The sequence below is a fragment of the Periplaneta americana genome, chromosome 6 (assembly GCF_040183065.1).
Source record: "Periplaneta americana isolate PAMFEO1 chromosome 6, P.americana_PAMFEO1_priV1, whole genome shotgun sequence".
Classification (NCBI taxonomy): domain Eukaryota; kingdom Metazoa; phylum Arthropoda; class Insecta; order Blattodea; family Blattidae; genus Periplaneta; species Periplaneta americana.
In genome coordinates, this window is record NC_091122.1 from 1,287,501 (window position 1) to 1,517,500 (window position 230,000).

The 230,000-nt window shown below is 37.5% G+C and overlaps 6 protein-coding genes, 1 long non-coding RNA gene and 1 other non-coding gene across 18 annotated transcripts in view; 5 read left to right on the forward strand and 3 right to left on the reverse strand.

Annotated features, from left to right (window-relative positions):
* Dnaaf3 (Dynein axonemal assembly factor 3) overlaps window positions 1–16,197 on the forward strand; it is a 20,923-nt gene extending 4,726 nt beyond the window's left edge. The window contains exons 2-4 of the mRNA XM_069827257.1: window positions 170–499; window positions 6,683–6,885; window positions 15,590–16,197. Of these exons, the coding sequence (XP_069683358.1) occupies window positions 170–499; window positions 6,683–6,885; window positions 15,590–16,019 (963 nt within the window). The 3' untranslated portion in view covers window positions 16,020–16,197. The remainder of the gene's footprint in view (window positions 1–169; window positions 500–6,682; window positions 6,886–15,589) is intronic.
* Window positions 16,198–20,840: 4,643 nt separating this feature from the next.
* LOC138700874 (ATP-dependent translocase ABCB1-like) lies at window positions 20,841–94,044 on the forward strand. 7 transcript variants are annotated; one of them, XM_069827258.1, is made up of 25 exons: window positions 20,841–20,964; window positions 28,265–28,299; window positions 48,504–48,564; window positions 49,657–49,791; window positions 51,833–51,906; window positions 53,147–53,237; window positions 55,725–55,858; window positions 56,558–56,729; window positions 57,677–57,801; window positions 60,710–60,881; window positions 60,951–61,175; window positions 62,314–62,646; window positions 64,086–64,340; window positions 65,241–65,344; window positions 66,691–66,805; window positions 71,842–72,000; window positions 73,114–73,377; window positions 76,440–76,643; window positions 79,439–79,539; window positions 81,002–81,142; window positions 81,245–81,392; window positions 84,786–84,980; window positions 88,884–89,087; window positions 89,708–89,857; window positions 93,786–94,044. In XM_069827258.1, the coding sequence occupies exons 1-25, from the start codon at window positions 20,893–20,895 to the stop codon at window positions 93,981–93,983; spliced, it is 3,867 nt and encodes a 1,288-aa protein (XP_069683359.1). In that variant the 5' UTR covers window positions 20,841–20,892; the 3' UTR covers window positions 93,984–94,044. The 7 variants fall into 7 exon arrangements, with proteins under 7 accessions (XP_069683359.1, XP_069683361.1, XP_069683363.1 ...); XM_069827260.1 differs by lacking the exon at window positions 49,657–49,791; XM_069827262.1 differs by lacking the exon at window positions 28,265–28,299 and having other exon boundaries at window positions 20,891–20,964.
* Window positions 65,739–65,814, reverse strand: TRNAC-GCA (transfer RNA cysteine (anticodon GCA)). Its single transcript has one exon. It is a non-coding gene; the product is annotated as a tRNA-Cys (tRNA).
* A 3,736-nt stretch (window positions 94,045–97,780) lies between the features above and the next one.
* LOC138700876 (zinc finger protein OZF-like) lies at window positions 97,781–116,747 on the forward strand. Of its 3 annotated transcripts, none has more exons than XM_069827265.1 (8): window positions 97,781–97,830; window positions 98,870–98,967; window positions 99,061–99,144; window positions 100,618–100,664; window positions 102,952–102,997; window positions 105,219–105,299; window positions 107,691–107,783; window positions 108,943–116,747. In XM_069827265.1, the coding sequence occupies exons 2-8, from the start codon at window positions 98,896–98,898 to the stop codon at window positions 109,705–109,707; spliced, it is 1,188 nt and encodes a 395-aa protein (XP_069683366.1). In that variant the 5' UTR covers window positions 97,781–97,830; window positions 98,870–98,895; the 3' UTR covers window positions 109,708–116,747. The 3 variants fall into 3 exon arrangements, with proteins under 3 accessions (XP_069683366.1, XP_069683367.1, XP_069683369.1); XM_069827268.1 differs by lacking the exon at window positions 97,781–97,830 and adding an exon at window positions 97,986–98,506 and having other exon boundaries at window positions 107,689–107,783; XM_069827266.1 differs by lacking the exons at window positions 97,781–97,830; window positions 98,870–98,967 and adding an exon at window positions 97,976–98,506.
* Window positions 116,748–122,357: 5,610 nt separating this feature from the next.
* LOC138700877 (uncharacterized) lies at window positions 122,358–160,998 on the forward strand. The gene is made up of 5 exons (XR_011332408.1): window positions 122,358–122,568; window positions 131,694–131,881; window positions 138,039–138,133; window positions 139,217–139,370; window positions 140,291–160,998. It is a non-coding gene; the product is annotated as an uncharacterized lncRNA (long non-coding RNA).
* Window positions 160,999–164,791: 3,793 nt separating this feature from the next.
* Window positions 164,792–187,337, forward strand: LOC138700886 (tumor protein p63-regulated gene 1-like protein). 2 transcript variants are annotated; one of them, XM_069827280.1, is made up of 6 exons: window positions 164,792–165,222; window positions 166,592–166,799; window positions 168,731–168,907; window positions 174,332–174,472; window positions 183,479–183,612; window positions 185,424–187,337. In XM_069827280.1, the coding sequence occupies exons 1-6, from the start codon at window positions 164,946–164,948 to the stop codon at window positions 185,642–185,644; spliced, it is 1,158 nt and encodes a 385-aa protein (XP_069683381.1). In that variant the 5' UTR covers window positions 164,792–164,945; the 3' UTR covers window positions 185,645–187,337. The 2 variants fall into 2 exon arrangements, with proteins under 2 accessions (XP_069683381.1, XP_069683382.1); XM_069827281.1 differs by lacking the exon at window positions 174,332–174,472 and having other exon boundaries at window positions 164,802–165,222; window positions 185,424–187,335.
* Window positions 187,338–187,471: 134 nt separating this feature from the next.
* LOC138700885 (uncharacterized) lies at window positions 187,472–203,441 on the reverse strand. Its single transcript, XM_069827279.1, has 5 exons — window positions 200,504–203,441; window positions 196,287–196,402; window positions 194,950–195,108; window positions 192,685–192,776; window positions 187,472–192,613 (listed from the first exon to the last, which is right to left on the reverse strand). The coding sequence occupies exons 1-5, from the start codon at window positions 200,835–200,837 to the stop codon at window positions 192,073–192,075; spliced, it is 1,242 nt and encodes a 413-aa protein (XP_069683380.1). The 5' UTR covers window positions 200,838–203,441; the 3' UTR covers window positions 187,472–192,072.
* Window positions 203,442–209,856: 6,415 nt separating this feature from the next.
* The window catches only part of LOC138700884 (allantoinase), a 42,545-nt gene continuing 22,401 nt past the window's right edge, over window positions 209,857–230,000 (reverse strand). For both annotated transcript variants that reach the window (XM_069827276.1, XM_069827277.1), the window contains exons 3-10: window positions 228,788–229,054; window positions 225,326–225,472; window positions 225,202–225,247; window positions 218,955–219,051; window positions 218,691–218,877; window positions 215,745–215,874; window positions 213,975–214,180; window positions 209,857–212,579 (exon numbers count right to left, since the gene is read on the reverse strand). In XM_069827276.1, the coding sequence (XP_069683377.1) occupies window positions 212,448–212,579; window positions 213,975–214,180; window positions 215,745–215,874; window positions 218,691–218,877; window positions 218,955–219,051; window positions 225,202–225,247; window positions 225,326–225,472; window positions 228,788–229,054 (1,212 nt within the window). In that variant the 3' untranslated portion in view covers window positions 209,857–212,447. The remainder of the gene's footprint in view (window positions 212,580–213,974; window positions 214,181–215,744; window positions 215,875–218,690; window positions 218,878–218,954; window positions 219,052–225,201; window positions 225,248–225,325; window positions 225,473–228,787; window positions 229,055–230,000) is intronic.

Here is a 230,000-nt window from a genome sequence, read left to right on the forward strand (position 1 = left end):
ACAGACAGACAGACAGACAGACAGACAGACAGACAGACAGACAGATAGATAGATAGATAGATAGATAGATAGATAGATAGATAGATAGATAGATAGATAGATAGATAGATAGATAGATAGATAGATAAATAGAATGACTTGTTTTACGTCACGAAGCACATTTCTGCAGGTGCAAAGGATGCCCCTGCTGCGCCTGGACCGTCTGCGGTACCGGGAGCGTGACCAGTTGGAGAACATCTTCAAGCTGTGGCGCAGTCCTCCGACCATCTTCCCCGTGCAGCAGTGCTGGGATCGACGCCTGCGCAGTCACCTGGGCACGCGCTACGACAGCCGCGTCGGCGTCTTCGACTGGGACTACCACATGCGTCTGGCGCCGCACGGCGGGCAGAGCGTCACGGCGCGCGAGTACAAGCGGTGGCGCGGCGGCGGCGTGGCCTTCACGTGGCTCGAGACCGAGCCCTGCGAGCCCAACCTCACCCTGGCCTCGGGGGCCGTCCAGGTGAGCCCCAAGCTGTCTTAACCCAGATTTTAAGGACAGTTGCAGTGCCTTCGGATATTATGTCATTGTTGATGTTAGGGACATTTTATAAGTTGTGCGATAATGTTGGTAGTAGCTTTAGAAAATATACGTTCCTTGTTTCAGTTTATTTCAACATCATTTAACCGATTTTTGAGAGTAACTAATGTGCTACTGTATTTTTATCACAAAAAATTTTTGGGCTTATCTGGGTTAATCGAAGCAGTTGAAATTGTCGTGTGCTGAAGGAAACATAACTGCCTTGTGAAATGTGCGTATCATTCGGTGCGGTAAACTCGGGAGCGGCAGCGAAAGCGAATGATTGTGAGTACGCAGCGGGATATGAATCCACTCTCACCGCAGCGACACAATCCCGCCTGTGTGGCTATTCGCAGTTCGCTGCAAGCAGCGTTTTCCCGCGTCCCGCTTTCATTTTGGCAATGGCGACTGAACAGTTAATAGAGTGTCCATGCTGTACGACATGACCAATGAAGATTGTAGGGATGTAAGGAAGAAAGATCAGTTGTGGAATGAAATACGGAAAGAACCGCAAGCACTGGTGTTTATCATTGCTTTAGAACTCTTTAGTTTTTTGCTTGTGTATACAGAAGATGAATCTCAAAACTGCGTCCGTATTTTGGTGGGTCCAACAGTATGTCAAATAGTAATAGGATCAGGGGCGGTTATTCAGGTGAAGTAGATGAAGTGCCATTTCACCTATTTATGTGTAAAACACAATTTTATCTCGTATTAATAATTAATTCTAGTTATTACCGGTACCGTATTTCTAAAATAAAAAAAGTTTTCTTTTCAGTCGTTATGAACAGTGTTTAGTTGTATAAATACCTGTAACCGTCCGCTGAATACAATAATGTCAACTGTTACGAGCGCCGAGCGGTGACTACTGGAACTTACAATACTGTAGAGGTGAAATTATTTGGGTTCCCATTCTCATACAGCACTTGGTTTCCATGGTAATGTGACGTCACGCACTAAAGAAAGATTGTATGAGTGAAGTGCGTTTCTGAGTCTTTCAGTTACGAAGAATTGTCAGACTTGTAGGTGGAGTAACCAGTTTGCAGATCTAACGGTACTAATAATACAGAAGGGTTTTTTTTAACAATTTATTGATCGATCAGCGCATTTAGCGCTATACAGATCATTTCTAAAAATTATAAATACAATATATGACACTGAATTGAGGGCAGCCTAGATTGGGCTCCTCATTGAACAAAAATAATTGTTAATAAATAATTATTTACATAGGTTGGTGTGATGATACATTTTGACTATAATATGAGGTCCATTGGAAGTCGGCTCTTGATTCTGGTGGGAAATGTGGACTTCCTTCCGAGAGAGTAGTGGATGGCGCCTGGAACATTTTCTAGGTTGTTATAGAACTTCTTAGCTTGTGAATGAATAAACTGTTGGATTGTGTCGATACCAGTTTCTCTGTGTAGTTGACTGTTACGGACAAACCAGAGTGAAATTCGTAGGACTTTATTTTGAAATGACTGGATGTGTTTAATTTCACTTAGAGAAGGATTGAAGCTGGTCTCCAAGGCCGGGGGCTATTGTTCAAGGGCTGTGAAATTTTACAGTATGTACTACCTGACTCGAGAATAGTATTCTCATTCCCTGTGTCTTAGCAGTCACTCCTCCAGTGGTAAATTAGCTAGCTCTATGTTATTTTATCAGGAATACACCACACATACATTAGCAAAGTTTAAAAGTTGTTTTCCGCTGCGTGTATTATGAGCTCTTGTATTTGAAAGTTCAACGCGCGCGTAAATGTACACGTCATGTAGTTTAATACTGTGTACGTATATATTAACTTATTATTTAATGTGTTTAGACTGTACTAGTGATAAGTGTATATAGTGTATTAATCCTACATCTAAGTGTGTATTATATGTTTAATCAAATACGAGTACTTAGGTACCAGCATATAGAAAATGTTGCTAAATGAGTGCGAAATATGTATCCGAAAATGACACAGTTGTAATTTATTAGAAATGTCGTTTTGTGGACTTAAATATGAGGATAAAAATTTCTTGATGATCTAGAGTTCCATTTGTTCTTTGTTTTAAAAAGTGCTAAGAAAATATAGAAGTTGTAACTTTTAAAATTCTTCCGATGAAAGAAGCTTTTCTGATTGAAAATATTGAAAATTTCACTCAGAATGCTACATCACAGGAAGGACTTCCATCATTAGCCCCATAGTTTTGCATAGAATATACTGTCCATCCTCAGTTAAATCAGACATTTTATGTAGACATCATCGACAGGTTTACTGCTTTAAAAGATAGGAGGATTAACTTAGTATGTAAGAAATTGGGTGAGTCCTGAAATAAATTAATTTTCCTGTTTGCATGTGTTCTAGAACTAGTAAAATTGTACGTAGTTTACGAATAGTAGGCCTTCTCATTATATTGGTAAAACTATTGATGCATTTGTTTATGTGAACAGCACTTCACCTATTTTTTTGACGGCGAGCCGCTACTGAATACGATAAATGGAGGGGGGAGAGCAACGGCGAATTGTTCAATAGTTGATCAGTCTGGACTTTTTCCGTTGCTAATTGTCATAAATTGTAACACAACGTTTCGAAGAGTGGTTCTCTCTTCGTCTTCAGATGAAAACCTGCTGTGGGGATCGTTCAAACAGCTAGCCTGTGTGACTGACGACCGTCAGGTCGCTGCGAGATATGAAGTCTGAAAACCCTACGTCATAAGTTGCTGTAACATGAAATAAAAAGAAGAATACCGTGGTTGTAACTAAACTAATTATATGCAACAATAATGCACATAACAATGAAGAATGTACACTAATAATCAACAGTGGAATTATGAAACAATAGGAATAATGAGCGTTATAATTTGTGTTAGAATTTTTGACAATTAGCAATGGAGAAAGTCCAAACTGCTCAACTATTGAGCGGTATATTGTGACGTTATATTATAAATTTTACCAGGTTAGGACCTAGCTATAGGCCTATATGGAATTATAGTAGCTTATATATTATTTACTCATAAATTTTAATAGGTACCAAAGATTACGTTAAAACAGGTTATCATGCTCAATTTCAGAATGCTATAAATCACGACTAATTAATTTGGCGCAATATTGTATGCACGAAGTTCTTTTCATTACAAATGAACTCATTATACACCTACACTTTTACTTAAGATAAAGTAATGAGTCGATCTGGTTGACGAGTTGGTATAGCGCTAGCCTTCTATGCCCAAGGTTGCGGGTTCGATCCCGGGCTAGGTCGGTGGCATTTAAGTGTGCTTAAATGCGACAGGCTCATGTCAGTAGATTTACTGGCATGTAAAAGAACTCCTGCGGGACAAAATTCCGGCACATACGGCGACGCTGATATAACCTCTGCAGTTGCGAGCGTCGTTAAATAAAACATAACATTTTTTTTAAAGTAATGACAGTTTTTTTCATTGATTATTTTTAATCCCTACTATAAACTGAAGATAATTTATTTAATATCAAGTTTAGCGTTAATACATATAATTATTATAATAGGTCTAAAAGGAAAAAACATAATTTAAAACGCCCAACTATCGGTTGTTAAGTATGCTTAAGAAATATCTTTATTACATGATTTCAGAAATTTTAAAGCCCAAAATGTAAAACAATTGAATAAACCATTAGTAACTTGTGTCTCAGTGAAATTTACAGCAGAGTCCGTATAGGCCAGTTTCTATCTGATGCTTTTCCAATTCACTGCGGGCTAAAGCAGGGAGATGCACTATCACCTTTACTTTTTAACTTCGCTCTAGAATATGCCATTAGGAAAATTCAGGATAACAGAGAGGGTTTGGAATTGAACGGGTTACATCAGCTTCTTGTCTATGCGGATGACGTGAATATGTTAGGAGAAAATCCACAAACGATTAGGGAAAACACGGAAATTCTACTTGAAGAAAATAAAGAGATAGATTTGGAATTAAATTCCGAAAAGACAAAGTATATGATTTTGTCTCGTGATGAGAATATCGTACGAAATGGAAATATAAAAATGGGAGATTTATCCTTTGAAGAGGTGGAAAAATTAAAATATCTTGGAGAAACAGTAACAAATGTAAATGATACTCGGGAAGAAATTAAACGCAGAATAAATAGGGAAATGCCTGTTATTATTCGGTTGAGAAGCTTTTGTCATCCATTCTGCGCTCAAAAAAGCTGAAAGTTAGAATTTCTAAAACAGTTATATTACTGGTTGTTCTTTATGGTTGTGAATCTTGGACTTTCACTTTGAGAGAGGAACAGAGATTAAGGGTGTTTGAAAATAAGGTTCTCAGGAAAATATTTGGGGCTAAGAGGGATAAAGTTACAGGAGAATGGAGAAAGTTACACAATTACACAACGCAGAGGTGCACGCATTGTATTCTTCACCTGACATAATTAGGAACATTAAATCCAGACGTTTGAGATGGGCAGGGCATGTAGCACGTATGGACGAATCCAGAAATTCATATAGAGTGTTAGTTGGGAGGCCGGAGGGAAAAAGACCTTTGGGGAGGCCGAGACGTAGATGGGAGGATAATATTAAAATGGATTTGAGGGAGGTGGGATATGATGATAGAGAATGGATTAATCTTGCTGAGGATAGGGACCGATGGCGGGCTTATGTGAGGGCGGCAATGAACCTGCGGGTTCCTTAAAAGCCATAGGGTAAATGACAGTGAATACCTATTGTGCATGGAGCATTGAACATATCACGAAGTAAATTAAGTTTAATTATATGTCTTCATTACCTTCATTACTTTGGGAATGAGATTTTAAAATGGTCACATAGTAATATCACAGTCTACTATATACAGTCGCGAAGCTCAATATGTAGTAAAAATGCAAACATGGGTAGTTGCCCACCACTAGGATCGCTACTATCGCCTCATCATCGCAGATCTCTCTCCTAGTAGACTACAAAATATGTTACACTTTCATTGTCGTGTTCTTTTAAAAAAATTAACACCTTCCTTCCATTATTGAAATATTAAATGCATAAAGTTAATTTATTATTTTAATGAAGTATATTAAATTCCACCATAAACTCGAAGATACCTGCAAGAAATAGGTTAATATTAATTTTTTTAGAGCAAAACGAATTGAAATTTACTATAATCGCTTCACTCATTCAAGATTATAGCGATAATTAACTATGAAACCAATAAATATTAATTTGCATTTCCCTTTACAACAATAATAATGGAAATATGAATTAATGGAGTAACTTACGTGTACCGGTACTTGTAGTGTAGGCTTACGTAGTTAACAAAGTGGGATGAGGTTAAGCAATAATAATCACACCAGAATTGGAAATAAAACGTAATCAATAAATTCTATTGTAACAGACTTCGGTGAAATGAGCGTTGAGCGGATTCCGCCGATTTTGGAATAGACACCGACGTACTTGAACTGCCAACATAGAAAACAAAAAATCACACTCAATCGCTTTCACCTTCATCTTGACGGGATAATAAAAGCCTAAACTAACCTAACCTAACCTAATCTAAGTGCGTCGGTATCTATTCCAAAATCGGCGGAATCCGCTCAACGCTCGTTTAACCCAGACTTTTTCTACGTCTCTAGTAAAGTAACAAATAAAAATAACAACAAAATTAACAGCTATAATTAAAAACATATCCTTTGAAAAAAAAAAAGTAGGCCTAAGCAATAATAATCCCACCAGAATTGAAAATAAAACGTGATCAATAAATGTCATTAAAACAAACTTAATTTTTCTAAGTCTCTAGTAAAATATAATTATTCCAATTATTGTATTTTAGCCATTAACATTTTCATTACAACCAATAACGAACATTTCACAAGCATCAATGTGAAATACGCAACGAGCTAGCACTCGATGGAAATACGACACAGTCCAAAGTCGACCGTGGACAGTCTATTGTTTCTAGTTGCTAACCGCTTGGAGCGCTTTATCAGGAGATTTGCAAAAAATCACCTCAAGCTTCGCGACTGTATATAGTAGACTGTGGTAATATGTGTGATATTTTTCACAAAAAGTTCTTAATATCACGAAATTGAGTATGTTTACCCTACTTAAGAAAAATAGGAACCAACTATGAGCAAGCAGTAGACGCTATGTACAGACTGACAGGCTCGTGAACGCTTGGCTTCCTGCAGGTCGGCCAGCGCGTGTGCCACCACGGCTACCTGGGCGACGTCGTGACGGGGCCGTTCCCCGCCTTCGGGCTGGGCTGCGAGGACGCCTCCATGCTCCGGCGAGTGAGCGGCCATCAGGGGCGGAGCACCACGGACATCGCCGAGCGCAACGTGACGCGCCTGATGCACGAGCTGCTGCACCAGACCCCCTACATCCCCCCGAGGTGCACCAACGATAGCTACTTCTTCCAATCGATTACGCACACATCTAAATAATTTGCATCACGTCACTGCGTCTCTAACATCGGGCACCAGGATGTGACACAGTAAATAACTTCGTGACCAATTACTCAGTCGGAATAAATGGTTCTCGTTCAGTCGGGTATATGACTACGATGCGAGCTAGACCTTGAGTTGGCGCCGCGCAACTAAAATTTCCGGGCAGTATATCTTGCGACTTGGATGTGTTTTCATGAAGTGTTCAAATCGACTTGACGCTTACCACATTGAAACCTTCATGAAAACTGGGATTCAGAACGATCTGAGTCTCCAGGTCGATAGGCCTAAGAAGTGGGAATGGGTGTCGTATTCAAAACAATTTCTTAAACGATCGTCATTTTTTTTTATCTGTCGTCTGTTTTTCCAAGAGCGAGCGCAATTTTGTATGTCGAAAAGGCGTGTTATGGCTAGAGTCCTGCGTTTGGTCACCAAGCAACCCGCAACAGTGTAGGTATCGAACATACGAAAATAAAACAAAGCTAGGCGGTTGGAAATGAGTGCTCCAATTGACGAATTTGGTAGCGAGCACGTCATTAGCAAAGAAGAAAATATATTTTAACAGAAACGAGGACACATTTTTCATTTGTATCACTTAAAATGTTCACAGTCATCGATTATGGACCTGACAGGCCTATGTACTCGTGGAGCACGCACTCTCACGTTTATACTGTATATTCCATCTGATGATTCTAACCTTTAATTAGATCTGAAGCATCTAGATACGTTTTACGTATTATAAAAACAGAGGTAGACAAATTCCTGGCGCCAGATAACCATGACAACTAAAAAATTTTATGTGGAACATGAATTGCTTATTAAGTTGAAAATTTTTTAAGACTTCGATTTCTTTTATCTCACTGCGATTAATAGGCCTACATAAGTTTTAACAAAAGCGGCTGTAGGAAGAAATCCGAATGTGGTTTTTAAATTAATATCGTTAAATTTGTTCCGTATCTCAAGATATTGTCCTACATAGCAGCAGAGGGTCTCTGAAAGCTTGTGTTTGCATTGCAGATATTTAATATACATTACATCAGTAGTTGTTTCTCGAATGGTTTCTCATTGCATGTGGGCAAAATGTTGTGCTCCTGAAAATAAAGGAGCTGGCTCCCGTTCCGCCCCCCCTAGTAAAAATGATCTTTCATTCCATATCAGCTTACTTACTTACTTATTGGCTTTTAAGGAACCCGGAGGTTCATTGCCGCCCTCACATAAGCCCGCCATCGGTTCCTATCCTGTGCAAGATTAATCCAGTCTACCATCATATCCCACCTCACACAAATCAATTTTAATATTATCCTCCCATCTACGTCTCGGCCTCCCCAAAGGTCTTTTTCCCGCCGGCCTCCCAACTAACACTCTATATGCATTTCTGGATTCGGCCATACGTGCTACATGCCCTGCCCATCTCAAGCGTCTGGATTTAATGTTCCTAATTATGTCAGGTGAAGAATACAATTCGTGCAGCTCTGCGTTGTGTAACTTTCTCCATTCTCCTGTAACTTCATCCCTCTTAGCCCCAAATATTTTCCTAAGAACTTTATTCTCAAACACCCTTAATCTCTGTTCCTCTCTCAAAGTGAGAGTCCAAGCTTCACAACCATATAGAACAATTCCATATAAGCTGCCTCTAAATAAATAATTTGTTATTGTTGTCATTAAATTCACGAGGTATTTTGTTATTGTTCGGTGGAGAAGCTTTTGTCATCCAGTCCGCTTTCAAGACAGCTGAAAGTTAGAATTCATAAAACAGTTCCAATACCAGTTATACTGTATGGTTGGGAAACTTGGACTCTCACTTTGAGAGAGGAACAGAGGTTAAGGGTGTTCAAAAATAAGGTGCTTACGAAAATATTTGGAGCTAAGAGGCATAAAGTTGCAGAAGAATGCAGAAAGTTACACAACGCAGAACTGCACGAATTGTATTCTTCACCTGACATAATTAGGAACATTAAATACGATTTAATTGGGCAGGGCATGTAGCACGCATAGGCGAATCCAGAAATGCATATAGAGTGTTAGTTGGGAGGCCGGAGGGAAAAAGACCTTTGGGGAGGCCGAGACGTAGATGAGAGGATAATATTAAAATGGATTTGAGGGAGGTGGGATATGATGCTAGGGACTGGATTAATTTTGCTCACGATAGTTGCGGATGGCGGACTTAAGTGAGGGCAGCAATGAACCTCCGGGTTCTCTAAAAGCCACGAATAGTAAATGAGTAACATTTCTGCTGCTCACCGACTGACACACACAGGTACACGAATAATTGGTTAGAAGAAGCGTGAACGATTGAGTTGCATTTACAGTACTACCGACCACGATCTTACGGCTTGTTACTACCAGACCACGATCTTATTGGCTTGTCACTACCAGACCACGATCTTATTGGCTTGTCACTACCAGACCACGATCTCATTGGCTTGTCACTACCAGACCACGATCTTATTGGCTTGTCACTACCAGACCACGATCTTACGGCTTGTCACTACCAGACCACGATCTTATTGGCTTGTTACTACCAGACCACGATCTTACTGCTTGTCACTACCAGACCACGATCTTACTGGCTTTTCACTACCAGACCACGATCTTACTGGCTTTTCACTACCAGACCACGATCTTACTGGCTTGTCACTACCAGACCAAGATCTTACTGGCTTGTCACTACCAGACCACGATCTTACTGGCTTGTCACTACCAGACCACGATCTTATTGGCTTGTCACTACCAGACCAAGATCTTACTGGCTTGTTACTACCAGACCACGATCTTACTGGCTTGTTACTACCAGACCACGATCTTACTGGCTTTTCACTACCAGACCACGATCTTACTGGCTTGTCACTACCAGACCACGATCTTATTGGCTTGTCACTACCAGACCAAGATCTTATTGGCTTGTCACTACCAGACCACGATCTCATTGGCTTGTCACTACCAGACCACGATCTTATTGGCTTGTCACTACCAGACCACGATCTTACGGCTTGTCACTACCAGACCACGATCTTATTGGCTTGTTACTACCAGACCACGATCTTACTGCTTGTCACTACCAGACCACGATCTTACTGGCTTTTCACTACCAGACCACGATCTTACTGGCTTTTCACTACCAGACCACGATCTTACTGGCTTGTCACTACCAGACCAAGATCTTACTGGCTTTTCACTACCAGACCACGATCTTACTGGCTTTTCACTACCAGACCACGATCTTACTGGCTTGTCACTACCAGACCACGATCTTACTGGCTTTTCACTACCAGACCACGATCTTACTGGCTTGTCACTACCAGACCAAGATCTTACTGGCTTTTCACTACCAGACCACGATCTTACTGGCTTTTCACTACCAGACCACGATCTTACTGGCTTGTCACTACCAGACCACGATCTTACTGGCTTTTCACTACCAGACCACGATCTTACTGGCTTGTCACTACCAGACCACGATCTTACTGGCTTGTCACTACCAGACCACGATCTTATTGGCTTGTCACTACCAGACCAAGATCTTACTGGCTTGTTACTACCAGACCACGATCTTACTGGCTTGTCACTACCAGACCACGATCTTACTGGCTTTTCACTACCAGACCACGATCTTACTGGCTTGTCACTACCAGACCAAGATCTTACTGGCTTGTCACTACCAGACCACGATCTTATTGGCTTGTCACTACCAGACCACGATCTTACTGGCTTGTTACTACCAGACCACGATCTTACTGGCTTGTTACTACCAGACCACGATCTTACTGGCTTGTCACTACCAGACCAAGATCTTACTGGCTTGTCACTACCAGACCAAGATCTTACTGGCTTGTTACTACCAGACCAAGATCTTACTGGCTTGTTACTACCAGACCACGATCTTACTGGCTTGTCACTACCAGACCAAGATCTTACTGGCTTGTCACTACCAGACCAAGATCTTACTGGCTTGTTACTACCAGACCACGATCTTACTGGCTTGTCACTACCAGACCACGATCTTACTGGCTTGTCACTACCAGACCAAGATCTTACTGGCTTGTCACTACCAGACCACGATCTTACTGGCTTGTCACTACCAGACCACGATCTTATTGGCTTGTCACTACCAGACTACGATCTTACTGGCTTTTCACTACCAGACCACGATCTTACTGGCTTGTCACTACCAGACTACGATCTTACTGGCTTGTCACTACCAGACCACGATCTTACTGGCTTGTTACTACCAGACTACGATCTTATTGGCTTGTCACTACCAGACTACGATCTTATTGGCTTGTCACTACCAGACTACGATCTTACTGGCTTGTCACTACCAGACCACGATCTTACTGGCTTGTTACTACCAGACTACGATCTTATTGGCTTGTCACTACCAGACTACGATCTTACTGGCTTGTCACTACCAGACTACGATCTTACTGGCTTGTCACTACCAGACTACGATCTTACTGGCTTTTCACTACCAGACCACGATCTTACTGGCTTGTCACTACCAGACTACGATCTTACTGGCTTGTCACTACCAGACCACGATCTTACTGGCTTGTCACTACCAGACCACGATCTTACTGGCTTGTCACTACCAGACTACGATCTTACTGGCTTGTCACTACCAGACTACGATCTTACTGGCTTTTCACTACCAGACCACGATCTTACTGGCTTGTCACTACCAGACCACGATCTTACTGGCTTGTTACTACCAGACTACGATCTTACTGGCTTGTCACTACCAGACTACGATCTTACTGGCTTGTCACTACCAGACCACGATCTTACTGGCTTGTCACTACCAGACTACGATCTTACTGGCTTTTCACTACCAGACCACGATCTTACTGGCTTGTCACTACCAGACCAAGATCTTACTGGCTTGTCACTACCAGACTACGATCTTACTGGCTTGTCACTACCAGACTACGATCTTACTGGCTTTTCACTACCAGACTACGATCTTACTGGCTTGTCACTACCAGACCACGATCTTACTGGCTTGTCACTACCAGACTACGATCTTACTGGCTTGTCACTACCAGACTACGATCTTACTGGCTTGTCACTACCAGACCACGATCTTATTGGCTTGTCACTACCAGACCACGATCTTACTGGCTTGTCACTACCAGACCACGATCTTACTGGCTTGTCACTACCAGACCACGATCTTATTGGCTTGTCACTACCAGACCACGAACTTACTGGCTTGTCACTACCAGACCACGATCTTACTGGCTTGTCACTACCAGACTACGATCTTACTGGCTTGTCACTACCAGACCACGATCTTATTGGCTTGTCACTACCAGACCACGATCTTACTGGCTTGTCACTACCAGACTACGATCTTACTGGCTTGTCACTACCAGACCACGATCTTATTGGCTTGTCACTACCAGACCACGAACTTACTGGCTTGTCACTACCAGACCACGATCTTACTGGCTTGTTACTACCAGACCACGATCTTACTGTTTGTCACTACCAGACCACGATCTTACTGCTTGTCACTACCAGACCACGATCTTACTGCTTGTCACTACCAGACCACGATCTTACTGGCTTGTCACTACCAGACCACGATCTTACTGGCTTGTTACTATCAGACCACGATCTTACTGGCTTGTCACTACCAGACCACGATCTTATTGGCTTGTCACTACCAGACCAAGATCTTACTGGCTTGTCACTACCAGACCACGATCCTACTGGCTTGTCACTACCAGACCACGATCTTATTGGCTTGTCACTACCAGACCAAGATCTTACTGGCTTGTCACTACCAGACCACGATCTTATTGGCTTGTCACTACCAGACCAAGATCTTACTGGCTTTTCACTACCAGACCACGATCTTACTGGCTTGTCACTACCAGACCAAGATCTTACTGGCTTGTTACTACCAGACCACGATCTTACTGGCTTGTCACTACCAGACCACGATCTTACTGGCTTGTCACTACCAGACCACGATCTTACTGGCTTGTCACTACCAGACCACGATCTTACTGCTTGTCACTACCAGACCACGATCTTACTGGCTTGTCACTACCAGAGCACGATCTTACTGGCTTGTTACTATCAGACCACAATCTTACTGGCTTGTCACTACCAGACCACGATCTTATTGGCTTGTCACTACCAGACCAAGATCTTACTGGCTTGTCACTACCAGACCACGATCCTACTGGCTTGTCACTACCAGACCACGATCTTATTGGCTTGTCACTACCAGACCAAGATCTTACTGGCTTGTCACTACCAGACCACGATTTTATTGGCTTGTCACTACCAGACCAAGATCTTACTGGCTTTTCACTACCAGACCACGATCTTACTGGCTTGTCACTACCAGACAAAGATCTTACTGGCTTGTTACTACCAGACCACGATCTTACTGGCTTGTCACTACCAGACCACGATCTTACTGGCTTGTCACTACCAGACCACGATCTTACTGGCTTGTTACTACCAGACCACGATCTTACTGTTTGTCACTACCAGACCACGATCTTACTGCTTGTCACTACCAGACCACGATCTTACTGCTTGTCACTACCAGACCACGATCTTACTGGCTTGTCACTACCGGACCACGATCTTACTGGCTTGTTACTATCAGACCACGATCTTACTGGCTTGTCACTACCATACCACGATCTTACTGGCTTGTCACTACCAGACCAAGATCTTACTGGCTTGTCACTACCAGACCACGATCTTACTGGCTTTTCACTACCAGACCACGATCTTACTGGCTTTTCACTACCAGACCACGATCTTACTGGCTTGTCACTACCAGACCAAGATCTTACTGGCTTGTCACTACCAGACCACGATCCTACTGGCTTGTCACTACCAGACCACGATCTTATTGGCTTGTCACTACCAGACCAAGATCTTACTGGCTTGTCACTACCAGACCACGATCTTATTGGCTTGTCACTACCAGACCAAGATCTTACTGGCTTTTCACTACCACACCACGATCTTACTGGCTTGTCACTACCAGACCAAGATCTTACTGGCTTGTTACTACCAGACCACGATCTTACTGGCTTGTCACTACCAGACCACGATCTTACTGGCTTGTCACTACCAGACCACGATCTTACTGGCTTGTCACTACCAGACCACGATCTTACTGCTTGTCACTACCAGACCACGATCTTACTGGCTTGTCACTACCAGAGCACGATCTTACTGGCTTGTTACTATCAGACCACGATCTTACTGGCTTGTCACTACCAGACCACGATCTTATTGGCTTGTCACTACCAGACCAAGATCTTACTGGCTTGTCACTACCAGACCACGATCCTACTGGCTTGTCACTACCAGACCACGATCTTATTGGCTTGTCACTACCAGACCAAGATCTTACTGGCTTGTCACTACCAGACCACGATCTTATTGGCTTGTCACTACCAGACCAAGATCTTACTGGCTTTTCACTACCAGACCACGATCTTACTGGCTTGTCACTACCAGACAAAGATCTTACTGGCTTGTTACTACCAGACCACGATCTTACTGGCTTGTCACTACCAGACCACGATCTTACTGGCTTGTCACTACCAGACCACGATCTTACTGGCTTGTTACTACCAGACCACGATCTTACTGTTTGTCACTACCAGACCACGATCTTACTGCTTGTCACTACCAGACCACGATCTTACTGCTTGTCACTACCAGACCACGATCTTACTGGCTTGTCACTACCGGACCACGATCTTACTGTCTTGTTCCTATCAGACTACGATCTTACTGGCTTGTCACTACCATACCACGATCTTACTGGCTTGTCACTACCAGACCAAGATCTTACTGGCTTGTCACTACCAGACCACGATCTTATTGGCTTTTCACTACCAGACCACGATCTTACTGGCTTTTCACTACCAGACCACGATCTTACTGGCTTGTCACTACCAGACCAAGATCTTACTGGCTTGTCACTACCAGACCACGATCTTATTGGCTTGTCACTACCATACCACGATCTTATTGGCTTGTCACTACCAGACCAAGATCTTACTGGCTTGTCACTACCAGACCACGATCCTACTGGCTTGTCACTACCAGACCAAGATCTTACTGGCTTGTCACTACCAGACCACGATCTTATTGGCTTGTCACTACCAGACCAAGATCTTACTGGCTTTTCACTACCAGACCACGATCTTACTGGCTTGTCACTACCAGACCACGATCTTACTGGCTTGTCACTACCAGACCAAGATCTTACTGGCTTGTCACTACCAGACCACGATCTTACTGGCTTGTCACTACCAGACCAAGATCTTACTGGCTTTTCACTACCAGACCACGATCTTACTGGCTTGTCACTACCAGACCACGATCTTATTGGCTTGTCTCTACCAGACCAAGATCTTACTGGCTTTTCACTACCAGACCACGATCTTACTGGCTTGTCACTACCAGACCACGATCTCACTCGGGTTGAACCGATTCAATCTTAGCAGTTAAAAACATGATTAATGATAGGAATAAATAAGAAAACAAGTAAAAGTAAAGAGAAAATAAAGGAAAACAAACACTCAAACAAACATAGACGAATGTACGATGATTCAGTAAAGTGAATGATTGCAAGCAAGCAGGGGATGCCCGTCTCACTTGTTGCAGCTGCGAGGACGTCGGGTGGGGCGAAGGCGTCGTGATCACGGAGGTGACGGAGGTGAACGCGGCGCTGGGCGGCGAGGTGGAAGCCTCCAGAGGAGGGAAGAAGGAGACCTACTCGGCGGTTCCGGTGGAGGGCGCCCAGGTGGTGTTCCTGCCCGGTGGCGCACGCACCTACATGGCGCGCAAGTTTCCGCGCCGCTTCCACGCACTGTGGCTTCCGCAGCGCCTGTTCGGCCCCGACCTGCTGGGGGCGGCGCGCCCCGGGGCCCTCGTCGCTGTGGAGACGCCCCTCTTCCACCTGAACGTCCGCCGCGACGACGTGGCGCGGGCTGCCGCTGAGCTGGACGCCGCTGCGAAGGCTGCGGGGTGCGCGCCCCTGCTCCCCCTGGACCCTCTGCAGGACTCCGTCGCCATGTTCGCCGCGCCGCAGTGACGTTGTTGTGTTGTCTAGACTTGGCTGTATTCTCTTTCATTTTCAAGCATTCAATTAAACTACTTTTTAAGGAAATTCTTAGGAAAATTATCAATTCCAGCTTATAAATTGTAGAAAAACAGGGTGATTCAAAATGAATAGTAAATATGTTAGGGGTGGTGTATGGACATATGACTTCTGATTACATTTATTGCTTTTTTTACATGATATCAATACATTTCAACAGTTCCACTCTGTTGACAACGGTAAGTGTCGCTCTTGTGAGGTAACTTACTGTTTAATGAAGGCAGCAACCAATTCGTCCTTCGTCTTCACTTACCCCCACAGAGTGTGGTCTGGGGACCAATGCACGTGACTACCGTTGCCGAGTCATCGTTCAGGGAATTTAAGACTAAAGCCTGGTTCAGACGGTGCGTGTTTCTGTGATGGATTCCAAGGTGGCTGCGCGGATGGGTAGCCTGCGTGCTGACTGGCTGGCTCCCCTGTTGCCTACGGTGATGGTAGTTGTTCACACGGAGCTGGCTCTTTTCACAGTTCAAATTGGAAAATCATCTGCTGTTTCATCTGTTGCCAACACTCATGGTCAAAAAGAAACTAAACCGTGAGTGGAAAACAACTAAAGTCCTACATTAACAGTAGTGAATGTAGTAATAAAGTAATTAAGCCATAAGTGCAAAACAGCTAAAGTCCGATATTTAATTGTTGTTTCTTAGAAACTAAAGAATATAGAAAAAACAGGTTTAGTTGGAAAACAACGAACATGGCGACATGGTTTCAGTGGTGATGATATATGATCATCTTTGGTTTCCAGCCTGCAAACCATCACGAAAAATAGCAAGGAACCTACCCTCGAAATCCAGCAAGCTGGCCATCCACGGAGCCACCAGAGCGCATTACTTCCGGCGAGTGAGCACGCAGGCTACCCATCCGCGCAGCCACCTTGGAATCCATCACAGAAACACGCACCGTCTGAACCGGGCTTAAGATAATGTGTCACTTGACGGTTAAAATGTATAGGCGATCCGTCATACTGGAAGAAGATGCCCTTCCTTGTAGCCAATGGAATTACAAACATCCGTTATGAACAGTGCTGCCCTCACAAGAGCGAAACGTACTACGTAGTCATTGTACATTCAAACAGCCATTGAAAATTGGACACATGTTCATGTGAACCTTTTTATTCCGAATGGTCTATACTACCACTCCTAAAATATTTACTGCTCCTCTTGAATCATCGTGTATTCAGTTTTCTGTCTAATCTGAGGAATATAACGTTATAATACGAAGACATTCACATGGACGCTGATACACATCCCTGATTACGCCTGCGAAACCAATAAATACCTCCCACATAGCTAGACTGATATTTGGGCTGCCTAAACAAAAATGAGCGACTTAAATCAGACAAACTGTACATAATGAGGAGATTAACCCAGCATTCACAAATCTTCCCTATTTTCCGCCTTTCTCTTTGTCTCCGCATATGATCCATTTATCTTAATGTCGTCTATCATCTGATATCTTCTTCTGCCCCGAACTCTTCTCCCGTTCACCATTCCTTCCAGTGCATCCTTCAGTAGGCAGTTTCTTCTCAGCCAGTGACCCAGCCAATTCCTTTTTCTCTTCCTGATCAGTTTCAGCATCATTCTTTCTTCACCCACTCTTTCCAACACAGCTTCATTCCTTATTCTGTCTGTCCATTTCACACGCTCCATTCTTCTTCATATCCACATTTCAAATTCACTTCACTTTCTGCCCTATGCAATACCACGCTCCACACAAAGCACTTCACTAATCTTTTCCTTAGTTCTTTTTCCAGAGATCCACAGAAAATGCTCCTTTTTATACTAAAAGCTTCCTTGGCCATTGCTATCCTCCTTTTGGCTTCCTGGCTGCAGCTCATGTTACTGCTTATAGTACACCCCAAGTATTTGAAGCTGTCCACTTGCTCTACTGCCTCATTTAGAATTTGCAAGCTTACCTTCCTATGATCATGGTCTTCGTCTCGTTTGCATTTATCTTCATTCCATACTGCTCACCAGTGGCGATTTCTCTTAAGGAGCATAGGAGCAGTGCACCACTTCTTCAAATAACACATGGTTTTAAATTTATACCAATGAGCTGCAGTAGACTATGTGAGCGACATAATTCTTTATTATAATAGGTATGTAAAAATAACACTGCATGTGTACTGTTCTTGTTGACGCCTGGAACTTACGTTTACCGCTCAACACTTGCGGCACACTGTTCCATTCGAGCATGCGCAATAGTACTGTTTCACTGGCAGGCTTTGGAGCATGGTAGGGAGGCAATACAGTGTGCGTAGGGGGGTTAGGAGCACTTTCAGATGAGTTCTCAAGCTCGTTCCATCATAAATGTTACTATGAATAGTGAGCAAAATCTTTTAAATGTGTAATTTTCTGTAAGACCTTTACACGAAAAGATCAAAATAAAGAATATGAGTAGAAAATTATAAGTGACGAAGAACAGTACTAGAGAAGTGACAAGAAAATTCAACATTTGGACTTACGAAAAATGCAATATGCGGCTGCAATATAAAAGACGCTGTATTTTGTTTTCCTTGTCTGTTGTTCGACGGCGAACATTTATTGACAAAAATAAGTATCATACGTTTTATGAATTTTATTTATTTTTCTGTTTGAATTTAGGACTGTGCGTAGTAACTAAATAATTTTGATTACCGTTCTGCAGGTATGATTGATTTGAAGCACATGAATGAAAGAATAAAAAAACACGATTCATCAGCTGCACACATCAACAATAATGTTAAATTAGCAGTGTTGGGTCAAACAAACATACAGACACAATGGGATTTAATTGATTGTTGAATTTCACAATGATAAAGTTGCCAACAACAGAATGATATGTGTGTGCGGTTTTGTGGAGCTTTTAGTTGGCGTTAAGAGGTCACGAAGACTGAAACTCATATTTAAACGCTAGTATTTTTCTTGGCCTCATCAATTTCAGTTATGAATTAGACGCACTCTTAAGGAACATTTGGAAAGAGGAACAGTGTTTAAGAGTACATCAAACACTATACAGAACGAAGTCCTTCAAGTCACACGTTTCGAATCCTTGTGAACGTATGAACTGTGTTATAAAACGCAATATAGCGAAAACAATATTATTTACGGTATGCTGCAATAGAAATTGAACACTGTACTTTGCTATTACTGGACCTACATAGGAAACTGATTAACTGCAATTTCTTGACTAACAAAATTATGTAAATCTATACCTACAAAAAATATGTTAATAGATATGTAGTAGTTAGTACCTATAATAATAGTAATAATAATAATAATAATAATAATAATAATAATAATAATAATAATAATAAATATTTGTACACCACCAGGATTATTTATCACCACACGCCACTGCTGCTCACAGCTGTCATTTAGCTCCAGTAGCATATCCCTTAGTATCATCTCCTCTTTTGCTAAGAACGCCACGTCATCAGAAAATCTTGTGCACTTTATTCTTCTTTCTCCTACCGTCACTCGTCTCATTTTCTGAAAACAGTTCTCCGCTAAATCTCACGCTGTATGCGGAAAGGGAAAACATGTTGTACACAACACCAACAATTATTAATAGTATGTTAGGGACTGAAACCAGAAACCTCCTTGAAACAACAATTGAAGAAGTGGATTCCAAACTGGCCCAAGTCCAAAGGACAAGTTATGAGAAAAATGACATAAACTGATAAAACAAATTTGTCGCTCTAATTGTCGGCATCAAAACTTAGGCTAGTCTGTTAAATAAACTTACACAGTTATTTATTTTATAGTTGTAATCCCCTGGTAGAGGGGCAGAGAAGATCTGACGGCCTTAGCTCTACCAGGTTAAAAATAAATAAATACTGATACTAAATATAGACTTGAAAAGGATAGATTTATTTTTTTGGGTTATTTTACGACGCTGTATCAACATCTAGGTTATTTAGCGTCTGAATGAAATGAAAGTGATAATGCCGGTGAAATGAGTCCGGGGTCCAGCACCGAAAGTTACCCAGCATTTGTTCGTATTGAGTTGAGGGAAAACCCCGGAAAAAACCTCAACCAGGTAACTTGCCCCGACCAGGATTCGAACCCGGGCCACCTGGTTTCGCGGCCAGACGCGCTGACCGTTAATCCACAGGTGTGGACGAAAAGGATAGATTAAAACGTGAATAAAGCAAGTCCCAAAAAAAATAAAATAAAATAAAATTAAGACATTGGAATTCACCTCTTCAGTTGTATTCGGTTGGATATGTAGCAAGAGCGTGAGAATTAGATTTCACGAATTTTGTGGAAGTGGGAAGGAAATGGGGAAGAAAATGCTACTTTCGCACACGCAAAAACGCATTTTTTAATTTGTTGAATATTACGTTGTATGCTGGGTAACTTTCGGTGTTGGACCCCGGAATCATTTCACCGGCATTATCACCTTCATCTCATTCAGACGCTAAATAACCTAAGCTGTTGATAAAGCGTCGTAAAATAACCTACTAAAATAATAAAAATATATATATTACGTTGTATTTCGTGTAAAGCGATAAAGTTCCTGATGCAAAACTACAGGAAAAGAAATATCAGAATTTGTCTAGTTACACAGGGGAGGGAGGCCGCGAAGGATTCGGTCAGTCGATGCTTTTCCCTGCGCCATTCCTTAGAAGCAAAATGTTATTGTATACTCAATAGCAAAATGAGGCCTAGCAGTGTACACAGCTCTCCAGGCCAGACCAGCATAAATCAAGATTAAACAACTGACTATAGTGTACACAGTGGCGACGTCACTACGAGCCGCCACTGCGCGTGATTACGATGTCACGATTGGACGTGAAAGCGAGCGCAAGGTCGACGCGGTGATAATGAGTGGCGTTCACCAGTTGAGCATGGGCCAGCACGACGTCGAACCACTGCCCCAGGACCCCCTGCTCCAGGTGCGTACACTTTCAAATTTAAAATTAGATTTGCCGAGGTTCAGTGCAGTAGGAGCGGCTTCATGCTGAGTGAAGTGACGTCGTGGCAGTAGGCGAGCTGTGACCTATTTAATTGCACTTCATTGTTGATTGTTGATTATTCAGCACAGAGTTCTGAAATTGCGTGTTCGAAAAACTCTAGAATTCAAATAACATTACGAGACGAGCCCTCGAATAGTGGATGCACTCGCAGATATAGGTTATCGTTATCAGTGATGACTGACTTATCAAAACAAGATAACTTAATTGTGTTAAAGAGTGTGATTAGTGGGGGTAGAATCATGTAGTATATGCAACAACGTGAATATTAAAAAAATAGCTAAAATTTATTTAATACCTGTGGGCAACACATTAACGTTTAGGGGGCAATTTCATAGACAAGGCCCACGGTTCCTGTAACTATTAATAAATAAAACTCTTCAACATCCATAATTACATGAGAATTTGAATTATAGCCAAGATCAGTTAGAATGCGGAAAAAATAAATCCTAAATACAGAAAGTTAGAAAAACAGTCAATAATCTAAGAGGTTACAGTATTCTATTCATCAAAACAAGAAAACAAAGTCTAATAAAGATGAATCGTAAAATGAAGAACAGAGTATCTTGTAATGTGAACTCTTTGCTTATTTCTATTTGGGTATACAGTATCATTTCGGAAATGCAGTAAGCAAAATTCTAGTGAGATGTGCAGTCATTTGGTCTCTGCAGTAAACAGTATACCCAATAAGAAAGAAGCAAAGAGCTCACATCAGAAGATATGCTGCTCTTACAATACCAATTGTTTCGTACAAAACTTTATTTGTATATTACACTTTTAATTAATTTATTAGACATTTTCTTCCTTTGATGAAAACTACCACCTCTCATAATGTTTTCTTTTTTTTATGGAAAACACTTGAGCATCGGCTGTGCTGTTGATGAACACGTAGGCCTGCTCATGTCTCGTTTTAGGACGGATGTTTATTAGAGTTTGTTTTCTTCTTTTGATTAACACTGCAGCCTCTCAAAATATTGAATGTTTTTTAACCTTCTGTATAAAAAGAAGAAAAATTCTGAAGAGACTTAAAATTCCCAAACAAATTATCTTATGAACCGAAATGGTAAAAATGCAGAGTTGTGCCTTAACAGTAAATGCCAGGCTGTTACATTCATGATTACGTACTGGAGGTGAAAGCTTACAGCATGGCGGTCTCACGTAATGCAGTACCTCGACTGAATCTGTTCATATAAGCCTATGTAACTGAGTTTCAGGGACTACGCTTATTTTCAATTCAAATTCCGAATAGTTTATCTTGCATACAAGAATGAAATACGTGAAATGACAACTGACGTCATCCTAACAGTATGAGACCAGCCGGTACCTCACGCCGGAGACCCAGTCAGATGTTGCGGACGGTGTTTTAACGGAATAATCTTATTTTCTCTGCCAGTGTTGCATAATCATCATCGTGGTGTGCCGCTGGCCACGTACAGCACTGCGAAGTGATTTACAGTTTTGTCACGTCACTCTCCAAGGTAGATGGAGTATCAACAAGCAAAGAATCTGCCAGTGGAAAAGGAAAGTGAATAAACTCGTGGAAGGTGAATGTTTAAAATTTCTTAAACAAAAGCATAAAATCGGAATTTTCTGATCCGCTGAGCATTTCGCATACATTCAGTTCTTGTTTCATCCCCGTTTGTAGTTTGTCAAATTGTCAGCGTACGTACAGGACGCGATAGTAATGCACTGTAAACCGAAATAAGGAGACAGACTCTCGTTTCGAGGATTGCATTGTCTAAGCACCGGCCTGCGTTGTACAGAGTGATTTATATAGAACTGACACATTTCTTTCATTAATTGTTTCAAAAGGAATTGTGCTAGCGACAACTTATTATACCTAAAATGTAGAGGAATTTTGGGAGATTATTTACCTCTATAGCAAATGTTGACCGGCGTTGTCAAATCCGGAGATCTCGGTGGCCACAGGTTCCTGGAAATTATTCGGTCGTCACATAACCGGATAAATGGAACCATGCTCCATCTGTGAACCATGTGATGGACAATATGGTAGGATTTTGCACAATGAACGTCTGAAACCAACGACAATAATTCAATCTTTTATCCTTATCTGGTTCCTGTAGCTGATGAACAAGCGTAACCCTATATGGCTTTAGGCTCTCTGATACATTGAGTAGGTGTACCCTGTCTCCTGCGACAAACGTCTTAATGATTTTTTGGGTGACTGCTCCAGTCGTGCTCTTACGTCAACAACAACCGTGGGAAGCCTAGGTGAACGATGCTTGCCCTTTTCACTCACCAGAGATCCAGTTGTTTCCAATTTGTTTACCAGTCCCAGTATTGTGTTTCTTTTGGGAGGATTGCGAACACCAAATTCTCTCTGGTATGCCCTTTGAGTAGCTGTAATTGAATTCGTAATCCAGTATTTCTTCACAAGGAAGAGTCGTTGATTTAATGTGTACTGCATTTTCACGTTGACACAAAATGTCGAAAATAGCTGCCAACAATAGGAATAAAACATAAACATCTGCGCATCTAGTGACAAGGAATCGAAACTCCAGAACATCCTGCCATATTATCCATCACATGGTTCACAGATGAAGCATGGTTCCATTTATCCGGTTATGTGACGACCGAATAATTTCCAGGAACCTGTGGCCACCGAGATCTCCGGATTTGACAACGCCGGACAACATTTGCTATAGAAGTAAATAATCTCCCAAAATTCCTCTACATTTTAGGTATAATAAGTTGTCGCTAGCACAATTCGTTTTGAAGCAATTAATGAAAGAAATGTGTCAGTTCTATATAAATCACTCTGTACGTTACGTAGAGTATTCGTAAGAGCTATGAGTACACGGGGTGGCCTGGGGGATAATCCCTCCCCCCCGGAGATTTCAGACTTTTTAAACTTACTTACAAATGACTTTTAGACAACCCTGAGGTTCATAAATGAATAAGTAATATTTGTACAACTATTATATAGGGGAGACTGTTGTAACTTTAAACACTTTTCACATTTTATTTTTTTTTTAATTTTGGGAAATGATGTTTTTTAAATTAAAAAATACTTTAAATAAATAATTATTGAAGATTCCTTTACAACTTCGTGTATATATTTTACTGTTCTACACATCTATTAAGGATGGAAAAAATAAAGTGTAATATGTTCAAAGGTACAACAGGTTCATGTACCTTAGAACATACCCTCTTGTAAGTTGGCACACATGTAATATAGGTGGGAATATAGCTGTAAGAACTGACAATCATATTTAAAATGTATTTGCCATCATAAACCAGAGCAGGCTTCTCTGATTGAGATTTTATTTCCTGGAGGAGCCATAACTGCTTCAACAGCTTTCTTCAAGGCATCCGGATCAATTGGGGGACCTCTTAATTCCAGATTTAGTTCGTGGCATGATCTTAAAATAAAATAAAGACAAAAACCAATAGTATTATGTACCTTGGAACATGTTCCGTGGTACTAGATGTTCTGTGTTCAAAGGTACAACAGGGTGCACGTTTAAACAAATATGGCTACCAAAACTATAGATTCGAATAAATCATGGAAATTAAAATATGTTATTACTCACCAGATGATACGGAACACACTGTACTTAATGGATGGTAACAAATACAATCTGGTTTTATGTTAGATAACATATACCAATGAACGAAATATTTACTTTTGGTACTAAAAAAGATTCTTTCGTTCACGGAACTCACATTTTGCAATAAATCAAACCAAAACTACGACCAGAGCTACTTAGCGACTTTCCCTACAATCTACTTCAGTTTGAGTCCTCTAGGTAGTCGCAAAAAATAAAAAACAAAAAATGTTCAAAGGTGCACTATGCTAAAGGTACAACAGTCTCCCCTACGGTAATATTATTTTATTTGTGAAATGTGTTTTTAAGACGATGCCGTGTTTTATTCTGAATTGTTCCTTAGTCAGTAGAACTGCCCCCGTGTTTTGACAAGCGTGAGCGCAGTAGCAGCTCGGAGACATAATTATGGTTTATTTAACGACGCTCGCAACTGAAGAGGTTGTATCAGCGTAGCCGGTGTGCCGGAATTTTGTCCCCAAAGAGTTCTTTTACATGCCAGTAAATCTACTGACATGAGCCTGTGGCATTTAAACACACTTAAATGCCATCGACCTGGGCCGGGATCGAACCCGGAACCTCGAGCATAGAAGGCCAGCGCTATACCGACTACGCTACCCAGGCCGAGCAGCTCGGAGATGATAGATCAGCCCTGGGCATAAAGGGCAAGGAAAAAGAAAAGGAGATATCCCTACCCATGTCCTTTCCGCTTTAGTAAAGCACTGTGCATCAGTGCTGGATTTTAGTCGACTAGAGAAAGCCGAAAACTATTATGCATGCCTTATACAATCCGTCACTCAGCAATACTTGCCTTCAGGTCTACATAACTGTCTTAGCCGGGGAAGGTGAAGTGGGGAGTTAATTGGTAGTCTGCAGTACTCCCCACCAACTTTGTACGAACATGCTGGCCATGTGAAGGTGTAGGAATAGATACAGTTTTAATGGAGTTGTTTTACGACGCTTTATCAAGTGCTATGGTTCAGTGGCGTAGCATGAAATTTTGAGCAGGGGAAGCTAACTCAAGTTGTCTTTCATGCAATATGAGAAAACGTATTACAAAAATACAGTCTTAAATAAATAGTAGTCAATGTCAAGTCAGCAGTCCGAAGATTGGTTGGAACATCGTAAGTAACACCAATAAGGCATGACCTCAAATGATACGTAATAAAATATGGTTTCACGGTTTACACATATCTCTTAACAAATAGATACGTAGGCTCTACGTATAACATTAGCTCACTCCCTGTCATACTTAGATAAATCACAATATTAGTATCATTACGTAAGTATGCGTCTGTCTTTTGGTTGTGTCCTTCATTGACAGCAAGGGAGTCGGTCATTTCTTTTTTAAATCACACTTTTGTTCCTAAGTCAGTCTTGATAATACAATTGTCCTAAAAAAAATTCAAGTAAATTAGTGTCAGGAACTGTTATTTCGCTCATTATTTATTATATCAGCCACAATGCACACTAACACTTCAACTAAACACAACTGACGAAAAGGAATAACTCGGAAACTACTTATTTTCAATGTCAAAGCTAGCTTCTTGCGAGCCTTGCGACTAGGGTAGTTTAGTTAGAAAGGGATGGAAAATCTGCGGGGTGGATTACACAGAAGAAACCAGTCTGCTTGGAAGCTGGTGTGTGCAGGCTTCTTATTTACTGCTGCATCACGAATCATCCTGAGCTGCCGCATCACAATATTTAACGCGTAAATATAAATTCTATTAAAATTAATAAATAATTTTGTCCATAAACTGCAGGTTTATTATGAAATTATTATTAACTGGGGAAGCTAAGCTTTTTAGCTTACATTGACGCTACGCCACCGCTATGGTTATCTAGCGTCTAAGTGAAATGATGATGACTCCAGCGAAATGAGTCCAGGCTCCAGCGCCGAAAGTTACTAAGCAATTTGCTCTTAATGGGTTGAGGGAAAACCCCGGGAAAAACCTCAACCAGGTAACTTGTCCCAACCAGGATTGGAACCCAGGCCCGCTCGTTCCACGGTCAGACATGCTAAGCGTAACTTATCGACCACGTGAAAGAATACAGATTGAAAGGAAGCAATACAAAAGTAATTTATTACAGAGTGTGCGCATGCGCAGTGCGTATACCGAGGCTCCGCTAGCCTCATGTCTAAAGGCTTAAGGCTGGTTGACAATAAACCGGGAATGCAAGCTGCAACGAGAACGAGAATGGAAATATTGTTAAAATAAATATGTTTAAATGTGAGCATTCACAATCAACTTTCACGTTCCCGTTCCCGATCTCCGGCGAACTTCTCGTTGATTGTGAATGCTCACATTTAAATACATTCATTTTAGCATTATCTCCGTTCTCGTTCTTGTTGTCGTTTCCGTTTCCGGTTTATTGTGAACCAGCCTTTATTTCGTAAATCTGCTCTACAGTTAGGCTGTGGCTGAAGTGTCAGCGCGCCGGTCTTTCATCCAGACGATCGGGGTTCGATTCCCGGCCAGGTCTTGATAGGATCTGAGATGGAGAAAGCAGACATAGGAGAGAGTTTTTTCTCGGGGTACTCCCGTTTGTGTCTATCACTCCACCTCCCCTTCATTTCATCTATCATTTACGATAGTAAAAATAGGTTGGGGTGAGATCTTGGGGGATTCCGATGCTGATATTATGGGAAGGGCTTGGGGCTCTGGCCCTTGCGGTTTATACAGGGTGATTCACAAGGATTTACCGCCAATTACGGAGCTTATTTCCGAAGATATTCTGAGCAAAAAATGTCATATAAATTTGTCCTAATGTCAATATTTTCAGAGTTACACTGATTTGAAGTTGATAGTAAAATACCTTTTTTTCTTTTGTTTTAAGGGTAAAAAATATTACAAATAGAGAATTAACTATTCAGAAGTGTCATTTCTTTAATTGACTAGTGTTCTGAAGCTAAAATGTGTTGTTAGTTGCTTTGTACATTTGTTTTTCAATTTTTAACTAAAAATGACATTCTTACTTACTTATAAAAAAAATTGTTACAAATCATACGACTTTAGGAACTTGATTCTTTACAGTTTAATTATGCATTCTAATGTACAGTCTTAAAGAATTTACAAGAGTGGCGTGATTTGTAACAGATGTTGTGATAAATTCGTAAGAAAATATAATTTTGTAGTTAAAAATCGAAAAAAAAATTCTGTACGAAGCAAGTATGGAATTCACAACACATTTTTATCTTCAAAATACTAGCTAATTAAAGAAATGATACTCCTGAATAACTTAGTTCATTCTTTATCTGTAATATTCCTTCACCCTTAAAACTCAATAATAATGGGTATTTTACAAACAACTTCAAATTAGCGTAATTCTGAAAATGTTGAGATTAGGACAAATGTTTATATGACATTTTTTGCTCAGAATGTCTTCGAAAATAAGTCCCTTAAGGGACGGTAAATCCTCGTGAATCACCCTGTATAGCTACTTGTGTGCGGATGGGACCTGGCTCTATCAGGGGCTGAGGTAGGATGGCCCACCTTTCAGCATAGGATTTACTGCCATCTGTCGGACATGGACAATAATCAATGAAGCGCATAGAGAGCTCCCAAGTGTACGACCAGTCCCGCGTCCAAATGGCTCATAAGCGAAGATACTTCAGCATTTTATTTCATGTCTAATGGTTACATTTGTGTCCGCAGGTTGGCAGCGGCCAGGCCCCGGGCCCCGAGTGCAGGTGAGCACGAATGACTGTCCTCATGTTGAAGTGCGCCACATTCAGTGTGCAACTTAGGCTACGTACACGTTGGAGCAACGATAAACGATAAAAGAAACGATCTAGCGACGCTTTGGTATTATCAAAGAATCAAGTGTTCATATCGGAGCAACGAGGACGAGGGAAGCGGACATTTTGATTTATCAGTAGAAGATATTCTATGCATCCACTTAATGAAAGAAGATTATAGGAAATACAGGGACATCATTTTATTTTTACTAACATTTTTAATATTAACTTGCCTATACCTCTGGATCAACGCCGTTTGCTACCCCTTCCACGACTGGAGTTCGATGATACTGGCGTAATATACAAACAAATCACTTTACTGGGTATAGGAGGGGAAAAAAAAGTAGCTCATCCATTTACGTAAACTATGAAATATTGCGCTTTTGTGTTTGATCATTTTCATTAGGTTTTTGTTTAATCAAAATACAGTACAGTATTAACAATGAGTGTTTTTACTCACGAACTGAGCTGTCCATGTTGAACGTATTCATTATGCAGTGTATATTATACTGTCTACAGCACATTAGCGTACAATATAGAGAATGAAGTTAAATTGAAAAATAATCATAATATGAATATTTAAACACATTTTTTAAAATGGTGGCCGTTCATTTCGATACGGGCTTCAGTTCTAATGTGCATATTATCGCACTATAGACTATTGTACCTAATCCCAATTACCAGTTTCGTCCTTCGTACTAGTATCTCGTGTTGAAATAATTCTATAACAGAGTACCTTACGTACTGTAAATTCAACCTTCACTTTTGCCCGATCTGAAAAGATAAAATTACTCACACATGCTATCTACTGTCCGTCCAAGTGGTTATGTCGTAGGGTCGTAGAAAGGGAAGAAATCACGTGACAGTTAATTACTTAACGAGGTCCTTTTATTTAAGTTATTTTAAACAGTTGTATAATAGTACGTAGACGTCCAGTTCCTAACAGAAATTAATGTTGTCAGAAAAGAGCTAAGACAGCCCAGCCACTAGCTGGCGAATAAAAGCTGGTGGGGGAAACCGGGATACGACGTAGGCAAATGGACGACAGTACCTGTGCGAGAATGATTCAATACTGAAATCTCTTTCGTCACTGGAAAACACGAACATATTTTTGGAACGTACTGTTTACTATGACCGTAAGGCTACTATGACTGTATATGCGGTCTTGGATCTGTATGGAGGACGGTTGAACTTCATTAGTAGAAGGGGTGGGAGTGAAGTACATTCAAAAACTCAGGTACAATAAAAACTGAAGTAAAAATAAAATGACGTCCCTGTATCAGCTGCTAAGTTCAAGGTTAATATAACTTAAATACGTACAAAATTAAACCCGTTTCTCATCCCAAAGATAGCATAAATTCGTTGTGTTGTGATTGGTTCTTGTGATTACATAACATAGGACGAATAAATACACAACTGATCAATTTGCCAGTATCTACAGTAATTAATTTAACATGCCGAAATAATAATAAATCGATTAATATTCGGATATATTGACAACCACCGGTAATTATACAGATTAATATTATCTTAATCAGAGATCATATGAACGACAAGAGCGAAGAAAATGGTACTTTTCTTTTTCGTCGCTTTTATCGTGTATCTTCGCTTTTATCGTTACTCCAATATGCACACCTCAATGACAATGCATGCTTCAATTCTCTCTGATATAGCATCGCTGCTTCTTTTATCGTTTATCGTCGCTCCAACGTGTACGTACCCTAATTCGCCACCGTGGAACAGGCTTGATGTCATTAATTTGCCTATCAGTCACTCGAACAACGAAGGAATATACATATGGGGTTAAAAAAAGGCATTCAATATCTAGGGAGGTGGTTGTAATCAAAATAAAAGAAAAGTTTAATAAACATGGGGTCTGAAATTAAATTTTGTATGAAAAATGACTTTGAATATCGGTATTGCAAGAACTGCATATCTTGTAATCTCAGATCTTCGCTTATTATTTATTGGGTGTATTTCTAAACAAAGAAGTGCCCAGGTTCTGGATTTTAGTAATAGACATTCCGGTAGACATCACCATCACCATCACCTCCATTTCCACAGGAATATAGTCCACACCTGTGGAGTAACGGTCAGCGCGTCTGGCTGCGAAACCAGGTGGCCCGGGTTCGATTCCCGGTCGGGGCAAGTTACCTGGTTGAGGTTTTTTCCGGGGATTTCCCTCAACCCAATACGAGCAAATGCTGAGTAACTGGGTGCTGGACCTTGGACTCATTTCACCGGCATTATCACCTTCATCTCATTTAGACGCTAAATAACCTGAGATGTTGATAAAGCGTCGTAAAATAACCTAATAAAATAAAAATAAATACATGTTCTGCCCACGGACAGGTCTTTCACTGCAAACCCAGCATTCTCCAATCTTTCCTATTTTCTGCCTTCCTCTTAGTCTCCTCATATGATCCACATATCTTAATGTTGTCTATCATCTGATATCTTCTTCTGCCCCGAACTTTTCTCCCGTTCACCATTCCTTCCAGTGCATCCTTCAGTAGGCAGTTTCTTCTCAGCCAGTGACCCAGCCTATTCCTTTTCCTCTTCCTGATCAGTTTCAGCATCATTCTTTCTTCACCCACTCTTTCCAACACAGCTTCGTTTCTTATTCTGTCTGTCCACTTCACACGGTCCATTCTTCTCTATATCCACGTTTCAAATGCTTCTATTCGTGATCTATGAAGTTTTTTTACTTGGTTATTTAGCGACGCTGTATGAACTACGAGGTTATTTATCGTCGATGGGATTGGTGATAGTGAGATGATATTTCGCGAGATGAGGCCGAGGATTCGCCATAGATTACCTGGTATTTGCCTTACAGTTGAGGAAAATACCAACTAGGTAATCAGTTCAAGCGGAAATCGAACCCGGATCGGCAGGCAAGTGCCTTAGCCGACTGAGCTACGCCGGTGGCTCCCACTATGAAATTGTTTAAATATGAAGAAAATATGATTTTTTATAAATGCAAAATTTGACAACAATATGGAAAACATAAAAGTTCCCTGGCATCGTCCGACCTCGAAAAATAGTACCCTGGCATCGCCAGGTCTGAAATACACCCCTGGATGTACAGTGTCATATCGGAAATTACGGTAAACAAAGGGGCAACAAGGTGTGGTGCGTGACTATGAATGGACATCTACGTTGTTGATGAACAAGTACACTCTACCACGGAAGATATTAATTCTAACACTCATGTCTTGATTTAATAAATATACTACCACCTTTCAGAATATTGAATGTTTTTTTTAACCTTACATAGGCCTACATTCAGTGAATGCGATACTGAAATAGGCCTAGTTGTGCGAACATTTGCCAAATTATTTTGTTCACAATGTAGTGCAATCTGGAAAGAGTTGAATGTTGACAAATCATCAATGTAGAACACATCGCATTCTACCCAAAACATGATATTCGTACGTAAAAATTTTTCCCCGTGGACAAGTAACCAATCAAAACTCGACTGTTGAAGATGAGTCATGGTGCTTGGCGCCATCTGTCAGTCGAGTTCTAATCGTGCCTCCAGTCAGATGGTGGACGACGAGCGTTGCCCGCTCCTGCCTCTCAACGGCCACATGTAAGTAACGTCATGTGAAACTCCTTGCTACTGATTTATCACGTGTTTCTATTTAACTGGGCTGTTACGAATGTTAAAATCAATCTGTAAATGAATTATCGGAATAACTCTTACTTTGATAATATTATATCTGTAGTGCTCGGGGAAAGTGACACAAGTCAGTTCCCACAAACCTTTTTTGATAATTTATTGACAACTTACGGAACATCTGCTCGCTTGGAAAAAATACATAGGTATTTCTCCCATTACAATAATTCATACAGAAAAAAATCAAATCTACATAAACCAGTGTAAGTTGTCAATAAATTATCAAAAAAGGTTTGTGGAAACTGACTTATGTCACTTTTTCCAAGCACTGCAGATATTATAGTCTATAATCTTTCTCTTTCTCTTGAAATTACCTAAAATTTCACACTTCTATGTAACGATGATGATTGTGGTGGTGGAGATCAGGATGTTGAACATAATTGTGACTTTTATTATTATTATTATTATTATTATTATTATTATTATTATTATTATTATTATCTATAAATTATTAATAATAAAACTGTAACCAAAATTTTTCAGACAATTTTCACTTTTTGGGAAATAATTGCTGTTTACATGTCTATAATTAACTATCCCGAGACAAAAATCACAATTTTGAAATTTTTGTTTGTTTGTATGTATGTATGTATGTATGTATGTATGTATGTATGTATGTATGTATGTATGTATGTATGTATGTATATCTGGATGTCTGTTATCTTTTCACCTAATAATGACAACCGATTTCTATGAAAATTGGTATATAAATTAAGTTGGGTCCCACTTACGACATTTAAAATACTTTCTTTAAAATGTGGGTTATAAAGGGGGACTGAAGTCAATAAATCGAAATATCTCGCTTACTATTGATTTCTTATAAAACAAATTATATTACAAAATTGTTGCAAAAATGTTTCCGGCAAGTTTTATTCTATACAAAATTTCGATAGGACCAATATTTAACAAGATCTGAGTTCAAACAACAATGCGTTTTATATCCGTGCCGCCTCAGTCAGACTAATGCAATGAAGTGAAAACAGATGACTCTGCGTTTATCTAAGGCGGCCTTGCGCAACAAGCGGAAGATAGTCAATTAACACTTTTTATATGGGTATCATTGTAATCTATTATATGCACATAAATGTTCGTCAATATTAATATGTAAAGAAAGAGTGTTACTTGACCGATTTGGATAATTCTTTCACCATGCCACGATTAACATGGTGTCTTGAGTGGATATTTCATACAAACTTAATTAATGTTATCAACAGACTAATCTCTTACAATTTGTCTAATCAGTTCTAGAATTAATTAAGAAGGATATTCTTAATTATGATATTTCGAACTCCCTTATTTTTTATAAGTGACATAATATACAGGCAAAGAATTATACAAAAGATAATCTAGAGTAATTCAATATATTGTAACCAACTGGTTTTGACTAGTTACCGTACTTCATTCTATGTAATTAAGATCATTCTTACAATTTTTACGTTATTTTCAATAATAATAAGTAAGTTTATCTTACCGTGCTTGATTTGGGAGCATATCCAATTTTCACTAAAATTAAAATGTGATAACAATAAAATTATTATTCTATGTGGACCAAGTAAAGTATAAGTATACATTACCATGCCTCACTAAAAAAAAAAATGTAAGTAAGTAATGAAAATGTGTACTTTACGAAATATTTAATATGTGCCGGTGTATATTAGTAAAATTATTCCATATCTCACTTTCATTGGGTCATGAAATAAAGGAACGCAATCAGACACCAGTCTCGTGTGTAATATGGGAGGATAGCCTATCAAACTTTCAATATTTTTTTTGGTCCATGAAACATAATCGTATTTTTAAGGATGTTTTCGTAAAGGCAAATATTTTTGCTAGAGGCTAGACCAAAAATAAAATACAAATGCAGTAAAAATTAGTAGGCCTATTTTACTACTTACAGGAGAATGGAGAAAGTTACACAACGCAGAGCTGCACGCATTGTATACTTCACCTGACATAATTAGGAACATTAAATCCAGACGTTTGAGATGAGCAGGGCATGTAGCACGTATGGGCGATTCCATAAATGCATATAGAGTGTTAGTTGGGAGGCCGGAGGGAAAAAGAACTTTGGGGAGGCCGAGACGTAGGTGGGAAGATAATATTAAAATGGATTTGAGGGAGGTGGGATATGATGGTAGAGACTGGATTAATCTTGCTCAGGATAGGGACCAATGGCGGGCTTATGTGAGGACGGCAATGAACCACCGGGTTCCTTAAAAACCAGTAAGTAAGTAAGTAAGTAAGTATTTTACTGTGGAGCTCGCTAGACATTTTCATTTCCATTGCTTCAGTTATTGGAGTCATTGTACAAAGTGCAGAGTTCACGAAATGGATTTCCTATGATTATCATTTACCCATATTTGTTCCCTGTGTTTCTTAAAATAATATTTATGTTCAATGTTAATTTTCATTTGTTTTTATTTATGTAAACAATGGTACACAACCTGGGTGGCGTAAGCGGTACGGGTAGAGGCACGGAATGTGTTTTGAGAAAGCCACTGATTTAATTCCCAATATGCTCGATCTATTTAAGATTAAGACAGCAGAGTTTTATGATAATAAATATTAAAAGAATTTTAGTTTTGTCCTTTAAATATGCAGAAATTGATCTGAAAAAATGTAACATTGTAAAATTTCCTTGAGGAACGAAAAGTTACATTTGTTCAGACCAAAGTTTTTCCTGGGATAACGGGTGCCGAGGTCGAGAGCCTTGAAAAGACAATTCAACCGCTGAAGTCGGAGGACCTTCTGCTACTTCTGTAGTTGTGTATTGTCGGTGTAATCGTGGCATAGTTACGGATTTCAGAACAGAGAGGACAAAACAGTGGCTTGTTACGTGTAAAGGCTGGTTCACAATAAACCGGAAACGGAAACTACAACGAGAACGGAAATATTGTTAAAATAAATGCATTTAACATTATTTCCGTTCTCGTTGTCGTTTACGTTCCCGAGGAGGGAGCACTACGAACTAGATGTAATTTCCAGTTCACATCGGCAGACTGCTATACATTACGGTAGGAATACGCGGTTATTTTGATAAGGTTAACCGATTAATTGCCGGTTATTTTCCTTGTCGGTTTAACATGATAACCGATATATACTGAATCAAATACATTTAAGTGTCTCTCAAATGACACAGTTGCTCTTTATTTGCTCTCTGTAGTACTCTTCTTCGTCACTAATGTCACTATGGATTTTTCAATGAAACATGTCAGGGCATTTAGGGCTTCGAACCCGGACCGCCTGCCTAAGGTCTAACCACTCGGTCACCGCATGGGGTATGTTACTTTAAAATGCGTCAGTTGTGTATTCTGGAATGTTGGAGTTTCGCTTTCAGCAAGCGGACTGTAGTGCCGTGATGCCCAATTTGGACAGACATGTTGAACTCACCTCCAAGGTGCTATGGCAGCCGTGGCAAAAACGTGACTCGCGAGACATTGTGGCTCGCAGTGATAGCTGTGCATTTCGCTTGCTTCTAACCTCCCCCAACCCCCACCCTCTCACTCACTGGAGTCAAACTCCGTTCCATTTGTATTTGTCTCTGACCTGCGACTGGCTTATGTCTCTCTCGAAACCATGTAGAAAGTTCCAAGTAGGATGGGAGGACGCATTTTTTTGCTGTCAATATGATGAGAATATTAAATGTATGATTTGTTCACAAGTATTACGAGGAAAACGGTTGTATAACATAAAACGGCATTATACTACATGTTACTGATGAAACATTAAAAGGTTAAGTGTTATTGTTATCATCATCATCATCATCTGTGTACGTCGACTCTTTTTCAGCAGATGTACGAATAATGCGGTTAGCTCTTCAATTTGAACTCATTGATTTACTATGTGATGTCAAATGAAAGCTAGATGTAAGGACTTGACAAATGTTGAACTTTCAAATCTTTGCCAAAAAATAAATATCCGAAGCTTCGTTTTTTCGCTTGCTCTGTTGAAGCCATGTTCGCTACAACTTACGTTTGTGAAAAATTATTTTCAACAATTAAAATAATAAAAACCAAATTTAGATCACGACTGACAGACAAATACCTTCGTGATCAACTACGACTGGCAGTAAGTGACATAATTCCTGATTTTGAAACTCTGTCGCAGAGACATTCTGAAGACAGTTAATTTTAGGTTGTGATATTGTTCATTTATTGTTCATTTCTTTCTTCGTTACACGTACTAAACATTAGTTTGTAGCCTTGTACTGTATAAAATTATATGTAAGTGCTTGACGTAAGGAAAATGAAAATCCGTTAATAAGTCCGACAGTTGCTTCACTTCCCCTTCGGGTGTCCGCCTCCCTCCATAGGTGCTATGCACGTTGCAGGTTACACAGTGGCTCGGTGCACGATTACATTTTCGCCACCGCTGTGTTATGGGACTCTTCTTCCATCCAGTAGGGCAGCTTAAAACTGTACTGAAGTTAGTGTTTGAGTCAGTCAGTTAATGGTTTGTATTGGGAACACATCTGCAGTGGCGGCTGGTATAGATTCGAGAGGATTATTTCTTATGTTCAAGGACGAAAAAGTGCCTTGTTTGTTACGTGCAATGGAAATTACTGTTAGTCACTGTAATATTATCTTAATTGTGCGCTTTTAGAAGCTTAAGGACGAGATAAGTCGTCAGGATGTGCTAGTTAAAAGGTCCTGGAAGAAACATCAAAGTTGAATTCAGTGTTGCCAACTCTGTCAGGTTCCGGCTAACTACTAGAATCCGCTAAACTGATGGGAAAATTTGCCAGAAAAATATTTTATAATTCTATTTACTGTGAAGAATTAATATTTGAGTCAATATTTATTTATTTCCTTCTTTAATCTGCTGCTCTAGACATTTTGAACATTTGCCATTTCTGTTTGGCTTTCCAATATAATTGTGAATTTAATCTTTCCAGTATTTATAAAGTGCAATATTATAAATACGAGTAGATATTTTTTCGATTTCAGTCCCTTGTTAAGCCACTTTTCTGTAACATAAGGCACAATTAATTCTATTACGTATGAATTAACGTATAGCACTCCAGTACACTGTATAATTATGAAAACCTGCTATTATAGGATCGTCCAAGTTTTCTTCCAGAAATGCTCCAGACTTTTGTTTATGTAATTTTGATTTGACTGACAACTTAAATATTGTTCAAGCGGAATGCATATGACGGAACATTAAGAAATACAGTCCCTTGTTACGTCACACACAACAGTTTCATGTAACTTCGATTTTGTAACAATGAATAATCTCGCATTCATTGTACATTTAAAATTTGATTTCCTTTTAAACAGTTGAACAACGTAAGGAATTAGTAATTTAAGAGCTTAAAACAATGGAGTCAAGCAATATAAAAAATCTGCCAGCTTTTCGACAGCGCTGATTGCCGACAAGGATATTTCCCGCTTTAGGAAATTGAAATCGGCTAAGTTCCAATACTAGTTGGAATACACGGAAACATTCCGTCTTCTGGAAGAGATGTTACAGATTCGGAATCCAGTCGCAATGGCTTCAAAACCGTTTGCATCCTGAGTGCAGTCGGCTATCTTTGTCGGAAAGAGAAAGGCTTTTAATCGCAAACTGACCTGACCTGGCTTGACCTGGAGGATAATTGGAAGACATTTTATGCCGATAGATATCGCAGAGAAATTCCACTGTCCACATGAATCGTTCCCTCTCGAACCGATAGTGATGATTATGGCAAGGATATAGCATACTGAAACAAGAAATATGCAAAAACATGCAAAATCCAATTTTTTGTAGAGCTTACTATTTTTTAAAAACAAAACGTGAATTGTATGTCCGGTAGGTATGTATGTTTTTTATTTGACATTAAAGTAATTTTTTGTGTGTATTTTTCTCGTTGAAAAACAGCTTTTCAAGGTTGTCTTTTGATCGTCTGAAATCGTATGAATTGTTTAATTTTCAAAACTGAGGGGAAAAAAACAACTTCTTTCTTTCTTTGCCATTAACCTTAAACGTTCTTGTATTCGTAGCTACCAAAATATACGCGAGCAGTTTTAAACACGTAGGTACTTGTATGTCTTTCACAAAATTGTCAGAAAAGCTTCTCAAAAGTTAGAATGATTCAGCAATAAGTTTCGAGAACGGAAGTCATCACAGCTAGGAAGCTGGTACCGAAAGTGTTAAGTTGTGTGAGATTGGACTATATCTCTACCGAATGAAAAGTAGTAGCGCAGCTTTCAATGTCAGTGAACCAGAACGACAAACATGTACACCCGGGTGGTAACCAAACTTGTGCTCCAATAGTTCAGTCTTAGTACAAGAAATCAATAAACGAATAAAATAATAAAAACAATAATTTGTAATTATAAACTTCGTAACTCCCATCCTAAAAAATTTACTCATACATATAAAAATAACACAAAGTATACAATTATGATTCTAGCCTCATTATAACAAATAATAATGAACATTTTCATTTTATCAAAATAAATACTCCTTTTCTGTTCAGAAAAGAAAAACAATATTTTTATTTTGAACATTTTCGTTCTACGTCACAGTACGTTACTGGAGCAAATCTGAAATATGATGCAGTGTATCTTGCTATCATCAGCTGAACAATCTAAAAGTATGTTGCATATAATATTAAACCCATAATTTTTCATTCGTATTGTAATGAGAGCTAGGAAGTTCGTATCGTAATTCCGATGTTGAACTTGGACTGTAACGCAACCGAATGCATAGCAACAGACCAGCAAAAGACGTTTGACGGCTGATAAATAAACTTGTCTTCAACCAACATTTAACGAAGAATAATCTGGGAAAAAGTAAACGTGTTACACACTTCTGTTTGCATAATTGTTTAATAACAGATGAGTCTACTTTTTGGAATCGTGCATAATATTAACACTACGTAAATACTACAATAATAACAGAATAGCTCACTTTGTTCAGAACCTAAACTATTAATATAAATTAACAATATTCTTCAAACTATTCACGACTGTACACAGCTCATAGAATGATACTAGTTGTTGAATTTCATGCTCTATGTTCGGTTCAAATTTGTCGAGCGTGACAAGAATCGAAGTCTGCTTTGAAGAAGCGGATCTGTCTCGCTCGCTCTGTCTTGCCCCTTGTATGATCTGTGCCTTTTAAATTCGCTGGCCTCTCCTACACTCCTCTCCCAACCCTTCATGATATTTTAGGATTTTAGAACAAATCTTGTGAAATTTTATTTAGATGTAAGACAGGTAATTTTTATTACAAAAAATGAGTAAACTTCGACAGAGATATACGTACACATAGGTACATCACATTATGTTTTAAAATACAGTTACTAGGCTACAACAATCACAGAAAGAAAATAGCTGAAATTACATTCTTGACATAATATTGAAATAAATCGCAGTTGCTCGGTAACTATCTGTGTGACTATACGGATGATAAAAAGTATTACAAGCACTAAGTTCGATTCAAGTTAGTCGAGTTTGACGAAGTTCGATATTCGTCGATGTCCGCTCTGCAGAAGAAGGCCTGTCGTATCTGTTCCACTTTGTCATAAAAATATTCGCTGTCCTCCACTTCCACCACTACTTCATGTCTTATAAATCTTGCGATTAGTTTTTCATATAAAGTAAGACGAAGTTTGCAATGCTTTGTTTCCTCTCTCATGTTTGAACTTTGCACATACTAGTCGGTACTTTGAACATAAACGTTTCTAAATAGCTATATTTTGTTTGATTTATTTATACGTACAGACCACTTTTTTCAATTCTGATTCCTTTCAGTTATAAGCCCTTTTCTCTGCGATAGTTTTGTAAAAACATATAAATATCTTTTTTCTTCCTTTCTCCTTTTTGTTCTCTTGATCACCAGATGAATTTATTATCATACCCTTTTTATTGTGAATTTTATTTAATTTTCGTATTTCTTTTCTTTTTTATTATTTTATTACATTTTGTTATATTCTTCCTTACGTTCTTCATATTAACTATTTGTACTAAATGAGTTGCTTTTACTATATTTCAACGTATTTTACTATATTTTTTTTCTCTTATGGTATTATTTTCATGTTGTTTAGTGTCGATTTGTTATGCTATTATCATTATTTTTTTGTAATATGTTAGTATTCTGTTCTTTAACTTTTTGTTAAATTTTAACTGCTTGTATACTTTGTGATCTGGTAGAGTGTAAGAGAAGGCCCTATGGCCTTAACTCTGCCAGTATAAATTACTATTATTATTATTATTATTATTATTATTATTATTATTATTATTATTATTATTATTATTATTATTATTATTTTGTAATATGTTAGTATTTTCTTCTTTAACTTTTTGTTAAATTTTAACTGTTTGTATACTTTGTGACCTGGTAGAGTGTAAGAGAAGGCCCTATGGCCTTAACTCTGCCAGTATAAATTATTATTATTATTATTATTATTATTATTATTATTATTATTATTACTACTACTACTTATAAAGTATCTATGCGACAAAAAAAAATTATTTAGTCCTGACAGCTCAGCGACGCGAAAGAGGGGAAGTAATAGGGATAGTGGGAAGAGCTCCGGAGTAGATATAAGGGCGAGTGGTCGGTAAAGGAATGTAGTACAGCTTAATTGTACTAGAAACATACCGCTCTACCGCACGCATGACATCCGATCCCTCCAAAAGCAAGCAAGTAACTAACCCAAACACCCCTTGGCGTAACTAAATGGACTCGTCTGATTCAGGCGCACATCTCCGGCGACTGTGGGGACTAAATAATCGTACTGTATATTTATATGCATGTTTAGTCATAAAACAAAATTACCTATACTCATTACCATGCGTAACTTCGCAAGCTATGTTCCTGATATTCTCATGCAGCTAAAGCATAAAGGCACAGGTAGAGGAGGAACTAAGCAGTGGCGGCTCGTGCCTTTCTTGGATGGCTGTTCACAAAAAAAATGAGTAATGAATACATTGATATATTCTCATATAGCTGAGTCACACGTCAGAGATAAACGACTTCTAATATGCGTGTACCAAATCTAGCATATAAACCAAAATTAAAACCATTAAACAAGATTAGGGTAAAATTAATTCATAGGACTCACCTTCACTGCTGTTGTAGATGGTGTTGAAGATCTAGATTTATTTGTAGAGAAACTCCATCCACCTAGTTTTGAGAGATGCAAACTTATCAATAACTTTATTATTGAAGTCTCTAATGTCGTTAACAAGTTTTATTTCCACTGCCAACATAGCCAATGTACTTAATCGGTCTTCTGTCATGGTGCGGAGGAATGCTTTAATCTTCTTTTAATTTAACACACAATTTCACACGCGTCCGTCTCCAATCTTCAAGTGTTACTGTTTCAACTTTCAATACTCACGAATGCAGCTTGTATTTTTCTTACTTTGCTGAGGAAAAGACAACAGAATCAGCCCCCGCGCATAACGGTATTTTGAAAAGAAAGAGTAAAGAGAGAAAACGAGGAAAGAGGGAGAAAGGAACAGGATGCCAGACCCAAGGGAGATGGAGCATCTCTGTTTCTCTGTCATTAGCACGTTAAGACCTGTGCGAGCAGAGCTATTGTAACCATTGTAACAAACCAGAAAATATTCTCGCCTCAGGCTATTCCACCCTGCTAGAGAAAAATTGTGCGAGCTGCTGTCAACCTGTCCAATGGAGATTTAAAGACACACGACACACGAACAGGACATTCTCTCGAGATAAAAATGCAGGAACGTCATTGCACATTGGAAAGTAATAGATGTTATAATATTAATACAGTAATATGTATGATTATTGTTGGTTTTTAAGGTGTTCACGTGCTCCTGTGCTCATATAGAGGAACCGCCGCTGGAACTAAGGAGAATGGCACCGAACATAAGTAAGGAAGGTGAAAGAGTGAACAAACGCAAAGGTAGCTTCAGTTCTACAAAGACTCGGCAAATTGAACCGAACATAAGGCCTCTTACCGGTTTTAATGGACTCGGCTATTTTAGTTTACATGCTTCACTTCCACGTACTGCTGGATGCCTATGGAGTAGGGCGAACTTTGTAGTATCTTGATATCCCCTCTCATGTTCGAACATTGCACGACTCTATTGTTTATGTGAACTGTGTAGCGAGCGGGAGCAGGACGAGGCGTGGGTGACATCTGTACTCAACTGAAATCTACTGGTTTGTCCACACCTGTGGAGTAACGGTTAGCGCGTCTGGCCGCGAAACCAGGTGGGCCGCGTTCGATTCCCGGTCGGGGCAAGTTACCTGGTCGAGGTTTTTTTTCGGGGTTTTCCCTCAACCCTATATGAGCAAATGCTGGGTAACTTTCGGTGCTGGACCCCGGACTCATTTCACCGGCATTATCACCTTCATTTCATTCAAACGCTAAATAACCTAACAGTAAAATGTTGATAAAGCATCGTAAAATAACCTACTGAAATAAAAAAATAAAATGTACTGGTTTGGTACGAACTTCCTATCTATGGTCATCATTAGACTTCGTGGAATTGCCACGAGAATCGCAAGGTTTACTGCGCACGCAGTATAAACTGTATGAGAAGAGGGCGTGCAATGGATGGAGTATGCCTCTGATGTAAACACTGAGCAGTATACTGCGGTTACAATAAAACCTGTATCCTGCATTCAAGAAATATAATGAATGATCATTGAAGTAGGAAATGTCTAAACATGTAAATACACAATTATTTTACAGTGAGATATATTAACTCTTAAAATTTAATGTAGGATACATCATCCTTGAATATGTGCATTGCAGTGAAGAGTTACGTACATTTTGAGCGACTGCAAGGTAACCTCCTCCGATGGTCACTTAAACAGTTTTTATTTTGGGAAAATGTACGTTCGACATCACACGATGTAATACGTACATATTTGAAGAACGGAAAGTCACTACTTTTTAGTACACCAACTTCAGATGTCTTGTCGTGACCTGATAGTACATCATTTATAATACGAAGTTGTGAATAGCCAGAATTTTTAGCAATAATGTTTCTCAACTTACATTTCACTTTTTCTGAGATTAATGAATTGTTATTTTGGATAACGGTTTGTGATACTTTATCCACTATATTAAGGGCTTCTGAAAGTTGTAGTTTAGACGATTCTAACAGGATGATGCTTTTGGACACGATTTAAAAATTAGAATCAATTAACAGAATATCTTCCAATAGCTGTTCAGAAGACAATGATTTTACAGCTGCAACAGCGGAACTGTCTGTCCTATCCAATGCATCAATGACCTCCATTATTTTCACGTAATGTTATTATTACCAGCATCCAACCACGTTCCCCAACGGGTCCAGACTGGCTGCGGGGGTAAGGGTATTCCAGGGGCAATTGTTTGGAACAGCAACACTCTCATTGTAGTATGTTTGATTTAATTCTTGTCTGCACTGAACAAATGTTAAGCTTTGACTATTCCAACCACAGTAATGCAAAAACAAGTGCTTACATAGATATATATTAGCTGTAGCTGCTCTATCTATTTGGACCGGTCACAACTCTTAACATGAACTGCTTATACTACTAGACCGGGCGATCGCTCACCTCTTCTATACTACATACATCGGCAACCTGATTGCATGATGAGTGTGGCAATTCAACGAAGTCTAGTCATCATGAATTGAAATTGTTTAGTCACACTCCTTGCACTTAGCTTAAAAAATAATTTCGGAATTTATATACATACATACATAAGCGAATATTTGTCTACTAAATCAATATTAATGATAGAAACGGTGTTATTGGAAAGTGCAGCTCAGAGTTAATAAGAACAAACATGTTCACGAGTAAAAGCAAAGCCAAATTAAGTAAACCTGCCAGAAAGTGAACGTCTCGCGCCGTGGCGTCGTGGTCTCAGGCATCATGCCTGGACTCGTGTTACGGAATGCGCGCTGGTTCGAGTCCTCATGGTGGAAAAAATTTTCTCATGAAATTTCGGCCAGTGTATGGGACCAGTGCCAACCCAGCATCGTGATGCAGCGCGCTGGTAGCAATTCTTCTTGCAGACGGAGATGGGACGTGGAAGCAGCAGTTCGACTTATCACAAGTTCAACAGTTGACCGCGATATTATCAGTTACTTGTGAACGACCTCATTGATGACTACAGTGGGCCAGTGGAAGCTTGCCACCGGCTGCTTGTTGTAACGTTCATAGTTTAAACTCAAAATACATTGAATACCTCTGAAAGAGTAGTTGTTAATATAGTCTGTGTCTTTTAATTATTCTAAGTACTAGCTGTACCCGTGCGCTCCGCTGCACTTATTAGAAATAAATATAAAGTAATTACATAATTAAAATAGAACATTGGGTCCAGGGAACATTCTTGTTTGATAGAAGAATAAATCGTTTAATATGCTACTTAATTTAAATTGTATTTAAATAATTAAAATGCTATCATTTTGGTCCAGAGACCACTCATTTGGTGCAAATATAATTCGTTTAACATTTTTCTAAATTAGTCTTGAATGCATCCTTTAATAAATCACTCCAAATTAATAGAGTTGATTGTGTAAAAATGTAAGAATTCACGATCTCCTATGCATTACTGCCATAGAATGAATAAATTTGTTTTTCTCCCTACTAAAAAATTTAATATTTTCCACATAGCAGTTACGGAACGACACTATAATCTGAGGCGGCGGTGGAAATGTATTGTATTGTTATTTTAAAACTCTTGTATATCCTTAAATATCAGTCCTATCAAAATTTTTCCTGGAATAAAACTTATCGGAAATCCTTTTTAAAGAACCTTTTGTTATGTAACATTTTTCACAAAAATCAATAATAAGCGAGATATTTCGGTTTATTTAATTCAGGCCCCCTTATAACCCCCTTTTAAATAAAGTATTTTCAATGCTATATAGCCTAAAATCTAAGTTACAACGAACTTAATTTATATTCCAATTTTAATCGAAATCCGTTCAGCCATTATCGCGTGAAAAGGTAACAAACATACAGACAGACAGACTTAAATATCTGTCCTATCAAAATTTTGCCTGGAATAAAACTTCTCGGAAATCATTTTTAAAGAAATTTTTGTTATGTAACATTTTTCACAAAAAATCAATAACAAGCGAGATATTTCGGTTTATTTAATTCAGGCCCCCTTATAACCTCCTTTGAAATAAAATATTTTCAATGCTATATAGCCTAAAATCTAAGTTACAACGAACTTAATTTATGTTCCAATTTTCATCGAAATCCGTTCAGCCATTATCGCGTGAAAAGGTAACAAACATCTAGACAGACAGACAGTAAGACAGACAGACATACATACAAACAAAAATTTCAAAAAAGCGATTTTCGGTTTCAGGATGATTAATTATACATGTTAACACCACTTATTTTTGGAAAAGCGAAAATTACCAGAAACATTTCGCTTACAGATTTACTATTACTTTATTAGTATAGATATGTATTATTATTTCACTAATAAATCATTTTTAAGGAGATAGAAAGTTATTAACAAAAATAAAAACACTCTCAAGCTATAATCATTGCAGCTTCGTGATGCGTGCTGTTACAATACCTGGATTGCTGAATGAATAAATGAATCAATCAATCAATCAATCGGGAGAGAGGAGGGTATATCAATTGAAAGGTACACGATGATAATCGCGTCCTTGGAACGATTCTTGGAACTCCTGGATGGCTCAATATTGTCAGTCCATGATCCAGAGCCGTCCACCCGAGAGAGACTCGGACATTCGTTAAACCGAACATCGGACCACTCCGCGAAACGGAAGAGCTTCGCATACTGTCTATAGCGCCAGGCGTTCAGTAGCAATATATCATTTCTATTTTTCGTAACCGGTTGTGCACGACTCTAATATAGCCTATACACAATATTATTTTCTGAACTGCGAGCTCTGTACAGGTACTACACTTGGCCTGCCTACTGGGCTACTCATGTAGACAAGTTCTCATGATTTATTATAATGGATATTAATACACACTTTACGGCATTCGTTCCCAAGGCTCGCGCCGTAACTTACTTCGTGCTAATTACAGGGTGTTGCGTAGTACTTGCAGTATTTACTCAGCATGACAAGCAGTTGTGTAACTTTCGGTTGTGACACTTTCACGGAATACACGTTTCCAGCACTCCTGTCGATATCTACTAATGAACTGGACGGAAAGTACAATGTACTGACACTATTTATAGTACTGTACTGCGTACTTCAGTCCTGCTTGTTCACTGTAACTTTACGGAGATTGCGAAATGAGTCGCGGTGGCGGAAGGGTTTCTCATTCTTTCGGTTGGATCACCTGCAAGGAAGAGAGGCAAGCGGTGTGCCCCACATTGTGTAGCCCACCGCCGGGCCTGACAGCGAGTATGCTCCTGGAATTCGTCAATGTACTTTCCTAAGCATTTTCACGAATAAATATTTTATAATGGAAATATTCTTGTGAGAGTAATTTTCATGATTATGTCGAAAAGCGCAGATCCAGATCGTCTCTGAACTCTAAATTCTAAAATCGAACTAATTAACTTTTGTGTAGCAAATACTTATCTTTTAAACATCGGGTAAGGGAATGACCGGTCACACAAATTGCCTGCAAGCTCATTGCAACAATGGGCGCGGCGAACCCTCTGTCCTCAGAACTGAACGAAACAACATCTGTGTTGCACATGCCAGTGACCAATTAGCTGGCAAGTATAAACAACATTTGTTCATTAAATTGAAGATTAAGGCCGTCTGTATTCAGTTTTCGTCATAGTCTCTGTCTCTTCGCAAGTTCGCATTGCAGTGTGTAAGTGCTTGTTTCGAAGCCCAAGTACTATGATTTTTTTAAGTAATAGGCATACCAATATAAATATTAATAGGAATAAAAGACAGGGGACTTTGCTTGTTTTGTAATTAAGAAGTTTCGCACTTCAAGTCCAGCACACAAACGAAATAGCCTGCGTTCACTCGTATCTGGACAACTACTTAAAATTTGGTTTCAAGTAATGTCTTGATACTGGCCAATTACTACGCTCAATGTCGTCATTTGTTCTGGGAAATGAATCTATGAAACCATCGCGACTTTTTCGTAATCTATAAGCAAAACAATTATATTTAGTAAACAAACCTTTGAATTCTTCTTGCGTAAAACAGATGCACTTAAAATAGAAAAGAAAATTATTTTCGAAGTTTCAACGACTGGTAGAGTCCCTTCAGACTAGGCCACTTTTAAAAGTAGCGCTTCTCGTCGCGATGCATGGAATTAAATGTAGACGGGACCACCGCGATCGTGGCGCTGCTAACGGACGACTGTTGCGCCACCAATTCCCTACACCTGCACCGTTACGACGGCATACAGGCTATGTTACGACAGAGTAATAATAATAATAATAATAATAATAATAATAATAATAATAATAATAATAATAATAATAATAATAGACTAGGCAACTAAATAGCTGGAGTAGTGCGAATTACGAATATATTTTTATGTAGTAAAATCGCCTTTATTCCACGTTAAAATAAAATAACGCATCTAAAATAATGTAAATAAATTAGCAAAGAGATAAAAAACTAGTTGATCTCAGGTTCGAACTTGTGTTCAATTACACCATGGCTTGGACTTTATTGTACCATTACTTTAGACACCTGTTGTAGTATAGTCTATTGGTTGAGTTACATGCTATGAATGGTTTCAGGTTTGCTGCCTGTTATATTTAATTTTGAATTCTTAAATAAAAATGTTTTATGCCTATTGTCCCTTATTTGCGTAATTTTAAATTAATATTTTTCTATCGTTCTGCTGTAAATTATCAAACAAGGTATGCAATAGTCCTCAGTTCTGTCTTTCCAAAACTAATGGATGAACCCAGACTCTTCTTCTATTTTTACTTCTATTCTTTCTCTTCTGAGTAAAGTTGCTAAAAGTATATCTCCTTCTACGTCCATGTTCACTGGAAGACTGAAAAATTCTCTAAAAAAATTAATTTATAAAGCAGCGCCACTGAAGTGTCTCATCTGCAGGGACCCGTACTCTTTAAGTCTTGCGATTACGTACGTCATATTCAATTATTTATTAATAGGCCTATTTATGTTAGTTAAACTTATGACTTCAAAAAAATTGGAAGGATATTTAGGAGTAAATTTGTTGGGGCCTAGTTCTCGTCTTACAGAAAAAGAATTTACCGGACCGGAAAGGTCTGAAAGGTTGAGAACCACTGGCATAGCCTATGTTTAGAATATTTGTGAGGCTTCATAATATATCCTCCGCCGTCTTGCAAAATGTCTGCCAACAAACGAAATCTTACAAATGAAACTTGCATCTGTTTAGGGCAAGCTGAGCCGCATCTCACCACTGATCGGTTTGAATTACTATCTACAAGTTTATAGGGCTGATTTATTGCGATTGATGTTCGCGATGCTCTGCAGTTGGTGCGCGTTTCAAGCACAGTTCTGGTTTTATATGCCAGATGATACAGAATATCTATTAAAAGTTTATAATAAAAATTCCTAAGGCTGGCCAAATGTGTAGGAGTGAAACGGATTCTGTTTCTTTCCAGACCAAAAGAGGCTGCAGCAACCGACAGGGAGGATAAAAGGAAGTCTGGAGTCTTCGGACTGGTAAGTTGTTGTTCACAACTCGACAAGTTCCACTCTTCATTCAGTATAGCCTACATGTTTGTAATCGTGAAATAAATGCAGTGTGGCGTTCAGCAATATGAGCTGTATTCCAGTCTGAGGTGCTGCAGATATCATGACAGTAGCATCTTTCTGATTTTCGTGGTTAATTGCATTTTATGGTGCCAGAACGTATTATCCTGTATACTTCTGTATACTTATACAAGTATAAAAAATGCGACTTTCCTTTACTCTCGCGTTTCTTCAAAATTATATTAACAGCTAAGATATAATACTTAGGAGTACCGGGCAAATCGTTGATCGATACAATGACTACATGAAAGACAGCATATAGTACAGTCAAGTTCGAAAGATGCCTGTCGTCGTACCGAAACAGGAATGTGAACAATTCATATAAAATTACCTCATAATTATTCGTAATTTGAAACTAGACTGCCTGTCAGATTATTACAATTTACGTAAATTTCCAGCAACACGAAATGTCGGCATACTGCAATCATTAGGTTTGTTCAGAACCGATACAGAACTGCCTGCTCATGCGCAGAATTTCAATGAGCGTTCCACCAAGACTTGAACTGATTCTTCACTCTCATTTTTCTGTTTCAACGCACTGGAACTCGTTCGAAACGAGTGAAATTAGTTGTCTGCAGGTTTGTTTCAACAAGCAATCCAGAACGAGTTACGAACTAAAGAGCCTTGGTTCCGACGCATGCGACGTGCGAGGCTCTCGTGTAGTCACATGCGTCGGTTCAGAAAAGCCAAGGCTAAATACCGAACCTTGCGTTGGTTGAGTACGTTCTCAGATCTAGTTCCGGATTTTACGTTGTTGGAAAGTTTCTTGAACTGTTCTTTCTAGGCCTTTTGAGTTTCTTCTCATATTAAAATTATATTCATCTTCCGAACTTAATTCTTCGTAACATATATTGCTATCAGCTTTTAAATCACTCATGATGGATTATTTTTTTTTAGTTTTAACCTTTCTGCGCGCATGCGTCGTAATGCGTTCTAAATTGCTTGTTGGAACAAACCTACAATACCGCTGCATCCGCAGTAATCAATGGCGTAATCTGTCAGTTCAGGTATGCGCGCTGCCGCGACCTGGCGCTCGTGGCGCTGGGGACGGTCTTCGCGGTGCTCCATGGGGCCAGCTTCCCAGTGCTGGCTCTGGTCTTCGGCCAGATGACGAACACACTCATCTACCAGGTGCCGGTATGTATTCATATGCTTAGTTGTCCTTCCAGCCCAACACTGCTTGAAGGGCGTCCTCTGATTTAAGAGCATCGACAACTATTTTAACGATTTCAAAATTGTCACAATAATAAATGCAGGCATCGAACCAAGTATCCCAACGTGTGATCACGAGTTCCGGAAGCAGAGGAACGTTAGGAGCTAGGGATTTAAATAGTTCCCTTCGCGATGGGGCCTTCACAAAGATATTTGTGGTGTTCGAGACGATCTTCAACTTCAGAAAAGTGCCCCCTCACTTCGCCCGCTACTCTGTGCAACGCATGAGCCAAACATGTTACATGTATCGTCTTAGGATATAATGGCACGATGGACTTGGCTGCTTTTACCATGTATGGCGCAGCATCAGTGACGAAGAGTAGGACTTCTTAGGAGAAACATGGACTTGTCGAAAAGTCGGCAAATTGTGGAATGGTTGACGGACTCTGCTGTGAGCAGAAAAATACTCTACCTGGTCCCTCGACTTCTAGCGACCCCACGATGGCATTAGCCACGTACCGGGGCTCGTCGATAGAAACAGTAATCTTCTTTCCGTGAACTTGGTCCCTGATTCTTGTCAGTGTTATCGTCACATACAGGTACGTAGTTCTTTCTCGAATTGGATTCGTCAGGGATGGAACGACCTGTATGCCACTCCAGAAGGTTCTTGAATTTACTGTTCGATAATTTCCATAAAGGAATATTAGCTGAAGCAAGAACATCGCACAAATCCGTGAAAAACACGGAAGATGCAGTGTTGCACGCAGTTGCAGACACACTTTGTCCAATTAGCAGCCGAGACCTTTTCTTGTCTACCGCGGTCAACGTGCGGCTGCACAGTGAACTGCTTGTCCGCCGATACTTCAACTTCAACACTTTGCAAAATAAAGTTCACCATCTGTAGAGAATATTTCCTCACCGAACCCTGGAACAAGTTGTAATAAATGCCATGCTTTGCAAGGTTTAACCTTAGGCATAATAACGTTAATATTGGAACGGATTAGTTTTTAAAATACTTTTCTTTTTTTAACAGTACCGGTACCGGTAACCCTAGATCATATATGTAACAGATATGTCGGGCTTATAGGCTTTGAGGTTAACAACTTTTGTCACGTTTACTACGCTGCCATCTAGTTGTTACATAAGGAGTCACGTCATAATTCGAATTGCATTAGAGACTGTGCTGCCATCTCGTGTTCGTTTACGGCGGACGGGTGGCGATCCTGGCGGTTGTTCTCTTCAAAGTGCTACCGATTTTAACGTAGAGAGGAGTTATCTGTTACATATATGATCTAGACGGTAACTAAAATATTGTGACTGGAACTTTCTTCACTGAAAACTTCATTACAACTGAAGGTTAAACGATTTCATAATCGCGTTTGCAAAACAAGGAATAAGTCCCATTGTTGTAAATTATAAATTTCATTGTTGCAAAGTCTGTCACAAGAGAAAAATTCGTGTATTATAGTCGCGTCGCTCTTATTTCCGGCAGCCAATCACGTTTCAGATCGGCTACATTTAAACGTCTGCGTCTTGTCATTCGCTGCTGTAGACGTTAAGCACTTCCTAAGGCTCGATAAATGCTGGATATAAAATATTATTTTCTTTGCTTACTTTATACTTTATATATATTTTGTGAGGGGGATAAAAGTTATCCCTGGCAGGGATGTTAATATAAATTTATAAGAGGGGGGGGGGATAACTTTCCAAAAGGGGGAGGGGAATCCCCCATCCCCAGTTACTTACTTGGCTTAGGAAGTGAAATGAAGATCATGTCGTAGGAAGCAATCGATAGCTTCACAACGAAGGTAGTTAGTATTTGAAAATAAGTACGTACATAAAGAACAAACAAACCAATAGCTTCAAACTAACTGGACTACTTTCTTTTATCACTAAGAAACAACGGATTTATGGAAATTAGATTAATAAGAACTCATTACGTGAATCTATACGTCAGGTATGTTCTTTTAAATTGTTTGAAGAGCAGGCCTAGCTATGGGGCCATGTGACATGCTCCTTGTTCCAGACCCTGACCTCTGCAGTGACCCAGGAGACTGATGCGGTCGCAGCTACCTCCAACTTATCAGATTGGACCTACGGGTGAGTGAGTGCAGGGCCAACAGTTCCTTGACTTGCTTGCTCATACATATTATCATGGAGCAGTGATTCCTCATGCCACAGTTCTGGTTTCCTTACTGCATTCCTACCGATATCTCCCCATTCATTTTTTTTAAGATTAATAGGCCTAATTTATTTATCCTTGTGCAATCTACAGGATTTTTCATAAGTAACATATAATTGAAATTTTAATTGCAATTATGCGTTACTTTTCTTAAATCATGTACATTACAATTTTGATTTTGTAGGCTGAGGCAATGTTTCTAAATCCGTAAGAAAGCCACTGGAATTACTACAAAAGAGAATAATCAAAATCTATCAAAAAATCTTTCGATTAGTCTATAAAATGTTTGTATTTGGAATTTAACGCTACCAAGTTGGAACAGGTATACTGTATACAAATATTTATTTTTTCTTTTTTTTTTTTAACATATACTTAAAAACGAGAAAAATTTCAACAAATTTGTCATAATTTTAATACGAGAAGGAATAGTAGGCCTATTTTATTTTACAGAGTGGAAAAGTTTAACAGCCGCTAATATGAAACGACTCAAAACTATAATTTTATTTCCCAATAACTTGAATTATGAAATATAACGGTGTAATTTAAGGCTAAACTAGTGCTGAGGTAGTTCCCTTCGTACTGTGCTTATACACCTTGCGTACACGAATCTGTTAGGTTTGGTTAGTTTAGGCTTTTATTATGCCTTGCATATACGATCAACTGCAGCTCCACAAAAAAAAAAAAAAAAAAACCGTTTATAAATTCAACGATTTTCACTTTCGAAATCACCAGAACTACCTTAGCGTTAGTTTCACCATTTTATTTACTTATGAATGTTAGTTATGAATTCTTTGAATTGTTTGTAACGCATACTATTTTGTTTTAATTACCGGTAGGCCTACTTGAAATTTGTTTGCTTTTTCTTCTTCTCTCTACCCATCTATATTGCTATATTGAATCCTCGAACACCAGTGTTATTCATGTAGGAATGTATTTATTTAACTCAATGTTTCAGTTATATTTAATGTAATATTTAGTTTTTGCATACTATTATTCATTTGTTTTGTAATAACTTCAGTAATGATTGTAATATTACTCTTCAGATATTGTGCAAATATTACATAGTGTGTATAAATACTAAGAAGCCCTGGGTTTCGTGGCTGTGGTAAGCAGATAGCCTGCTCTCGCCTCCTGAAGCAAGTTGCGTCATGTCCGCAGGTCCCATCAGGGCTTCTCGCAGCTCATGTCCGTGTACTCGATGTACTACGGCGCCTTGTGTGCGGGCGTGCTCCTGGCCACCTTCATGCAGGTCAGCATTACATACAGTGTGTCACTTCCTTGCTTGAAGAGAGTTAATAATCCTGAAAAATCCCATTTCATTATTTCAATACAAACCATAAAAGCATATCTCTTCCAACTTTGAAAGTAGTCTACTATGCCCATGTACATTCCATTCTTTCATATGGTGTAATGCTTTGGGGCATGTCCTCTGAAGCTATAAAAATATTTAAACTTCAAAAGAAAATAATAAAAATAATAAAACAAGTTCCTGTATGCGCTCCAAGCAAAGAAATTTTTCAAGAATTGAATATTTTACCACTCCCCTGCATCTACATCCTAGAAACTGTTTGCTTTATACATAAGAATCTTCATTATTTTGAAAGGAACTCTGAAACTCACAACCATAACACAAGAACTGCCAACAATTTGCATATAAACTGTCATACTATTACCAAAAATCTCAACAGTACTGCTCATACAGGTATCTTATTATATAACAAGATATACCTGGGGATATTAAACAAAAAAGTTTAAAGTTTATTATTAACCTCTGTTGTAGTACCGTATTCTTAACTAGTTATTAAACATATGACAATTAGTACTTGATACTGTCTTTTATCTAGTAAATATAGTACTTTTAACTTTATATTAAGTTATGTAATTTGATAAATATCTACATTGTTTTAATAATTTAATTTTTATTTTGTATATCTATGAAATGTATTGCAGTAAGATTGTAGCATTTGACAATGTCTATAGTGAAGTTTTTCATTCAATGACAATAAAGATTATTATTATTATTATTATTATTATTATTATTAAAATTATGAAGGTTTCAAAACCTAACCTAAAAACTATTCTGCTCCAGTCCATGCTGTTCAAAATCACTGATTTCTTGCATTAAAGCTATAAAGCAAAATACCTACCTTCATTACTGTTGCACATAATTTTTTCTCCAAACAATATTAATAATAATGTAGGACTATCTTGTTTTTACCTAATCTCTGTTAATTAATTTATTTAATGTCTTGTAAAGGGAAAATGTATTATATATCTTGTTATTTATTGTGTCTTTGGCAGTTTTACTATTCTTTGGAAAACTTAAGAGTGTTAAAATTAAATTCATACTAGAAATCAGTTAAATTCATACTAGAAATCTTATTTGTGTGTGTCTGTGTGTGTATGTCTTGCGTTTGTATTTTGTGTTTGTATCTATTGACGAATCTACAATCTGTAATAGATTGCACAGGAAATGAATAAATACAATACAATACAATACAATATTGTTTGTGCACTGATGTTTTAGCCAGTCGAAAGAGGTGCGGTACTGTCTATACAGGTTGGAGCGTATCGACACAAGAAACTTAACAAGAAGTCCACCGCTGCAAAAAACATGCTAATTAGTATTATGTTCTTTACTTGCGAGTTAAAACATGCTAATTAGTATCTTATTCTTTACTTGCTAGTTAAAATTAAGTTTCGTGTGGAATTAAATTGTAGGTCTAAACCAGTTATCATATGCCGTCTTTGGGAGTCTGTGCCTTGAAATATTAATAATGATGAAAATTCACGTTGTGTGTCGCCAATTGGACGCAGTAAACACATACATACATACATACATACATACATACATAGTCAGCTCAAATTATTAGGAGTGCATACCGGTAGAAGTATTCTAAGGCGGGGGAGGACAATCCACTTACAAAACCATACCTGCGAGAGCATCAACGTGGTTCAGTGGTTGTCTAGTGTGTGAATTCGTTATTTATTTATTTATTTATTTATTTATTTATTTATTTATTCATTCATTCATTCATTTAATCACTACTAGTGGCTTTTCTCAACAAGCCCTTGTTTAATTTAACATGATTAAAAATCTCTACAAGACAGTTCCTCCTCAGTCCCTTCCGGGTATGCGTCCACAGGAAAAAGCGAGTTCAGGCCGTGTAACAGGACCTTCCCTATCAATCCAGTGATGTGCATCAGTCAGGAAATCCTGCACAATTACAAACAGTAAAAAGCAATTTCGAATAATTTCGAGGGAAAAATTGTTCCGGGGCCGGGTATCGAACCCGGGACCTTTGGTTAAACGTACCAACGCTCTCCCAACTGAGCTACCCGGGAACTCTACCCGACACCGATCCAATTTTTCCCTCTATATCCACAGACCTCAAAGTGGGCTGACAACCGTCAAACTTTACAGGGAGTTTATTCCTGAAAGCTTGATTTGAGTAAAAATCAAATTTGCCTATCTTGTAAAATAAGTCCCTGAAATTATTCACTGACAAGCAATATTTATTTTTTTCTCTTATGCGCAATGAAATATTTGCTAAACCAGATCTGATTTTGATGACATTTTTATACTTTTTATACATTTGTATTATGTATTGCAACATAATAAACCACGAACAATCAAGTGTTTAATAAGTTAGAGAAAGTGATAATGTTGTATTAATCATGGAGGAACTGACCAGAATTGAAGCATGCGGATTGAGGTTATGGATCTGTGTTGCAGACTTTCTGCTGGGAGATCTCGTGTGAACAACAGGTGTACCGTCTGCGGCAGATATTCTTCGCACAGGTTCTACGTCAAGACATCAGTTGGTACGATTGCAATCAAGGAGGAGATCTCACCACCAAACTCTCAGAGTGAGTGATGACCTTGAGGTGGTGTCATGTATTGCAATAGGGATTTAGGAAATGAATTAACCCTCTGTTAGGTAATATTTTTTATACATGGAAATAATTATATAACATAAGGATTTATGTGAATATCATGGTCTGCTGCCAGTTGACAGTTCGGAGGAATATGTCAGTAAGTTCGTGCCTTCCCATTTCCTACTGATGCAAACATTTTTTGTCTTGGCCTTCTCTGAAGAAGTGAACATTGTTGTAGATCAGTCTGCAGTTACTTGAGTGTTCAACTGATGATACGGAAAGTAACACTAATGCTGAACACAAAAGCAATCATGCTACAGAGCTGAAAAATAGTTGTTAATTATAGTCGATATTCACGAAACATGGGTGGTGGATAAAAAATGAAGCAACTCGCCTCTTCCTTCACGTCCCATGCATAACAGGAACATGAGATATCTCATGTCTCACGTGTGCCTGAAACATAATTTCATTTCTTTCATGTCTGTATTAGATCCAACATCTTATTGCAAAATAAAATGTATTGTCTACTACTACTACTACTACTACTACTACTACTACTACTACTACTACTACTACTACTACTACTACTACTACTACTATTACTACTACTATTACTACTACTACTACTACTACTACTAGTACTACTACTGCTGCTCCTGCTACTACTGATGATGATATCTGTTGTTGCAGTGACCTAGAGCGCGTGCGCGAGGGCCTAGGAAGCAAGTGCAGCCTGGTTCTGCAGTACTCGACCACATTCATCGTCGGACTGATCGTCGGCCTCTTGACGAGTTGGAAGGTGACGCTCGTGGTTTTTTCCGTAGGCCCTTTCTACATCGCTCTGTCATCCTATCTCGCTGCGGTAAGGAAAAATAAGCTTAACTCGCTGACAATAGCAAAACAGCAAGAGGTTGTCAATTAAATTTGCACGTGATCATTGCTTAATAATGATTGATCGTTAATAATACCATACGTAGCAGCAATGTACAAATAGTAGTGAATACGGTATGTTTCGTTTTATGGTTTCGGAAGGACGAGGTACCGGTAATGAGATTTTACTGTTTGAAAAGGGCTGGTAAGGGCGGATAATATGGGATGGAAACAACTGAGCAAGTCCCAAGATTGAGAGTGAAATAAAACAGAGCCCCCTACAAAGGACAGAGGAATGATTTAAATGGAAAGTAATGAAATTTGATTCAAATCAAGTTACTTTCACTTAAAAATAATTGATTCAGTAAGTATAATAATACCGGTACCTATGCAAACAGAATGATTCCATTCCTTTCTTTTGCTTCCTATACAAGATTAATGATTACTATTATTAAAATGTATTTCAGTCTTAAGTCTCCAGCTATTTCGTGTTCAGGATCTTAGAATAATTTCATTGAGATTTACACAGAAATGCAATGAACAACTTGTAACCATTATCAAAATTTCGTTTAATTTGGCACAGACTTGTCATTACACTGGAACTTGTGTATGGTGGAACCATTATAAGAAGAAAACTTGTCAGTACGGAAAAAATATTTCAGAACGAAACTCTTCTCCAATTTTCCTTCTTTTTCGCCTTCCTCTTAGTCTCTTCATATGATCCATATATCTTAATGTCGTCTCCCGTTCACCATTCCTTCCAGTGCATTCTTCAGTACAGCATAATGATACAGTGACTTAAAGTATTTATTCAATTAATTTTTTTAAATTATGAAGTTGTATCTTTTGCAGTCTGAGGATTACGAAGATATTCTTTATGCAATTCCTTTTGTGTCCTTGGAAAGGAAGCTATGTTAGTAAGGCTGTGCGTTATTGTAGATGACAGCCACTTCATCGGCCAGAGAACAAGAAAAGTACGCACTTGCTAGTGGGGTTGCGGACCAGGTACTGAACAACATGCGGACTGTGCTGGCGTTCGGCAAGCAGGACTACGAGATACAGCGGTGAGTGCGCACAGCTGGCATATTGATAATGGTTCTTCAATTATTGCTCTCTCCATGTGTGATACTCTGTACTGAATCTCTGGTCCTTCACTTCAGTTCTTCAACGTTTGGCACTTAATTTGCATACACTATATCTTTTATACAACCCCACAAGAAGAAATGTAATGGCTTAATATTGGATGAGCAAGGAGGCCAGAGAATGTTACTATTGAAGTGCATATTCAAACAATCACGAACACTGTGCCCAATGACATGGTGTAATAGTAATTTATTCACCATAAAGATTTTTACAAATCAAGGCTTCGTCAATCTTATTTCTAAGTCTTAATCTAGTTTCTAATTATGCTATAAGCATATTCATGAATTTGTAACATTGTTATTGCAGGACATCTACTGACATGATTTAAGAAGGATTACAACTTACTAATATACTATAAAAATAATAACAATAATAATACCAACAGCAATAATAATAATAATAATAATAATAATAATAATAATAATAATAATAATACTTTACTTACTTACTTACAAATGGCTTTTAAGGAACCCGAAGGTTCATTGCCGCCCTCACATAAGCCCGCCATCGGTCCCTATCCTGTGAAAGATTAATCCAGTCTCTATCATCATATCCCACCTCCCTCAAATCCATTTTAATATTATCCTCCCATCTACGTCTCGGCCTCCCCAAAGGTCTTTTTCCCTCCGGTCTCCCAACTAACACTCTATATGCATTTCTGGATTCGCCCATACGTGCTACATGCCCTGCCCATCGCAAACGTCTGGATTTAATGTTCCTAATTATGTCAGGTGAAGAATACAATGCGTGCAGTTCTGCGTTGTGTAACTTTCTCCATTCTCTTGTAACTTCATCCCTCTTAGCCCCAAATATTTTCCTAAGCACCTTATTCTCAAACACCCTTAACCTATGTTCCTCTCTCAGAGTGAGAGTCTAAGTTTCACAACCATACAGAACAACAGCATAATAATAATAATAATAATAATAATAATAATAATAATAATAATAATAATAATAATGTTCTTAATAGCAATAACGACCTATATGCCTTCACAATTACATATTAGTACTGTACTTCCATGCAAGGTCTAAAGACAAATTTCTCTACAGTACCGTATATGGCATATGATGCAGCAGCAGTCTGTTGACTATGCTTTTAAATTTATTTTGTTTGCTACTTATTATGGAGCTTGGAATTTTATTATACATGTTTATGCGTCTATGTAAAATACTTTCAAAACTTGTGGTAATTCTATGAGTGGACAAATGGATATGACTTGATGTTCTTGTTTAATACTTGTGCTAGTCTGAATTCAATTTGAATTTTGCTTTGTGTTCATGAATGAAAGACACTGTTCCTAGAATATATATAAAGTTCTGCCCGTTCTTATAAGATATATTATAAGAACGGGCAGAACTTTGAGTTCTCTAAAAATTGCTTTACTTTGCGACCTTACAGGTACTTGTTTCGTAATTTTTATAATTTTCTTCTATAGCTTAAAAATTTCCGTAATTTTGCTTGTTGCGCCCCATAAGGGTATGCCATACTGAATCTGGGAATGTATATAGCGAAAATACATAGATCTGAGAACCTCATTAGAGGTTGTTTTGCTTAAAATTCTGAAAGCATATAATTTCTATCATTTTCTCAACATGATAGTTCCAGGTTAAAGCAGAGTCAATCCAGATGCCTAGGAATTTTGTATTTTTAACTTCCATTATGTCTTCACCATTGATTTTGATAGGAGTAGTATTTTGATCGCTGCTATTGTTAAAGAGTATGTAAACTGTCTTACTAACATTCAGTTGTAATTTATTTTGCTGACCCACCATGTTTCTGGAAAATGATGTTTGGGTGTAAGTATTTTACTTGTGGAAGCAAATGATCTTGTAATATGTCCAGATAAATGTTTGCATCAATAGTTCAATGGCCCGATCATGCAACATGGCACACAGGCTATCTCACAAACAATATGAAGAGGATCCCCACATCCGTACGTGTGATTATTCTACTTTCCAGATAAGTGAACTACCGGTAATTCGAGAAAACAATGAGACTCAAATAATCGAGGTCCTTTTCGATGCTGTCCAACATATCAACAGCAAAATTAAATCTGTTTGGCTTTCATCAGGTTCTGGATGCAGCAACTGAAGTTTAGAGCCGAAGATTGTTATGCAACACTTCATGAACGGCAGTTGACGGCGTATGGAACTCCCTGCGTGCCCTCAAAATCGACTTTTTTTATTTTCGCTCAAGTGATACACGAACTCGTTTCATATATTCATTACTTATCGCAGGTCTTTCAGATCCTTGCTGCCAGTTACCATGAATTTGTTGTACCAAGACTGAATGGTGTTTGATAACTACAGTAATGCAATCTTCCTGTAAATGTAGGATGCAGCAGGATGTAGTAACGTGGCTGCAGAATTCCTAGGGAAGTAGAGGGGTGTAGTTGACCATGCGGACCCCATCGGACCTGGTGCTGTAACTGAATCGATAGTTGGTACCGGTTTCCACGATACTTACAGGTGCAGTCCTGAGGACCTCAACAATCGTCCAATAATAAGGTTGACACAATAAGCCTCAGGCTGTGAAGGAAGACTTCGGACCGTCCCCAGTAGGAAAAAAATGGTATTTGCAGATAGTGGGTCCTGTTGGTGCAGCGTTGTGGAGTTTCTTTGTGTTTGGATTGCTGATTTCGTCTTGTTTCGTGCTGTACCTCCATTTTCTGAATAAACATACTCATGGCGTTGCTATGGCAACTACACCACAATTGCAATGCAGAAACCACAAACTGCTATCTTTAGTAGTTTCTGCGTTATTAATGAGTGAAATCCGCCAGAGACTTCAGGAACACTGCTCCATCCTCACTGTTTTGTTTTTCACAGATTTGATGCAGCGCTGGAGGTGGGGCGGCGCATCGCCATGACCAAGTATTGGCGCATGTCCGTGTGTCTGGGAATAGTGCAGATCCTCAACTACGTGGGCTACGGCCTGGCGTTCTGGTACGGCTCCACCCTCATCGAGAGCAACGAGGCGACGCCCGGTGCTGTGTTCACGGTGAGTGCCTCCTCTGCTGACTTGCAGTTTCTGGCAACACGGCGCTGACGTCATGTCGTTGCTGTGCAGGTGGTGTTCAGCGTGGTGGCAGGGGCCTTCTCCCTGGGCAACGCCATGCCCTACATGAGCATCATCAGCACGGCAGTGGGTTCAGCGTCCACTCTGTTCGACATCATCGACCGTGTGCCGAGCATCGACCCATACTCGAATGCTGGACTCAAACCAGACAAAGTTCGGGGCAACATCGAGTTCAAGGACGTGGTATTCTCGTACCCAGCTCGAAAAGACCTTCAGGTACAAAGCTACTTCTGTTTAAAATGAGTAAAGTGTCAATTAATCAAATGTACATAACATTGCATTTTCTCCATTTGTTTTCTAATATGCCAGCAAAAGTCTGTGATGTCATTAGCACTTTTATCTGAAATGTTGGAAACTTTGCAGTTTAGTATTTGCTGAAACTCCTGTACAGAAGATCTATAAATTCCAGTTGTAAGAGATGCTTTGCCAAACAGTCATGTCGTTTACTGGTCTGAAGGTAGTTACTGCTCTTCTTCTTGAAGAATTAGGAATCAAGTTTTTAATTTTTTTTTTTTAACTTCACACCAAGTTTTATTTTCACTTTATTATTATTATTATTATTATTATTATTATTATTATCATCATCATCATCATTATCGTTATTATTATTATTATTATTATTATTATCATCATTATTATTATTATTATTACTACCGGTACTACTACTATTATTATTATTATTATTATTATTATTATTATTATTATTATTACCGGTATTATTATTATTATTATTATTATTACCGGTATTATTATTATTATTATTATTATTATTATTATTATTATTATTATTATTATTATTATTATTATTATTATTATTATTATTATTACGGTATTTAACATTGTCCTTCGTAATTTTTCCGTATTGATAATTTTGCTGAATATGGTAATACGAAATCTCAGAATGAAATCTTTGTTGGATTGTGGTTCCTTTCTTTGCATTTTCATTTCCTCCCAATTCACAATGAGAAGGTAAGTATTCACTACAAGCAACTATTTTTGTAGAAACTTAAGTACAGTAAGTTACATTCATTCATTTAGTGTTCTGTCCAATTTCATAGGAAACAACACAAACAATATGCGCTTTTAAGAGGAAATACAGTTACTTACGTTAGGTTACCAACACGCAACAATGCACTGTGGTATAATAAGAAATTTTATCCATTACTGATTTGAATTCCAGAAATTCCAAGCTGCTCATTATTCGGAAGTTTCAATTGACGATGAGATATAACTTTCGTTGTCCTCGTCCATTATTAAGAAGCAATTTCACACCCTGTATTTCTGCCAGAGAATTGAGAAAAGTCTGCTATTCAAAGGTGCCCGTAAGGAGAGGTTATGGACTCATCTATTGCAGGTGCTGAAGAGGCTGAACCTGCAGATCAGAGCGGGCCAGACGGTGGCGCTGGTGGGGGCGAGCGGCTCAGGCAAGAGCACCGTGGCGTCGCTGCTGCTGCGCCTGTACGATCCCTCGGCAGGCCGGGTGCTGCTGGACGGACAGGACGTGCGCGGCTTGAACCTGGCCTGGCTGCGCAGTCAGATCGGCGTGGTGGCCCAGGAGCCCGCGCTGTTCGGGGTCTCCATCTTCGATAACATCAGCTACGGCTGTGTGGGCGGTGCCGAGTTCCACTCTGTCGTGAAGGCCTCCTCGCAGGCCAACGCTCACGCCTTCATCTCGACCCTGCCACAGGTACACAGAGATCGTAACTTCCTCCTAAATAGGGAAAACACTTTAATGGAATGCAGGTTCTCTTAATGACTTCAATGAATAATCAGTCTAAACAAGATTTTGGAGCTTCATATTTGAAGTAAGCACAATACTATACTTTACTTTAATAAGAGCATTTTCACACTCTTTAATTTTATCGTGGAAATTGTAGACTTGTTTCTTGAGAATATCCTGCAAGAAGTCTATTTCCAGGTCTTCAGAGATTCGGACTATCGGGGTGGTATACAGCCTGAGGCATGTGTTAGTCACGTGACTCAGTCTGTGTTTGCAAAAGTGGGAGCCTTAATCCCTCACTACCCTAGGGAGATATATGCGCCTATCTTGACACTAACACTCTCAAAACAAAAATGTATGTAACTGTTTAGAAATATTAAAAGAACACTATAAAATATAATAATAATAATAATAATAATAATAATAATAATAATAATGTGTATCTAATGCCTACCCACTTCACTTGTGTGATTCAGGTTCCGCATACTGCGGATAGATGGCAGAACTGTGACCCATTTTCAAGTTGCGCACACAACTTTGGCAGGCCACGTATGCATGATGTGTATCTGTGAAGAGTTATGTCGTGTACTAGAGTGAACGTATGTGTAAGTGTAGTGTAGGGAATGGGTGGGGAAGGGAGAAGGAGAAACCCGGTGCCAGCACATAGTCTACTCATGTCGAATAGAACCAAGGGAGCTGTCAGGCTTAACGTCGCCATCTGACGGACGAATCATTATCAACAGTGACATATTTGGGATTTAACCCAGGCATATTGGTGCAAAATTTAGTGGTTACAAGTTGTGCACCGCCATCTCTCCTAGTCCCGAGGTAGAAATTTTACATGAAAATTTCTGACCCCGCCAGGAATCGAACCTGGGTCGGCTAGTCTGAAGGCAGACGTGCTACCACAGAGCTAACTCGGCGGACGCTTAATAATAATAATAATAATAATAATAATAATAATAATAATAATAATAATAGAATTGACATTGTTGCCATTTACTCGGATACTGCGATTGTATTGTTCAGGAATTCATTTTACTTTTAAATGCAAGGGGACCTGACAGCTGTGCCATCTACAACTAGAAGTATAAACTGTAGGCAAACGATACAGTGATCGGTATTTTTTTTTTTTTAATTTTACTTGACGTCAGTCAGTCGGGTATATGTAACAAACTTAGAGGGATGTTGGGGGCAACTCCTTGCTTTATTTCTCTCCTAGTGGCGGCCATGTTTTGGATTTTTACATCCGAAAAATTCATCACTGTTGACTGGCTCTGAACTTGCGATACTAGATCACGTACAGAGGACTGAGTACAATGTCAAAATGTCCTAAACTCAAACTTGCATTCCAGTACAGACTGATTGGGAAATGGAATAGAGAAGAGCAAAGCTCACTGTTGCAGGGTTACGACACAGTGGTGGGGGGTTCAGCCACGACGCAACTGTCTGGGGGGCAGAAGCAGCGGGTTGCCATCGCGAGAGCCTTGATTCGTGACCCGCCCATCCTGATATTCGACGAGGCGACATCGGCACTTGATGCAAAGACTGAGCAGGCCGTGATGGAGACCATCCGGCAGGCCGCCAGCGGACGCACCAGCATCATCATCGCGCACCGGCTGTCCACCGTGTTCGAGGCCGACCGCATCTATGTGCTGAAGGTGAGGAGCTTAGCATAGCATGAAGGGTGAAGGAGTACATCACTTAGGGAACTTGGAGGCCGACCGCATCTATGTGCTGAAGGTGAGGAGCTTAGCATAGCAATGAAGTGTGAAGGAGTGCATCACTTAGGGAACTTGGAGGCCGACCGCATCTATGTGCTGAAGGTGAGGAGCTTAGCATAGCAGTGAAGTGTGAAGGAGTGCATCACTTAGGGAACTTGAAGGCCGACCGCATCTATGTGCTGAAGGTGAGGAGCTTAGCATAGCAATGAAGTGTGAAGGAGTGCATCACTTAGGGGACTTGGAGGCCGACCACATCTATGTGCTGAAGGTGAGGAGCTTAGCATAGCAGTGAAGTGTGAAGGAGTGCATCACTTAGGGAACTTGGAGGCCGACCACATCTATGTGTTGAAGGTGAGGAGCTTAGCATAGCAATGAAGTGTGAAGGAGTGCATCACTTAGGGAACTTGGAGGCCGACCGCATCTATGTGCTGAAGGTGAGGAGCTTAGCATAGCAATGAAGTGTGAAGGAGTGCATCACTTAGGGAACTTGGAGGCCGACCGCATCTATGTGCTGAAGGTGAGGAGCTTAGCATAGCAATGAAGTGTGAAGGAGTGCATCACTTAGGGAACTTGGAGGCCGACCGCATCTATGTGCTGAAGGTGAGGAGCTTAGCATAGCAGTGAAGTGTGAAGGAGTGCATCACTTAGGGAACTTGGAGGCCGACCGCATCTATGTGCTGAAGGTGAGGAGCTTAGCATAGCAATGAAGTGTGAAGGAGTGCATCACTTAGGGAACTTGGAGGCCGACCGCATCTATGTGCTGAAGGTGAGGGGCTTAGCATAGCAGTGAAGTGTGAAGGAGTGCAGCACTTAGGGAACTCGGCTGTGCTGTTGCAGGACGGTGCGGTGCTGGAGCAGGGCACCCACGCCGAGCTGCTGGCACTGCGTGGACGATACTGCGCCCTGGTGGAAGCCCAGAGAACCCACACAGACGACATCGAGTAAGTATGCTGTTTCGTAGACTGTACAGTACCCGAGATGAATTTTCTTTTATAAATGAATCTCAGGTTGAGGTAGTTGCTGCTGCTGCTCTTGTTCACCTTAAATTTCCATACAGAAATGTTGCTTTCATGAAGATAATTCGAAGTTTTCCATACATTCATTAACACTACAAAAATATTGTTTTAGTATTTTTTTTTTTTTTACTTTTAATCTAAATTTACAATAATTTAAGACATAACATATTTTTACGAACAAATTATATGTATAATAGTAAATCCTTATGTAACACATCAAATATTCATATGTATGAGGTCTCACCCACCTCATTGAATATTACACGACTAATATGAACTAGTCAATTGTATTAGTACTATTAAATACGAGAAAAATTCGTACCGGCACCGGGAATCGAACCCAGGACCTCTCAGCTCTGCGCGCTGAGCGCTCTTACCAACTGAGCCATGCCGGGACACGATCCACGGCGCCGGCCGAACCCCTCTCGTAATGCTTTTTACGGCCTTACTACCTGCACTTGAGATGATACACGATAGTTCATATTAGTCGTGTAATATTCAATGAGGTGGGCGAGACCTCACACATATGAATATTTGATGTATTAACTGTTAGCAGTTGTCATGAAACTGATGTTGAATATGGCCATAAAGTCGTTTAAATATGCGCTCCTGCATACATGATGTGTATCATCTCAAGTGCAGGTAGTAAGGCCGTAAAAAGCATTACGAGAGGGTTCGGCCGGCGCCGTGGATCATGTCCCGGCATGGCTCAGTTGGTAAGAGCGCTCAGCGCGCAGAGCTGAGAGGTCCTGGGTTCAATTCCCGGAGCCGGTACGAATTTTTCTCGTATTTAATAGCAATCCTTTTGTATAACTAAGTTTCGTTTCTTGGATGTTCTTATATTATTTAAATGAATTGCTTTATAGTTGCTAGCAGCGCTTATTGGGTACATTTTTGAGTGCATTGTGTTGCATTTCATCCTGTAATGCTTCGGGACAAACAAATGTTACGAGAAATTCGTTCTTCAGAAAAGTGTTTCACGAGTGAATGATTTACAACAGAGTACATTTTCAGTAATTTTTTTTTTTTTTCAATTTTTAAGTACCAATACTTCATTTTCAATAATAGTGCTGGTATTTAATATGTTCAAAGACAGCATGGATAAGTGTGATGGAAAGTATATACCAAGGCTCAATTTTTAAAATAAATGCTGAGTCTTGCATTTCTGGGAACCCTAATCACCCTTCATGTCGATGTTTTACTGTGACGTCATCTGCGTGAGGGATATGATCGGCTTGCCCTTGATTGGGTACATAAATTTGATGTTGCAGAGACGAACCAGAGCTTCCTGCCAAGACCAGCAAGCCGGACAAAGCAGCAGTTGTGAGGGTCAGAATGTCGTCATGTGGGGACCTGGAGGAGGAGCTGCACATAGAGTTCAAAGAGGTGGGACACACCACACGCAGAACTGTTGTCACACATACTTTGAGATTTTTGTTGTAATTTTTGTGTACATTTTTATCTTTCATAGGAACAAAATAATTTTCGATAGCATTACATTTGTGCGTAGTTTAAGCCAGATAGTCGTAAGTGGATTCCTGCAAGGTGACTGGGTTGGAGAATAGTCCCAATGTGACCCATGCATGTCGTAATGGGTATCCAGTGCTTGGGGGTGTAACTAGGCCACCCTGTCCCCTGGAGGCCTAAATGTAGAGACTGGTCCTTCAGATTGGAGGTTTAGTGTGAAGGTTGACAACCTCGCACCATAAAAAACCATTACCTCGAAACCTGAAATTAAGTCTCGGTTATAAGGAAGGACAAGCTAGAAGTGATTGCAGCTGAGACATGAATACTGGAACTATTACAGCAATTGGAAGAATACCATACAAGAAACGAGATGACATGGGAAAGCAATATTGGATATGAAAACACATGCAATGCTCTATAGCAAGAAAGGAGGAGGATACATGAGCAAGGGGTAGCCTTCATAGTGGATAATGGAGTCGAAAGTAACATACAGGTACTACATTTTAAGGCTATCAGTAAAAGAATATGCATGTAAAGATTAAAAACTAGATTATTCAGTGTCACAATTTTAAACACATACCGGTACGACAAAATTCTAAATAATGATAAGATAGTAATGAGAGAGACTTAATGCCCAGATTGGTCAGGAAGACCAGATTGGTGTAACTACTATTGGTCAGGAAGATATATATATATATATATATATATATATATTGGGACTATAGGAAAACATAGCCTCCATGAAATCACAAATGACAATGGACAGAAGCTAATAGACTTTTCTAGTAGCAAAGGGATGTGGTCATTAGCTGCACATAAAGATGCACATCAGCAGACAAGGATTTCACCAAGGGGACAGGACAAATAGTAAACCAGATTGATCACATGTTAATCAATAAGAGACATGAAATGGAACAAACATTTTGGATCTTAAATCCTTTGGAGGAGCCAACCGTGGATCTGACAATTACTAGCAAGGACAAGTTTTTCAGTGGCTGCCACATAAATAGGAATAGAAGGTGAACAAACTTAACATGAACAACTTGAAGAATGACGAAAATAAGAGTTTCAAAGAACAATGGGAGAGAGATTAAAGGAAACAAACAGAAGAAGAGAATGGAAATAATTGAGAGAATATCAAGAAAATAGTGATAGAAGTCACGAAGAGTGTTACAGGTAATGACAGTAAGTTAGTAGGAATTGGTTTGATGAGGAGTACAATCAGGCAAATAAAGCACATGGCAGACCAACCAGAGCAAGGCGGATGAATATGAAGCTAAACAAAGAAAGCGGAGAAAATCTGCAGGAAAAGAAAAGAGCGCATTTTAACTCAAAGATATTGGAAATAGAAAAGCTTTTCAGAAAGAATGAGCTAAAATCAGCTTATAAGAGAATAGATAGCATAATAGAAGCTTATGTAAGGATAAATATGGGAATATACTAGTTGATTTAGATTATATAAAAAATAGATGGAAAGAGTACTTTGAAGAACTCCTAAACCCAATCAACCCTCAAATAGGGGACGAAATGTTGACAGAGGATGATAATATAGTTGTAGAACCATCTTAAATACTGGATATTAGTCTATCCATTCAAGAGTTGAGATGTAACAAGGCAGTGGGAATTGATGTATAAGCTAGGGGGATATCTTGAAACAACAAATATTGTACATAAATTGATATTACAAATATGGGACCTGGAAGTCATACCACAGGAATGGTGTAAGAGTGAATTCTGTCCCATTTATAATAAAAGGGGACAAATTAAATTGTAAAAACTTCAGAGGCATTTCTCTTGTATCTACAGCTTACAAGATACATACAACTGTCCTTAAAACTTGGTATTGACATTTTATACTACCGGTTGTTTTGTATGGTTGTGAAACTTGAGAGAGGTTCAGAGGTTAAGGGTGTTCGAGAATAAGGTGCTTAGAAAAATATTTGGGGCTAAGAAGGATGAAGTTACAGGAGAATGAAGAAAGTTACACAACGCAGAACTGCACGCATTGTATTCTTCACCTAACATAATTAGAGATGTTTGAGATGGGCAGGGCATGTAGCACGTATGGGTGAATCTAGAAATGCATATAGAGTGTTAGTTGGAAGACCTGAGAGGAAAAGACCTTTGGAGAGGCCAAGGGGTAGATGGAAGGATAATATTAAAATGTATTTGAGGGAGGTGGGATATGATGACTGGATTAATCTTGCTCAGGATAGGGACCAATGGCGGGCTTATGTGAGGGCGGCAATGAACGTTCGGGTTCCTTAAAAGGTATAAGTAAGTTTGTAAGGTATTGATATTTATGAAGTATTTGTGGATTTTAAGCAGCATATGACAGCATGAGGCCCTGATTTAATTCAAAATACCAGCTAAATGAATACGAATGGTTAACACCACAGCACAAGTAAAAACACAGCCAGAGTTGACAAATCAGCTGCAAGCGAAGAATGGATTAAAGCTAGGAGATGGACTGGCGCCAATCGTATTTAATCTGACTCTGGAATAGGTAGCCTATATCATCAGGAAAGTGGATCTGTCCAGTTAGTAGGGCACACTGATGAATCAATATGTTGGGAAGATCCAGAAGGCAGTGGGAGAGAAAGCTAAGGAGGTGGAACTGAGTATAGACACTAATAAAACTGAAGTAGTAGTGCAAGCCAGGAACCAGATAGTGAAAAAATACTTCAATTAAATAATACAGATGTAGAAAGCCTGGAAAACTTTAGATACCTGGGATCAGTCTTAAAGAAACAAAATGTTGAATCAGTTGAAATCCAAGAAAGGATACACATGGCCAACAGTGCATGAATCATCTGTTTAGGTCAAGATATAACAAAATAAGGATACGGTATATAAAACAAAGATCAGACCAATGCTGTGCTATGGATGGATTTCCTGTAAAATGGAGGAAATGTGGGACAGCTTGGAGAGGGAGATCTTAAGATGGATTTATGGTCCGTTTCAGGATAAGATATAATAGTATAGTAGGCCTATAGTATTTATTAGCTGTCATTATAGCGAAAGCTAATTGTCAAATTAAACGTGTGAAATTATCGTGCAAAAATGAAAATGATTCTATTACAACACTAAAGATAAAACAAAACGATCACAAATACTCCTCAGAGTTTACAATTGAGAGTCAATATTATCAAAAATAGGGTAATATCTAGATGAAAATTGTAACACACTGATCACAAATATTATTTGATATGCTCCGTTTATGTATAATAAAACAAGAATTAACAATTTATGAGTATGTAAGTATATAACTTATATAAAGGTGTTAAAGTTTCCAAATTTATTAAATTAAGACGACTGCAGTGGGCAGGACATGTTATAAGAATGGCGGAAGAGAGGAAAGCCTTATCTCAACAAATTTATAGTAAAAGGAAGATTGGAAAACCAAGGAAGAGATGGGAGGGTGAAGTGTTCAGACTACTGGAGATACGGGCATGGAAAACAAAGGCTGGAGATAGAGAATATTGGAGGTGATGTATAGAGGTAGGGGAGGCCAAAGCTCAATTTGTGGTGTAGTATTATAAGTGAACTTTGTCCAGTTAATTAACTTCATCTTCTACATTGCTCTTGATGCATGTTTTTGTTTACTTCTGCTACGTTTATGTTACTTTTGTTGATCAGTTTTGTTTTGCCGTTTTACAAGTATAGTTGAGGATCTGAATCCTAAAACATGCTAATTATATTTTTACAACTTTCAGAAGCAGCAGAAAACTGAGCACCTGGTTAATATTTGAGTGTTTGATTCTGATTTCTCCAGATTATGTAATAGGCACCAGAAAGTCTATTTTAAAAGTAGAAGAAACATTTTGATAGTTTTCTTGTGTACTTGTATGTTAAATTTGGCATGATTTAGCTGCAGATGCATGCGGATAAGTGCACAGTCTTTCAAATAATGTCTCCAACAGTCAGACAAAGAAATGAAAAGAGAATAGCTTTCTTTTAGTAATATTGTAGGGCAAATTATGTATTTTACTTTTATTTTATATTATGATACTTTCCAGCTTTATTCGTGAACATTTTAATCACGAGTTTTGCTGGTTTGATAGGCATGCCCATATCGTTTGGCTTCTCATTGGCAAAGGCTGCCAGACACCCAGATGTCATTTACGTGAGACTCGTTGCAGTTCTTTGTCTTGTAGTTTGGAATTGTAAATGTTTCCTTTCCTCCATTTAATGTTGACTTAAAGTATTTTATCATAGAACCTCTTCCTTGCACTAAATCGAACTTCTGCTGCGCAAGCTGATCCACTTTCTTGGTGTTGTGACGCTTTCTGTTTAGCATTTTATTCCTTCAGTGATAGTGACATCTGTGTCACACAGAAGAAAACAGCGTGTAATACTACCACACTTCCCATTTTTAGCTAATGTATGTATATGAGAACCGACATAGTCCAATTACTGCTTTGCCCATGTAAAACTTTTCAGTTCTTTTACAGTTTCTGGAAGTTCATCTTCTAGGGATATATTTTATAACATTTTGCTTCCAAAAATATTAATTTTTCCTCCGCTTTTCACGAATGTCACATTCTGATTCACTTGAAGACATGATGGATACAAGTCTCTAAATTTAGCATTAAAATAAATAGCAATCACCTTTAGATTTTTTCAATTAAAAAAATAAAGAGCTACTGACTGTTGATCTTAAACCTGAATTGAATCGTGCTGACTTCTGGAGCTTTCAGAAACTATTTTACATCATATTAACCACATGGACATAGAATGGTTTAAAATTCAGCTGGTTTCTCATGAGACCAATAAACCTGACAAAGACAAGAATTAGACTGTTTTCACAACGCGATAACATGCCCGGAGACACCACCATACCAAATATGTGCTTAACTGACTTTCCCAGTTTTTGGAGTCGGTATGTTTTAGAATTCACGTCGTCCTCGATTTTACGTACAATGTTTTTTCTAGTCGTACACAATCACTTGCAGAGCGTGAAGGACGAACCAGACAGAGGGGGGAACCCGATGTGGAGGCTGATCCTGCTGAATGCCCCGGAGTGGAGGTCTCTGTCACTCGGCATGTTGTGCTGCACTTGCACTGGCGTCATCATGCCCGTTATTGCCATTTTCTACGGAGAGATGCTCCGTGTGAGTCAAACATATTCCATATGCCTTGTGTGGTGAATTCACGAGAAAACGAGCGTCAAAAGTGCAGATGCACAGAATGAATGAATGAATAAATAAATAATAATAATAATATAATAATAATAATAATAATAATAATAGCTGCTGCTGCTACTGTTATTATATTGTTATTTTTATTGCCAGTAGGTACCGTAAACTGGGGTAAAGAGGATCACATGTGGTAAAGTGGATCATATGTGTATTGCCTAGATAAGGCAGCGCCACATGGATCACACATGAAAAGAAAATCTTTCTTCTATAAATGCCACTAAAAATAGTTTTCTTTGCATGTGTGATCCATGTGGCACTGACTTATCTAACAATACACATATGATCCACTTTACCACATGTGATCCTCTTTACCCCAGTTTACGGTATACCTGGAGTACATGATTTTACTATTGTCAATGTTGAATCTAATCTTGCAAATTGATTATTGTTATTAAAATTAATTACATTTATGTTACAAGTTAAGATTCTCAGTTGCTCAGGTTGGTTCTTAAAAGAACCATTTGTTTTAAGTTGTGTATCATTATATAGACCTTTTTGCTGTTAGAGAAAACGCCCAGGGTGCACCACGAGGAGGTAGGTACCTTATTTTACAGCTAAATTAAACATCAAGGGACATTTTAAAAATACCAAAGACCAAAGACCAAGAAATGAAGCGAAATTTTCGTCAAATAAAGAGGTTATCGCAGCAGCAGAAAGCTTTTTTTGCAGACCTCGAGGAATCTGTGTACAAGGAGGGTATAGCAGCATTGCAGCACTGAGTGTGAATCTCAAGGGGAATTATGTTGAGAAGTAAAGATTGTTTCAGAATAATCCTAGTTTAATTTCTATGTCAGGCTATGAACTTTTCAAAAAACCCTCTTTATGTGTCAATATGTACTATTGATATACAGATACAGTAAGGCAACTATGTATACCAATATCGTAGATTTGTAGTTTACAACATTACTTATTTAGAGAAGCCTAGATTGCGTGCTTAACTTTCTCCTTCCTGAAATGTAAACATGAACACTACCCACGAATCTTGTTTCCACATTTGCTCGACTAAGAGCAGTGTTGCGCCTGCAGACTTTCCAGCTGAAGGGGGCGGAGCTGCTCTCGAAGGCGCAGTTGTGGGCCTGCATGTTCCTGGTGCTCGCAGTGGCTGCTGGTATTGCTTACTTCATGCAAACGGTTGCCATGACCACGGCTGCTGAACACCTGGTGAAGCGACTGCGCGTGCTGGCCTTCTCGAACATCTTGTGCCAGTCCGTGAGCTGGCTGGACCGTGATGAGAACTCGCCCCACAAGCTGAGCACCTGCCTGGCACGTGACGCGCCCCTTGTCAAGTCCGTGAGTATTGTGGGATGCAGGGGTGGTGAGCTTTTTGTTGGGATTGTAAATTACTATTGACAACACTCAGTCATTTTGTAGAAGACGTAAAAAAGAATAAAATGCAGTTGTAAGTGTGAAAATTTAAATGCTTGTGTGTATGGGCACTGACTATGGGCATGTTTGGTTGCTCGAGCATACCCTGAAAAGAAAGTGGACACACCCAGCATACCTGGTCATGTAATTTTCTTGATGTTATTATTATTGTTGTTGTTGTTACAACCTGACTTTACTTATATTATAGCAGTTTTAGTTGATATGAGAATATGTTAATAAGTAGATATTAAACTCAACGCAACAATCAAAATGTTTTCTTTCCTTGTGGAGCTATCATATTCTCAGACAGGCTTGATAACAAACAGTACAACATGAAACTCGTGAAGATGGAAAGGTTTTAATACATAAAAAATTAATTAATTGGAATAAATAAATAAACAAATAATTAAAAATTAATTAATTACCGTGCTTAATACGGACAAGCAAAATATAACAAATAACTACGTAAGTAAATAAATAAACAATTAAAATATAAATAATAAACAATAAGTAAATAAAAATAAATGAATAAATGAAAATAAATAAAAAAAAATGAAAAAAACAAAACTAAATATGTAAAAAAATGACGATAAATAAACAAAAATAAATAAATAAGGATAAAAATAAGGGTTTGGAATAATAATTTCACATATTATTTGTCACGGAAGAGGAAAAACGAAGCATTCAGAAATCTAAGAATAATAAATAAATAAAAATAAAAAATAAAAAAAAATAAAAAGTAACAATAAATAAAAATGTTTAATTAAATCAATAAAAATAAAAAAAAATAAACAAATGTAAATAAATACATAAATAAATAAATATTAATAAATTTAATCGATAAATAAATATATCAATAAATAAAAATAAATTACTAATTAAAAATAGTTTAATAAAAGACATTTCAGTCATTAGACAATTACAAAAATTGCAATAGGCATTGTCCTATGCAAATAAGACCAGACATTAATAATTAAAAATAAGTGAATGAAATAAATAAACATAAACTAAGAAAGAAATGTAAATAAATAAATAATAAAAGTAAATAAAAATAAAATAAAATAAACACAAATAAATCAGATAATTAGTTAATAAATAAATAAAAATATAGTAGATGAATAAAAATTAAATAAGCAAATAAAAATTAAATAAGCAAATAAAAATGAAATAAATATTGTACACAAGTATCTATCAAAGATTTCGTGGCTCGACTTAAAGATATAAAACTGTAAAAGTTTAGGTTTTGCAATACTGAGATCTGGGATAAAAAATAAAAAAGTCAACCAAATCTCAAAAAATAAATAAATGTATAAACAGAAAATAAATAAATACGTAAATAAATAAAAAATTAAATTAATAAGTAAATAAATAAATAATAAATAATTTAATGAATACCGGTACATAAATAAATAAAAATAAAAATTAAATAAAAAATAAAATAAATAAAAATAAATATATAATAAATCATTACAACAGAATAAATACAAATAAATGAGTACATAAGTAAATAAAAAATAAATAAAATACACAAGATGTATCAAAACAAGTGGAAAAGCTCTGGGAAATTGATAGAGAACCTGAAAACAAAAAAAAAAAAAAAAGTTCATATAAACATATGGTAAATTTCGCTTAGTTTTTTAAATAATTGATTAAATGGCGATCTTACTCGTGTTAATTGTGTAAGCATGTGCGGCTTACAGCTGTTTCGGTGCTTCTTCACACCATCCTCAGAGCCTACTAGGTCTCAGCGTCTTAATCAATTATTTATATTCAAGTGTTAAAAGTAGTGTACGAAAGATTCAACATGGATTAGTTTTTTAGTTACAGTTAATGTCTGTGATGTAGCCTATACAATATCTGTGATTATAAACAAGCCACATGTTACTTTCTTCTGTATTCACTTCGTTGTTTATTTGTTTTGTATTCAAAGCCACTTGATGACAGTTGCCATACGAAATAAACAGAAGGCATGCCGGTATGCTAGAACTTTTATTGATAATTGTGAAAAATTTGTTATTTTGAGTGTAATAATTACAAGTAATTAAATTCAAAATCAGCAATTCCCTAATAAACGGATAGCTCGCGAGGAACCGACATCCTGGCCTGCTCATTCTCCTGACCTCAATCCATTGGATTTCTACTTACGAGGTCATTCAAAGGCCATTGTGTATTTCATATCTGTTCATAACGTGGAAATTCTTCGCCAGCGACTTGAAGGATGTCAGCAGATACGACAGACGCCTGTAATATGGAAGAGAGTAAAGCAGTTGATGATGCAGCGCTCAGAAGCCTGTATTAGGGCTCATGGTGACCATTTTGAACACTTTGTGTAGAAGTTAGAAGTTTCCGTATGAGAAAAAAGTATTGTAAATTGTAAATTAAACTTTATCATCACAAATATTATGTACACAACAAACAATGACTGTAACTAAAAAAACTAAGCGAAATTTACCATGTTTATATGAACCTTTTTGCTTATTTTCAGGTCTTCTATCAATTCCTCAGAGCTTTCTCGCATGTTTTGATACACCCTATATAAATAAGTCAATAAAAATGAATAATAAATAAAATAAATAAATAAAAATAACAAACAAATAAATAAAAATAAATAAGTATTACTCGACCAAGCCAATGGAGTCTTGCAACCCGGAGCCATGACGCTATGCTCCTGCGTTTGTAATGCCGCATCGTGATAGTTCACATTACGCCTGCGGCTCCATTCGCCTCGGTCGAGTAATAATGTATAATTAAATATAAATCAAAAATAAATAAGTAAATAAAAATAATAAATAAATAAATCCGTGGGAGTTCCTTGTCACTATTGTTATTTGATATATCAAAGAGTATACAATGAGATTTTAACATTCAGCATTAATTTATTTGGAGACTACCAATGCATGAGTTTTTGTATATTTGTTTAGTTAATTATTACATTCCCCTTTATTGAACTGCATGTTACTTGGTGTAAAGTAATGGCCCTGCTGCAGGCTGCAGGACTGCGCGCCGGCCACATGCTGGGGGCTCTGGTCACGCTGCTGACGGCCCTTGCTGTGGCCTTCGCATTCGGCTGGAAGCTGGCTCTTCTGGTGACGGCTGTTGCGCCCTTCCTGGTGTGGGCCAGCAAAGTGCAGACAGAAATCAGCAGGCGCTACCAACGGCTTGACACAGTGCGCATGCGGCAGGCTGGCAAGGTAGGAGGTACCAGCGGCTTGACACAGTGCGCATGCGGCAGGCTGGCAAGGTAGGAGGTACCAGCGGCTTGACACAGTGCGCTTGTGGCAGGCTGGCAAGATAGGAGGTACCAGCAGCTTGACACAGTGCGCATGCGGCAGGCTGGCAAGGTAGGAGGTACCAGCGGCTTGACACAGTGCGCATGCGGCAGGCTGGCAAGGTAGGAGGTACCAGCGGCTTGACACAGTGCGCTTGTGGCAGGCTGGCAAGGTAGGAGGTACCAGCGGCTTGACACAGTGCGCTTGTGGCAGGCTGGCAAGGTAGGAGGTACCAGCGGCTTGACACAGTGCGCATGCGGCAGGCTGGCAAGGTAGGAGGTACCAGCGGCTTGACACAGTGTGCTTGCGGCAGGCTGGCAAGGTAGGAGGTACCAGCGGCTTGACACAGTGCGCATGCGGCAGGCTGGCAAGGTAGGAGGTACCAGCAGCTTGACACAGTGTGCATGTGGCAGGCTGGCAAGGTAGGAGGTACCAGCGGCTTGACACAGTGCGCATGCGGCAGGCTGGCAAGGTAGGAGGTACCAGCGGCTTGACACAGTGTGCATGCGTCAGGCTGGCAAAGTAGGAGGTACCAGCGGCTTGACACAGTGTGCATGCGGCAGGCTGGCAAGGTAGGAGGTACCAGCGGCTTGACATAGTGCGCATGCGGCAGGCTGGCAAAGTAGGAGGTACCAGCGGCTTGACACAGTGTGCATGCGGCAGGCTGGCAAGGTAGGAGGTACCAGCGTCAGTTATGAAGAACGAAAATATCAATGAAGACGTTGAAATTCTGTAATGGCAAATAATTTTTTCTTTTCAGTGGCATCAGGCTAGTGGTATTTAAACCATTCTCCTTGGAGCATTCCAGTACAATGCTGTTAGATCTCTGTGCGGTACATTGACTGAAGTGATTCGAATCGATTATACAGTGTGTTTCAAAATTAGAGGGCATAATTTCAGGTATGTATTCCCCATATGTAGATAACACAAAAAGTTCATTACAACATGTGTCTGGAAATGCTTGGTTTCCGAGTTATGGCCTTCAAAACAGTGACATTCACTGGAATGGTTTTCCTTCCCGCAGGTAGATGCCATGACATAAGATATTAGCAGAGGACACTCTGACAGTTAATTCCGAGGCGAAGGGTACATGGACTGCTGTTTGGCGTTGTACTGTGCGACATGATGTACTCAAATCGGAAGCTGGCAGAAGTGCGCTTCATGTACGGTAAGGCGGACAGCAATGCTGCGCTGGCTCGTCGTTTGTACCAGGAGAGGTACCCTTATCGATGGATAGGTAGAGGTGGCCCAATTGCTTGGCCTCCACGCTCACCTGATTTGAACCCTATCGATTTCTACTTGTGAAGCCATTTAAAATCATAGTGTAGTTGTCTCCTGTGCCTGACATGGAATCCCTTCGGAATCGAATTGTGACAGGTTGTGAGGAAATACGCAATACTCCTGGAATTTAGGATCGTGTTCGCAGGGCCATGAGACATCGATGTGAGGCCTGTATTCAAGCAGGAGGTGGACATTTTGAACATCTGCTGTCATGGCAACTACCTGTGGGAAGAAAACCGTTCTGGTGAATATCACTCTTTTGAAGGCCATAATTCAGAAACCAAGCATTTCCAGACACATGTTGTAATGAACTTTTTGTATTCTCTACATGTGAGGAATACATACCTGAAATTATACCCTTTATTTTTAAACACCCTGTAGAATTTGGTAGTCTACATAAGGTGCAGTTGTCAAAGTCTAAAATGTTGAATCGGTGTAAGTGCTTTGCTAGAAATTTGTGCCCTGTCTTGAGCCAAAAAGCTTTTTTGTGATTTTCAATCCATAATGTTTCTATCTTTTTTCCAAATTTTATCCTGTACTATTTCAGTTTTTTGATGTTCAAGTTACTTTTTCGTTCAGATAATATTCTTTCGATATTGTTTTAGTGCAGTTAAATGCAAGTTGATGTTTTTCTTTTTAAAAAAAATGTTATGTTTTATTTAACGCAACTGCTGAGGTTATATCAGCATTGCCGGTGTGCCAGAGTTTTGTCCCGCAGTTCTTTTACATGCCAGTAAATCTACTGACATGAGTCTGTCGCATTTAAGCACACTTAAATGCCATCGATCTGGGCTGGGATCGAACCCGAAACCTCAGGCACAGAAGGCCAGTAATGTACCAACTCGCCACCCAGGCCGACTTTTTCTTTTTAGCTTGATTCCCCTCTTCAAGTTTATTTTCATAAGCCCCACATCCACTGGAAACGGATCTTCTCATCTATTCTAGTTCATATTGCTGTTTATGTCTGTCATTGTGGAAGCATTCTAGCAAATAATGCTAAGTAAGAATATAAGTCCTTATTTGATCAGTGATTAACTTTTATATCTTCTTTACTGTGTTAACATGAGGAAATTACCTGGCTGACTAGTTTCGAACTGATGTTCTCCATTGTCCGAAGCCTCCTCATTTGAATTGTCACTGTGTCAATGCTGACTTATTCATGAGATATTCTTTCTCATTAGAGGTCGCAGTGATGTTCATAATATTTTGTTAGGATGAAAATAATATCCTAATGTGGTACTACGCATCACATAAGCCACGGACATCACTATCATAAATTCAATTTTATGCTGTTAAATGTCACATTTAAACTTACACACTTATAGTACAAAGTTATAATTTATGCCAAGCAAAATAAAGGGCAATTCCTGATAGTTGCATCCAGTATTGCCGATGTTATAGTCGATCTTTCAGGTGGTCCTGTTGCATCTGTGTAGGTGGCTGCAGAGAGCATACAGAACATACGTACTGTGCAGGCTCTGGGACAAGAGTACCAGTTCCTGGAAATCTACCTGGACAACTTAAAGGAGTCGCTGCAGTGAGTACACATACTGAGATACAAACGAAATCTATCCAGTGTAATTGTATAAGGTACGAAGTGCTGCGAAAATAAGGGCGTATAGATTTGTGAGGTGTGCAGCATTCACGAAGATAGAACTCAAGATCCGTCCTAAAACTAGGCCTACTAGTACGGTACCAGTATCTAATTCTGGAAGTACTGTCACCAGGTTTGGGTGAAGGATGAATGGGTAATGATCACAACGTCAACTATTGAAGTTTCAAGATTTATTCAAAGTTTTAGTCTACAAACTAAGTTACTGGTACTACCTAATGAACAAACAGTCGTGCTTGGGTGCACTTACGTAAATAATATACAGTACAGACAAAGATAATATATAATATTAAATATTAGATAAAATAATAACAAATAATAGGTACTGTACCAATAAAATAATAATAATAGGTGATGATGGTGATGATGATGATGATGATGATGATGATGATGATGATGATGATGATGATGATGATGATGATGAACTTTGTAAAATGGATATAATATTGTAAGCAAAAGAAAGGTAACACAAATTTATATAGGCCTATTGTGATCAAGCAGACAGTAATAATATTAGTAATAAACGTATCATGTAATGTTAATAACAATTAATGTATAAAAAATAAAACTTATCCATATAATCAATTTTACTTTATTTTTAAACTTTAGAATATTGATACCAGTATGTAGATTAGTATGTTCGGTACCTGAACAGTACGAACTTAGCCCAATTCTTTCTGTGTTTTAAACCAGCAGTTATATAACATTTAGGTTCAGCTAGAGTTGAGACATTTCTTCGTATCAATTATGAATCTCATTCGATTTTTGTGAAAATGTATTAGTAAAGTACATTATATATTGGTATCATATATTATGTGATCAATTTTTAGTAGGTACTTGAAATTCAGAATAAATTAATTCTGTAGGGTAATTAAGTGACTTATACAGACAAATTTTGATGATGTGGAAAAATTCCGTTTCAAAGATTTTATAAGGATATTCATGAATATATTCTACCAGAACATAGTATAATATTAAATAATGATTTTCCCCCTTGACAGAATTCTGCATACACCATTTGCCTAGCCTGTTACATAAATATGTTACATGTTTTGTTTATTTCATCTTAAGTTTGATCAATATACCGGGAAGTTAAGTATTTTATATATATTTATCCAAGTTTATGTTACAACAATTATGTATTTTCAAAATTTGCATCATTATCGAGTTTGAAATTTCTCAGACCATACCAGTAAGCTGTTAATTTAAAAAGCAGTTCTGTAGATTGGGTAATAAAACAATACCGGTACCGGTAAATATCTTTTAGAAGAAATGTCTGCAGTTTTTTAATGAAGCTTGTTATGAATGACATTGTATGTTGTTGGCGTCTTCAGCTGTTTCTAGTAATAGTAGATAAAATATAACAGAAGTCTTTGCTTCTTTGTAGGGAGGCCAGGAAGCAGGCTCTGTGGTTTGGACTAACATGCGCGCTCTCACAAGGTCTGGTCTACTTCATGTATGCAGTCTCCTTTCGCTTTGGCGCCTACCTCATTGAGAACAACGACATGACGGCCATTGACATCTACAGGCAAGAAATAAGTCTCTTAGCGACGTCCTGACGTAGCTGTGGAATTGATTTTTCTGAGTACTGGTACTTTCTCTCCCTCTGAACATCTTGAACTGTGTGCAGGGTGTTCTTCGCGCTGGCGTTCTCCGCGCAGTCCATAGGGCAGACCACAGCCTACATGCAAGATTACACGCGTGCACAAATTGCTGCACAGAATCTGTTTCACCTGGTAGATCACGAGCCAGACACAGTGCCAGACACCGCCAAACCTGTAAGTATGGTGTACTGCAAGGCTCAGTTCTTGTACCACTTCTGTCTTTGAGTCATACATCAGTCGTGAGAAACCAACCTTCTTTGAAGATGATATCAGTGTCTTATATGAGAAAAGATATCAATACTAGGTGGTTGCTTTTAGATAAAACAATAGATCAGTTAGTGTAATGGTTTGAAAGAAGTAGATTGATAATCTGTAAATCGAAAACCATAGCCATTTTTTCTCATCATACACGAAACAGTAACTCTGAATGTTCAGTCATAGAGTATCAAAATGAAATAATTCATTATTCTAACAACACAAAATTTTTTGGTAGACGAGCATTTAAAATGGTCCATATACCTTCAGAAACTAGGGAAGTAAAATTAAGTAAAATATGCTTTACGACTTTTGATGAGAGCATCATCTGTTGAATCCACACGCACAATGTACTTTGCATACTTTTGCTCTGTCCTAACATAAGGTATAAGCTTTCGGAGTAATTCGTCTAATGCAATACAAATATTTAAACTACAAAAGAGAGCTGTTAGAGCCATAGTTCAAGTGCCTCAAACTACCAGCTGTAAGCTATTCTTTAAAAAATTACATATTCTACTTGGCTTTTCTACTAATTCAGACAAACACCAGCACAATATAAGAAATAATGATATGGTAGTACGTAGTTTTATTGAACCTTTTAACACAACTTTATATAGAGGGAGAGAAATAATCGTCCGGCTTTAATTAAGGATGACCACGAGGATCCGGAAATTAATAGCAAATAAATATAATTAATTAAATATGAATAATGGAGTTCGACAAGGTTGTCCACCATCACCAACTTTATTTAATATTTATATAAATGAAATTATTTTAAAATGGAACCAAATCTACACATCAGGAATCAAAATAACCAGTGCTCTAACGTTAAATACCTTACTCTATGCCGATGATCAAGTCATAATTTCCAATTCAGAGGATAATTTACAAAGAGGATTGTATACATTAAATAAAATATTAAAAGATTTTGGGATGGAAATTTCAGCACAAAAATCAAAAGTAATGGCATTTTTAGGACAAGACCCAGTCAGAAGTAAGATAATACACAATAACCAATGCCTCGAACAAGTGCAAAATTTCAATTATCTGGGTTGTGAAATATCTTATCAAAATGAAAAAGATGTGAACAAGAAAATTACCAAATTTACACAAATTCTAGGAATAATAAACAATGCATTAAAAGCTAAATTAGTACACAAATCTACAAGAATAAAAATATATAATACACTAGCATTACCCACCCTTTTATACGGAAGCGAGATTTGGTCATTAAAGAAAAAAGACGTGAACAGAATCAAAGCAACGGAAATTAAATTTTTGAGGAGGACAGCAGGATATACTCTTTTAGACCGAAAAAGGAATGAAGAAATTTTAGAACAATTAGAAGTAGAGTCAGTAGAAGAAAAAATCAGCACATACAAATTCAATTGGCTAGATCATGTAAGAAGAATGGAAAATTCAAGAATCCCAAAAATTATGATGCAGTATAAACCTAGAGGACATCGTCGACCAGGAAGACCTTTAAGAAGACTGCTAGATGGGGCCGAAACAGGTCTACAGAGGCCTAATTCGTGAAGGATGATGATGATGATGATGATGAATATTGTTATAAAAATAAAATGTAATAATTAAGCAGCATTGATTATCAATTATAAAATAAAATCTTAGAAGATGACCTTAAAATTATACTTATAAATAAGATTTCATTTAAAATTAGCATATCCTTAATTAAGACCTTCTGAGTGGTATAAATGAAATTGTAAACCTGCAGGGAATCTTTAAGAATTTGCGAGATGATTTTTTGAATTTCAAAAGATGGTATTGATAATTATTTTTAAAAATGATATGTAAATTTTAGTAAAGAACTCCGAGCACCAAAAAGTAAACCTGTCACTGACCAATTGAAGAGAGGGATGTTATACTTGGCACTAAGGTAGGGAATACAAGGCTCATAAATGGCCCTCTTTTCCTGATCAACCTGATGAGCTTGGTTTAGATCTCTCTCCATGCTTATAATTGGATCTATGATAATAGCCTTTTGTTGTTGCCTGTTTATTGCTATTATATTCGCTCTTCTGTGAGAGTCGTCTTCATAAATGCAGTGGATCTCTTCATGAACTTCCCAACCCTTGTTCCGAAGAAGATAGGCGATAGCTCCACGGACTCTAATGATGCCTGTTGTTACGCAATAACTCTCCTTTCCGACAAAAGCCCAACACGTGGCCAAGAGTTTCTGTCTCGTTGCAGGCAGGTTGACGGCAACGAGTCGTGCTGAAAGCTCTGCCAGGAATGGAGCGTACTGCAGTAAGGTTGCAGGACATCTTGATTGCATTAATATATTCCAAAGACGACAAATTCTTTTTGGTGTTGACCCATGAATTGACTCTTGGATATTCTTCATAGATGACTACATCTTTCCCCTTATGAGGTAACTGACACCAGGATTCAAACGATCTCTTTCGCAATTCATCACGTAGATGTCTTCCAGTAGTTCGAGGTGTTATGCTGGCTTCAGGAATTTTCAGGCTCTTGAGAGCAGTTTTCTACTCCTCTTCAAGATTCCTGACAAGAAGGAGATGATCATCACCGACTTGTGAGAGTCGTTTACAGATGTTAAAATGCTAAATATTAGCTTCCCATTCAGCCTTAATAAGTCCTAGGCCACGTACTTTTTTAGAAGAATATAGCATGTCGTTAGGTGTATCATCAGGAAGAGATATCATTTCTTTGACAGCACTTCTAGATCTTTAGGGAAGTTGTCGGGGAGCTGATCAAGTGGAGCACATTGCAAAGGATAAATGAGCCCAGGCTATTATATTCATTCATAATCTTTAATTTTTGATCAGGCTTCAGTAATGAAGTTTGTGTACGATGTTAGGATCACGTGTTAAGTTTATTATAATAATTTTCTTTTTATCTAAGTATATTTTGTCGCGAAAATCAACTCCCAGATATCTAATGGTTTCAGATTTATCATCAATATTGCCGGTCTTCAAGCCTACCAAATTATTTTGAAGAAATTTCTGTATACCAAAAATTTAATGAAGGTTTTAATTAAAAATTGTTTTTACAGTGTTAATGAATTTATTGAAAATTGCCATGTCGAACTACAAAAAGAGCAGCTTACTAAAAAAAAAATAAACTCTCTTTTCAAGGTTCTGACTTCAAGACGAGACAATTGCTGCCTTAAAAAACGTGAATTGCTCCTGGACAGGTTTTACGACCCCAGCCTGCATTTACAAAATGACTAGCACAGTCTGGTGTTCTGAGAAGTTGTCATTAATGTGAATTGTTAATTTTGGAATTATTTATATGTTGTAATAAAAATGTGTCCCATGTGTATGAACGCAGGAGATCCAGGGGCATATCACCTTCAGTGGAGTGCACTTCCACTATCCCAACAGGCCCGCTGCGCCAGTGCTACGAGGCTTCAGTTTGGAGGTGCAGCCCGGACAGACGGTGGCGCTGGTGGGCGCGTCTGGCTGCGGCAAGAGCACTGTGGTCGCTCTGCTGCAGAAGTTCTACGTGCCCGACGAGGGCTGCATCGTAAGTTCCAAGCAGATGGAATGAATTCAGATCTGTTATTTTCTCTAAATTCCCCACTAATGTCAGTGTACTTCCTCTTACATTTCCCGCGCTCAAACTTACAAACAACTGCCAATAAACTCCAATTAGTTACCGGTCAAAAAGTTTGTCACAGTATGTTTTGAAAATGTATGATACCGGTACCGGCACCTGGAATTGGATAAAAATTTGAAGCATTGTAACAAAATTAACATTCCTCGTTTTGGTTAGGGATTAGTTTTCCCTCTCACTGAATCATTGTTAATTTCTGATTAATAATCATATGAAAGTATTGCCGTCATTTTGAAACGCGGTGTAAATACAGAACATTCAGTTTAAAAGAGCACTCGTTATTGGCAGCTATAGCATGTGCCTCTATTTCAAAGCATTTTTCCACAATAATGGATTGTTGCATGCTTACTAATTATGACAATTATACATATGACGTAGGAATATATATTACTACTACAAACAAAGTATATATACATAATTATGTAGTCTTCAATGTACTGTCCTATTTTAAACTGAACTCATTAGATACATACATAAAACATCAGATACCAGTCACCTTCACATAACCCTGCCATCGGTCCCTATCCTGAGCAGATTAATCCAGTCCCTAGCATCACATCCCACCTCTCTCAAATCCATTTTAATATTATCCTCCCATCTACGTCTCGATATCTATATGCATTTCTGGATTCACCCATACGTTCTACACACCCTGCCCATCTCAAACTCTGGATGTAACGTTCCTAATTATAACCTCTCTGTTTTCCTGGACTTTCCTAATGGCATATTCTAGAGTTAAAAAGTAAAGGTGATAGTGCATCTCCTTGCTTTAGCCCGCAGTGAATTGGAAAAGATCAGATAAAAACTGGTCTATACGGACTCTGCTGTAAGTTTCACTGAGACACATTTTAATTAATCAAATTAATTTTTTGGGAATACCAAATTCAGTAAGAATATTATATAAACCTTCTCTCTTAACTAAGTCACATGTCTTTTTTTAAATCTATGCATAACTGATGTACTGTGTCCTTATACTCTCATTTTTTTTTCCAATATCTGTCGAACACAAAATATCTTATCAATAGTCGATCTATTACACATAAAACCACATTGATGATCCCCAAAAATTTCATCTACATATGGAATTAATCTTCTCAAAAGAATATTGGACAAAAGTTTGTACGATATAAATAAAAGTGATATTCCTCGAAAGTTATACAGTTAGTCTTTTCCACTTTCTTAAAAATAGGTACAGTTATGGACTCCTTCCATTATTCTGATACAATTTCTTTTTCCCAAATAGCAAGTACAAGTTTATAACTTTCGCTAGATAATGCACTTCTACCCTCTTGTATTAATTCTGCTGGAATTTCATTGATACCTGGAGACTTGTACTTTTTCAGATTTTCTATCGCAATTTCGACTTCAGAAAGTGTGGGTTCAGGTATAAATGGCTCAGCAGTTTGTATTTGAATTTCGTCTCGATCATTTCTATTTGGCCTATTTACATTTAGTAGTTGCCCAAAATAGTTTTTCCATCTGTTCAAGATTGAATGAGAGTCTGCAAGCAAGTCACCATTCTCATCCTTGATCACGTTTACCCTTGCTTGATATCCTTCCTTAAATTCCGTTATGCATTTATACAAATTTCTAATTTTTTTATTCTTACTATTTGTTTCTACCTCATTTAGTTTTTCTAGTTTTTCCTTCAAGTAATCTTTTTTTTTTTTTTTTTTTTTTATATGACTTTCTTCCCATCTTTCATTGAGATAATTATCTCTATTTGTCTGCATTAGTTCCTGTAAAAATTTCAATTTTGCCTGTTTCCTACTTTCTACTACCATGCAACAATCTTCACCAAACACGGTTTCTTTTTCTTAGTTTCATAACAACTGAAATTTTGATATTATCTCTGATATTTTCCCACATGCTATTAATATCTGATTCATCCTCAACTTCGTCGGAACTTCCTAAAGCAGCAAATTTATTTGAAATTTCGACTTGATAAGGTTGCTTAGTTTCTTTGTCTTTTAATTTCGGAATATTGAATTTCCTAATATTAACTTGTTGCTCTACTCACTTAGCTACTGATAGTCTTTCTCTTAATTTTTCAATTACCAAATTATGGGCAGAATCATAGTCTGCTCCTCTGAAGAATCGAATGTCTACTATACTAGTATGTCTCCGTTTATCTCTCAAGATGTGATCTATTTGGTTGTGTGTCAATCCATCTGGAGAAGTCCAAGTATAGGCCTATTTATGTATATCCCTATGGGGGAATTTTGTACTTTTGACAATTAAATTTTTTGATGATGCAAAGTTGACTAATCTAACTCCATTATTATTACTAGTTACATGTAGGCTCTCTTTTCCAATAGTCGGTTTAAAAATATTCTCCCGTCCTACTTCAGTAATGAAATCCACCAATAAAATTTTCATGTGATATCTGGGTAACTGACCAAAAGTATGTTCCAATTCCTCATAGAAGCTATCCTTTATATGGTCGTCTTTCTCTTCTGTAGGGGCGTGAGCACTTACAACTATGATATCGCACCATCTACCGTGAAGTACTAAATATGATTACTTGTCATTGATAAATTCGACCTTTTTTACTGCTGATTTTATTCTTTTATGAATAAAGAATCCTATTCCAAAGCAGCTATTCTATCAATCATCTCTAAACACACACCTTCATCTCAAACAGCAGAAATAACTAAAATGCTCTCTCAATTAATATCACTCAATAAAAGAATTGTATTCCAATGGATACCATCCCATTGTGGAATCCTGGGAAACGAGAATGCGGATGCTTTAGCAAAGAAGGGCAGCACTGCTACTTACAGACCTGTTACTAAATCTACGTATTACTCTGTGAAGAGATTTATTAAATCTACATACTTAGACTTCAACAAACAAAATTTGATAACTCAATCCCAAGGGAAAAAATGGAACTCCCTGCATCAAAATCCACAGTTAATTCCCGATTTACCACGAAAATCGTCTGTAGCTGCATTTAGATTGGCAACAGGCCATGATTGTTTGGCCAAACACCTGCATAGAATTGGAATATATCAGTCCCCTAACTGGCCATTGTGCAACTCAAACCAAGAAATGGATTCGGAACACCTCAAAATCTGTGCTTCAGTGGCTAGTCATGATAATATCTTTGAAAAATATTGGAGTGCAAGAGGTCAAATGACTTTATTGTCAAACGCCTGGCATTAGAAAACAACAGCAACATTCCTAATTTATGATCATATTTTCCTTTCCATAGTACAACAAATAATCTCCTATTGGTGATATGCCATTCCCATCTAACATGACCTCCTGTACTCCCACGAAGTCTATTCTAAATCTAGCTAGTTCTTTTGCTACTAATGTTACCCCTCCTGTTCTATGACATTCCAAGTACTACTAAATCTCATAACATTATCCCTTTGTTGTGGTCATGCCAAAGAATCAGTCCCATTCCGAGACTAATGTTGAGGTTTCGTAACAAGCTCTTTTTAACGATGATGGCTTGTTAGCCCTTCGTTCAGCCCCCAAGCTGGAGGACCGTCTTTATAGGCTGTCCGCGACTGCTTAATCAATATATTCGCAGCTACCCTCCATATCTGGAGGCCGTCTCCTCTGCAACCTGAGGATGCACCATGCCGTGATGATAGGGATCCACAATACATGAGGATTGTAACTACTTGGACATGGGTTCTTATATGAAAATGGTTCATATTGATGACCTCTACCACCCCTAAAAATTGTAACGAAGTTACGTTGCACCGTGTATGTGAAATTCCAGTTGCTTGTGGTACACTCAAACACCCCTGAGGTAGCCTTGAGTCGATGGATGTTCTCCATGAGTGTGAATGCTTGCAGACGGTGGATGGGCACGACCTGTGCAGCATAGAAGCCAACCACTTGCGCAGACACATAGGAGTGGTTACCCAAGAACCCATATTGTTTGACTGCTCGCTGCGTGAAAACATCGCATATGGCTCGGAGGAACCCGTGGGCATGAATGACATTGTAGAAGCAGCCCGCAAGGCTGACATCCACGAGTTCATCTCGAGCTTGCCACAGGTACGTGCTCTTCATTGTCGCTGTACAAGCTGGAAGAATTTTAATATAATTTATCATTTCATTCTAAATAATGGATCACTTATTAATATAATACAGAATTAAATAGTATGGGTCCCGCGCCATGGCGTCGCGGTCTAAGGCATCCCGCCTAGGACTCGCGTTACGGAATGCGCGCTGGTTCGAGTCCTCATGGGGGAAGAAATTTTCTCATGAAATTTGGGCCAGTGTATGGGACCGGTGTCCACCCAGCATCGTGATGCACTTGGGGAGCTACGATAGGTAGCGAAATCCGGTTGCGAATACTAGTTATAACGGGTGGGGGGATCATCGTGCTAACCACACGATATCTCTATTCTGGTTGGATGATCGTCCACCTCTGCTTCGGCATGTGGGCGTGAGGCCAGCAGCCGGCTGGTCGGTCTAGGCCCTTCACGGGCTGTAGCGCCACGGATTATTATTAATAATATGGATCCAATTAAAATTCACAAAGTGACTAAGAAATAAAATTCTAATTGTCTTATGCCATGTTACAAATTAAGATGATCTTACAAATTCTGATGAATGTAGTTGATATATAAATTAAGAGATAGTTGTTATCTTGTAAGTAATGACTTGTGCAGGGCTACGACACGCTGGCAGGACACCACACAGGGCTGTCACAGCTGTCAGGAGGACAGAAGCAGCGCATCGCCATTGCACGTGCGCTTGTGCGCAACCCCCGCATCCTGCTTCTCGATGAAGCCACGTCTGCACTGGACGCCACATGCGAACAGGGGAGTTAACTCTTAGTCTGCTGCATTGAGGTGGGAGAGTTGCTAGCTGTGTTCTGATTATAAGTGTTGCCAACGTAACAATTTTAAACATATCGTGTTATTAACTATAGTTGTTTTTTTGAAAGATGGGACATGACAGGAGCGTTGCGATCGGAAAAACAACTGAATGTCACATAGCGTGGTAGGCTTGTTGCTATGGTAACAACGATTGAGTTGCCAAACTTACAGTTCCCACGTGGCGAGTGCTTAATAGCTCTCTTGGCGACATTTGTTGTGCACACATTGGTACGTTTCGTCTTTGATTCTCTGTCGATTTTTATATTGTTTTCTTACCTTCGCGTCAATTGTCAATGAATGTTTTAACGTCAGCCATCTTCACGACAATTGCTGGCTTCCATCAGCTGGCAGCGTGGTAGTCCACATTGGCAACATGGCACTGTAGTTCCAAGCTCGCCCACTTAGCTGTCATGTCCCATCTTTCAAAAAAACAAGTATAATGCTGAGTTCTTGGCAAAAAAGCCATTAATCTTCCCATTATTGAACATAATGATTGACAACTTTTACTTCATAGGTCCATTTTGAACCCCATGCTTATTTATTTGATATGAGAGTCAAATACACAGTTTTACATTACATGGCTTCCAATTTACCACGAAAATCGTCTGTAGCTGCATTTAGATTGGCAACAGGCCATGATTGTTTGGCCAAATACCTGCATAGAATTGGAATATATCAGTTCCCTAACTGCCCATTGTGCAACTCAAACCAAGAAATGGATTCGGAACACCTCAAAATCTGTGCTTCAGTGGCTGGCCATGATAATATCTTTGGAAAATATTGGAATGCAAGAGGTCAAATGACTTTATTGTCAAACGCCTGGCATTAGAAAACAACAACAACAACAACAACAACATTACATGGCTTATTTATATAAGACATTATCCATTTTGGGCCCGCCTTGAGCAATAGAACATTTTTACGGACATATGCACAAGAACGAAAAAACACCACCAACTTAACTGTCATAATAATAAATTGTTGTCCAAGAGGAAAACTGCCGCCAGCTTGAACAATGCGTTCAGCATTCAGCAGCTGTGTACCTACTGTTGGTTTTTGTGAATATTTGCTTCGCCACATTTATTATGGTATGGGGTCCATTTTGGTCCAGATTTTTTAACAGTATTTCCGTAAGTGGGAGGAGAGAATTATTTTCAGTATATATATTTATCTTAGGGCGGCCAGGTAGCTCAGTTGGTAGAGCAGCTGGCTACGGACTGGAAGGTCCGGGGTTCGATCCCAGGTGGTGACAAGATTTTTTTCTCGTTGCCAAACTTTCAGAACAGCCCCGAGGTTCACTCAGCCTCCTATAAAATTGAGTACCGGGTCTTGCCCGGGGGTAAAAGGCGGTCAGAGCGTGGTGCCGACCACACGACTAATTCTAGTGATGAGGTCATGGAAAGCATGGGGCTCTACCTCCATGCCCCCCAAGTGCCTTCATGGCATGTTACGGGGATACCTTTACCTTTTTTTTTATATATTTATCTTAGTGCAATTACTTACTTACTGGCTTTTAAGGAACCCGGAGGTTCATTGCCGCCCTCACATAAGCCCGCCATTGGTCCCTATCCTAAGAAAGATTAATCCATTCTCTAACATCATATCCCACCTCCCTCAAATCCATTTTAATATTATCTTCCCATCTACGTCTCGGCCTCCCTAAAGGTTTTTTTTCCCTCCAACCTCCCAACTAACACTCTGTATGCATTTCTGGATTCGCCCATACGTGCTACATGCCCTGCCCATCTCAAGCGTCTGGATTTAATGTTCCTAATTATGTCAGATGAAAAATAAAATACGTGCAGTTCTGCGTTGTGTAACTTTCTCCATTCTCCTGTAACTTCATCACTCTTAGCCCCAAATATTTTCCTAAGCATCTTATTTTCAAACACCCTTAACCTCTGTTCTTATCTCAAAGTGAGAGTCCAAGTTTCACAACCATAAAGAACAATCGGTAATGTAACTGTTTTATAAATTCTAACTTTCAGATTTTTTGACAGCAGACTGGATGATAAAAGCTTTTCAACCGAATAATAACAGGCATTTCCCATATTTATTCTGCGTTTAATTTCCTCCCGAGTATCATTTATATTTGTTACTCGTGCTCCAAGATATTTGAACTTCTCCGCCTCTTCAAAGGATAAATTTCCAATTTTTATATTTCCATTTCGTACAATATTCTCGTCACGAGACATAATCATATACTTTGTCTTTTCGGGATTTACTTCCAAACTTATCTCTTTACTTGCTTCCAGTAAAATTCCCGCATTTTCCGTAATCGTTTGTGGGTTTTCTCCTAACATATTCACGTCATCCGCATAGACAAGCAGCTGATGTAACCCGTTCAATTCCAAACCCTCTCTGTATTTGAAGGATTCGTAACTAGCTGTTTTTTTTACGATGATGGGTTGTTAGCCCTTAGTGTAATTAAGGCATAGAAAATATAACACAAGATAGGAGTTCAAGATTTCAATAAAATTTCAAAGAACGTAGTACCTAGTGGGGTCCAGAGCAATGCTAGAGGGTTAAATCACGTGCTTTCCTCTTGTAGGAGAGTGATGTAGCAAAAAGTATAACCGTTTTAATGTAGTTTATGTTATGTCACCTACAAGCAACCCCCCGAACTGTTTGGAGGACCACACCTGGCTGTTGGTTAGCTGGGAGGATTGTCAGACAACTCCATCGACCATATCCCCTCTTCACCACTTACGGACGCTTATGCATACTATGGCAGGTCAGCATGCTGACATGGCGTTTCTTTCATTTTTGATGGAACAGTTATACCGATAAAATTTTTCACAAGAGAAATTTAGAACTTCATAGTTAAGCCACCTTTGAGTGAAACAATACAGTACTCAAATTTGTAACACATATTCTTGAGGAATGTAAGATTATTTGTAGGAAATCTTAGCTGCTTAGAGCCAAAGCTGGCTGATATATTACATTTCCAATTCCAATCCATAAAATTTTACGAAATTTATTTACCTTGTTTTTACCGCTTGTTCTTCATTGAATAACATGTGATTATTTTACAAAAAAAAAAAAGTCAATTATTTCCGACTGCTTGCTTCTAAGGAATAAGCCATGCCCTCAAATTGTGATAACTGTTCCATAATTTGTTCAGTTACATCATGGTGCATTATGAAGTGTTTCACTCTTTTAAGGGAACGCACAGTTGAAATTACTAAATCTTACAGTTTTCATTTTTTTTCTCAAAGACCAAGGACACCAGAATAAAATTATGTGACACGTTTCCTTATTAAGATGCAATAAAGGGCAGAAATTTTTTTCAACGTGATTTTCTTTAATTTTCGACGTGTGGAACCATTTATATATTAATTTAATTAATTTATATATAAATGGTTCCACACGTCGAAAATTAAAGAAAATCACGTTGAAAAAAATTCCTGCCCTATATTGCATCTTAATAAGGAAACTTGTCACATAATTTTATTTTGGTGTCCTTGGTCTTTGAGAAAAAAAATGAAAACTGTAAGATTTAGTAATTTCACCTGTGCATTCCCTTAAAGCACTAACAGCATCAGTAAAAGACACAAGCTTGTTGGAGGAAAGTCTGGAAAGCTTCCAATTTTCACGAATTTCAAAGTAGGCTGTGTCTTAAAGCAAAATTGATTTCGAACGTATAAATGACGTTTCATATGTCCTGGGATGTAAAATACCATCGTATAAGTGTAAAAACAAATAAACGAGAAACGTATATCCAAACTAAATCAATGTGGAACCTCAGAAGAAAACAAATGTGTGAAACATGCGAAAGGAGTTTTACCGCAACACTAAGAAGAAAATAAAAGTTGCAGAACCCAACATGACGCAGTAGTGAAGTAGTCAGTAACGTGCTTCTATTGTGCAGGTGGTGCAGCGAGCTCTGGACAATGCGCGGCAGGGACGCACATGCATCGTCATTGCGCACCGGCTGTCTACCATTCAGAATGCAGACAGCATCGCCATGGTGCACCGGGGCCGTGTAGCGGAGTTCGGGCCCCACGAGCAGCTCATGCAGAAGCGAGGGCGCTACTACGACCTCGTCAAGGGGCAGGAGCTGTAGTTCACATTGTACAATAAATTGTTTATGTTTGATTGTTACAAAATATATTTATTAACACTTGGGTTTGATTTTTATACACATTTCCCATTTGTGTAAGCTGCACCTGAAATTCCAGTTACATCACTGCCAATAGTGTAGTGTAGTGTAGTGTATTTATTAGCTGTCATTTTAGCAAAAGCCATTGATATTTTCAAAGTACAAGTGTAAAGTTACGTACTAAAATAAATAATATTACCACTAAAGATAGAAACTTTCTTTAAGGGGAGAGGATGGTGTTTTTTGAAACTTTTTTCCTATTTGGTGTAAAATATTAATTTTTTGTATGTAGAGAGCTCATAGCTGTGGCAACTCAACCAAATAAAGATATTTTGAAAAAAATTATTTGGGGGCCTAAATTTGATAAAAATATACCCAATGCAGGATTTTACTAAAGCTGATATATCTAAACCGTTTTTAAAGATGGATTCAAACAGTTTTTTGCAATGTATTTCCAAAAGCATGCTCTACAAACTGTCTGTAACAGAATTTTGATATTATTCCCTACCTTTGTAAAATAAACAATTAAGATTTAATAACAATTTTCTGATTTCCTTTCTTGCAAACAAACGGACGTATTTTTAAAATGAAATCAATTAACAAACTTCTGTTACAGAGAAAAGTTTCCTAATAGTCTAAAGAACGTGTGTTCTAAATTTCATGCGTGTATCTTTAACAGTTCAGAAATTATACCCATTTTTGTCCGGCAGTGTAGCAAAAAAAATGAAGTTACTGAAAACCGATAAAAGTGGGCATCTGATTTAAAAATCCATAACGCAGGAAGTTTAAAAATGGCGACTCAACATCCCATAAGGGCACAAATACCCACAAAATAGTATGCTATGCATTCCACACATATCACAGAGTATTTTAAAGATTTTTTTTAATTTACTCATTTTTCACTAAAAAAGTACCATCCTCTCCCCTTAAACACTCCTTAGGACTTCCTATTATGAGTCAGGGTTAGATGGATCCTGTAGAATGAGATGTGCCTCTCTGCCTGCCTGCCTGCCTGCCTGCTATTTTTATGATAACTCTTGGTAATATGACCTCATTCAGTTTATTACTATTTCCTTACACAAAGATTCCACACCTTAACATGCTATGAAGAAAAGCAAAACACTTCCTAGGTTTGTATCTTTATATTTCGTTTAATTTTTGTTTTAAATTTTGTTGTAATAATTTCGGATGTAAAAATATGTGTTATAAATAGTCGGCGAGAGGACCTACTAAAAGGAGGATATAAAATATTCACTCATAATGTTCTGCCTAAAGGCAGGTCTTTCACTGCAAATCCAGCATTCTCCAATCCTTCTTATTTTCTGTCTTCCTCTTAGACTCCGCATATATCTTAGTGTCACATATCATCTGATATGAGGGAGTCAAAGCAAAGGGGTATAAGTGCACGTAAGTTATTTGTGAGAAATGTGGTTGAAAGTACTTGAGATGTCGTAAATTCCGTGAAATTTTTTATTTTCCATTTTAGTGTGTGATATGGTTAATAGATGTGTCCCTTTGCCACTGTTGTTGTTCAGTCAACTGCCTGAAGACGGGTCTTAACATCACAAGTGATACCAAAAAGGCACTACTTATGAGGCAACTGGGCCAGGAGATAAAAGGGTAGGTTGGCCAATTCCTTTCTCCCTCCATTGCATACATCACAACTGTTTGTATGCATCTGAAGTCTGGCTAGTGCAGTATGTTTTCTGTCCCTTTCCCTTTTTTCTGAGCCTACAATCGGATCCTTTAAGGTAACTAGACACCCCTCTACACTAAAAACCAAATTGTTTATCTTAATTTTGTCCTTTATATGTCTCGCGAATTGTTCATTTCTTCGTGCTGCTTTAAGAAAAGTGATTAAAACTCTTCTTCTTCTTCTTCTTCTTCTTCTTCGTAGCTCCAGTCATTATCTATTCTGATCGTTGTGTTCCCTAGCATTTTTCTATTCTTCATATCCTCTCCTTCATAACCACGCTCTTAAATTTGACTAATATTGGTCTAACTTGTTCTGAATTTTGTATTTGCTTCTTTCCTACTCTAAATCCTTCCTGTACTTGTTCCTCACTCATGTCCATACCAAACACTCCCAACACACTCGTAATATATATCGATACTCTGTTCTCTCTCCTTTTTTTCTATTCCGAAAAACAAGTTTTTTTCTCCTCTTTTCGTCCTCAAAGTGATCCCATTTATTATTTTTTTTAATTTTGTTTTCCAGTTGAATTTCTTCTATCTTCTTCCTTAGCTCTGCCGTGCTCTCCTTCATTGTCATTAGGTCTTGTTCCACTGTACCTACCGTCCTCCATTTCACTATTACGCACAAATATTCACTGATTTAACATAGGTCGACGCATTGGCTACAAGTTACTATCCCCCGACTTGCATAAAACGATTCAACTTCACATTCAATTTTAAGCATTCAAACAATGCATGCAATAGCGAATGAAACGAATTCAGTTGTGCATGCATAGGGCATGTGGCAATTGAAAGCTGCTCCTTGCTGGTGGATATTTTGTGCAGTTTTCATTCAACAGTAGCATGCAGCGAGCAGTTGCTTGTTTCAGGTGGCCGTGAATAAGCTGAAATTGTTTTGATTGGTGATGGTGGACCTTTTAAACCAAGTACGATTAGCTTCAGTGAAGATTATCGCAAATAAGAGTGCCTATGGAGTGTTCACAAGAACAATTAGGCCTAAGTATTAGATTCATATTTCATATTATAGAGTTAGTGAAGATGATGTTCAACACTGCGCACCATGTAGATGCAAAATCTGCATGCAGCTTTGTCTTGGTCTGGTTTCAGATACCGGAAAAGCTTTAAAGCTTTTGACAAAGTGTGGCATGAGGGACTCTTGTTTAAATTAAAACCAATAGTTTCAGACACATTATTTAGAATACTACAGTCCTATCTCTGCAGCAGAACATTTTCAATGAAGTATGAAAATGTAGTATCCCAGGTCAGAAGTATTCAAGCAGGTGTACCTCAGGGTAGTGTAAGTTACTTGGACCTTACATTTATTTGATTTATGTGTCTGATTTCCCCATAGACGCCAATTTAACAACAGCTCAGTTTGCAGATGATGCTGTTCTGTGACAAAAATTCATGTGAAATGGCAGCTAATAAATTGCAGCAGTTTTTACATTTAATGGATGTATGGTGTGACAAATGGAAAGTTAAAATGAACCTTAGCAAATCCAATGTTACTCAGTCCATCTATAAAAGTAAAACTAAAAATCAATTGATCACTCTACAAGGTGAAGAAGTATCACATGCTGAGTCAGTGCGGGTCAATGATTTTACATATTATATTGTGATCAGGGGTAGAACACAATCGTAAAACATACTAGGATTTATTTTATTATAGGCCTACAGAGTGGAAGTAGTTTTTCAGATTTTCAGAGCGAATAGCGCATGTTGTATGTAACAAAAAAGTATATCATATTGGTGGAAAGTTAATAGTTTTTTTTTTCAGAAAAAAAAAGTTTAACAACCCCTTATTCGGCAACTATTGCGAGTAGAATCGTGATTTTTGTCCATATGGATAGGGAAACTAACAAAGAATAATTTATCCCTCTGGTGTATGTCAATAGTGTGGACGTTTTTGTTGTAAATTGAATGTTAAAATTCTCTAATTTCAAGCCACTGCACGATGCGAGTTGGTTGCAACACATCGCAAGAGAACAGTAGGCCTACAGCGAGATACGGTACACCGTGTCGTTGATCTACATCTACATAACGAGAAGAGTGTGTTAGCGGCGGTGTTGCCAGACTGCTGAAACTTCAAGCTTAATTTTCTAAGTAATCACAAAGCGTAATATAGGTTTTCATTTACGTGTACCAAGACCGTCTCCAATATTGGAGTACTGGAGACGGTCTTGCGTGTACCCTATCGTCCATTTCAATCTTCAAGGTTATTTCACTTCCACCTCGTATAATTATAAAAAAAAAAACAACCAAACATGAATTAATTATGAAAGTATTTGATGGCATGGCTATATTATGCCCATTATGCCAGTTTATTTGTATATTATTATATTACGTCGGTAGTGGTTTATACCAATATCATTCGTTTTGTGCCGTGGCACAAAGCACCGTTTACACGAGTGTACAATTTGCACAAAGTGGTATGCGCATATACGCATTCTAATGTTTGAACAAACCTAATTACTTTCCTGCCAAGGTCTTAAAGCGAATAGAAATTGTAAAATAATCTACTGATTGTCTGCTTTTGAACAGACGTTTCTCACCGGAGATTTCCGCAAAAGTTTCTTGTGCAAGTGCATGTGTTTACAAAGTAGTATTGAAATGTACGTGTAGATGGTCCTTAAGAGTATTTTATAACTGACAAACCGAAGATTAATCAGTTACATGTGTAATGTTCAAGGAGGTGTTATTAGCCTGAGAAATACTGCGAAAAATTACGAGGTCATTAATTTAGTCCTCATTCAGTTATAATTGCGCGTGTTATGTCACCAAGGCGCATTAAGGTATCGTATAATGAAATTATGTTTCGTTTCTCCTATTGGAAGTCAGTAATTTATGTAAATTTCGATTTGCAGGTGTTTTAAAATTTAAATTTATATTACTTGTGTTTTTCTTCTTTATATGACATCATTGATTTTCGTGAAGTATCATATGGTATATAGATAAATAGATTTAACTCTTAAATCTGTGTCTTTGAGGTTAGGACACATGAAGTAATACAAGAAGTCTCGGGTAGCTTTGCCTAAGTGACAATTTGGAGCCAATTTGTCACACCTTCCGGCTCAACTGCTGTTGCCACTTTCCTGAAATGTGTTTTACACATCGATTTATTTACTGACATAGCTTCATATTGGCCAATTTTGTAGGGTCCACAAGCATCTTCATTGGCATAATGCTCTGCACACCTCAAACAGATGAACGGCTTCCTGGTGGTGACATTCCAGATTCCGATTCTTTTGTTGCAGTAAGATAAGCCTATGCCATATTTTTTTTTTAAGATTTAATTGTGGCTGTGTTAGGGAGAGACTATAATAATTAAAACAAAACCTTCTTATAGGTCCGCCAAGTGGAAAGTTTACCAACAAATGTGGAAGACGACAATGAGATGCCCATCCTCTCAGCAGTGAAACAGGAGACTGAGGTGAGTTGCTGTATAGGACTTCACATGTTTATACCAATCTGCCTGCACTAAGAGGGAATTGGCTCGTATACATGCTATTAATTATCTTACCTTTTTTTCCATTGGAACTAACTTATTGTATGAAATTTTGAAGTGTTTTCGTTCACATTAAACTAAAGTAATTAAAATATATCAGAGCTAATTTGCACAATTCTTGGTGAAGACCACACTGTGCACGTAAATAGGCCTAATAAAAAAAAACTAGACTATTATGTAAGAATACAAGAGGACCTGAAAACGCGTTCCCCATGAAAATCTAGAACTATGTATGTAACTTTTCAAAGCACATTGCACATATTACTTTGAGTTTTAACAAAATCATTTCAATAATGCACTGAGTGGGCTAAAAGCCCCACTACATCTGTTTATCTTTATACAAAACAAATCTGTAGGCTTACATGAAAAGTTTGTCGGTGATACTCATATGACATCTGGCAGTCGTATTTCGAGGTGTGATCATCACAGGAGACATAGGGAAACCTTAACTCACAGAAATTTGCAGCCTGTCCAAGAATGCAGAATGGCTAGGTGAATAGGAGAGTTTTCGGTGTGGAGGATACACTTGTGGTTTCTGTATATGCCCATGAGCAGTCGCATAGGCCTATTGGGAAAACTAAGAGTAACGCCATGCAGGAATTCAGGCCTGGTTTTGGTAAGGTGACACAGCAGAAATAATTTGTTGAAGTGGGAGAGAGAAGCTTTCAACATGGGATGTGTTAAAGATGCGAAGTGAAACTTGGGAGCTCCTCCACTCCTCGAGAAACTGGTACTGCCATTGCCGATGAAATTAACAAGAAAATATGCCACAGAGTTGCAAGTGCCACAATCGACAATGTGTGACCACATGAAAGACTTGGAAATGAAATCTTTTCGCCCTGTGACTTGAATTAACAGACAGGGATCTTGCTTGACTGCATGATGTTAGGCCAGTATGTGGCCGTGGTCGCTTGTGATCCCACACGAAGCCACAAGTCTGTCCTCCACACTGAAAACTCTCGTATTCACCTCGCCATCTTGTAGGCTACCTTGGAATGGCTCGGAATTTCCTTGTGTTATGATTTCCCTCAGCTTCGCCAGATGTCTCCCACCATAATCACACCAACAGATGTCATACAAGTATCACGACACATTTTTCATGTACAGATTTGTTTTAAGAAAAATAAACAGATGTAGGCCTAGTGGGACTTTTCGACTTTTTTCCCACTTTATACATAGGCCTATGACACTTCTAGTATTCTAACAGAAATATTTTTCTCTCTTTAATATCTTTCGTTTCTTTTTCTGTCCTGTTGTTAGGCAATTGTAGTTAACTCTTTCAAATATTGATTGACTTAGTTTCATTCGAGGAATAATATGTGTGTGATGGAAATGAGTGTGTATTGTAGATTCTTGAGCTTTGTTTTGACCACATCTTAACTCCATATTTTCTCTCAGGAAGTTGCTGTGAAGGAAGAACCACAGGATGAGCAGGATTCCGAGAGGTGAGTGTAATACTCCTCGAAATTTTCTGATTATGTTGCATCCAGGTTAATGAGTAACTTGTTGGTCATTATGCAATCTGTATGTGTGTAAAATGCTAGTCATTGGCCGTTTATTTTGACCAGACTCCAGAACTCGAACATTGCCGTAATAAAAAAGAACAAACTAAGTTTTGTACAAATTGAAATTATCTCAAGTCTGATGTTATATTCTCATTTCCACACTCCGGTTTTCTGGACACATTTTTTCCTGTCCAAATTTTCTGGATTTGGTTTCCCACGGCAAATTTTCTGGAGCTTCAATTTCAAGTAGCAGACAAGCAGTTTTTGGATATCAACAATATTTCAAACCAAACAAGGCTTCATTAGATGTGGCTGTAGAAACTGCTGTTCAAGTAGGAACCATCATTATGTTAAAACAGACGTGCTAGGCAACAACTCTAAATACCATTTTTCAGAGAGACGCAGAATTAAATATGCTGAACATGCATGGAAAATAGGATGCTTTCATCTCACTTATTTCTTCTGTTACGAGTTTTCAAAGCCCCAGAGTTATTTTGCAGTAACCTGGTATATTGCAGATTTCTCGTAGATGCTACTCTCGTGTTTTTCAGTAGAGAAGAAATTTCCATAATGATTATATAGGAATCTTTATTTTTAAATAATTTATGTTCATTTTGTTTTATTAGAATTGTTTTATAAATATACAGAGTGTTAGAAAGCATTCATTATTTGAGAGGTAGTAGTGTTCATCAAAAGAAGGATAAAAAGGTTTAATAAACATGAGTCCTAAAAAAATTAATGCCCGACATATGACATCTGAGTATAGTTGTTCATCAACATCAAAAGAAGGAAAAAAAAGGTTTAATAAACATGAGTCCTAAAAAAATTAATGCCAGACATATGACATCTGAGTATAGTTGTTCATCAACATCGTAGGAGATGCTTAATGTGATTTCCATTAAAAAAGAGCATTCAGCATTCTAAGACGCGTCTCCTACGATGTACTCATATTCAGAAGATATTAATTTTAGGACTTATGTTTATTAGATACTTTTGTCTTGTTTTGATAAATACTACCACTTCTCAAAATAAAAAAGGTAAAGGTGTCCCCGTAACATGCCATGAAGGCACTTGGGGGGCATGGAGGTAGAGCCCCATGCTTTCCATGACCTCGGCACTAGAATGAGGTGGTGTGGTCGGCACCACGCTCTGACCGCCTTTTACCCCCCGGGAAAGACCCGGTACTCAATTTTATAGGAGGTTGAGTGAACCTCAGGGCCGTTCTGAAAGTTTGGCAGCGAGAAAAAATTCTGTACCACCTGGGACTTATCAAAATATAGCCTAGAATACATTTTTAACACTCTATATATGACAACACTGATGATATGGCAGAAGAGGAGATGATACTAAGGGATATGCTTATGGAGCTAAATGACAGCTGTGAGCAGTATGGAATGAAGGTAAATGCAAACAAGACGAAGACCATGGCTACCGGAAGAAAAATAAAGAAGGTAAACGTGCGAATTCTAAATGAGGCAGTAGAGCAAGTGGACAGCTTCAAATACTTGGGGGTGTACTATAAGCAGTAACATGAGCTGCTGCCAAGAAGTCAAAAGGAGGATAGCAATGGCCAAGGAAGCTTTTAATAGAAAAAGGAGCATCTGCGGATCTCTGGAAAAAGAACTAAGGAAGAGACTAGTGAAGTGCTTTGTGTGGAGTGTGGCATTGATGGGGCAGAGACCTGGACATTACGACGAAGTGAATAGAAGCATTTGAAATGTGGATATGGAGAAGAATGGAGCGTGTGAAGTGGACAGACAGAATAAGAAATAAAGCTGTCTTGGAAAGAGTGGATGAAGAAAGAATGATGATGAAATTGATCAGAAAGAGGGAAAGAAATTGGCTGGGTCACTGGCTGAGAAGAAACTGCCTACTGAAAGATGCACTGGAAGGAATGGTGAACGGGAGAAGAGTTTGGGGCAGAAGAAGATATCAAATGATAGACAACATTAAGATACATGGATTATATCAGGAGACAAAGAAAAAGGGAGAAAATAGGAAAGACTGGAGAATGCTGGGTTTGCAGTGAAAGACTCGTCCAGTAGTTCTATAATTCTCTGTGAAGAGACAGACAGTTTATACAGGTGGCCTGACCAGGATGTGAAAAACTATATTTACGTAAAACCTTGAAAATCGACTTTAACGTCATTATAAGTTCTGACATAGTGTGGTGTGACGTGAGCTACTGACATTAGTGACAGAAATAAAGTTGTCTCTGTGTTTGCAGGTCCCATGGTGAGGGTGGTGGCACCTGGCAGTGGGAATGCAAAGAGGTCAGTGTGGCTGATGACTTATATACTTACTGCATTTAAATTATATTGTTGTTGTTGTTTTCTAATGCCAGGCGTTTGACAATAAAGTCATTTGACCTCTTGCACTCCAATATTTTTCAAAGATATTATCATGGCCAGTCACTGAAGCACAGATTTTGATTTAAATTATAGAGTAAAACTTTGCACCATGAGTAAACAGAAACATGTCCCAGTGTGGCGAGATTTTCAGTTGTTATTTGCACAGTTAATCATCTTGCAATAGTCAGTCAGTTTTTAGTTTTTATAAGATATGTTGTTATTGTTTTCTAATGGCAAGTGTTTGACAGTAAACTAATTTGACCTTTTGCACTCCAATATTTTCCAAAGATATTATCATGGTCGGCCACTGAAGCACAGATTTTGAAGTGTTCCGAATCCATTTCTTGGTTTGAGTTGCACAATGGGTAGTTAGGGGACTGATATATTCCAATTTTATGCAGGTGTTTGGCCAAACAATCATGACCTGTTGCCAATCTAAATGCAGCTACAGACGATTTTCGTGGTAAATCGGGAATCAACTGTGGATTATGATGCAGAGAGTTCTATTTTTTCGCTTGAGATTGTGTTATCAAATTTTGTTGCTGAAGTCTAATTAGTTTATGCTTGAAATTTATGTTGATATTTTAGTGAGTGGTTATGTTTTGATTGTAATTATTGATTAGTTTTCGTCAATGCCTGCAAGGCAATCTAAGCTGATATGTAAAACACTGAAAGGCCACAGAATAAAGTAATCTACAGTGTAGTTGATTATGACAGAGAGTGAATACTGAAAAAAATAGTCTGGTAAATACAAAATTCCATGTTTGAAAATAAGTTTTATTGCAAGATAAATATGATATTGGAGTTGTGTGGAATTTTTAAATAACAACATGTGTTCTTACGAATATCCTACCAGAAATGTAGATAATAATAATAATAATAATAATAATAATAATAATAATACACTCTTAAGATATATTTTAATTAGATTTTAGTAAGTTATACATTTCAATTTGTTTTCTTCTTATTCTACTCTGTATTTATATTTGTAATTCGAAGAAACATTTCGATTATCCAACTAAATTAATTTATTCTGAATTTAATGTATTTAATATTGAACAAATTCATAGGTATACGCTGTTAAAATTTTATCATAAAAATCGTAATAAGTTTGTATTACAGACACACAATTATGACACAAGACGAAATATTAATTCAACATTAGTAGAACCTAAATGTCTCACATCTGCTGGTCTAAAGCATAGCATTAATTTTGGCCCTCGGTTGTACAATGGTTTAACTAAATTACACCCAGAACTTCTAACATGTAACCCACATATAACAAGAAAATTAGAAACGTGTTAATATCTTCAACTTGATTAAATAAATTTATAGCCTATGTGTATGAATTAATCAACCTATATTATATTTGTATTCTATAATTTTGAAATATATAGTCCTACTTTTCACTTGCGATATTATTCTTGTCTAGTGTTAATATTATATTATATAATTCCATTGCCGCTGTAATTTTAATTCTATTTCCTATTTTATTTTATATTCTCTTATAGGCCTATTAATATTATATCTGAACTGCAACCGAACACGAGCGCTGCTCATTCGGTCTCAAATTTTGTTAATACTACTGTATCTCCTTTTTTATATTGTTGGTATTATTTTATTTCTATTTCTCTTGTTTGTTTGTAATTATATTCTTCTATATATTTAAATTTAAATAAATAAATATGTCAGTATACTGAGGCTTAGGAGTCTACCTCCATTGGGAGGAAGTTTGTAATAAATAAAATAAATACATTATAAGCTAGTTAATAATTAATATGAATTAGTAATTTCAATGAGTCGACATAAAAAGTCCACAAAAGAAAGCAGCAGAATAGGAAAAAGTACTGAAAGCCAACAACAGTAACATAGCAGTAGCGATGGTGAGCAGATCACACGTCGTGTTCAATATGCATAAAAGTACGTTTATTGAGATACAAACCAGCACCACTCAACACACTGTACACTTGAAGTGGAAACATGAAATGCCACCTACTTTAGCTGAGGAAATCTGAAGTGCATGGTGGCGTAGTATGTGTGTGTACTTCATTGTAATATTTTACGCCTTGAGGGACTGTGTTGTGTTGAGTGGTACAAGTGACGTGGAAATGTGTTTATCTTCGTTCCTTACATTCTTTGGCAGGAGGACGTTGATGGGGACAAAGATGAAACTCTCTTCCCACAAACTGATCCACTTGGTGATAATCAGCAGGAGGTGTGCCCAGTGAGTATACTGTCTTTAATACCCAATTATCCATTGCACTCTTGCATTCGTCTGCTTTCTTTTCTGAAAGATGGCGTTCAGTCACTAGTGCTGATCTTTGTGACTAGAGTAACAAGCAAACAGTTCAGTATTTGAAATACATTTATCAAATTTGCTTGGTCTTGGTCCTAGGACGGTTATGAACAAGAATATGATAAAATTGGAACTGTCTCCTTAATCTCACTGAGACAGGTTTTGCAGTTTTATGATGCTGAGTTGTGACAACTGTTTCACAGTTTTGACAGTCTTTGCTGTGTCCCCATTGTTGATCTTGTTACATTTCCCAAACTTTCTGTTCAGTACTTAATACAGTTCTGTGATGGCTTTGAGTCCAGAAGATGCTCCAAGAGCAGTTGCAGCTTCAGTTGTGTTGCGAATTTGCTAGCAACAACACCTTTCATATATGAGGTGGGTCAAGTTGTTGGAGTTTAACATTGGCCAGAAATACTGTTTCTTTTACTCTGGAGGTGTTGAGAGACTGCCGTGTTACAAGAGTAACGGGAATAAATCAGCAGGTGAGTGGACATTGAGAATAAGACTTGGGGAATCAGGCTGATGTTTAAAAGTGGCTGGTTCTCAGTAGACATAATACCAACAGAGAGTCCATCTACAGTTTTCTTGAGAACGCGTGATTTGGACAGTGCAGCAATGTTCTCTCCACTGACGAATCATTCAGCCTCATGTCTCCAGACAGAAGGAAAATAGTGTTGAGAATATCTCTGAAGCATTATGTTCAAGTACCTTCTTAGCAAGAACTGCTGACGGAGGAAGTTCCTTCATGGTATGGGGGCCACCAACTCCTCTGAAGCTTTGTGTTCATCGGAAATGAAGTATTGACTGCACATCGACATATTGTGGAGGTACTTTTTGAACATGTCATTCCTTTTATCCCTCATGTGTCGAGAACTGCGTTTTGGTGTACAACAACACTAGACCTCACACTGCTCGATGTGTGTCAGTTCCTATAGGAGACGGAATTCATCATTGTGAATTGGCCAGCACGAAATCCTGACCTCAACCCCATCGAGCATGTATAGAACATTCTCTGACGTCAAATCCGCCAACGAATTCTGAGATTTGGGCAGCTCTTCACGAAGAACGGGAGGCAATTCCACATCCTTATCGTCAGGATGCTGTTATTGATTCTATGTGCAATAATACACGTTACTGAGTTACATTAAAACAGTAATTCGTTTATTTAGTGGCAAGGGATGTGTCAAAGTTGTTTTGTAGAAAATTGATTCAAGTGACACAAGAAAAGCTTAAGACACGACTTCTGTTCATTCCCAGTTTAGTGTTAATTTTGTTTGTTAAAGTGATCTTTTTGTATAAAAAATAAGTAGTGCTTTAAAGTACAGTCTGATCTCTTTGGGTATGGATAATATTAATTTACTATTATAAAGCTGTTGTGATAGTAGGAAAAATTTCTTGCTGATTATATTATGATTAAAAGATGAGAGTTTCCATATATGACAATCAACAATTCATAATCTGAAAGGACAAATGAAACTCATAGATGATTAAAATGGCTACAACAAATCAACAGCGGGCACAATGTGTTCTTTGGTATGCTAAATATGAGTGTGTTAAAAGAGTTCAAAGGGAAATTCGACGTGAGTATGGTGTGCGTAATGTACCTAAATACGTTTCCATAATGTTGTGGTATCGAACATTTGTAGAAAAAGGTTCTGTGTTAAAAAAACATACAGGAGATCGCAGGCAAAACCCAGTACAAGAAGCAGCTATCTCTTGGCTTGGCCTCCAAACTCCCCAGATCTAATCCCTCCTGACTTCTTCATGTGGGATTTTGTTAAAGACAGTGTCTATTCACAGAGACCCAGGAACATTGATGATTTGAGCTTTTCAACAAATCATCCCTCATATGTTACAACGGACATGGGCTCAATTGCATCACCGTTATGAGTTGTGTACGGTGTGCAACACGGGTCATGTTGAGCTCTGAGGAATCTCCCATCTTTCAGTGTTGTATGCACAAAGTTTCAACAAATAAAGTTCAGTAGTAAATGTTTTACTGAGTTTTTATTTTATCCATACCCAAATGGATCACCCTGTATTATGAAGATATGTTGCATGTGGAGTAGGGTTTACGTTGATTAAATATGTATTTATTAAACAAATGTAGTGTTGCGCTTTTTTTTACTCAGCAATGTAATTAATTACATAATGAGGATACTCGTGTATGATCTCTGCCAATCTCTTTGATTTCCAAGAAAAAGTGGTTTCATGCCAGGTTTTGGTTCCCGATACTGTTGTTTGTGGTCCTCCTCCTCATTGGCTGTAGTTCAAAAGAATGTCCCAGTTCATTTTAATCTACATTTCTGTTTGAAAGAGGCTGGAAACCGAATCATGGGAGACGACCATAGTGAAAGAGGAGCCAGAGAAGCAAATGGAAGTAGAAATAAATGGCTTGTTGATACCGGAGAGGTGAGTACTCAGTCTGAAGTAAGTTATACAGTCTGGTGTGTATATATTGCCTATGCGTGCCCTGCATTTAATTCAGATGGAATTGTGCAGATAAGTTGAAGTAAAGAATGAGACTTTCCATGCTTACTGGTGTGACATTCGGACAAGGATTTCGATGTAATAATCTTCAATAAATGTAAATAATAATACAATTTTTAGTGTTGTAATATTTTATTTCATAATAGTTTAACAAAAAGCGTCTTACTCTAAAATTATATTCCTGTTCTCAAATAATTAAAGAAAGATATTAGCTTCAAAATCTTCTTAACAGGTGTGACAGAAATGTTCCCTTACTTTTCACACTACTGAATATCATTGAATATTTCTGTGAATTGAAGTAATTCAGAATACTTTCGTGAAATCAGTAGTACTAAGGAAATAAATAAGTAGGCTACTTTAATACAGATAACAATGTAATATCTTAACTCAAAATATATATATCGATGGCTGAGAAACAGACTGTTCCCAGTCCAACTTTTTATAACAAAGAAATCTGTGTTTCAGTTCTTGTCTGCATATATGAATCGAACAAAACTGTAAATATTCCTCTCCATAAGTGAAGTTATTCCAAATTGTTTCATGAAGATTTGAATGTCAGGACTTTAAAATAGCTCTCCTGAAAAAAAAAAAAAATAGTAAAATGGACTTGGCACAGTCTGGATCTGGGCCATCGATGCGAGATTTTTCATAACAATACGGGTGTGACTAGTACACTTTAGTTTAGTATATAATTGAAAATGAAACACATTTCACTGATAAATAGTAAATCTTTCAAGGACAATGCTTTTTTAAACAAAAGGTGCTTGGTATTATATCTTATAATTACATTTTCTCATAGACCAACTCGTTTTGAAAATACAAATGAATACCTATCACCAACATTTTTCATGGTTGTTCAGGGAAAATACCTACTATTTGATCGAAGGTAACACAGAAAACATCATTTTCATCCATACTAAACATTTTAGCATGTCCATCAGCACTACACAATAAAACAAACCAATACACATAAATTCATTAAAAATATGTTTCTGATATATATAATTCTTCCAATCAATGCCTGCTTCAAAGGTAAAATAATAATTTTAAATTTTGAGCTTGGATGTTTATTGCCTCACAGGCAGATCCCTGTGTTGAAGCAGCAGGAGCTTCCGCCGCTCTTGTGCAAGGTGTGTGGAAAGTGGTTCCTGCACCAGTCAGTCCTCCAGCGCCACATTGTGACGTGCCACCAGGCACCCTTCGAGTGCTCCTACTGCTGCGGCACGTTCTCGCGCATCAAATGCCTGGTTGCCCACGTGCGTCGCTTCCACGGGGGAGGGTTCAAGCCACAGCCCTGTGGAGGGTGCAAGTCGCAGAATCCCTGCGAAGGGTGCAAGCCACAGTCCTCCGAGACTCGTGCCAGGCCGTTTGGCTGCACCATCTGCGGCCAGACCTTCGTGTTCCGTGGGCACCTGCTGCGGCATGCGCTCTCCCACACCGGCGAGAAGCCGTTCCGGTGCAGCACGTGCCACAAGAGCTTCGAGGACTTGAGGTCGCTGGAGATGCACAGCCAGCTGCCGTACCGCTGCATCGTCTGCTGCAAGCGTCTGTCGGGCAACATAGCTCTGGCAGCACACCAGCGCCAGCACGCCCCCTTCCACTGCGCGGAGTGCGGTCGAGAATTCGCGCGTCCCGAGACGCTGAAGCTGCACATGCTGTGGCACAGCGGCTCGCTGCCGTACAAGTGCGAGGTGTGCGGCACGGGCTTCCCCAAGGAGGCAGTGCTGGTGCGCCACCGCCGCATCCACTTAGAGCATTGACAGTGAGGTGCGTATTACAGGGTGTAACGGATAACGTATATGATTATATCAACATGGGTCGGGAAATGGCTGGTTTCTGCGTCTGATCACAGTGTACTCCAGTCTGTTTGCTGGAATTATTGTGATGCATTCTGTTTACATTGCCTTAGATGAACTGTTCGACCTTCTGACCTTCACACTCACCAGATCTCAACCCATTGCACTTCTCCATCAGCAGATTCCAGAAGGCTGTCAGACAATGAGGATTGTCAGGAATTTGGCAGCATGGTCGGATCTCAATGAGAGACAAGCTGCAGCCTGTTTTCAGGCAGGAAGTGGACAGTTTGAACAGTTCATCTAGGGAAATGTAAATAATTCCAGCTGGAGTGCACTGTGATCATACTTGCAAGTCCTGCTCACAAGCCAAGCATTTGCAGACCAATGTTGGTGTAACCATTTTTGCTCCTATACAGGGTGTTTCAGAAATACTTTGACAAACCTTGGGGGCATGTTCCTCACACCAAAACAAGAAAATCCTTAGTTTTTTAGTTGTTAATGAAAAAACATAATGAAACATCTGTTAGATATTGTCAGCTTGGTAGCAAGTGTTGCAACTTTAATCAATTCATAAACTCATAACAATGAAAGTTCAGGTTCAACGTGTTTCGAGGTACAATCCAACAACGTAACATTTCTTATGAGTTTCTGAATTGATTAACGTTGCAACACTTGCTACCAAGTTGGCAATATCTAACAAATGTTGCATTATGTTCTTTCATTAATAGCTAAAAAACTAAGGATTTTCGGACATATGTTTACATGAACTTTTTTTCTAGTTTTGCTGTAAGGAATATGCACCCAAGGTTTGTCAAAGTACTTCTGAAACACCTTATATATGAGGAAATTCATACCTGAAGTTTTATTCACTTTTTTCGTTACACCCTTTATATATTTGTGGATGAGTCAGGAGTACAAATATTCATCTACAGACATTTTGTTGTTGTAGGATAATATAGAAGGGCATGTGGTAGTGTATAAGGTATCACTTTTGGCATTTCCCACACTACACTATAGGGGCACAGCCCCAAGTCTGTTAGTGGCAGTCCTGATGTGCTCCCCTGTACAAGTGGCATGAAATGCATTTGCCTTGTGGTCGCTGGTAGCAATATGAGATTCATTGAGGTTATTCACACTAAGGAAAGGTATGCAGTTGGTTGCCTTTTGTGATGAAGAGGCAATAAACAAATGTCTAATTATAATTATTAATAAAGCAATTGACACAGTTAAAAATTTCTCAGCAATTACAGTGGTAAGAGTTTTGGTTAGTTTAATTTGTATATGACAAACTTGTTGAACGACTATATATGACTTCAGGCTTTCCCGGCGTTTGATATAGAATAACTCTTCTTGGGTTCTCAGCCAGGTGAGTTGGAGATTAGCTTCCAAGCTTTCGACGGCTAGCTCTGCCATGAAGTTCATCCCTGAAGAAGATGGCAGAGCTAGCCGTCGAAAGCTTGGAAGTCAATCTCCAACTCACCTGGCTGAGAACCCGAGAAGAGTTATCCTTTATTGAACGACTAGTTGCATATAGGAATATTGTAATTATTGAAGGTTTGGTGATGTGTGTGTTATGGCTAGTGTGTTGGTGTATCGTGTGATTTTTTTTATTTGTTTTTATTTATTGTTATGTTTTTATTAATATATTATGCTGTATTATATATTTAGAAAAATTAATTTATTTTCATTTTATTTCTTTTTTGAGAAACATGATGAGCAACATTTCAAATCCTTTCCCAGCATTTCACAAAACACACACTGTGTGGCAGAGTTGTATGACGGAGCTTCTGACAGAAGCTGCTATCTCACAATCTGTAATCGATCAGATAGTCTTGTGGACGGACAGCCTGTCGTGAAATGAATACCTCATGATGACGTTTCTGTGACAGTTGGTCCACATAGCACTAAGCGAAGTATAGCAGGATCACTGCATTGTGTTACCGTTCATGGTTTTCTGCCCTAGGGCAGGTCTTTCATTGCAAAGCCAGCATGCCACCATTTTCGTGGTCTTCCCAAATTTCTCCTGCCTCTTGGTAGCCCACACAGGCAAGAATTTGTCTAGGCCATCTAGTGTGATCCAGCCTTTCTTCCATTGAAGTCTATATTGCTGAACAAAATGAACTATAGGATCTATTTTTTTATAGTAATAAGTAATAAGAAGCCCAAATGTATGAGTTACGTGATAGCTGAACTAGCGAATAGGGATTATAAAGAATGGACACTTCGCGTCGGTACCTTTGATGTAGCCGGACTGATTTCAATGACCTTCAAGCCAGCTAGAGCGTCAGATTCTGCTTTCTCACTAGAGTTGGCGCTGACATCACACCAGCTAGCAGTCGACACAGCGGAAATATAACACATACAATTAATACATCTAGGTACATTATGTACTGAAATAAAATAAATTGGATCCATAAAATAATAAATCCTTCATTAACTGCAATGTCTAGACTCTAGAGTTTCTTTATAATGAGAGTTGAGACGTTGACCCCAACAACAATTAAAATATGTAATAATTTGATAGCGCTGAAAATGGAAAAACAAAACTCTTACGAGAAGTAAAACCATATACCTATATTATATTATATACAAATATTAAACGAATTGGATACTTAATTTTATAACGTATTATATTATTTTATAATATAATGTATTATATCTGAAATATAAAATATTATTATTACAACTAGTTTGTCACTGAGAAATAAGGAAAAGCTGTTAACTTGAATTTATTTGAAGCAAAGCGTTACTGGATTATGCAATAAGGTAGGCGATGTTTGGATCCTGTGCCTCAACTCTATTCTCAATTATTATCTTAGCGTATGCTCGATTACACTAACCTCTAGCGCTTGAAAGTGGAACTAGCCGCTGGCGCACAGAGAAACAAAACACAGGAAAATTCGCTCAGTGTCCATTCTTTATAATCCCTATTCGCTGGGTGGACCATGTGCTGCGACAAGACAAAAGTGTTGAAAAGTCTTAAGCAGTAGAAGTTATCAGATGGAGTAGCAGTTAGTGTGTCTGACTGAAACAAGCAGGCCCAGGTCCAGATCCTGGTTGGGCCAAGTTACGATTGCTAGGTAACTTTCGGCACTGGCCCTCGAACTCATTTCGTCTTCATCAGTTTTAACTTCATCTGTTATCTCTCAATAGTCTCAGGTCGACCGAGGATGCAGTAGGATGTAGTACCGTGACTTGCATACAGCTGCAGAAGTGCAGGGGGTGGAGGGGCTTTCGTAGTGAACTGGGTGTTGTGTAGTTGAATCGATAGATGGCATCAAACAGTAAATCATGATACTTACAGGAATGCAGTCCTGTAGACTTCCCTATCTAGTAGAGTAAGCACAAAAAACCTTAGGCTATAATGGAAACTTTTGAGCCCTCCTCTTTAATAAAAGAAAATTTGTCAGATGAATGTGAGTCACCAATGAAAATGCTGAGTAAGAAAAGGAAGTTGGTAAATAATATGGTAGAATTAATAGAACAATTCTGGGCATTATGATATGGTGAAATTTGCAAACTAATGGCCTCTTTCCAGTGAACACACTGTCTCTGCACTTTCAGAGTGTGCACTGGCCATTATCAGTTTCGTGTTCAATCACATTGACAGTAGCTGTCCTCCAGTCAGTGATGTGGCATCAGTATTTAGCATTACTGTCCCGAGCCGTGGCATCCTGCCTAGGACTCGCATTACAGAATGTGCGCTAGTTAGAGTCCTCATGGGGGAAGAAATTTTCCCATGAAATTTCGACCAGTGTGTGGGACCAGTGCCCACCCAGCATTGCACTTGGGTAGCTATGATAGGTAGTGAAATCCGGCCAGCTATAATGGCTGGGAGGATTATTGTGCTAACCAAACGATACCTCCATTTTGGTTGGATGATTGTCCACCTCTGCTTCGGAATGTGAACGTGAGATCAGCAGCTGGCTGGTCGGTCTGGGCCCTTCAAGGGCTATGGTACCACGGATTATTTGGTTGTTATTCAGTATTACTCCCTTCCTCCATACCCCACAAGCCTCGTTCTCACATTGCTTGTTTCTGTGATGGCCTGCATGCTGGAAATCCTGCCCCCTGATGGCTGCTTTGTTAGCTGTCATGCTGGATTTCAAGATTGGGTTGCTTGCTGTTTTTCGTGTTGGCTTGTATGCTGGAACCAAAGATGATGACATAGTATCACTGCTGAAACCATGTTGCCATGTTCGTTGTTTTCCAACTAAATTGTCTTTTCTGTATTCCTTAGTTTCTAAGAAACAGCAAATAAATATCGGACTTCAGCTGTTTCACGCTTATACTTTAATTATTTTATTATAACACTTACTGTTGCTAATGTATGACTTTGGTTGTTTTCCACTCACGGTTTAGTTTCTTTTTCATCATGAGTGTTGGCAACAGATGAAGCCACAGATGATTTTCAAATTTGAACTGTGAAAAGAGCCAGCTGCGTGTGAACAGTAACCAACACGGGAGCCAGCAGCGTACCCATCAGAGCACCAAGCTTGCTGCCAGCAAGGAAACAAGCAACGTGGAAACTGGGTTTTAGATAGAGACTTCATCTATCCTTTGGCAATATTTCATCCAGTTCTTTGTGCCTTTCCTTTCAGCATTATTCAGATCCCGAACTCTCATTTCTTATTTTATAGCTTATTAAAACGGACAAAATAAAAGAAAATTACAGGAAATTGCATATTTACGCCTCATTGTAGGAAATCACAGCCTAAAGGGGGGTCAGCCAGAGTGAAGGTTTACATACACCCACCCGTCTGTTTAGTCAGAAGTCAAAATTCAAACAAACACACAAAAGCTCACCACAAGGAGCTGCCTCAAGCACTACCTTGTTTAGCGTAATAATAATAATAATAATAATAATAATAATAATAATAATAATAATAATAATAATAATAATAATAAACGATCTTCCAGACCACCTCATCAAGACATAAAACATAAAAGTAGCACTATTTGCAAATGATTTAGTAATCTGGACATCTGCCCTCTACAAGATACAATACAAATTAACTTCCCAAATGAATCAAGCTTTGACTAAACTTCCAGATTGGTGCAAGGAAAATAAGATGGAAATTAACATTACCGAAACAAGATTTCAATCATTCACTCTAATATCCGGTTTCTCGAAAGACGAGATAATGACTCATTAGTTAGCAATTCCACAGTTACCAGTGCCGTAATTCTGTTACTCAGTTTCTTGAAAGTTTTGTTAGTTTGCTAAGAATGGTAACTGATTTAATTATTGACAATATAGTTCTGCTAGATTCAGGTAGATGGAACTAGTGATGCATGACATTAATTCGGAAGTCGTAGACATTAACACAGTCTGATTCACAAATTAATAAGAGTTGCATAAAATCTAAAATTATTAGTACTTGGTCAGTTGTCTGAAAGGATAATACGTGATAAGTTGTCTTGCATCTTTGTTACAAAATCCGTGACTGCAACATTATTCAGGCAAAAACATTTGTGGAACTCTTCTTCGCTATATTTTGTAATGAAATCAACCCAATTTCTATACACTCTTGGTCTGCTAATTTCGTATACAATATCGAAAACTTCATCTGAAGGTGATAAACTTTTTTTGAAGACTTATAATATTGCTATACTGCAATAATGACCATAATCGCCGTCTCTAGTAATGTAAATAATTCATATAGATCCAGTAGGCTTTGTTAGTTGAATGAAAACAGCTGAAAACTGAAGGCGATTGCATTCTTTCGATGGTTGTGCGCATGTAAGAGGAATTACATCAGTGGCCTTATTCCATCTCCAGACAGACATAACTTCCACAGAATGTCTCTCTCTTTCCATCACCTTAATGCCAAAATCGACATGTAATGAATACAAACCATCTTCACAAGTGTCAGCCATCATGAGACTGATGCTGGTGGAGATTCTCAGCTAGAAAAGTACTGCTGGGATGCAAGACAGCAAATGGAGCAGAGCCAAAGTTAAGTGCATTAGCGAACAACAACTTTTTGAAGCCCATATGAAAGAAGTGTTAAGTATTTTATTTCAGAAAGAAAAAGCAATCAACATAGTGAGTTAAGTGAATTAGAAGGTTTTGCTCTTTCCACCAAAGTGTGAGTTCCATTTACCTTGCCCTTGACCATGTAGACCGTACTGTTGAAACTGCTGGTGCTTCTTGCCGCAGATGCACGCATTTTATGAAAAGAGCTGGCAGGAATGCTTTGATTGCTTTTCAGAAAATTGAGCATAGGCTTGCGTGTTTGTTTTCTGAACTTCCTCTGCAGTTTGAGTTGGAAGTAAAGAGAGTCAGTTTTTAACATTGGATTGGAGGACATTCTGTCTGAGGATATATTGTTTTGGGATATATTCATTACGTTAATAAATGCAGTAGGTAAACTCGTACTAAAATAATTGTTAAATTCGCATTCCGTGCATATAGTTTGTCTCCCAGGAATGTAACTGTAGAGAGAGAAAGTTACGTAGTCACATGGTGTTAGTTCAAAATGGCTCTGGAAGAAAATTAAGAATGTTGTGTAAACTTTGATTCCTCTGGAATGGAAGGAAGTATTTCGTATTGAAAGTGAGCCTAAAATGGCAGATTTTCTTGGAGCATTTAGTTGTCAGTTCAGCAACTAGATGTCACTGTGAAGAACTGAAGTTCGCGATTATACAATTGATAGGGACAGGAAATGCAACATGTTGCGGGATCCATCAGTGTTGTCAAGTTGTAGAGCATATTTAAAACTGGTTAACTGTTGTTTGCTATAATAAAAAACATAATACGTTTGCTGTTTGTATGTAATAAAAATGTGAAACAGCAAAATCTTAAAACGTGAATATTTATAATTTAATAATTTGTAAATCACTGCACTATCTGTACGTGAATGTACTAAGACACTGAATACATAAACTGAATTACTTTGTAACTATTGTTTATTTATATATCAAACGTAATGTTGTTTCAGTCTTTAAACCTGTATTGAAGTGAAAGCACCTAAAAAGTATTGTATTTGCCACATTGTCTTTAGCAGGGAGAGTAAACGAACTTCTATGTGTGTGTATTATATTAGGTTAAAGCACATATTGATAATAAATGGTCTTCATTTAAAGATGTTCGTGCACTGTTAGTTTCCACTTAATATGAACATACAATCCAATAGAATCATGGGCACCATTCCTGGCCTATTAAAATTACCTTTCTTCCCCACCTGCGCAGGTTTGCCTTACTGTACCTTGCATGTCCAGATAACTGATTTAGGTGTCACTGCAAAGCATTGAAGTCGAATAACCAGGAGCAGTGATGTAATGAACGAACATTGTGTGGCTCATTTTCAACAAAATCAAATTACGTAGTTGGTGATATTATGTTGAGAATAAAGTTTTGTGGGTGTAAAGTAAGAAAAAAGTAGAGTCTGTAACATGTTTGTCCTTGAGGAGCTGCTTCTTAAAATCCACTTCTGTTTCGCAAATGAGAAGTAAACGTGGTGTAAGGGAATTGCTGATCCTTACTGAGAAGTGGAAGTGAGTGACAGTAATCTTCATCTTACGATGTTTGGGTGACGTATATACGTCTGTTGATGTGACATATTAATGAATTAAATACTATTATAGTCACAATCATGCCATGGTATGAAAGAAAAATTTCACAACCTCGAGCGGGAATCGAACCTGCGACTTCCTGGAGTGCTGACTAAGATCAGACGCTATGGACAGTACTCTATAACAGAGTTACCAGTATGAAAGGATAATCCCGAGCCTTTGGCGTGAGACGAACTCGATAGCTCAGTGGTAGAGCACCTGACCGGAGACCAGGAAGTCGCAGGTTCGATTCCCACTCGAGGTTGTGAAATTTTTCTTTCATACAATGGCATGACTGTGACTATAATAGTATTTAATTCATGAGTGACAGTGTTCAGGGATGACAACAAACATACCCCCTTGTAGGAAAATAAATAGCTGGTATAGCTAATTTGTTTTAAAATAAAAACGCTTATACAGCATAATGATTATTATCATTGTAGACTGTTTCTCTCAGCGCACCAGTGTGATTATCGTGATGAAATGGAACTAACCCACAAAAACCTACCACCTAACACTGTCTTTGGCCTTGCTGATCTTTCACTTGACATGCTAGCCATTTAATCTGATATTTGCAGATTGGATTTTAAAGGACAATAATGCCACTGATTAACTTTTTACCTTCTTTAGTGAGTTAATATCAGGAAATTGCCTGGCTGACTAGTTTTGAAGTGATATTCTTCATTGTCCAAAGTCTTCGGACATAAAAGTGTACACAGAACAATAATGTCCTTAGTATGGCTTTCTTTGGAAGGAAAGCAAGGTTGGGAGGTCCGTCGTACATTTTGGCACATGAAAGAACCTGTCACCCTGTCCGTGACAGGGTTGGACAAAACATCTTGCCACATTGGATTTCAATGCCAACTAACCTCTGGAGTTGAAAGCTTCATTGAATAAAATTCTACTACTACTGCTACTGCTACTGCTGCTGCTGCCGCCGCCGCGGGCTGTTTTCAGAACAATGTCGGTTATTTAACAAGTAAGTGAATACTTACAATGAAAAAATCACTAATAGTCTACTTTGAATATATTTTCATCAGCTGTAAAAATATAAATTTTTATAAATATATAATATGAGACCTAGGTAATTGCATCATTGTATGTGAATATTTGTGTACACCTAAACTGTTTACAGTGTCGTGTATAATTCCTGGGGTAGCTCAGTCGGTAGAGCATTCATGTGCTAAGCGAAGGGTCCCGAGTTCGATACCCAGCCCCGGAACATTTTTTCCTTGAAATTATCCAAACCTGCTTTACAGGGAGCTACTATCTGAAAGCCAGATTTGCATAAACTGCTTACAGTTTATAATACATGAAGCCAGATATTTTGCCTACTGGGTGTACTCTTATTTGGATGCACAGTAAAATTATTTTGATAACCATGTACACTACTTAGCTCAAAATGATCAACCTTTTCCTATTATTGTTGGTTATAACGTCCACTGGCGTCACCCAGTGCTCAATATAAAATAAATACCATATCTCGTGTAAATAAAGCTGCCTTATGTCTACGCTTGGAGCTGGGATTGTTAGGAGACAGAATTCCTGAGAGAATGCTGGTACCAGTATTACTGCAATGAATTTTTAATGCGTTTATTACATTGTAATACTTAAACCCGACTACAGTTAACGTGAATAATTATTAACCTACGTGTTAAACTTATAGAATTTAATGTCATGTTATAGAGTGGATCATGGGAGCCTGACGATTTTCAAAATGAAATCAATATAAGATACAAATTAAAATTGATACTGTTATATAATAGGTTAGAGTACGTTATCCCATTTTCTAAACAGCACATCTCTTAAATATCCCCCCACCACTTATACATTGCTGCAGTCTGTCACGCAGATTTGGCATCGCTGACTACTAGAGATGGGTCGGAGTCGTTCATTGATGCGAGCTAGCTCTTTGACTCCCGCTCCTTTTGAGGAGTCGTTCATTGAGAGTCGTTCAAAAGAGCGGAGCGGTACAGTGCCCTCCCTCTTTCTCAACCAGCTCGCTCCTAGTGATCACTCATCCCACGCTTCACCACCGCACCGCTCCGACTCTTCTACGATAACTGCAGAGCGGGTTGTTAACTGTATGACATAATACACATGCTTCTCAATAGATGCCATTGCAATAGACATTCGAATCGGTTTGCATCGGTCTGTGAATGCGGAGAAAAGCTTCTTGTACACGTACTACTGTACGTGTACAAGGTAAGTTTCCATGTTATCCCAGAGGGAGAGAGAGCCCATTTACATTACTTACGCTATTTTACGAACCAGTAACAATCGTGAAGTATCGGTATATAGTATAAACAGATCAATTAAAAACGGTTATGAAAGTGTTGGTAAACGGGGACGTCGCTAGGGGGGTGCGAAAGGGTGCGCAAGCACCCCATAAAAAATCGGAGCACTCCTTTCCACACTCCAAAGGGCAACTTATTAACAAAATACTAGGCATAAATTATTTTGAAGAACAAAAACAAACAAACAATTTCTTGGATGTGAAAAAACTGCGTCCCATAGTGTATCGTAATGGATTGAATAATAATAATAATAATAATAATAATAATAATAATAAACAGATGTATAGTATGCGCGCAAGTGCATGAAAGAACATTTTGAATTTTTTATGTACCACATTTTTACAGCTCGCACCCCATTTTTAAATCTCGCACCCCATCCGCACCTCCCTTGCTCTGATCCTGGCGACGTTACTGTTGGTAAAGTAGTATAAATAGCAATTATGAAAGTGTACAATGGTACATAAAAACGGCTAATGTGCAAACATGATCTATTTAGCAATAAGGAGAACAGAAACACGACAATAGGCAACGTTTAAACGTGTCTGCATTGAAGCGCATGACCACACTGACAGACGTGCTACGTATCGTTGTGATCAGGGATTATATACAGCTGTAAAGGAGCTGTGGAGCGCTGTGCTGTTGTGGAGGGAGCGGAGCGTTGGGAGTGAGCCAGAAGCAAGAGAGCGAGGTGAAGTTGCCTTGCTCTCCCAAGAGTAGGGAGCGAAATGCAATGAACGACTCGCTCTTTTGTAAGGAGGGAGCGGAGAGCCGCTCCAGAGCGGGAGTCGTTCATTCGAAACGACTCGCTCATGAGCGGCCCATCACTACTGACTACACCATATTGTCTCGTAGGCCTCATGCCTGTGATTTCCTCCTGTATTGGTATAGCCTCCTTGAGCCCTTTAATGTCCATTTGGTTTCCTTGAGACTTATGGTAACCCCAAACAAAGTAGTCACATACTGATAGATCGGGAGAACGTGCAGGTCACAGACATCTCTGAAAATCACATGATTTGGAAACATTTCTTTAACCTTTGTAATTCTTCTTTATTTAACGATCGAAAGCCAATGTGACAGCTTTGTAATTCTCTTCAAATAAATAAGGACCTATTATTCCAAAACTAGCAACGCTACACAGGACGTATTTATAATAGTGATTACAATATAATGAACTAAACTTTGAGAATAGAACACTAGTTTAATATACCGTTGTAATAGATTCTTAACTATGAAGGTCCATTCACAATGAAAACGCAAAAGTTACCGCAACGTTAGCGCAAGACATAAAGACGTGATACAGAGCCTTCTTTAGTTACAAGCCGAGGCCATACGTCGGCAACACTGTAATTATCTGTCACCCGGAGGCTGACCGTACAGTACACGTGTTTGTGCTAATGCCGATTTCCAATGTAAATTAATGTTACAATATAAGTGTGTGTCGATGGAATTATGTTTGCGGTCGTACCAAACGTTAATTGTTGATGTATTATAAACTAAATGCGTGTTGGTGATAAAAAAAACAAGACAATAAATGAAAATAAAATGGTTGCAGTCTGGGAATTTTTACGGTTATGGATGACAAAGTAATTGACTATTCTATTAAATATTGTATAACCACGTTTTTATATTCTTATTTGTGATTTGTGTGTATCAGAATTCTAGTCAAATTGTTGGGTCTCGCCTGCTATATCAATAAAGTTACGCCGTTGGTTTTCAAAGCCATTGTAAACAGCTGTTTTATGATCACATAAATGTTGCAGTTTTGTTGAAGATTCGGAATGCCTGCTATACGTCAGAACTATCTATAATTTGTACATGCATATAATCACTTCGTTGGTGGTCAATGTTACTTATGTCCCGCCCACTATAGAGACATAGGCCAATTTTACACATATTTAGTATAACTTGTTCCTTCTTTGTCAGGTTAGGTTTGGTTAGTTTAGGTTTTTGTTATAGCCTACCTTGCATATACGATTATAGCGCAACATTGGCAGTGATAAAAGTGAAATATTCGTTCAGTGGGCGTTGGATACTCTACATTCACCCACTTGGTATTTACAGGATTTAAAGTCCACTGAGTTTACGCTAATTGATACATACATGTACTTAATAGATAATGTTACGTTTTGTTACGTATTATGTTGAAGGGATGTGTTTTCATTTTTTCATAGATTGTTTTACTTGGCTTAACTGTATTTACATCCTCATACTTTTATTATAATAGGAATGTCAATAGTTTCTTCTGTTTACATTTTATTTTAGGCCTATTTGCATAATTCACATTCTTAGCTTGTTTTCTGTAGTTATATTTATTTAAAATTATATTTTTAAAAGTTTATAACAAATAATTTAGGATAACAGTATTGTTATGGTGACTGGCCAGGTTCAAGCTAAAATTGGCTTCCTGGACATCTGAAATATTTATAGAAAAGCACGACATAATCACATGAAATTAAAATGCATATGATATCCTACACCTTTCATGTCAGAGGTGAAACAACATTAAGCGGCAAAACATTGTCAATTTACTAGCCACATAATGGTTAATTGATTGGAATAGGGTATTGCGAAATTACGTCATTATTTTATTTATTTTTGGTACAAGTAACATTTCTTTAAGTATTTATTTATTTTCTCTTGTACCATCAATAAAAAAACAAGTATGTTTTTATTTTTTTTTTAATATATTTTATATATTAGACTGTGCTTATATTAAATTTAGACGCAACTGGAAAATAACGGACGCTATGCGTCGCTAGTGTCGAGAAATGAGCTTGCAATAACAAACACTAGATGGCAGAGTACCTGTACAGTACATAGAGTAATACGACTGTGGGATGACTTTTTTACACTGCCATCGTGATCTAATACAGGCCGTAAGGCAGACCACGTGACTCGCATAACAGCTGATCGCGAAAGGCGGTCTTTCAACCATATGAATTAGTTGCAGTGCATGAAGAATAACATATATTTCTCTGAAATGCAGTGTAATTGCGTCAGTAAAATTTTAAACAGTGATTGTGAGACGCTTGAGACACAATTTACTTGCAATTTAAGGTATAATATTATTTTTGGTGTGAAAATTACGTTGTTGCAGGCAAAGTTCGTATGTGTAATACCTGCCTTTATTTCGATTAAATATTGCGCCCTTATATGGTTAAGTGAAATTTTGGTCTTATAAACAGTAGGCTAAATATGTGTAATAATATATACGTGAAAGTGAAACATTGACTGGCATGTAAAGTAAGTTGTGATTAGGCCTAAGTGCAGCATTACCGATGTTACTCTTGTCTAATCCATTATTGTTAGTTTACCGTATTTGTCTTATTAAATTTAAATTATTGCTCCCTTTTTATTTGTGAATAACCTACATTATACGAGTAAATAATACGACGTTTGATAATATACACAATTTGAACTAAAACGAGATACATATAATTAGTATATTACAAAAAATTATACCCTATAGTTTCCATTACTGTTACAGTATCTAGAATTGTAATTAGTTGAAATAAAGCACTCATGCTTCATTACGAAATTCTTGCACATTTATTTATGTACGTTTGAACAATTTTCAGGTGCATCGCACGCATATTTTAATGTCTACTCACTAATCATTTGATATATAAATCATAAATTCATAACATCCATTTTCCACGCAATTTTGTAATAATATACTTCGCATTTCATACACAACATAAATCGCCATATTGTAAACAGTTAACCTCAAATCAACACTTTGGTCACTATTCCCGACCTTTTCTTCTTTTAACTTGAGTAATTCTTAACTCATAAGTTGACTAATTTTAAGGCTCTTTGTTATTTGTAAAGTTGAAATATTTAATTGATACATAAGTAGGCTTAATTGTAACACTAATATAGAACGTGTTTACATATTTTAACAAGGACTAGGCTAAATTATTAATAGCACATTTCAATATAAATACTATTGTTGGTTAAGAAATTGCGTGTGTTAAATAACATAAATAGTGAAGTTGCATCAAGACTGAAATATAAGTGCAGTGAAGTGACGTATCGTGTAGATTAACGTCGACAAGTGTTGTACCGGATAGTGAAGTGATAAAGTGTAGTGTTGGTCCATTGAAATATTGTAGTGTGGTGATACTTCAAAGTAGAAATAATTTAAAACATAAATAGTGAAGTTTCATCTAGACCGAAATATAAGTGCAGTGACGTGTCGTGTAGTTTCAACTTCGAAAAGTGTGGTATAGTGAAGTGATAAAGTGTAGTGTTGGCCTATTGAAATATTATAGTGTGGTGATACTAAAGGGTAGAAATAACCTAAAACTAATATACGTAAGTACATTAAATTGAAAAGTGAGTGAAATTGAATTTGTAAATAAGGTACAGTATATACATAATGTGTGCTATGGCTGCTCTGTCTGGAAACTGTCGTAGTTGTAGAAGGATTGTAGTGAAAGGATTGGTATGTAATAATTGTAATTTCTGTTTTCATTGGAAATGTATAGATATAGATCCTGATAATTTTGTTGACAAAGGTAGTTGGGAATGTAGTGATTGTATATATGATAGAAAGATGCGCGATCAACTGGAGAGAATCAGAGCCCTAGAATTGGAATTAGATGAGGCAAAGTGTGAAATTAATAAATTGAGAGCTTTGAAGGATAGCATTAGTGTTTCGAATAAAGAGAGATCTCACACTTGGATGAAACCGAAGAATTCCAAATCTAGGAGTAGACGTTTCTCTGCGGATGATGCTGCATCAATCAAACTGACCAACAAATTCAGTGCTCTTCAAGCAATGAATGTTGATCAGGAGAACTCAGACCCAGTATCGACACTAGTAAAGGTAAGTCAGAAAACAGATAAGGTTAATGATTGTAGGAGTAAAGTATTGATTTTAGGAAGCAGCCATGCAAGAGGTATTTCCTCACTTTTGAAGTCGAAACTGGGCGATGAGTTTGAAGTATCTAGTGTATGTAAGCCTAATGCTCCTCTCAAGAATGTTGTTGAGGATATGATGAAATTGAGTTCAGAATTTTCTAAGAGGGATCATGTAGTTATAGTGGGTGGGCCAGGTAATAGTATTGATAACGATTGTAACTATTCTATTGAGAAAGATGTCAACAACATAATTGAGATGAGCAGCCATACCAATGTGGGATTTCTCAGTCTTTTCAGCAGGTACGACAAGCCGTATCTTCACAGGAGGGTGCGGAGCGTGAATATGCGGCTTGAGCGGGCTCTGATGAGACCTGGGGCATCACACATTGGTTTGATTGATGTAAGCCCTATAAGAAGGTATGAATATACGTCACATGGCCTGCATCTGAATGGTAGAGGCAGGGAGCACCTTTCGGTTCTTATTGCTAATAGCATCAGAGGCAGCCATGTTAATAAGCAGAGTTGTAATATTCCTGTGTTAGTTAATGCTAGGGCTTCTCCTTTTTTAGGTTAAACCTCCCACCGGTAAGGTGTTTGAAACAAGTTCAACTAAATTGTAAATGCTCTGATGTTTCTAGTAATGAACACAGTAACTTCACTATTTTCCATCAAAATATTAGGGGATTAAAACAAAAAACTGATGAATTGATCACTTCTTTAGCAACTCAAAAGCATAAACCTCAGATATTATGTATAACTGAACATCACATGAAGCAACAGGAAATACTACAACTGTCTTTACATGGATATGTATTAGGTTCCCATTTCTGTAGACATGTCTTCCAAAAAGGGGGTGCCTGTATTTTTATCAGAGAGGATCTATTATTTAGTAAAATTGATATATCTGATTTTTTCCTTGAACAAGATATTGAAATCTGTGGAATACAAATTGGTTATGAGATATCAAATTTAATTATCTTATGTGTTTATAGGGCGCCAATGGGAGATTATAAGAAATTTACAACTAACTTAGATTCATTATTGAAAAGACTTTATAAACCACATACCGAATTTGTAATCTGTGGTGACATAAACATAGATTATCTATCAGAAAGCTCACGTAAAAGAAAATTAAACTCACTTCTTGAAACTTATAATCTTAGTCACACAGTAAGTTTTCCAACCAGAACACAAGCTGGAAGTAGTACTGCCATTGATAATATATTTATAGATAAAAGTAGATTGAATTCCTATTCAACAGTACCATTAGTCAATGGCCTGTCTGATCACGATGCACAAATTCTAAGTGTTTTCAATATGAGTGAAAAATTCCAAAGTGTTAATCTAAAAATAAAAAAAAGGATTATAAATGCTGAATCTCTTCATCATTTAAATACATGTCTACAAAATGAATCTTGGGAAAATGTATATAGTACCGATACCATTGATATTAATACTAAATTTAATGCATTTTTCACTACATTTACGAATTATTTCAATGAATGTTTTCCAGTCAAGGTGGTGAAAAAATGTAAAAGTAAAAACACGTGGATAACTCAGGGAATTAAAATATCATGTGCTAGAAAAAGGAATCTATATTTAATGAGTAGGAATAGTGATGATCCTCATGTTCTTAATTACTACAAGAATTACTGTAAAACTTTGACAAAAGTTATAAAAGATGCAAAGAAAATGTATCTGAATGAAAAAATACAAAATTCAGATAATAAGATTAAAACTATTTGGGATATTATTAAAAATGAAACTAATCGATATTCAAAGAGTGAAAATATTACTTGCATTAAAATCAATGATAGTAAAATAGATAACCCAAAATCAATTGCAAATCATTTTAACGACTTCTATATAAATATTATTCAGAACTTAAACATTCAAGATTGTGCAGAAGATGCTGCACTTGGTTACCTAACTGATGCATTTAACACTGAGTTTTTAGGTCTCAAATTTATTCCCACTACCGCAGCAGAAATCATGCATGTGATAAAACAACTAAAAACAAAATATTCCTCTGGATATGATGAAATTCCAAGTAAAGTTCTGAAAGCTTGTTCTGAAATATTATCCCCTCCGTTAAGCTATCTATGCAATTTGTCAATGCAATGTGGTATTTTTCCAGAAAGACTCAAATATTCAATAGTAAAACCAATATACAAAAAGGGAGATAAATGTACTATTGCTAATTACAGACCCATATCATTATTAACAACATTTTCAAAAGTGTTTGAGAAAGTTATGTATAATAGATTATATCATTACCTGGAGTCCAACAATATATTAGTTTTAGAACAGTTTGGATTTAGAAAACAAAAATCGACAGAGAATGCTGCTTTTAGTTTGGTGGATGAAATACTAAATTCATTAAATTCGAAACTACATGTAGGTGGGATTTTTTGTGACTTGGCTAAAGCATTTGATTGTGTGGACCATAGTATATTAGTAAAAAAATTGAAGTTTTATGGCATTAAAGATGAGATGTTGGGTTGGTTTACATCGTACTTATCAAATAGAAAACAAAAAGTAGAAATAAATGTACCAAATAGTCATAAAGTTACTTATTCAGAATTTAAAAATATTAAACATGGTGTTCCGCAGGGGTCAATTTTAGGTCCATTGTTGTTTCTAGTTTATATTAATGATTTAACCTTGACCATAAACAATTCATCCCATGTAATTTTATTTGCAGATGATACAAGTGTAATTATTTCAAGCAAACAATACGATCATTTTATAAACACTTCTAATACAGTGCTGAATCTAATGAATGAATGGTTCCATGCAAATAAACTAGCACTTAATGTTGATAAAACCAGTGCAGTCAAATTTAGTACACACAATAGTGCTCAGGTTTCCTACAGTATTCGATTAAATGGAACTCATCTCAAAGAATCTATAAGCACAAAGTTTCTTGGTTTAGAATTGGATAATCACTTGAACTGGAAAACGCATATAGAATGTATTACTCGTAAATTGAGCTCTGCCTGTTATGCATTAAGATCCTTATCTACTATTGGTGATATAAACTTACTCAAAATGTCATACTTTGCATATTTTCACTCTGTAATGAAATATGGCTTAATATTCTGGGGTAACTCGTCTGAAGCTAAACACGTTTTTGTTTTACAAAAGAAAGCTATAAGAATAATGGCCGGTGTGCATAAAAGGACCTCATGTAAAAATATTTTCCGAAACTTAGAAATCTTGACTTTACCTTGTGAATACATTCTTTCCCTAATGATGCTGTATATTAAGAACCAAGATAAATTCAGTACTAATCAAGACATTCATCATTTTAATACAAGACATAAGTCAGATCTTCATCTACCCTCTGTTAGTCTAAGCAGTTTTAAAAAAGGAGTTCGCTATTCATGTATAACAGTCTTCAATGCACTGCCTAATTATCTTAAAGATTTGAAGAACAACGAGAAAAGGTTCAGAAAAGAATTAACCAAATTTCTACATACTCATACCTTCTACACAATTGATGAATTGTTTATGCTTGTGAATTGAATTATTCTACTTAAATGACATGTACAATTTTATATAGCTCAACTAAAATATGTTTTTATATTGACTTAATCTGTTTACTATGTATTGTATTTTTTGTTTAGCATAACTGATGAGTTGTATGTACTGTAAATTGAATAGTATACTGTATAAATCAACTGATGAATTGTTTAAGCTTATAAATTGAATTAATCTACTTCATATGAATTGTATAGCTTAACGAAAATAAGTTTGTAAATTGAACTAATTTGATTGTATATGTTTGTATAGTTTGGCTGATGAATTGTATATGTTCTTAAATGATTACTAGTCAGTGTAGCTCTACTGATGAATTGTATACAGACCTACTGTAAATTGAATGGTAATATGTATAGCTCAACTGATGAATTGTTTATGATTATAAATTGAATTAATCTACTTGATATTAATTGCACAAATTTGTATAGCTTAATGAAAGTATGCTACTTTGTATTGTATATATTTGTATAGATTTGGCCGATGAATTGTATATGCTTTAAATTGAATAGTAATCTATATAGCTCTACTGATAAATTGTTTGTTTGTAATTTGAAGTAGTTTGCATGATATGTATTATCAATTTCTGTATATCACAACTGGTTGAATTGTTTATGCCTTAAATTTAATTAAATTGTTTTGTATTATAATATAGCTCAACTTATGAATGATCGTTTGCGTTTGTAAATTTAATAATCTGATTGGCTATGTATTGTATACTTTTAGTAGAGCCATCGATGTTGGTCAGTCGACAGACTCGCTGGGCTGCTGATCCGGAGCTGCGTTCGGGCTTGGGTTGGACCCCCCTTTGGACTTTGGTTTCTTCGGAGGTTTTCCCCAGCCGTGGGACTGAAGCCGGATGGTCTATGGCGAGTCCTTGACATCAACCCCTTTGATTTGATTACCCCCTTTGATTTGATTACCTGGTTGGGTTTTTCCGAGGTTTCCCCCACCGAAAAGGCAAATGCCGGGTAATATTTTGGCGAATCCTCGGACCTCATCTCATCTCACTACATCTCGCCAAAATGTAAAAAAATGTAAAAAAATGTAAAAAATGTAAAAAAATGTAAAAAAATTGTACAAAATTGTAAAAATTGTAGAAAATTACTAAATTGTAAAACTATAAAAATTTGTAAAAATTGTAATTGTAATATTGTAAAATGTTGACATGTTCCACATCTTAAAGCTTCATTGCTCATGTAAGATCTATGGAATAAAATAAATGAATGAATGAATGAATGTTGAAGTTATAGGTTATGTTTATTCTATCAGTACTTGCCTTATTTCCATATTCGCAATTATGCATTATAATTAAGCATAACGCTACGTATAACTCATAAATGCAATTTGTCTACACTTCAATTGTATTTATTCGTTTCATACGGTACTCCAGTCTGAAGTCTGATTAGTTTAATATGTTACTAGGGCTAAACTAGCGCTGAGGTAGTTCCCTTCGTATTCATACATCTTGCATATACAAATTAGTTCGGTTCGTTCAGGATTTTAATATGCCTTGCTTATAGGATCAAATGCATCTCCACAAAGAATAAATTCAACTGTTTTCAGTTCAGAAATTACCGGAACTATACCTCAGCGCTACTAAGTAATATAACGTATGTACATTTCATAGGAGGGACTGTGGTGAATTTTCTACCTATAAGTAAGGACGGTAACCGTGTTCTGAAGTTTATCCTAAAAATATATTCTTCCTTATTAAATCTCAAAACCGTTTTCGTTCTCAACTTAAGCCTAAAATGTTGACGCAGATAGGTTATGTTAACATGGTAAATTCTCTTCAAATAAAAATAACACAGTTTTATTTATTATTCCTGCCACATTATGCAACACATAAATGGAACTTATGCACATATTACATTGAATAAAAATTTAATTGTATTATTTATTTGTTCCCTACTATACTGGGTTGTAATGAATTGTATTTATCTAACCTACCAGATGAACACACAACTGTACATACACTAATTTCATAGGAGGGACTGTGGTAAATTTTGTACCTACAAGTAAGGAAGGTAGATGTGCTAAATTAAAATCACAATAAAAATAATTCTTCTTTATTAAATCTCAAAATAGCTTCCATTCCAAACTTAAAATGTTGATGCAACCAGGTTATGTTACCATGTAAAACTCCGTTCATATTAAAATAACACAGTTTTGTAATTATTTCTGCAACATATTATGCAATAAGAAGTGTGAAGGGGTCTTATACACACATTACACTAAATAAAATTGAGCGCCGACACGCTATAAAGTAATATATTTCACTCAGCTCCGTATACTCAAATAGAAAAGCCCGACTCATCGAGTGACGTCACACAACCTGCATTACGGCCTCTAGATCACGATGGCAGTGCATGAATGCGTGTGTGTATTGCAATCGAAGCAACGATTGCAATGCACAACGTTGGGTGTCAGATTCGCGAAGTTGAGGTTGTTACCTTCGTACTACGATTATATTTATACGAATATGGGAGAGGTTAGGTTTAATTAGTTAAGACTTTTGTTATGTCCACAAACAATCACTTGTAAATTCAACATTTTTCACTTTGGATATCATCGTTTCACATTGTAGAGAAAAAAAAATTATCGCCCACGCAAATTTCGCACAAAAAGTAAGGGTCGAAAATTGCTGTGAACGTCGGGGCCAGAGGGATCAGTCTGTCGAGGTGGATGAGCGGCAGCACTTAATTCCTATCTCCGTGCGTTTCATTACTGAAGACAGAGAACAGGCGAGTTTTCGTAACATAGAATCAGTGACAGGTTAGGTTAGTTTAGACACCATACTGACAATTGTCTAACATTGTGGCCTATCCTATCAGTCAAAATATTTGGAATGCTTAGATTTACGCTATTATTGTTTATTGCTGGTTGTGGTAAATGAAGTGTTGCTCTGCATAAACACCACAGGTACTTTCGATTTTTTCAGGCTGTCAATATTCTGAGCTCAGAGTTTCTGTTTATCATGTAGGTGTAAATTACTTTGTACTTCTTACCACTCCATTAGAGGAGTGGTTCTCGAAGTGTGAGTCGTGATTCACTTAGGGGTCGCACAGTGTAGCCAGAAAAGAAGTTTGCAAAAAATATTTTAGTGGGTTTTAGGTTAGATGACTGGAAGAAATAATAATAATAATAATAATTAATAATAATAATAATAATAATCTGTGAAGACTTTTGTATAAGTTTCTAGTAGTCAAAATCTTACAGTAATAAAGTCTTAAAATAATTAAGTAGTGGATTGAAATTATTTAAACTAATTAGGAATAAGAATTAGAATAAAGTGCACATAGATTGAAATCCTATAGAATTGGGATTAAGAAAGTTCAGTCAGAATCTGAACTATCATCGCTTAACTCGTTTGAAAATTATACGCGTACCTAATCTTAGATGGCAGTAAGATATCCAGCACTTCTTTATCCAAAGATTACTTTGTGGTAGTGTGCAAGCCATCCATGCTTGAAATGTACGGGTCAGATGCAATGTACTCCCTATTAAGCACATCTTGATAAGTCTTCGAATGGGATAGTCACTTTGTAATGCTTAAAACAAATTTAGACAAGTTAAGAGTCCTTTTGGGCTCCCAGCATACAATGTTCTGTAAAACTGCAATTAAGTATAAACCAAGTTCTGTTGTACTGTATTTTTAGATGTATTTTATCCCTTTTATTTTTTAGAGCCCATTGACTCCTGTTTTTAATTTAATATATTCTTCGGCACCTAGACCCTTATTGAGTGAGTACCTGTATCTGTTTGCCTCGCAGGACGAACAGGAGTGCTCCATCTGTATAGTCGGCGCAGAGCTTCTATCTGGGCTTGATGAGGTGCATCCGTCTGAAGTGGCCTCTGCATCGAACCCGCGTGCTCTGCTCTGACCTGCCTCCATCACAGAGGACTGCCTGCTGCAGCTGCACACTTTCCTCTGGAGCACAGAGCCCTTCAACAAGTTCAGGTATACAGGGTTCCACAAGTTACAGACTAGTATTAGAATTCTTATATTTGATGTCTATCGTTCTGTGGTAAATTGACTCAGTGATACTGTATATGAAGAGAATCGGACCAATAGTTTAGTAGAAATTGCTGTACACAGACTGACTAGTATTCATGTCTATTATTCTATTTCCAAAAAAAAAAAAAAAACCCTAAACTGACGTCTAACCTTCCCAAAAAAAAAAAAACCCTAAACTGTTTCAAATACACACACCTAAACTGACCTATAATCTTTGCAAAAACCCTAAACTGACCTCTAACCTTTCCAAAAAACCTAAACTAACATGTAACTTATCACTAATCTATGTCAAATTTCTTTAGTCTAATATCGAACTAATCAACGATATGTGGAAAGCAGACTTCAACAATTTAGCGTTCTAACCCTGTGCCAGAGCGTTTAGAATAGGAAGTGTGGTAACACCGCAAGGGTCTAATGGGACTTTTAAACCCTCTAGCATGGATGAATATAATAGGAAGTGAAACTTGCTGACTTTCCTGTAACACATACTAGAGGCGCTATTGTAGAAATTGACCTTGCTGCCACCTGTTGGGGGGAGGGGCATTATTATAGAATCAGTGGATATACCAGAGTAGCGCAATCACCAAGTTGGCCTATTCCTTTTCAACATGCTAGGGATAGGAATATTTAAAATAAAGCTCAGATATTTTTAATTTTAAGGGCAAAAATTTCTAAAGGATCTTCTTACATTTTAGAACATTCAGTCAACATACTAATGTATAAAAACTTTATTCAATAATTACAGCATAAATATACATTTAAGTGTTCAATACACTCCTTCACAAACGTCACAGTTGTAGGTATTAGCAGCATGAACTTAATAAATTACAAGTAACAAATGAAAACAAGAATGTTGCAAATAAAATAACAATAAATCTAAACATTTCCAACTGCATTCCTCGTGCAAACTCTCAGACTTCCGCATATAAGGGGACACTATACTGAAATTTCTCGAAGTTTATTAGTTTTAAGAGTTCACAACAGTGAAATCAATAACTACCATACTTATGAAGCTAGATTTATCAAATTTTGATCACTGGTATATCTGCTTAATAGTGACAAGTGTACAAAATTGCATCCGCCTATGATACGTGGTTTGCATTTTATTACTTATTCTATTAAAATATTGAACCGCTTTATATAAAAAGTCACTTGCACTAAAATTGACATTCTTAAGTGATGTTCACTTGTATGGCTCCTTACATACATGGAATCAAAGCTTACTATGAGGTTTTGCTGTAAAATTAACAAGTAAATTACTATAATTTTTTATTATGAAAAGTAAAACTAAGTCATACATTTTCCTAGTAATTTACCCATTTGCTGTACAGAAAATTCCAATAGTAATGTTTGTTCCAATGTATATAAAGAATCTTATAAGTGAATATCGGTGAAAAATAATGTAAATTGTGATGCAAGGGACTTTTTGCATAAACCAATACACTATATAATTAAGATATTAATAAAATGCAAACCACTTTATCATAGAGAGAGAAGAAATTTTGTACATGTTATAATCAACCAGATATACTAGTGATAAACATTTTGTGAGTTTAGCTTTAAAAATATGGTAGTAGTTTCAGTATAATGTCCTCAAGGATACACTGATGTGAGATTTTGCCATTTTTGTTAAAAAAAGAATCCTTTCTTTGAGCCGTATTCACAGATATTTTTAGTGCAGGCTTCTGATGGATGATCAGTGTGTTTCGTATTCATAAACTAGTGTTAGCAATAGGATATGATTGGAATTCTGTACAAGTAACTAGTGGATAGCCGGGGCTAGCTTAGTACGCTCGTAGTGCGTGCTGCGAAATGTTTATGAATAGCATCCTAAGTTGTTATCTTTAAAAATTCATTTATGATCTAAAGATGTATTCTGCCAATTTTCATGACATGACTGGTCTATCAGCTGTTTAGGGTCACATTTTTAAAAGGCTGTGGGCTCTGACTGTTGATTTGAATTCTCCGTCCACGACCTCCACTCTGAATTCTGTGACCATTTTGGAAATTATGCTGTATTTCATACATTATGTATTACATTAGATTTTCGATTGAGCCAGTGTAGCGTCTCGACTTCTCGAAATATTCCTTCATAGAATACAACAGGTGTTAGACCTACTTCAAAGGCTGCAATTTACACAATTTAAAATTACAAATTAAAAGTACAAAATTTTACTGATCTACCTAGAATAGTTTAGAAAACTGAAATTTCACATCAGGCTAACCTCAATAGGGTTTGTAGCTTCTACGGTCTTTGTATTTTCCAATCGAGCGAAACAATACAATGAATTCAGAACTTTCACAAATGTATTGTCCTTCTAGCAAATAGCAAATAGGATTAAATTCAGAAATGCTTGATTTGAAAGGGAGAAGATTGTAAAAATTTGACACTGATCCTAATTGGTACGTGATTTTAATTTGTTTTATGTAGAAATATCATTGCTGAAACAACTTAAATTCTAGATTAGTTTTATAAAAATATTTTGGGGCCCGAATTTGGAAAAAATAAATATAAAAATACAGTCTTTCATTAATCTCACAATGTATGCTCACTTAGGTAGCGGATCGGTCCTTTTTATATGTATAGTCACTTCTTTCCTTTTTCCTTATTTCTTTTACTTTGTCACAGAGAAAACGTGGGCTTTTTTCAGTTCTCTGTGAACAGTCCTGAACATAGCAGCACTTCATTTTTTCGCATTTAAATTACATTCTTTCCCTATACAACTGTATACTCATAGCACGCTGGACTAACAATGGCGGATTTGTCGGCTCAAACGATTGTGGTACTCTGGATATCCACGGACTCTGTGTTGTTACATCTAGCAGTGCACCAAGTAGCGAAAAGAGTAATTACTCCTTGCATTTAGCATTGCACCTGGTGACGAAAATGTTAAACTGTGCAGAAAGTATTCCCTCCCACCCTCATCGATATTCAAAACTAACCCAATTTTAAATAAAACATTTACAGTTTTATTCCTCACAGCATCTTCTACTGAAAATTGTATTTATCTAACCTAACAGATGAAGTAACACACAACCATACGTACACTAATTTCATAGGAGGGACTGTGGTAAATTTTCTACCTACAAGTAAGGAAGGTAGATGTGCTAAATTAAAATCACAATATAAATAATTCTTCTTTATTAAATCTCAAAATAGCTTCCATTCCAAACTTAAAATGTTGATGCAAACAGGTTATGTTAACATGTAAAACTCCGTTCACATTAAAATAACACAGTTTTGTAATTATTTCTGCAACAAATTATGCAATAAGAAGTGAACGGGTCTTATACACACATTACACTAAATAAAATTGAGCACCGACACGCATTAAAGTAATATATTTCACTCAGCTCCGTATACTCAAATAGAAAAGTGACGTCACACAACCTACAGTACGGCCTGGTCTAGATCACGACGGCAGTGGCTATTTCCATATTCAGTTGTTTTCTTGTATGTCTTCATCCTTACGAATTCGTGTATCTACCGTAATTATTTCAAATTAATTTTGTTATTGATGGCCTTTTGAAATTTATCCCAAATTTGGGCAGTGGTAAAGGGCTTCAGTCCCGTTCTTACCATGTACAGTATTTTGTTTTTCCTTGTGAGAGACTGCCTACTGGATCGCATCTTCACTGCGTGTTCTGCATACAGTTGGATAAATTTTAGAACACGGATACCTGCCTTTCTCCCTATTTCAAAATTCCAACCTTGTGCACACAAAATAAATTATTGGCACTGATAAGCATGATGTTTGGTACAATGATAATTCCTTCAAAATTATTATTCAAGGTAGAACCTCCATGTGCCACTCAACGAATATTGGATAAATTTCAGTAATTTTATACTAAATCTTTGCTACTGCATTGTCACAAGAACTCCATTATCCGTGGTAATGAATGGGGTGAACTGAATGGTTAGTCAAAAACTTTAGATAATCCGTACATAAAGATTTTTACAAAGTGCATAACTCTTAGAGTTTCGTAATTTTCTCTGTGGTCTTTTGTTTAACATGGGTTTATAAAGGTCAAAAAAACTCCTTGTGATGGTTGTCTGAAGAGAAATACGAATAGTAGAGATCTCTTGTACAGATTTACATAAAATATACATTTTATTATATTTTAGTCTTTTATTAAATTGCGCACAGTTGTAATATTTTGATGAGATGTGCCAGAGATTCTCTTTTCCCAAACATCTAAATTGTTTGCACTTTTTTTTTTTTTTCGATACTTAGCAAAACACATTTTCCTTTGACACATGTGGAAGACATTTTGCATAGAAGTTACATAGTACGGCCACTCTAGCAGTAGGCCAAAGACTGAATGGTGCACTGGCTTGTAAATTCTGGGAGCCATTTCTTTGAAAGCAGGTAGTGACAATTTTAAAAGTTGCATAAAACACCTCCGCCTATAAGTAACTGTTTGTTCCATTGCCGGCAGTGGTGGCATTCCTACTACATGCTGTGTAATGATAAGGCATTGTAATAACCCTCTCTAAAAAAGTACGTAATATAATGTACAGTATTTCATACTTTTTCTGCAGCAAAGAAAAATAGAGCAAGACTGTTAGATAATCCACTGATTAGATAATAGGATGACGGATAACCAGGGTTCTGCTGTAAAATGTTAAAAATGTACATGAGTACATATCTCCATGTGGCTAATGATCAGACAAAATTTCATTACAATTTGAAATGGTCAGATTGTGAGTTGTGTTGATTTATGGAATAGCCCACTGGTACTGCTTATGTGGCTGCGTGCAGCTCTGACATATATTGCAGCTTTTGAACTAATACTAAAAATATAAAAACAATGTAATTATTACAGTATTAAAACATATTAAAAGTCATGTTTAGGCCATGTTTCAGGACGTGCAGTCCTATCTTCAGTGGTCATACATCACCGAACATCAGCTGGATTAGTCATGACCACTGAAGATAGGACCACACGTCTTGAAACATGTATGGTCCAAACATGATTTTTAATGCGTGTTTTAGTACTGTGACAATTATATTGTTTTCGTAAATTGAATGAAAACACTGTCGAATCAAGACTAGGTTTTAACATGTTGTTACAAGCATGTCTAACATTAATACTACTGTTACTATTCTTTTTCTGAGAATTATTTTTTAATTTCTGTAATAATGTGCAACTGGAGAAAAACAGTAGTTACCCTGCATCATTATTGCTAGTGAGGATTTTCTATGACGATATGTTTTTGTTTTCTTTAAATGGTAGTGCCATGTCTTGATATAATAATGGGTTATACACGTTTTTATCTTAATGGACATTATAGTAGCGTGCATTCAAATTTTTACAAGTATCCAAATCCTTCGCAATCAAAGATAAAAAAAAAAGGAAAATGTTAAAAATATCTATAATATCTTAACAGAAAGAAATGTATTCTACTGTACATGAAAACGAATAGACAACAAATGCATCTTTCACGTAGCATCTTTATAGATAAGATTATTAAGAAGTGCCTTCTAGCTGTACGAGACACATTCATTTTCTAAATGTTCAAATTGAAAATACAGGTGAAATAAAATAAATCAACCTTCTCGTATTGATGTCATTTTACTGAAAAGTATTAGTCCTCTCTTCAACAAATATCAGTAATATTTGTGTTCTGTTACTTCTACACTGAAATAATAATAATAATAATAATAATAATAATAATAATAATAATAATAATAATTAAAAATAGTTATGTTTCAATACTGTGAAATGCATTGTGGCTGTTGAGGAATTATTATTTCTCACTTTTGGCTCTTCTCTGGTTTCTAATAGTCCTATAGTGGGATCAAAGATCCACCAAATGTTTTATGTAAACTCCTGCCAAATTACGTAAAGCATCTACAGCAAGACGCAGTAGTTACTCTGTGCATAACTCGACCATGGACCAATGATGTCTTAGGCAGGACCAAAGAACTTAACTGAACAATCTAGTGTCTATGGGGCTGCATCTAATTTGACCATATATTCCATGAAATTGTATACAGACGAGAGCATAAGGTTGCACTGACCCCCCTCTGTCTTGAATGTTTTTAATAAAGTGTCTGTCATTTAATATTATTAATTTTTATCCTTTATTTTGCAGATCACCATTAAATCGATCCTGCAGAGGAAGAATTTTTGTTTCGAACATTGCTTACAAGTGTCGTAGGCAGGATCTCAAGGATCTCTTCAGAATAGGTTAGTTTTATGTATAGCAAAATAATTATAAGAGTATATTAACAAATTAGTGTTCATTTATTAGCTTTCAGAATTGGTCATGTGTTGTTTCTTCACCTAATCAACTTCAGTGCCATGGATTAACAGTGCGTGCCATCTAGTAATGCAAAATGAAACAATTTAAGATATTCCTTTATCAAATCAACCTACCAGCTAATATTGGAGATGTCCCATGATGGTGCTAAATTTTATTTTTGCAGTGTAGATCCAGAAACATCCAATGCTTCAGAGCTCGATATTGGCCGTATCAGAGTATAACAAAAAAATCTGTTTTCTGGATCTAGACTGCACATCAAAAAAATCTCTCTGAGTTGAAGACTAAATCCTACTTGATGTTCCCATTATTAAATTTAAATGTATTATTATTATTATTATTATTATTATCATCATCATCATCATCATCCCCATATGTAACAATGTTTCTCGTGTGTGCATTTAAGTAGTGTTCTTAAAACGATTGTAACATTTTTCTCCCCTTTTCATTAGAGCTTCACTTTTATATGACCACGAAATGTTTCTTTCATCCTCTATCTCCTATCACACATTCTGCACATGTTGACTATGAAAAATGGCCTTCACGCAAGAAGAACATGATGACCTTCTGACCAATTGTAAAGATGTTCTACTTTATTTCTAATAGATTCTTCTAGAAGAATTGAAAGATGGCAGAATATTATGTCTTATTGAATATGCAAGACACTGTTACTGACATAAGTTATTATATATTCCTTTTCACTTGACTTAGTTCATGGAGGTCTCAGGTTTTTAGCTGTCCAGAACAACATGAGCCTTGTACACTTAACACAGCATAGTTATGTGCGTTAGTTATGGTGAGTTAAATATTGGTATTAAAAATTAGCACAGGTAACAGAATAAGCCTAAGACTGCGGTGCATTCTGAGAAATGACTGATTTGATGTGGAGAAAAACAAAGTTAAATATTACATGTGCCCAGACAGACAAAATATTGTGGCTATGAACTAAGTCCCGTGAAAAGCATTATATTTACTTTACTCCTTCCACCCCCCATTTTTTTTTTTTACAGTTGGAGAAGTGGAAAATATCCACATGTTCTATGATGAAAACGACCAGGCTCGAGGGTGTGCTATTATAGAATTTGAATGTGCAGAATCCGTCAGAGGAGCTGTGGAGAAAATGCACCATTATGATATAACGGAAGAAAGCTTGTTGTGAAAGAGGTGAGCAGTAGTGTAATGCAGTATGAAATTATGCATGGTAAAAATTGTCGTTCAAATTTCTAGACTTCGACAACGAAGCCATTAGTCCCCTTGCACTGCAATATTTTTTAGGTATAGAATCTTTTTTGTGTAGGGTTCTGAATCTTAAATGTTCCAAGTTCATGGGTTCATTTGACTTGCATAACACATAAAAGGGGGAGTTAATTATTCCAGTCCTGTGTAATGTTCTGCCAGACACAAAATGACCAGTAATTAATCAGTACATTGCAACTGCATATTTTCGTGGTAATTGAGGAACAATTCCTGGCTTAGATAATGTAAAAAAGAAATTACGTATTGCTACTTCAGGCTGTAGAATATGATTTACATGTTTTAACAAGAAAGAAGATACCTTGGCAATATTTATTGACTTTTAATTAGCATATGACTCTGTTTGGAGAAATAAATTATTACTAAAACTCCAGAAATTAGGTATCTCCAACAATATGTTCAGATGAATATCAGAATTCCTTAGTCAAAGATTCATTGCTACTAAATTCAATCTCACTTTCTAGTTACAAACATATTATAGAGATCTACTTCAGGGTGCTATGAGAATATTAAAGATTCGCCGGAGTGAATTTTTCTCCTCAAATATTAACTGCATTTTAAAGTTTCAGGTTGCTACGAAAAGTCGAAGGAGCATTGAAATTACTCCAAATTCTGTTAATGATGTTTTATATACAATATACAGTAAGTTTCAAACTGAAGTGATGTTAATTGTATTTTTCCCAGCAACACGAAACTTTAAAATGCAGTTTTCTCAGAACTTTAAATTTTGAGTTGGTCCCCTTTCGAACTGCCCCATCAATATATCTGTAAGTTTATTATTAACTACAAGAATTGGAACATAAATATTAATCATTATTATATTTTTTCAGTTGGATTATGATGTAAATGAAGACAAACTGAAAGAAGTGTTTGACTTGGCTGGGACAGATATATCTGCAGAACTCAGGCGAGATACTGAAGGACACAGCAAAGGGACCTTCAAAATTACCAGAAGGTTTGCGAGGCCTTGGAATGGGCCTGGTGCTGGTGGCGCTCCATTACAGGATGTTACTCGTAAGGCGCAATATTTAATCAAAGTAAAGACAGGTATTACATATACGAACTTTGCTTTCAACAACGTAATTTTCACACCAAAAATATTATACCTTAAGTTGCAAGTGAATTATGTCTCAAGTATCTCACAATCACCGTTTCAAATTTTACTGATTTTTCAATTACACTACATTTCAGGGAAATATGTTATTCTTCATCCACTCCAACTAATTCATATGGTTGAAAGTCCGCCCTCTGAGATCAGCTGTAAAGCGAGTCATGTGGTCTACCTTACGGCCTGTATTAGATCACGTCCTTAGATGTATGCACCGTATTGTAAATAGTAGTTCGAAAAAAAAACTCGGTAGACACCTATAATAGAACTCAAATTGTAGAAATACTTCGATATTCCAGTGTCGTACACACGTAATTTTAACATACCATTTTTGCACGAAGCAGTAGCTATGGTCACGTACAATTTGTAAAATTTAAATGGGAAAATGGGAAAAATGAAATCTTCAGATTTGTATTAAACAAACATCCTGCAATATTACATGTATAATTAACAAATTATTTCGTTGACTTTGGGGTTTAAATTAGTAATGGAAGTATTACAATTCAGCTCCAGATTATAAAGATACAATTCTCTTATTTGAGGGCTTACAACCGCAACAAAATGACGCCATTTCAGAAAGTCTAATAAGATATAAAAGCTACAATATACAAAACATTACCTGTCTCTGGTATTTGGCCTAGCAGAATTATCTGTCTTTCCCTCACGAGCTTCTAACATTTTAATACTTACTTTAATACTAATACAGAATTATGATGACTTGCCATGTTATCAAATCTTCTTATTGCCATGACACCTCCAAGGCAACTGAGATAGAAACCTTTAACGGTATTAATCTATTCTTTCCATTCCCGACTCTATATGCATTATTTATTGCACTTACATCCACGTTTAGTTTGAAATATTTAGTTAATAACTGTAGCACTAGTAAACATGTATCGATTCCTGTTTCTTTAGTGTTCTCTTCAGCCCATAGATTACAATGTTATTGAGTCTACTATCACTTTCCCATTTTCTAATCATAGACTTTAGGGTATCCTGCTCCTCGATAACCTCTTTTATCTTATTTTCCACATCCATGTATCTATCTATTAAGATTTGTATTAAACATCCTGCTATATTACATGTATAATTAACATACATTATCTCTATTGCCTTGGAGCTTAAATGAATCAGCTACTGTTTATAAAGATGCAATTTGCTAGTTTTAGATTTATAACCGCACCAAGACGACGCCGTTTCAGAAGGCCACTACGATGAAAGAGTTAAATATGTCTAAATACAAATTATTTACCTCTCTGGAACTGTTGCCCCAGACGTACTTTGTTCTCCGGGTGTTGACATCATGCAAATGGGCAAATTATAATTAATGTTCGAAACAAAACTTGACATTTTTTTCTAGTTCCAATTCTTTGAGAGTCAGTCCTGTTACGTTCCAAGTTGCGACATTTACTCTCTGTTATACCTTGTCGTGTATCCCTTTTCCTAGCATTGGTTGTCACCGTCCCTCTCTCTTTGCTGCTTTTTCATGCTACGTAGATGTAGATGTAGTATGATCTTCTTAGGTCATTTTTTGACATTTTTCACATTTTTTTCTAGTTACAATTCTTTGTGAGTCAGTCCTCTTACATTCCAAGTTGCGACATTTACTCTCTGCTTTATAACTAGTCGTGTATCCCTTTTCCTAGCGTTGGTTGTCACCGTCCCTCTCTCTTTGCCGCTTTTTCCCACTACACATAGATGTATGATCTTTTGAGGTCATTTTTTGACATTTTTCACATTTTTTCTAGTTCCAATTCTTTGTGAGTAAGCCCTCTTACATTCAAAGTTGCGACATTTACTCTCTCATTTATACCTAGACGTTTATTCCTTTGCCTAGCATTGGTTGTTACCGTCCCTCTCTCTTTAATGGATCCTTCCTACGACACTTGTAATTTATGTTCGAAACAAAAATTGCCATTTTTTCTAGTTCCAATTCCTTGTGAGTCAGTTCTCTTACGTTCCAACTTGCGACATTTACTCTCCCCGTTATACCTAGTTGTGTATCCCTTTTCCTAGCATTGGTTGTCACCTTCCCTCTCTATTTAATGCTCCTTCCTACGACACTTGTATCATCCACAGGTTTTTCCTCTCTTGTTTGTTGTTTGTTGGTGTCCGGTCGATTACTTCGTGCACGTGGCGTCATTCGGTGCTAGAGAATAGAATCAATTCAAGTGATAATAGAAATGTTGTGGAAGGTATTGTATAATTCAAAGCTTTATTGAAAAAGTGTGTAAACTATGTGAAACATTTTCCCAAAAGACTCCCTCCCAAATCCAATTTCCCTAATAACTCTGACCGACAATCAAATTTCCCAAAAAGAACACAATGAAATATAATTTTATACACAAAAACTTAAGAGTGATATCCTGTAATATAATAATAATGGTTTATTTTAACTGGCAGAGTTAAGGCCATTCGGCCTTCTCTTCCACTCAACCAGTATGATAGAAAATTACTACAATGCTATGAATATAACATAATTAATACAATACAATACAATACAATTCAAAGCAATACCATACTACAAATACAAGACAATATAATACATAATTAATATAATACAATGACAATTCTTTTCGTCTTCACAACACCAATAAAATAATTATGTAATAAAAATAATAATAATAATAATAATAGTAATGATAGTCATATCTAAATTAAATTAAATTATTAAGCTCGATCACAAGTATAATTTCAATTTGACTGTGCCCGTAAGAAATCGTTTAGCCTTTTCTTGAAAGTGGTTATTGTCTGGCAGCCCCTAATCTTCTGAGGTAGAGAATTCCATTCACGGGGAACTGAGACAGTAAAAGAGGATGAATAGTGGGATGTTCTATGGGCAGGAATTGCTAGGATTTGGCTCTCCTGTGACCTGGTGTTTAGATTGTGATTGGAGGATAAGTAGTTAAACCGGGAACGAAGGTAATTTGGAGTAGAAGTGTGGAGAACTCGAAACAGAAGAGAGAGCGAATGAAGTGTTCTACGGTTACTAAGTTGCAGCCAGGATAAAGATTTGAACGAGGGTGTAATGTGGTCAAATTTGTGAGCATTACTGATGAATCTGACACACACATTGTGCACACGCTGCAGCTTGTTCGAAAGGTCAGTTGTCAAGTCTGTAAATATTACGTCGCAATAGTCAAACAGTGGTAGTACGAGGGTTTGCACTAAAGTCTGTTTTAATTCTGGCGGGAGGAATTTTCTGAATGGGTTAAGAGAATGCATGGTATAGCACACTCTCTTGGATATTTCCTTTATTTGGCATTCCAAATTTAAATTTTCGTCCAAGAAAATGCCGAGATTTCTGACGACGGAATGGTACGGAATAGTGGCATTATTTACTGTAATAATTGGGATATGTCTGTCGTTCATTGTGTTCAGTAGTCTCTTGTGTCCAATTATTATAGCTTGTGACTTACTAGCATTTAACCTAAGTCTGAACTTTTTCGCCCATGAAGAAACTTGATTCAAGTCATGATTAATTTTGCCAATAGTTGCGTCAATTTCGTCCTGGTCGTGAGTGTATGTAGAGTTGTAAGTCGTCTGCGTAAATGTGATACTTGCAGTAATGTAAGTTTGTAGTCACGTCATTAATATAAATGGAGAAAAGCAGTGGTCCAAGCATGGTGCCTTGAGGTACTCCTACTTTCGTGTATCGCCAAGGGGAAAACCGATTTTGTACTGAGACACATTGTTGACGATCACGAAGATAAGAGTCCATCCAATTAATGCAGTTGTCAGACAAGTATAACGTTCTTAGTCTTGCAAGTAGTAGGTCGAGATCAACTGAGTCGAATGCTTTACTGAAGTCTAGTAGAGTTAATATGGTCACCTCGCTTCTGTCCATTGCTTCTCGCATATCTTCAGTCACTTTGAGTAGGGCAGTTGTACTGTGTCCTGTTCTGAAACCAGATTGGTGTTCGTTGATAAGTTTGTACATGTTTAAGTGGTCTGTCAGTTGTCGGTGTACGATGTGTTCCAGTGCTTTGGAGAGAGCAGGGAGAATATTTATAGGCCTGTAGTCGTTTGGAGAGGTCGGAGTTTTCTTCTTGGGTATAGGTGTTACTAGTGCCATTTTCCAAATTTTAGGAAAGGTATTAGTTACGAGAGATGCATTAAATATATGGGTCACTGTCGGCACGATCACGTCAATTATTTTATTTAACAGTGATATGCTGATACAGTCTATGCCTTGTGCGTTAGATTTCAGTCGTCTTAGTGATTTTCTGATGTCAATTTCAGTAATGTATGTAAAGTGAAATAACGTGTCTATTGTAGTCGAAGCATTAGATAGAATGTCTTCCTTTGTTTGGTCCTTTTGTAGAGGTTCGGGAGGTGGGGTGGTGAAATGTTCATTCAGATCAGTAAGTGATATGTCAATGGTCCGTACCTGCTGTTTCTGTTCTCTTAATCCCATGGAGTTGATATTTTTCCAAAGCGCTTTCGTACTAACAGAAGGTTGGATGAGTGAGTGAGCGTAACGAAGTCTTGCGTTTCTGATTGACTGGTTTGTCCGGTTGCGTAGGCGTCTATAATTGTCGTGATCAGAAATAAATTTTGTTCTTCGGTACCTGCGATATGCAGCATCTCTTTCTGCCATGTATGTGTGCAACGATTCGCACATCCAAGGAGCAGGTCTTAGAGTAGTGGTTCGTCTAGTGTTCAGTGGTGCATGTTTGTCATATAGTTGGGTGACTAAATTGTTAAATGTCTCAACTTTTTCGTCTACACTTCTCAGGGTCCAGATAGTCTGCCATGGTAGTTTAGTTCCGTCACTAATTAGTTCGTCATGGTTAATGTGAGTGAGGTCGCGATGTGTTACAATGTGAGGTTTACGTCTATGGCATCGTGAAGAAAATTCAACGTAGATGATATCATGTTTTGGGATTCCAGGAGCAGGCACTTGTCCATTCGTTATTACGTCATGAGGTTTGTTTGTCGCGATTATGTCCAGTAACGTCTCTGAGTAAGGAGTGTGATGTGTAGGTTCGGAAGGGAGAATTGTCATATTGCAGGACTGGAACATGTTCTGTAGTTGTATTGTTGCGTTGCTGTTAGCTGAAAGTGAATTTGTGTTAAAATTGCCAAGTACTGCAGCATGCGGATAATTGGGAACCAGATTCAGCAGTGCCGCTTCAATATCACACAGGTGATTTACCTTCGGCGGTTTGTAAACTGCCCCAAGGAGGCATTTTTGATATTTTATTTTCACCTCTACAAATAGAAATTCTGGCCGTTCACTTTTGTCATTTGAAGACTTATGAATAATTTTGTATGGGATGTCTGATCTTGCATATATAGCTACGCCACCACCCCTCTTGTTGATGCGGTCATTTCTAACGAGTGAGTAGTTTGGAATATTAATGATATAGGAAGAGTGAGAAGATTTTAACCAGGATTCTGAAATTAGTATAGCATGCAGATCTAACGGTGCGAAAATAGTAAGGAATTCGTTGAAATGTGACAAAAGGCTCTGTGTGTTGACATGGCTATTTTAAATGCCTCTGGATGTGCGCTGAAGCAAGATTTTAACAAGTCGCAGGTAGAAGGGACAGTTACTTTGTCAGTGGATGGACTGGGAGAGGGAGTGGTTGCTGAGCGCGTCGCAGAAAGTAGGTCATTGCTATGAGGGGCTGCAGACAACAATAGTTCAGACTCTAAAGGGTCAATGTTGCCAACTTACTAATGTTACTGTACTATTGTATACTAAAAGAATTTGAAAATACTTTGTTAAGTATTGCAGTTAATACAGAAATAACACTAAATTAATTATTTACTAATAAACAGATGTTAAGGGTGCAGAAAAATTGTAGTTAATATTGTGACAGCGACGTGAGATTCGAACTCACGACCAGCGTCCCGCAAGAAAGCAGATCGCACAGGCTCCACGGAACATTGAGTGACGTCGCGCGGTGGAGAGAAGAGAGAGGGTGTATTACGTCACGCGACGAGTTTGCGCGCGCATCTGGTGCTGGTAGAGAGGAGAGGGCCCTGGATTTCTCTGGAATGCCATCTCTAGAGACGGGTGGAACCTTCGAGGCTACGTCGCTGTAGTTATAAATTACGGTCGCGAAGGAACGACAGCAGTTTCAGAGTTTTCAGTTATTCCGTCAGTGAGTAAGCCAGAGCAAGCAAGCCAGAGTTCGACTCGAGTGTGCGTCCGCATCTGCGTCAGCATCCGAAGGCCTGAGTTCGAGTGCAGTGGACCGCAGTTGGAGGGACCTGAGTTCGAGTGCAGTGAACTGTCTCTGAAGGTCTGTGGTTCGAGATACTGTGAACTCGAGTGACTGAGATAGAAGAACTGTGAACTGAGAACTGGTAGTTCTGATTTGTAAATAGTGCTTTGTAAATATTAGTTAAGATTAACAGTTCATTGTTGTGCGTAATAATCCAAGTAACTGTCATTGTCGTCGGTGGAGTGCTATAACGAATACTTTGTTGAGTGAAGATCCAATTGTTGACGAGAGCGTTTAAGGTGAATTGTAGAAAGGAATTATTGTTGTGACGAATAAATTACATTGTTGTAACTAATAAAATTTACAATATAAGAACAACACTAAATCAATTAGAATAACACTAAATCAAAGGAAATATAGTAAATAAAATCGGAAATAATCTGTGAGTGCAGGCGAGTCACATAACAAAACTAGTGAATATCAGACTCACGAAAAATGTGCCTCTTGACCTCTCCAGTTTTGACAAAGATGTTGCCATCAATTGTCCAGACACTAGTGACGCCATACTTGTCAATACATTGTCTTAACAGTTTGTGCCTGGCTTCAGTCAAGTCTTCTCTAATCGTAATTGGTTTACCTTTAAGTTTCTTCTTGTTCAGGAAGACTTCTCTTCTTTTCCTGTAACTCACGAACTTAACGATCACGGTCGTGGGCATTCTCCTCTCCTCCCCACACAATGGCTCCTGTCGATGTGCACATCCAACACCACACAGATTTGGGCTGCGACATCAACTGCTATCACGTCAGTATCCTCACCCTCAGACTCTGGCACCCCGAAGATACGCAGACACTGATGGCGTCGATACTGCTCCAAGCAGTCGTGCTTTTCTTCCAACTTCGCTTCTAGAACAGAAATTTTCTCGTCCCTTTCTTTTAAGGCCGTTTCCATTTCTCGATAATGGCACTGTTTCTGTCGAGTGCGGCCTTTAGCTCCGACACTATCGCGTCCCGCACCGAGTCCTTTATTAAGTTGGCAAGTTCACTCAACATGGCGGGATCCCTCCACGCTTCCTGTACACTGCGTCTAACACTCTCGTCAGCAGCTGGAACCTCTTGCTTTTGATTTCTCCTTCCCATTTTCAGGCAAGCAGGAACTGAGTGCTAAATACACTGATTTGACACAAAACTAACGTACACAACTTAGACACCTCCGAAAAAATGAGCGATCTCACGAGCCGACACAAGTGTCACACTCTACAATCCGCCATGACAGATATAGTGCCGCCTGGACCAAAGCCCCGCTCAATTGATTGCACACATGGTGGCAATTTTTTTTCTCCCAGCTTCTGTTTCATTCTATCCATTCTTACGCATATTCTTCTCCCAATTGATTGCACACATCATGGCAATTTTTTTTCTCCCAGCTTCTGTTTCATTCTATCCATTCTTACGCATATTCTTCTCCCAATTGATTGCACACATCGTGGCAATTTTTTTTCTCCCAGCTTCTGTTTCATTCTATCCATTCTTATGCATATTCTTCTCCCAATTGATTGCACACATCGTGGCAATTTTTTTTCTCCCAGCTTCTGTTTCATTCTAGCCATTCTTACGCATATTCTTCTCCCAATTGATTGCACACATCGTGGCAATTTTTTTTCTCCCAGCTTCTGTTTCATTCTATCCATTCTTACGCATATTCTTCTCCCAATTGATTGCACACATCGTGGCAATATTGTGCCGCCTGGACCAATTCCCCGCCCAATTGATTGCACACATTTTGGTAAAGTTTTGTCTCCCACCTTTTGCTTCCTTCTATCCATTCTTACGATAATTCTTCTCTGGTAAATGACTTGGTTATGGAATAAGGCTGCCCAAGAGTCAAGGAAATTAACTCAAATATCAAACTTATCAAAAGAACATCAATTTACATATTTGAAATCAAATGAATGGATTTTCCAAAACACACTATGAAATTAATCTTATAAAAAATTTTTACCTAGAAAAGGAAGCAAAAACAAGCAAAATTTTAAAATCTATCTCTTGATATATTTCAAAGAATAGCCCTGAAATCAATGACGTCACTTATGATTCACTCTGCATATGCTGAGAAATGAAAATTTAAGTATTTAAAAATCGCACATACTGTATGACGTCACCAGTTTCTTTTCTTCCAGTCAGCTTCTAACTATAACACAAATCATTCTAAATTTATATATTCCGAGCCTTATTTATGGCTTTTAAGGAACCTGGAGGTTCATTGCCGCCCTCACATAAGACTGCCATCAGTCCCTATCCTGAGCAATGTTAATCCAGTCTCCAACATCATATCCCACCTCCCTCAAATCAATTTTCATATTATCCTCCTCTGTCTCAGCATATCCAAAGGTCTTATTCCCTCCGGCCTCCCAACTTATACTCTTATGCATATCTGGATTCACCCATACATGCTACATGCCCTGCCCATCTCAAACGTCTGGATTTAATGTTTCTAATTATTATATCAGGCAAAGAATAAAATGCATGCAGTTCTGTGTTATTTAACTTTCTCTATTCTCTTGTAACTTCATCCCTCTTAGCCCCCAAAAATTTTCCTAAGAACCTTATTCTCAAACAACCTTAATTTCTGTTCCTCTCTCAAAGTGAGAGTCTAAGTTTCACAACCATACAGAAGAACCAGTAACATAATTGTTTTATAAATTGTAACATTCAGCTTTTTTGAGAGCAGACTAGATGATAAAAGCTTATCAACTAAATAATAACATGCATTTCCCATATTATTCCATGTTTATTGTCCCCCTGAGTATCATTTATATTTATAACTACTGTTCCAAGATATTTCAATTTTTTTCAGCTCTTCAAAGAATAAATTTCCAATTTTTTTATTTCCATTTCGTACAATATTCTGGTCATGAGACATAACCATATACTTTGTATTATCGGGATTTACTTCCAAACATATCTCTTTACTTGCTTCAAGTAAAATTCCCGCATTTTCCCTAATAGTTTCTGGATTTTCTCCTAACAGTCACGTCATCTGCATAGACAAGCAGCTGATGTAACCCGTTCAATTTCAGACCCTTCCTGTTATCCTGCCCTGAATTGTATCACAGCTTCTACTGGAAGGTGTTTCCACTCAGTGACATTTGAAAGTACTTTGTGAGAGATGTGTTGCATGCCGTTTATGAAAATCAGGTCGATAGTGCTTGTCCTGTTTTAGCTTATATATGTCTTCTGGTCTTTACTGTTGATTAGGGTGAAACCTTCATCTGCTAGGAATGTGAAGACTGCTTCTGTCTTTTTAGATGGTACATCCATATGGCAATTGAGATCTCCTGCTATTATGACTGGTTCCGTTTTCGGTATTCGGGAAAGGGCTGTACTTATTTCGTCTATGATGTCAGTTTCTCCTGTCTCTGGTTGAAAATATGTCCCTACTATTGTGCATATCTTAGTCTTTCACTTTACTCTCATCTCACTCACTGTAGTGGCACTATGACGCATTTCACTGACACTCTATAACACACAGTGTGACATATAGTGACATTCCAAATACCACAAGTGTAATAATGTATAACATTATTATTATTATTATTATTATTATTATTATTATTATTATTATTATTATTATTACAAGAACAATAATTGAAGGGTTATCATGCTAAAGGGGCTAAGTAACAAAATGTACTTTCTGAGTTATTCAGATATAACTTTATTCAAATAACGTGAAAAAAAAATATGCACTAACTCCACATTAATACTTGTTCACTGACTTTAGGAAAACAAGTTATCACTTGGCATGTTCCAAAAATAACAAATAAACACACTTTTCTAAATAAATTGGCAGTGAAATGCTGAACGGGCTAAGTCCACCAAACAATATTTGTAATGTTTCTACCTCTAGTAATCATTTTACTGTTTAGTCTTGGCACAATTCACTGTAAAACTGTTTGTGCACCTCAGGTAGGTATTCCATCATATTTCTGAGGTCTCTTTTCTTCTCTGAAGACAATCTTTTTGCACCAGTGACTTCACTGAATGTGATCGTTTTGAAATCTTCACTTCGCCACGCTTTTTTCAACACTCTTATTGTTTCCCATTCCTCTATTTCACCAAATATCTTTTTTTCTTAAGTCATGCTCACGCTTTCTTTTAGAGTTACTAGTTTTTCTGTTTCTTCCCTTTGCTGAATTATTCATATTATTTTCACTATCTATTGTACCGCCAATGAAGACACGCAAGAGACAGGCTACAAAATGGCAGGAACAAGCCTGAGAGTACAGAATAAGAATAATAAGAAAACTATTATCCTATTATCTCAGGAGCAAGCGGAAGTGTATAATCTCTATGTCCAGAATAGCCAGCTATTGTAACACATTCTGCACTTACCCCATTTAGCATGAATAAGTCATAGGAGTTACCTCTCATGCCATCTACTGGCCTTCGTAGCAACTACATTAGTCATCATTGGAGATTGCCCTTTTAGTATGTAAAAGCCCTGTTCACATACCACCCAGTGAAATAGAAAACGCGATTTATGCAAAAATGGCGCTTAGCCCCTTTAGCATGATAACCCTTCAATTGTTCGACTGATGGAGAGCCTTAAAATATATTTGACATTTGCGTCTATCAGACCCAACCAGTCTTGGTTTCGTATTTTTTAATACTGTACGGAGAAAACTCTTAACATACTATGTAAGTGGACCCAGACATGGACAACACTTTGGCTGCTTCTCAATGGAGTTGAGGGAAGTATACTGCCCTCCCAAGCCAAAAGGCCGTATCTCAAAACTTGAATATTTTTCAGTATTGAGGATTTAGTGAATGATCAAAGCGCACCTACTTTTAAAGTTAATTTATTAGAATTTTCAGCGTATTCATTATAGAAATATATTCAAAATATATAGAATACAATTTTTAGGCTAATTAGCTTACATTTTTATGGAAAATTTGAGATACGCCTAATTTGCTAAGTATTAATATTAATTGTTGAAGATACTGATATGCTTAGCAAATTAGGTGTATCTCATATTGTCTGTTTTATTTTATTAATTATTTTTATTATTTTAATAAATTACAACACATACTAAATAGCAGTATTGTAAAAAATATTGCAATCTAAGACAAATATTATCTAGAAAATTAGTGAAGAGACAGCAATTTGTTTACCAATCATTCTGTCTAATTTGACTAGAATGGCAAATAGGAAATACTAAGAGAAAAGAACGTATGTCTGAGAAACGGCCTTTTTGCTTAGAAAAATGAACTTCCGCCAAATTCGCTTAGGAATTCATATTAATTTTGAGATACGGCTTTCATTAAATCTCATTTTAAAGGCACAATTTATTGAGAAATGGTCATTTCCTTTAGGAAATAGATATATTAGCATCTGAACTATCCAATTATTCCAAAAACTGATTTTCAGAAAATCCTTGAGATACGCCCTTTTGGCTTGGGAGGGAAGTATAGTTTCGAGAAAGTATGATAAAATGCAGGAAAATTGTGTGCTGTGTAAAATATGTCCCCTTGCTGTGTACTGAACTGTAATTACAGAAGTTCTAATAAATTGCAAATGCTCTGCAGCATCTTTCACATTTAGAGAAAATGACCTCACGACGACGATGATGATGATGATGATGATGATAATGAATGTGAAATTTACCTGAAAGCCCTTGCTGAACTCTTCACGAATGACATGCATTCCTGAACACACACCCTTAAAACCATGTGCTGCCTTGCACAGATTCTGGCCAACCAAAGCAAATTATCTTTAAAGCATATTCAACAATTACCCTAAATACTATTAAACCAGAAATAAAGTGCACAATTTGTATAAAAAGAAAAAAATGCATTAAGGGTAAGTGGTAGAATAGAATCAAGAAGAGATAGAATTCTCTTTTAAGTGAAGAAGCAAGCATTTCCTTTGCCAGTGCTTAGACATTGGAATGTATTAAAAGTCAATAAATTAAGTTTACTTAACTAAATCCGAGAAGTGTGCAATATTTTCTTTTTCAAAGCTGGCTTCCCTAGAAAAGAAGCGTATTTTCGGATGTGTTAACTTTTGTCCATCATGTCTATTGTTAGGCAGTTTTTACCCTGCATGCTCACATTTAGCGTATTGAGGTGACCAGTTATGCCAACCCAAAAAGCAAGAACTGAAACTCAATTAGGCTCCTGCAAAATTGATTGTAGACGTATTTTCATTTTCACAAATTCTGAAATAGAATCTCACTGTTGACAAAATCGTTTCATAACAAGGTGACATGTATTCTACTTGCCACAGCTACAACCTTACTCCCACCCATGTTTCGATAGAGGTTCAGTGAGTGCAGAGTGATACACGTACATTGTGCACCGTCTGAGTAGCACTGATGCAGACCAACATAGAAAGCACTGCTGCATCAAAGATACGGACTGCACGTTTGGCATAACTTAACATCTCCACATTCCGGAACTTATGAATCATCTGCTACGTTGGAGCAGGGGGCAACTAAAACACGCAAGAAAGGTCGTCACAGCAGAAAATAAATAAACAGACCTACAGTTACAGACTGTACATATTTCAATCTTATCTCGCGTTAAAAACATTATTCACGAAATGGATTTCACTATGGATCGTCCTATAATAATCATCCCAGTTAATCTAGAGTTTACTGCAGGCGTAAACTTTGGAGACTCCTAGAAGTACTGAATATAATCTAGGCTAACATAGCTTGCTGTCGAGGTTGCACATGATTGTATTAATTTTTTCCCCTCTTTCAAAATTAAACTGTAGCTAGCAGTTCCTTACTAGAAGTAGTTATTTTTATTTAGCACTTTCGAGGCGCAATTTATTTAATTTTTTTTAAGGTTGAAAGCATGTAATCAGAATATTTCGGGACCTGGATGAAGATAAAAGACTTTCCCTGGTTTTCACGAATAGGAATACAACAAAATTGGGCATTTTTAGTTCTTTTTAAGAGTATTTAATGCACTAATACACTATGTAAATTCTCAATGTTCGTATACCAGAAAACAAATGCACACGCAAAGTGAATCCCTCAAAGTACACGTGCGCTGTCTGTTGGTGCTAGTTCAGGATATCCCTATTGCGCATGCCCGGCCAATTTAGAGATGAGCTTAAATGATATTTTCAAATATCTTTGACGACTGTGACAAAAAAAAATCTGTGATTTTGTCACACCGATAAAAACAAATAGGAAATGTCCAATGGTAAAATGTGAACACGATATTTCTGATGTGTATGATGAATACTGGATACCCATACTATTACAACCTTCACAGATATTACGTAGATCGTTCTAAATGCAACAGGTCGATAGTTTGTTGGAAAATCCAACAAATAAATAGCAATTTATTTAAGAGGTGCCAAAAGTTAAACTCTTGTACCACGAGGTTATTTTATAGGTATTGAATCAGTTGATATCGAAATGGAGTGGATGAGGAAATTGAGGTTATGTGATTACTTTTCATGGTTTATAAAATTTTATTTTATGATTGATAAATTATTTGAAGTCTTGCATTAATATTCTTATAATTTATAAAGTTATACAACATTTAACATAGTTTTACAAAACATTAGAAAATAAGGTCTACAAAATATAAGAATTGTTGGTAAAAGTTGAATATGTATGCGCTACTAGAAAACATTCTTAAAATACCTTGAAAATCTCTGACAGGTAATCCAAGTTATCACAGATTACATTGCACTTGTTTAACTATTCAGTTTGTGTATTTTCCAAATCAATAACAGAATTTAAAAATGAAATTGAACAATTGTTACTACATACATAAAAATTGAAGTGGAAAATACATATAAATTCAGTTACATGGAAATATAAAGATCGCAGGGAACATATAAATATTTAGAAAAACATAAATATAGACTCTAACAAAAATCAGACTAATTATGTAATGCACTTGGTAACTTTGCAACAAATTGTATCACATTGAAGGAAATAAGGTAAGAGCACCTTTAGTCGACAGGGCCCTATAGTTGACACCAATTTTTAAAATGCTTTAAATAAGGTTAAATGTATTTCAAGGAGGCCATGGATAAATCTGGCAACCATGTTAAACCCTCTCCTCTGCTACATCAAACAAGTTTGAACTTGTGTGGCCATTACATGTGGATGATGCTGGATTGAAGAAGTGTGTGTTCAGAATGAAGTAAATCTAGTGAATTGCTTAACAAAATCACAAGAAGATATATATTTAACTACTGTGTAAGGTACATTTTCTTTGATTTTATATGCTAGTTACATGCATTTTAAGATATAGAATGTGTAATATGGTTACGTTATTCCTTGTTAGAAAAAAACGTGTTCTTAACCTAGTAGCAGGGATGTCAGGCATAGGTACTTATAATTTGTGTTTTTCCTAAGGATGACAGCTATGTCAACATTAGGTTCTCAACTTAATATTACATTTTTAACTAGTTTAAACATGCTTCTCACAGTGTACATGAATATCTTTCTTTTTTGTCTACAACTCTTAGAACCTATAGTTGGCAGGGGCTGTCAACCTTAAGTACCCAATGTGTCAACTATAGGAGACAATATTGAAGAACCATTTTTTTTTTTTCCAGACAAAACATGCCTCCTAAAAATTTCAACAATATTCCCAGCAATCAATGCTTGATGCTGTAGAAGCAGTAAAGGGAGGAATGCGCTATAATGCTGCATCAAAGAAATACGAGAGTCACTTTAATGGGGAAACACAAGGGTTTGCCCAGGAAAATATACTCACAGAATGGGAAAGTCGGGGTTTCCAGTGTCCAAGGAAACATTCGTATATTCAGTGAGAAAGTTAGCTGTGAATTAAAATTTCAAGTAGGAGAATCTTTCCCCAGTAAGAAATGGTATCAGGCATTTTTAAAAAGACATCCAAATATGTCAGAGAATTTGCCAAAATCTGATATCTAGCCGTAGACAGGTTAGTCACCATAATATTGAACAGTGGTTTGAGCGTGTAAAAAAATATTGTGACTAGAAAGAACTCAACCCAGCTCTTCAGGACTCGACAAGAGTATTTAATGGAAATGAAACTTCCTTCTTTCTCAATCCTAAGGGTGGAAAAGTTCTAGCAGAATGAGGGAGCAAATCTGTTTATCAAGGAGCTGGCAACAATGAAAAAGAAAACGTGACAACTCTGATTACAGGAAATGCTGCTGGAGAGCTTGCTCCTCCAATGATGGTGCCAGAATACAGACAGTCGTAGCTCTTGCTGTTCAAGAAGAATGGGCCATTGGTCGATCAGAAAGTGGGTGGATGACCCATGAACTGTTCTACGAGTACATGGTCATGTATCATTGCCTCTGAGTCGGTTTTGTACAAAGAGAGGCATTGAACTGGTAGCATTATATCCAAATGCCACTCACCTACTGCAACCAATGGACGTTGCAGTATTCCATACACTAAAGATGTCTTGGAAGCAGAAGGTGCAAAAGTGGCAAATGGAGATTTGAAAAAGCACGATTTTGCTCGTGTTCTAAAGGTGGTTCGAGAAAGAATCGCACCCCAAATTCTACAGAATTGGTTTCAGAAATGTGGATTGTTTCCTTGGAACCTGGAAATAGTTGTGGTTCCCCAATTTGAGGCTGTAATTAAGGAAACTGGAAGAGTAACTGGGGCTTTCTTTGTATTAAACTTATGTTTTGAAGTCTTTGTATTAAATTAAACTTGTTTTTCAAGTAATAGTAATAATACAATTAGAGCTTAATAGCTTATATAAGGTCTTTTATTGTGTATACATATACAAAATACCTCTAAATCCCACTCACATAATTTTTTTGACGACATAAAAAATGTCGACCATAGGTACTAGACATCTCAGCTTTAGGGTTCTTTCTATATTTGGGTGTCAACTAAAGGTGCATGACAAGAGGTTATTGGTAAATTTATTTTTCAATATAAATATTCAGTGTAACTAATAACACACATGTAGGTTAAAGTAGGAATTCCCAGGTGTCAGAATATATTTCTAAAATTCGTTGTTATGGTAAAGTACAATCAGAGGATTGAAAAAAAAACGTTGCAGGACTCCTTCACATGTCGACTACTGGTGCTCTTACCTTACTGAACAAAATATCACTGTTATACTAAATACAATTGACCATGGACAGAATATGCCAAGCGACTTTCCTTAAATTTTACAGTGGAACATTTTTTTAACTTTAATACACTGCTAAGACATTATTATTTTATACACCATTTTTTAAAGTTCTATGTTATAATGCAGGCTTTTGCCATTCTGATTTACTCACTGTGTGAGGTAACAGATGGGACCAACACAAAGTGTCTTAGCATGTTTTTTTCGTGGACTCTTCAAATTACATACATATGTGTAGTAGATAACACAAGGATAGGCCTGATACTTTTCTGTCCATATTCAAATAATGTGTATCTTTGAGTTGGTTGAACATATTAAATTGGCCTAAATCATGTTGCTATTGAAGATGATGTACACAATTTGTTCTTTAAATATAAAGGTTACATTAAAGAAAAAGATTTCCTATACTTTCCAACCATGAAGCCTGCTTCGTCAATCATTCATGAGCAAGCTGCTTTTGCAAATTTTTCAAATGTATAATCACAAAATTTAATATGGAATGAAACTAAACAAAAATAATCATAGTACTAAATAAAAATGAGGTGAGAAAAAACATACATGCATCTAGTATAGCCCTATATTCAGAGTTATATGAAAATATAAATTAGTTGTATCTGCTGGGAATACATGAAATTAATAAACACATCAAAATATATTATAAATACAGAAAATATATGTACCAGTAGTAGTTAATTTTGCAGAACAAATTATCACGGTGCATAATATAATAATGAACAAGTATCACAAAATTACACTATAAATACAATTGCACAGAAGCATATGTGTAATAGATCCGAATACTATCAAGTAAGTAAAGTTTGTATCACAACAGACGGGGTAGATCTTAGACATTTATTTTTCCTTTTGTTAAAGTCCTAGTCTGTACATATAGCTGATTCCTTTAACAGTTCTATACCAACCAAAATTGAAGAGATCGTTAAATGCTAGCACTGCTTAGCAGAATAGCTATAAGTACAGTGAATTGGCCTGAATCACGCTGCTGAGGATGCTTTATATATAAAAACAGGATTTGTTGTGCTTTTCGTCCTTGGAGCCTCATTTGTCCGTTGCTCAAGAGCAAGCCTGCTTTTGAAAAAAGTCTCTCGCAAGGTACAGAAGTAGCCAATGCACAGAGTGTGTCCTGAAAAATTTCACTTATATGGGGCAAGTGAGCCCTGTGATCATGCCACCATTGCAATGGATCCCCATTACGATCCAGAATATCACTATCCATGTATCGTTGCACTTCATTTATAGCTCTTGAAGTATTGCTGCCTTGTGGTCTATCATGAACTAGACGTTCGTTTAACAGAAACCATGGTGAAAGTTGATCATTTTCATTTGTACTTGTATCTGACACTGAAACGATTTCCTCGTTCACGTCATGTGATAATGTAAGCTTGTTGGAAACCATATTTATGACCAATTATTTTACTTTTTCAGCAGCATTTGTGCTTTCAAATGGAATTATTCGAAACCGTGGATCAAGGAAGATATACAGATAGTGTGTCACTGTTTTCAATGTTACCCAATCTTTCTTCAGTGCCATCTTTGTTTCAATATCACTTGTTGAGAAATGTCTGTGAAACTCTGTTTTGAGAATTTCTCATAAATTGCACGTAGGCCATTGACTGATGGACTTGCATATTTTTCACAACTCGATGATTTTGTGACATTTTCAAATGGCTCGAGTATTTTGCACATTTCATGGATTATTTTCCACCCCTCTGAAGTTAGCAGAGGCAAATCTTTGTCCACAAGTGCAACTGAACTCTTGATGGCATCTTCAAGCTCACAAAAGCATTCCAACATATAAAATGTCGAGTTCCAATGTGTTTGGACATCCAACAACAATTTTTTAGGCTGCCTACATTCAGTGGACCTTTGAAATGCCATCAGTTTTTCTCTTCCAGATGCACTTCTTTTGAAAAAGGTAACAATTATTTTCACGTTGTCCAGCAAATCTTTTATTAATTCCAGGCCATCTCTTACTATCAGATTAATGAGGTGAGCAAAACAACCCAGTGGTTTCCATTGGAGTTCTTCTTTTATGGCCTTCTTAATATTAGCTGCATTATCAGATACTGCCAAAGTGATTTTGTTCTCTAGATTAAAATGTGTCACGAATCTCCTTAGTTCCTGGGCCAAATTATAGCTAGTGTGACTACCTTCCATGACACTGCATTCTAGAAGAACCGACTTTCTTTCGAAGTTCTTATCTATGAAGTGAGCAGTAACTGCTATGTATGATTCATTATTTGAGGTCCAGCAGTCTGTCGTGATACAAACTTTACTTACAGACAGAATAGCATCTTTCGCTTCATTTAAACACTGTTCGTACAATGCAGGAATCATTCTTTGACATTGTGTGACGATTGGGGAGCTCGTATCCTGGATTGAGAGTGTGCACAAAAGCCTTGAATCCAGTATCTTCCACAATTCTAAAAGGCTGAAAATCGAGAATGAACAATTGCAGTAAACATTCATCTATTTTCCTTTTATTAGGTGCTGTGACTTTTCTGGAGATGTACGCCGACATTTTACTTTGAAGCAACTGTGGCTGGACATGTGTTCTCTGCATCTGACAAGGGAAGGGTTTCGGCTCGAACAGGAATTTCGTATCCAAAATTTGTATACAGGCCCATCTTTACATCTCTGTAAAGCTCCCAAAAGCATTCGCTTGTGTAATGTCTGGTTTGTCAGAGCACTGTACAAGTTGAGGGGTGGAGAGAGCACTGCACAAGTTAAGGGGATGGGACACTTACCTGTAAGCCTAGCCTAGCCTAGAAGCTAGTGCGAGTGGTAAAATGTTTACAGCCCATTTGAGAACATTTTTCTCCAACGTTCTGTCTGAAAATATTGCAGCTAATCAAAAATGTACTGTTGTGCGAGTCATTGAATGCGCACAAGGACAACTTAATAAATGAATCATTCCAAGGCTAGGGCATGAAATGTATGATCATACCACCTAAAAAAAAACTAAATATATCCAGCCTCTGGATATCTATTTCCTTAGACAATACAAAATATATGCTCGGAGGATAACAGATTGCATAAGGACGCTTGCTGAGAATCCAGAACTTAACTTGGAAAATGCACTCTGTTCATAACCAGTTGTCTGCTGCAGTATACCGCCCTATGCTTCAGTATTCCTGGCAGTCAGCTGGTTACGTGAATCCTGAACAAGTCTCGGACTTCAAAAATGTAATTCAGGTGGCATTTGATTGTTCAGCACTGGAGTGTGGTTCAGAAGATTGTTCAGGTGTTGCTTCTGCGTGTTGTGCTTATTGCCCTGCTCCATGCTGTTTGATGCATTTTATAGAGAATCCTCATGTACATTTTTAAAGAAGTGTATTGACCAATACCAACCAAACGGAGAGTTACACAAATGAATGCTTTTATGGAATTCATCACCATTGTGAGGGAAGCCTCTGTACAAATTTTTAACCAAAAATTCCTGTTCCAGCCGAAACCCTTCCCTTGTGAGTTGTTGGTACCAGTAATGTGCTGGTTGATGGTTGTGGCTGAAATAAATAAGTAGAAAACTTTTATGTATGAAAAATGACTTTTATAACACAAAGGAAATAATATTTCTATTTCATTATTAAAATTGATGTGCTAGCCACCAGCCGTCAACCAATAATAGGCTAAATAAGAATTCAGTAATAATGAAAATGAAAATAAAAATTACAATAGTAATGACAAATTATATATAAGTGTATACAGAACTAAATATATACATTAAACAGACGAAATTTATTATATAAAAGTGAAATGATGTATATATGCATGTAATGTATGTATGTTTGTTCTCTATAAAAAGCACATGATTAGACCAACATTTACTAAATTTTTCCCACTTAGCCTTCATGTTTTGTTTGTCGACCTGTCAGCCACAAGGCAGTTCTTTCTTCTATTGTATTTGCATTGTCACAGTCAAGTACACATCATTGGTATAAAAAAAACATGTATGAGTCGGTTACAAACTCATATTATTCAGAGAAGAAATTACAGTATGTACAGTGCATAGTTAACCAAGATTTTGTAAATTATGATAATAATTTTAAATGTAACAAAAAATGTGTAAATAAATGTAGATAATATGGAAAACAGTAAGCAGAAATAATAAACATGTTTACGCTCATTTTCTCTTTAAGGAGAGTTTTAAAGCCTAATCTTAACAATGTTAAAAAACACATGAATGCCTAATTATCTCGAACTATAGGATTTTAAAATGTGATTTTATTATGGGACATTTATTCATTTCTATTGAATATACTGATCTTCAATAATTTTTAAATATTGATTCGAAAAAAAAATCTATTTTTAACACATTTTCAGACATTTTATTTTTTAAATATTAACTATTCAAGAAAATTTAACGAAAGTAAAAATTTCATGCAAAATGTATGTAATAGTGTTCGAGAAAATGTGGTATTAGCTTACATGTTCAAAAAATCTCATTTGACTTTTGAGTAAATCATGTTTAAAGTAAATATTTATATAACAATAGAAATACAGAAATATTTTTAAAATAAATAAATTCAGTATTTGTAAGTTAGAATTTTTCAACCTCCCCTTCATTCGACTCCACAGCCACCTACTTCCTACCTCAAAAAGTTCTGTAGAGCATCTCCTATTGCCTGTTCAATTAACATGCAAAGGAAGGAAGCTACTACATTTATTTTTCCCAAGAAAAAACTGCAAACATGAATGGGAGAAGATCTCAGATGATACACGACATGAAGATATATGAATCATATGCAGAGACTAAGAGGAAGGCAGAAAGTAGGAAAGATTGGAGAATGTTGGATTTGCAGTGAAAGACTTGGCATTTGGCAAAACACTACGTGTGTGTGTATACTCAGGGTGAAGAGTAAGTAATGTCAATTTCAGGGGCTTATGACCTTTCAAGCAAAAACGTTTAATACAATTTTGACCATTTTTGCTTCCTTTTCGGGATAAAAATTCTTTCATATAAAACATTTCAGAACATGTTTTGGGAAAGCCATTGATTTTATTTCCAATATGCTTAGTCAATTTAAGAGAGTAGTGTATTATGATGATAAATGATTGAAATAATTTTAGGTTGTCCTTTAAATGTGCAGAAATTGATCCAAACAAGCATAACATTGTAAAATTTTAGTTCACCATGACACCCCACCGACTTCAGACTGGGAACAAGATTATTTCCCTGTGTATCATAGCTGACATTGAAGGTACAGTGAGCACAAGATATGAACAGAGCATTACGGATCATTGAGTCAATATTAGGTTGGCGTGTATGGGCAGAGAGGTGTGTTGATGAGCGTTTAAAATTTGTAGAATATTCCTTAGGCGTATTACATTTTTATTTACACTTTATCAAAAACTTTAGAAAAAAGCGTTGAATAAGTGTAATTGGACGATATTAGTCGTGTGGATAACATTGGGTTTTTACCTCAGTTATCCAGAGTTGCATTGCAGAGGACTCTGAAATATCGTAACCAGTTTATTTAAAATAGAAGAAAGTAAACCTAGACAATGCTGGGTACATAATATAAGCTAGTTAAAATAAATTGTTTAATAGGTATACAAAAATTATAGAACAATAATAATGAAAAATTAAAGATTTAAAGGGTAATTAACACAAAAATGTAGAGTGGTATTCAAATTCTTAGAACTTCCGGACTTTGAGAGGTGCTTCAAACTGCTTATTTTGTTTTACCTAACTTTATCTACAATTTTTAACGAAAGAAAATTAATTTCTTTCCAGAGTACGTAAAATAAAATAGAACTTTCAATTAAGTTACACTCAAATTTAAAAAAAAACTACATTTCATATCAATGTTGTATTTTTGACACCTGTTTTAGACACCATAATAATGATTATGTTGGTTCTGGTTCTGTTATTTGTTTTTATTTTTATATAACAAAAAAAAAAAAAAAGTTAAAAGCTCTTTTTGGAATGAAGAAAATTTATATATAACCTATTTTACAATACCAAAACGACATCATAGGTCATTAAATTTTGAAAACAACATAGTAATTAACAGGCTATCTAAAATACCTATGTATAAAATTGTATTGTCCCACAATAAATACTTTCTGAGGGAAATGGATTCAATATATTAAAGATACAAGCTCCCTGTTAAAAGGGGTGGAGTGTTCTGACATTTAAACTTTAAAGAGGACTTAGAAACAATACTATCAAAATATCTTGAGATATGATAAACAAAACCCCATAAAGACCCTTTAACAATGATATTAGTGGTACATATTTACAAGTTTAAAGAAGTAAGTTCAAGATATGTTATAAAAAGAAGTCTATACAATGAGTGGATTGAAGTCCCTGCTGTGCATGTTAGCATTTTCAATGTACATTGGAGAATACTACAATAATAATAATAGATTTGCATAAAATATACGTCACTGTGTATGTTAACAGAAAACCACAATTCTAAGTCACACAGAGTTTGTGTGCACTCGATGTGGGTCTCTGGCACTTTGTCAGCCCACGCGAGTTGTGTGGATATAAAAGGAAAAGTTGAGACCGTGTCGGGTGGAGTTCCTGGGTAGCTCAGTTGGCAGAGCGCTGGTACGTTCAACCAGAGGTCCCGGGATCGATACCCCGCCCCGGAACAATTTTTCCCTTGAAATTATTCATAAGAAATAACGATTGTATTTAGAGGTTCAGGAAAATACTGGTCTCTGTTTTATTTTTCTTTAATGGCTTTTTCGACGAATTTGTCAGGATAGCAGTTACAAATGAGTCACTGAGGGTTTGTAATTCATGACGGAGATCAAATTTTTATTGCAGATGTTGGTAGTTAAATTATTACGGAGGGTGGATATGATGATGTCTTTTCAGACTTTTTTTGGGGGGATATTGGAATCGAAAGGAAATGCCTTCCTTTGTGTCTGTTGCAAATTCTTTATAAATAAGCAATGAAAAAAGTTCTATCTACACTTCTTCTTTACAACGCACCATTGTTTCTTCCGTCTTTCTCACTAACATTAATTATGTATGTTAGGATCATGAGAACTGTTAACGAGTTTGAAGAGTCTTCTAACTCGTTGGTAAATATACTGTACAGGAATATATTATGTTATGTGCAGTGTACATAACATAATTCTTGTTTGAATTTATTTAAACTCGTTGCCGCCAGATTGCAGTAATTGCATTATGCGCATGCTCCTTAGAGGAGAAAGTTGTGAGTAGGTCACAGGTGATAGAAATATCAGTCACAGAGTACTGAATATTGAATACACGAAAGGCTCGGGACAGGATGCTCTTTGCCATCTCACACCAGAAGGCCCAGCTCACACGCTTGATAATCCTGTCCCGAGCCTCTCGTTGGACAACACGTGGACTATGAAGAAGGCCAGAGCCTCTGAGAAGGCGCATATTTACAATAATGGAATACGTAGCGCATGCGCATAGTAACTCGCTTAAATGTCATTGTCGCCAACCGTGTATTATTAATGCATCTTGGCTATAAACAATGGCCAATTTTGATTCTCCAGGCCACGTGCATTTGTTTACATGATGCATTATTGCTATTCTGAACAGATAGTATAGACGTCAAGTATTATCTAGATGCATAAAATTATTTAATAATAGGCTCGGTAATTAGGTGTGATTAGTTCCTGTCTACAGTAAATGAGAATGAACCCGCTAGATTTATTCTGTAAATAGGTCGGTCATATCAATTACGTAATGTAGATACAAAAAAATAATTACCGGTATCTGTTCTGTGGAAAAAATCATTTTGTAAAATTAGGTTATGTTACAATTGAAATTGCGCTGTTGATGTATGTTGAAATGACAATACAAATTTTGTTCATAGCAAATTGAACCAATTTTGTCTTTCCATTGTATGCACTGTGTCATTGGTACGACAAATGAGTTATAATAGTAATGTTTGACATTGCCATATGGAGTAAAAAAAGGCTATCGAGCAGAACGATATAATCGCTTCTGAGTTGCGAGTTCCGAATAACCGAACATTCTATGATCAAGTTGGCGGTGTACACGTAACAGACGACGGAATCGTTGACAGAGGGCGGAAACAAAAACAATAAGACAAATTGGGAACTTGTCGTTGTGGTATGGAGTTGAGTGACGAGGAATGTACTGGTGCTTCTTTCCAGGGGGCTACGCTTCAGATTCAGCAGGACTCTTACTTGTGCAGTCGGAGTCCGAGCAGCGTTGGAGATGACAATGAATCAGTGGCGAAACTTTCGATATCCCCAGATGCAACCAAACTTTTGGCAGTGGAGCCTTTGACTGGAAAAGGAGAAGGAAACTCTGATGAGAACTGTTTGAAGCCGGCAGTGTCCGGTGGTGTGGATGTCGTATCGCCAATTACGTCGTTTCCGAAAAGAAGTAAGAAGTATATAGTACCTAATCATGTTGGCCATTTGTATGATTTAGAAAAATTGTAACCGATTGTTTGGCCAATTTTATAGAATGTAAATCCACATTCACTGGTATAACAGTAGCCTACCCATTGAAACCCAAGGTGTGTTACTGTGTCAAAGAGACATAAAGACCATAATAATGGTCTGGGTCTGTAATTTAAGAGGATGACAGTATTTCCTTTCAGCTCTTCGTGGAATAATGGCATTCCTTTTGACTACTTAATCAGATCGCTCATTTGCTTGTATTGGCAGTGACCTGGTAGACTTGTCCATGATAAATAGTGTTATTATTTTGCGTACTTACGACTTTTAAGGAACCCGGAGGTTCATTATCGCCCTCACATAAGCCCGCCATCGGTCCTTATCCTGAGCAAGATTAGTCCAGTCTCTAAAATCATATCCCACCTCATTCAAATCCATTTTAATATTATCCTCCCATCTACGTCTCGGCCTCCCGAAATGCCTTTTTCACTCTGGTCTCCCAACTAACACTCTATATGCATTTCTGGATTCACCCATATGTGCTACATGCCCTGCCCATCTCAAACATCTCTAATACACTGGTCGAAGTTTAATAAAACACTCTTTCCCATTAGGACTCAAAGCAGCACGTGTTCCATATCTTGAGTCGTAGGCATGATGCTTTAGATCATAATGTTGTGTTGTGGGACATTTCTGAACCGTAACAATTAAAATTTGGTAATTGTTTTGGCACTTTGCTATCTCCAACAGACTCCATTTGTTTGAAAGTTAAGAATATGGTCTCAGTGATTAGTGTGATCATGTTACAGCTCGTGTATGTCATATTTAAATACATGTGCGGTTTTGTACCAGTACCGTCACAGTTCGTTATAATTAAATGCAGTGTTCATTCGTAGTTTTCTGCCCCAGACCAGGTTCTCCAGTCTGCTCTCTTCTGCCTTTCTCTTCGTCTCCTCATGCAATCCGAACTTTTTTCCCATTCACCATTTCTTTCGGTACATCCTTCAGTAGGCAGTTTCTTCTCAGCCAGTGACCCAGCCAATTTCTCTTTCTCTTCCTGATCAGTTTCAGCATCATTCTTTCTTCACCCACTCTTTCCAACACAGCTTCATTTCTTATTCTGTCTGTCCATTTCACACGCTCCATTCTTCTCCATATCCACATTTCAAATGCTTCTAGTTGTTTCGCTTCACTTTGTTGTAATGTCCGTGTTTCTGGCCCACACAATGCCACACTCCACACAAAGCACTTCACTAGTCTCCTCCATAGTTCTTTTTCCGAAAGTGCGCAGAAAATGCTCATCCTTGAGTTTGATTGTGTGGCGGTGATGAGTGCGCATGTCTGTGTTGCAGTCTCAGAGCGGTTCCGACGCACGAGGTCAAAAGACGCGCCTCCCCAGAGTACTGCGATATGCCAGAACCCGATTCTAGAGGAGGACGAAGCCAAGGACTTCTTCACATACCGGGATGGCCTGGTGGAGGCGGCAGTCAAGGAGTGTGTGAGCGAACTGGTCACGCCTGACAAGGACGGCGAGATGCTGGGCTCCTGGCTTCTTACAGAGTCAGTGACATTGCAGATCCCTAATCCAAAGCGTCCCTAAATTTCAAAAGTTCCTAATATCTTTCAGGATTAAAAATGTCCTTATAAACGTCAGTAGATGCAGAGATACAGTTGTTTGAATCTGGCAGTCTGTCTGTAATCAAGATGACCAGCACACAGATCTTTGAGACAGATGTCCCCAATAAGCAATTTAGTGTTAGAAATGTTGTAAAAAATTCCGCATTTCTTTACACATCCAGGATATGTTGATAAGGTGTTAGGAAAGACTTTCCCTATGTTTTGTTTCTTTTTGCTGAAATGATTTACAATTTTTAATATGTAAATTTATAAACTCAACCTAACTCAGAGTGATTAGGCAGTGTATGGAGAACTGTTCTTGATTCCGTGGCTACTTCTAAGTTAAGGGAATTCCACAATAAACCGAAAACGAGAAGCGGAGGATGTCATCGTGAAGATTTTTTTATTCACAGTAAACCAGAACGGAAGCAGCTATGCATATCAATATCTGTGTCAAAGTAGATGCTACGTATTCTGAAGTTATTTGTGTATAATTAACCAATGGCGTTCTCTCATGAGTACAAGCTAGCCAACTTTAAAATTTATGGCACAGGATATTTAAGAATTCAATTAACATGGCAGTCTGGTCACATATACGCGTAGCATATGTTGAAAGTGATTCTACTAAATTCCTGGGTCAGTTAAAAGCAAAGAATAAAGAAGAAATTATGTCATGGCCTCATTTCAACAAAAAATCCGACGAGCAAACAACTTTGTGATGGCAGCAGAATGTGATCGGAAATGAGAATGCCAAAGTTAAAACTTGGCCGACTCTTACGTTTCCGTTCCCGGACTCCAGCAAGCTTCTCGTTAATTGTGAATGCACACATTTAAATACATTTATTTTAACAATTTTGCCGTTCTCGTTTTCGTTCCCGGTTTATTGTGGACCAGTTCTTTAAACGGTACGATGCCAAGGAATAAAGAAATGTCCAATTTGTGTGATGTACACCAACACACTGTTTAATCACACTATTTGAGCTAAACTATTTCCAACTAAAGATTGAAGTAGACTTAAACAAAACCGAAATGTATTACTCCGCAATCGCAAGCTAGCTACCAAAGCAGCCACCAGGGCGCATTATTTTCAGCAAGTGAGCACGCAGGGCAGCCACCGTCTGATATATTGCAGACATTTCAACACGTTCATTGAACTAACCCGTAAAATGCTCACAGAGGGTTAATATTTATTATTTCTCTACTGGGAATAGTGGATTTTCTTTTTCTGTAGATTCGTGATTGAATGTTATTCTTTGAAGAGTGGAGAATTTCTTTAATTCTACAGAAATTTATTTGAGGTTGGCAACACTGAATCTCGCACTGTGTTATACCAGCTGTGCTGATGTGCTCTGTGAAGCTGCAAGTCACCTTGGGAGGGATTTAATGCCTATTACGCATGCGCGTTGCCATAAACACGTTACAATGATTTAACACGCAATGTCTGAAACTACTAATATAAACATGTTGTTTAAATCGTAAGAAAATGTTCTTATAAACATCTTTAATTCTCTCGTATTCCATGTATGTTATACATTTTATTATTTTAGAAGGAACTATTTTAATGTGAGGAAGAAGATGAAGCACGAGTTCGGAGGCGTTGTGCGTCCAATAGCCAATCAGGAACCATTATGCCACGTGCATTTATTTACATTTACTTCAATCTTTAGCTGGAAAGAGAGTAGAAGATTGAAATCTTTTGCTTTTGTGTGTGTTTTATTTTCTTATTATTATTATTATTATTATTATTATTATTATTGTTATTATTATTATTGTTGTTGTTGTTATTGTTATTGAAGAACGTTCCAGAAAATGTTGTGGTTTTATTTTTGAGACACTCTTTCTTGCTATTAAGGCAATGTTTGGTTGCCCTGCAGGATCAGCCTGTGGGATCACGAGAAGGAGCGCTTGATCCTGCTCACCTCAAACTCGCTCTTCACTGTTAAGTACGACTTCATTGCCCTCAAGCAGTTGGATGTCCGCAGAGTTCCTCTGGACCGAGTGGATACCCTGGTCATCGGGGACCTCATCTACCCCACAGGCTCGCTTGTGCCGTGAGTTCCTTCTTCCCAAGTTGTCATATTGATAGGTCTGCCATGTTGCGTTGTGTGGCTTCGATTATTATCGACAGCATTATCATAATGTTACTATTCAGCATTGATGGGATTTCCATAGGGAGATGAGACTGAGGATTCGCCAATTTGTTCTTAAAATGAAATTTAGCCACGTATGTTTTTTGTTTAATTTATTACTTCGAATAAAACAATGTTTTGCAAAAATACGATATTAATAATGTTACATTAATTTCAGTTAATAAAAAACTTATTAAGCCCATTACATTTCTTATACAACAAGTTTTGATGGAGAAATCATTGCAATAAGTGAAAGTCTCAGGAATCTTCTATGCCACATCAGTAAATTTAAAAATGCAGTTATATTGTCAGACTCCAAAGCAGCTATTCTATCAATCGCCTCTAAACACACACCTTCATCTCAAACAGCAGAAATAACTAAAATGCTCTCTCAATTAATATCACTCAATAAAAGAATTGTATTCCAAAGGATACCATCCCATTGTGGAATCCTGGGAAACGAGAATGCGGATGCTTTAGCAAAGAAGGGCAGCACTGCTACTTACAAACCTGTTACTAAATCTACGTATTACTCTGTGAAGAGATTTATTAAATCTACATACTTAGACTTCAACAAACAAAATTTGATAAAACAATCCCATGGGAAAAAATGGAACTCTGCATCATAATCCACAATTAATTCCCGATTTACCACGAAAATCGTCTGTAGCTGCATTTAGATTGGCAACAGGCCATGATTGTTTGGCCAAACACCTGCATAGAATTGGAATATATCAGTCCCCTAACTGTCCATTGTGCAACTCAAACCAAGAAATGGATTCGGAACACCTCAAAATCTGTGCTTCAGTGGCTGATCATGATAATATCTTTGAAAATATTGGAGTGCAAGAGGTCAAATGACTTTATTGTCAAACGCCTGGCATTAGAAAACAACAACACCATTTCTTATACAACTTAAATGCAATCAATCAATCAATCTTCTTAATGTATCCAAACTAAACTAAAATCGTTATATTCAGGGCTGGGCAGTATTTGAAATAAGTAATTGAAATACCGGTACATTTGTATTTTGAATTTTGTAATTTCTAAGGATTTTCGAAAGTATTTTGTATTTAAATACATAAAACTGATGTATTTTGTAGTTCAAATACTCAAAATACTTTTTTCTTCTTCTTGTCCTTCAAGTTTTGGATTTGGATTTGAAGAATGAACTTTTGTCTTATTTGCCTGCCCATTTCAGATGTGCTAGCCATACACTTAGTTTTCTTGCCACAACTGATTTCCTTAATGCCATAAAGAAATCTCCAACAGCATCAAGGATCCATCACCCAACACTCGCTAAATGTTCAGCATTATGGAATGCGTCTAGGGGACCCAAATCCTCAGAAATTAGATCAGATGTCTTGAATATTCATTAAAGTTTCCTTGCCCAACTCGATGGAATTCTCTTTATGACTCTATCTCTCAAATACTGCAATTCAAACATGATATAAGCAGTATATGTGAAAAACTGGGATTGCCAACCTTCAAAGATGTTGGGTTTCAGTATCTTGAAGAATATTGTGCAGTTCTGAAACCCATTGCCGTAGCCCTTGATTTAATGCAAAATGAGAAGACGTGCTGTTACGGGCAGCTTTTGTCCACATTAATTTCCGTCAAAAACAGATTACATATTCTGTTATCTAGTAATCTACGCCATCTATTCCAAGTAACTCCAATCCTAATAAGTTCGCTTTCATCAAGATTTAAAGCGATGTTTGATCTGACCCCAGAAGCAAATTGAGCTATTTTGACAGCTTGCTTCCACCCATCATTGAAGATGAGATGGCTGCCTCACCAAATGATAAGAAGAGGACACAGAATATGTGCGTGAAATCAGCTGAGCAGTTGTCTGCTACATCTTTGGTCAGTTCAGACAATGAAAACAATTTTTATGTTTTCAACTCAAGTGAAACAGACTTTGAAAAGCAAAAAGAAAAGAACTTGTCTACTGCGGAGTATGAGCTCATACAATTCTTCAATGGCAAAGGGACAACCCTGTGCACTCCAGAGAATTACCCAACAGTGAAACAAGCTTTATAAAGTATAATACAAGTTTGTGTTCCTCTGCACCTGTACAAAGACTGTTCTGTTTTGCAGGATTTATTCATTCACCAGCAAGGGGATCCTTATCTGATAAACTTCTTGAGAAACTGTTTTTTTTTTTTTTTTAAAGGAGGAGTAATTATTCATATGTAGCATAATTTCATTGTTGACTGGGAAAAGGAAGAATGTTCAGTTACAGTGTTTATGTAAAACTTCGAGATAAAAATACTTTTAATGTTAGTATGATATTTTAGATTTTCAGTACAGTAATATTCTTATTCCTTTAGGCCTATATATTGTATCGAGTATTTGAAATACAAATGTATTTTGGTTAATTTTTTAAAAGTATTTTGTATTTGTATTTGAAATACTTTAATGTCAGTATTTTGCCCAGCCCTGGTTATATTCATAAACACACTGATAGCCTATGACTGATTATATCTTGCTTTTATATGTTGTTTAAGTTTGCTGTGGAGTATCGACTACTTTGTATCATTTTTCCACCAGTGCAGAATTTATAAAGAAATTAATTTTTTTTTTTTCCATTTCACATAAAAAATTCAACTACTTTTTCTGCTTCCTTCTCCATGTTCGAAAGAAATTGAAATGAATGTAACATTGGAGATCGGATCTTATTCTCGAGTCACATGAATGCAGTATTCGTAAGTCGGCCATTTCTAAGGCAGATTTTAGGATATGCACGATTGTTTACATTTATTTCATAGCAGACACTACTGACGTGAGAAAGACGAGGATTGAGATCAGAGAGGGGAGGGGGTGGCATGCAATCTGAGAGACAACGCGTTAATAATGAACTCATTGTTGAAATGATGGAAGTAACTTCTGAAATAATTATTACAAGTAAGGCCAGTATTACACTGTCTCAGACTTTTACAACAAAAAATATTACAAGCGACAGAAATAATAACTATATTTTCGTTACTTCATTACTGATAAAAGTAACTTTCTTACAGTTATAGTTACTTTATTTAAATAATAACACCATTGCCGAGCATTACTTTGAAAAATTAATTGTTACTAACAATTTCATTACTCCTCAACTGTGAATTTAATGATATTATAATGAATCACGGCTAGTACAGTATAGGCCTCTATGTTAACATTAAACATAACGTCTGCTACCGGTACAACAGTGTGTGCCACAGCTGTGTTTCTTTTGTTTAGTTGAAAACAAAGACTGTGATAATGCAGTCATTTAGTACATAAAATATCAGACATAGGGCAGACTGTGGGTATTTACAGTTTTGTCTGCTGGATTAAAGGAGGCTGGCACAAAGATTCAAATGTCACTGTTGTAGCATTAAAATAAGAAGATCATTACAGATGCATCACATGAAGAGAAAAATTATAGGTATTTGGGAATCGGTAATTTGGTGAAACTAGCACCGAGGTAGTTACAGTGATTTCGGAAGTGAAAATCGTATCTGAAAGGTGTATAAGGAAACTAGCTCAGCATTAGTTTAGCCAAGAATTTTTTCCGTACAAACTTTAGTATAATGAAAACTGAAGTACTTTAATTTGTAAGTTGGACATAACATTGACTGGGGTCAGCAAGCCATGTTTGATAGAATTTTATAGTGCGTGTATTTACTGTTATTAGGGACAAGAAGTAATTGACAAATATTCATACAAAGTTTGGAACAAAGAGCAAAGAGTCTTCCTTCTTCTCTCTGAAATGACTGTTCAGTCTTGAAACTGGAATCCCACCAGTGTGCATACTTTTAAGTAATGATGTTAATGCCAATAATAACATAATTATAATCTATTCATTGATTAAAGTTCTCGTTAACACTTTGTTAAAAACGTAACATTTACTTTGTCATACGTTAAAAGTGTTAAAATTGTTAAAAAAGGTATATACCTTCGACAGACGGCCAGTTTCGACGCTATGTGTCATCGTCCTCAGTGTCTCTTGAACCACTGGTGATCTTGACTCTGCAATGTGCATCAAATCATCCCATGCAACATAAACATGCAGCTTTCCGTACAATGACATACATATTAATTAATATACCAATGAACAATGACAACTACACTGAAGAATTAAACACAATAAAATATATAGCACAAGACAATGGATACAACCCTAACATAATAGACACACTAATAAAAAAGGCAAAACAAAAACAGAACAAACCAACACAAACACCACGCAAGAATAAATACATAACATTAACACATCACAATACCAATACCCACAAAATTGCAACTTCATTCAGAAAACTAAAGTACAAAATTGCATACAAAACAAATAACACAACACAAATACTTAAATAACCACATTAAACATTCAAATAAATATAATTCAACTGGAGTTTACAAATTAAAATGCAATAGTTGCCCACATTTTTACATAGGACAGACAGGAAGATCCTTTCACACAAGATATAATGAACATATTAAAGCTTAACCAAACCCTACATCACATCAAATTATGCAGAACACATTATCAACAATAATCATGACTGCAATAATATAGAAACAGATATGGAAATTTTACACATCACACCAAAAAGTTCACAGTTAAACATCCTAGAACAGTACGAAATATATAAGAATACAATAGCACACCCACAATATATACTTAACACACAACTGCAGTTCGATACGCACACATTGTTTGACGTCATAATACATCATAACATACAAACAGCCAGCCCCCACCATAGGAGCAACACACCCCCACCCCTACCATCGACAACTGCACATCGCAGAGTCAAGATCACCAGTGGTTCAAGAGACACTGAGGACGACGACACATAGCGTCGAAACAGGCCGTCTGTCGAAGGTAAATACCTTTTTTAACAATTTTAACGTGTGACAAAGTAAATTTTACATTTATAATCTATTTTTATGTAATTTCAAATCAACAACTGCGCCTTGTTTAAAACAGGAAAGAACTGGTTAGTGAGCACGAACAAAGATAAATGCAGTGCTATGATTGGTTGAGTGGACTTATTATGAAGAATAAATACAGCATGTTCCAGAATATCTGACGGATTTCACTATTAAGGACACAAAAAGTATTAAGGATATCAGTTTGTACATATAGAATCTAATGATTTTAAGTAATTTTATTTACTTTTTCCCTATGATTTAGTTCTACTCGTACATACATAAAATAGTAAGTATTAATTTAAACTTCAGCAATCCTTTGCAGACTGTTGATTTGAGTGCACACAAGTACATACTGTACATACATACTGGACATACATGTACATACTTACTTGGAAGCCAGTCTAAATGTGTTGTTCAGGAACTGAAAGCATTGCCTTGTAGAAGGCTGAATGGCCTGGCCTCGGGGGTGGTGACCGTGGTGAAGGGCTGCCTGCTGCGACCGCTGCAGGAGCGGTGGGCACGAGGCACGCCCAACAAAGACTTCTGCGCGTCTGCGTTCGACTTCGTTAGCTTTGAGCCCAGGTATCCGCATGCTGCCCTAACATGATGTGCAGGGTTTTCACACTCATTGTCAGTCACGTGATGTGTCGTTCTGGTGCTGCCAGTCATCTGGACTTCCCACCAGTCATCTGTCGGTTCTTAAGATTTTCTTGAATGACATTTGAGTGTGGAATGTCTGGCATCATTTTTGTTGAATATAATTCCCTCTTTTTTTATTCGGAATTTCTTGATAATTTATTGTTTACTTGTATAGCTCCATCGTTGATTGCAATCAAAGGCATGGTTTCTTTCCAACAGTTTTATTTTCTGTTCTCTTATCTTGTGCTTATGCCAAGTAGTTGCGCAGAGAGTGTGACCATTTGTCTTTTTTGAGCATAGAATAAGTAGTTTCTTCTCTGTATGAAGATGACTGAATTTGAAAGCAGATGTAAGTTAAGTTCAGAAATGTCTTCAGCTTTGCCTCGAACACCCTGTTGAGATTTGCATGATTGTTGTGTGGTGCACCTTGTAGTCTTAACAACATTATAACCGCCATTTCATTCTGTGCTAGTTAGTATTTCTGCATTGCTACATAACAATTGAAATGTCATCATTGCGTAGAATAGTTAGTATTTATTAATACACCCCTCTGTTTTATTGTACTCTCAAATCCATTATCTTGTTTTGGCATAATTTCGCTAAATAAGTGTTGGCTGCAAGCTCTTTGAACTAATGTCTGGAATTTCACTCGGTATACAGTGTATATATACATACAGGGTGGAAGGTAACCACTGCACCAAAATGAAACTGGTAATAATATATCATGAGGAGAGATTTTAAAAATCTAAATAAGTTTCCTTTCTAACATTCAGCATTTTAGAGGAAATCATGTTTCTATGAAACATTTGGCAACATAATGGATACTGCAATCCGTGGTAAGAATAAACATGAGTATATATTACGGTGGCGGCTGAGTAGCTCAGTTGGTAGAGCAGCTGGCTACGGACTGAAAGGTCCGGGGTTCGATCCCAGGTGGTGACAGGATTTTTTCTCGTTGCCAAACTTTCAGAACGGCCCCGAGGTTCACTCAGCCTCCTATAAAATTGAGTACCGGGTCTTTCCCGGGGGTAAAAGGCGGTCAGAGCGTGGTGCCGACCACACCACCTCATTCTAGTGCCGAGGTCATGGAAAGCATGGGGCTCTACCTCCACGCCCCCCAAGTACCTTCATGGCATGTTAAGGGGATACCTTTACCTTTTATATATTAGGGTAAAGCTAGGAGAGAAGACGCACTTTTCAAAATAAATATATATATTCAACCACACATGATATATTGAAAAACAAACAATATTTATTTATTCTTTGATTATCACTTGCTTCAGGAAAAATATTAATTTCACACTGAAATCAATTATATATTCATTTTTAATCATTTTTCATAAATCCTGCAATGCGTCATCTCTCCTACTATGGTATTCGTAGATGACGCACTATGGGTAGGAGAGAAGCCGAACGAAAAATTGAATACTGGGTACACACATTATGGACTTAATATTGTTTTCTGTCACAAAATAATTATATAGTTACAGTTATATAATTACCTATAATACTAATTGAGTAACATTTTAACTCTTCATTTAATGAAAGTATTTTGTAAGCTTGTCACTGCGTTTGTTTTTCTTTTCTTTTAATTCTACCACATAGAGCACACAAATTAGAATAAAGGGAGCAACTTTCGTGTAACCACCTCTTGCAAGAAATGCACTGAAACCAGTCCGATTTAGATTTTGTCTTAGAATAAAGTTCTAGACACTCGACACATTCATCTTCATCGTAGTCTTCAATTTCCTCATCATCAGACGATAAGATTATTGGTTCTTCATCCTCAGACGACGATGATTCGTATTTTAGAACTCTTTTTGTTCCCTTTCTTTGCTTTCCTGTTGTCTTCGATGAATTTTTCTGGTCATTTTGGGCAGTAGATTTCTTCTCTCGATTTTTATTATTTTCTTCATTTTCTTTCCGCGCCAAGAGTTTCTTCTTTTTTTCTGCAATGTAGCATGGATCTGTGATGTTGGAAGCTGACTGTTTTCTTTTGGAAGTGGAGGGCTTGAGATTCGATGGGATAGGCCACACAGCTCCTAATGCTTTGGTTGGACTTTGATTTATGTTGCTACTTGACTGAGTGGAATTAATTACTGCAGAAATGTTGGAATAGGATGCATTATTTGAGACGGATACACCTGAAGGACTTACAGAGGTACTGCAACCTGGCTGTAGAGAGTGGGATTCAGGAGATTTTGTGGAAGACGGTGAAAACGTCTGACAATTTGTGGGTTGATCACATGACAAGAGGTAAGCATGATCAGGAATAGCATCGATATTAAGAGGATAAATCCCTGTAGCTTGGAAAGCCGACACTCCCATTTTGACAGTTGCGAAACGGGCCCAAGCAGAGTTCAACAAACCACCAAACTCACTTCTGGAAATATTTCTCACACCTTTGTTGAGTCTTACCAGACTGTCACATGTATCTCTCCAGTATGTTTTGAATGGTTTGAATGCAACACGATCTAGCGGTTGAAGATAGTGCGTGGTGTGGCTTGGTAAGCACAACAAAATGACATCATTACGTCTGGCCAATTCTAGGAGTTTGACATCATTCATGTGGGAAGCATGTCCATCCACGATAAGTAAATTTTTCCCTGCTAGCTTGCGTGGTATGAAATGTGTGGTCATCCAATCCAGGAACAGTTCAGAGTTAATGTAGCCTTTTTCAGGCCTCACTTTAATAACAGTCCCAGGAGGCGCTCCTTTTTCGTGTTCAGGCTTCTTGTAGACTCCTTTCATCACGCAATAAGGGGGCAAGAAATGACTTTCCGCATTACAGCATGCAAAGACAGTAATAGTTTCGCCCTTTTCCATCGTAGTAACGACTTTAACATCTTTACTGCCTTTTCCGGCAATTACTTCTCCAGGCACATTGTTCAGTTGCAGCCTGTTTCTTCTGCGTTCCAAATATTGCCTGGCTTATTTACCAGATAGTTTTCCACCATAATTCTTGATAGAAGCTGAAAATAATCAGCAACTTCTTTCCTGTTCATCCCTCCAACCCTTGCTCATGAGGTCCTTCACCCTTTCTTATGGCAAGCTCAGGATTTCGACGCATGAAGGAAGCAGCCATACTTTACCAGCTTTTCCGTCCTCAGTATTAAATGTTGTCTTTATACCGAGAAACTGCGCCATCTTGAAGGCCATCTCCCGAACATCTTTCCTTTTAGGAGAAAAACCAACACCTTGCAGCTCAAGAATGTGTTTCACCAACTTTTTTTCTGCCTCATTCCCCAGCTGTGAAGATGGCCCTAGAACGCTTTTGTTGAAGTTATTGTTCTTAACTCTGGTCCTTGAAGTTTTTTCCGGTATATTGTACTGTTTACTCGCTTCTCGTAGAGACATTCTCTTTTCCAGAACAGCGAGACCAGCATTTCTTAAATCTTCTTCACTCCAGGAAGCACGATTAGATATTCTAATATATTTATTTGGCATGTTTGATAACCCTAAAGTAAGAAAAAATAATTAAAATATGAAGAAACACGATTTGTCATTCTAATTTATTTATTTTGCATACTGGTAACTTCAAAATAATTTAGAAAACTCAATGAAACTTTACAGAGACATGATTATATATTATAATTTATTACTGTAGTATAATTTGGAATATTTAATACACCAGAACTAGTTACAAATACCCAATTACGATGTAAAGAAACGTTATTATAATAATTTAGACGAACTGTGTAATATAATTTCCGTATATTCTCTCTTTAAATAAAAAATTAGGTCATAAACTGCGTCATCTTTCCTACCATCGTGATAAGTCATCTGTCCTAAATTGGTAGGCGAGATGACGCACCCAGCTGCTTAATAGAAAATATGGCCAAACGGCATATAACTGTGTACACTGCATGTGGATGGATATGGCTTCCACCAACATTTTACAATTCCTAAGTATTACTACTACAAATATGCTACATAAAAATATTAGAAATGTTGAACGAAAATTCAGGCACTTACCAACGATAATTCATTGAAGAAAGTCAATGTAAAATACACAATAATACATATAATCGCGGGAGAATTTCACTGCATCAGCAAACTTCCTTGTTACTCTTGCTGAGCGTAGACATGAGGCGAAACATAGTGGTAAACTGGGAAACTAAAGCCTGCGTTGTCTCTCCTACCCCCGTCTTCTCTCCTAGCTTTCCCCTATATACTGGACTTTTTTTAGTATATACTCTTGTTAGTAAGAATAAAAACATTTGAGTATCTACTCATTTTTTATTACATACTCGTAACATGGAAGCATAGTAGAATATACTCGAGCGTCCATCTTTTACAGAATATATACTCATGCTTGATAAGAATAAAAGCTAGTATATTCTCATATTTATAAGTTCGTTCTCATGTTATTCTGAGTATGGTTTGTAGCAGGCTCAATTCTGAGTATTTGTTGATTTGTATTCAGTTTAAATTTAAATTAAAAATAAATGGCATAATTTATAAAATGGCTGTAGTGCCTCATGGAAAAATATAGAAAAAGACGTGAACTTCAGAAGCCTTTAACGCTTCACAAAAGTGAATGTGAAATTGGTTAAACACGTATTTGTTATTCATAAAAAACATAACCTATAAGAATATGAATGGCTATCAAATTATAAGGTTAGATTGTATTGTTAAATATAATTAACAGTTTCAGTTTATTGTGTAAAATTTGAATTGCAAAATGCAATTACTTGTAACTTTAAAATTATATGTAACTGCTCCATAATAAAAAATACAATTAGCATAACTGGAATTCTAGAAATGGATGTAATCTCTATCCAACATCCCATAATGACGATTTCCCAATAGTATTTTCTTGTTTCCTGCTTTATTAACGTCACTTATCTGATTCACTCTCTCTTTCATATTTATTTACTTATTTATTCATTTATTTTATTTCTATTTATTTATTTGTCTCTATTTATTTAATTTACTCATTTATTTAATTTATGTACTTATTTATTTACTTTATTTATTTAATTAATTTAATTTATTTATTTTCTTAATTATTTAATTAATTTATTTCATTTCTTATATACTTATTTATTTAATTAATTAATTAATTTAATACATTCATTTATTTAATTTCTGCCTATTTATTTAATTTAATTAATGTATTTTATTATTTATTCTATTTATTTACTTATTTATTTATTTATTTATTTATCTATCCATTATCAAAATTTACAAAAAGCAAAACATAAACCACTACAACATGCAGATAGCACGTGATAGCCTATAAAAAAAACTGAGCATCAGGGTACAATGTGGTCAAAGAGGATAGGTAACATGAGTATATACTAACTTTTAAACGATCAAGAAGGCTGTTGAGATGAGTATACAGTATATTCGCGTTAGGTAGAATGTCTTTATTCTTACGAAAATGAGTATGTTCTAGTGATTACGAGTATATAATCACTGGAAGTGCTCATACTCAAAAGTATAAACCTTGAGAAAGTACTTAAGCTTTATTCTTACAAATGCGGCCAAGTTAGTTCAAGACTCGTAAACAAAAGCAACTCGTAGCATTCGTCTTCCTCTGTTTGTAGACTAGGAAGGGAATGATGTGGCTTGGTGATTCAATTTTAAACGGAAATACGCATCTTGTGATGCCAGAAATACATTGTAATAATTTTTAATCACATGACTTGTTGTACATTAAATTAACTGAAAATAAATCATTAAAGCACATAGTATTATTTACATGTAATTTTAGACTGAAAAATGTTAAATTAACGTAAATGTCAACAAAGTAAGTCAAGGTCACATTACGTCATTGCTCTATCCCTTACCTTCCCCTCCCTCTCTGTAGTACTCAGTCACAGGCACGTGACACTGCACTGCATTGCAAGATTTATTTTAACGATTTTCTCAATTATCTAATTTAAATTCATGGCTAAACGGTTAAATTTGCAAAAAAAAAAAACCCAAGACATTAACTGGTCGGATTATTTTTACCTATCTGCTTGTATAGCAATCAACCATTTCTCTCAGACGTTACCACAATAGAGCGCTGCAAACATTGGGCAAAGACTATTTTCCCGCTTAACGGTGCTTCATCGAAGGAGAAGTGTAATAAAAGTTTTGTTATATTTAACATTAGAATCACCTCTTGGTGCATCGGTCCCCTTCCACCCTGTGTAAGTACTCTGAACAGAAGAGTGACCGTAGGCCGCTAGTTTATTGTGCACGGTGTTGTGTTTCTACTCTGTGTAAGACACACTGCACTCTTTTTGGCTCCACTGTTGATGAAGGTGGATCGTATCCAGAGAGTCACAACTCCGCAGGCAATTAAATGACGACAGAGTTGCTGTCAGGAATAGAGCTATTTCCAATTGACTTGAAAAAGCAGGAGTTTGAATACAGAGAGTAGCTTTGCCTTGTAGAGGAGAATGGAAAACTTTTTAGGCAATAGGGAAACTCAAACCAGGCTGTGCCAGCTTGTCCTCTCAAGGCTGCGCTAGACTCTTGACTTAAGATTGCAGTTTAAAGTGCACAAGCCTGTACCTTGTTAGTGAATGCTGCTGTAATGCTTCCACGTGCCTTAGTTCATGGGTTCCACCTTCTTCATGGCTACAATATTTTATTTTGATGCATGTAATGTTTAACTTACCATAACTAACAGTGACTGGATCTTAACATTACAACTAGGCAATATTGCTTAATTGTGAATGGCTCGTGTCGTTCTGGGTGACCTCTATGAACCTAACAAGGAGAGGACACGCTCTGTATATCACCGAATTAAATCAGATTTTGTGACATGAAAGTACAAGACGTACTGTTTAAAGACATAGCTGGTATGGGTGGCCAATGACCCCTCGTTTTGGAAATATTGGCTATTGTTTGAGACACACTTCTGTTAGGTGCCTAATAGGGACACATTAGACTGTGTAACGGCGTAGCTTATGTGGTTGGATGCTGAGTTGTCATCCAGGCAACTCGAGTTCGAATCCTAATGCCTTCTCATTTTTTAAAGTTTGATATTATTATTATTATTATTATTATTATTATTATTATTATTATCATCATCATCATCATCATCACTATTATTATTATTATTATTATTTTAATTCACTTTCAGTTGTCAGTTCCTATATTCAAAGCCATGTTGAAATATGCGTAGTATGCATTAAAATTGATAAACGAACGAGAAGTGTTTGTGAATGTGAAGGATGTCTGTTTCGCAGAAGTGCGGAAAAATGTGTGTGACTGTGGACAAGCTTTCATTTGTTGTGCATGGTGCTGGAAATATGTATGTTTTGTGTGTTTTTATGACATAATGAATCGGGTACAAAATGAAGTGGAATAGCTGCTACAGAAATAGAACAGAACCAGTACACATCTTACCTTCCTACGTGAGCAGTATTTCATTGTTTATCCTTTACAATACAATGTTAGTTAATTAGTAATTTGTTTAAAACATGATGAAGCATTCAATACTTTGAGAAATATGATATAGGTATGTAAATAGATAACTGTAATCACAATATTAATCATTATTAAAAGAAAATAAATATAGGATCAGTTAAGATTCGAACTCATGTTGCCTTGATAACAACTCAGCATCCAACCATATGGGCTAAGCTGTTACACAGGCTAATGCTTCCCTATTGAGCACCTAACGGAAGTATGTCACAAACAATAGCCAATATTTCCAAAACGAGGGGTCATTGGCCACCCATACCAGGTATGACTTTAAACAGTACTTCTTGTACTTTCATCTCACACAATCTTATTCCATTCGGCGATATACAGAGCGTGTCCTCTCCTTGTAAGTCACATGGAAAGGGGTGTGGAGGTGCATGATCAGTACTTAGTCGAGTGCGTTCACGCTCATTCCTATCGAAATAGTAGGTAGTAAATTAATCTACAACATCTTATCTAATTTTGAAGCAAAGTCGTATTTGTTAGTGCAGATTGTAGTTAACTTTATGTTAATTTACATTTTTCTGCTGAAGTTACTATTACACGAATTGCTGCACACATAATTAGAACACAACTAAAACAAATAATAATAATCTATTGTATACTATGTGGGTGATTCATAAATGTCTGAACTTGAAGTACAATGCAGTTATTCTCCATGCATGTCGCTGCTTGTATAAGAATAAGTAGCCCCTGTAGTTGCCTGCAGAACTGTAATAATTCATCATCAGTTTTCTTCATTTGTTATGAAATATTGTAAAGCAATCATGAGAATTTGGGAATATATAATTTGTGAGCAATACATTTCCTTGTCTAAAATGCTGGACAGTACACCGTGCTCTGCTTATAGGGAGAGAAATAAGCGGTAATTTCAAGTGTAAATAATTTTATAACACAAAATTTTTAATATAACTTGATGTAAAAACTCTCCGAGTTTCGGAGAATGGTCAATGCAACTCAGTGTGTGTGTCCTGCAGTACTCAACCCCCTACCAAGTGTTGTGTAACATTTGTGGAGTGACTAGCTAGGCTGCATTTGTAATGCGTTTCCTCAGTTCTTCCAAAGTGTCAACTCTACCACGTTGGTACACAACGCCCTCCACAAAGTCCCAGAAAAAAGTCAAAAGGGTTTCAGGTCGGGCGATCTAGGTAGTCAGGCAAGGGAACTTTTCTGATCAGCCTATCGGGAAAGTGGGGTGGAGTCACATGTTGCTGAGGGGGGAGGATGGTCAACAACAAAAGTTCTGGAACATGTCCAGATATACATCCCCTGTGACTGTCGCCTCAATGAAGAAGAATGGTCCAATGACTGAATTCTCTACTGAATGGCACCATGCTTGTTTCCGCATTAAACCTTGGTGCGCATGTGCATAAACGTGCAGCTGTTTTTAGACCATTGTTGCATAAACTTGGACAGTTTCTGCATCTTGCCAATGTAAATCGCAACGAGCATTTATTTCTCGACCCCTCTGAGAGTAACACGGTGTATTGCTTGTTGCATGACTTGGTGTACTTGTTATAGGGCGCGCAATATGCGAGGACTGAGGGCTATGTGGAACAATGGAGAGCCCCTGGCGTTCAGAAAAAAGTGGAACCCATTCAACAATGAAATTCCCTGGACGACCTACACATCACATCCACTGCTCTGGCGAAAAGGTGAATGCCCATTCAGTGGAGTTCCCATTATCATCCAGAGAGATGAGAACTAGTGACATTTGAATAAGACTATTTCGCGAATAATAATAAAAAATAATTTTCTGAAGAGTAAAAAAAATATTTTGCCTTGTATGTTAGACGAAATGTTATCGTAACTCTGTAGTCAGCAAGACAAAGAATGCTACGCTACAAGAAGCTGCATTTCTGGCATCTGCTGGCCGGTAAAGGTAACTCCTCCCCCATTCCTAAGCCACCTCTTAACTCTCCCCTTTTGCCGCTGCTGATGTTATGATCAGTATAATAATAGTGAATTAAAGCTGCTTGTGCACTATCAGATTTTCGTGGAATTCAGTACTTCACAAGCTTTACTGTCAAGTCACATACAGTACTTTGAAAGTCTTGAAAGTAAATAACATGTACTAATCGATCAATGACCCGACAGTTCTCTGAAGAAATTACCAATGGAATTCGAAAATATTATGGCGCCAAGAACCACAAAAAACATGGCTTCCTAGCAGAGAGGAGTTGTTTCTGACTTAATTCAGTTTTGTGAATTAAATTCATGTCTGTACGCCGTGAATTCTGTGGAATACCACAACAAAATGAAGGAATATAATGCGGAAATTGCAGGGCATATATCTCGAGTTAAATACCATTACGTGCATTTTTTTTTAATGAAGACCTAATGTAGGCGAATACTAATTGTAAATATTTTATTTTGAAACAATATGTAATTGTAATATTCTTCGTTGTAGAGTATTGTACAGTACTAATATTGTTTGGTATAGCTTAGTTATTCTACAAAGGATTTACGTATTTATGCCGTAATATTTAGTAGGCAGGCCTACATAGGTTACAATGAACTTGAAGCACATTTTTAAAATCTTATCAAATCTTCAATATATGAAACAGTCTTTGACAAATCTTTCTCAATATTGATCAATCTCTGACAAGCTTTGACAAGCTTTCTTGTAAAGTATTGAATTGGAAGAATAATTTGATCATGTACAAGCACGTTATTTGTCTTGCATTATTATTATTATTATTATAGTTTCAAGGATGTTGTATGTTTATCGTTTATTTTATGTTTTGATTTCCTAGTAATTTTTTAGATATGCGCATATAGGACCCTCCTTGGGGTTTCTGTAGAATGCGACAATGAGGGTTATTAGTTTTTTTTTACGGAAAAAAAAAAGTAGAAAATGGCCTAATTTTCAAAGGGAAAGTAGTTTTCAATGTGAAGAATTCTTATAGGACGTCAGTTGACTTATTAGAAAATAGCTAAACATTGGAGTTGATCGGTGCAGGTAACCTAAAAGCGATTAACACGTGAAATAAAAAGATAGGACACTTCAAAATGAACGCAAAACGCACATTTCACGTCGCTTAATATATGCAAAGCATACTAAAAGCCTAAATTAACCTAACCTAATATATCACAGATTCGTAGATGCAAGACATACTAAAAGCCTAAGCTAGCCTAACTAACCTGCCGTAGATTCGTATATGCAAGGCATAAGAAAAGCCTAAACTAACTTAATCTAACTAACCTGTCACAATTCCCGCACTGTAGAACTTAGAAAAAATTAATCTTGGTAGTTTGTGTCGCATGCTATAGAAAAGCCCCTTCCTCAATTTTTTCAGTATGGTACTGAAAGTCGAAGAAAATGGGGACATATGCGACTGAATGTGGCAAGGGTATGCTGCACTTGCGACTGTTACGTTAGTGTACAAATAGTCTCAGTTTTGTTCAGCATATGCACAGAGGCACGTCTATACCAGTTAGCACATGAGATGCGTTTGCTTTGCAGAATCTCTAGTAAGCAGCGTGAATGAGATGTACGACGTGGATGACTTTGCACGCAAGATTGTGTCCGCCGTGGAGAAGGCGCAGACGATGGGCACAACCGAGTCGCCCTGCAGCATCGAGCACAAGTCCATCGTGCTGGAGAACTACGTGGGCCTGGGCTCGCTGATTCACAACCGCAACGCACTCGGCTTCTTCAAAGTGCGCGGCAAGTTCAGCTTCTAGGCCAGTGTGTACTGTTACTCTTTTTTGTTGCCATTTTGCTTTTGTTTTGCGGTGGTGGGACGTTTGTTCCGTGATACGCAGTTGCTAGTCAGGCTGTGTTGCCAGATGTGATGATGTCGGCCTAACACAGTAAACATATCAGTAGCGTCAGTAATTGTCATCCGTCTTGTGTGCAGTAATGGCTTGCAGAGGGCCCAGCCGCACCAAGTATCAGGATGGATGGCAGAATTAACTTTTCACTATGCAGTCTCTAAATCTGAATACAAAGCAGAGCAAGTCTTGTTTCTAAACGAGTCAAAGGATGATTACAAGACCATAACAAAAATGTTTCAAATTAGTTAATTTGTGTCCCTGAAAGACTAGTCAGTTATAATTTTATAGTTAGAATTTTTGTATATATAAATTCGTGACATGAGTCTCAATGAAGTAGAGAATATCAACTGCCTCCTATTTTCTGTACAAATTGAAATCTGGTTCTAGTCTCGGGAATTTATGAGCCGAGGTTTTCTTTTTTTTTTTCCCCCCTTATTAATAGCAGTAGCAGTTCATAGAAATTACAGGTGCTGTACAGTAGAATGTCGTTATAACGAATGCCAGTATAACGAAATATTCAATATTACGAAGTTATTTTCTGCCCCCTGCCTTTTCTTACATAATTTATTGTTAAAATATTTTAGTTTAACGAATTTCGTTTTTACGGAGAAATCAGTATAACGAAATGGAAAATTTTGTTCCCTTCCCGAAAAAAGAAAAGAAAAACTAATTTTTCAACGATAAATATTTTAAATATAGGGTGTCGGTACAGTTTGTTAGCAAGTAGAAGCGTATTTCGTATCATAATAATTTATAATTTACCATCAGAGTGGCGCGCCTAGCATGACCAAGTATACTTAACAAAATGTAATAATTTTAAATAATAAAACAAGAACATAGACATGAATTCAGAGTACACATGAAATAAGTATAAATAATGGAAATTATGTGCTGTTGCTAATTGCATAGTGGCTACGTTGTTGTTAAACATCTAGCTCACATAGTCTGTCTACTTATGATACAGATGTCTATAAATTTTGTGCAGCTGTTCCCATTTAGTTTCTTTCTACTAGTCACAGCTCATTTCGTCCCAAATAACATAGCACAAAGTATAATTTCGAGGGAAAAATTGTTCCGGAGCCGGGTATCGAACCCAGGACCTTTGGTTTAACGTACCAACGCTCTACCACTGAACTACTCGGGAACTCTAACCGACACCGATCCAATTTTTCCCTCTATATCCACAGACCTCAAAGTGGGCTGACAACCGTCAAGCAACCAACTTCGAGTGCACACTAACTCCGTGTGACTTAAATTGTGGTTTTCTGTTAACGAACAGTGACGTGTATTATGCAAATCAAGATTTCAGGTATAACTCCCTGTAAAGTTGATTTGAATAATTTCGAGGGAAAAATTGTTCCGGAGCTGGGTATCGAACCCGGGACCTTTGGTTTAACGTACCAACGCTCTACCACTGAGCTACTCGGGAACTCTAACCGACACCGATCCAATTTTTCCCTCTATATCCACAGACCTCAAAGTGGGCTGACAACCGTCAAGCAACCAACTTCGAGTGCACACTAACTCCGTGTGACTTAAATTGTCACGGCTGACGGTTGTCAGCCCACTCTGAGGTCTGTGGATATAGAGAGAAAAATTGGATCGGTGTCGGTTAGAGTTCCCGAGTAGCTCAGTGGTAGAGCGTTGGTACGTTAAACCAAAGGTCCCGGGTTCGATACCCGGCTCCGGAACAATTTTTCCCTCGAAATTATTCAAACCAACTTTACAGGGAGTTATACCTGAAATCTTGATTTGCATAGCACAAAGTAATTCATAAAACTTTGAATTTTGTACTTTTCCTTTCCTTTCTTTAGACTTTTTCTTTTCAAATGGAATGCAAGTTCAGCTTTTTATTTTATTTAAAGATATTTTCCAGACCTACATGCAGAATATGCGAAATAGGATTTCGTTATACTGGTATTTTATTGAAAAAAAAATTGATCTGAGCCTGAAGGCCAAGATAACAATGTTGCTGTACTGAATATCCCTAGCCACATCGATGTGGGTTTGGTTGAAAGAGTGTAGGCATGCATCGTGCATGGTGCAAGGGTCGTACTGAAAGTCATGAGCAACCCATTGCTGTAATTTCAATTCCAACAAATGACTGCATGATCGTAATCTACTATGCAGTAAAATCGTAACTAACGAGAAAGACAGCTACGGCGCGACAGCACATTCTTAGTCATAACATAGTCAACATAGAAAAACTTTATATATAAATGCACGTTTACCATGAGTAACATAGAAATTTCTTTCTTTTTTGTAACTTTGAACATGTATTTATATTAGGCGATTGTCAAGATGGCCGTGGCTGGAACAAGATAACTATGTGACTCTCATTCGTGCCGTAGCCTATCTTTCTCGTTAGCCATGATTGACATAAGGTGACATCATTAGCTTCTATCACATGACTTCAGGCAGTGTTTGCAAACTAGCCGACAACGATGTTTCGTTTCGACAGCATGCTGTCATTGAATTCCTTGTTAAAGAGAAAAAATCTGCTGCTGAAATTCACCTCAGACTTCAGCGTGCATACGGAGATGTGTGCATGGGTGCCAGCAGTGTTAGGAGATGGGTGAACCATTTAAAGATGGGAACACGAGTATCTAAGATGAGCCTTGTAGCGATCGCCCTCGAACTGCAAGAAGGAAAGAGTTGAGTTCTGAGATGCATTCTCATTGAATTTCTTGAACCTGGACAAGCCAAAATTATGCTGTCCGCTATATCAAGACACGTTTGAAACTCTGTCGTGCATTGCACGAGAAACTCCCTGGAAAGATCATTCTGCAACTCGATAATGCACGGCCTCACACTACTCATGTCAAGGTGGAGAAAATCCAAGACATTTGGGTGGGAAACTCTTCCGCATTCTCCCTACAGTCCCGACTTGGCACTCTCTGATAGCAATCTTTTCGGTTCTGTAAAGGAACAGTTGCAAGGTCAATGCTACAAGATGCTGGAAGAAATCTGGATAGCAAAGCATCAGTGTCTTTCCGCAAGGGAATATTGAAACTTACAGAACGGCGGGAAAAATGTGTGCAAAGAAATGGAGACTAATTTGAAAAGTGACGGAAAAGTCTGTAGATTAAGATGATGTTCCTGGTTTGTCTAAAAAATAGAAATCAAGATTTGTAACAGTGGATTGCTGGTGAATTTCAGTACGACCCTTGTATAATATTGACAGACAGTTGTGTTATTAAAAACTTTGTTTTTAGGTGAGTTCGCACATACAGCATATTGTATGTGGTACAGCAGTATGCAGACGTGACAAGTACTTGCCTGCATGAAGCAACTTAACTCACAGTGAGATACGTTTCATAAAAGTAAAATATGCAGTAAAAAGCAAACATTGTATTATCTGTGTTTTCAGTTATCCATGCGCATTTGTCCAGTGATTAGCCCGGATAATCAAAGTTTTCTATATAGAGACGTTCAGAAAAAAAAGATTTACTCTGCTTACTTTGAAAATACACTTGATAACCGTTAATGGTGATTATCCCGCCCTCACTGCACACCAATGACAGATAATTTCACAGTCCTTTCGCGAATATTAGAAACTCAAAATAATGCAGTTGATGAATGCAGCTCTGTCAGATGTAGGAAAGGAGCAGACAACACAGAGAAGTGAAATTAGTTGTGCAACCGGGGTTGCACATTGTGATAAGTTTACAGTGTACAAATGTGATGCTAGCTCAGATCTTCCAGGCTGGGTCCTGATCAAGTCAAACCTACATGCAGTATGTTTGGCTTAGTTGTTTTGTATTATTTATTGGGCTCGAACCAGGAGTATCAATTGAATGGAAATATCAAATTGGCGTGAAATGTAGTTTTCCAATAATAACACCACTGCTGTGAGATCCATTCAGTTGACGTGCAGAGCCTGTTGTTTTAACTATCTGCATTTCGATAATAATTGCCTAACGTAACGTGGAGAGGCTGCTCGGAGACTAAGGCAGGAGACGTGTGCAGCAGTCTCCTTGCAGTGAAAGACGTTACAGAATCTAGTCTGTACAACGTAAGAGCCTAACTTGTACATTTGACTTGGACCAGTATCAATCAAGCCAAACAGTTTCACATCTTTACAGTGAAATGTTCCGCAGGACAGGGGAAGTCATTTCTCTCTTGTTCTGTTCATCGAATTTAAATATAAAATTGTTTTCTGTATATTAAATGTTGTTATGTTAATGTTTTCACTTTCAAATAACACATAATAAAAGTTATTGAATAAGAAAGAATACCACAAGTTTATTTCATATCTTACTCAAACGACAACACTGTAACCACATGAAAAAGAACGAACAAATGCAATAACTTCATGGTGCGTGTCAGGAAGGCACTTACAAATGTTTGTTTGTGTCTTTCAGTGCTTGATTTTGTTGTATTAGTTTTATGCTAATGTTAAGTTTATTAATTTTCTTATTTCATTTTGTGTAATGGAAAACAAGAGATGTACCAGCAATACAGATGGACATTAGCTACTACCACATGCCAGCTCGTTATCAATGCAACGTAGGTAAAGTAAAACCCTGATTTGAGTGACCTTCAATTAACCTAAACCCGCACTTAACATAAATTTCAGGTCCCGAAAATCATTCCATAGGATGATTCCGTATTTTCATATTTGATTTAATGTAATTCACTTCAGAATAAAACTAGCATTCAGTGTAAAAAAAAATTAGGAATGCCAAAAATTGTATTTCTCATTTTAATTTTTCGATACGTACGAAATTGTGGAAGCTTGCCATCATTCGGTACACAAGCAGAGCCAAAGTAAGATGATGTTTCATGTAGTTTAAATCTGAAAACTGCTTGGCCTTTGACCTTTCTGACTTTCTGTTAGTCGCTTGGCATTGATGACAATGTAAGTTTCAAGTTTGTCTTTGCTTGTTTCGGCAGCACATACTTCATAAGCTGACCTTACTAAAGAAGTAAATGGAGGGAATGAGTTTGTGGTGGCTTGTGATGATAATGTAAGCACAATGGGAATCCATGTTCAGGAAATCTGTGATGATGAATACAAAAAGATGATACAGAATAAAACCAACTCCAACATTCAGTGAAGCTATTGCCAGTAACTACAGTGAAACCTCTCCTTACATACACCTCTAAGATATGGACACTCCTCATATACGGACAGATTTTTATGTCCCAACTGAAATAATATAGCAATAATGATAAATTTAACTCTCGTTTACAGACACTCTCAGACACGGACACGGACAGCTGTTTCACAGTCCTAAAGCTTGCTTTACTCCTGACTGCAGACAGAACTTTGATTTCAAGACTAATGTGTTACAAAAATGGAAAATTTAGTACAGAAATTCCTTAACATGAAAGAAGACAATAAGGGTCTCGTAGGCTACCACTAGCCTAACCGGCTACCCCTTGTTAGCTGGAAGCGGGTGGATAAACAAAATCATATAATTTAACCTGTTTGATGGATGCAAGATTTCCGCGATCGTGAAATTGTATTTGACACATGATAGGGTTAGTAGGATTATTCTCGTCACTTCAATCAGTTGTTCTGTTTCCAGAGACATGGCACCTGAACGTAAAGGTTAAGTTGAAAACTGTAAATTACAGTACTGCATAACTGTAGAACTAGAATAAAATTGCATGGCACAGTACTGTATTTTCCTTTTTCGGTCTTATCTACTGTAGTTCAAAGTTGCAAAGAATTTACTGCAGTATACTGTATTTAGAATTAAACTACAGTAATGCATTTCATTTAAAGCGTGAAGGGATACATAATGCATATTATAAATTTACTGTTAGACTGGGGAGCCTCCCTCCCAATAAAGGACACCTCCCAGATGCGGACAGATTGTTACGTCCTTTCGATGTCCGTAAAGGAGAGGTTTCACTGTATATAGCACCATTTAAAGTGAATGATTGTTGTAGCCAGGTAAACTAATTGGAAAGGGACATTTGAACTTGAAGCACAGTTGTGTTGTGCTAAAAGCAAACTACACTTTTGGACTATTTTAAAAACTGGAGTATATTAAGTACATATCTTTTGTTCGTAAATATCCAGATTAGCTAGAAGAGTACATTTTAAGGGTCTTTATATTACAATTTTGCCAAATATCAATTTTATTCCCTATGTTAGATGTGGAGGGAATTCTAGAATATTTGTGTACCGGTACTTGATTGACTGCAATTTAAAAAAAAATTGTCCCCTGAAGAATGTTAAAAAGACGTTTTACTTTATATTACGTACGACTATTTTATTAATCGAATTGAGGGCTATTCCATGTTAATCACTGTTAGTCGAATATCATTATTTGGAGTTTTGAAATATAAATGATTCCTTTTTGTTGTTCCTCTGTCAGCAGCTACCATCCCTCCAAGGCTGCCAAGACGTCTGCTGGCAGGGGTGTCTCTCTCTTTCCCCAGAAGTCTGCAGGCAGCTGTTGGTTCGGTATAAACTCTGTTGCACTGTGCAGCCAGATCTTCTCAATGCCATGCCTGGACGGCTGGCTATCTGTCAGTCCAGTCACATTGCTTCCTTCTTCCAATTGACTGCAGTCAGCAGCAATATCGCCACCTGAAGTTGCTTCCACCAGACCAACAATGCTGCCATGGTCAGCAGCACTTGACTTGGGCTGCATCAGCCTCTCTTCTGGCTGACTGCAGTCAGGGACTTCTGTAGCAATGTCGTCATCACTTGTTCTCGACTGCATTTGTCCAACAATGTCGCTTTCTTCTGGCTGATTGCAGTCAAACACCCGTGTGGCATCTGACGTCAAGACATACCTGGCATATGATGCTGACTTGAGGCGTGGGTCCCTGCTCGAGAGTTTGCCGGGGATGTCGCTGGCCTGGGCCGCATCCATCTGCCCGCTGTCGCTGCTCTCTGTGTCCGACGAGCAGCAGCTGCAACGAGGAGGTTACGTGAGTGTGCGAGGCTGAGGCCATCGTAGCAAGTTAGGAAACAGTCTGCTCACCAGGTGGGGGCAGGGGTCTCGTCAGACAGAACCGCGTGGAGCTGATGCAGTAGTTTGTCGCACACCTGAGCCATCTCTCCGAGTCGCTGGTGCTGTTGACAGAGACGTGTTATGTTACACGGATTGAGGCTAATTTGTATTATTTAAACATAGTTTTTAAGTTCAGATTTGGGGAATTTTAGTACTATACTTCTTTCAACTCTTTCTATTTGTAAAGGTGCTTTGAGATGAATGTGCAAATGTCAAATGTCATATCTGAACAAGGTACTGTTTATAATGGTTGGAGGCATCAATATGATCATCGTCTGCTGAATACATGTAAAGTAGTGATAAGTAATCGTACGATGAGAAATGCAGATGCCATTTTTTCTATCACTTTTAAAATTCCATTTATAATCGTGAGTCATGATTTCTTTACATTGGTCATTGGTAATCTGCATTCTCTGCTTGTTCCTGTTAGAAAAGGTAAAGGTCTGGTGAGATTGTACACCACTTTTAATCTCCAAAAAGCTTTAAAGTAAAGTGTCCATTTTAAACTGTTAAACAATTTCTATATCCTTAATAATCGCGTCAACTAAAAAACTCGTCTCTTCGCGCCTTCAGTACTTCAAGATTTAACTGGATTCAGAAAAACTCATCGAAACTTCTCAGTGTCACGTGACCAATGACAACTCATCATTGAGTTCTGCTGAATGTGGCCAGCAAGTGGGCGATGGAGAATAGTTCTCAGTCATGCCTCATGTAGGCTTACCATATCTTTAAACTTAAAAATGAGGACATCATATCAGTCTGACTCTTTCAACTCCTGAATATCATCTTACTTACAAATGGCTATTAGAGAACTCAGAGATTCATTGCCGCCCCCACATAAGCCCACTCTCGGTCCCTATCCTGTGCAAGATTAATCCAGTTTCTACCATCATATGCCACCTTCCTCAAATCCATTTTAATATTATCCTCCCATCTATGTCTCGGCCTCCCTAAAGATCTTTTTCCCTCCGGCCTCCCAACTAACACACACTATGCCCATATGTGCTACATGCCCTGCCCATCTCAAACGTCTGGATTTAATGTTCCTAATTATGTCAGGTGAAGAATACAATGCGTGCAGTTCTGTGTTGTGTAACTTTTTCCATTCTCCTGTAACTTCATCCCTCTTAGCCCCAAATATTTTCCTAAGCACTTTATTCTCAAACACTCTCAACCTCTGTTCCTCTCTCAAAGTGAGAGTCCAAGTTTCAGAACAGAACAACCAGTAATATAACTGTTTTATAAATTTTAACTTTCAGGTTTTTTGATGGCAAATTGGATGACAAAAGCTTCTCAACCGAATAATAACACGCATTTCCCATATTTATTCTGTGTTTAATTTCGACCTGAGCGTCATTTATATTTTGTTACTGTTGCTTCAACATGTTTGAATTTTTCCACGTTTTCAAAGGATAAATTTTCAATTTTTATATATCCGTTTCGAAATATGTTCTGGGCACGAGACATATTTACATCATCCGCATAAAGAAGCAGCTGATGTAACCTGTTCAATTCCAAACCGCCTAAATATCTTACATACCGGTATACAAATTCATACAATGAGGCAAAATCGTTCAATTTCAAACAGTTAAAATGAATTCACATATTTAATATGCTGCATGTTTTGATACTTACTTCCTAAATTATTATTCTAAACTGAATATGGGAATAGAAATACATAAAAACTACAAGACTGAACTTCATTGTTCAATCAAGTTTCAGTCACTCATGTGCCAATAGAGGGTAACTTAATTTAAATAATCCATGAATATTTCTCTGTTGATTTGATTCTCTTTAAAATGTGATAAATTTTTAACAGGTACAAATCAAATGCTATGCAATTGAATGACGGAAGTTGTACTTCACTATAGCTAGTGCTTTCAGTGAACATGGCAAAGAACTAGTGATTCTCGTCTAAAAGCTTGCGTGATCCAATAATGTAGGTAAATTGAAGTAACAGGACAAACAGAATCTCGTGTGAGTCATATGCGAACCGACCAGTGAAGTGGTAAGAATAAGAAAATGGAGGGGAAATGGATTCTGTACTTCAATTCTTCGAAAAGTCTCGACTGTCATTCTGAGCTCCTGACTAGTATGTCGACAATCTTAGCTCCCATCTTTTAAGAGCTACCCATTTTAAATTAAATCCACAGGTCCAGTTTAGGAACATTCACGTTAATTTTGAAAGTTCTTCCCGGGCAGTAATGTAATGGTGTGATGGAAGTAGGGCTGCACCTTGAGCTTGCCGGACTGCAGCGTGGCCTGTGCCTGCTGCAGCTCCGCCACCAGTCTGCGTGCGTGGGCTTGATCCAGGCAGGGGCCCCAGCCCCCAAGCCATGCCTGTACCTCCTCCTGGACGTCAGCAACCCGAACATACAGCCTTCGCCACACATTCTGCACAACATTAAGTTTTAATAAGAGGAACAGCTGAGGTTCAATTTGGTATTTGTATGTATGTATGTATGTATGTATGTATGTATGTATGTATTTACACTGCAAGTGGGCAAGCACCCGGTGGCAGTGGTATATACAATATAAACAATACACAATAAAATGATAAACAATACACAATAAAATTTACAATAAACAATACAATTTTACAATACATATACAATTTTATACACAATACAATAAGAATACATAATACAATTTAACACAATAATAATAAAACATAAATAAAATACTTAATTTTACAATACAACCTACATAATTATATATAGGCCCTACGTAAGTTTCAATAGTCTTTCACTTTACTCTCATCTCATTCCCTGTAGTGGCACTATGACGCATTTCACTGACACTTTAGCACACATTTCACTGACACTATAGAACACATTTCATTGACGCTATAAATTATGACTGATCGGAACTATTCACTGCACTGTAAAACCATAACTTCACTGACTCACCTCGCTTCACTGATACAACAGTTCAAATAAGTCAAATAATTACACCCTTATGCATACTTATAAACAGAACTACATTTAAACTAAACATTTCTAGTCTAAGGCCCTCTTACACGCTATTTTTAAATAATTTGCAATTCAAACCACCATATGTGTCCTGTGTAACGATCCAGCAGAAATGAATGAAGACCTGTGAAGCATTAAGATCAGAAGAAACTACAGTTCAAAAGTATTGGAAAGCACGACTGCTAATGGCTTCATTGCCAAATGCAAGGCACTAGACAACAACAACAACAATTCAAACCAAGGAAGTAACTCGTCAGGCTAGATAAATACATGTCACCTTAAAAAATTAAATGTTAAATGTTACCTTAATTTTAATTTTCACTTTATACACAACTTTTTAAGTTATTCTTGAATCTCCTTAAGGAAGGACAGCCCTCAAAGACCGCTGCAGGTAGGTCATTCCAATCATTTATAGTTCTATTTAAAAATGAGAATTTACCTACATCCGTTTTCTGTTTCCTACATTTGATTTTAAAATCATGATCGTTCCTACCATAGTACGTTGGCTTTTCTAACCGAGCCGTTATGTCTACCCATGCTTTCTGACCTAGATGTGCTCTATACAATGATGTTATTCTAGTTTTCCTATGTGGAGGTTACCATTGTTCGACGTCTTGTCTGGGGAGTCGCTGAGTGTGGTGAAGAGGACTGCCGCAGGCGTCTCGTCTGCTGCCTGGTGACACGGGGCGCCAGCACTGGTTCCAGCTTCCCTGCACCTGGGCATAAAATCATAGCAAGCTCATTCCAGACTGTCAACAGTGATGTGACAACAGTTTCTGAAATGGAGAATTTTTCCAGGAGACTTTCCACTTGACCAAATTGTTCCTTTCTTTGCCTTAAGAACAGTCATCAGCTTATCAAACAAGTCATAAATCGTCCAATTTATGATGGCTGACTCCAGAACAAGCGCCATTGCCACATTTGCTTTGCCAGACATTGATACTGATTAAGAAACGAGCACTGGCAAATAGTGTGTAATTTTCTGAGAACTTTACTGGTCTGATCTAAATTGTCACAGCACTGTATGCTTCATATGGGGCTAATGATTGCATATAATTTCATTTTAAAATAATTAGTTATTATGGACTGAGAAAAACATTAATATGGTGTGTGCCTTCATTATAGGCTATCTGTGGACTCAGCTCAGGCAGTCACCCATACCCAAGCAAGTATGAAGTCTTACGTTGCATAGAATGTGGTCTACAGTTGTCCGTTTTCGTGTGACTGTGTAATATAAATATATGTGTTGAGTAAATGAGTCACAATTATATCATTAAAATTAATAAGCCAAAACAACTGTTTAATAAAGAGAAAATTTTCAGAAAAATTTATAATTGGTAGAAAATTATAAAACTGAGCAAAATCAGCAGGTAAAAAATTCCTGTTATCTATACCAAAAACCAAGGGAAGCAAGAGAGTTGCTGTAGGTGTGACCAAATTATCTTATAATTGTATTGTTAAAAACAGTATAATGAGAAAAACCTGACCATATTTTAAATATAAAGAATATTTCGAAGGCTTAGAGTGAAACTAACGCAACTACAAAAATTTATATTTTTAGGTCTTTACACCAGTCGTTAATAATTCGTCCTTCTACTTGGTCACAAAAAATCGTAATTCAGTCCGAACAGTCTTGTATATAACACAATTTGTAACTACAAAACATGATGTCGTTTGAAATAAGCGTTTTGCCTTGTAAGTACTTTGTTGTGAATAAAACATCGATTCTAGTTACGTTAATTTCATATTAAGTCCTCGATTTTTTAAAGGGACTTGCGAAGAAAGTGTGAATATTGCTTCATATTTAATATCATATGCATAAGGAGAAGTTACCGTATTTGAAATATACATTTGAAAATGATTACTTAATTAACCTTATTTCGTTGTCCATGAACACTGCAGACAATCTACGTAGTGAAGCAGAATCTTTAACTGAACGCAGATTCATTTCTGCCCAATAACGTTGGTGATGGTTAGATGCAGGGAAAATATCAAATTTCATGTTCTAAAATCTAAACCATTCCTGCTAGCGGTGTGGGTACAAGGATTTCTGTAAGTCACAATATCTAGAATACAATTAACATCGAAACATTTTCATATTTCATGTTTTTGTAATTTTATAATAGTTATTTCTTCTTTTCATATTTTGCACCATGTTTTTCTTCCCTTCTGTTAATATTTCTTTAACTACCACTGAACTGGGCTAGAGACATTTTAAGGAGTGAGCTTTAAGCAAAACAAAAATATGGTTCCTATTCCTCCTTTGCTCATTTTTTCGAATCCATTGAAATTCTTTTCAGTGTTGCCATGTCTATATATGTGTAAATTAATGTTTTAAACAGGTTTCAACCATCAATTTTGCTGCCTATGTAATTTCTTCCCATTTTGTAGTTTCATCGTACTAAATATTAGTACCCAGAATCCAGAAATTCCAGAGGGAAAAAGACCTTTGGGAAGGCCGAGACGTAGGTGGGAGGATAATATTGAAATGGATTTGAGGGAGGTGGGATATGATGCTAGGGACTGGAATAATCTTGCTCAGGATAGGGACTGAGGGCGGCAGTGAACCTCTGGGTTCTCTAGAGCCATTTGTGAGTACTAAACAATATTAACTGGCAGAAAGTGTAATCTTTTGCCAGAAATTTGTTGTTGTTGTTGTTGTTTGCTAATGCTGACTTTCTGACAACGAAATCATTAATTCTCTCGCTCTCAGTATTTTTCACTCAAGGACGCCAAGTTGATAGTGGCTGGCGGTGTTGAAGATGATTTGATCCATTTCCTCGTGAAGACCACGTAAGGGGCAGAGTGGTGAAGGAGATATTCCAATCCTGTGGAGATGCTGGCCAAGCAGTCGCGACCCGTAAACAGTCTAAAAATTGCAACTGCATTCTTACTTGGGTATCCAGGGACGTTCTGGGTTGAGACAGATTCCTGCCTTTTATTTTTGGAAATTTGGAGATGATGATTTGTTATAATTTTGTGGTATTGTGAAGTAATTCTTTTTGTTGTATAATAGGATAATTGTGTAGCAGGTTTCTGAATAGTATCACAGCCCTTTTTGGCAAGATAATCAGCAGCATCATTGCCAGGCAATCCGCAGTGTGCTGGTATCCATTGAAAACTATTTTTTTCTTTAGGTTGTTGAGGTGAAATAGACATTTCCAGCACTCAAGAATTTGTTGACTTTTTGGTGTTAAAGTGGATGTTATAGCTAAAATGGCTGCTCTTGAGTCAGAAAGAATTACTGCTTGCTGGAACTGAGCTATTCTGTACAGAAGATTTTGAAGTGTCGTACATATGGCCCCGACTTCTCCATCAAAATTTTTAGTACCGGTACCAAATCCAAGGGGTTTGTAAAAGGAGAAAGACGGCATGTAGCTCCAGCAGAAATATAGAAAAGTTCCTTAAGTTACATTGTAACCAGCATTGAGTCCAGCCAATGTAAGAGTGTTTTTTATTCTCTTAGGTGTAAAAAATAAAAAATAGTGATAGCTACTTCTTGCATTATGCATATTTATTGTATTTTATTTATCAACGTTAAATATAAACAAAACTATTAATTTTTAAGGGCTTATTTTGTAAATAATGGTGTAAACCTGCCCCAAATGGTTTTGGAACGAAGATATTTTAGTATGAAGCAGTGGCGTAGCATGAAATTATGAAGCAGTGGTGTAGCATGAAATTTTGAGCAGGGGAAGCTAACTCAAGTTGTCTTTCATGCAATATGAGAAAACGTATTACAAAAATACAGTCTTAAAATAAATACTAGGCAATTTCAAGTCAGCAGTCGAAGATTGGTTGGAACATCGTAAGTAACACCAATAAGGCATGACCTCAAATGATACGTAGTAAAATATGATTTCACGGTTTACACATATCTCTAACAAATAGACACGTATACGTATAACATTAGCTCACTCCCTGTCATACTTAGAGAAATCACAGTATTAGTATCATTACGTAAGTATGCGTCTGTCTTTTGGTTGTCCTTCATTGACAGCAAGGGAGTTGGTCATTTGTTTTTTAAATCACACTTTTATTTGTAAGTCAGTCTTGATAATACAATTGTCCTAAAAAAATTCAAGTAAATCGGTGTCAGGAACTGTTATTTCGCTCATTATTTATTATATCAGCCACAATGCACACTAACACTTCAACTGAACACAACTGACGAAAAGGGATAACTCGGAAACTACTTATTTTAAATGTTAAAGCTAGCTTCTTGCGAGCCTTGCGACTAGGGTAGTTTAGTTAGAAAGGGATGGAAAATCTGCGGGGTGGATTACACAGAAGAAACCAGTCTGCTTGGAAGCTGGTGTGTGCAGGCTTCTTGTTTACTGCTGCATCACAAATCATCCTGAGCTGCCGCATCACAATATTTAACGCGTAAATATAAATTCTATTAAAATTAATAAATAATTTTCTCCATAAACTGCAGGTTTATTATGAAATTATTATTAACTGGGGAAGCTAAGCTTTTTAGCTTACATTGACGCTACGCCACTGGTATGAAGTACTGTATTTATTTCATATTGTGCCAGACTAGTGATGACTTAGGCCTGCATTCTCCTGAGAAATGGTTAGCTTTTTTTTTTGGCCAAATCTGAGATGGTCGTACATTTACAACCCATATTATTGATTTAATGTTCTCTACTTGGTAATCCTTACTTGTTTATGCAGAATGCTATTGATATTGAGACTGGATAGGTAGGACATATTATTGCCCCTTAGGTTGCAGTGTGTCTGGAGTTGAACAGCAGACAAGTCTTCAAACTTAAATTTAATTTGAAAAGAATTCTTAGCAATGCTCGGCTCACCTGTGCCGCTGGTACTCCTAGCCTCAATATGCAGGACCTCACTCAGTGACTTCCTAACCTCAGTCACATCGCTGTTATCGGCATTCTGCGGGCTCAGACTGGGCAACACACCGTCTCTGTCATTATGGCTCCATTTGGCACCCTGGTCATGGGACTCCTTGGAGTCCTGGTCTCCGACATGTTCGAACGCAGAGCAGAACGTGGCACTGGAGTCGCTGTCCTCCCCACTGAGCTGAGGGCGCTCGGCACTCCACATCAAGCGCGGAACTGACGGGTCCTGCAGCGTGGTGCGCACAGCAGACAGCAGTCTGTTCAGTCGATCAGGGATCAGCATGCATCAACTAACAAGACTAGACTTGTCTGTAACCAGGCCTTCAGTCTATACATAATGTTCTGCTATGCACAACATGACTGAACAATGAGTACTATGTTCCTTAGAGAGTGGCCAAGCACTAACAGGGTTGCCAGATTTGGAGATAGGAAATAAGGAACACTTTTCATCGACATTCAGTTTCTTAGGAAAATCACCTTTTATTGAGTATATGAGAGGAGATGTAATACATTTTAACTAATAAAATTAATCATATTATTGTTAACAGAAGAGGAGATGATACTAATGGATATGGTACTGGAGCTAAATGACAGCTGTGAGCAGTATGGGATGCAAACGAGACGAAGACCATGGTCATTGGAGAAAAATATACAACGTAAACGTGCGAATTCGAAATGAGACAGTACAACAAATAGACAATTTCAAATACTTGGGGTGTACTATAAGCAGTAACATGAGCTGCTGCTAAGACGTCAAAAGGAGGATAGCAATGGCCAAGGAAGTTTTTAATAGGAAAAGGAGCATCTTCCGTGGACCTCTGGAAAAAGACTTAAGGAAGAGACTAGTGAAGTGCTTTGTGTGGAGTGTGGCATTGTGGCAGAACCATGGACATTACAACGAAGAGAAACGACTAGAAGCATTTGAAATGTAGATATGGGAAAAAATGGAACATGTGAAACAGAGAGGATAAGAAATGAAGCTGTGTGGGAAAGAGTGGGTGAAGAAAGAATGATGCTGTAATTGATCAGGAAGAGGAAAAGAAATTGGCTGGATCACTAGCTAAGAAGAAACTGCCTACTGAAAGATGCACTGGAATGAATGGTGAATTGGAGGAAAGTTTGGGGCAGAAGAAGATATCAGATGATAGACAACTTTAAGATACATAGATTGTATGTAGAGACTAAGAAGGAAGGCGAAAAATAGGAAAGATTGGAGAATGTTGGGTTTGCAGTGAAAGACCTGTCCTCGGGCAGAGAACTATGAATTAATGAATATCATTGTGATGTATGCATTATAAATTATAATGATGCATTACTGTGAACTCGGTCTTTATTCTTTTACACTCCTAAATTTCACTTTTATTTCTCATTTGAAGGTGTTATATTTAACAATGACTGTCTAACAAAATCTTTTTGTAAACTTCACTACGGTGTTCATGATTGTTGAAGTAGGTACACACAAGGTTCATTTTTGATAAGATTTGCAGTACATATGTTTTAGTATATCTCTGCCATTGAGTGGCCATTGAGTTTCAAGCGGTTTATCTTGGTCGTGGGCGTAGAGTACTAATAACTGAAACAAAATATATCTAGTTGCCTTCATTCCAGTGCTCTGGTCACTGCTTGCCTTGTAATGTAGTCATACTTTTTCTCACAGATTAGTATACCTTTTGCTATCTTTCTTCCCCCTCACCACAAACTGTGATGTTGCACAGAGGCAGAGATATAATACGAGATCTAGACTTCTATTAATTTCATCCCTCCATTTTATAACCATTAATGAAAATATTCTCTCCGTAAACGCATTTGATGAGAAAATGCTTAGCAAAATCTTAATTACAATTGAAATATTTTTCAGATTTTGTGTACCAATTAAATCTATAACATACATACATCTTTCTAGTTCTGTAATGAAATACGTACTATTACTTCACGGGTGATTAGACCCAATCAGAATTACGTGTGAATTAAATAAAAATGGAACATTTAGCAAGTGGTTCAAGATTCGCACCGTACATCTGGCAACACTGAGCACCAACTCTAATCCACCCTGTCCTATCCTATAAAAGTAGTATAGAAGGAGTATCTGGCTTGGACCCTTTACAGGGAAAAAGAGATAGATTTTTACCATAAAGTTACTTTAACAAAAAAAAAAAATGGCATATTAAGATAGATGGTTGGATAGTGTTCAACAAGATTTGAAAGTGTTGGGAGTACAAGGATGGAGGGGAAGGCAGAAGATGGGAGCGAGTTGAGGCACATTGTAGAGGAGGTCGAGGTCTGCAACACGCTTCAGCACCAATAATGATGAGACTGGGGCACATTCGAACAGAGGGGTTTTTTTTTTTTTTTTGAGAAGGAAAATTAGTTTTTTTTTTTTTTTCGTTTGGACCATTGGCAACAATGCTTCCACCTTGAGATCCTTTTTGTAGGGGATTATGTTATATCACAGTCTAGTATATACAGTTGCGAAGCTCAATACGTAGTAAATGTGCAAACATTAGATAGTTGCTCACCACTAGGATCGCTAATATCGCCTCATTACAGACAACGCAAAATAGTACCATCACAGTCTATTGTTTCTGGCACCCTCAAAACTCAAGCTTCGTGACTGTATATAGTAGACTGTGGGATTATGTTATATGTAGCACAGGCTTGTAGGTGTTTGTGGAAATTTTTCTCAATTAAATTTGTTAGCTTATTTCTTAACCTATGTGATTGGACTATATAGTCTTATATTATAGGCCTATTATAATTTTATAGAGTACCCTAAGTTTCCCAACCAGAATACGAGCTGGAAGCATAATTATAATACAGCCATTGATAATATTTTTTTTAGACAAAAATATATTGAATTCCTGCTCGGTAGAACCTCTTTTATATTATTATTATTATTATTATTATTATTATTATTATTATTATTATTATTATTATTATTATTATTAATCAGGATTTTAACTGAAACTCCTGAAAGAGAAGGAATTGAAATGGAAATTAATGAAAATAAAAAAGAAAGAATCATTTAAGAATTCAGTATATGTTTTTATTATCTTTACTAAACACAGGAGATGACCTTTTAAAGACCCCTTGGGCATTTTACATAACCATTTGTACAATAACAATTAATGTAATTCGTTCTCTTTTAATTAAAACTAACCGATCATAACATGACGGAGCTGCACACTGATTCAACTTGAACTTATATTCTTAAATTAAAAGAAATTAATACTACTGCATGTGCAAATTCAATGAAGAAATTTCTAATCGATCTGCAGTTATATATTTCGTACAGCATGGTGATATTCTGCATAAATGTCGTATTTCTACCTAATTGTGACAAAATTTGATGTTTAATTAGTTCTTACTGATGTATAACAAGAATAAATAATTACATATGTTTATCCTTCTGCGTACTTACTTTACATACCACAGGGAACGTTAAAATATTTGCACAGTGCTAACAAAAGTTAAAAGTACGAATTTTATTTAATACTTTCAGTTAAAGATTTATCATATTCCAAAACCAAAGGTTTGGTCACTATTCTCTACAACTTCTTAGAATTTAACTGAGAAAAATTAACTGCGTTACAAAAAAAATGCCCCAGTTGTCCGAAAGAGGCTCCCTTGTCCCTGCTTACAGCAAAAACCTATGTTGTAAATACAAAAATACAAGCCCTACATGACCACAAAAATTGCCATGCAGTAAAATTTTTTTACGAAGTAGTGCGTGTTCTTAATTTGTAATAATGAACGAAGCAGCACTAGAGACTGGCAAGATAAAGGAAAGGTAAGCTTGAAATGATGCACCCAGTTCATGAGAACATACCACACCACATCTCTGTGATGGAGGTCTCTAACTAGGGTGTTGAACAAGCATAATTCTCTGCGTGGATTCCAATTCTTTTTCATCGCCTGAATAGCGCATATACTTATGCAGTAGCTCAAAAAGTATTTGGTACCTACATTAAAGGAATTTTGTAAAATATGTTTGATGTTGATTGTTGAAATACAGACTTATTAAAAGCTACCGTACATCATGAGGAAAGTGCAATGACTGCACAAACCATGTATCAGTACTCTGACGAATGCTAGGATGGTGATTAGTGGCATTCTTCTCACCTCGGATCAGTGACAGATCCAGTAGTAACTATAATTTTGAAGAGGTTGAACATTTGAGTGGGTAGAACTAACTTCTTCTTGTGTCCCACAGTCGACCTGGTTGGCGAGTTGGTATAGTGCTGGCCTTCTATGCCCAAGGTTGCGGGTTCGATCCCAGGCCAGGTCAATGGCATTTAAGTGTGCTTAAATGCGACAACTTCATGTCAGTAGATTTGCTGGCATGTAAAAGAACTCCTGTGGGACAAAATTCCGGCACATCCAACAACGCTGATATGACCTCTGCAGTTGTTAGCGTCGTTAAATAAAACATAACATTTTAACATTGTGTCTCATATCACTAAAATTGTTCTATGAATATTATTACTGGTCAGAGTTGCCTAAATGTTCTTTTAAATAATAGTGCAGTGTGCTTTTAGTGTACAATTAATTTCTCCTTTGTGCACCACCTGCATTCAAAACAAACGAGTTTAAGCTGAAATTTAAAGAAGATATAACAATTTCAAGTATGAATATTGCTGGTACATGGACAGTGATGAAAGAATCTGTAAGGTAAGTTATGAGCTTAATATGACAATAATATTAACAAGTAAACAGGTTTGAAAATACCTTGAAACAAGTGTTACACCCATTTACATTTTAACTATTTGTATGGAGTTCGTAGAAGACTGAGCAAGGGTTAGTTTGGTCCATGAAAATCTTTCTGCTGATGCTGTTTCTATTCTGTATTTGGCATGTATAGACGGACTGCCATAATACACCGCATAACTAAGAAACGCAGTAAGTTCAACGAAGTAGACTGTTTAATAAATTAGACTTACGTTTCATTTTGCAGAATTGGACTTTCTGGTTGGGAATCAGGTATTACCACATTTTCAGTTGCTTCTAAGTTTTTTCTTCTGTCAGGATTGAACATAATTGCAAACTGTTCTTTTGAATATGGTAATTATAGTTTATTAATTTTCGCCCATTTATTCTGGAAATATAAAATAAATTAACAATCTCTTGAGAGTATTCCGAAATGAATTGTCAAGTTATTTTGTTTTGCATTCATTAGCAGTACTAGAAAAAGAGGACAATGGTAAACTTCAGTGATCCCTGCTTAGGTCGTTATTGCACGCATTTCTTATGTTTTCACAAAGATTGCATAATTTCTAATTACTGTATCTACTCGATTACGAATTTCATTAATCGATAAACTGAAACAAAACTGGTAATTGTTAAGCACAGCAACGCCATTTCGTAGTGCTTAAGCAACAACATGTTTAGCAAGACTTAATTCTAATCGTTTTATTACTTTAAAATTAAAATGTTCTCAGAGGACGTTGTCTTCGTTCTTTCATCAAAAACTTTGTACTTACTGGTGTCCGGTATGGAAAAAGTAGCAGAATTCATCGTGCGGGTAATTTCCTTATATACTGGTACATACTTTATTAAAATCAATATTTGTCAATAATGTTGCTGCAATACGTAAATTTATGTAAAAGTAGTACCGTATTTAAAATAGGCTTACTAAAATTACATTCTGGTACTGCCATTATGTGAAATAGTGAAATTCAACCTAAAAATTCTGTTGGGCGTAATAGGGCTAAACTTGCGCACGGAAAGTTCAGGTGATTTTTGGAAGTGAAAATAGTGAACAATAGTTGGAGTATGTAATAAACTACTTATGGTCCCTATACACAAGAAATGAGTAATGGAATAAACAGAATCAGGTAAAGTTGGGTTATGTTACTTTTGATTTTAATATTTTGTTGGTTCCTTCTCATATTACATCGTGGGAGCATTGTTGTGACGTCACGAGCTTTGGGAATTTCGACTTTAGGCCTACTATGTAAACACCAAAGACATTGTAGTTATATATCCATAAATATAGCCTTCAACTAGAGATTTCCAAGTTTCTCTTAACTCTACATATCGATACACGTGAACATGAATTCTATGGAAATATTTTAATCGTAAGCAACGATTTTAATACAGAGTTCATTGTGCATTTCAATGTTTCTCTTTTCTACCACCAGGGGTGCAACGCGCAAGAAACATTTCACACCTTTCTCTTTCTCACCGGCAGGGGCGCAAGAAGCGTCCACCAGAGTCAAAAGAGCGGACTTTTTAAATGTAGTTTGTCTTGGTACAATCCCTGATCACTACATTCAGGGGTACATGTCGATTTAAGTGTTTAATTAATCGTGTGACATATTAGCTAAATAATAGTAAATAAATACTCATTTTTACTCCATTATTTTGTATTGTATTTTTGGTTCTGGGAAAACAGCCTATTACTCGTCTAAAAAAGACGAGTCCCTCGACCAAAAATACAAATTCGCCTATTTGACCATCGTGGATCTTCTTGCGCTGACGGTGAATAAAATGACTCCTTTTGCGCTCCTGGAGATAGAAATAAGAACTAAGGAGCAAATGAACAAATGACTAACAAATATCAGAGTGCTGTATATTCAAACATTATAAAATATCAGGGATGAGTGTTTGCACGAGTCATAAAATTACTAAGTCGTTCACGAACATAAAAAATCTATAATCATCAAGTGAAATTCATTGTATTGTAAGTATTTGTGGTCCTACCACTGTCGCTATCAATTTGTAGACATGAAATTGCAGAAGTAAAAAATGAGGATTCTCAGCTTGTATTATGTACACTTTCAAGTTACAATTTCGTAACTAGCATTACATTTTTACGTCAAGCTTTAGCTTTGGTGAATGTTACTTATGTCCCGCCCACGGTGAAACGAGCGTTGAGCGACTTCCGCCAATTTTGGAATAGACACCGACGCACTTAAACTGCCAACATAGAAAACAAAAAAATCACACTTAATCGCTTTCACCTTAATCTCGACGGGATAATAAAAGCCTAATCTAACCTAAGTGCGTCGGTGTCTATTCCAAAATCGGCGGAAGTTGCTCAACGCTCGTTTAACCAATATATATTCGTTCAGTGGGCGGTGGATACTCTACATTGACCTCGATGATATAACAGTGAGCTGCTAACTGTGATGTACCCCGGTAACCATTGCATTACTATAAATCAGTTTATCTTTACAGGTTAAGAAATGGTTAAAGTTTTTTTTTTCTGTCTAAACTAGCGCTGAGTTAGTTCCCTTCATTCTCTCCTTACGCACCTTTAACTGTATTACTTCTCTTTCCTCAGCCATACCAACATAATTTAGGTTCACCGTTTTTTTTAATCCCAACATATACAAACTCAGTCCCTCTTTCACACAGAATATAACTTATAATCACAATTTTCTACACATGAACTCCATCGCTTATTCTCGTCTGCTGACATATGTACAGAGTCACCTCCTTTCAATTGGTCTTCATGCCAGAGCTGATTTCATCTTTGCTTTGATTTTGACTGTTATGAGCCCGAAACATAGGAAAAGGGTGGTTGAAAGACATCACTATGTAAGTTTTGATTCTGAAATGAAGCGATTTGCGAATTGTCATGCCCTTGTTGACAGGGCGCTGGAACATGCACAGAATGGAAGTTCCAACTGTAAGCTTTGTATGCTGTAGTTAGGAACTGCGCTATGAATGTGATTCATCAATCCTCAGAAGATGTCGAAATAATTCTCCGGAAAAGCTACACTGAAGAAGGCATAATTTTCTTTTGCTCTCACTGGCTTTGTGAGATGTAAGTTTATATAGTGATAAACACGTGGTTTTAGTTTGTGGCCACAAATACTTTCAACATAGAAACCGTAGGCCTATATTCTAATGCATTGCTGTAGCCTCCTCTCCCTTCCCACTTGTTTAATAAACACTCGAGGAGTCCAGGACGCAGAATTAGATTAATGGACAATTTCCCTAGTAATTCGCCCTAGAGCTTTCGTATGTCATGTTGGTAATTAGTAGAAGGGAAAAGGAGATGTGCCTCCTTTAGTGTAGTTCTTCTGGAGAATTACTAGTGTCAAATTGTGGTGTATAAATCTGTGGTTTGAAATACGGTAATTCTCCAGAAGGACTACACTAAACGAGATACATTCTTCCTTCTCCCTCCACTAATTACCAAAAACAATATCCGAGATGTCCAGAATGAATTACTAGGGAAATGGTCAATTTCCCTTGTATTGGATTCTGGACCTCTCGAGTGTTATATAGGTAACTAACAAGTATGGGGCGGCGGATTACAGCAGTGCATTAGAATATACAGGTAAGAATCAGGGTTTAAGCTATAAAATAAATAATTATGCAAATCTAGTCTTTCAGGTGAAGCTCCCTGTAAAGCAGATTTGAATAATTTCAAGGGAAAAATTGTTCCGGGGCCGGGTATCGATCCCGGGACCTCTGGTTGAACGTACCAGCCCCGGAACAATTTTTCCCTTGAAATTATTCAAATCTGCTTTACAGGGAGCTTCACCTGAAAGACTAGATTTGCATAATATATACGTTACTGTGTACGTTAACAGAAAACCACAATTCCAAGTCACACAGAGATTGTGTGCACTCGTTGTGGGTCTCTGGCGTTTCGTCAGCCCACGCGAGTTGTGTGGATATAAAGGGAAAAGTTGAGACGGTGTCGGGTGGAGTTCCCGGGTAGCTCAGTGGTAGAGCGCTGGTACGTTCAACCAGAGGTCCCGGGATCGATACCCGGCCCCGGAACAATTTTTCCCTTGAAATTATTCAAATAAATAATTGTCACAAAAATGCACAAATGAAAAATTATATTTGTGGAAATTACGAAATGCTTGTGCAGTATTATAAATAATTGTGTAGAAGGATAAAATTAATAAAGTTGTTGTTGTTTTCTAATGCCAGGAATTTAACAATAAAGTCATTTGACCTCTTGCACTCCAATATTTTTCAAAGATATTGTCATGGTCAGCAACTGAAGCACAGATTTTGAGGCATTCCGAATCCATTTCTTGATTTGAGTTGCACAATGGGCAGTTAGGGGACTGATATATTCCAATTCTATGCAGGTGTTTGGCCAAACAGTCATGACCTGTTGCCAATCTAAATGCAGCTACAGAGGATTTGCGTCGTAAATCGGGATTTAACTGTGGATTATGATGCAGAGAGTTCCATTTTTTCCCTTGAGATTGTGTTATAAAATTTTGTTTGTTGAAGTCTAAGTATGTAGATTTAATAAATTTTTCCACAGAGTGATATGTAGATTTAGTGACAGGTCTGTAAGTAGCAGTATGCGGAAACAAAAAGTTATGTAATATGTTTCTTGGAGTTTTATTACTTTCAATCCATCTTACCATACTCTAGATATACTTATGTAAGTAAATATTAGATGTAGGGTATGTTTAGAATCAATTACTGCTGAATTTACATCACATTAAAATACATTGTTTACGTTACTAGTAGGCCCTTCAAGTTTTATTTTTAGCAGAGTGCTAACTCTTTTTACTGAAAGGCGGTTTCTAATTCCAGTTTTTACAAGATTCATGCAACTAAATCCTCGCTCACAATTTACAGTATGCGATGGAATTATATAAATTAACTGAAGAAATTGTTCACTTAACTTACATGAATTGCACAAACTCTTTGAAATCAATTCCGGAACATGTTTTGCTCAATACCTTTTTGAACACTGCCCATGCCATTAGCATTCCATTTAAATTCATATTAGTTCAAACACATCTCTGATTTCATTTTCTCCATTACCATCTTCGTTTCTGATGTCCAATATGGTTGTCGCATATTTACATTCAAAGTCTGTTGCATTTTTAGAAGTCGAGTAGCAAAATGCGATTGTGGCTTAAACCTGGGTAAGAATCAAACGGTTTTTATATTGAAAGTATTTGTGGCTGCAGACTAAAACTACGTGTTTGTCAGTACTACGTCTTAGAAAAGCTAGTGAAGGAAAAAAGTGCCTTCAGAGAATCAGCTGAAATCAATTGTGAGAAGCTTCTGGCGATGGAATGCGAGGATACAAAATTCCTGTCTTACACAGACGTTTGGCAGGACATCCATGCTCTTCCTAATCTGGATGTTGCTACCAGTAGGCTACTGCTCCTTTTCTTGATTGTGTAGGCTACGTCTTTCATCCATAATTCTTGTATTATGGGTGTTTTATTTAGGTTTATCCACGTAGTAGCTTGCCTTAATTTCGTTATTATGAGACATTTTGTAGTAAAATGTAGTATGCAAGTTTTATTTTTTCTTACTCTATTCTTTTACAGTCAGTCTGTAACATTTCTGTATCTCAGTCTTAGAGGTGATAAAGCCAGAGATGTCAAACTTTCAAATAGGTTGTTAGTAATCCCACAGTGCTCTTGCCCCCCCCTCCCCGATTCTTCAAAGTCAGATATAAAGTGTATATAATTGTACACGTTACCTGTCACTTGTGCAGAAAGAAAATTCTTTGTATCATGTTTGGCATGTAGCAGAGTAACGCCTCTGCAAATTTATTCTTGAAGCATAGTTCTGATTTTCTGCATCTGAAGTGATTCCAGTGTTGATGTATATAACGTAGGTCTGAATTCTGATTTTTTCTCACACTCCTGCTTGAGAGTTGCTGTAAGGCACACTTACTACTGCAAGTGCAACTATACTTGATGTTCAATATTTTGATTTTCCACTTTCATTTCTGAAATCTACAATTTTAGCCCTATTTAAGTTATATCTATTCTACATCCATTCATAATATACTTAAGAAAAGTATCACATTGGTAAGCTACAAATTCTTCTTCAAGTCTGCCATGTTCACGCTCATTTTAACCAAATTTAGGAATCTTGTAATAAAATATTCAAGAGATGATTATGAAACTTTTTTTTTGTATGTGAAACATCTACAACGTCTGCATGCTTAAGAAATTCATTCACAATTGGGAAATCTTTTACATATTTTTTTTCTATTTTGAGAAGAAATACGTAAGGGACTTTCGAGCAGTCAGTGGACGCAAGCCATTAAGATGAACTGTAATACAATTCCTGTACGTACTCTCCCTGGTAGAACTCTTGACTCAATACGGTTTGTTCTCTCATCGCAGCTTCAATCCGTCAGAATGCTTCCTATGAGGTTTATGAGGAGGATGGTTGCGTCTCTTCTGATGGCTCTACTAGACGTGCTGATATCATCATAATTGATTGCTAGAAAGCTAAGGGTGTCATTCTTGATCCCACAATCCGTTCCGAGATGCATGAGCAACAGCCACAAGAGGTGTGTCAAGTCATCTATGAGCCTTGTTGTCAGCATCTCGGAGCACAATACCACATCACACATTGGACAGTTTCTGGGCTCATGTTCGGTGCCCGTGGCACGATCCCACGAGAAACTTTAAATCAACTTAAACAATATAAAATTTCTGATGCAACAATTGATGCCATAGGATCTCATGTGTTAAAATCATCCTTAGCTATAATTAGTAATCATTTGTACCCAACAAACTTTTTATTGTAAATGATTTCTTATATTTTCTTATCATTTATCTTAATGTTTTTTTTTTTTCTTTCCAAGTGTCACAAAATTGTTTTGTTTACTTATTATTCTTCATGAATTGATTAGTAGGCCGATCTATCGAACCCTTATTTAGGGCGGCTTTTGTTTATACAAATTATCCTTATTATATATTATGACGTGATAATTCTACTTTTCCGTAATAATTTTCCCTTTGTTCATAATGCTGTAATAGTTTTTGCCTCTGTGAAGCTTTGGAAGATTTAGGGAACACAATTGTGACCACAGTAGAGAAGGAATTATTATTATTATTATTATTATTATTATTATTATTATTATTATTATTAATGGTGGTAGTGTTGATGAAGATATCCTCCCCTTGCAGCACCACGTAGTTCTCCTTCAACTTCATCTTGATGTGCAGGGGCGAACCAGCTGGCCCATTGCCGGGGCGAACTTGCCATCATGGAAGATGGTGCGGCCCCGCAGGATGGTGTACACGACGCGTCCGTCCAGCTGCATGCCTAGGTACGGAGTTATCTGCAAGCAGGTACATGCATGAGTGCTAAGAGATGTGCTGAGTCAGGCTCCGCCAAGTCGAGTCAAGATCGCGAGAGGGCGTACAGGCCTGCTTACGGCTTCCACTGCGGGCAGTACTGTTGTATACTGCAGTCTATCAGTGGTGGAACCTATCGAGGTCGCTTGGGGGCACCGGTGCACTGCATTTTGCACCAGGAATATTTATGTGCTAAAAACATGAACCTTAGCAATGTAATGGATGTTGTTACGCAAACAATTAATTTCATAATGTCTAAAGGACTCAATCACAGGGAGTTCAGGGCACTGCTTGATGGTATTAACAGTGAGTATGGGGATTTACTCTATCATACCGAGGTTAGGTGGTTAAGTCGAGGAAAAATTCTGGAACGTTTTCTCGCACTTAGAAATGAAACTGCCTTATTTATGGATGTACATGGGAAACCTGTTAGACGCCTTGGACATGAAAGAATATATAAGAATAATGCAACAATTGTGCGAAGGTTTAGAAAGTAGATTTGAGGATATTAGAGAACTTGAACAACAATTTAAGATATTTGCAACACCTTTTTCAGTGAGTGTCCTGGATATTCCTGCTGAACTACAATTAGAAATACTTGATTTACGAAGCGATATTGAGCTAAATGATAAGTATCAAAACAGGAAAAGTATTAACCATTTCTATACTTGTTTTCCACGAGAAAGGTTTTCTAAACAGTACAATCTTGCTGCAAGAACATTGTAAATGTTCGGGACAACCTACGTATTCGAAACACTGTTTTGTTTAATGAAGTTCACAAAGTTACGTCACAGAAACAACTAAGTAATGAACACTTGAAAGCATGTTTGCGATTGGGTGGTACTAAAACGATAGCTCTGCGAATTGAAAAGCTGCTTATTAACAGAAAACTGCAAAAATCGCCGCGGATCTCTGATGTTTAAGAAAAGGTACTATTATTAGATAATTGTATTTGAATAACAACGTTTGTACTGTTGTTTTATTTTGTTAATTGAATTGTATAGCAATGAGAAGAAGACAAACAGTACCATATGTTAATCTGTATAAAAGTATATTTTGTTTTGTTCATAATTGTGCAAACATGCAAAAGTTTGTTTCGTATATCGTTAACTGTACCAAATTGTATAGAGTACTGTTTTTCAGTATAGTGCAATTAACAGTGAAAGCGTGCTTCAATTAAAAGCTGAAATTAATTTATATTCTTATCGAAAATTTGGTTCACACACAAGTTCTTAGCTCCGCCACTGTAGAAGCAGCTACCCTTGCCCGCAGCCGTACGTCAGGGCTTGAGGGTTTGTACGTACGCACCAGAGTGTAGTCACTTGACGCTCCCTGTGCTAAGTGATGTGGGAGATGACACATGCTGTCGCATTGTGTACCTTGTGCTTGTGCTGGATGTTGTCTGCCTCCACCCGGAACGTGGAGTCTGGGTCCCACACCACTAGGTCCGCGTCCAGGCCCTCCTTGAGCTGCCCCTTCACGCCCTTCAGGCCGCACAGACGAGCGGGGTTGTGGCTGAGGAAGCGGGACACATCGGCGATGGAGAAGCCTCGCTTGCGGGCCTCCGTCCAGAAGAGGGCGAGCCCTGCGAACAAACCTGTACTGTAGGGAACTCCAATTACACATCAGAAGGTGCTAGATAATGTTAAGAGTTATACTAATGCGAGCAGAAAGATCAGGGCAGAGTTGTACAGACTGGGCTCATCATCATGCTGTGGCTACAAATAGGAAGATCATTTCAGATTTAACATGAAATGTATTATTTGTTTAACAGTACATTAATTCGAAAATTACAGGATGCCCGTGTGTGATTTGGAGATACAATCCATTACAAGTAAGCACTTGAAGTTTCTGAAGTATTTCAAATTTAATTAAAACTTCGATGTCCTCCCACACCACACATTGCATTGTATTATTTTGTGACGAATGAAAGTTATAGCCTAGACATGGATTAACTTTACAAATACATATTAGGTATTATATATGGTGCACAGAGGGCAGGGCAATCTGGATAAACAAAAAAATCCGGATAATATGGAGGTGGTTTTTGATCGTATAATCTTAAAGGGATGAAGGTCGGACCCAGTGATGTCTTCACATGTACATAGTAAATACGTTTCTATTCATGATAAGTACAGAATGTAATTGACTTTGAAAAACTATGTTATTGTTCAGTCCTGTATACGTACACTACTGCATTAAAAAAAACTATTTGGATAACACAGAAGGCCAGATAATCCAAGCCCTGATAATCGGAACTGTATTTTATAGGCCTGTATAATTCCACTCAGGAAATATGTCTGTTACTTAGAATACCGTTACCTTAACAGTTCTCACTATATCTGGCAGAGGACTGTTGGAAAGTGTATTGCTGCTGCCAATATAGAATGAAGATCAGTGATGTGTCAGATTTGGTTTGTTCAGACTTTTGATATACCTTGCATATGTACTTTTTTTTTTTTACAGATAGCAAGTTTTCATAAGGTAGAGGATCAGTGACAGATTAGGTTTGGTTTGTTCAGGTTTTTGGTATGCCTTGCGTAAGTATACGCTTTTTGGTAGGTAGGTGGATTGATCGGTGGATGAATGGATGGCGAGTTTTCTTAAGTTCGAAGATCAGTGATATGTTAGGTTAGGTTTGGTTTGTTCAGGCTTTTAACATGCCTTGCATACAGTACACATTCTCCGGTACATTGATAGATTACTGTTGACTACAGCGAAGAGAGGAACATTTACTCTGGACCATAGCAAAGAAAGGAGTGCTTTCGTAAGCGTAATGCAATATCATGATGGCACCACTGGATTATTTCGTTATTGTATGTGCAAATGTTGGAGAAAATCATCGGTCAGGTAGGCCTATGTAAGAGAGGAAGGTATTGTGGGGGGGGGGGGCTAACAGCATTCTCAGTCACCACATCGTGTCTCTAGAGTAATGTGTTACAATTTTTAGGTTATTTTCAATTATTTCAGCACGTTTTTTCTCCCTGTATGGTGTGGGAGGAAATCGAAGTTTCACTGAAATTTCTTTCAGTTTCATGTGAAATGCTTCATTTTCTAACAATTTAAATAGCTCGTCCCATCTCCCTGTTAATAGTAGCTGATAAAATTTTCGTCTTTCCCGTTCAAATAGATTTGTTTTGCTTGCGTACCGAACTGAAGTGATGAGATGCCTCCCCATGCAGACAGGAAGTGTCCTCGCTTGAGGTCTGGTGTGCAGGGTGAATGGTCCGACACCACCATGTCCAGCTCCCCTGATGCTAGTGCGGCCCACAGCCGGTCCTGCAACACACGTCACATCTCCATTTGATCTTACGTCCCTTCTATCTTCTGATTTGTCGCAAGCTAGATTTGCTGTTCTTTGATCATACTGTGAATATGTTGGCAGCAGTTCTCTTATTATTAATTGATGAACTAGTGGACTTACTCGTGTTAAATATGTATTATTTGTCCGGCTTACAGCTGTTTCAGTGCTTCACGCACCATCATCAGAGCCTATTAGACCGTGGCGTCATCTCGAACTTCTCTGCCTGTTAGGAGGGTGTGTTTTATTGTTGGAAGGTGTTGAAGTGTGGAGTCGAATAGTGTGTGTGTACTGAAATTGATCTGTGTGTTGAGGATTTGATCAGGGTGTGTTTGTATATTTCATATTGTCGTAGTGTGTTGAGTTTTTGGTTCTTGGGTTGTGTGTGTAGGATTTCCATGTCCGTGTTTATGTTATTGTATGTATGGTTAGTATTGGTTATGTGATCAGCGTATGTAGATGTATTGTGTCCTCTGGTTATAGCTTTAATGTGTTCTTTGTAGCGTGTTTGGAATGATCTGCCTGTCTGTCCTATGTAGAACTTGTCGCAACTATTACATTTGAGTTTGTATGCACCTGTGTGGTCGTATTTATTTGTTTGTGTTTTTTGTGTGTTGAGATGTCTTTGTAGTGTTTTTTCTGTTCTGTATGTTATGTTGTATTTCTGTTTTCTGAATGAAGATGCGATCTTATGTGTGCTTTTGTTTTCATATGTTAGTGTGATGTATTTCTTGTGTTCTTGTGTTTGTGTTGTGTTTTGTGTATTTTTGTGTTTGTTAAGTTTTTGTTTTGTCTTCCTTATGATGTTGTCTATTATGTTTGGGTTGTAGCCGTTTTCTTGTGCTATGTATTTGATTGTGTTCACTTCTTCATTGTAGTGTTGTTGGCTCATGGGTATGTTCAGTAATCTGTGTACCATTGTCCTGAATGCAGCATGTTTGTGTTGTGTGGGGTGGTTAGATGTGTTGTGTATGTGTGTGGTGGTGGTGGTTGGTTTTCTGTATATATTGAAGGTGTGTTTGTTGTCGATAAGATCGCATCTTCATTCAGAAAACAGAAATACAACATAACATACAGAACAGAAAACACACTACAAAGACATCTCAACACACAAAAAACACAAACAAATAAATACAACCACACAGGTGTATACAAACTCAAATGTAATAGTTGCGACAAGTTCTACATAGGACAGACAGGCAGATCATTCCAAACACGCTACAAAGAACACATTAAAGCAATAACCAGAGGACACAATACATCTACATACGCCGATCACATAACCAATGCCAACCATACATACAATAACATAAATACGGACATGGAAATCCTACACACACAAAACCCAAGAACCAAAAACTCAACACACTAGAACAATATGAAATATACAAACACACTAAAACACACCCCGATCAAATCCTCAACATACAGATCAATTTCAGTACACACACACTATTCGACTCCACACTTCAACACCTTCCAACAATAAAACACACCCTCCTAACAGGCAGAGAAGTTCGAAATGACGCCGCGATCTAGTAGGCTCTGATGATGGTGCGTGAAGCACTGAAACAGCTGTAAGCCAGACAAATATTACATATTTAACACGAGTAAGTCCACTAGTCCATCAATTAATTATATTCAAGTGTTAAAAGTGGTGTACGCAAGATTCAAAATGGAGCTCTCTTATCTGTCAATATTGCTCTTTGAGTTCTGATGTCATTTCGTTTCCTATCTCCTTTCTTAGGGTTGTAAATAAGGGACAGTTGCAACATTTAACTCGAGAATAAGAGAGAGAGACAGAAATCTGTGAGCGCCATCTCAGAGCATACTTGCATATTAAAGCACAGTATAAGGGGAAAGATTGTTTAGTCTTACACCATTGAAGCTGTTATTTTACTAACCATTGGTTTATTTGCATTAAAACTTTGTAATGATACAGAGTCGGAAGGAGTAGTTGCAATTATAAAAATTAGTGTGATAAATGATGTTCTCTTTTTCTAAATGCAACACGCCCTCTTTGTTTAATGTGGAAGAGAATCACTCATTTTGGTTCAGAACACTTTTCGCGTCTTCACATACAATCCAACTACAAATATTGTACCGATAAACGTGCACAGCTTTTGCTTGAGGCTGTAATTACTTTTAACTGAAACAGAAGCAGTTAAAATTTTAAGTTGATTTCCTTTGTTGTCACGTTTCCAAAGACAGTAATATTGATAAAAAAAAAAGTAACTGTTTATCATAATTCTAGAACAGAAATATCCGTGGAAACAGTACAGAAAAAGAATAAAAGAAAAAAAATAATATTAAATGTTCGCCATCTATGACAAAATGTCCATAAATACGGAATTTTTAGGTGTTCTCTATGGCATTCATTCGGGACAAATTTTTCTGGCCTTAAGTAGTGGACACTCTGTACAATACAGGACACCTGGCAGCACTATTCTTTCTGCATTTTGTTTATTTCATAATCATAATCAGTTTATTGTCAAGAACTTCAGCCGTCTGAAGTTATAAGACAAGAATTAAGCAACTAAATGCGTGATTTTATTTTCTGTATCTTCATTTTTCATGCAGATCACATGGCATTGTAAGAAGCCAAAATCTAGGACAAGCTCAGTTTGGACAATAAGTGCTTTACTTTTCATTCATATTATGTTATATAAGTGATTGATTATCTTGCATTTTTTAGAGGAAATATACGAAATACTATATATTTATTATTTTATTGTTTTCACTGGATAAGCTGATTTTCGTGGCATGGCCTTCACCTCTATGCATGTAGTCTCACCCTGTTTTGGAGTCCTCTCACTGGGGGGCAGCACTTGTACTGCATCGCACTGTCTGGAATCGCCTCCGCATTGAGTGTGAGATAATGGTAGCACGTCTCGGCAGTAAGGTTGGCCCCACTGCTTTTGGCAGCTCTGACGAGGGGCAGGGTCTCTGCTGCAGACAGGTGCACGATGTGGCAACGTACACTGCAACACACGAGGACCAATGAGTGTCGCCCAGTCAGTGAATGGTTCGCCCCACTCAGGGTCAGACAAGGACTTGCCTGTACTTGGAGCACGTCTGCGTGATGAACTGGATGGCAGCGACCTCCATGTCGGGGGGCCGGGATCGCAGGAAGGTCTGGTACTCGTTAGGATTGTCTGCAACACAACTGATCGTTAGTTACAAGTGAACAGCTCGGGCTCCACGAAGTCGTTGGAACTTGTAGAACTGGAATGACAGTGAATGGGAGGCACGGATGTCTCTCTGGGTGGGATGTTCAATGTAAGACATAACCAGATTTCTTGGCTTAAAAATCGATAATATGTTAAATTAGAAAAATCATATTAAAGAAATTACCCTCCAACTAAATTCAGCATGTTTTGCTATTAGATCTATGCAAGAGATAGTAAATATCAATACCTTAAAAACAATACACTTTGCATACTTCCACTTGGTAATGAGTTTTGGAATAATATTCTGGGGAAATTCCACAGATAGTAACAGTATATTCCTACTACAAAAAAGAGTAATTAGAATAATAGTAGGTGCAAAATCTAGGGAATCATGAAGGACCATTTTTAAAAAACTACAAATAATACCCATGGCCTGTCGGTATATTTTTTCATTAATAATCTTCCTCGTATGTAATCGTGAAAACTTTGTAACTAATTCAACAATTCATAGCATTAATACTCGTCAAAAACTTACTTTCATACTCCATCGGCAAGTCTATCGTGCTATCAAAAGGAGTGCGTTATATAGCAGTAAACATTTTTAATAGTTTCCGTATGGATATAAAAAATCAAATTCAAAACATAAGATTATTTAGGGCGAAATTAAAGAAGTACCAAATTTCTCACGCCTTCTATTCTGTAGGTGAATTTATGACATTCAACAACACTTCATGAATATTTGTGTGTTGTATTAAGTATCGATACTAACCCCTTGTATATTATAAAACTCTTCTGTATATATTTCAACTAAACTGTGACTATAACAAAGACTTTGTAGTACTATTAAGATTTTTGCTCAAATGTTCCATATTCTAGCTGTGAACCGCTGTACGAATACCATGGAATGTAAATAAATACAACACAATACAATAAAAAAGAAGAAATGACTCGCATTGTATGGATTAACAGTAAACATTCGGTTGCTATAACAACTGTCGTTTGCTTATACACCCGCTCCAAGTTGCGATGCATATGCCTCGACATTATGAATTTTCTCTCTTCACTCAACTTCACTCGCAAATTTTTCAAATTTAAGTTCTCGACTGCAGATTGTTGCTCAATTGAGTTTGTAGCCTGGTTCGTTACGAATTGTTTGACACCATTGCGAACGTTCTATCACTTAGTATTCTCGAGTTACACAGCCTTGGCTGTCACGCGACCCGCCAATTCGTGCATAAAATTTCCCCCGCCCTCGTATCACTATATGACGTCACCTGCTCCAACTGAAGGATACGGTGGTCTTTCGTCTGTCGATCACCTTGCAATATGTTGTGGTTTAGAAATTACAGAAAATATGTCCATCGATGTTCTGGGATGGCACCCAGTACTGGACCGAACTTTTAGATGTATTAACTTTAAAATATCAACATATTGACGTACAGTCTTAGAAAACAGTTTTGTCGCACAGATACTGTACTTTATGAGTCCTAGAAAGGAGGCAGTGCGCATGATCAGACATACAACGAAACAAAACTAATTTTATTACCTCACCTAGTCCTTATCTTGTGAACCAGGTCGCTCGTCTTCTGATCATGCGCACTGCCTCCTTTCTAGGACTTACAAAGTACAGTATCTGTGCAACAAAACTTTTTTCTAAGACTGTACACTAAGGCTAAAGAGGAGCAGGGTTCTTGCTTCACGTGGGTAGGATAGTTGTGCCATCACATCATGGTTGTTGCTTTGTGGCTCGAAGAAGCTCACTGTATACTGCTGCAGAGCTGTAGTTTCTGTTGTCAGCTCAATAGTGTGGACAGTAACGTGTAAACAGTATGCGTTTCCCTCAGAGTAACTTGAGTGAACGAAAAGTAACATTAAAATATTAAATACGTTTATTATTATTATTATTATTATTATTATTATTATTATTATTATTATTATTATTATTATTATTATTATCAAAACTAAATGCTGCATTGATAAATATAAGAAAGAGTATCTGATATAAAAATTCAATTCTAAGTTGTCTTACTTATGAATGTTCTGTATTTTCTTTTCAAGCTGTAAAATATGCAGCTGGAAGTTAAAAGCAACATTATTACACTAGACTCTCGTTAATTCGACCTCTCAATTATCCGGCCTTCTTCCTTTATACTTCCCATCACTTTTACTGTAATAGATTTGTGGGAAATCTGCACAGGCTCCACGTGTGATACTGTATTCTTCTTCTTCTTCTTATTTGGTATTACAGCCCAGGTGGGCCTTAACCTCCTCTATGGCTCTCTTCCATCCTTCTCTATCCATCGCCAACTCCCTCCAATTCCTTATTCCTAATCTATTCACATCCACTCGTACACAGTTCCACCATCTTGTTCTCGGTCTTCCTCTTAATCTGGTTCCATCTGGGCTGTTATTGAAGACAATCTTCACTTTCCTTGTTGTTTCCAACCTTGTGACGTGTCCCAACCATCTCAGTCTTTGACATCTTATGTGCGCCTCCAAATCCGATTCCTTGTACAGTTCGTATATCTCATTATTATATCTGGCTCTCCATCCATCCACTGTTTCAATTGCTCCGAATATCCTTCTTAAGATTTTCCTCTCAAATACTGCTAGTTGTTTGCATGTATTTTTATTCAGAACCCATGTTGTGATACTGTATTACTTATGTATATACTTTACGTAAACATGCACCGCCCTCGTGTGAAGCTTTCTAGTTTCGATTTACAAATACAACGGGAGTGGATGTTGCAGCTTATAACATTAAATTTATTTATTTCTTCCTGTAACCACTACAGGTTGCCATTGACAAAGAGTACCATGATATAATAAATAGAGTAAGCCTTGAGGCTTAGTGACACATTGTTGTTAGAGTGAAAAATAACAATTTGAATTATATTGAAACACATGATGTTAAACGAAGTAACGTCAAGGAGATGCGAATTAGTCATGGTCCATATGTATGATGCCTGAAAATAGATATTGATCCTTTGAGTGTTGCAATTGTTAGATCTCTTAAAATATCTTTATGCAGGCCAAAAGATTTACAGAAGTTGACTTGAAACCATGGAAAGGTCCCACGGGCTCCTATCATTAGTCCCGTAATGACGATGGATTCCAGATGGTATTTGCCCTTATAAAAACTGGTGGAGGGTTCATATATTCCTTTTTTCCTCGTCTACTTCTGGCTGATGTTCATGCGATTCGAATCTCACAGTAGGGCCTATGATGTAACCTTCAAGAGAGGGAGGTTTAAATGCAATTATGTCGATTCTTCGATTACTGCCCTCACTGGATATGCCGTGTACTTCTTCATATACTGAATAACCTTTGTTCCTTAAGGCAGTTGCTATTATAGATCTTACTGTATGATGCCGCGTATTTCGTAGAAATTCACCGTGTGGACAGGCCCCCAGGACATGGGCAAGGGTTTCAACCTCTCTGTCGCAACGTCGACAGAGGTTACTGCCCGAAGACCTGCCAGGTACACTACGCACAGCTGACACGTTCGCATTCATCTTGATTGCTTCCCTCCACTCACTACAGGAAAGACCCTTGTGATTCCGGATCCACTTATTGGCCGGGTATATTGTTGGTATAAGAGCATGCCTTTGCCTTTATGTTTTTTCTGGCTCCAGTTCTCAAACACTTTTTCTCTTAATACTTGCCGTACCTTTCGCATATCTACAGTGCCATATTTGTCCAAAATATTTGCTGATTCGGTGATGTTGAGTGCTGTGAGACTGAATGTAATTTCTTGGGATAATTTTAAGCGTTATCAGTAATCCGGCACTCTCGCTAATCGGGCACCCTTCTTTGCACGTAATGTCTGGATTAGCAAGAGACTACTATATTTCATGTAAAACGTGTCTCCACTGTACGTTTGTATGGGGATGAAAGAGAAAGCTGTGGAGGATTAAAGATGACTAGAGGAATATTCACTACCACGTGTAACGCCTTATTTAATAAACTGCTGTTATCCAATTCATAATGCGATTTAGACATTCCATCATATGAATGTTAATAGTGCAAGGAAATTGCCATTTTGTTTATTCGTTAACTTTGTATTCAGGAATTAATATAATGTGTTTTACAATTTTTTTTTTTCTTTCTATATTTTACTATTCATATTTGAATGTGAACACGTGTAATGTGATAATACTATTATTTTCAATGCTATCTGTATGTAAGTCAGGTGCTACGTCCTGCTGCATCCTATATTCACCTGAAGACTGCGTTCCTGTATGTATTGTGATTAACTATTTGGATAAGATTATTTAAAGAATTTATTAAGTTATATTATACATTACATCTGGCTGAGGTAATGACTGATATGTACATCTATTATCAGGCAGTACATCTCACTTGATGATATGTGTCAGAGGAAGAACAATTGTTAGTATACATCTGAAGTCTGACTAGTGTAATATGTAGCTAGTCGGCGATGTATGCAATGGAGGGGGAAAAGAACTGGCCACCCTATTTCATTATCTCCTGGCTTAGTTACCAGTATCTCATAAGTAATGAGTTATCGGTGTCACTTACGAGGTTCGAAAGTGTTTCTGTACAGTTGACTAAACAACAACATTATACATAAAGCAAAGGAATTTATTGTGCCGTCATTCATTATTTGGAGAAAGAAAGGTTAATGAATCTTTTGACATACTAGAGTTATTGATGAAAGAGGGCTATGCCATTTTTCGGGATGGGCTCAGAGTTCATTGCCTCGAGTTTGAACTATGAGTAAAAATATCGTTGAGACTGAAGGCAGGCTTCGTGGACTTGCTGCTTCAAAGGCAGTCCACAGGCCGCCCCTGCACTTCTCTAGTGGAGACTTCTTCTTGAAGCGCTCCAGCCTATTTCACTCATTGTACGCAATTCAGGAACAAGTAGATGCATATGTTGGCTGATTTAATTCTCTTCAAAGCCTTTGCTTGTGCTGTCATAGTATCCCTGTCAAGGGATACTGCTTGTTTTAGGGTCTTTTTTGCCCTCTTCAGGCCAGGGTGTGCGTATTTTATAGAGGTTTTGATCAACTTGTGCGGCAAGCAGTGGCGGATGGTGGGTTTGAAAGTTGAGGAGGCCAAGACGTGACTGATGAGAGTTTGCATTACTTGTATTAAAAATATAAGGCCTGTGACGTACCTTATTACCAAGCGCAGAATTTATAGGTTTTAAGAAACTAAAATTAGGTTTCCCAATCTATAGGCTATTTCAGGATTTTTTTGGGATTTTAAATCTTATGTTTATGAATTTATATGATTTTACTTGGAAAATAAATAAAAATAAACAACACAGACTATTGCTAATATATTACAATACTCTTAGAGTTACGTTCAAATATCCGTTATTATAGACCTAACATTATAGATATACAAAGCAGCCTGCTGATTCACGTGGTGATGAATGAATGTTTTATGGAACTATTTACCAATATTAATACATATTAATAGTCTATTATGTTTACAACACTGTAAACATAATAGACCATTCATTTAAGTAGAGCTCCTGATATGAATTAGGTATATTTAGCGGTACAGCAGTACAGTTGTCAGCAGTGGGTAGGACGTCTCCAAATTCGGCTCCTCTCGCGCGTAAGTTTAAACACTCCGCTAACCAGCTATCTTATTGGTTGAACTGCTGTTGTCATGGTTACCTGGGAGCAGATTGATGTAGCAGTCTCCTTTCTCCCGCTCTCGTAAAAACACTGCAGGCTGTTAAATGTCGACTGTACGAATTATTTGTTCTATCTACAATTTAGCGAGCAGAAATCAGCAACTGGTTGTGGTCGACTTGACGTAACTTACATCTTAGTCGTATTGAAGAGTAAAATTAATATAAAAGGAAAAATGTTCGTCATTTGCCGTAACTTGTGTGTGATCTTGATTCAGCTGGAATTAATACTGTTATATTGTGTTCTGGTAAAATATTAGGGGAGGCACGGCCTCCCTTGCCTCCCCTGAAAATCCGCCGCTAGCGGCAAGAAAGAAGGGATTGTTGCTTATGATGCAGGCGCATCTGGCATTAATTAGGCTTTAGTGTGTTAGGAGACAGTGGTGTTTCTCATCGCCCCATTGCGTTGGCCGTGATAGTACTTGGAACCCCAGTAAATATTGAATCATAGTGCTTACTACGCACCTGTCTCTGTGACGAGGTCCTTGTCCAGCTCACATTCTGCGTGGAACTGAAACAGAGAGACTGGGTGAGTTAACGTTATGCGTGTGTGTACGGCACACGTTGTACAGGTGTGTGTGAGACTCACCGCCAGGACAGAGCCCGTGCCCTCCAGTTCCTGCAGGGCGGCCTCCACGTCGCGCTTCGTCACCTCAGGGAACTCGTCCACTCCACTCGGACACAGGAAGCACTTGAAACCCACAACGCCCGCCTGCACCATGGCCTTCAGCTCGCCCTGCACACAGTTCGATATCTGTCTGTACTGCCTTGTTTAACTCTGTGATCTACTTCACAATGAAGTTGGGTTTTGAATACAAATACAAGCCTACCTTTTACATCCATCAAAAAACTAATTAAAAATAAATATAAAATCAAGCAAAACCAAGCACTATGTACCAAAGCCAAAGATAAAAAATGGAGCATTTTAATAAAAAAAAAAAAACAGAAATTATTCCAGAAATCCCACGTAAATCTGCAGTAGCAAAATTCAGACTGCTTACAGAACACGATTATTTGGCCAAACACTTGAATAAAATAGGAATTTACACAAATCCAAATTGTCCTCTATGCAACAAAGAAGAAGAAATTACTGAAGATCATCTACAAACCTGTGAAGTTCTACCTGATGGATCCACCACAGAGAAATATTGGAGAGCAAGAGCGCTAATGGCTTCGTTGCCAAAGCCGGGCATTAGATAACAACAAGAACATATTACATTTATAATTGTTAAATTGGGTTGTCTGCAGCATTTTTTTTCTCTTGTGGAACCGGAAGGCTTGAGGGAATTAATAGTTTCTCATAAATTCAGAAATATATTATTGATTATTTTATTCAAAGCTAAAATGATAAATAATTTGAGTACTGGTACATTATTTTTTGCTGATCGGGTAATATTTCGGAAGACAAAAGTCGGATCTATAAATCCTTGTCCATCTACTCAAAGGAAACAAATGTTACAACTTGAGACTGGATCAATAAAATCAAAATAATGGTACACAGAGGTAAATGATTTATGGAGGAAACTGATACCAGACACATAACATACATTTTCTCACACAGTGCAACCTGAGCCTTATTATGCTTACCACTCCTATTCTGTGAATGATTGGGCAACCGAACGGCCGTGCTCTTGTACAAGTAGAGCACGCCGCACTGTGAACTTAACCCAGACTATTGTATGGATGATGATGATTAAACTGCGGGAGTGCGGGCCCTTTACCGTCAAGTTAAGTATGACTGGAGCGTTCCGTGGCGAGTGTACTGAACTCTCAAGTAAGCAACTCACTGTGCGTGCTTCAGACTACAGTCTTGAGTATATGAATTGCATACATACAATAATCATACATTTCGTACTTATGTAATTGATACGATGTCGACGGAATCTTTTTCTTTACAATAAGGAATTACAATGTACAACTACTGTATGTACATACGTAGATTGCCAAAGGAGAAACTTCTGGGTTTATATGTTAGAATATGTTTGTACTGCGAAAATCTTCTTCGGATGAGGTTAATGGAGAGTATGTGAAAAGGTTTACATTGTCATTTAAATTTTTGTCCTGTTTTTTCACCAAACTATTCAACACTGCATAGCCATTATTCTTTTTATTACATTACGTAATTTGTCATTTATCTTATCAGGATACAGTCCTTGGTGTACCTTGTTAAAATTGTTTCCGATACTTTCTTAATTAATTTAATATTTTGGCAATCGTATTCTGGTACGAAATTGGTAAATATTCTTTACGTATTGTTCTTCTCCTGGAATATGTTGATTTGTGTATTTTTTCAGAAATGATCTAAAGTGTGGGTTGTCCAAAATTCTAAATGGAATGTTTGTGTGTACCAACATGTCACATAAGTCTATATTGAATTGTGACCGACTATTTGAACTCGATTGGTTCTTGTTTCAATTGCGTTCAACATTTTCCTTGTGTGCTTTACTATTACAGTGTCTTTCAAAATAGTACTTCTTAGTTCGTAATAATCTGAAATTATACACGACACACACAACATTTTTCTCCTTAGGATTATCACTTCCGAATTCTTCCACCAAATTATTTAGTATTGCATTTCGTGAGCGAGTTGTTTTAGGCATTGTAATATCGTTGGCTGAGAACCAGACTGTTCTAAGTCCAACTTTTTATAAGAAAGAAATCTGTGTTTCATTGTATTCCAGTTCTTGTCTGCATATATGAATCGAACAAAATTGTAAATATTCCTCTCCATAAGGTTGCTATGAAGCTATTCCAAATTGTTTCATGAAACTTTAAATGTCAGGAGCTTAAAATAGCTCTTCTGAAAAAAAAATAGTAAAATGGACTTGGAACAGTCTGGTTCTGGGCTATCAATATGCGTCATTTCACACACGCAATTCTTCAGTATGACAGCTAAACACACACTGAATGTTTCGGATTCGATGCACGAAACAGTACGACCAAAGGCGAGAGAGACTTACGTCATACTCAATACTCGTCTGCATAGTCAAATGTAATCGCGGTGTAGTGATGATGATGATGATGATGATGGCAAAACGAGTTCAAGGTCCACGCCGAAAGTTGCCCAGTAATCCTGCTTCACTTTGTTAAGGGAAACCCCCAGAAAAAATCCCAACCAGGATTCGAACACAGGCCCGCTCGTTTCACGGCCAGACACGCAGACCGTTACCCCACAACGGTGGACGTGCAGCATTTAACTGTACTTCTTTAGAATCCTGCTAATCTCGCAGAGTCTAGTTTCATTTCTGAGGCTGAAGTTGTTTTTACTACTTAGGAGGGTCCGAAAACTTTGATAGGGTTGATTGTTGTAAGTCCGTAAGCTCATTCCTGTAAGTATCGTGATTCACTGTTTGGCGCCATCTATCGAATCAGCTGCTCATAACCCAGTTCCGAAGGAATCCACTACGAAATCCGTCTGCCCCCATGGGACTTCTGCAGCTTCCTCAGATCGATGTCATCTGTATGCAAGTCACGGTACTACAGCTTGCTGCATCCTCGGTCGACCTGAGACTATTGAGAGACGATACGTGAAGTTGGAATGGATTAATTAATGATCCAACAAGTTACAAATTCATGTTTATCGTTTCAGTCCTCGAAACTAATAATTGTTAAGAAAATCATGCGACAAGAAATACATGAGAGTGTAAATAAGCAGTGAAATATTTTACTAAACAGTACAAATTGAATTCCAGGATGTCCACGAATGAAAGCTGTCGCACTTTTTCTGATTATATACGGGACATGATTGTCTAGCTGCCAACTATACAAAATAAATATGTTTTCTACTCCTAATTGTTTACATTGTAAAGAAGATAATACTGTAATGGATATGACACACCTCAAGAACTGTAAAAATTTAACAGCACAGATCTGTCATTACGATACTGGGCAGCAAGAAGGCAAGTGAAAGACCTCCAACATGCCGAGCATTAGCAACGAACCAGGGGCGTACGCAAAGGGGACGATGATGATGAGGCACAGAGAAATGTTCCTGGTTTGCCAGTAAAAGCATCTGCATCGACATTAAGGAACTGATCGTTATTGAGCTCACGTGGTTGCCAGGCACGACGCCGCCCCAGAAGGCCACGTCCACGTGCGCCTTGCCCTTGGCTGAAATCATCTTGGTGTCCAGGTTCTTCTTGGTGGTGGTGGGAGGGATGGAGTTGAGCGGCATGTCGACGATGGTGGTGACGCCACCTGCAGCGGCGGCCCGTGTGGCCGACCAGTAGCCTTCCCACTCGGTGCGGCCTGGCTCGTTGACGTGCACGTGCGAGTCCACCAGCCCGGGCATGATCACCAGCCTGCCCAAGTCCAGCACCTGAAGCGAGAATAGCAATATATTGTTACTATCTGTGGAAAATGTTATGTTTTATTTAACGACGCTCACTATCTGTGGAATTTCCCCAGAATATTATTCCAAAACTCATTACCGAGTGGAAGTATGCAAAGTATATTGTTTTTAAGGTATTGATATTTACTATCTTTTGCATAGATCTAATAGCAAAACAAGCTGAATTTAGTTCGGGGGTAATTTCTTTAATATGCATTGATTAAAGTTCTCGTTAACACTTTGTTAAAAACATAAAATTTACTAGTCATACGTTAAAAGTGTTAAAATTGTTAAAAAAAAAAAAAAGGTATATACCTTCGACAGACGGCCCGTTTCGACTCTATGTGTCGTCGTCCTCAGTGTCTCTTGAACCACTGGTGATCTTGACTCTGCGATGTGCAGTTGTCGATGGTAGGGGTGGGGGTGTGTTCCTCCTATGGTGGGGGCTGGCTGTTTGTATGTTATGATGTATTATGACGTCAAACAATGTGTGCGTATCGAACTGCAGTTGTGTGTTAAGTATATATTGTGGGTATGCTATTGTATTCTTATATATTTCGTACTGTTCTAGGATGTTTAACTGTGAACTTTTTGGTGTGATGTGTAAAATTTCCATATCTGTTTCTATATTATTGTGGTCATGGTTATTGTTGATAATGTGGTCTGCATAATTTGATGTGATGTAGGGTTTGGTTATAGCTTTAATATGTTCATTATTATCTTGTGTGAAAGGATCTTCCTGTCTGTCTTATGTGGGCAACTATTGCATTTTAATTTGTAAACTCCAGTTGAATTATATTTATTTGTCTGTCGAAGGTGTATACCTTTGTTTAACAATTTTAACACTTTTAACGTATGACTAGTAAATTTTATGTCTTTAATATGATTTTTCCAATTTAACACATTATCGATTTTTAAACCAAGAAATTTGGTT

What these genes read in the sequence shown, in the direction of transcription:
- LOC138700874 (XM_069827258.1), top strand. Translation starts at nt 20,893, where the DNA reads ATGAGTGGCGTTCACCAGTTGAGCATGGGCCAGCACGACGTCGAACCA. An exon ending in TGTCATCCTATCTCGCTGCG is followed by an intron (nt 56,730 to 57,676) that starts GTAAGGAAAAAT and finishes GCGTTATTGTAG; the next exon opens with ATGACAGCCACTTCATCGGC. An exon ending in TGCACATAGAGTTCAAAGAG is followed by an intron (nt 66,806 to 71,841) that starts GTGGGACACACC and finishes AATCACTTGCAG; the next exon opens with AGCGTGAAGGACGAACCAGA.
- LOC138700876 (XM_069827265.1), top strand. Translation starts at nt 98,896, where the DNA reads ATGCTCTGCACACCTCAAACAGATGAACGGCTTCCTGGTGGTGACATT. An exon ending in GATGAGCAGGATTCCGAGAG is followed by an intron (nt 100,665 to 102,951) that starts GTGAGTGTAATA and finishes CTGTGTTTGCAG; the next exon opens with GTCCCATGGTGAGGGTGGTG. An exon ending in ATCAGCAGGAGGTGTGCCCA is followed by an intron (nt 105,300 to 107,690) that starts GTGAGTATACTG and finishes TGTTTGAAAGAG; the next exon opens with GCTGGAAACCGAATCATGGG.
- LOC138700886 (XM_069827280.1), top strand. Translation starts at nt 164,946, where the DNA reads ATGGAGTTGAGTGACGAGGAATGTACTGGTGCTTCTTTCCAGGGGGCT. An exon ending in CCCACAGGCTCGCTTGTGCC is followed by an intron (nt 168,908 to 174,331) that starts GTGAGTTCCTTC and finishes ATTGCCTTGTAG; the next exon opens with AAGGCTGAATGGCCTGGCCT. An exon ending in TTCGTTAGCTTTGAGCCCAG is followed by an intron (nt 174,473 to 183,478) that starts GTATCCGCATGC and finishes TACTTGTTATAG; the next exon opens with GGCGCGCAATATGCGAGGAC.
- LOC138700885 (XM_069827279.1), bottom strand. Translation starts at nt 200,837, where the DNA reads ATGCTGATCCCTGATCGACTGAACAGACTGCTGTCTGCTGTGCGCACC. An exon ending in TAGGAGTACCAGCGGCACAG is followed by an intron (nt 196,403 to 200,503) that starts GTGAGCCGAGCA and finishes TTTTATGCCCAG; the next exon opens with GTGCAGGGAAGCTGGAACCA. An exon ending in AGACAAGACGTCGAACAATG is followed by an intron (nt 195,109 to 196,286) that starts GTAACCTCCACA and finishes AATGTTGTGCAG; the next exon opens with AATGTGTGGCGAAGGCTGTA.